Genomic DNA, 283,905 nt, shown 5'->3' with positions numbered 1-283,905 from the left:
GTTTGTGATATTACCGCTCTGTGTTTGTGGTATTGCCGGTGTGTGTTTGTGGTATTGCCGGTCTGTGTTTGTGATATTGCCGGTCTGTGTTAGTGATATTGCCGGTCTGTGTTTGTCATATTGCCGCTCTTTGTTTGTGGTATTGCCGGTCTGTGTTTGTGGTATTGCCGTTCTGTGTTTGTGATATTGTCGGTCTGTGTTTGTGGTATTGCCGGACTTTGTTTGTGGTATTGCTGCTCTGTGTGTGTGGTATTGCCCGTCTGTGTTTGTGATATTTCCGCTCTGTGTTTGTCGTATTGCCGGTGTGTGTTTGTGACATTGCCGGTCTGTGTTTGTGATATTGCCGGTCTGTGTTTGTGATATTGCCGCTCTGTGTTTGTCGTATTGCCGGTGTGTGTTTGTGACATTGCCGGTCTGTGTTTGTGATATTGCCGGTCTGTGTTTTTGGTATTGCCGCTCTGTGTTTTCAATATTGCCGGTCTGTGTTTGTGATATTGCCAGTCTGTGTTTGTGATATTGCCGCTCTGTGTTTGTGGTATTGCCGGTTTGGGTTTGTGGTATTGCCGGCCTGTGTTCGTGGTATTGCCGGTCTGTGTTTGTGATATTGTCGGTCTGTGTTTGTGGTATTGCCGGTGTGTGTTTGTGGTATTGCCGGTCTGTGTTTGTGGTATTGCCGCTCTGTGTTTGTGATATTGCCGGTCTGTATTTGTGAATTTGCCACTCTGTGTTTGTGATATTGCCAGTCTGTATTTGTGATATTGCCGCTCTGTGTTTGTGATATTGCCGGTCTCTGTTTGTGATATTGCCGCTCTGTGTTTGTGGTATTGCCGGTGTGTGTTTGTGATATTGCCAGTCTGTGTTTGTGATATTGCCGGTCTGTGTTTGTGGTTTTGCCGGTCTGTGTTTGTGGTATTGCTGCTCTGTGTTTGTGGAATTGCCGGTCTGTGTTTGTGGTATTGCCGGTCTGTGTTTGTGGTATTGTCGGTCTGTGTTTGTGGTATTGCCGATCTGTGTTTGTGATATTGTCGGTCTGTGTTTGTGGTATTGCCGGACTTTGTTTTTGGTATTGCTGCTCTGTGTTTGTGGTATTTCCGCTCTGTATTTGTGGTATTGCCGGTCTGTGTTTGTGATATTGCCAGTCTGTGTTTGTGATATTGCCGCTCTGTGTTTGTGGTATTGCCGGTCTGTGTTTGTGGTATTGCTGCTGTGTGTGTGTGGTATTGCCCGTCTGTGTTTGTGATATTTCCGCTCTGTGTTTGTCGTATTGCCGGTGTGTGTTTGTGACATTGCCGGTCTGTGTTTGTGATATTGCCGGTCTGTGTTTGTGATATTGCCGCTCTGTGTTTGTCGTATTGCCGGTGTGTGTTTGTGACATTGCCGGTCTGTGTTTGTGATATTGCCGGTCTGTGTTTTTGGTATTGCCGCTCTGTGTTTTCAATATTGCCGGTCTGTGTTTGTGATATTGCCAGTCTGTGTTTGTGATATTGCCGCTCTGTGTTTGTGGTATTGCCGGTTTGGGTTTGTGGTATTGCCGGCCTGTGTTCGTGGTATTGCCGGTCTGTGTTTGTGATATTGTCGGTCTGTGTTTGTGGTATTGCCGGTGTGTGTTTGTGGTATTGCCGGTCTGTGTTTGTGGTATTGCCGCTCTGTGTTTGTGATATTGCCGGTCTGTATTTGTGAATTTGCCACTCTGTGTTTGTGATATTGCCAGTCTGTATTTGTGATATTGCCGCTCTGTGTTTGTGATATTGCCGGTCTCTGTTTGTGATATTGTCGCTCTGTGTTTGTGGTATTGCCGGTGTGTGTTTGTGATATTGCCAGTCTGTGTTTGTGATATTGCCGGTCTGTGTTTGTGGTATTGCCGGTCTGTGTTTGTGGTATTGCTGCTCTGTGTTTGTGGAATTGCCGGTCTGTGTTTGTGGTATTGCCGGTCTGTGTTTGTGGTATTGTCGGTCTGTGTTTGTGGTATTGCCGATCTGTGTTTGTGATATTGTCGGTCTGTGTTTGTGGTATTGCCGGTGTGTGTTTGTGGTATTGCCGGTGTGTGTTTGTGGTATTGCCGGTCTGTGTTTGTGGTATTGCCGCTCTGTGTTTGTGATATTGCCGGTCTGTGTTTGTGGCATTGCCGCTCTGTGTTTGTGATATTTCCGCTCTGTGTTTGTGGTATTGCCGGTCTGTGTTTGTGGTATTGCCGGTCTGTGTTTGTGAATTTGCCGCTCTGTGTTTGTGATATTGCCGGTCTGTGTTTGTGATATTGCCGCTCTGTGTTTGTGGTATTGCCGGTCTGTGTTTGTCGTATTGCCGGTCTGTGTTTGTGAATTTTGCCGCTCTGTTTTTGTGATATTGCCGGTCTGTGTTTGTGAATTTTCCGCTCTGTGTTTGTGATATTGCCGGTCTGGGTTTGTGATATTGCCAGTCTGTGTTTGTGATATTGCCGCTCTGTGTTTGTGGTATTGCCGGTGTGTGTTTGTGATATTGCCGGTCTGTGTTTATGATATTGCCGGTCTGTGTTTGTGATTTTGCCGGTCTGTGTTTGTGATATTGCCGCTCTGTGTTTGTGGTATTGCCGGTCTGTGTTTGTGATATTTCCGGTCTGTGTTTGTGATTTTGCCGGTCTGTGTTTGTGATATTGCCGGCCTGTGTTTGTAATATTGCCGGTCTGTGTTTGTGATATTGCCGCTCTGTGTTTGTGGTATTGCCGGTCTGTGTTTGTGGTATTGCCGGTCTGTGTTTGTGATATTGCCCGTCTGTGTTTGTGGTATTGCCGGTGTGTGTTTGTGGTATTGCCGCTCTGTGTTTGTGGTATTGCCGGTCTGTGTTTGTGATATTGCCAGTCTGTGTTTGTGATATTGCCGCTCTGTGTTTGTGGTATTGCCGGTCTGTGTTTGTGGTATTGCTGCTGTGTGTTTGTGGTATTGCCGGTCTGTGTTTGTGATATTGCCGCTCTGTGTTTGTGATATTGCCGCTCTGTGTTTGTGGTATTGCCGGTGTGTGTTTGTGGTATTGCCGGTCTGTGTTTTTGATATTGCCGGTCTGTGTTTGTGATATTGCCGGTCTGTGTTTGTGATATTGCCGGTCTGTGTTTGTGGTATTGCCGGTCTGTGTTTGTGGTATTGCCGGTCTGTGTTTGTGGTATTGCCGGTGTGTGTTTGTGGCATTACCGCTCTGTGTTTGTGATATTGCCGGACTGTGTTTGTGATATTGCCAGTCTGTGCTTGTGATATTGCCGCTCTGTGTTTGTGGTATTGCCGGTCTGTTTTTGTGGTATTGCTGCTGTGTGTTTGTGGTATTGCCGGTCTGTGTTTGTGATATTGCTGCTCTGTGTTTGTGATATTGCCGCTCTGTGTTTGTGGTATTGCCGGTGTGTGTTTGTGGTATTGCCGGTCTGTGTTTGTGATATTGCCGGTCTGTGTTTGTGATATTGCCGGTCTGTGTTTGTCATATTGCCGCTCTTTGTTTGTGGTATTGCCGGTCTGTGTTTGTGGTATTGCCGTTCTGTGTTTGTGATATTGTCGGTCTGTGTTTGTGGTATTGCCGGACTTTGTTTGTGGTATTGCTGCTCTGTGTTTGTGGTATTGCCGCTCTGTATTTGTGGTATTGCCGGTCTGTGTTTGTGATATTGCCAGTCTGTGTTTGTGATATTGCCGCTCTGTGTTTGTGGTATTGCCGGTCTGTGTTTGTGGTATTGCTGCTGTGTGTGTGTGGTATTGCCCGTCTGTGTTTGTGATATTGCCGCTCTGTGTTTGTCGTATTGCCGGTGTGTGTTTGTGACATTGCCGGTCTGTGTTTGTGATATTGCCGGTCTGTGTTTGTGATATTGCCGCTCTGTGTTTGTCGTATTGCCGGTGTGTGTTTGTGACATTGCCGGTCTGTGTTTGTGATATTGCCGGTCTGTGTTTTTGGTATTGCCGCTCTGTGTTTTTAATATTGCCGGTCTGTGTTTGTGATATTGCCAGTCTGTGTTTGTGATATTGCCGCTCTGTGTTTGTGGTATTGCCGGTTTGGGTTTGTGGTATTGCCAGCCTGTGTTCGTGGTATTGCCGGTCTGTGTTTTTGATATTGTCGGTCTGTGTTTGTGGTATTGCCGGTGTGTGTTTGTGGTATTGCCGGTCTGTGTTTGTGGTATTGCCGCTCTGTGTTTGTGATATTGCCGGTCTGTGTTTGTGAATTTGCCACTCTGTGTTTGTGATATTGCCAGTCTGTATTTGTGATATTGCCGCTCTGTGTTTGTGATATTGCCGGTCTCTGTTTGTGATATTGCCGCTCTGTGTTTGTGGTATTGCCGGTGTGTGTTTGTGATATTGCCAGTCTGTGTTTGTGATATTGCCGGTCTGTGTTTGTGGTATTGCCGGTCTGTGTTTATGGTATTGCTGCTCTGTGTTTGTGGAATTGCTGGTCTGTGTTTGTGGTATTGCCGGTCTGTGTTTGTGGTATTGTCGGTCTGTGTTTGTGGCATTGCCGCTCTGTGTTTGTGATATTGCCGCTCTGTGTTTGTGGTATTGCCGGTCTGTGTTTGTGGTATTGCCGGTCTGTGTTTGTGAATTTGCCGCTCTGTGTTTGTGATATTGCCGGTCTGTGTTTGTGATATTGCCGCTCTGTGTTTGTGGTATTGCCGGTCTGTGTTTGTCGTATTGCCGGTCTGTGTTTGTGAATTTTGCCGCTCTGTTTTTGTGATATTGCCGGTCTGTGTTTGTGAATTTTCCGCTCTGTGTTTGTGATATTGCCGGTCTGGGTTTGTGATATTGCCGGTCTGTGTTTGTGATATTGCCGCTCTGTGTTTGTGGTATTGCCGGTGTGTGTTTGTGATATTGCCGGTCTGTGTTTATGATATTGGCGGTCTGTGTTTGTGGTATTGCCGGTCTGTGTTTGTGGTATTGCCGATCTGTGTTTGTGGTATTGCCGGTCTGTGTTTGTGATATTGCCAGTCTGTGTTTGTGATATTGCCGCTCTGTGTTTGTGGTATTGCCGGTCTGTGTTTGTGGTATTGCTGCTGTGTGTTTGTGGTATTGCCGGTCTGTGTTTGTGATATTGCCGCTCTGTGTTTGTGATATTGCCGCTCTGTGTTTGTGGTATTGCCGGTGTGTGTTTGTGGTATTGCCGGTCTGTGTTTTTGATATTGCCGGTCTGTGTTTGTGATATTGCCGGTCTGTGTTTGTGATATTGCCGGTCTGTGTTTGTGGTATTGCCGGTCTGTGTTTGTGGTATTGCCGGTCTGTGTTTGTGGTATTGCCGGTGTGTGTTTGTGGTATTTCTGCTCTGTGTTTGTGATATTACCGGTCTGTGTTTGTGATATTGCCAGTCTGTGCTTGTGATATTGCCGCTCTGTGTTTGTGGTATTGCCGGTCTGTGTATGTGGTATTGCTGCTGTGTGTTTGTGGTATTGCCGGTCTGTGTTTGTGATATTGCTGCTATGTGTTTGTGATATTACCGCTCTGTGTTTGTGGTATTGCCGGTGTGTGTTTGTGGTATTGCCGGTCTGTGTTTGTGATATTGCCGGTCTGTGTTAGTGATATTGCCGGTCTGTGTTTGTCATATTGCCGCTCTTTGTTTGTGGTATTGCCGGTCTGTGTTTGTGGTATTGCCGTTCTGTGTTTGTGATATTGTCGGTCTGTGTTTGTGGTATTGCCGGACTTTGTTTGTGGTATTGCTGCTCTGTGTTTGTGGTATTGCCGCTCTGTATTTGTGGTATTGCCGGTCTGTGTTTGTGATATTGCCAGTCTGTGTTTGTGATATTGCCGCTCTGTGTTTGTGGTATTGCCGGTCTGTGTTTGTGGTATTGCTGCTGTGTGTGTGTGGTATTGCCCGTCTGTGTTTGTGATATTGCCGCTCTGTGTTTGTCGTATTGCCGGTGTGTGTTTGTGACATTGCCGGTCTGTGTTTGTGATATTGCCGGTCTGTGTTTGTGATATTGCCGCTCTGTGTTTGTCGTATTGCCGGTGTGTGTTTGTGACATTGCCGGTCTGTGTTTGTGATATTGCCGGTCTGTGTTTTTGGTATTGCCGCTCTGTGTTTTCAATATTGCCGGTCTGTGTTTGTGATATTGCCAGTCTGTGTTTGTGATATTGCCGCTCTGTGTTTGTGGTATTGCCGGTTTGGGTTTGTGGTATTGCCGGCCTGTGTTCGTGGTATTGCCGGTCTGTGTTTGTGATATTGTCGGTCTGTGTTTGTGGTATTGCCGGTGTGTGTTTGTGGTATTGCCGGTCTGTGTTTGTGGTATTGCCGCTCTGTGTTTGTGATATTGCCGGTCTGTATTTGTGAATTTGCCACTCTGTGTTTGTGATATTGCCAGTCTGTATTTGTGATATTGCCGCTCTGTGTTTGTGATATTGCCGGTCTCTGTTTGTGATATTGCCGCTCTGTGTTTGTGGTATTGCCGGTGTGTGTTTGTGATATTGCCAGTCTGTGTTTGTGATATTGCCGGTCTGTGTTTGTGGTATTGCCGGTCTGTGTTTGTGGTATTGCTGCTCTGTGTTTGTGGAATTGCCGGTCTGTGTTTGTGGTATTGCCGGTCTGTGTTTGTGGTATTGTCGGTCTGTGTTTGTGGTATTGCCGATCTGTGTTTGTGATATTGTCGGTCTGTGTTTGTGGTATTGCCGGTGTGTGTTTGTGGTATTGCCGGTGTGTGTTTGTGGTATTGCCGGTCTGTGTTTGTGGTATTGCCGCTCTGTGTTTGTGATATTGCCGGTCTGTGTTTGTGGCATTTCCGCTCTGTGTTTGTGATATTGCCGCTCTGTGTTTGTGGTATTGCCGGTCTGTGTTTGTGGTATTGCCGGTCTGTGTTTGTGAATTTGCCGCTCTGTGTTTGTGATATTGCCGGTCTGTGTTTGTGATATTGCCGCTCTGTGTTTGTGGTATTGCCGGTCTGTGTTTGTCGTATTGCCGGTCTGTGTTTGTGAATTTTGCCGCTCTGTTTTTGTGATATTGCCGGTCTGTGTTTGTGAATTTTCCGCTCTGTGTTTGTGATATTGCCGGTCTGGGTTTGTGATATTGCCAGTCTGTGTTTGTGATATTGCCGCTCTGTGTTTGTGGTATTGCCGGTGTGTGTTTGTGATATTGCCGGTCTGTGTTTATGATATGGCCGGTCTGTGTTTGTGGTATTGCCGGTCTGTGTTTGTGGTATTGCCGATCTGTGTTTGTGGTATTGCCGCTCTGTGTTTGTGATATTGCCTCTCTGTGTTTGCGGTATTGCCGCTCTGTGTTTGTGGTATTGCCGGTCTGTGTTTGTGATATTGCCGGTCTGTGTTTGTGATTTTGCCGCTCTGTGTTTGTGGTATTGCCGGTCTGTGTTTGTGGTATTGTTGCTCTGTGTTTGTGGTATTGCCGGTCTGTGTTTGTGATATTGCCGCTCTGTGTTTGTGAATTTGCCGCTCTGTGTTTGTGGTATTGCCGGTCTGTGTTTGTGGTATTGTCGGTCTGTGTTTGTGGTATTGCCGATCTGTGTTTGTGATATTGTCGGTCTGTGTTTGTGGTATTGCCGGTGTGTGTTTGTGGTATTGCCGGTGTGTGTTTGTGGTATTGCCGGTCTGTGTTTGTGGTATTGCCGCTCTGTGTTTGTGATATTGCCGGTCTGTGTTTGTGGCATTGCCGCTCTGTGTTGTGATATTGCCGCTCTGTGTTTGTGGTATTGCCGGTCTGTGTTTGTGGTATTGCCGGTCTGTGTTTGTGAATTTGCCGCTCTGTGTTTGTGATATTGCCGGTCTGTGTTTGTGATATTGCCGGTGTGTGTTTGTGGTATTGCCGCTCTGTGTTTGTGGTATTGCCGGTGTGTGTTTGTGATATTGCCGGTCTGTGTTTATGATATGGCCGGTCTGTGTTTGTGGTATTGCCGGTCTGTGTTTGTGGTATTGCCGATCTGTGTTTGTGGTATTGCCGGTCTGTGTTTGTGATATTGCCAGTCTGTGTTTGTGATATTGCCGCTCTGTGTTTGTGGTATTGCCGGTCTGTGTTTGTGGTATTGCTGCTGTGTGTTTGTGGTATTGCCGGTCTGTGTTTGTGATATTGCCGCTCTGTGTTTGTGATATTGCCGCTCTGTGTTTGTGGTATTGCCGGTGTGTGTTTGTGGTATTGCCGGTCTGTGTTTTTGAAATTGCCGGTCTGTGTTTGTGATATTGCCGGTCTGTGTTTGTGATATTGCCGGTCTGTGTTTGTGGTATTGCCGGTCTGTGTTTGTGGTATTGCCGGTCTGTGTTTGTGGTATTGCCGGTGTGTGTTTGTGGTATTGCCGCTCTGTGTTTGTGATATTGCCGGTCTGTGTTTGTGATATTGCCAGTCTGTGCTTGTGATATTGCCGCTCTGTGTTTGTGGTATTGCCGGTCTGTTTTTGTGGTATTGCTGCTGTGTGTTTGTGGTATTGCCGGTCTGTGTTTGTGATATTGCTGCTCTGTGTTTGTGATATTTCCGCTCTGTGTTTGTGGTATTGCCGGTGTGTGTTTGTGGTATTGCCGGTCTGTGTTTGTGATATTGCCGGTCTGTGTTTGTGATATTGCCGGTCTGTGTTTGTCATATTGCCGCTCTTTGTTTGTGGTATTGCCGGTCTGTGTTTGTGGTATTGCCGTTCTGTGTTTGTGATATTGTCGGTCTGTGTTTGTGGTATTGCCGGACTTTGTTTGTGGTATTGCTGCTCTGTGTTTGTGGTATTGCCGCTCTGTATTTGTGGTATTGCCGGTCTGTGTTTGTGATATTGCCAGTCTGTGTTTGTGATATTGCCGCTCTGTGTTTGTGGTATTGCCGGTCTGTGTTTGTGGTATTGCTGCTGTGTGTGTGTGGTATTGCCCGTCTGTGTTTGTGATATTGCCGCTCTGTGTTTGTCGTATTGCCGGTGTGTGTTTGTGACATTGCCGGTCTGTGTTTGTGATATTGCCGGTCTGTGTTTGTGATATTGCCGCTCTGTGTTTGTCGTATTGCCGGTGTGTGTTTGTGACATTGCCGGTCTGTGTTTGTGATATTGCCGGTCTGTGTTTTTGGTATTGCCGCTCTGTGTTTTTAATATTGCCGGTCTGTGTTTGTGATATTGCCAGTCTGTGTTTGTGATATTTCCGCTCTGTGTTTGTGGTATTGCCGGTTTGGGTTTGTGGTATTGCCAGCCTGTGTTCGTGGTATTGCCGGTCTGTGTTTGTGATATTGTCGGTCTGTGTTTGTGGTATTGCCGGTGTGTGTTTGTGGTATTGCCGGTCTGTGTTTGTGGTATTGCCGCTCTGTGTTTGTGATATTGCCGGTCTGTGTTTGTGAATTTGCCACTCTGTGTTTGTGATATTGCCAGTCTGTATTTGTGATATTGCCGCTCTGTGTTTGTGATATTGCCGGTCTCTGTTTGTGATATTGCCGCTCTGTGTTTGTGGTATTGCCGGTGTGTGTTTGTGGTATTTCCGCTCTGTGTTTGTGATATTGCCGGTCTGTGTTTGTGATATTGCCAGTCTGTGCTTGTGATATTGCCGCTCTGTGTTTGTGGTATTGCCGGTCTGTGTATGTGGTATTGCTGCTGTGTGTTTGTGGTATTGCCGGTCTGTGTTTGTGATATTGCTGCTATGTGTTTGTGATATTACCGCTCTGTGTTTGTGGTATTGCCGGTGTGTGTTTGTGGTATTGCCGGTCTGTGTTTGTGATATTGCCGGTCTGTGTTAGTGATATTGCCGGTCTGTGTTTGTCATATTGCCGCTCTTTGTTTGTGGTATTGCCGGTCTGTGTTTGTGGTATTGCCGTTCTGTGTTTGTGATATTGTCGGTCTGTGTTTGTGGTATTGCCGGACTTTGTTTGTGGTATTGCTGCTCTGTGTTTGTGGTATTGCCGCTCTGTATTTGTGGTATTGCCGGTCTGTGTTTGTGATATTGCCAGTCTGTGTTTGTGATATTGCCGCTCTGTGTTTGTGGTATTGCCGGTCTGTGTTTGTGGTATTGCTGCTGTGTGTGTGTGGTATTGCCCGTCTGTGTTTGTGATATTGCCGCTCTGTGTTTGTCGTATTGCCGGTGTGTGTTTGTGACATTGCCGGTCTGTGTTTGTGATATTGCCGGTCTGTGTTTGTGATATTGCCGCTCTGTGTTTGTCGTATTGCCGGTGTGTGTTTGTGACATTGCCGGTCTGTGTTTGTGATATTGCCGGTCTGTGTTTTTGGTATTGCCGCTCTGTGTTTTCAATATTGCCGGTCTGTGTTTGTGATATTGCCAGTCTGTGTTTGTGATATTGCCGCTCTGTGTTTGTGGTATTGCCGGTTTGGGTTTGTGGTATTGCCGGCCTGTGTTCGTGGTATTGCCGGTCTGTGTTTGTGATATTGTCGGTCTGTGTTTGTGGTATTGCCGGTGTGTGTTTGTGGTATTGCCGGTCTGTGTTTGTGGTATTGCCGCTCTGTGTTTGTGATATTGCCGGTCTGTATTTGTGAATTTGCCACTCTGTGTTTGTGATATTGCCAGTCTGTATTTGTGATATTGCCGCTCTGTGTTTGTGATATTGCCGGTCTCTGTTTGTGATATTGCCGCTCTGTGTTTGTGGTATTGCCGGTGTGTGTTTGTGATATTGCCAGTCTGTGTTTGTGATATTGCCGGTCTGTGTTTGTGGTATTGCCGGTCTGTGTTTGTGGTATTGCTGCTCTGTGTTTGTGGAATTGCCGGTCTGTGTTTGTGGTATTGCCGGTCTGTGTTTGTGGTATTGTCGGTCTGTGTTTGTGGTATTGCCGATCTGTGTTTGTGATATTGTCGGTCTGTGTTTGTGGTATTGCCGGTGTGTGTTTGTGGTATTGCCGGTGTGTGTTTGTGGTATTGCCGGTCTGTGTTTGTGGTATTGCCGCTCTGTGTTTGTGATATTGCCGGTCTGTGTTTGTGGCATTTCCGCTCTGTGTTTGTGATATTGCCGCTCTGTGTTTGTGGTATTGCCGGTCTGTGTTTGTGGTATTGCCGGTCTGTGTTTGTGAATTTGCCGCTCTGTGTTTGTGATATTGCCGGTCTGTGTTTGTGATATTGCCGCTCTGTGTTTGTGGTATTGCCGGTCTGTGTTTGTCGTATTGCCGGTCTGTGTTTGTGAATTTTGCCGCTCTGTTTTTGTGATATTGCCGGTCTGTGTTTGTGAATTTTCCGCTCTGTGTTTGTGATATTGCCGGTCTGGGTTTGTGATATTGCCAGTCTGTGTTTGTGATATTGCCGCTCTGTGTTTGTGGTATTGCCGGTGTGTGTTTGTGATATTGCCGGTCTGTGTTTATGATATGGCCGGTCTGTGTTTGTGGTATTGCCGGTCTGTGTTTGTGGTATTGCCGATCTGTGTTTGTGGTATTGCCGCTCTGTGTTTGTGATATTGCCTCTCTGTGTTTGCGGTATTGCCGCTCTGTGTTTGTGGTATTGCCGGTCTGTGTTTGTGATATTGCCGGTCTGTGTTTGTGATTTTGCCGCTCTGTGTTTGTGGTATTGCCGGTCTGTGTTTGTGGTATTGTTGCTCTGTGTTTGTGGTATTGCCGGTCTGTGTTTGTGATATTGCCGCTCTGTGTTTGTGAATTTGCCGCTCTGTGTTTGTGGTATTGCCGGTCTGTGTTTGTGGTATTGTCGGTCTGTGTTTGTGGTATTGCCGATCTGTGTTTGTGATATTGTCGGTCTGTGTTTGTGGTATTGCCGGTGTGTGTTTGTGGTATTGCCGGTGTGTGTTTGTGGTATTGCCGGTCTGTGTTTGTGGTATTGCCGCTCTGTGTTTGTGATATTGCCGGTCTGTGTTTGTGGCATTGCCGCTCTGTGTTTGTGATATTGCCGCTCTGTGTTTGTGGTATTGCCGGTCTGTGTTTGTGGTATTGCCGGTCTGTGTTTGTGAATTTGCCGCTCTGTGTTTGTGATATTGCCGGTCTGTGTTTGTGATATTGCCGGTCTGTGTTTGTGGTATTGCCGGTCTGTGTTTGTCGTATTGCCGGTCTGTGTTTGTGAATTTTGCCGCTCTGTTTTTGTGATATTGCCGGTCTGTGTTTGTGAATTTTCCGCTCTGTGTTTGTGATATTGCCGGTCTGGGTTTGTGATATTGCCGGTCTGTGTTTGTGATATTGCCGCTCTGTGTTTGTGGTATTGCCGGTGTGTGTTTGTGATATTGCCGGTCTGTGTTTATGATATGGCCGGTCTGTGTTTGTGGTATTGCCGGTCTGTGTTTGTGGTATTGCCGATCTGTGTTTGTGGTATTGCCGGTCTGTGTTTGTGATATTGCCAGTCTGTGTTTGTGATATTGCCGCTCTGTGTTTGTGGTATTGCCGGTCTGTGTTTGTGGTATTGCTGCTGTGTGTTTGTGGTATTGCCGGTCTGTGTTTGTGATATTGCCGCTCTGTGTTTGTGATATTGCCGCTCTGTGTTTGTGGTATTGCCGGTGTGTGTTTGTGGTATTGCCGGTCTGTGTTTTTGATATTGCCGGTCTGTGTTTGTGATATTGCCGGTCTGTGTTTGTGATATTGCCGGTCTGTGTTTGTGGTATTGCCGGTCTGTGTTTGTGGTATTGCCGGTCTGTGTTTGCGGTATTGCCGGTGTGTGTTTGTGGTATTGCCGCTCTGTGTTTGTGATATTGCCGGTCTGTGTTTGTGATATTGCCAGTCTGTGCTTGTGATATTGCCGCTCTGTGTTTGTGGTATTGCCGGTCTGTTTTTGTGGTATTGCTGCTGTGTGTTTGTGGTATTGCCGGTCTGTGTTTGTGATATTGCTGCTCTGTGTTTGTGATATTTCCGCTCTGTGTTTGTGGTATTGCCGGTGTGTGTTTGTGGTATTGCCGGTCTGTGTTTGTGATATTGCCGGTCTGTGTTTGTGATATTGCCGGTCTGTGTTTGTCATATTGCCGCTCTTTGTTTGTGGTATTGCCGGTCTGTGTTTGTGGTATTGCCGTTCTGTGTTTGTGATATTGTCGGTCTGTGTTTGTGGTATTGCCGGACTTTGTTTGTGGTATTGCTGCTCTGTGTTTGTGGTATTGCCGCTCTGTATTTGTGGTATTGCCGGTCTGTGTTTGTGATATTGCCAGTCTGTGTTTGTGATATTGCCGCTCTGTGTTTGTGGTATTGCCGGTCTGTGTTTGTGGTATTGCTGCTGTGTGTGTGTGGTATTGCCCGTCTGTGTTTGTGATATTGCCGCTCTGTGTTTGTCGTATTGCCGGTGTGTGTTTGTGACATTGCCGGTCTGTGTTTGTGATATTGCCGGTCTGTGTTTGTGATATTGCCGCTCTGTGTTTGTCGTATTGCCGGTGTGTGTTTGTGACATTGCCGGTCTGTGTTTGTGATATTGCCGGTCTGTGTTTTTGGTATTGCCGCTCTGTGTTTTTAATATTGCCGGTCTGTGTTTGTGATATTGCCAGTCTGTGTTTGTGATATTGCCGCTCTGTGTTTGTGGTATTGCCGGTTTGGGTTTGTGGTATTGCCAGCCTGTGTTCGTGGTATTGCCGGTCTGTGTTTGTGATATTGTCGGTCTGTGTTTGTGGTATTGCCGGTGTGTGTTTGTGGTATTGCCGGTCTGTGTTTGTGGTATTGCCGCTCTGTGTTTGTGATATTGCCGGTCTGTGTTTGTGAATTTGCCACTCTGTGTTTGTGATATTGCCAGTCTGTATTTGTGATATTGCCGCTCTGTGTTTGTGATATTGCCGGTCTCTGTTTGTGATATTGCCGCTCTGTGTTTGTGGTATTGCCGGTGTGTGTTTGTGATATTGCCAGTCTGTGTTTGTGATATTGCCGGTCTGTGTTTGTGGTATTGCCGGTCTGTGTTTATGGTATTGCTGCTCTGTGTTTGTGGAATTGCTGGTCTGTGTTTGTGGTATTGCCGGTCTGTGTTTGTGGTATTGTCGGTCTGTGTTTGTGGCATTGCCGCTCTGTGTTTGTGATATTTCCGCTCTGTGTTTGTGGTATTGTCGGTCTGTGTTTGTGGCATTGCCGCTCTGTGTTTGTGATATTTCCACTCTGTGTTTGTGGTATTGCCGGTCTGTGTTTGTGGTATTGCCGGTCTGTGTTTGTGAATTTGCCGCTCTGTGTTTGTGATATTGCCGGTCTGTGTTTGTGATATTGCCGCTCTGTGTTTGTGGTATTGCCGGTCTGTGTTTGTCGTATTGCCGGTCTGTGTTTGTGAATTTTGCCGCTCTGTTTTTGTGATATTGCCGGTCTGTGTTTGTGATATTGCCAGTCTGTGTTTGTGATATTTCCGCTCTGTGTTTGTGGTATTGCCGGTCTGTGTTTGTGGTATTGCTGCTGTGTGTGTGTGGTATTGCCCGTCTGTGTTTGTGATATTGCCGCTCTGTGTTTGTCGTATTGCCGGTGTGTGTTTGTGACATTGCCGGTCTGTGTTTGTGATATTGCCGGTCTGTGTTTTTGATATTGCCGCTCTGTGTTTGTCGTATTGCCGGTGTGTGTTTGTGACATTGCCGGTCTGTGTTTGTGATATTGCTGGTCTGTGTTTTTGGTATTGCCGCTCTGTGTTTTTAATATTGCCGGTCTGTGTTTGTGATATTGCCAGTCTGTGTTTGTGATATTGCCGCTCTGTGTTTGTGGTATTGCCGGTTTGGGTTTGTGGTATTGCCAGCCTGTGTTCGTGGTATTGCCGGTCTGTGTTTGTGATATTGTCGGTCTGTGTTTGTGGTATTGCCGGTGTGTGTTTGTGGTATTGCCGGTCTGTGTTTGTGGTATTGCCGCTCTGTGTTTGTGATATTGCCGGTCTGTGTTTGTGAATTTGCCACTCTGTGTTTGTGATATTGCCAGTCTGTATTTGTGATATTGCCGCTCTGTGTTTGTGATATTGCCGGTCTCTGTTTGTGATATTGCCGCTCTGTGTTTGTGGTATTGCCGGTGTGTGTTTGTGATATTGCCAGTCTGTGTTTGTGATATTGCCGGTCTGTGTTTGTGGTATTGCCGGTCTGTGTTTATGGTATTGCTGCTCTGTGTTTGTGGAATTGCTGGTCTGTGTTTGTGGTATTGCCGGTCTGTGTTTGTGGTATTGTCGGTCTGTGTTTGTGGCATTGCCGCTCTGTGTTTGTGATATTGCCGCTCTGTGTTTGTGGTATTGCCGGTCTGTGTTTGTGGTATTGCCGGTCTGTGTTTGTGAATTTGCCGCTCTGTGTTTGTGATATTGCCGGTCTGTGTTTGTGATATTGCCGCTCTGTGTTTGTGGTATTGCCGGTCTGTGTTTGTCGTATTGCCGGTCTGTGTTTGTGAATTTTGCCGCTCTGTTTTTGTGATATTGCCGGTCTGTGTTTGTGAATTTTCCGCTCTGTGTTTGTGATATTGCCGGTCTGGGTTTGTGATATTGCCGGTCTGTGTTTGTGATATTTCCGCTCTGTGTTTGTGGTATTGCCGGTGTGTGTTTGTGATATTGCCGGTCTGTGTTTATGATATTGGCGGTCTGTGTTTGTGGTATTGCCGGTCTGTGTTTGTGGTATTGCCGATCTGTGTTTGTGGTATTGCCGGTCTGTGTTTGTGATATTGCCAGTCTGTGTTTGTGATATTGCCGCTCTGTGTTTGTGGTATTGCCGGTCTGTGTTTGTGGTATTGCTGCTGTGTGTTTGTGGTATTGCCGGTCTGTGTTTGTGATATTGCCGCTCTGTGTTTGTGATATTGCCGCTCTGTGTTTGTGGTATTGCCGGTGTGTGTTTGTGGTATTGCCGGTCTGTGTTTTTGATATTGCCGGTCTGTGTTTGTGATATTGCCGGTCTGTGTTTGTGATATTGCCGGTCTGTGTTTGTGGTATTGCCGGTCTGTGTTTGTGGTATTGCCGGTCTGTGTTTGTGGTATTGCCGGTGTGTGTTTGTGGTATTGCCGCTCTGTGTTTGTGATATTGCCGGTCTGTGTTTGTGATATTGCCAGTCTGTGCTTGTAATATTGCCGCTCTGTGTTTGTGGTATTGCCGGTCTGTGTATGTGGTATTGCTGCTGTGTGTTTGTGGTATTGCCGGTCTGTGTTTGTGATATTGCTGCTATGTGTTTGTGATATTACCGCTCTGTGTTTGTGGTATTGCCGGTGTGTGTTTGTGGTATTGCCGGTCTGTGTTTGTGATATTGCCGGTCTGTGTTAGTGATATTGCCGGTATGTGTTTGTCATATTGCCGCTCTTTGTTTGTGGTATTGCCGGTCTGTGTTTGTGGTATTGCCGTTCTGTGTTTGTGATATTGTCGGTCTGTGTTTGTGGTATTGCCGGACTTTGTTTGTGGTATTGCTGCTCTGTGTTTGTGGTATTGCCGCTCTGTATTTGTGGTATTGCCGGTCTGTGTTTGTGATATTGCCAGTCTGTGTTTGTGATATTGCCGCTCTGTGTTTGTGGTATTGCCGGTCTGTGTTTGTGGTATTGCTGCTGTGTGTGTGTGGTATTGCCCGTCTGTGTTTGTGATATTGCCGCTCTGTGTTTGTCGTATTGCCGGTGTGTGTTTGTGACATTGCCGGTCTGTGTTTGTGATATTGCCGGTCTGTGTTTGTGATATTGCCGCTCTGTGTTTGTCGTATTGCCGGTGTGTGTTTGTGACATTGCCGGTCTGTGTTTGTGATATTGCCGGTCTGTGTTTTTGGTATTGCCGCTCTGTGTTTTCAATATTGCCGGTCTGTGTTTGTGATATTGCCAGTCTGTGTTTGTGATATTGCCGCTCTGTGTTTGTGGTATTGCCGGTTTGGGTTTGTGGTATTGCCGGCCTGTGTTCGTGGTATTGCCGGTCTGTGTTTGTGATATTGTCGGTCTGTGTTTGTGGTATTGCCGGTGTGTGTTTGTGGTATTGCCGGTCTGTGTTTGTGGTATTGCCGCTCTGTGTTTGTGATATTGCCGGTCTGTATTTGTGAATTTGCCACTCTGTGTTTGTGATATTGCCAGTCTGTATTTGTGATATTGCCGCTCTGTGTTTGTGATATTGCCGGTCTCTGTTTGTGATATTGCCGCTCTGTGTTTGTGGTATTGCCGGTGTGTGTTTGTGATATTGCCAGTCTGTGTTTGTGATATTGCCGGTCTGTGTTTGTGGTATTGCCGGTCTGTGTTTGTGGTATTGCTGCTCTGTGTTTGTGGAATTGCCGGTCTGTGTTTGTGGTATTGCCGGTCTGTGTTTGTGGTATTGTCGGTCTGTGTTTGTGGTATTGCCGATCTGTGTTTGTGATATTGTCGGTCTGTGTTTGTGGTATTGCCGGTGTGTGTTTGTGGTATTGCCGGTGTGTGTTTGTGGTATTGCCGGTCTGTGTTTGTGGTATTGCCGCTCTGTGTTTGTGATATTGCCGGTCTGTGTTTGTGGCATTGCCGCTCTGTGTTTGTGATATTGCCGCTCTGTGTTTGTGGTATTGCCGGTCTGTGTTTGTGGTATTGCCGGTCTGTGTTTGTGAATTTTCCGCTCTGTGTTTGTGATATTGCCGGTCTGTGTTTGTGATATTGCCGCTCTGTGTTTGTGGTATTGCCGGTCTGTGTTTGTCGTATTGCCGGTCTGTGTTTGTGAATTTTGCCGCTCTGTTTTTGTGATATTGCCGGTCTGTGTTTGTGAATTTTCCGCTCTGTGTTTGTGATATTGCCGGTCTGGGTTTGTGATATTGCCAGTCTGTGTTTGTGATATTGCCGCTCTGTGTTTGTGGTATTGCCGGTGTGTGTTTGTGATATTGCCGGTCTGTGTTTATGATATGGCCGGTCTGTGTTTGTGGTATTGCCGGTCTGTGTTTGTGGTATTGCCGATCTGTGTTTGTGGTATTGCCGCTCTGTGTTTGTGATATTGCCTCTCTGTGTTTGCGGTATTGCCGCTCTGTGTTTGTGGTATTGCCGGTCTGTGTTTGTGATATTGCCGGTCTGTGTTTGTGATTTTGCCGCTCTGTGTTTGTGGTATTGCCGGTCTGTGTTTGTGGTATTGCTGCTCTGTGTTTGTGGTATTGCCGGTCTGTGTTTGTGATATTGCCGCTCTGTGTTTGTGAATTTGCCGCTCTGTGTTTGTGGTATTGCCGGTCTGTGTTTGTGGTATTGTCGGTCTGTGTTTGTGGTATTGCCGATCTGTGTTTGTGATATTGTCGGTCTGTGTTTGTGGTATTGCCGGTGTGTGTTTGTGGTATTGCCGGTGTGTGTTTGTGGTATTGCCGGTCTGTGTTTGTGGTATTGCCGCTCTGTGTTTGTGATATTGCCGGTCTGTGTTTGTGGCATTGCCGCTCTGTGTTTGTGATATTGCCGCTCTGTGTTTGTGGTATTGCCGGTCTGTGTTTGTGGTATTGCCGGTCTGTGTTTGTGAATTTTCCGCTCTGTGTTTGTGATATTGCCGGTCTGTGTTTGTGATATTGCCGCTCTGTGTTTGTGGTATTGCCGGTCTGTGTTTGTCGTATTGCCGGTCTGTGTTTGTGAATTTTGCCGCTCTGTTTTTGTGATATTGCCGGTCTGTGTTTGTGAATTTTCCGCTCTGTGTTTGTGATATTGCCGGTCTGGGTTTGTGATATTGCCGGTCTGTGTTTGTGATATTTCCGCTCTGTGTTTGTGGTATTGCCGGTGTGTGTTTGTGATATTGCCGGTCTGTGTTTATGATATGGCCGGTCTGTGTTTGTGGTATTGCCGGTCTGTGTTTGTGGTATTGCCGATCTGTGTTTGTGGTATTGCCGGTCTGTGTTTGTGATATTGCCAGTCTGTGTTTGTGATATTGCCGCTCTGTGTTTGTGGTATTGCCGGTCTGTGTTTGTGGTATTGCTGCTGTGTGTTTGTGGTATTGCCGGTCTGTGTTTGTGATATTGCCGCTCTGTGTTTGTGATATTGCCGCTCTGTGTTTGTGGTATTGCCGGTGTGTGTTTGTGGTATTGCCGGTCTGTGTTTTTGATATTGCCGGTCTGTGTTTGTGATATTGCCGGTCTGTGTTTGTGATATTGCCGGTCTGTGTTTGTGGTATTGCCGGTCTGTGTTTGTGGTATTGCCGGTCTGTGTTTGTGGTATTGCCGGTGTGTGTTTGTGGTATTGCCGCTCTGTGTTTGTGATATTGCCGGTCTGTGTTTGTGATATTGCCAGTCTGTGCTTGTGATATTGCCGCTCTGTGTTTGTGGTATTGCCGGTCTGTGTATGTGGTATTGCTGCTGTGTGTTTGTGGTATTGCCGGTCTGTGTTTGTGATATTGCTGCTATGTGTTTGTGATATTGCCGCTCTGTGTTTGTGGTATTGCCGGTGTGTGTTTGTGGTATTGCCGGACTGTGTTTGTGATATTGCCGGTCTGTGTTTGTGATATTGCCGGTCTGTGTTTGTCATATTGCCGCTCTTTGTTTGTGGTATTGCCGGTCTGTGTTTGTGGTATTGCCGTTCTGTGTTTGTGATATTGTCGGTCTGTGTTTGTGGTATTGCCGGACTTTGTTTGTGGTATTGCTGCTCTGTGTTTGTGGTATTGCCGCTCTGTATTTGTGGTATTGCCGGTCTGTGTTTGTGATATTGCCAGTCTGTGTTTGTGATATTTCCGCTCTGTGTTTGTGGTATTGCCGGTCTGTGTTTGTGGTATTGCTTCTGTGTGTGTGTGGTATTGCCCGTCTGTGTTTGTGATATTGCCGCTCTGTGTTTGTCGTATTGCCGGTGTGTGTTTGTGACATTGCCGGTCTGTGTTTGTGATATTGCCGGTCTGTGTTTTTGGTATTGCCGCTCTGTGTTTTCAATATTGCCGGTCTGTGTTTGTGATATTGCCAGTCTGTGTTTGTGATATTGCCGCTCTGTGTTTGTGGTATTGCCGGTTTGGGTTTGTGGTATTGCCGGCCTGTGTTCGTGGTATTGCCGGTCTGTGTTTGTGATATTGTCGGTCTGTGTTTGTGGTATTGCCGGTGTGTGTTTGTGGTATTGCTGGTCTGTGTTTGTGGTATTGCCGCTCTGTGTTTGTGATATTGCCGGTCTGTGTTTGTGAATTTGCCACTCTGTGTTTGTGATATTGCCAGTCTGTATTTGTGATATTGCCGCTCTGTGTTTGTGATATTGCCGGTCTCTGTTTGTGATATTGCCGCTCTGTGTTTGTGGTATTGCCGGTGTGTGTTTGTGATATTGCCAGTCTGTGTTTGTGATATTGCCGGTCTGTGTTTGTGGTATTGCCGGTCTGTGTTTGTGGTATTGCTGCTCTGTGTTTGTGGAATTGCCGGTCTGTGTTTGTGGTATTGCCGGTCTGTGTTTGTGGTATTGTCGGTCTGTGTTTGTGGTATTGCCGATCTGTGTTTGTGATATTGTCGGTCTGTGTTTGTGGTATTGCCGGTGTGTGTTTGTGGTATTGCCGGTGTGTGTTTGTGGTATTGCCGGTCTGTGTTTGTGGTATTGCCGCTCTGTGTTTGTGATATTGCCGGTCTGTGTTTGTGGCATTGCCGCTCTGTGTTTGTGATATTGCCGCTCTGTGTTTGTGGTATTGCCGGTCTGTGTTTGTGGTATTGCCGGTCTGTGTTTGTGAATTTGCCGCTCTGTGTTTGTGATATTGCCGGTCTGTGTTTGTGATATTGCCGCTCTGTGTTTGTGGTATTGCCGGTCTGTGTTTGTCGTATTGCCGGTCTGTGTTTGTGAATTTTGCCGCTCTGTTTTTGTGATATTGCCGGTCTGTTTGTGAATTTTCCGCTCTGTGTTTGTGATATTGCCGGTCTGGGTTTGTGATATTGCCAGTCTGTGTTTGTGATATTGCCGCTCTGTGTTTGTGGTATTGCCGGTGTGTGTTTGTGATATTGCCGGTCTGTGTTTATGATATGGCCGGTCTGTGTTTGTGGTATTGCCGGTCTGTGTTTGTGGTATTGCCGATCTGTGTTTGTGGTATTTCCGCTCTGTGTTTGTGATATTGCCTCTCTGTGTTTGCGGTATTGCCGCTCTGTGTTTGTGGTATTGCCGGTCTGTGTTTGTGATATTGCCGGTCTGTGTTTGTGATTTTGCCGCTCTGTGTTTGTGGTATTGCCGATCTGTGTTTGTGGTATTGCTGCTCTGTGTTTGTGGTATTGCCGGTCTGTGTTTGTGATATTGCCGCTCTGTGTTTGTGAATTTTCCGCTCTGTGTTTGTGATATTGCCGGTCTGTGTTTGTGACGTTGCCGCTCTGTGTTTGTGGTATTGCCGGTGTGTGTTTGTGATATTGCCGGTCTGTGTTTGTGATATTGCCGGTCTGTGTTTGTGGTATTGCTGCTCTGTGTTTGTGGTATTGCCGGTCTGTGTTTGTGGTATTGCCGGTCTGTGTTTTTGGTATTGTCGGTCTGTGTTGGTGGTATTGCCGGTCTGTGTTTGTGATGTTGTCAGTCTGTGTTTGTGGTTTTGCCGGTGTGTGTTTGTGGTATTGCCGGTCTGTGTTTGTGGTATTGCCGCTCTGTGTTTGTGATATTGCCGGTCTGTGTTTGTGATATTGCCGGTCTGTGTTTGTGATATTGCCACTCTGTGTTTGTGGTATTGCCGGTGTGTGTTTGTGGTACTGCCGGTGTGTGTTTGTGGTATTGCCGGTCTGTGTTTGTGGTATTGCCGCTCTGTGTTTGTGATATTACCGGTCTGTGTTTGTGATATTGCCGCTCTGTGTTTGTGATATTGCCGCTCTGTGTTTGTGATATTGCCGGTGTGTGTTTATGGTATTGCTGCTCTGTGTTTGTGGTATTGCCGGTCTGTGTTTGTGGTATTGTCGGTCTGTGTTTGTGGTATTGCCGGTCTGTGTTTGTCGTATTGCCGGTCTGTGTTTGTGAATTTTGCCGCTCTGTTTTTGTGATATTGCCGGTATGTGTTTGTGAATTTTCCGCTCTGTGTTTGTGATATTGCCGGTCTGGGTTTGTGATATTGCCGGTCTGTGTTTGTGATATTGCCGCTCTGTGTTTGTGGTATTGCCGGTGTGTGTTTGTGATATTGCCGGTCTGTGTTTATGATATGGCCGGTCTGTGTTTGTGGTATTGCCGGTCTGTGTTTGTGGTATTGCCGATCTGTGTTTGTGGTATTGCCGGTCTGTGTTTGTGATATTGCCAGTCTGTGTTTGTGATATTGCCGCTCTGTGTTTGTGGTATTGCCGGTCTGTGTTTGTGGTATTGCTGCTGTGTGTTTGTGGTATTGCCGGTCTGTGTTTGTGATATTGCCGCTCTGTGTTTGTGATATTGCCGCTCTGTGTTTGTGGTATTGCCGGTGTGTGTTTGTGGTATTGCCGGTCTGTGTTTTTGATATTGCCGGTCTGTGTTTGTGATATTGCCGGTCTGTGTTTGTGATATTGCCGGTCTGTGTTTGTGGTATTGCCGGTCTGTGTTTGTGGTATTGCCGGTCTGTGTTTGTGGTATTGCCGGTGTGTGTTTGTGGTATTGCCGCTCTGTGTTTGTGATATTGCTGCTATGTGTTTGTGATATTGCCGCTCTGTGTTTGTGGTATTGCCGGTGTGTGTTTGTGGTATTGCCGGACTGTGTTTGTGATATTGCCGGTCTGTGTTTGTGGTATTGCCGGTGTGTGTTTGTGGTATTGCCGGACTGTGTTTGTGATATTGCCGGTCTGTGTTTGTGATATTGGCGGTCTGTGTTTGTCATATTGCCGCTCTTTGTTTGTGGTATTGCCGGTCTGTGTTTGTGGTATTGCCGTTCTGTGTTTGTGATATTGTCGGTCTGTGTTTGTGGTATTGCCGGACTTTGTTTGTGGTATTGCTGCTCTGTGTTTGTGGTATTGCCGCTCTGTATTTGTGGTATTGCCGGTCTGTGTTTGTGATATTGCCAGTCTGTGTTTGTGATATTGCCGCTCTGTGTTTGTGGTATTGCCGGTCTGTGTTTGTGGTATTGCTGCTGTGTGTGTGTGGTATTGCCCGTCTGTGTTTGTGATATTTCCGCTCTGTGTTTGTCGTATTGCCGGTGTGTGTTTGTGACATTGCCGTTCTGTGTTTGTGATATTGCCGGTCTGTGTTTTTGGTATTGCCGCTCTGTGTTTTCAATATTGCCGGTCTGTGTTTGTGATATTGCCAGTCTGTGTTTGTGATATTGCCGCTCTGTGTTTGTGGTATTGCCGGTTTGGGTTTGTGGTATTGCCGGCCTGTGTTCGTGGTATTGCCGGTCTGTGTTTGTGATATTGTCGGTCTGTGTTTGTGGTATTGCCGGTGTGTGTTTGTGGTATTGCTGGTCTGTGTTTGTGGTATTGCCGCTCTGTGTTTGTGATATTGCCGGTCTGTGTTTGTGAATTTGCCACTCTGTGTTTGTGATATTGCCAGTCTGTATTTGTGATATTGCCGCTCTGTGTTTGTGATATTGCCGGTCTCTGTTTGTGATATTGCCGCTCTGTGTTTGTGGTATTGCCGGTGTGTGTTTGTGATATTGCCAGTCTGTGTTTGTGATATTGCCGGTCTGTGTTTGTGGTATTGCCGGTCTGTGTTTGTGGTATTGCTGCTCTGTGTTTGTGGAATTGCCGGTCTGTGTTTGTGGTATTGCCGGTCTGTGTTTGTGGTATTGTCGGTCTGTGTTTGTGGTATTGCCGATCTGTGTTTGTGATATTGTCGGTCTGTGTTTGTGGTATTGCCGGTGTGTGTTTGTGGTATTGCCGGTGTGTGTTTGTGGTATTGCCGGTCTGTGTTTGTGGTATTGCCGCTCTGTGTTTGTGATATTGCCGGTCTGTGTTTGTGGCATTGCCGCTCTGTGTTTGTGATATTGCCGCTCTGTGTTTGTGGTATTGCCGGTCTGTGTTTGTGGTATTGCCGGTCTGTGTTTGTGAATTTGCCGATCTGTGTTTGTGATATTGCCGGTCTGTGTTTGTGATATTGCCGCTCTGTGTTTGTGGTATTGCCGGTCTGTGTTTGTCGTATTGCCGGTCTGTGTTTGTGAATTTTGCCGCTCTGTTTTTGTGATATTGCCGGTCTGTGTTTGTGAATTTTCCGCTCTGTGTTTGTGATATTGCCGGTCTGGGTTTGTGATATTGCCAGTCTGTGTTTGTGATATTGCCGCTCTGTGTTTGTGGTATTGCCGGTGTGTGTTTGTGATATTGCCGGTCTGTGTTTATGATATGGCCGGTCTGTGTTTGTGGTATTGCCGGTCTGTGTTTGTGGTATTGCCGATCTGTGTTTGTGGTATTTCCGCTCTGTGTTTGTGATATTGCCTCTCTGTGTTTGCGGTATTGCCGCTCTGTGTTTGTGGTATTGCCGGTCTGTGTTTGTGATATTGCCGGTCTGTGTTTGTGATTTTGCCGCTCTGTGTTTGTGGTATTGCCGGTCTGTGTTTGTGGTATTGCTGCTCTGTGTTTGTGGTATTGCCGGTCTGTGTTTGTGATATTGCCGCTCTGTGTTTGTGAATTTTCCGCTCTGTGTTTGTGATATTGCCGGTCTGTGTTTGTGACGTTGCCGCTCTGTGTTTGTGGTATTGCCGGTGTGTGTTTGTGATATTGCCGGTCTGTGTTTGTGATATTGCCGGTCTGTGTTTGTGGTATTGCTGCTCTGTGTTTGTGGTATTGCCGGTCTGTGTTTGTGGTATTGCCGGTCTGTGTTTTTCGTATTGTCGGTCTGTGTTGGTGGTATTGCCGGTCTGTGTTTGTGATGTTGTCAGTCTGTGTTTGTGGTTTTGCCGGTGTGTGTTTGTGGTATTGCCGGTCTGTGTTTGTGGTATTGCCGCTCTGTGTTTGTGATATTGCCGGTCTGTGTTTGTGATATTGCCGGTCTGTGTTTGTGATATTGCCACTCTGTGTTTGTGGTATTGCCGGTGTGTGTTTGTGGTACTGCCGGTGTGTGTTTGTGGTATTGCCGGTCTGTGTTTGTGGTATTGCCGCTCTGTGTTTGTGATATTACCGGTCTGTGTTTGTGATATTGCCGCTCTGTGTTTGTGATATTGCCGCTCTGTGTTTGTATTATTGCCGGTCTGTGTTTGTGGTATTGGCGGTCTGTGTTTGTGAATTTGCCACTCTGTGTTTGTGATATTGCCGGTGTGTGTTTATGGTATTGCTGCTCTGTGTTTGTGGTATTGCCGGTCTGTGTTTGTGGTATTGTCGGTCTGTGTTTGTGGTATTGCCAGTCTGTGTTTGTGGTATTGCCGGTCTGTGTTTGTGATATTGCCCGTCTGTGTTTGTGGTATTGCCGGTGTGTGTTTGTGGTATTGCCGCTCTGTGTATGTGGTATTGCCAGTCTGTGTTTGTGATATTACCAGTCTGTGTTTGTGATATTGCCGCTCTGTGTTTGTGGTATTGCCGGTCTGTATTTGTGGTATTGCTGCTGTGTGTTTGTGGTATTGCCGGTCTGTGTTTGTGATATTGCCCGTCTGTGTTTGTGGTATTGCCGGTGTGTGTTTGTGGTATTGCCGCTCTGTGTTTGTGGTATTGCCAGTCTGTGTTTGTGATATTGCCAGTCTGTGTTTGTGATATTTCCGCTCTGTGTTTGTGGTATTGCCGGTCTGTATTTGTGGTATTGCCGGTCTGTGTTTGTGATATTGCTGCTCTGTGTTTGTGATATTGCCGCTCTGTGTTTGTGGTATTGCCGGTGTGTGTTTGTGGTATTGCCGGTCTGTGTTTGTGATATTTCCGCTCTGTGTTTGTGGTATTGCCGGTTTGTGTTTGTGGTATTGCCGGTCTGTGTTTGTGGTATTGCCGGTCTGTGTTTGTGGTATTGCTGCTGTGTGTTTGTTGTATTGCCGGTCTGTGTTTGTGATATTGCCGGCCTGTGTTTGTGATATTGCCGGTCTGTGTTTGTGATATTGCCGGTCTGTGTTTGTGATATTGCCGGTCTGTGTTTGTGGTATTGCCGCTCTGTGTTTGTGATATTGCCGGTCTGTGTTTGTGATATTGCCGGTCTGTGTTTGTGATATTGCCGCTCTGTGTTTGTGGTATTGCCAGTCTGTGTTTGTGATATTGCCAGTCTGTGTTTGTGATTTTGCCGGTCTGTGTTTGTGATATTGTCGGTCTGTGTTTGTGGTATTGCCGGTCTGTGTTTGTGATATTGCCGGTCTGTGTTTGTGATTTTGCCGGTCTGTGTTTGTGATATTGCCGCTCTGTGTTTGTGGTATTGCCGGTCTGTGTTTGTGATATTGCCGGCCTGTGTTTGTGATATTGCCGGTCTGTGTTTGTGATATTGCCGCTCTGTGTTTGTGGTATTGCCAGTCTGTGTTTGTGGTATTGCCGGTCTGTGTTTGTGATATTGCCCGTCTGTGTTTGTGGTATTGCCGGTGTGTGTTTGTGGTATTGCCGCTCTGTGTTTGTGGTATTGCCAGTCTGTGTTTGTGATATTGCCAGTCTATGTTTGTGATATTGCCGCTCTGTGTTTGTGGTATTGCCGGTCTGTATTTGTGGTATTGCTGCTGTGTGTTTGTGGTATTGCCGGTCTGTGTTTGTGATATTGCCGCTCTGTGTTTGTGATATTGCCGCTCTGTGTTTGTGGTATTGCCGGTGTGTGTTTGTGGTATTGCCGGTCTGTGTTTTTGATATTGCCGGTCTGTGTTTGTGATATTGCCGGTCTGTGTTTGTGATATTGCCGCTCTGTGTTTGTGGTATTGCCGGTCTGTGTTTGTGGTATTGCCGGTCTGTGTTTGTGGTATTGCCGGTGTGTGTTTGTGGTATTGCCGCTCTGTGTTTGTGGTATTGCCGGTCTGTGTTTGTGATATTGCCAGTCTGTGTTTGTGATATTGCCGCTCTGTGTTTGTGGTATTGCCGGTCTGTGTTTGTGGTATTGCTGCTGTGTGTTTGTGGTATTGCCGGTCTGTGTTTGTGATATTGCTGCTCTGTGTTTGTGATATTGCCGCTCTGTGTTTGTGGTATTGCCGGTGTGTGTTTGTGGTATTGCCGGTCTGTGTTTGTGATATTGCCGGTCTGTGTTTGTGATATTGCCGGTCTGTGTTTGTCATATTGCCGCTCTTTGTTTGTGGTATTGCAGGTCTGTGTTTGTGGTATGGCCGTTCTGTGTTTGTGATATTGTCGGTCTGTGTTTGTGGTATTGCCGGTCTTTGTTTGTGGTATTGCTGCTCTGTGTTTGTGGTATTGCCGCTCTGTGTTTGTGGCATTGCCGGTCTGTGTTTGTGATATTGCCAGTCTGTGTTTCTGATATTGCCACTCTGTGTTTGTGGTATTGCCGGTCTGTGTTTGTGGTATTGCTGCTGTGTGTTTGTGGTATTGCCGGTCTGTGTTTGTGGTATTGCCGCTCTGTGTTTGTGATATTGCCGGTCTTTGTTTGTGATATTGCCGGTCTGTGTTTGTGATATTGCCACTCTGTGTTTGTGGTATTGCCGGTGTGTGTTTGTGGTACTGCCGGTGTGTGTTTGTGGTATTGCCGGTCTGTGTTTGTGGTATTTCCGCTCTGTGTTTGTGATATTGCCGGTCTGTGTTTGTGATATTGCCGCTCTGTGTTTGTGATATTGCCGCTCTGTGTTTGTATTATTGCCGGTCTGTGTTTGTGGTATTTGCGGTCTGTGTTTGTGAATTTGCCACTCTGTGTTTGTGATATTGCCGGTGTGTGTTTATGGTATTGCTGCTCTGTGTTTGTGGTATTGCCGGTCTGTGTTTGTGGTATTGCCGGTCTGTGTTTGTGGTATTGTCGGTCTGTGTTTGTGGTATTGCCGATCTGTGTTTGTGATATTGTTGGTCTGTGTTTGTGGTATTGCCGGTCTGTGTTTGGGGTATTGCTGCTGTGTGTTTGTGGTATTGCCGGTCTGTGTTTGTGATATTGCTGCTCTGTGTTTGTGATATTGCCGCTCTGTGTTTGTGGTATTGCCGGTGTGTGTTTGTGGTATTGCCGGTCTGTGTTTGTGATATTGCCGGTCTGTGTTTGTGATATTGCCGGTCTGTGTTCGTCATTTTGCCGCTCTTTGTTTGTGGTATTGCCGGTCTGTGTTTGTGGTATTGCCGGTCTGTGTTTGTGATATTGTCGGTCTGTGTTTGTGGTATTGCCGGTCTGTGTTTGTGGTATTGCTGCTCTGTGTTTGTGGTATTGCCGCTCTGTGTTTGTGGTATTGCCGGTCTGTGTTTGTGATATTGCCAGTCTGTGTTTGTGATATTGCCGCTCTGTGTTTGTGGTATTGCCGGTCTGTGTTTGTGGTATTGCTGCTGTGTGTTTGTGGTATTGCCGGTCTGTGTTTGTGATATTGCCGCTCTGTATTTGTCGTATTGCCAGTGTGTGTTTGTGACATTGCCGGTCTGTGTTTATGATATTGCCGGTCTGTGTTTGTGGTATTGCCGCTCTGTGTTTGTGATATTGCCGGTCTGTGTTTGTGATATTGCCGGTCTGTGTTTGTGATATTGCCGCTCTGTGTTTGTGGTATTGCCGATTTGTGTTTGTGGTATTGCCGGTCTGTGTTTGTGATTTTGCCGGTCTGTGTTTGTGATATTGCCGCTCTGTGTTTGTGATATTGTCGGTCTGTGTTTGTGATATTGCCGCTCTGTGTTTGTGATATTGCCGGTCTGTGTTTGTGATTTTGCCGGTCTGTGTTTGTGATATTGCCGCTCTGTGTTTGTGGTATTGCCGGTCTGTGTTTGTGATATTGCCGGTCTGTGTTTGTGATTTTGCCGGTCTGTGTTTGTGATATTGCCGATCTGTGTTTGTGGTATTGCCAGTCTGTGTTTGTGGTATTGCTGCTGTGTGTTTGTGGTATTGCCGGTCTGTGTTTGTGATATTGCCCGTCTGTGTTTGTGGTATTGCCGGTCTGTGTTTGTGATATTGCCGGTCTGTGTTTGTGATTTTGCCGGTCTGTGTTTGTGATATTGCCGCTCTGTGTTTGTGGTATTGCCGGTCTGTGTTTGTGATATTGCCGGCCTGTGTTTGTGATATTGCCGGTCTGTGTTTGTGATATTACCGCTCTGTGTTTGTGGTATTGCCAGTCTGTGTTTGTGGTATTGCCGGTCTGTGTTTGTGATATTGCCCGTCTGTGTTTGTGGTATTGCCGGTGTGTGTTTGTGGTATTGCCGCTCTGTGTTTGTGGTATTGCCAGTCTGTGTTTGTGATATTGCCAGTCTGTGTTTGTGATATTGCCGCTCTGTGTTTGTGGTATTGCCGGTCTGTATTTGTGGTATTGCTGCTGTGTGTTTGTGGTATTGCCGGTCTGTGTTTGTGATATTGCCCGTCTGTGTTTGTGGTATTGCCGGTGTGTGTTTGTGGTATTGCCGCTCTGTGTTTGTGGTATTGCCAGTCTGTGTTTGTGATATTGCCAGTCTGTGTTTGTGATATTGCCGCTCTGTGTTTGTGGTATTGCCGGTCTGTATTTGTGGTATTGCCGGTCTGTGTTTGTGATATTGCTGCTCTGTGTTTGTGATATTGCCGCTCTGTGTTTGTGGTATTGCCGGTGTGTGTTTGTGGTATTGCCGGTCTGTGTTTGTGATATTGCCGGTCTGTGTTTGTGATATTGCCGGTCTGTGTTTGTCATATTGCCGCTCTTTGTTTGTGGTATTGCAGGTCTGTGTTTGTGGTATTGCCGTTCTGTGTTTGTGATATTGTCGGTCTGTGTTTGTGGTATTGCCGGTCTTTGTTTGTGGTATTGCTGCTCTGTGTTTGTGGTATTACCGCTCTGTGTTTGTGGCATTGCCGGTCTGTGTTTGTGATATTGCCAGTCTGTGTTTCTGATATTGCCGCTCTGTGTTTGTGGTATTGCCGGTCTGTGTTTGTGGTATTGCTGCTGTGTGTTTGTGGTATTGCCGGTCTGTGTTTGTGATATTGCCGCTCTGTGTTTGTCGTATTGCCGGTGTGTGTTTGTGACATTGCCGGTCTGTGTTTGTGATATTGCCGGTCTGTGTTTGTGATAATGCCGCTCTGTGTTTGTCGTATTGCCAGTGTGTGTTTGTGACATTGCCGGTCTGTGTTTGTGATATTGCCGGTCTGTGTTTTTGGTATTGCCATTCTGTGTTTTTGATATTGCCGGTCTGTGTTTGTGATATTGCCGGTCTGTGTTTGTGATATTGCCGCTCTGTGTTTGTGGTATTGCCGGTTTGTGTTTGTGGTATTGCCGGCCTGTGTTCGTGGTATTGCCGGACTGTGTTTGTGATATTGTCGGTCTGTGTTTGTGGTATTGCCGGTGTGTGTTTGTGATATTGCCGCTCTGTGTTTGTCGTATTGCCGGTGTGTGTTTGTGACATTGCCGGTCTGTGTTTGTGATATTGCCGGTCTGTGTTTGTGATATTGCCGCTCTGTGTTTGTCGTATTGCCGGTGTGTGTTTGTGACATTGCCGGTCTGTGTTTGTGATATTGCCGGTCTGTGTTTGTGATATTACCGCTCTGTGTTTGTGGTATTGCCAGTCTGTGTTTGTGGTATTGCCGGTCTGTGTTTGTGATATTGCCCGTCTGTGTTTGTGGTATTGCCGGTGTGTGTTTGTGGTATTGCCGCTCTGTGTATGTGGTATTGCCAGTCTGTGTTTGTGATATTGCCAGTCTGTGTTTGTGATATTGCCGCTCTGTGTTTGTGGTATTGCCGGTCTGTATTTGTGGTATTGCTGCTGTGTGTTTGTGGTATTGCCGGTCTGTGTTTGTGATATTGCCCGTCTGTGTTTGTGGTATTGCCGGTGTGTGTTTGTGGTATTGCCGCTCTGTGTTTGTGGTATTGCCAGTCTGTGTTTGTGATATTGCCAGTCTGTGTTTGTGATATTGCCGCTCTGTGTTTGTGGTATTGCCGGTCTGTATTTGTGGTATTGCCGGTCTGTGTTTGTGATATTGCTGCTCTGTGTTTGTGATATTGCCGCTCTGTGTTTGTGGTATTGCCGGTGTGTGTTTGTGGTATTGCCGGTCTGTGTTTGTGATATTTCCGCTCTGTGTTTGTGGTATTGCCGGTTTGTGTTTGTGGTATTGCCGGTCTGTGTTTGTGGTATTGCCGGTCTGTGTTTGTGGTATTGCTGCTGTGTGTTTGTTGTATTGCCGGTCTGTGTTTGTGATATTGCCGCTCTGTATTTGTCGTATTGCCAGTGTGTGTTTGTGACATTGCCGGTCTGTGTTTGTGATATTGCCGGTCTGTGTTTGTGGTATTGCCGCTCTGTGTTTGTGATATTGCCGGTCTGTGTTTGTGATATTGCCGGTCTGTGTTTGTGATATTGCCGCTCTGTGTTTGTAGTATTGCCGGTTTGTGTTTGTGGTATTGCCGGTCTGTGTTTGTGATTTTGCCGGTCTGTGTTTGTGATATTGTCGGTCTGTGTTTGTGGTATTGCCGGTCTGTGTTTGTGATATTGCCGGTCTGTGTTTGTGATTTTGCCGGTCTGTGTTTGTGATATTGCCGCTCTGTGTTTGTGGTATTGCCGGTCTGTGTTTGTGATATTGCCGGCCTGTGTTTGTGATATTGCCGGTCTGTGTTTGTGATATTGCCGCTCTGTGTTTGTGGTATTGCCAGTCTGTGTTTGTGGTATTGCCGGTCTGTGTTTGTGATATTGCCCGTCTGTGTTTGTGGTATTGCCGGTGTGTGTTTGTGGTATTGCCGCTCTGTGTTTGTGGTATTGCCAGTCTGTGTTTGTGATATTGCCAGTCTATGTTTGTGATATTGCCGCTCTGTGTTTGTGGTATTGCCGGTCTGTATTTGTGGTATTGCTGCTGTGTGTTTGTGGTATTGCCGGTCTGTGTTTGTGATATTGCCGCTCTGTGTTTGTGATATTGCCGCTCTGTGTTTGTGGTATTGCCGGTGTGTGTTTGTGGTATTGCCGGTCTGTGTTTTTGATATTGCCGGTCTGTGTTTGTGATATTGCCGGTCTGTGTTTGTGATATTGCCGCTCTGTGTTTGTGGTATTGCCGGTCTGTGTTTGTGGTATTGCCGGTCTGTGTTTGTGGTATTGCCGGTGTGTGTTTGTGGTATTGCCGCTCTGTGTTTGTGGTATTGCCGGTCTGTGTTTGTGATATTGCCAGTCTGTGTTTGTGATATTGCCGCTCTGTGTTTGTGGTATTGCCGGTCTGTGTTTGTGGTATTGCTGCTGTGTGTTTGTGGTATTGCCGGTCTGTGTTTGTGATATTGCTGCTCTGTGTTTGTGATATTGCCGCTCTGTGTTTGTGGTATTGCCGGTGTGTGTTTGTGGTATTGCCGGTCTGTGTTTGTGATATTGCCGGTCTGTGTTTGTGATATTGCCGGTCTGTGTTTGTCATATTGCCGCTCTTTGTTTGTGGTATTGCAGGTCTGTGTTTGTGGTATGGCCGTTCTGTGTTTGTGATATTGTCGGTCTGTGTTTGTGGTATTGCCGGTCTTTGTTTGTGGTATTGCTGCTCTGTGTTTGTGGTATTGCCGGTCTGTGTTTGTGGTATTGCTGCTGTGTGTTTGTGGTATTGCCGGTCTGTGTTTGTGGTATTGCCGCTCTGTGTTTGTGATATTGCCGGTCTTTGTTTGTGATATTGCCGGTCTGTGTTTGTGATATTGCCACTCTGTGTTTGTGGTATTGCCGGTGTGTGTTTGTGGTACTGCCGGTGTGTGTTTGTGGTATTGCCGGTCTGTGTTTGTGGTATTGCCGCTCTGTGTTTGTGATATTGCCGGTCTGTGTTTGTGATATTGCCGCTCTGTGTTTGTGATATTGCCGCTCTGTGTTTGTATTATTGCCGGTCTGTGTTTGTGGTATTGGCGGTCTGTGTTTGTGAATTTGCCACTCTGTGTTTGTGATATTGCCGGTGTGTGTTTATGGTATTGCTGCTCTGTGTTTGTGGTATTGCCGGTCTGTGTTTGTGGTATTGCCGGTCTGTGTTTGTGGTATTGTCGGTCTGTGTTTGTGGTATTGCCGATCTGTGTTTGTGATATTGTTGGTCTGTGTTTGTGGTATTGCCGGTCTGTGTTTGGGGTATTGCTGCTGTGTGTTTGTGGTATTGCCGGTCTGTGTTTGTGATATTGCTGCTCTGTGTTTGTGATATTGCCGCTCTGTGTTTGTGGTATTGCCGGTGTGTGTTTGTGGTATTGCCGGTCTGTGTTTGTGATATTGCCGGTCTGTGTTTGTGATATTGCCGGTCTGTGTTCGTCATTTTGCCGCTCTTTGTTTGTGGTATTGCCGGTCTGTGTTTGTGGTATTGCCGGTCTGTGTTTGTGATATTGTCGGTCTGTGTTTGTGGTATTGCCGGTCTGTGTTTGTGGTATTGCTGCTCTGTGTTTGTGGTATTGCCGCTCTGTGTTTGTGGTATTGCCGGTCTGTGTTTGTGATATTGCCAGTCTGTGTTTGTGATATTGCCGCTCTGTGTTTGTGGTATTGCCGGTCTGTGTTTGTGGTATTGCCGCTCTGTGTTTGTGATATTGCCGGTCTGTGTTTGTGATATTGCCGGTCTGTGTTTGTGATATTGCCGCTCTGTGTTTGTGGTATTGCCGATTTGTGTTTGTGGTATTGCCGGTCTGTGTTTGTGATTTTGCCGGTCTGTGTTTGTGATATTGCCGCTCTGTGTTTGTGATATTGTCGGTCTGTGTTTGTGATATTGCCGCTCTGTGTTTGTGATATTGCCGGTCTGTGTTTGTGATTTTGCCGGTCTGTGTTTGTGATATTGCCGCTCTGTGTTTGTGGTATTGCCGGTCTGTGTTTGTGATATTGCCGGTCTGTGTTTGTGATTTTGCCGGTCTGTGTTTGTGATATTGCCGATCTGTGTTTGTGGTATTGCCAGTCTGTGTTTGTGGTATTGCTGCTGTGTGTTTGTGGTATTGCCGGTCTGTGTTTGTGATATTGCCCGTCTGTGTTTGTGGTATTGCCGGTCTGTGTTTGTGATATTGCCGGTCTGTGTTTGTGATTTTGCCGGTCTGTGTTTGTGATATTGCCGCTCTGTGTTTGTGGTATTGCCGGTCTGTGTTTGTGATATTGCCGGCCTGTGTTTGTGATATTGCCGGTCTGTGTTTGTGATATTACCGCTCTGTGTTTGTGGTATTGCCAGTCTGTGTTTGTGGTATTGCCGGTCTGTGTTTGTGATATTGCCCGTCTGTGTTTGTGGTATTGCCGGTGTGTGTTTGTGGTATTGCCGCTCTGTGTTTGTGGTATTGCCAGTCTGTGTTTGTGATATTGCCAGTCTGTGTTTGTGATATTGCCGCTCTGTGTTTGTGGTATTGCCGGTCTGTATTTGTGGTATTGCTGCTGTGTGTTTGTGGTATTGCCGGTCTGTGTTTGTGATATTGCCCGTCTGTGTTTGTGGTATTGCCGGTGTGTGTTTGTGGTATTGCCGCTCTGTGTTTGTGGTATTGCCAGTCTGTGTTTGTGATATTGCCAGTCTGTGTTTGTGATATTGCCGCTCTGTGTTTGTGGTATTGCCGGTCTGTATTTGTGGTATTGCCGGTCTGTGTTTGTGATATTGCTGCTCTGTGTTTGTGATATTGCCGCTCTGTGTTTGTGGTATTGCCGGTGTGTGTTTGTGGTATTGCCGGTCTGTGTTTGTGATATTGCCGGTCTGTGTTTGTGATATTGCCGGTCTGTGTTTGTCATATTGCCGCTCTTTGTTTGTGGTATTGCAGGTCTGTGTTTGTGGTATTGCCGTTCTGTGTTTGTGATATTGTCGGTCTGTGTTTGTGGTATTGCCGGTCTTTGTTTGTGGTATTGCTGCTCTGTGTTTGTGGTATTACCGCTCTGTGTTTGTGGCATTGCCGGTCTGTGTTTGTGATATTGCCAGTCTGTGTTTCTGATATTGCCGCTCTGTGTTTGTGGTATTGCCGGTCTGTGTTTGTGGTATTGCTGCTGTGTGTTTGTGGTATTGCCGGTCTGTGTTTGTGATATTGCCGCTCTGTGTTTGTCGTATTGCCGGTGTGTGTTTGTGACATTGCCGGTCTGTGTTTGTGATATTGCCGGTCTGTGTTTGTGATAATGCCGCTCTGTGTTTGTCGTATTGCCAGTGTGTGTTTGTGACATTGCCGGTCTGTGTTTGTGATATTGCCGGTCTGTGTTTTTGGTATTGCCATTCTGTGTTTTTGATATTGCCGGTCTGTGTTTGTGATATTGCCGGTCTGTGTTTGTGATATTGCCGCTCTGTGTTTGTGGTATTGCCGGTTTGTGTTTGTGGTATTGCCGGCCTGTGTTCGTGGTATTGCCGGACTGTGTTTGTGATATTGTCGGTCTGTGTTTGTGGTATTGCCGGTGTGTGTTTGTGATATTGCCGCTCTGTGTTTCTCGTATTGCCGGTGTGTGTTTGTGACATTGCCGGTCTGTGTTTGTGATATTGCCGGTCTGTGTTTGTGATATTGCCGCTCTGTGTTTGTCGTATTGCCGGTGTGTGTTTGTGACATTGCCGGTCTGTGTTTGTGATATTGCCGGTCTGTGTTTTTGGTATTGCCGCTCTGTGTTTTTGATATTGCCGGTCTGTGTTTGTGATATTGCCGGTCTGTGTTTGTGATATTGCCGCTCTGTGTTTGTGGTATTGCCGGTTTGTGTTTGTGGTATTGCCGGCCTGTGTTCGTGGTATTGCCGGTCTGTGTTTGTGATATTGTCGGTCTGTGTTTGTGGTATTGCCGATGTGTGCTTGTGGCATTGCCGGTCTGTGTTTGTGGTATTGCCGCTCTGTGTTTGTGATATTGCCGGTCTGTGTTTGTGAATTTGCCACTCTGTGTTTGTGATATTGCCAGTCTGTGTTTGTGATATTGCCGCTCTGTGTTTGTGATATTGCCGGTCTCTGTTTATGATATTTCCGCTCTGTGTTTGTGGTATTGCCGGTGTGTGTTTGTGATATTGCCAGTCTGTGTTTGTGATATTGCCGGTCTGTGTTTGTGGTATTGCCGGTCTGTGTTTGTGGTATTGATGCTCTGTGTTTGTGGAATTGCCGGTCTGTGTTTGTGGTATTGCCGGTCTGTGTTTGTGGTATTGTCGGTCTGTGTTTGTGGTATTGCCGATCTGTGTTTGTGATATTGTTGGTCTGTGTTTGTGGTATTGCCGGTGTGTGTTTGTGGTATTGCCGGTGTGTGTTTGTGGTATTGCCGGTCTGTGTTTGTGGTATTGCCGCTCTGTGTTTGTGATATTGCCGGTCTGTGTTTGTGATATTTCCGCTCTGTGTTTGTGGTTTGCCGGTCTGTGTTTGTGGTATTGCCGGTCTGTGTTTGTGAATTTGCCGCTCTGTGTTTGTGATATTGCCGGTCTGTGTTTGTGATATTGCCGCTCTGTGTTTGTGGTATTGCCGGTCTGTGTTTGTGGTATTGCCGGTCTGTGTTTGTGAATTTGCCGCTCTGTTTTTGTGATATTGCCGGTCTGTGTTTGTGAATTTTCCGCTCTGTGTTTGTGATATTGCCGGTCTGGGTTTGTGATATTGCCGGTCTGTGTTTGTGATATTGCCGCTCTGTGTTTGTGGTATTGCCGGTGTGTGTTTGTGATATTGCCGGTCTGTGTTTATGATATGGCCGGTCTGTGTTTGTGGTATTGCCGGTCTGTGTTTGTGGTATTGCCGATCTGTGTTTGTGGTATTGCCGCTCTGTGTTTGTGATATTGCCTCTCTGTGTTTGCGGTATTGCCGCTCTGTGTTTGTGGTATTGCCGGTCTGTGTTTGTGATATTGCCGGTCTGTGTTTGTGATTTTGCCGCTCTGTGTTTGTGGTATTGCCGGTCTGTGTTTGTGGTATTGCTGCTCTGTGTTTGTGGTATTGCCGGTCTGTGTTTGTGATATTGCCGCTCTGTGTTTGTGAATTTTCCGCTCTGTGTTTGTGATATTGCCGGTCTGTGTTTGTGACGTTGCCGCTCTGTGTTTGTGGTATTGCCGGTGTGTGTTTGTGATATTGCCGGTCTGTGTTTGTGATATTGCCGGTCTGTGTTTGTGGTATTGCTGCTCTGTGTTTGTGGTATTGCCGGTCTGTGTTTGTGGTATTGCCGGTCTGTGTTTTTGGTATTGTCGGTCTGTGTTGGTGGTATTGCCGGTCTGTGTTGGTGGTATTGCCGGTCTGTGTTTGTGATATTGTCAGTCTGTGTTTGTGGCTTTGCCGGTGTGTGTTTGTGGTATTGCCGGTCTGTGTTTGTGGTATTGCCGCTCTGTGTTTGTGATATTGCCGGTCTGTGTTTGTGATATTGCCGGTCTGTGTTTGTGGTATTGCCGGTCTGTGTTTGTGGTATTGCCGATCTGTGTTTGTGGTATTGCCGCTCTGTGTTTGTGATATTGCCTCTCTGTGTTTGCGGTATTGCCGCTCTGTGTTTGTGGTATTGCCGGTCTGTGTTTGTGATATTGCCGGTCTGTGTTTGTGATTTTGCCGCTCTGTGTTTGTGGTATTGCCGGTCTGTGTTTGTGGTATTGCTGCTCTGTGTTTGTGGTATTGCCGGTCTGTGTTTGTGATATTGCCGCTCTGTGTTTGTGAATTTCCCGCTCTGTGATTGTGATATTGCCGGTCTGTGTTTGTGACGTTGCCGCTCTGTGTTTGTGGTATTGCCGGTGTGTGTTTGTGATATTGCCGGTCTGTGTTTGTGATATTGCCGGTCTGTGTTTGTGGTATTGCTGCTCTGTGTTTGTGGTATTGCCGGTCTGTGTTTGTGGTATTGCCGGTTGGTGTTTTTGGTATTGTGGGTCTGTGTTGGTGGTATTGCCGTTCTGTGTTTGTGATATTGTCAGTCTGTGTTTGTGGTTTTGCCGGTGTGTGTTTGTGGTATTGCCGGTCTGTGTTTGTGGTATTTCCGCTCTGTGTTTGTGATATTGCCGGTCTGTGTTTGTGATATTGCCGGTCTGTGTTTGTGATATTGCCACTCTGTGTTTGTGGTATTGCCGGTGTGTGTTTGTGGTACTGCCGGTGTGTGTTTTTGGTATTGCCGGTCTGTGTTTGTGGTATTGCCACTCTGTGTTTGTGATATTGCCGGTCTGTGTTTGTGATATTTCCGCTCTGTGTTTGTGATATTTCCGCTCTGTGTTTGTATTATTGCCGGTCTGTGTTTGTGGTATTGGCGGTCTGTGTTTGTGAATTTGCCACTCTGTGTTTGTGATATTGCCGGTGTGTGTTTATGGTATTGCTGCTGTGTGTTTGTGGTTTTGCCGGTCTGTGTTTGTGATATTGCTGCTCTGTGTTTGTGATATTGCCGCTCTGTGTTTGTGGTATTGCCGGTGTGTGTTTGTGGTATTGCCGCTCTGTGTTTGTGATATTGCCGGTCTGTGTTTGTGAATTTGCCACTCTGTGTTTGTGATATTGCCAGTCTGTGTTTGTGATATTGCCGCTCTGTGTTTGTGATATTGCCGGTCTCTGTTTATGATATTGCCGCTCTGTGTTTGTGGTATTGCCGGTGTGTGTTTGTGATATTGCCAGTCTGTGTTTGTGATATTGCCGGTCTGTGTTTGTGGTATTGCCGGTCTGTGTTTGTGGTATTGATGCTCTGTGTTTGTGGAATTGCCGGTCTGTGTTTGTGGTATTGCCGGTCTGTGTTTGTGGTATTGTCGGTCTGTGTTTGTGGTATTGCCGATCTGTGTTTGTGATATTGTTGGTCTGTGTTTGTGGTATTGCCGGTGTGTGTTTGTGGTATTGCCGGTGTGTGTTTGTGGTATTGCCGGTCTGTGTTTGTGGTATTGCCGCTCTGTGTTTGTGATATTGCCGGTCTGTGTTTGTGATATTTCCGCTCTGTGTTTGTGGTTTGCCGGTCTGTGTTTGTGGTATTGCCGGTCTGTGTTTGTGAATTTTCCGCTCTGTGTTTGTGATATTGCCGGTCTGTGTTTGTGATATTGCCGCTCTGTGTTTGTGGTATTGCCGGTCTGTGTTTGTGGTATTGCCGGTCTGTGTTTGTGAATTTGCCGCTCTGTTTTTGTGATATTGCCGGTCTGTGTTTGTGAATTTTCCGCTCTGTGTTTGTGATATTGCCGGTCTGGGTTTGTGATATTGCCGGTCTGTGTTTGTGATATTGCCGCTCTGTGTTTGTGGTATTGCCGGTGTGTGTTTGTGATATTGCCGGTCTGTGTTTATGATATGGCCGGTCTGTGTTTGTGGTATTGCCGGTCTGTGTTTGTGGTATTGCCGATCTGTGTTTGTGGTATTGCCGCTCTGTGTTTGTGATATTGCCTCTCTGTGTTTGCGGTATTGCCGCTCTGTGTTTGTGGTATTGCCGGTCTGTGTTTGTGATATTGCCGGTCTGTGTTTGTGATTTTGCCGCTCTGTGTTTGTGGTATTGCCGGTCTGTGTTTGTGGTATTGCTGCTCTGTGTTTGTGGTATTGCCGGTCTGTGTTTGTGATATTGCCGCTCTGTGTTTGTGAATTTGCCGCTCTGTGTTTGTGATATTGCCGGTCTGTGTTTGTGACGTTGCCGCTCTGTGTTTGTGGTATTGCCGGTGTGTGTTTGTGATATTGCCGGTCTGTGTTTGTGATATTGCCGGTCTGTGTTTGTGGTATTGCTGCTCTGTGTTTGTGGTATTGCCGGTCTGTGTTTGTGGTATTGCCGGTCTGTGTTTTTGGTATTGTCGGTCTGTGTTGGTGGTATTGCCGGTCTGTGTTGGTGGTATTGCCGGTCTGTGTTTGTGATATTGTCAGTCTGTGTTTGTGGTTTTGCCGGTGTGTGTTTGTGGTATTGCCGGTCTGTGTTTGTGGTATTGCCGCTCTGTGTTTGTGATATTGCCGGTCTGTGTTTGTGATATTGCCGGTCTGTGTTTGTGGTATTGCCGGTCTGTGTTTGTGGTATTGCCGATCTGTGTTTGTGGTATTGCCGCTCTGTGTTTGTGATATTGCCTCTCTGTGTTTGCGGTATTGCCGCTCTGTGTTTGTGGTATTGCCGGTCTGTGTTTGTGATATTGCCGGTCTGTGTTTGTGATTTTGCCGCTCTGTGTTTGTGGTATTGCCGGTCTGTGTTTGTGGTATTGCTGCTCTGTGTTTGTGGTATTGCCGGTCTGTGTTTGTGATATTGCCGCTCTGTGTTTGTGAATTTCCCGCTCTGTGTTTGTGATATTGCCGGTCTGTGTTTGTGACGTTGCCGCTCTGTGTTTGTGGTATTGCCGGTGTGTGTTTGTGATATTGCCGGTCTGTGTTTGTGATATTGCCGGTCTGTGTTTGTGGTATTGCTGCTCTGTGTTTGTGGTATTGCCGGTCTGTGTTTGTGGTATTGCCGGTTGGTGTTTTTGGTATTGTCGGTCTGTGTTGGTGGTATTGCCGTTCTGTGTTTGTGATATTGTCAGTCTGTGTTTGTGGTTTTGCCGGTGTGTGTTTGTGGTATTGCCGGTCTGTGTTTGTGGTATTGCCGCTCTGTGTTTGTGATATTGCCGGTCTGTGTTTGTGATATTGCCGGTCTGTGTTTGTGATATTGCCACTCTGTGTTTGTGGTATTGCCGGTGTGTGTTTGTGGTACTGCCGGTGTGTGTTTTTGGTATTGCCGGTCTGTGTTTGTGGTATTGCCACTCTGTGTTTGTGATATTGCCGGTCTGTGTTTGTGATATTGCCGCTCTGTGTTTGTGATATTTCCGCTCTGTGTTTGTATTATTGCCGGTCTGTGTTTGTGGTATTGGCGGTCTGTGTTTGTGAATTTGCCACTCTGTGTTTGTGATATTGCCGGTGTGTGTTTATGGTATTGCTGCTGTGTGTTTGTGGTTTTGCTGGTCTGTGTTTGTGATATTGCTGCTCTGTGTTTGTGATATTGCCGCTCTGTGTTTGTGGTATTGCCGGTGTGTGTTTGTGGTATTGCCGGTCTGTGTTTGTGATATTGCCGGTCTGTGTTTGTGATATTGCCGGTCTGTGTTCGTCATATTGCCGCTCTTTGTTTGTGGTATTGCCGGTCTGTGTTTGTGGTATTGCCGGTCTGTGTTTGTGATATTGTCGGTCTGTGTTTGTGGTATTGCCGGTCTGTGTTTGTGGTATTGCTGCTCTGTGTTTGTGGTATTGCCACTCTGTGTTTGTGGTATTGCCGGTCTGTGTTTGTGATATTGCCAGTCTGTGTTTGTGATATTGCCGCTCTGTGTTTGTGGTATTGCCGGTCTGTGTTTGTGGTATTGCTGCTGTGTGTTTGTGGTATTGCCCGTCTGTGTTTGTGATATTGCCGCTCTGTATTTGTCGTATTGCCAGTGTGTGTTTGTGACATTGCCGGTCTGTGTTTGTGATATTGCCGGTCTGTGTTTGTGGTATTGCCGCTCTGTGTTTGTGATATTGCCGGTCTGTGTTTGTGATATTGCCGGTCTGTGTTTGTGATATTTCCGCTCTGTGTTTGTGGTATTGCCGGTTTGTGTTTGTGGTATTTCCGGTCTGTGTTTGTGATTTTGCCGGTCTGTGTTTGTGATATTGCCGCTCTGTGTTTGTGATATTGTCGGTCTGTGTTTGTGATATTGCCGCTCTGTGTTTGTGATATTGCCGGTCTGTGTTTGTGATTTTGCCGGTCTGTGTTTGTGATATTGCCGCTCTGTGTTTGTGGTATTGCCGGTCTGTGTTTGTGATTTTGCCGGTCTGTGTTTGTGATATTCCCGCTCTGTGTTTGTGGTATTGCCGGTCTGTGTTTGTGATATTGCCGGCCTGTGTTTGTGATATTGCCGGTCTGTGTTTGTGATATTGCCGCTCTGTGTTTGTGGTATTGCCAGTCTGTGTTTGTGGTATTGCCGGTCTGTGTTTGTGATATTGCCCGTCTGTGTTTGTGGTATTGCCGGTGTGTGTTTGTGGTATTGCCGCTCTGTGTTTGTGGTATTGCCAGTCTGTGTTTGTGATATTGCCAGTCTGTGTTTGTGATATTGCCGCTCTGTGTTTGTGGTATTGCCGGTCTGTATTTGTGGTATTGCTGCTGTGTGTTTGTGGTATTGCCGGTCTGTGTTTGTGATATTGCCGCTCTGTGTTTGTGGTATTGCCGGTCTGTGTTTGTGATATTGCCGGCCTGTGTTTGTGATATTGCCGGTCTGTGTTTGTGATATTGCCGCTCTGTGTTTGTGGTATTGCCAGTCTGTGTTTGTGGTATTGCCGGTCTGTGTTTGTGATATTGCCCGTCTGTGTTTGTGGTATTGCCGGTGTGTGTTTGTGGTATTGCCGCTCTGTGTTTGTGGTATTGCCAGTCTGTGTTTGTGATATTGCCAGTCTGTGTTTGTGATATTGCCGCTCTGTGTTTGTGGTATTGTCGGTCTGTATTTGTGGTATTGCTGCTGTGTGTTTGTGGTATTGCCGGTCTGTGTTTGTGATATTGCCGCTCTGTGTTTGTGATATTGCCGCTCTGTGTTTGTGGTATTGCCGGTGTGTGTTTGTGGTATTGCCGGTCTGTGTTTTTGATATTGCCGGTCTGTGTTTGTGATATTGCCGGTCTGTGTTTGTGATATTGCCGCTCTGTGTTTGTGGTATTGCCGGTCTGTGTTTGTGGTATTGCTGGTCTGTGTTTGTGGTATTGCCGGTGTGTGTTTGTGGTATTGCCGCTCTGTGTTTGTGGTATTGCCGGTCTGTGTTTGGGGTATTGCTGCTGTGTGTTTGTGGTTTTGCCGGTCTGTGTTTGTGATATTGCTGCTCTGTGTTTGTGATATTGCCGCTCTGTGTTTGTGGTATTGCCGGTGTGTGTTTGTGGTATTGCCGGTCTGTGTTTGTGATATTGCCGGTCTGTGTTTGTGATATTGCCGGTCTGTGTTCGTCATATTGCCGCTCTTTGTTTGTGGTATTGCCGGTCTGTGTTTGTGGTATTGCCGGTCTGTGTTTGTGATATTGTCGGTCTGTGTTTGTGGTATTGCCGGTCTGTGTTTTTGGTATTGCTGCTCTGTGTTTGTGGTATTGCCGCTCTGTGTTTGTGGTATTGCCGGTCTGTGTTTGTGATATTGCCAGTCTGTGTTTGTGATATTGCCGCTCTGTGTTTGTGGTATTGCCGGTCTGTGTTTGTGGTATTGCTGCTCTGTATTTGTCGTATTGCCAGTGTGTGTTTGTGACATTGCCGGTCTGTGTTTGTGATATTGCCGGTCTGTGTTTGTGGTATTGCCGCTCTGTGTTTGTGATATTGCCGGTCTGTGTTTGTGATATTGCCGGTCTGTGTTTGTGATATTGCCGCTCTGTGTTTGTGGTATTGCCGGTTTGTGTTTGTGGTATTGCCGGTCTGTGTTTGTGATTTTGCCGGTCTGTGTTTGTGATATTGCCGCTCTGTGTTTGTGATATTGTCGGTCTGTGTTTGTGATATTGCCGCTCTGTGTTTGTGATATTGCCGGTCTGTGTTTGTGATTTTGCCGGTCTGTGTTTGTGATATTGCCGCTCTGTGTTTGTGGTATTGCCGGTCTGTGTTTGTGATATTGCCGGTCTGTGTTTGTGATTTTGCCGGTCTGTGTTTGTGATATTGCCGCTCTGTGTTTGTGGTATTGCCGGTCTGTGTTTGTGATATTGCCGGCCTGTGTTTGTGATATTGCCGGTCTGTGTTTGTGATATTGCCGCTCTGTGTTTGTGGTATTGCCAGTCTGTGTTTGTGGTATTGCCGGTCTGTGTTTGTGATATTGCCCGTCTGTGTTTGTGGTATTGCCGGTGTGTGTTTGTGGTATTGCCGCTCTGTGTTTGTGGTATTGCCAGTCTGTGTTTGTGATATTGCCAGTCTGTGTTTGTGATATTGCCGCTCTGTGTTTGTGGTATTGCCGGTCTGTATTTGTGGTATTGCTGCTGTGTGTTTGTGGCATTGCCGGTCTGTGTTTGTGATATTGCCGCTCTGTGTTTGTGATATTGCCGCTCTGTGTTTGTGGTATTGCCGGTGTGTGTTTGTGGTATTGCCGGTCTGTGTTTTTGATATTGCCGGTCTGTGTTTGTGATATTGCCGGACTGTGTTTGTGATATTGCCGCTCTGTGTTTGTGGTATTGCCGGTCTGTGTTTGTGGTATTGCCGGTCTGTGTTTGTGGTATTGCCGGTGTGTGTTTGTGGTATTGCCGCTCTGTGTTTGTGGTATTGCCGGTCTGTGTTTGTGATATTGCCAGTCTGTGTTTGTGATATTGCCGCTCTGTGTTTGTGGTATTGCCGGTCTGTGTTTGTGGTATTGCTGCTGTGTGTTTGTGGTATTGCCGGTCTGTGTTTGTGATATTGCTGCTCTGTGTTTGTGATATTGCCGCTCTGTGTTTGTGGTATTACCGGTGTGTGTTTGTGGTATTGCCGGTCTGTGTTTGTGATATTGCCGGTCTGTGTTTGTGATATTGCCGGTCTGTGTTTGTCATATTGCCGCTCTTTGTTTGTGGTATTGCAGGTCTGTGTTTGTTGTATTGCCGTTCTGTGTTTGTGATATTGTCGGTCTGTGTTTGTGGTATTGCCGGTCTTTGTTTGTGGTATTGCTGCTCTGTGTTTGTGGTATTGCCAGTCTGTGTTTGTGGTATTGCCGGTCTGTGTTTGTGATATTGCCCGTCTGTGTTTGTGGTATTGCCGGTGTGTGTTTGTGGTATTGCCGCTCTGTGTTTGTGGTATTGCCAGTCTGTGTTTGTGATATTGCCAGTCTGTGTTTGTGATATTGCCGCTCTGTGTTTGTGGTATTGCCGGTCTGTATTTGTGGTATTGCTGCTGTGTGTTTGTGGTATTGCCGGTCTGTGTTTGTGATATTGCCGCTCTGTGTTTGTGATATTGCCGCTCTGTGTTTGTGGTATTGCCGGTGTGTGTTTGTGGTATTGCCGGTCTGTGTTTTTGATATTGCCGGTCTGTGTTTGTGATATTGCCGGTCTGTGTTTGTGATATTGCCGCTCTGTGTTTGTGGTATTGCCGGTCTGTGTTTGTGGTATTGCTGGTCTGTGTTTGTGGTATTGCCGGTGTGTGTTTGTGGTATTGCCGCTCTGTGTTTGTGGTATTGCCGGTCTGTGTTTGGGGTATTGCTGCTGTGTGTTTGTGGTTTTGCCGGTCTGTGTTTGTGATATTGCTGCTCTGTGTTTGTGATATTGCCGCTCTGTGTTTGTGGTATTGCCGGTGTGTGTTTGTGGTATTGCCGGTCTGTGTTTGTGATATTGCCGGTCTGTGTTTGTGATATTGCCGGTCTGTGTTCGTCATATTGCCGCTCTTTGTTTGTGGTATTGCCGGTCTGTGTTTGTGGTATTGCCGGTCTGTGTTTGTGATATTGTCGGTCTGTGTTTGTGGTATTGCCGGTCTGTGTTTTTGGTATTGCTGCTCTGTGTTTGTGGTATTGCCGCTCTGTGTTTGTGGTATTGCCGGTCTGTGTTTGTGATATTGCCAGTCTGTGTTTGTGATATTGCCGCTCTGTGTTTGTGGTATTGCCGGTCTGTGTTTGTGGTATTGCTGCTGTGTGTTTGTGGTATTGCCCGTCTGTGTTTGTGATATTTCCGCTCTGTATTTGTCGTATTGCCAGTGTGTGTTTGTGACATTGCCGGTCTGTGTTTGTGATATTGCCGGTCTGTGTTTGTGGTATTGCCGCTCTGTGTTTGTGATATTGCCGGTCTGTGTTTGTGATATTGCCGGTCTGTGTTTGTGATATTGCCGCTCTGTGTTTGTGGTATTGCCGGTTTGTGTTTGTGGTATTGCCGGTCTGTGTTTGTGATTTTGCCGGTCTGTGTTTGTGATATTGCCGCTCTGTGTTTGTGATATTGTCGGTCTGTGTTTGTGATATTGCCGCTCTGTGTTTGTGATATTGCCGGTCTGTGTTTGTGATTTTGCCGGTCTGTGTTTGTGATATTGCCGCTCTGTGTTTGTGGTATTGCCGGTCTGTGTTTGTGATATTGCCGGTCTGTGTTTGTGATTTTGCCGGTCTGTGTTTGTGATATTGCCGCTCTGTGTTTGTGGTATTGCCGGTCTGTGTTTGTGATATTGCCGGCCTGTGTTTGTGATATTGCCGGTCTGTGTTTGTGATATTTCCGCTCTGTGTTTGTGGTATTGCCAGTCTGTGTTTGTGGTATTGCCGGTCTGTGTTTGTGATATTGCCCGTCTGTGTTTGTGGTATTGCCGGTGTGTGTTTGTGGTATTGCCGCTCTGTGTTTGTGGTATTGCCAGTCTGTGTTTGTGATATTGCCAGTCTGTGTTTGTGATATTGCCGCTCTGTGTTTGTGGTATTGCCGGTCTGTATTTGTGGTATTGCTGCTGTGTGTTTGTGGCATTGCCGGTCTGTGTTTGTGATATTGCCGCTCTGTGTTTGTGATATTGCCGCTCTGTGTTTGTGGTATTGCCGGTGTGTGTTTGTGGTATTGCCGGTCTGTGTTTTTGATATTGCCGGTCTGTGTTTGTGATATTGCCGGACTGTGTTTGTGATATTGCCGCTCTGTGTTTGTGGTATTGCCGGTCTGTGTTTGTGGTATTGCCGGTCTGTGTTTGTGGTATTGCCGGTGTGTGTTTGTGGTATTGCCGCTCTGTGTTTGTGGTATTGCCGGTCTGTGTTTGTGATATTGCCAGTCTGTGTTTGTGATATTGCCGCTCTGTGTTTGTGGTATTGCCGGTCTGTGTTTGTGGTATTGCTGCTGTGTGTTTGTGGTATTGCCGGTCTGTGTTTGTGATATTGCTGCTCTGTGTTTGTGATATTGCCGCTCTGTGTTTGTGGTATTACCGGTGTGTGTTTGTGGTATTGCCGGTCTGTGTTTGTGATATTGCCGGTCTGTGTTTGTGATATTGCCGGTCTGTGTTTGTCATATTGCCGCTCTTTGTTTGTGGTATTGCAGGTCTGTGTTTGTTGTATTGCCGTTCTGTGTTTGTGATATTGTCGGTCTGTGTTTGTGGTATTGCCGGTCTTTGTTTGTGGTATTGCTGCTCTGTGTTTGTGGTATTGCCGCTCTGTGTTTGTGGCATTGCCGGTCTGTGTTTGTGATATTGCCAGTCTGTGTTTCTGATGTTGCCGCTCTGTGTTTGTGGTATTGCCGGTCTGTGTTTGTGGTATTGCTGCTGTGTGTTTGTGGTATTGCCGGTCTGTGTTCGTGATATTGCCGCTCTGTGTTTGTCATATTGCCGGTGTGTGTTTGTGACATTGCTGGTCTGTGTTTGTGATATTGCCGGTCTGTGTTTGTGATAATGCCGCTCTGTGTTTGTCGTATTGCCAGTGTGTGTTTGTGACATTGCCGGTCTGTGTTTGTGATATTGCCGGTCTGTGTTTGTGGTATTGCCGCTCTGTGTTTGTGATATTGCCGGTCTGTGTTTGTGATATTGCCGGTCTGTGTTTGTGATATTGCCGCTCTGTGTTTGTGGTATTGCCGGTTTGTGTTTGTGGTATTGCCGGTCTGTGTTTGTGATTTTGCCGGTCTGTGTTTGTGATATTGCCGCTCTGTGTTTGTGATATTGTCGGTCTGTGTTTGTGATATTGCCGCTCTGTGTTTGTGATATTGCCGGTCTGTGTTTGTGATTTTGCCGGTCTGTGTTTGTGATATTGCCGCTCTGTGTTTGTGGTATTGCCGGTCTGTGTTTGTGATATTGCCGGTCTGTGTTTGTGATTTTGCCGGTCTGTGTTTGTGATATTGCCGCTCTGTGTTTGTGGTATTGCCGGTCTGTTTTTGTGATATTGCCGGCCTGTGTTTGTGATATTGCCGGTCTGTGTTTGTGATATTGCCGCTCTGTGTTTGTGGTATTGCCAGTCTGTGTTTGTGGTATTGCCGGTCTGTGTTTGTGATATTGCCCGTCTGTGTTTGTGGTATTGCCGGTGTGTGTTTGTGGTATTGCCGCTCTGTGTTTGTGGTATTGCCAGTCTGTGTTTGTGATATTGCCAGTCTGTGTTTGTGATATTGCCGCTCTGTGTTTGTGGTATTGCCGGTCTGTATTTGTGGTATTGCTGCTGTGTGTTTGTGGTATTGCCGGTCTGTGTTTGTGATATTGCCGCTCTGTGTTTGTGATATTGCCGCTCTGTGTTTGTGGTATTGCCGGTGTGTGTTTGTGGTATTGCCGGTCTGTGTTTTTGATATTGCCGGTCTGTGTTTGTGATATTGCCGGTCTGTGTTTGTGATATTGCCGCTCTGTGTTTGTGGTATTGCCGGTCTGTGTTTGTGGTATTGCCGGTCTGTGTTTGTGGTATTGCCGGTGTGTGTTTGTGGTATTGCCGCTCTGTGTTTGTGGTATTGCCGGTCTGTGTTTGGGGTATTGCTGCTGTGTGTTTGTGGTTTTGCCGGTCTGTGTTTGTGATATTGCTGCTCTGTGTTTGTGATATTGCCGCTCTGTGTTTGTGGTATTGCCGGTGTGTGTTTGTGGTATTGCCGGTCTGTGTTTGTGATATTGCCGGTCTGTGTTTGTGATATTGCCGGTCTGTGTTCGTCATATTGCCGCTCTTTGTTTGTGGTATTGCCGGTCTGTGTTTGTGGTATTGCCGGTCTGTGTTTGTGATATTGTCGGTCTGTGTTTGTGGTATTGCCGGTCTGTGTTTGTGGTATTGCTGCTCTGTGTTTGTGGTATTGCCGCTCTGTGTTTGTGGTATTGCCGGTCTGTGTTTGTGATATTGCCAGTCTGTGTTTGTGATATTGCCGCTCTGTGTTTGTGGTATTGCCGGTCTGTGTTTGTGGTATTGCTGCTGTGTGTTTGTGGTATTGCCGGTCTGTGTTTGTGATATTGCCGCTCTGTATTTGTCGTATTGCCAGTGTGTGTTTGTGACATTGCCGGTCTGTGTTTATAATGTTGCCGGTCTGTGTTTGTGGTATTTCCGCTCTGTGTTTGTGATATTGCCGGTCTGTGTTTGTGATATTGCCGGTCTGTGTTTGTGATATTGCCGCTCTGTGTTTGTGGTATTGCCGGTTTGTGTTTGTGGTATTGCCGGTCTGTGTTTGTGATTTTGCCGGTCTGTGTTTGTGATATTGCCGCTCTGTGTTTGTGATATTGTCGGTCTGTGTTTGTGATATTGCCGCTCTGTGTTTGTGATATTGCCGGTCTGTGTTTGTGATTTTGCCGGTCTGTGTTTGTGATATTGCCGCTCTGTGTTTGTGGTATTGCCGGTCTGTGTTTGTGATATTGCCGGTCTGTGTTTGTGATTTTGCCGGTCTGTGTTTGTGATATTTCCGCTCTGTGTTTGTGGTATTGCCGGTCTGTGTTTGTGATATTGCCGGCCTGTGTTTGTGATATTGCCGGTCTGTGTTTGTGATATTGCCGCTCTGTGTTTGTGGTATTGCCAGTCTGTGTTTGTGGTATTGCCGGTCTGTGTTTGTGATATTGCCCGTCTGTGTTTGTGGTATTGCCGGTGTGTGTTTGTGGTATTGCCGCTCTGTGTTTGTGGTATTGCCAGTCTGTGTTTGTGATATTGCCAGTCTGTTTTTGTGATATTGCCGCTCTGTGTTTGTGGTATTGCCGGTCTGTATTTGTGGTATTGCTGCTGTGTGTTTGTGGTATTGCCGGTCTGTGTTTGTGATATTGCTGCTCTGTGTTTGTGATATTGCCGCTCTGTGTTTGTGGTATTGCCGGTGTGTGTTTGTGGTATTGCCGGTCTGTGTTTTTGATATTGCCGGTCTGTGTTTGTGATATTGCCGGTCTGTGTTTGTGATATTGCCGCTCTGTGTTTGTGGTATTGCCGGTCTGTGTTTGTGGTTTTGCCGGTCTGTGTTTGTGGTATTGCCGGTGTGTGTTTGTGGTATTGCCGCTCTGTGTTTGTGGTATTGCCGGTCTGTGTTTGTGATATTGCCAGTCTGTGTTTGTGATATTGCCGCTCTGTGTTTGTGGTATTGCCGGTCTGTGTTTGTGGTATTGCTGCTGTGTGTTTGTGGTATTGCCGGTCTGTGTTTGTGATATTGCTGCTCTGTGTTTGTGATATTGCCGCTCTGTGTTTGTGGTATTGCCGGTGTGTGATTGTGGTATTGCCGGTCTGTGTTTGTGATATTGCCGGTCTGTGTTTGTGATATTGCCGGTCTGTGTTTGTCATATTGCCGCTCTTTGTTTGTGGTATTGCAGGTCTGTGTTTGTTGTATTGCCGTTCTGTGTTTGTGATATTGTTGGTCTGTGTTTGTGGTATTGCCGGTCTTTGTTTGTGGTATTGCTGCTCTGTGTTTGTGGTATTGCCGCTCTGTGTTTGTGGCATTGCCGGTCTGTGTTTGTGATATTGCCAGTCTGTGTTTCTGATATTGCCGCTCTGTGTTTGTGGCATTGCCGGTCTGTGTTTGTGGTATTGCTGCTGTGTGTTTGTGGTATTGCCGTTCTGTGTTCGTGATATTGCCGCTCTGTGTTTGTCGTATTGCCGGTGTGTGTTTGTGACATTGCCGGTCTGTGTTTGTGATATTGCCGGTCTGTGTTTGTGATAATGCCGCTCTGTGTTTGTCGTATTGCCAGTGTGTGTTTGTGACATTGCCGGTCTGTGTTTGTGATATTGCCGGTCTGTGTTTTTGGTATTGCCGCTCTGTGTTTTTGATATTTCCGGTCTGTGTTTGTGATATTGCCGGTCTGTGTTTGTGATATTGCCGCTCTGTGTTTGTGGTATTGCCGGTTTGTGTTTGTGGTATTGCCAGCCTGTGTTCGTGGTATTGCCGGTCTGTGTTTGTGATATTGTCGGTCTGTGTTTGTGGTATTGCCGGTGTGTGTTTGTGATATTGCCGCTCTGTGTTTGTCGTATTGCCGGTGTGTGTTTGTGACATTGCCGGTCTGTGTTTGTGATATTGCCGGTCTGTGTTTGTGATATTGCCGCTCTGTGTTTGTCGTATTGCCGGTGTGTGTTTGTGACATTGCCGGTCTGTGTTTGTGATATTGCCGGTCTGTGTTTTTGGTATTGCCGCTCTGTTTTTTGATATTGCCGGTCTGTGTTTGTGATATTGCCGGTCTGTGTTTGTGATATTGCCGCTCTGTGTTTGTGGTATTGCCGGTTTGTGTTTGTGGTATTGCCGGCCTGTGTTCGTGGTATTGCCGGTCTGTGTTTGTGATATTGTCGGTCTGTGTTTGTGGTATTGCCGGTGTGTGTGTTGTGGCATTGCCGGTCTGTGTTTGTGGTATTGCCGCTCTGTGTTTGTGATATTGCCGGTCTGTGTTTGTGAATTTGCCACTCTGTGTTTGTGATATTGCCAGTCTGTGTTTGTGATATTGCCGCTCTGTGTTTGTGATATTGCCGGTCTCTGTTTATGATATTGCTGCTCTGTGTTTGTGGCATTGCCGGTGTGTGTTTGTGATATTGCCAGTCTGTGTTTGTGATATTGCCGGTCTGTGTTTGTGGTATTGCCGGTCTGTGTTTGTGGTATTGCTGCTCTGTGTTTGTGGAATTGCCGGTCTGTGTTTGTGGTATTGCCGGTCTGTGTTTGTGGTATTGTCGGTCTGTGTTTGTGGTATTGCCGATCTGTGTTTGTGATATTGTCGGTCTGTGTTTGTGGTATTGCCGGTGTGTGTTTGTGATATTGCCGCTCTGTGTTTGTCGTATTGCCGGTGTGTGTTTGTGACATTGCCGGTCTGTGTTTGTGATATTGCCGGTCTGTGTTTGTGATATTGCCGCTCTGTGTTTGTCGTATTGCCGGTGTATGTTTGTGACATTGCCGGTCTGTGTTTGTGATATTGCCGGTCTGTGTTTTTGGTATTGCCGCTCTGTGTTTTTGATATTGCCGGTCTGTGTTTGTGATATTGCCGGTCTGTGTTTGTGATATTGCCGCTCTGTGTTTGTGGTATTGCCGGTTTGTGTTTGTGGTATTGCCGGCCTGTGTTCGTGGTATTGCCGGTCTGTGTTTGTGATATTGTCGGTCTGTGTTTGTGGTATTGCCGGTGTGTGTGTTGTGGCATTGCCGGTCTGTGTTTGTGGTATTGCCGCTCTGTGTTTGTGATATTGCCGGTCTGTGTTTGTGAATTTGCCACTCTGTGTTTGTGATATTGCCAGTCTGTGTTTGTGATATTGCCGCTCTGTGTTTGTGATATTGCCGGTCTCTGTTTATGATATTGCTGCTCTGTGTTTGTGGTATTGCCGGTGTGTGTTTGTGATATTGCCAGTCTGTGTTTGTGATATTGCCGGTCTGTGTTTGTGGTATTGCCGGTCTGTGTTTGTGGTATTGCTGCTCTGTGTTTGTGGAATTGCCGGTCTGTGTTTGTGGTATTGCCGGTCTGTGTTTGTGGTATTGTCGGTCTGTGTTTGTGGTATTGCCGATCTGTGTTTGTGATATTGTCGGTCTGTGTTTGTGGTATTGCCAGTGTGTGTTTGTGGTATTGCCGGTGTGTGTTTGTGGTATTGCCGTTCTGTGTTTGTGGTATTGCCGCTCTGTGTTTGTGATATTGCCGGTCTGTGTTTGTGATATTGCCGCTCTGTGTTTGTGGTATTGCCGGTCTGTGTTTGTGGTATTGCCGGTCTGTGTTTGTGGTATTGCCGGTCTGTGTTTGTGAATTTGCCGCTCTGTTTTTATGATATTGCCGGTCTGTGTTTGTGAATTTTCCGCTCTGTGTTTGTGATATTGCCGGTCTGGGTTTGTGATATTGCCGGTCTGTGTTTGTGATATTGCCGCTCTGTGTTTGTGGTATTGCCGGTGTGTGTTTGTGATATTGCCGGTCTGTGTTTATGATATGGCCGGTCTGTGTTTATGGTATTGCCGGTCTGTGTTTGTGGTATTGCCGATCTGTGTTTGTGGTATTGCCGCTCTGTGTTTGTGATATTGCCTCTCTGTGTTTGCGGTATTGCCGCTCTGTGTTTGTGGTATTGCCGGTCTGTGTTTGTGATATTGCCGGTCTGTGTTTGTGATTTTGCCGCTCTGTGTTTGTGGTATTGCCGGTCTGTGTTTGTGGTATTGCTGCTCTGTGTTTGTGGTATTGCCGGTCTGTGTTTGTGATATTGCCGCTCTGTGTTTGTGAATTTGCCGCTCTGTGTTTGTGATATTGCCGGTCTGTGTTTGTGACGTTGCCGCTCTGTGTTTGTGGTATTGCCGGTGTGTGTTTGTGATATTGCCGGTCTGTGTTTGTGATATTGCCGCTCTGTGTTTGTGGTATTGCCGGTTTGTGTTTGTGGTATTGCCAGCCTGTGTTCGTGGTATTGCCGGTCTGTGTTTGTGATATTGTCGGTCTGTGTTTGTGGTATTGCCGGTGTGTGTTTGTGATATTGCCGCTCTGTGTTTGTCGTATTGCCGGTGTGTGTTTGTGACATTGCCGGTCTGTGTTTGTGATATTGCCGGTCTGTGTTTGTGATATTGCCGCTCTGTGTTTGTCGTATTGCCGGTGTGTGTTTGTGACATTGCCGGTCTGTGTTTGTGATATTGCCGGTCTGTGTTTTTGGTATTGCCGCTCTGTGTTTTTGATATTGCCGGTCTGTGTTTGTGATATTGCCGGTCTGTGTTTGTGATATTGCCGCTCTGTGTTTGTGGTATTGCCGGTTTGTGTTTGTGGTATTGCCGGCCTGTGTTCGTGGTATTGCCGGTCTGTGTTTGTGATATTGTCGGTCTGTGTTTGTGGTATTGCCGGTGTGTGTGTTGTGGCATTGCCGGTCTGTGTTTGTGGTATTGCCGCTCTGTGTTTGTGATATTGCCGGTCTGTGTTTGTGAATTTGCCACTCTGTGTTTGTGATATTACCAGTCTGTGTTTGTGATATTGCCGCTCTGTGTTTGTGATATTGCCGGTCTCTGTTTATGATATTGCTGCTCTGTGTTTGTGGCATTGCCGGTGTGTGTTTGTGATATTGCCAGTCTGTGTTTGTGATATTGCCGGTCTGTGTTTGTGGTATTGCCGGTCTGTGTTTGTGGTATTGCTGCTCTGTGTTTGTGGAATTGCCGGTCTGTGTTTGTGGTATTGCCGGTCTGTGTTTGTGGTATTGTCGGTCTGTGTTTGTGGTATTGCCGATCTGTGTTTGTGATATTGTCGGTCTGTGTTTGTGGTATTGCCGGTGTGTGTTTGTGATATTGCCGCTCTGTGTTTGTCGTATTGCCGGTGTGTGTTTGTGACATTGCCGGTCTGTGTTTGTGATATTGCCGGTCTGTGTTTGTGATATTGCCGCTCTGTGTTTGTCGTATTGCCGGTGTGTGTTTGTGACATTGCCGGTCTGTGTTTGTGATATTGCCGGTCTGTGTTTTTGGTATTGCCGCTCTGTGTTTTTGATATTGCCGGTCTGTGTTTGTGATATTGCCGGTCTGTGTTTGTGATATTGCCGCTCTGTGTTTGTGGTATTGCCGGTTTGTGTTTGTGGTATTGCCGGCCTGTGTTCGTGGTATTGCCGGTCTGTGTTTGTGATATTGTCGGTCTGTGTTTGTGGTATTGCCGGTGTGTGTGTTGTGGCATTGCCGGTCTGTGTTTGTGGTATTGCCGCTCTGTGTTTGTGATATTGCCGGTCTGTGTTTGTGAATTTGCCACTCTGTGTTTGTGATATTGCCAGTCTGTGTTTGTGATATTGCCGCTCTGTGTTTGTGATATTGCCGGTCTCTGTTTATGATATTGCTGCTCTGTGTTTGTGGTATTGCCGGTGTGTGTTTGTGATATTGCCAGTCTGTGTTTGTGATATTGCCGGTCTGTGTTTGTGGTATTGCCGGTCTGTGTTTGTGGTATTGCTGCTCTGTGTTTGTGGAATTGCCGGTCTGTGTTTGTGGTATTGCCGGTCTGTGTTTGTGGTATTGTCGGTCTGTGTTTGTGGTATTGCCGATCTGTGTTTGTGATATTGTCGGTCTGTGTTTGTGGTATTGCCAGTGTGTGTTTGTGGTATTGCCGGTGTGTGTTTGTGGTATTGCCGGTCTGTGTTTGTGGTATTGCCGCTCTGTGTTTGTGATATTGCCGGTCTGTGTTTGTGATATTGCCGCTCTGTGTTTGTGGTATTGCCGGTCTGTGTTTGTGGTATTGCCGGTCTGTGTTTGTGGTATTGCCGGTCTGTGTTTGTGAATTTGCCGCTCTGTTTTTATGATATTGCCGGTCTGTGTTTGTGAATTTTCCGCTCTGTGTTTGTGATATTGCCGGTCTGGGTTTGTGATATTGCCGGTCTGTGTTTGTGATATTGCCGCTCTGTGTTTGTGGTATTGCCGGTGTGTGTTTGTGATATTGCCGGTCTGTGTTTATGATATGGCCGGTCTGTGTTTATGGTATTGCCGGTCTGTGTTTGTGGTATTGCCGATCTGTGTTTGTGGTATTGCCGCTCTGTGTTTGTGATATTGCCTCTCTGTGTTTGCGGTATTGCCGCTCTGTGTTTGTGGTATTGCCGGTCTGTGTTTGTGATATTGCCGGTCTGTGTTTGTGATTTTGCCGCTCTGTGTTTGTGGTATTGCCGGTCTGTGTTTGTGGTATTGCTGCTCTGTGTTTGTGGTATTGCCGGTCTGTGTTTGTGATATTGCCGCTCTGTGTTTGTGAATTTGCCGCTCTGTGTTTGTGATATTGCCGGTCTGTGTTTGTGACGTTGCCGCTCTGTGTTTGTGGTATTGCCGGTGTGTGTTTGTGATATTGCCGGTCTGTGTTTGTGATATTGCCGGTCTGTGTTTGTGGTATTGCTGCTCTGTGTTTGTGGTATTGCCGGTCTGTGTTTGTGGTATTGCCGGTCTGTGTTTTTGGTATTGTCGGTCTGTGTTGGTGGTATTGCCGGTCTGTGTTTGTGATATTGTCAGTCTGTGTTTGTGGTTTTGACGGTGTGTGTTTGTGGTATTGCCGGTCTGTGTTTGTGGTATTGCCGCTCTGTGTTTGTGATATTGCCGGTCTGTGTTTGTGATATTGCCGGTCTGTGTTTGTGATATTGCCACTCTGTGTTTGTGGTATTGCCGGTGTGTGTTTGTGGTACTGCCGGTGTGTGTTTGTGGTATTGCCGGTCTGTGTTTGTGGTATTGCCGCTCTGTGTTTGTGATATTGCCGGTCTGTGTTTGTGATATTGCCGCTCTCTGTTTGTGATATTGCCGCTCTGTGTTTGTATTATTGCCGGTCTGTGTTTGTGGTATTGGCGGTCTGTGTTTGTGAATTTGCCACTCTGTGTTTGTGATATTGCCGGTGTGTGTTTATGGTATTGCTGCTCTGTGTTTGTGGTATTGCCGGTCTGTGTTTGTGGTATTGCCGGTCTGTGATTGTGGTATTGTCGGTCTGTGTTTGTGGTATTGCCGATCTGTGTTTGTGATATTGTTGGTCTGTGTTTGTGGTATTGCCGGTGTGTGTTTGTGGTATTTCCGATCTGTGTTTGTGATATTGCCGCTCTGTGTTTGTCATATTGCCGGTCTGTGTTTGTGATATTGCCGGTCTGTATTTGTGATATTGCCGCTCTGTGTTTGTGGTATTGCCGGTCTGTGTTCATGGTATTACCGGTCTGTGTTCGTGGTATTGCCGGTCTGTGTTTGTGATATTGTCGGTCTGTGTTTGTGGTATTGCCGGTGTGTGTTTGTGGTATTGCCGGTGTGTGTTTGTGAATTTGCCGCTCTGTGTTTGTGATATTGCCGGTCTGGGTTTGTGATATTGCAGGCCTGTGTTCGTGGTATTTCCGCTCTGTCTTTGTGATTTTGCCGGTCTGTGTTTGTGATATTGTCGGTGTGTGTTTGTGATATTGCCGGTCTGTGTTTGTGGTATTGCCGGTCTGTGTTTGTGGTATTGCCGGTCTGTGTTTGTGAATTTTCCGCTCTGTTTTTGTGATATTGCCGGTCTGTGTTTGTGAATTTTCTGCTCTGTGTTTGTGATATTGCCGGTCTGGGTTTTTGATATTGCCGGTCTGTGTTTGTGATATTGCCGCTCTGTGTTTGTGGTATTGCCGGTGTGTGTTTGTGATATTGCCGGTCTGTGTTTATGATATGGCCGGTCTGTGTTTGTGGTATTGCCGGTCTGTGTTTGTGGTATTGCCGATCTGTGTTTGTGGTATTGCCGCTCTGTGTTTGTGATATTGCCTCTCTGTGTTTGCGGTATTGCCGCTCTGTGTTTGTGGTATTGCCGGTGTGTGTTTGTGATATTGCCGGTCTGTGTTTGTGATTTTGCCGCTCTGTGTTTGTGGTATTGCCGGTCTGTGTTTGTGGTATTGCTGCTCTGTGTTTGTGGTATTGCCGGTCTGTGTTTGTGATATTTCCGCTCTGTGTTTGTGAATTTTCCGCTCTGTGTTTGTGATATTGCCGGTCTGTGTTTGTGACATTGCCGCTCTGTGTTTGTGGTATTGCCGGTGTGTGTTTGTGATATTGCCGGTCTGTGTTTGTGATATTGCCGGTCTGTGTTTGTGGTATTGCTGCTCTGTGTTTGTGGTATTGCCGGTCTGTGTTTGTGGTATTGCCGGTCTGTGTTTTTGGTATTGTCGGTCTGTGTTGGTGGTATTGCCGGTCTGTGTTTGTGATATTGTCAGTCTGTGTTTGTGGTTTTGCCGGTGTGTGTTTGTGGTATTGCCGGTCTGTGTTTGTGGTATTGCCGCTCTGTGTTTGTGATATTGCCGGTCTGTGTTTGTGATATTGCCGGTCTTTGTTTGTGATATTGCCACTCTGTGTTTGTGGTATTGCCGGTGTGTGTTTGTGGTACTGCCGGTGTGTGTTTGTGGTATTGCCGGTCTGTGTTTGTGGTATTGCCGCTCTATATTTGTGATATTGCCGGTCTGTGTTTGTGATATTGCCGCTCTGTGTTTGTGATATTGCCGCTCTGTGTTTGTATTATTGCCGGTCTGTGTTTGTGGTATTGGCGGTCTGTGTTTGTGAATTTGCCACTCTGTGTTTGTGATATTGCCGCTTTGTGTTTATGGAATTGCTGCTCTGTGTTTGTGGTATTGCCGGTCTGTGTTTGTGGTATTGCCGGTCTGTGTTTGTGGTATTGTCGGTCTGTGTTTGTGGTATTGCCGATCTGTGTTTGTGATATTGTTGGTCTGTGTTTGTGGTATTGCCGGTGTGTGTTTGTGGTATTTCCGGTCTGTGTTTGTGATATTGTTGGTCTGTGTTTGTGGTATTGCCGGTGTGTGTTTGTGGTATTTCCGATCTGTGTTTGTGATATTGCCGCTCTGTGTTTGTCATATTGCCGGTCTGTGTTTGTGATATTGCCGGTCTGTATTTGTGATATTGCCGCTCTGTGTTTGTGGTATTGCCGGTCTGTGTTTGTGGTATTGTCGGTCTGTGTTTGTGGTATTGCCGATCTGTGTTTGTGATATTGTTGGTCTGTGTTTGTGGTATTGCCGGTGTGTGTTTGTGGTATTTCCGATCTGTGTTTGTGATATTGCCGCTCTGTGTTTGTCATATTGCCGGTCTGTGTTTGTGATATTGCCGGTCTGTATTTGTGATATTGCCGCTCTGTGTTTGTGGTATTGCCGGTCTGTGTTCGTGGTATTGCCGGTCTGTGTTTGTGATATTGTCGGTCTGTGTTTGTGGTATTGCCGGTGTGTGTTTGTGGTATTGCCGGTGTGTGTTTGTGAATTTGCCGCTCTGTGTTTGTGATATTGCCGGTCTGGGTTTGTGATATTGCAGGCCTGTGTTCGTGGTATTGCCGCTCTGTCTTTGTGATTTTGCCAGTCTGTGTTTGTGATATTGTCGGTGTGTGTTTGTGATATTGCCGGTCTGTGTTTGTGGTATTGCCGGTCTGTGTTTGTGGTATTGCCGGTCTGTGTTTGTGAATTTGCCGCTCTGTTTTTGTGATATTGCCGGTCTGTGTTTGTGAATTTTCCGCTCTGTGTTTGTGATATTGCCGGTCTGGGTTTGTGATATTGCCGGTCTGTGTTTGTGATATTGCCGCTCTGTGTTTGTGGTATTGCCGGTGTGTGTTTGTGATATTGCCGGTCTGTGTTTATGATATGGCCGGTCTGTGTTTGTGGTATTGCCGGTCTGTGTTTGTGGTATTGCCGATCTGTGTTTGTGGTATTGCCGCTCTGTGTTTGTGATATTGCCTCTCTGTGTTTGCGGTATTGCCGCTCTGTGTTTGTGGTATTGCCGGTCTGTGTTTGTGATATTGCCGGTCTGTGTTTGTGATTTTGCCGCTCTGTGTTTGTGGTATTGCCCGTCTGTGTTTGTGGTATTGCTGCTCTGTGTTTGTGGTATTGCCGGTCTGTGTTTGTGATATTGCCGCTCTGTGTTTGTGAATTTGCCGCTCTGTGTTTGTGATATTGCCGGTCTGTGTTTGTGACGTTGCCGCTCTGTGTTTGTGGTATTGCCGGTGTGTGTTTGTGATATTGCCGGTCTGTGTTTGTGATATTGCCGGTCTGTGTTTGTGGTATTGCTGCTCTGTGTTTGTGGTATTGCCGGTCTGTGTTTGTGGTATTGCCGGTCTGTGTTTTTGGTATTGTCGGTCTGTGTTGGTGGTATTGCCGGTCTGTGTTTGTGATATTGTCAGTCTGTGTTTGTGGTTTTGCCGGTGTGTGTTTGTGGTATTGCCGGTCTGTGTTTGTGGTATTGCCGCTCTGTGTTTGTGATATTGCCGGTCTGTGTTTGTGATATTGCCGGTCTGTGTTTGTGGTATTGCTGCTCTGTGTTTGTGGTATTGCCGGTCTGTGTTTGTGGTATTGCCGGTCTGTGTTTTTGGTATTGTCGGTCTGTGTTGGTGGTATTGCCGGTCTGTGTTTGTGATATTGTCAGTCTGTGTTTGTGGTTTTGCCGGTGTGTGTTTGTGGTATTGCCGGTCTGTGTTTGTGGTATTGCCGCTCTGTGTTTGTGATATTGCCGGTCTGTGTTTGTGATATTGCCGGTCTGTGTTTGTGATATTGCCACTCTGTGTTTGTGGTATTGCCGGTGTGTGTTTGTGGTACTGCCGGTGTGTGTTTGTGGTATTGCCGGTCTGTGTTTGTGGTATTGCCGCTCTATATTTGTGATATTGCCGGTCTGTGTTTGTGATATTGCCGCTCTGTGTTTGTGATATTGCCGCTCTGTGTTTGTATTATTGCCGGTCTGTGTTTGTGGTATTGGCGGTCTGTGTTTGTGAATTTGCCACTCTGTGTTTGTGATATTGCCGCTTTGTGTTTATGGTATTGCTGCTCTGTGTTTGTGGTATTGCCGGTCTGTGTTTGTGGTATTGCCGGTCTGTGTTTGTGGTATTGTCGGTCTGTGTTTGTGGTATTGCCGATCTGTGTTTGTGATATTGTTGGTCTGTGTTTGTGGTATTGCCGGTGTGTGTTTGTGGTATTTCCGGTCTGTGTTTGTGATATTGCCACTCTGTGTTTGTGATGTTGCCGGTCTGTGTTTGTGATATTGCCGGTCTGTGTTTGTGATATTGCCGCTCTGTGTTTGTGGTATTGCCGGTCTGTGTTCATGGTATTACCGGTCTGTGTTCGTGGTATTGCCGGTCTGTGTTTGTGATATTGTCGGTCTGTGTTTGTGGTATTGCCGGTGTGTGTTTGTGGTATTGCCGGTGTGTGTTTGTGAATTTGCCGCTCTGTGTTTGTGATATTGCCGGTCTGGGTTTGTGATATTGCAGGCCTGTGTTCGTGGTATTGCCGCTCTGTGTTTGTGATTTTGCCGGTCTGTGTTTGTGATATTGCCGGTGTGTGTTTGTGATATTGCCGGTCTGTGTTTGTGAATTTTCCGCTCTGTGTTTGTGATATTGCCGGTCTGTGTTTGTGATATTGCCGGTCTGTGTTTTTGGTATTGCCGGTCTGTGTTTGTGAATTTGCCGCTCTGTGTTTGTGATATTGCCGGTCTGTGTTTGTGAATTTGCCGCTCTGTGTTTGTGATATTGCCGGTCTGGGTTTGTGATATTGCCAGTCTGTGTTTGTGATATTGCCGCTCTGTGTTTGTGGTTTTGCCGGTGTGTGTTTGTGACATTTCCGGTCTGTGTTTGTGGTATTGCCAGTCTGTGTTTGTAGTATTGCCGCTCTGTGTTTGTGGTATTGCCGGTCTGTGTTTGTGATATTGCCGGCCTGTGTTTGTGATATTGCCAGTCTGTGTTTGTGATATTGCCGGTCTGTGTTTGTGATATTGCCGGTTTGTGTTTGTTATATTGCCGGACTGTGTTTGTGGTATTGCCGCTCTGTGTTTGTGTAATTGCCAGTCTGTGTTTGTGATATTTTTGCACGGAAGTAGAGGGCCTCAGATCGGCCGCTAAATAAATACCAATCACTACAGCTTCTACAAGTATTAGATACCTAGATATAAACAAACGTTAAAAAATTATGCATAAAATCAATAACAGCCCTTTGTCAATCCACTCCTGTATGAAGACCTCTCCACATCAGATATCACTGGCCACTGATGTTAGCCGTAACCAGAAATTAAATTTCGGTTGCCGTTTAAATAGCCTAGTGCGCTAACCAATGCTGGATGAAGGCCTCCACAGGCTGTCGCCATCTTTCATGGGACTGCGATGTAACAATCCAGCCGGCATCTGCACACGAGCCGATTCCCTCGCTCCGTCTTCGTGGCAGACATCCTCTCGGGCGCGTTCCTAACGTTTTCTGCAATTCCGATTGTTGTTCTCGCCCGCGGGCCGCCGTCCATTCCAGCGACGCGTCCTGCCTAAACCCCACTTAATTTTTGTAACCGTCAAAACTGAAGCTTCACCCTGCGTGTTCCCTACCGCGTGCGCTACTCCGTCTTCATCTCAGCGCACGCCTCCCATGGACGAGTATTGCACAACACAACGCCCGGTTACACTCGGGCGCGTGTGGGGCGGCGCGGACGGAACCTGCCGGGCAGGCGAGCGTTAAGCTTCGCCCTTTTTGGAGTCCACCTGTGTAAGGTGTTGAATCGCTCGGGGGTTGTAATTGCAGTGCGATGCCGCGTGGTTCCTTGACACAGCGCATGCCCGACAGAGCAGGCAGGCTCGCGTGCTCCGAGCACACTCTTGTGTTGGTGTCTCGCCATCAGCACACACGAACTCTCGTCGTGGAATCGTGTCTCGATATAGACCTTCTCCATTTAGACCTCCATTTAGACCTCCATTTAGACCTTCTCCATTTAGACCTCCTCCATTTAGACCTCCTCCATTTAGACCTTCTCTATTTAGACCTTCTCCATTTAGACCTCCTCCATTTAGACCTTCTCCATTTAGACCTCCTCCATTTAGACCTTCTACATTTAGACCTTCTCCATTTAGACCTTCTCCATTTAGACCTTCTCCATTTAGACCTTCTCCATTTAATAATTATCCATTAGACCTTCTCCATTTAGACCTTCTCCATTTAGACCTCCTCCATTTAGACCTCCTCCATTTAGACCTTCTCCATTTAGACCTTCTCTATTTAGACCTTCTCCATTTAAACCTCCATTTAGACCTCCGCCATTTAGACCTCCATTTAGACCTCCTCCATTTAGACCTTCTCTATTTAGTCCTTCTCCATTTAGACCTTCTCTATTTAGACCTCCTCCATTTAGACCTTCTCTATTTAGTCCTTCTCCATTTAGACCTTCTCTATTTAGACCTCCTCCATTTAGACCTCCTCCATTTAGACCTTCTCCATTTAGACCTTCTCCATTTAGACCTTCTCTATTTAGAGCTTCTCTATTTAGACCTTCTCAATATAGACCTCTTCCATTTAGACCTCCTTCATTTAGACCTTCTCCATTTAGACCTTCTCCATTTAGACCTTCTCTATTTAGACCTCCATTTAGACCTCCTCCATTTAGACCTTCTCCATTTAGACCTCCTCCATTTAGAACTTCTCTATTTAGACCTCCATTTAGACCTTCTCCATTTAATAATTATCCATTAGACCTTCTCTATTTAGACCTTCTCCATTTAGACATCCTCCATTTAGACCTCCATTTAGACCTTCTCCATTTAGACCTTCTCCATTTAGACCTCCTCCATTTAGACCTCCTCCATTTAGACCTCCTCCATTTAGACCTCCATTTAGACCTTCTCCATTTAGACCTTCTCCATTTAGACCTCCTCCATTTAGACCTTCTCTATTTAGACCTTCTCCATTTAGACATCCTCCATTTAGATCTCCTCCATTTAGACCTTCTCTATTTAGACCTTCTCCATTTAAACCTCCATTTAGACCTCCGCCATTTAAACCTCCATTTAGACCTCTTCCATTTAGACCTTCTCTATTTAGACCTTCTACATTTAGACCTTCTCCATTTAAACCTCCATTTAGACCTCCTCCATTTAGACCTTCTCCATTTAGACCTCCTCCATTTAGACCTCCTCCATTTAGACCTTCCACTTTAGACCTTCTCCATTTAGACCTCCTCCATTTAGACCTCCTCCATTTAGACCTCCTCCATTTAGACCTCCATTTAGACCTTCTCCATTTAGACCTTCTCCATTTAGACCTCCTCCATTTAGACCTCCTCCATTTAGACCTTCTCCATTTAGACCTTCTCCATTTAGGCGTCCTCCATTTAGACCTTCTCCATTTAGACCTTCTCCATTTAGACCTCCTCCATTTAGACCTTCTCCATTTAGACCTTCTCCATTTAGACGTCCTCCATTTAGACCTCCTCCATTTAGACCTTCTCTTTAGACCTTCTCCATTTAAACCTCCATTTAGACCTCTGCCATTTAAACCTCCATTTAGACCTCTTCCATTTAGACCTTCTCCATTTAGACCTCCTCCATTTAGACCTCCTCCATTTAGACCTTCCACTTTAGACCTTCTCCATTTAGACCTCCTCCATTTAGACCTCCTCCATTTAGACCTCCTCCATTTAGACCTCCATTTAGACCTTCTCCATTTAGACCTTCTCCATTTAGACCTCCTCCATTTAGACCTCCTCCATTTAGACCTTCTCCATTTAGACCTTCTCCATTTAGGCGTCCTCCATTTAGACCTTCTCCATTTAGACCTTCTCCATTTAGACCTCCTCCATTTAGACCTTCTCCATTTAGACCTTCTCCATTTAGACGTCCTCCATTTAGACCTCCTCCATTTAGACCTTCTCTTTAGACCTTCTCCATTTAAACCTCCATTTAGACCTCTGCCATTTAAACCTCCATTTAGACCTCTTCCATTTAGACCTTCTCTATTTAGACCTTCTCCATTTAGACCTTCTCCATTTAAACCTCCATTTAGACCTCCTCCATTTAGACCTTCTCCATTTAGACCTCCTCCATTTAGACCTCCTCCATTTAGACCTTCTCTATTTAGACCTCCATTTAGACCTCCTCCATTTAGACCTTCCACTTTAGACCTTCTCCATTTAGACCTCCTCCATTTAGACCTCCTCCATTTAGACCTCCTCCATTTAGACCTCCATTTAGACCTTCTCCATTTAGACCTTCTCCATTTAGACCTCCTCCATTTAGACCTCCTCCATTTAGACCTTCTCCATTTAGACCTTCTCCATTTAGGCGTCCTCCATTTAGACCTTCTCCATTTAGACCTTCTCCATTTAGACCTCCTCCATTTAGACCTTCTCCATTTAGACCTTCTCCATTTAGACGTCCTCCATTTAGACCTCCTCCATTTAGACCTTCTCTTTAGACCTTCTCCATTTAAACCTCCATTTAGACCTCTGCCATTTAAACCTCCATTTAGACCTCTTCCATTTAGACCTTCTCCATTTAGACCTCCTCCATTTAGACCTCCTCCATTTAGACCTTCCACTTTAGACCTTCTCCATTTAGACCTCCTCCATTTAGACCTCCTCCATTTAGACCTCCTCCATTTAGACCTCCTCCATTTAGACCTTCTCCATTTAGACCTTCTCCATTTAGACCTCCTCCATTTAGACCTCCTCCATTTAGACCTTCTCCATTTAGACCTTCTCCATTTAGGCGTCCTCCATTTAGACCTTCTCCATTTAGACCTTCTCCATTTAGACCTCCTCCATTTAGACCTTCTCCATTTAGACCTTCTCCATTTAGACGTCCTCCATTTAGACCTCCTCCATTTAGACCTTCTCTTTAGACCTTCTCCATTTAAACCTCCATTTAGACCTCTGCCATTTAAACCTCCATTTAGACCTCTTCCATTTAGACCTTCTCTATTTAGACCTTCTCCATTTAGACCTTCTCCATTTAAACCTCCATTTAGACCTCCTCCATTTAGACCTTCTCCATTTAGACCTCCTCCATTTAGACCTCCTCCATTTAGACCTTCTCTATTTAGACCTCCATTTAGACCTCCTCCATTTAGACCTTCTCAATTTAGACCTTCTCCATTTAGACCTTCTCCATTTAGACCTTCTCCATTTAGACCTTCTCCATTTAATAATTATCCACGCCATTATGAGTCCATCTCCCAGCGCGGGAGTTGAAACAATCGCGTGCATTTCTTAAAATCCAACCGCACCCACCCTACGACCTCTGTCCACAAAAATGTATATAAGGTACACTGCGGTGAGCTGATAGACAGGTTGCATCTGCTGGGGTAATGTACGTTGGAAGAAAAGGCAAAAAATCCCCTCCTAGAGGGCCTCTCTGGAGTCGGTAGAGCCGCTTCCGCCAGCACTGGCAATGACAAAGCAATTGCAGGGCTGCACCTTTCCCTTGCTACGATACTGATTACGAGCTGCCAGCTCAGCATGTGTCCTGGCTGAGCCTCCCAATAATGTTGCAGACTGATGCAGGAGCCTCTGGCCATCGTCGAGAACGGTCTCCCACTTGCGGGCGATCGGCCAGCGGCAGCCGCCTCTTCCCCCCCCCACCCCCACGGCACATGTGGCCACGGTTTTACTTCAATCCCACGAAATACTTTTCCAGAACAGTTCCTTGGTGTTTATTTACAGAAGCAGGGTGTAAACACACGGGGTGGAGCGGGGCGGGGGGGGGGGTTACATTATGGGTATCTGCAGTCGAGTGTTCTTACAGTAAGGGAAAAATGTATTTTATCCCCTGCTGATTTTGTACCTACTGACAAAAAAATTATCAGTCTATAATTTTGATGGTAGGTTTATTTGAACAGTGAGAAACAGAATAACAACAACAAAATCCAGAAAAACGCATGTCAAAAATGTTATAAATTTATTTGCATTTTAATGAGGGAAATAAGTATTTGACCCCTCTGTAAAACATGACTTAGTACTTGGTGGCAAAACCCTTGTTGGCAATCACAGAGGTCAGACGTTTCTTGTAGTTGGCCACCAGGTTTGCACACATCTCAGGAGGGATTTTGTCCCACTCCTCTTTGCAGATCTTCTCCAAGTCATTAAGGTTTCGAGGCTGACGTTTGGCAACTCGAACCTTCAGCTCCCTCCACAGATTATCTATGAAATTAAGGTCTGGAGACTGGCTAGGCCACTCCAGGACCTTAATGTGCTTCTTCTTGAGCCACTCTTTTGTTGCCTTGGCCGTGTGTTTTGGGTCATTGTCATGCTGGAATACCCATCCACGACCCATTTTCAATGCCCTGGCTGAGGGAAGGAGGTTCTCACCCAAGATTTGACAGTACATGGCCCCGTCCATCGTCCCTTTGATGCGGTGAAGTTGTCCTGTCCCCTTAGCAGAAAAACACCCCCAAAGCATATTGTTTCCACCTCCATGTTTGACGGTGGGGATGGTGTTCTTGGGGTCATAGGCAGCATTCCTCCTCCTCCAAACACGGCGAGTTGAGTTGATGCCAAAGAGCTCCATTTTGGTCTCATCTGACCACAACACTTTCACCCAGTTGTCCTCTGAATCATTCAGATGTTCATTTGCAAACTTCAGTCGGGCATTTATGTGCTTTCTTGAGCAGGGGGACCTTTTCGGGCGCTGCAGGATTTCAGTCCTTCACGGCGTAGTGTGTTACCAATTGTTTTCTTGGTGACTATGGTCCCAGCTGCCTCGAGATCATTGACAAGATCCTCCCGTGTAGTTCTGGGCTGATTCCTCACCGTTCTCATGATCATTGCAACTCCACGAGGTGAGATCTTGCATGGAGCCCCAGGCCGAGGGAGATTGACAGTTCTTTTGTGTTTCTTCCATTTGCGAATAATCGCACCAACTGTTGTCACCTTCTCACCAAGCTGCTTGGCAATGGTGTTGTAGCCCATTCCAGCCTTGTGTAGGTCTACAATCTTGTCCCTGACATCCTTGGAGAGCTTTTTGGTCTTGGCCATGGTGGAAAGTTTGGAATCTGATTGATTGCTTCTGTGGACAGGTGTCTTTTATACAGGTAACAAGCTGAGATTAGGAGCACTCCCTTTAAGAGTGTGCTCCTAATCTCAGCTCGTTACCTGTATAAAAGACACCTGGGAGCCAGAAATCTTTCTGATTGAGAGGGGGTCAAATACTTATTTCCCTCATGAAAATGCAAATCAATTTCTAACATTTTTGAGATGCGTTTTTCTGGATTTTTGGTTGTTTTTCTGTCTCTCACTGTCCAAATAAACCTACCATTAAAATTATCGACTGATCATTTCTTTGTCAGTGGGCAAACGTACAAAATCAGCAGGGGATCAAATACTTTTTTCCCTCACTGTAGGTGATGGAATTAGGATTAGCGACGCCACGATTAATGCACATTTTGTGCGAGTGTACAATTCGCGATTTAAACGAGGGGTTTGTTGTGCGTTTCCTGGCACGGGGCCGGTGTTGTGCCTCGCAGAATCACGCAGCTCGCCTTCCAGTCAAGAATAATAAACTTTCCACTTCCCCGCCCTGCAGATGCTGCCATGGTGCAGCGGCTAGCACGGTTTCCAAAACGTCTGGCCAGCGTGAAGGAGAATGCCAAATGACCCTCCAGAGGGCCTCTCTGTGGCAGTGTTCTTCACTACAGGCCCGAGGGCCACTGGCGGCCAATGGCGCCCCCTGGGGGCCTTTAGTGCGGCCCCCGACAATACACAACACGTGATCACACCTCAGCATTGTGCTGCTATCAAACACAATGGTTTCAAATGTGTTGCGGCACTCACACGGATGATGTCTTCTCGGGGAAAGTGGCCCCCTTAGTGAAGATCACTGCTCGAGGCCATACTCTGGTGGAGGCCCTTTCGCTAGCAGAGGCATAAGCGAGCAATTTGCAGAAATTCCCCTTTTCCCTTTCTGCGGGTACAGTTTGGGTTGTCAGTGTATCCATGTGTGTGCACTGTTAATGTATCCGTGTGTGTGCACTGTTAATGTATCCGTGTGTGTGCACTGTTAATGTATCCGTGTGTGTGCACTGTCAATGTATCCGTGTGTGTGCACTGGCAATCCACTGCTGGATAAGGGCCTCCTCCCCACACGAGTTGTTTGATCATACTGCACCACGCTGTCAGTGCGGGTTGGTGACGGTGCGAGGCGCATACACGTGTGGTCATAGCAGTACAGTACAACGGATTTCGTTGCGCTGCCCTTCAAGTACCCCGCCGCCTCTAAGCGCTACCCAGGCTCAATGTGCCGAGACCGGGCGCAGTGCGGGTCGTTTGGCGTGGCTGTGCGAGCTCCAGACCACGACTCTGTGGTCTGGAGCTCGGTGCAGTCACAGCGCGATGCAACACGACACCGCTCGTGAGCGAGAGTCCCTCCCCCCATGCAGCAGCAGCGCTGGGGAATGCGGCACCGTGGGGCGGCACTCGGGGGGATACAAATAAAACCCCCTCCTCCTTGCCATCGCGAGGGCGGCGGGCGGCTCGGTTCGGGTCGTCAGTCGGCTCTCGACCGCCGTCACGGAACGCCGGGGACGGCTCTCGTGGCCGAGCTCTCGACACCGCCGGGGACAGCGGCAGAACGAGGAGGTCGCCAGCGGAGGAACGCGGGGGGCCCCGTTGGCGCCGGCGTCGCTAATTAAGCCAATTCCATTTATTTCGCGACCAATTTCCGCAAAACAACCGCGTGTGTTTGCGGCAATTTTCTGCGCCGTGAATCGAGGGCGTTTGGCAGAGCCATTAGGCCTGACAGACGAGCGCGCCGCGAGCTAGCGGTCCTCCTTCTCCCCGCGCACGGCGGCCGCTGCGGGCGGGGAGGCCACCGAAGGAGAAATCATTCTGAACAAGTGGTCCTATAAAACGCAATGAACGCCGTAAAAACACCACATGGCTCGTCCGAGGGAAGGCGCAATTTAAATGACTACAATTTTCTTCACCGCCGTAAAACATACTTCCGTACACACTTTAAAGTGCGGCCGTAAATCTCCGAGCGCAATCAAAGTCTCTTTTACAATTATCTCGGCGCGGCCCGGTTAAGTTAGTCCCGCGATTGAGGCGCTCGCCGTAATTGTTGAGAAGCAACTCGCCCGGAGGGAGGGGAAGACACGCGGTTCCAGCCCAGTGGCCGTCCTGGTTAATGCCGCAGGTGTAGTCATCGTACAATGGAGCCGTCTGCTTTACAGCGTTTGATTAGAGATCCTGTGATGGCGTTAAAATAAAGAGTAGGAGGCCATGTGTGCCGGTGTCACTGTCAAAATCTAACACATTTTAAAGTTAAAAATTATTAAATTGGGTAAAGCGACGTAGCAACATCGCCCCGACTGTGAGACGACTGCAGCCTCTACTCGTCTGAAACATAGCGCGCTCACGAGAGCCGTAGAATGGCACAGATACCAAATCTACTCCTGATTTCATGTCGGTGCCGTATTATCATGATCGTTATGCGACTGAGCAACAAACGGGGTCCCCGGTGGGTTTGCAGATTTCAAGGAAAGTCCCGGCAAAATCTGGACACGTGGCAACACTTCAGAAGACTCGCACAGACCATCGCGCGGTGCGTGACAGCGCGGAACAAGCAGCTCCAGGTGGAGGTGGATTTCTCTTTGGCTGCGAGTGGAACAAGTGGAGTGGCGGAGATCCAGTTTTCAGTTTCAGTTTATTTATTTTGGTATAGCCCTGTGAGCCATTCGGCTCTGGAATCGGGTGCAAGCACAAAAAACAAAAAAAACACGAACAAGAAAACATCTTAAAGTGACTATGTGACTGTGCAAACAGAAAATCCATGAAAAAAACACAGCAAAAATATTCCTGAAAAAAGCACCGTACACCAACGCTGTGTGTAAAAAAATCCCAGTGGAATGTAAGTCAAACAACAACAACCACAAGAAAACTTAGATTAAGGCCATCAGTCTAACTCTGTACTACAACAAAACAAACATGTCCAAACCAAAATACGTTTTCGAAATCACCAAAAAATAAAGCCATAATTGCAACGTAACAGTGATCATAGGGACTGTGACCGAATTTTTACAATGAACTACATAAATAACATGTAACACCAAATCCTAGAGCCATAGCTGGCTGCATGATTTACTCCACAACAACAGAAGCATCAGCCGGAGTATCAAATTTTTCAATTCACCTTTAAGATCAGCACGCTAAATCAAAATACAGATAATACTTTGCAGCGTCATCCGGAGCGAAACATTTTATTTTATTTTACGCCAATTAATAGCAGTGGCAGCTAGGGGTGTACAACTCCTCTAGAGCAGTTTTGAGAGAAGATCTCATTGGTAGCGATTCAAGTTGCAGTTTATTGGCAATAGCATTTCAGACCCTGGGGGCATCAATGGCAAAGGCCCTTCCTCCAGTTTTTGTACGGCAATAGGGAATGTAAAGCTGGTAAATGAGCGAAGACCTGAGGTCAAATTTGTTCTTTGAAACAGAGGAGATCCAGTAGGTAGTCTGCGGATGTTTTTGTAAGTACATCGTGAATAAATAAGATCTGGTGCACAAGCCGTCGAACATTAAGAGATGTTAAGTTTGACCCAATGTAGAGATCACAGTGGTGAGTCCTATATGGGCAGTTGAATGTAAATCTTAAGGCCGAGTGATAGATGGAATCAAGCTTCTTCAGTACAGTACTTGGGGCTGATTTATACACGATGTCACAGTAGTCAAGTAGAGGCAGTATGGTAGCTTTTATCAATTCCAAACGGAACATAGGGGGGAAGCAGTGCTTGTGTCGATACAGAAAACCAATTTTTATTTTTGTCTTTTTTCCAATATAATCAATGTGATCTTCAAAATTCAGTTTTGAGTCCAGGATGACCCCAAGATGCTTATAGATCTTGACTTGCTCTATTTGATAATTATTTAAGGAATGGAATTGGGGAAAAATAACTGCCTGCTTCAGTCCTGGTGAGAAGCATAGCACCTTGGTTTTTGAGGTATTCAGGACTAGTTTAAGAGCAACTAGCTGATGTTGTAGTTTGTTGAAATCACCCTTCCGTATTCCATCAACCTCAGCTGCGGCAGCCTGGAAGAGCGGCTTAGCCGATTAGGGATTTTTAAAGTTACGAAGACATTTATAAGTAAAAACTAAAACTGCCGTATTAAAATCAGAATGCACCCGATGCCATCAGACAGAGGGGGCTAAGCAGGGTTGAGGCTGCATGATGCTCGGAAGGGAGACCGCCATGCATCACGGGGGTGCTGTAGGTGGCTGCAGGGCTTCTTGGTGGGCTGCTAGGACACTGCAGAAGCATTCATTGTTGTCTTGTTATTCTATGCTGCCAGGTCGTATGTAGCCCCCTTCTCCACTCCGCACTGCAGAGCGTGGTGAATATGTCCAAACAGCCCCTACAACCCACGCGGTGTGGGTAAGCCCTCGTCCAGCAGTGGAGTGACAAATGTGTTGTACAAGTACACGTAGGCACACAATGCCATAAGTGTACACAGTAGTATTGCACCGTGAAATATGACATCACCGGGGTGTGTGCGAAGGATCCGTGTTGACAAACAATAGAACCGCTGCCGCTCTCCGATCTGTGTCCGGGTTGTACCGCGCGATGGTCAATACGATGCTCCCGGCACGCGGAGCGAAACGTCGGACAATACGCGGCACGAAAGCACACCGGACAGCCGCAGAGCAGCACGGCCCGCGAGCAGAACGTCAGCGGTGGAAGGAAAACGTTACACTGCTGTCAACTGCTGTCCACTATTGTCCACTGCTGTCCACTGATATCCACTGATGTCCACTGATATCCACTGATGTCCACTGTTGTCCACTGATATCCACTGCTGTCCACTGCTGTCCACTGATGTCCACTGATATCCACTGCTGTCCACTGATGTTCACTGATGTCCACTACTGTCCACTGCTGTCCACTGATGTCCACTGATATCCACTGATGTCCACTGATGTCCACTGATATCCACTGATATTTACTGATGTCCACTGATATTTACTGATGTCCACTGATGTCCACTGATATTCACTGCTGTCCACTGATGTCCACTGATATTTACTGATGTCCACTGATAGCCACTGATGTCCACTGACATCCACTGCTGTCCACTGATGTCCACTGCTGTCCACTGCTGGCCACTGATATCCACTGATATCCACTGCTGTCCACTGATATCCACTGATGTCCACTACTGTCCACTGCTGTCCGCTGCTGTCCACTGATGTCCACTGATGTCCACTGATATCCACTGCTGTCCCTGCGTCGCAATGTCATCAGCCGCGCACGTGGCTCAGAACAAAGTCTCAGCACGTGGCTCAGAACAACGTCTCAGCACGTGGCTCAGAACAACGTCTCAGCACGTGGCTCAGAACAACGTCTCAGCAAACCGCACGCCCCGAGTCACCTCCCGACTCTGACGACGCAGCGACGGAAAAAAAAAGCTCAACCCCTCCGTGATCCGCGCCAACCCCCCTCGTGGCCGGCGGTCGGTGTGGGAATGGAGGGATTCCATTTTTGTAATGGACCCGTTTCCTCCTTCCTAGACGCGCAGCAGTCAGTTGCGTGAAACAACGCATGTGAGAGTACGCGTTTGTAGTCCCTGATGTAAAAATATGATGCGCAGCTCTCGATCAATCATTTATCAATCCTCAAAGCCTTTCGGTCACCGGAGTTGTTTGACCATACTTCACCACGCCGGTCAGTGCTAGTTTTGCCGGGAATCGAACTCGCGTGGCCGGTGTTCATAGTGCAGTACGCTGACCACTGCGCCACCGCACCTTCATAACGGAGTAAAGTCCTGGAAACGTTCACTCAAGATGCTGACGTCTTCTTCCGCTCGAAGAGACAGCCCTGGCTTCACCTCATTCTCGTCGCATCCCTCCGCAACGAAGAAGGGAGGCAGTGTTCGAGGTTGTGCCGCGTCTCGCTCTCCGATGCGTTTTGTTCCTAAATCGGACGCACGTTCTGTCCCCGAAGAAGCTCCCGCCCCCAAGCATGGGGAGCGAAACGTCGGACATCGTGCCGAACAACGCGTAGCGGTACAACGCGAAACCCCACAGGGAGAGCCCTCGTTCTGCCTTTAACGATGCGACGTCTCGTGAATTTCACGCAGTGTTTGATTGCCGGCTTCACCTCCCCTCCGCGTGCCCCACACGATGGGGCCCGGTGGCGCTGATCACGCGCTGCCGCCCAGCAGCTGCTCTGCTTCGCTTTATTGCCGCCTGGGACCTGAATCGCATTGTGTCTGACGTGACCCCCGCCTCGTGAAGTCCACGGGATGGTGAAGCTCTCCGAGGCCAGCGAGAGAGTTCACAACGCAGCGTAGTGTCGCCAGGGCTTGCGACCGCTCGCGCCTCTGCTGGCAGGAGCGCCTCCACGAGCGGGAGCTCTAAGACGTATTTGGCCTACTCTTCCATGCCGGTGAGACGTCTGGGAAGAGGTGGGAGCACCCACGCTTTACTCCACCCCACGAGACCTGCCAATGGACTATGGTGGTGGCGAGCCCATTGGTGCTGCTGGGTGGACAGGCGGTGGGGGGGGTTAAGAAACTCGCGCCACCGCTTCAACTTCTGTGCAGGAAAAGGAACCAAACTGGTGCCCTCTGGGTCGCGAGTGCAGTGCCGCCGCCTCACTCGCACAACTCCCACGCCACGGTCCGCGGCCGCCCTTGCCGCTGCTCGACAGCCAAGGGGCGGGTGTCCTTGAGGTGCCAGCGGCGCCTTCTGCGCTGGCGAGCGCCGTGGGGTCGCGGCCAAGCGCCCTGGAGTTACCATCCGGAGGTCGTCGGGCCGATTCGACTGCTCGCGCGCCATTTGAAACGGCGGTGCGGGTTTCGTAATTCATCTGTTTCGTGATCGTTAAATTAAAGCTGAAATGTCAAGACGATGCCTCGCAGCTAGGTGGAATTTTCCTATAAATGCATTTACCTTTGGGCGCCGTGTCTGCGCAGTGACGTTTGATACATTTTGTGATGAGGAGCAAATGTCTTTGTTTGAGACAGAGCTCGTGAGCAAGCCCTGTAGGGTCTTCACCGATGCTTGGTCCAAAATGTGTCTGAAGGATGCTACCACGGTGGTGCAGTGGTCAGCACCCTGGACTTGCAATCCAGAGGTCCCCGATTCCATTGGCTCTCCCGGGGCGGCAATTGAAACACAGTAAGCCGATCGGGAGCTCACGTGTGGTGGGGTGAAGCGTGGGTAACTCCCACCTCTTCCGAGATGTCTGGACAGGGTGCAAGAGCAGCCACGAGCGGTCGCCTCTTCCGCCAGCATCGAGAAGGCACTCGCAGGGCTGCGCCTTTACCGCTGTTGTTGTGGTTGTTTGTTTACAACACAAAATCACGCGCCCCGAGCGGTGTTTGCATTGCCGCGGGCAGCCACCGTCTCGCCAGGGGGGGGGGGGAGAGAAGTCGCTCGCACGCACGCACGCACTGTCTATCCTGGAGCCCAAAGTACCCATTTGGTGTTGATTTGTGATATTTCCCCTCGTTAATAATCCCCGGCGATCGCCACCTCCCTCTGGCAGAGACAAACCGTTTGCCGATGCGCGCGCGGGTTAATCTAGCACGCGGGGGCATGTTTATGGGTAATCGATGTATCGTGTAATCGGCTGGAGATTCATCAGGCCGGGCTCGAGCGCCGAGTTGTCCGCTCGCTCGGAGTCCGCGGCCACATCAGCGCCGGGCGGTGTCGGTCGTTTCTCAGCAGCCGCACCACCCGCGCCTCGCGCCGCGCAAACTTTTTGAAGGTCCTCCTCTTTTTTTGTCGAATAAGCCCCTTTCCCTAGCTGGCAGCTCATAAATAAAATTCTTCCCATTCCCTGATTTATATGACTTACTCTGCTGACCCTCTGTCTCATTTGCAGCGGTCTTTCTGTCTTGCATAAGCCGGCAATATCTGCGTCCGTCGTATTAGCCCGCCACGGAATTTTCGTCGCGCTTGCAGTTTTGGGAATTCTTTTGGGGAGTGGTGTTGCTATTTCATGTTGTCACAGCGCGTAAAAACGTTGAGTGTTCGATGTGCCTGGTTATTAGTTACAGGCGCGCGCGTGTCACATCCCTGCGCATTGTATGCTGACAACAATCATTTTGTGGGCCGAGCTATTTTTTTCACGCGCGGAGATGCAGAATTCAGCAGCAGCTGCTGAATTCTGTGGAATTCGATATCATCTTCCCGCAAATGCAGCACAACCTATTGGCCTCGGCGTATTTAAGCCACCGCAACATTAAATATCGCTCAGCTTCAAAAAGTACAAAGGCATCGTAATTTTGCACGCCGGGTTTCAGCCTCGCCGCGAATCAAAAATAACAAGCGTCGAAAAAGTAGCCGACGCCAACTTTCCCTTTGACGACTTTGTCTCCGCGACGTTTGCATAACCGCTGCTCGCAGCGACAAGAGGAGCACACATTCCGTTTGAGCGCTCAAATGGCTTCGCTTATCTCTCACCGCCAGCCCAGCCGCCCGCCCTCTCTGAATAAAGGAAAGCGGCACACGGCCACGCAGTGATTTAGGTGTGCGCCCCACCACAGAGAGGAAAAAAATCCATTATTTTGATATTTCCCGGCGAACAAGTAGGAAAAGCGATTGTATTTATTTTGGTTCTACCATCCCGTGAGCAGCGGTGTGGGACACCCGTGACTCGTAATCGGCCGTCGCCGGAACCCGTGGACCGTCTGCTGGCGGCTCACGGCCCCGTGCCTTGGGGCGGACGATTTCTCAAGCTGTGCGGCCCTGAGCAGTACGGGGGGCACGTTCTGTCCCTGGTGTCCGCGCTGCTGGGGCGGACCCTGCACCCGGTCAACCGCCACGAGCAAAACGAACACCGGCGTGAGTGCCACAAGAGGACAATTGCCGCGCCACTTGTTTGCTGAAAACCACTTCAGGAGGAGCACTCGATTCACTCATCGGCGCACTGCTGCTACGTTTTCACGACCGTTAGGAAGCGGACAAAGGGCGTGCCGCGCCGCTCCTGGTGAAGGCACGGCTCATTTCTCGTCCCACAGGCGGTGGCTGAAACCCAGGGGGGGGGGCGGGGTGTGAACCCAAGTTCGCAGCAGTGCCGCTCAGCACGCCGAACTCTGACATCCCCGGCCACCTCCCAAAAGGATATTTTAACCTCTGACTTTTTCTCTACACTGGAAGAGGGCACTGCGCACGAGGCACCCACAGGGCCGAAGCTGGGGCTGGCGGTGATAATTGATAGTTGATAATCTCTCCGTGAGGGCGGAATGATGAATGCGGCGCATTGCAAGGATCCATTCAAAATGCGGAGTACATTAATTCAATAACAAGCTGATAAGACTCGTGCGAACACAGCGCGCCAGATACACCTTGTAACTTGATGTACGATGCGGGCAAACAACCTCTTGTTCAAGTCAGACGCGGAGATGGATAAGAGTGCGAGCGTCCCGCTTATGCATTCAGGTCGCACACACGCACACACGCAGCCCACACACGCACACACGCAGCGCACACACGCACACACACACGCATTAACACATACGCAACACACACATGCAGCGCACACACGCACACACGCAGCGCAAACACGCACACACATGCAGCGCACACACGCACACACGCAGCACACACGCACACACGCAGCACACACACGCACACACGCAGCACACACGCACACACGCAGCACACACGCAGCACACACACGCATTAACACACACACGCAGCACACACACGCAGCGCACACACGCACACACGCAGCGCACAAACGCACACACGCATTAACACATACACGCAGCGCACACACGCACACACGCAGCACACACACGCATTAACACACACACACGCAGCGCACACACGCAGCGCACACACGCAGCGCACACACGCAGCACACACACGCATTAACACATACGCAGCGCACACACGCACACACGCAGCGCACACACGCATTAACACACACACACAGTCACAACTCTATAACAACGATTAGAATTAATTAATGGTGAAACCCTATTAGAGCTTCCAGCGGGGGTCTGCGCCGAAGCTTCTCCAGGACGCCACGAGACCCTGGTCGGGAGCGCCGTGGCAGGAGCAAGGGGGGAGAGGTGAAGATGTGGGGCGTGCAGGCGGTGCGACTGCACCCGAGGGCATGCGTGTGAGGCTACAAATAGGGGGAATAGAACATGTCGGGGGTGGGGGGCCATCATCTCATTCCTTACACCGGGGCCCATGCCGACCGCGGCTATGCCACTCAGATCCATACACTTACAGAGACCCGTATGTATTCATGTTGAACTTCTTTCGCACCGTACGTAGGCTGGAGCGGCCCAGGTACTAGGCTACAGAGCTAGCAGGACATTGAACGGGGGAGGGGGCTGAGGCTCGTTGAATTCGCCCAGGCCGAGCTAACAGAGAGGGTTCTAATAAGCGCGAAGCTGTGGGGGGCCTTGCTCGTCGTTAGCGGCGCGACGGATCATTTCCGCCGTGCAGGCCTCGCCAGATAAAGGCCACGCGTAGAGCGCGGCACCCGCAGGAAGCCCTTCGAGATATTAGTCAGAATGAGACCATATAACTGACCGGGGAGTGAAATCTAATTTCTCCGAATATTGCTTTTCCAAGCTTCTATGCACAAACTGACCGCGGTATATTTTGTTGAATATCTCTTCAGTTTGGTTCTCCTGCGCGTGAAGCGTTCCGAGGGTGGAACTCGCCGCGTTAATTTGCTTCGGGCATCAATTTAACAGCGGAGTGACCACCCTCGGAAGTCCGACGCCGCGCTCTAAATGAAACATCTCATTACCAGTCGCGAGCCGCTCGGGTGAGAGGGGTGGGGGGTGGGCGTCCGTTCCGTCCTGACACCGTCGCCCTCTCCATGTTTCTTCAATTCCGGCATCACTCGGCGGGCACCCCCGGGCGGAGTGATGAATACATCCGCGGAGCCGCTCGCTATTTCCGCACCCGGACCCCCGCCGGCCGTTGCACCGCCACCGCTGAGCGCAAAATTCGGGGCAATTTTTCAACGCGACGACGACGATGGTGCTGCTGCTGCCGGCTCGACCGGCCGCGGCGATCAAACACGCGGAGCGCAGAGGCCCCCCCCCCCCGTCTATGCCGCGAGGAGCAACGAGGCCCCCTTTTCTGAAGGGCACCTCCGGGTCACGGAAAAAATAATCTCGGCGGCCACACTCCAGCGGCGCCGGTCGCCGTGAATTTGGGAGATAATTTGCCGCGCTGAGATGCGGCTGTTCGCCCCTTATTCTCGCGCGACCGGGCCGGCCGCCAACCTGGGGGGGAACGTGGCCAAAATGTTCATTTTTCACACCTGCCTGCCCCGGGGGGGCTAACAGCCGGGGTCACGCAGGGTGCTGGCTGCGCGCCGACGACTCCCGCTACATTAGCCCCGTGAGCGACCCGGCCACCGCTCAAACCGCGCTCCCGACGTGGCGTGTCAGCGTTCGGGACGGGGACAAAAAATACAAGACGATAAAAAATACGCTGAGACGGGGGAAACACAAATTGGCAATAGTCAGGGGTCCACTTAAAATACATTATTCAGGTAATTTTGAGACACTTAATCACAGTATCACTTAAGATTAATATTTATGACAATTTTAAAAAAAAAATGTCCCCTACAAAGTCGCCTGGTTCGGCAGCAGAGGGCAGCGTGGTAAAACCCATTTTTGTACTGTACTTGCTATGCTCCCACGTCTATGTGCTCATCCAGCAGTGAATTGACAAACGCGCTGTACGTACACATGTACACCGAGTCAGCAATGTGGCACTGACGACCAACTTGATTTGCGCTTTTTAAAACGATTTCCCTCTCACGCGACCTGTGTATGTGGCCGACCGAATGTAAGAAGGGGCCGAGTCTTATCAGTTAGCCTTGGTGACCCAGAAGCAATCATCAGCCAGAGGGGAAGGCGACAGGGCACAGCAGTGGTAGCCACGGGGCAGGAATTCGTTTTCTCACTCCTAGTGGCCGTGCCGGACAAGAGGCCCTGGGCAGAATTTGCGTCTGTGCGTGCATCAAATGACGAGGAAATTTGTGTGCCGGGCAAGCCACACACATGAATTGTAGTCGTTCAAGGGATCAACTGAGAGAGACAAAACTAACAACCTGAGCCTCTCCGTGGCGAGAGGCCGGTCTGCGGCCATGACAGTTTTGACTCTGAAAGTGTCCCAGTGCAATGGAGCATTCAGAGCAAATCAGTTTTCAGCTTCCGTAAACATTTCTTAAACTCACTAAAGATCAATGATCTCTTTAAAGTTTCAACTTTGGACACGTCCCTTAGTCACAGGGAGGACTCCACGCAACTGTGATGCATGTTGACTCGCATGATGACTCGCGACAGTTGTAGAAGTGGTTACAGCGGCAACAATTGAAGTCATCCCCTCAAATAAAATGTACTCATAACTATTTAAATAAATCTATTCAATCGCTAAATTGTCTCAAAATTCGTAGCATTTTACTTTCACGTGCAAGTGAAATATAACAACTAAATGTGACTTCAGGATGTAAAATATGTAACTCATTTAAGGCCTCCATAAATGTCAGCCCTCGCAAACAAAATTTAGTCCATCATTTCAACTAAAAGTGAATTCGATTAAAAAAATAACGTCCACTGCTTTCTTTGACTCGATCGTGCACACATCACTCGCGTTGATAATCACGACAAATCCGGAACTCCTCACGAGAGCTAAAACGACTGATTTGGAGGATGCACAATTTTTAGGTCACAGCGAAGACAAAACACAAATCAATTCCATTTCTCGGAGCACTCAAACGTAATGGAGTGGTTTGTCACCCAGGACTACACCCACGGCGAATTACCACTCCTGAAAACGAAAACAAATGCATCAGCGTCACTTTCGCATCAACAACACTTTTATTAAAGGGCTCAAATAAGGACACAAGACTCTCCAAGCCAGCTGGGATACAGCAGAGGAGTACTCTGCCTAAAACATGGTCATGGTGCAAGCCCTGCAATTGCCTACTCACACTACTGCTGGCGAAAGGGCCTCCACTACGAGACGGAGGTCGAGTCTCTTCCACACTGACCACACATGTTGGAAGAGAAGGGAGTACCCACACTTTACACACTTGACACACTTTACTCCACCCATAAACTGTGGTCAACCTAACCAGTTGACTAACCCATTAATGCTGCTGGCTGGATGGAGGCCGCAAGGGAGAGAATTTAATAAACCTGCACCATTGTTTCAAGTGCCGAGTTGGGAGATGGAATCGAGCCTGGTGACCTCTGGATTTCAAGGTGAGAACGATTCCACTGCTGTGGCAGCGCCCCGCTCCACCAGACGCCCCGCTCCACCACGCGCCCCGCTCCACCGCGCGTCCCGCTCCACCGCGCGCCCCGCTCCACCGGACGCCCCGCTCCACCGCGCGCCCCACTCCACCGCGCGCCCCGCTCCACCGCGCGCCCCGCTCCACCGGACGCCCCGCTCCACCGGACACCCCGCTCCACCGGACGCCCCGCTCCACCACGCGCCCCGCTCCACCGCGCGCCCCGCTCCACCGCGCGTCCCGCTCCACCGGGCGCCCCACTCCACCGCGCGCCCTGCTCCACCGCGCGCCCCGCTCCACAGAGCTTCATAATAAACCCGACTGAGGCCCCACCAACACCAGCAGCACCGACTTCCTTTCCCAACCTCGGTTAACGTCAGTGGTAGGCGATATCTAAAACAGCCCAACGGCCCACAACCTGCACTGTCATTCGCATGGTTGGCTACGTACGGTGGGAAAGAATAGTTTTTTTATTGCGTTAGATCGCGTCAATATGTGTCATTAAACCTGCCACCACCTGACACAGCCAATTAGTAAGGTTTGTCACGTAAACAGAACATGCCAATTCGTTACCAGTACAACACACCGGTGTGTTGGAGATCAAATCCACAACATTTACAAAACAACATATATTATTGATGATATAGGTCGCTAAATCCTACGTGTTAAACTGGTGGGAAAGAAGTTCAAAAATACAAACATACATACTGTACAATCCGCTGAGCAGCATGGCGAAGCAATGGTCACACAACCGTCAAAAGCGTGGGTTGATAAAACGGCTGTAAATTATTTTGTTATTTAGAAAGTTCTAACACAGTACACGTGTGATATTTTATAAAAGAGCATTAACTCTCGCAGAGTCCACTGTGTTGATGGCGCAATTGAACAACTACGGTCCGAATGCGGTTTCCATGCCGTATAAATTCTGGTACGACCCTTTATCGCACTGGGGGACCCGTGAAGAGTGATGTACTCATTAGACCCCTCCAAAGAAATTAATTGCATTCCGGGAATTTTAATTAAGCCTAAAGATTGTCCAAAGCAGCAAAACTATTAATTCCGGCAGGAGTGAATCATTCACCTTGAGACCCGGAGCCATCGCCACCGCGGCGGTGGAGATAGTGCCTCTTCCAGCCCGGAGCCGGCCCTGACCTTCCCGTCACGCAATCAGGGAGCGGCGCGCATTGAGACGTGGCGACGTCCCGTGCTAAATTCCTCTCTCCGTCGTTTTTGTCGGAGAAGGGATGCTCGGGATTATTACCGTAAGGCACGGCCACTAGAGGACAAGGTACGCCAATCCACAACAATTCCGATATAATTTTATCCTATTTACCTATAGTTGCAACAAAAGGTTTCTAGAAAATATTAGGGCACATTTAAGCGAGATGGATGTGGCACGGCCAAAATAATTCACGAAGTTATTTAATTCCAGGCGATTGTGTGGTAATTTAAGCCTTGCACATTTTTACGTGAGTCGACTTTCAATTATTCAAGGTAGTTGCTATAGGAGTGACCCTGATAACACACACACACACAGATAATCCATAACATACACACATTAGCCAATGAGAACCGTATTTACTCTGTGACTACGTGCTATTGATTATGATATCCCTGCTATCGACTCCCATTCACTCAATCAGGAGCTAGACCTTCCCCTTTTCTTCAGCTGATGAGGGAACGTTGTGATCGAGGCCACATGGGAAGTGGGTGTCGTCTTACGGGATAGGACTCTATAAGCGGGGCAGGACGGTGAATTTTGGTGTTCAAATTTTACCCCATTTAATCCAAGTTTATTTAATTTTTTACATTTTTGAGTGCTGCGTCCCTGTGGCTATTTTCTCGGTTATTTCACGTTTACTCCATAATATTTCATGTCACGAGTTGTTCCTATACTGCGTTGCAATATGACTCCGATATAAATCTCAATTATGATTTGCATTATAATTGTAATTATTTAGAATGTCGGTGAAGACGTAGTAGAATGCATCGTCTGTGGTTTTTTCAAGGAGTCTGTTTTCTCGTCATTGCGTTCGTCAAGCTGCACCTATGCCACAAACCCTGCTTTGGGAGGAGGCTGGTGGGCACCGCAGTCAAATTGAAGACGTGAGCCCCGAAGTCTAGGGTGCAGCCCTGTAGTCGCTTGGTCTCACCTCTGCTGGTGGAAAGACCGACACAAATGTAAGCACGAGAGAGGACGTTTATAGGGAGCATTTTGGCCTACTCGTTCTTCTAGTGCTCGCCAGACTATTTTGAAAGAGAGGGGAAGTAAGCCACACTCTACCCCACCACCACACGCGGACCTGTCAATCCACTAACTGTGGTGTAACCGTTTATACGGCAGAGTCCCAAGGGGCTCATTCGTAAATTATCCACTGGAAACAAACATCGATGCAGCGGCTGCACCACCGTTTTTTTTTTCTTTCATTTAGCTGCATTTGCTGAGCAAATTCATGCTTGTTATTTTTAATTGGTTCTGCCACGAAGAGATTCATCCTTTGTTCAAAAATTAAACCAATATTTTCACATTCTAAAACTTTTTTTAAACATTATATCTAATTTTGAATTATGGTAATATTAAGAGATTCGTCTTACCATTTATGTTACAAAAAAAGTATGACTGCAAGAAAGAGTATATAATCATAATTTCTGCAGAGAGCCCCGGGGAATAAGCACATACCATGGAACAATTTAGATGAAAGTGAAAGATATGCACCAATATTTCACTTTTTATATAATATTCCTACTCCTACAATGAGGGCAAGGATGAGCCTAACGTTATGGAGATTTTGGCGTTTCCCAAATTTATGAATTAATAAGCGGTAGGGTATATTCATTTCATAAATTGGATTCTCTCTTAAACTCACAGTGTTCGGTTATCAGAAGGAAAATTACCACAAAGTCTCGATTTAAAGCTTTCGTGAGTGCAAGGATTCATCTTCTTTGGTTCTTTCGGTAAAGTCACGTAGAATGAGAATAAAATAATAAATTGATAAAATAAAATAACACAATACTATTCTCACGACGTTTCGGCCACAACACAAGCGGCCTTTATCAGGTGAAGGGACGAGACTGTCTGGAGGACAGCGCTGTTCTGTCGTGAGAATATTATTGTGTTATTTTATTTTATCAATTTATTATTTTATTCTCATTCTACGTGACTTTACCGAAAGAACCAAAGAAGATACCACAAAGTCCTTTTGCCCAAAAAAGCAGGTTGTTGGCAACAATTATTTGAGAAGTAATAATTACAATAATCTTTCAATCCACTGCTGGATGAAAGACACCCCGACTGTATTTGCTATACAGACCAGGCCATAGCATTACCTATGGTCTATCCACTGCTGGCCATATCGTGCGTCCCATACCGGAGACATCTATGACTGTGGTGTCAGGACAGGAGGAGAAAGGAGATCCCACCACACGCAACCTGCCGGTTAACTCTGCGTAGTCCAACCAATTGTACCATTGGATGGACAGCGGCTGTCGGGGTGATTCAGGAAACTTGACCCCTTGATTTAACTGCTGCATTTATAAGCCACACAGCCACCTGCCCAGCAAATTTACTTGAGCCACTCTATTCTCCTTCCCCTGGGGGTACAATGTTGCGAAAATGTTGTTCTTTGGGAAACCAATATTCGTTCAATCTGGCCACGCCACCAGTAGCTTCGTAGCCGGCCGAGCTGGGAGGGATGGGTATAGTGGCTTTCGCACGATGCCTAACCCCAGTGGAGCCAGCCACAGCCAGCAGATATCTAGAGTACGCGCCAATAGTACATGTGTAACGTTCAGGCACGTGCAATACCGAGGGCCCAATAACCCGGCTAATCTTTTGTATGTGTCGGGCGGGGCGAAAGGTCATAATTCACACGAAATCTTAAGTTATTCAGTAGAGAAAACCAAACCTTTTCCTCCCTCAATAAAATTGTCACCGTGTGTGATTAACAGGGAGAGGGTTTGGGATTCTCTCATTTTGCTGAGCAGCGTAACCGGCAATGTGACACAGGGCTCTGAAGCGCGGAACGAGGGCTCGAGGGGCGACCCCTGGACGCCGAGGGCCATCCCTCCTCCACCCGCGCGGGGTCACGTGGGCCCTGCGCGAGGTCACCTGGGCCCTGCGCGAGGTCACGTGGGCCCGGCTCAGGGTCACGAGGGCCCTGTGCAGGCACCACAGAAACACAGATGCAATAATTAGCACTTCGTTACCAGTTCACCGTTTCTTTAAATTTTCCTGCTGACAACTCTATCTCATTAAAAATGTTGAGTTTTCCGAGGGAGATGTTATCTCGTCTGGCACGCAACAGGTTGTGGGTTCGATCTTGACCCTGACGATGCCTGTTGTATATTTGGAGTCCACGTGTTTTTCCTCTCCCCGTGGTCACGTGGATTTTTTCTCCAGGCCCACCGGTCTTATGCCCTCCACATTCCCACATGTGATGATATAAGCCACTTTGATGAGCTACATTAAGCGTGGCCAGGTCGCCTCTGAAAAATATCTGAGAGCTCGGTGGGCTTCACCCAGTAAATAAAATAATTTAATTTAACCCCAGATATGAAGCACTGAGTTTACATTGCTATCCGTGTATCTGCTGCATCTGTTCCTATGACCAAATCGCCAAGACTGCGTCCGATCTCATCGTGTCCCAGAAGCTACGAAGCAGAGCTGAGACTGGGCAGCGGCTGCATACCACGCGGGCTGCGAGGCGCACGTGGTGCACAGCAGCGTGCAGCGCAGCTCCTTTTTTGTACAGTACTTCTAATAAACCACGTCTATGCTCCCAGCGTCCACCAACCCACAAGGACCAGCGTGGTGAAGTATGATCGAGTAACACCTACGACGGCATGGGGAGGCCCACATCCAGCAGTGAGCTGACAAAGAGCGTGCATGAACGCGTCAACGCAACACGTGATCACGTGACTTGTAGACTTCTTCTGGTAGTCGCGTGCTACGAGATGTTTACCTTTAAGCTGTTACTGATGGTATTTATCTTTCCAGTTTCTATTCAACTTTTGAAATATTCCCACTGCCTTTCCCCAATAAAGCCTTAACATTATAGGTGGCATAAAAATGTCCTTTCAATAAACAGTAAATCTATGTTTCTGTCTTTTGTAGCTGTCCTGCTCCCATTATCACGGGTGGTGACTCTGGGATGAAGAAGCATTTCGGGGCATCGTGTGTGTGTGTGGAACTCACGCCTGACCGTCCGTCCTTGCGCTCTCTAACTCGGTTCTTTGCCTCTCGGGGGAACGCCGAACGGCACGGACTCGGCGAAATGGAAGATTTTAATTCAAATATATCATTTTGTCGGTATTTACACCTGAAAGGGGACGGTTGCAATTTGCGACCAAGCATGCGTTGCGATTCCCGGCCGCCCAGGCTGGAGAGCGAGTGATGTGCAATTTCAGGAATATGTCACATTTACCCGGATCACTCAAGGCTGCATAACTCTCCAGATGCAGGCGGAGCAGGGGGATTGCCAGGGAGCTGCCGGCGCTGCTGATGCGCGGTGCTCACGCCAGGAGATTCGACGCTCGCAGGCGGCATTCTACTGCGGAAACAGAGGGCAGCAGTGGTTGGACCATGTGGCAAAAAGGGGGGGCAGCACTGACAGACCGTGTAACACACAGGGGCAGCACTGACATATCATGTGACACACAGGGGCAGCACTGACAGATCATGTGACACACAGGGGCAGCACTGACAGACCGTGTGACACACAGGGGCAGCACTGACAGATCGTGTGGCACACAGGGACAGCACTGACAAATCATGTGACACACAGGGGCAGCACTGACAGATCATGTGACACACAGGGGTAGCATTGAGAGATCGTGTTACACACAGGGGCAGCACTGACAGATCATGTGACACACAGGGACAGCATTTACAGATCGTGTTACACACAGGGGCAGCACTGACAGATCGTGTGACACACAGGGGCAGCACTGACAGATCATGTGACACACAGGGGCAACATTGACAGATCATGTGACACACAGGGGCAGCATTGACAGATCGTGTGACACACAGTGACAGCACTGACACATCGTGTGACACACAGGGGCAGCACTGACAGATCGTGTTACACACAGGGGCAGCGCTGACAGATCATGTGACACACAGGGACAGCACCTGACAGATCATGTGACACACAGGGACAGCATTTACAGATCGTGTTACACACAGGGGCAGCACTGACAGATCGTGTTACACACAGGGGCAGCACTGACAGATCATGTGACACACAGGGGCTGCACCTGACAGATCATGTGACACACAGGGGGAGCACCTGACAGACCGTGTGACACACAGGGGCAGCATTGAGAGATCGTGTGACACACAGGGGCAGCACCTGACAGATCATGTGACACACAGGAGCAGCACCTGACAGATCATGTGACACACAGGGGCAGCACTGACAGATCGTGTGACACACAGTGGCAGCACTGACACATCGTGTGACACACAGGGGCAGCACTGACAGACCGTGTGACACACAGGGGCAGCACTAACAAATCATGTGACACACAGGGGCAGCACTGACAGATCATGTGACACACAGGGGTAGCATTGAGAGATCGTGTGACACACAGGGGCACCATTGACAGATCGTGTGGCACACAGGGGCAGCACTGACAAATCATGTGACACACAGGGGCAGCACTGACAGATCATGTGACACACAGGGGCAGCACTGACAGATCGTGTGACACACAGGGGCAGCACTGACAGATCATGTGACACACAGGGGCAACATTGACAGATCATGTGACACACAGGGGCAGCACTGACAGATCGTGTGACACACAGTGGCAGCACTGACACATCGTGTGACACACAGGGGCAGCACTGACAGACCGTGTGACACACAGGGGCAGCACTGACACATCGTGTGACACACAGGGGCTGCACTGGCAGATCGTGTTACACACAGGGGTAGCGCTGACAGATCATGTGACACACAGGGGCAGCACCTGACAGATCATGTGACACACAGGGGGAGCACCTGACAGACCGTGTGACACACAGGGGCAGCACCTGACAGATCATGTGACACAGGGGGAGCACCTGACAGACCGTGTGACACACAGGGGCAGCACTGACAGATCATGTGACACACAGGGGCAGCATTGACAGATCATGTGACACACAGGGGCAGCATTTACAGATCGTGTTACACACAGGGGCAGCACTAACAGATCGTGTGACACACAGGGGCAGCACTGACAGATCGTGTTACACACAGGGGCAGCACCTGACAGATGATGTGATACACAGGGGCAGCACCTGACAGATCATGTGACACACAGGGGGAGCACCTGACAGACCGTGTGACACACAGGGGCAGCACTGACAGACCGTGTGACACACAGGGGCAGCACTGACAGACCGTGTGACACACAGGGGCAGCACCTGACAGATCGTGCCTTCTTCCCTCACCTCACCGTCGGCCAAAATACTTTTCTTTCTACTTCATCCCTCGCACTCGTCTCTTCAGTAATGACTGCATATGCAATCATTACCGAATAAGCGTACAGCAGCGGGTGTTTCATCCTAAACGAAATCAGGAAAACCAATTTCTGTCTGAGAACTCTTGGTTTTTGCCCCTCTGAAATATTCGCCTTGTGGAAGGGAGGGAGGGAGGGATGCACCTCTCACTCAAGTTGTGTTTATTCTCACATGCCGGGTAGACTTCAGCAAGCGCACAACATCATGCTGACATTTTCAGAATTATTTTCTAAATATTTAATGAAACGTGAGAAATACGCATTGACTCTGCGTTTCTTCCATCATATCTTAATTTCAAGTTTGGACAGCGCTGAAATTATTTCAATATAAAAAATCCGCTTTGAGATAAATTAAAGCCATCCTAAGTAAACATTTCCAACAGTCTAATTAACGGTTCGCAGCCGAGGTATTGAGCCCATAACTCACGTCGGGCAGCGCAGGCTGGGTGACGTCCGAGGCAGCATTACCCGCGCTCATCGCTTCATCACAGCGGCACCAGAGCTCGTCGTTACGTCGCTCTTTTTGCCGGGTCCTTAGCGCCCAAGGCTGGCCCCTTCACCACTGGCACATCCGAGCTCAGCCTGAACGGGGCCCTCACGGTGTGGCTAATGTTCGCCTGGCCATTAGCTACGATGCACTGGCTTCACACAAAAAAAACATCTGGCTCGGGGCCAAGCAGGGCCACCTTCGAGCGTCGTGCAACCGCAAGGGTAACCGTGGCCGCGGTGTTTACCTCGTACCAGGTGACCCAGGAGTGGAGTAGCCACTCAGCGCCCACCGGTCCCACGTGAAAATGTCGCATTTGGTGCCCGACCTTCGGCCGCCTGTCTGCTGTTACGTCATTTGGAGACCACTTGATGTTTATTTTGTCATTGTTTACACTGCCGAGGTATTGAGCAAATTGTGTTACCATTCTCCTGGCCCACTTATACCGAATCCGGCTTTGCGACAGAGCCCCCTATATAACATGTACGGACGATTTACAACAGTGCCATTGAGAGCCAGCTGAGGTTGGGAGATAGCGCGGCGCGCCCGTGCTGTTTGCGAGGGATTATGCCCGCCTTAATCGGGCATGCCAAGAGCAGAGGCACACTCGCGACTCGGACTCTGTAAATATTAGCCCATCAGCCCTGCGGCGGCTTCGGGCTAACGGCGGCTTATCGTTTTGTCCTATCGAGGTTTGTGCCCGGTAATGGGATTCCTGTGCAATTTTGGGCACAACGAGAGGGGGCGACGTGGGCGGTGCGATGGTTTAAAGCCCCCTTTTAAAATAACGGCGGAGCTCCGCTTCTCCACGGTAATGAAATTGCAGAATTTACTTTTTTTATGCGGCAAAGGAAAGGAAGGAGACTTTGGTTTAGATTTGTTTCAGCTGTTAAATTAAACAAACTAAAAATCTCCCCCAAAATTCTCAATCTTTGCCTGACAGCTTCGGTAAATTGTAGACATTAAGAGTAATGTTAGCTTGCTGTGGGCTTTGATAAATCCCGCGGGGAGGGAGGAGGAGGGATGGCCGCCTGCTCGTGTTTGTGTTATTATCGCGCAGGGAAACGGAGACAGCACAGCAGCATTCGGATCCGCGCCGTGTGTCACTGTGGAGGCTGCCGGTCGACGCAGCCTGGCCACTCATCCCTAACGCACAACACAGGCTGCGCACACATGGATACACACACGGGCACATAGGCATGCATCAACACAGACGTATACACGAACGCAAATACCCCCATATAGCCCTTAATAAACTGTTGGGGCTCGTGGTGGCAAGCACCTATCAAGGCCGACATGGGACACGATGGGGGTGGATGGCCAGCACCACGCCCGGCTACCTCATTTAAGGCTGAGTCGACCTAGGCGAGGCACAGGACCGGTTAAAATATTCGCCGTTATTGGTCGCGAGCGTGAAACGAGCACGGGTCACCGCGTTCGTAGCGCAGCGCGCTAACTACTGCCCCACCGCTCCCCAGTTAAAACCACACGCACAACACGTGGGGGTGTGCGGTGAGCTCGAGGGGGGTGGGCATCAGCCGGAGCGCTGCTGCCCCCGCTGCTGCCCGCGCTGCTGAGCCTGGAGAGGGGCATCTAAGCCCTCTCACCGCCGACTCCAGAGCTGTTAAACACTCGGAGTGGAGCGCAGCTCCGTGGGAATGTCACCCTCCCAGGGGGACGGGCGGCAGGAGCAGGGGCACTCAGAGGACGCATCACGAGAGACGTCCATCCCAGAGAGGGTGAGTTAACATACACTCCACAAACCTACGGTCTTGGATAAGACTCGTCCCCGACATAAGAACATGGAATTATTACCGCGACTGACCACGGGCTGTAATGAGGAGTGGGGGACTCTCACGTGGATGTTTTTTGTCGCGACAGACGCGGCCGGGATCCCTGCTTCTGGTCACACTGCGGTACTCTTCCCTATTCTCCGTGAATCCCGATGGAGATGACCACCAGGGGGTTCACGCAAACACGCGCCGTTCTCCACGCCGGTCTCTACTCCGCTCTCTACGCCGGAGATTGCTTTGGGGGGGGGGGGGGGGTCCTGACAGTCCCGAGTCTTTGCCTACTGGGTTTTGTTGTTGTTTTAGGCCCTGAACACCACTTGCTATTGCATTTGACTCGTGAATTCCTTGTCTCTTTATATACTTGTACAATAGCCACCCTGTATCTGTTTAACGTTTCTGTAACTTAATTTTACATCGGTGCTATGATCAGGCTAAAAATATCTTCCCGATCATTTAACATTGATTTCAGTTCCTATAATATATACACGTACTTCTCGTGACACTTGTTTTCACACTGATTTCCACACCGATTCCCATTGGCTTCACTGCCTGTACCTGATTTGTTTTGCCTTTGAAGTGTTGGTGGTCCAGGTCACCCCGGCAGATGAGACCCCTAGCCTTGTCTCTCGAGTTCTCAGCTGGCTACACGAAACAAACTTGAGCCTGGACTGAACACAGCTCATGACTGTGTACACGACTGCGGGAGTCATGAGCGCAACAGGGCAGGCGAGCGGCTGGGACACGCGAGCGGCTGGACTGTGTAGGGCATGGGGGTCTCAGCTGGAGCGAGGCCGATGCTTCCTCCGTCTAATTCCCACCACCCACGGCTCAGCACTCTTCTCCCACCCCGCCCGTTGCTCTTCCCGCACGCCCGGAGATTTATAGAAAGTGGCGCAGTAAATCAAGCAGTGGGAAGCTCGCGGAAGCTGCCGCATTAATGCCTGCATGTTGAGACACATTATGTGCGTGATCAATACGGCGTGGATGAATTGTAATGTACGAGAAGCATCCATTATTGGCGTCGCATTTAAGCTCTTATGCGACAGCTTATTTTAAAGAAATTGGATAAAGGTCAGCGCTGTGCAGTAATTTGGTTGGGGGGCTCTTTTTGGGTGAGACGGTTCTGGCTTTTTAGAGATTATGAAAACGCTCTCCTCTTGCATTAATAGCCTTATTTTCGGCAAGCTAAAGACGCTGCAATCTTTGCTCACGCCACTGCTGGCGGAAGCGCCTCCACTAGAGGGAGCTCGAGAGAGCCCCTCTCGAGGGTATTTTAACTTAATCTTCCACGCTGGGAGTACCCACATTGTACCCCACCACACGTGACCTGCCGATCCGACTGCGGTGTACCAACGTGCACTGCTGGACGCACAACTGCGCTTGGGCGATTCATGATGACCTCACCACTGCTTCAACTGCCGCGCCGTGAGGTCGAACCGTTGACCTCTGGGGTCAGGAGTGCTGACATTGCACCGCGGCTGCGTCCTTTGCAAAGGACTACATGGAAACTTTACCACCGAAAATGTAACCGGCCATCATCGGTACATCACGCACGTGCCGGGTTAATCAGTGCATTTAATTGATTGTTTTAACTGGAGAAATTAATGACTCACACTCACGGTTCTATTGCCCTCCAACAATAAATTCAGCAGCCACAGAGTGGACAGCAATGTCTCCACAACCCATTGATCTCGCAGTCCTGCCCAGACGCCCAAGTACAGAGGCCTGCGTGGACAGTCTTCAGTCATAAATATGAATGAACAATTCAAAACAAAACCCTAGCATGCAGTGTATTTTGGAGCAGACGTTTGGACTCTGAAAAGAGAAGGAATAAGTAGATTGAGAATTCTGGAGATATGTGTCATGGCGTCGAATTCAGAGTGGGTACAGGAGGAGAGAAGTGTAAATAGAACGATCCACGATAGGCAGAGGATGTAAACTGGGCAACATTCCCAGAGGTGAAACCTCGAGGAAGGAAGTTCTGGAGTAAAGTTGGGAAAGATGCCGCTTTAGGGAAAGGAAGGCAGAGGGGGGTTGGGGGTTAGAGTCGAAATCAAGATGTGGAGGGAGGACAGGAGTGAGTGGGGACAGGATAGAAGGAGTGGGGGATAGGAGGGATGGCGTGGGTGTAGGCACTGGGCAGAAGGGTCTAAGCAAGCAAAATGATTCGCACAGTGCACCTGCTCTCACCATACCCGGCAAAGTTGCACTACCACTACCACTCCATGCTACGTGTGCCATTTATTGAGAAGTCGATGCAATAATGAATATAAAACATTTCCAAAAATAAGCATCTAGATTCCAATTGTTTTTAAAGCCATGCTCTTCTACTTATAAACGCTAAATGGTTACCACGAGGATGCAGTCGCTCCGCATCGCTGCGCAAACTAATTGCCGAGAACAACGTGCGCATAGCAGGACAGGCAGAACTCCTGGCGGCTTTGCTGTTCTTGTTGTTGCTGTTCTTGTTGTTGCTGTTCTTGTTGTTGCTGTTCTTGTTGTTGCTGTTCGTGTTGTTGCTGTTCTTGTTGTTGCTGTTCTTGTTGTTGCTGTTCTTGTTGTTGCTGTTGTCGTCACATCGCGTAAACAATCAGTGGCACGCAGCGCTGGTAAGGAGAGTGGGACGCCACGACAAGTATCTACCTCATTAGGCCGCAATGCAGGTACATAATGCAGGTAAATAATGTAGGTACATAATGCAGGTAAATAATGCAGGTACATAATGCAGGTACATAATGCAGGTACATAATGCAGGTAAATAATGCAGGTACATAATGCAGGTGCATAATGCAGGTACATAATGCAGGTAAATAATGCAGGTACATAATGCAGGTAAATAATGCAGGTACATAATGCAGGTACATAATGCAGGTACATGATGCAGGTACATAATGCAGGTACATAATGGCCTTCTCCGGCAGGAGCGCCTCCACGTATGAAAGAGACCACCCCCGTCCAGCGCAGTATCGATCATCATCAGCCTTGATCTATGAACTGCTGAATGCAGGAGTGTAATGGCCATCGCTGGTAGGAGCGTCATCATCGCTCCTGTAAGAACACTCGCTGTGCAGCCTGGCACGCTCCTGCCTCCGCCATGCACAGATCGACACAATGACTATCAACAACCATCATCTATCCACTGCTGGAATGGAGGCTTCCCAAAAGTGGTCACCATCTCTCGCACGGTCTCGTGATGCAGCAAATCCGTTGAGCTCCTACACACGATCACGCATACGCGTTATTTTTATTTCCTTTGTCTTTACGAGCGTACGAGTGAAACTCACCCTAATTTCACGGGCTCAATCGCACCGTGGCGGTGGTGGCTAGGCACATGGCCTGCAACCCAGTACTGTGAATGCAGCGAGATTTGGTGGGTCACACACTCATCAGTAGAACGCGGAGTAGGCATTCGCGACCAATTTAATCCATCTTTTAGGTTTTTTGGGGGTTGATCGTGTAAGTATAAATGTGTCGTTCAACCCGCCACCACCCGACACAGCCAATCAGTAAGGTTTGTCACGTAAACAGAAAATGCCAGTTTCTTACACGTACAGCACACCGGTGTGTGTTGGATTTGCTCTCCAACACACACCGGTGTGCTGTACGTGACAAACCTTACTAATTGGATGTGTTGGATGGTTGCGGGTTTAACGACACATTTATATTTACGCGATCTAACCCAAAACCCTATATTATGAACACACAGACATGTTGTGACACTCCCGTGGGCGTGGAGGAGGAGGTGCCGTACCCTAGCTCGCCAGGAGAGGGCGGTACAGCAAAAATGCGGACCTCGCCTGTTCCGTCTGTACGGGATAGAGCGTTGCCCCCTCGCAAGCGTGGCTTTCTCCGGGTGCTTCAGTTCCCTCCCACATGTAAACACTAATTTTTTGACCGATAACAATTAATACAATTATTTGTAAGGAGCCTTCCACGAAGGTCTCAAGGCGCCTTGTAAGAATAAGGATAGGTCAAGAAAGAAGACGCTAAATAGAATAAACCGACTTAAGACGATGTGTTTCAAGACGAGACTTAAAAGTGTCCACATTGTCGGATAAACAAATTTCCAACGATAGGGATTTCCACAACCGTGGCGCAGACACAGCAAGTGGCCCGCTCAGCCCAGGAACGCAGCTGGGATCGAGGCACGCGCAGGAGGACGGAGCCAGCAGATCTGAAGGGCCTCGATATATAGAGGCCCGCAGAACTTGGGCAATTGTTGGCGCTGTCTTTCGCGTGGCTGCCTTCCCGCGTGTCCGTGGTTACCCCTCGCGGCTCCGAGTCGTTCCCTCTCTACGAGAGCGAGCGAGGAGCGTGCGGCGGCGGCGGCAACGCGTTACAAGGTGACATGATTGCTATTAATCGAAGCCCCTCCTCCGGGGAGAAGATCAATGTGACTTTCAGCTCCCAGCCCTCCCCACGCGACGTCCCTCGTCTCCTGCTAGGGGCGCATTATCTTAATAGAGCCAGCCGCTTGAAACCGCCCTCCGTGCTCACAAGAGTCGCAACGCGGCAGTTGCCACGGGATACATCGAGGCGACTGCAGTCGGAGGCATAATTGCGTTTTGTATGCGGGGGAGCAGCGCGCGGAGCTAATGACGTCCCTTGTACGGGGCTCCGGCCTCGGCTCCGCTCAAATGTTGGCAGGGCCCCTCTCCTCCACGTCGCGGCGGTGTTGTCACGAGTGCGGTGGTTCCGAGGGCGAGCACCCCAGCGACAGAGAGGCACGGGCGCCGACGCGAGGCGCGTGCGTTTATTTTTGTCATCCTGCATCCTCGCGTGCGGCGAGAGAGCGAGGCGGCTGGTGTGCCCCTCTTGCTCGTCGGCAATTAACTTGCCGTGTGCCCGAGCAGTCGCAGAGCAGGCGCGCTAATGAGTGCCGCCGTTCGACAGCGCTGGCCGAGCGCCAGGCAGAGAGAGTTCGGCGCCTCTGCACGCCACGTGCAGCGCGTCAGGAGCGAAATTTCGCTCGATTGCCACTCCGCCGACACAGCGCGTGCCGGTTTGTTCTCACTCATTTGGATTTGAAGCTCCGCACGGCGTGAGCGCTAACGGAGAAGAAGACGTAAATTAGTTCTAAACAACACGAAAAGGTAGGCGGCCTTGGGTAAGAAGGGACGGTGGCCGAGCGGCCTCAAGCCTGACCACGGAGTGACAGAGGAGGGATCGAGAGGTCATCATCCACCTGACGAGCCACAATGTCGGCGTGGTGTGCTGCTGCTGCTGTTGTTGTACCTCTGGCAGGCGGCAGCAGCAGCACTGAAGGCGTCGTTCGATGAGAAGCATCAAGGCCCTGAAATGAAGAAGCGGCAGAGGGCGGGTGGGGGGCCTTAGTAAACGGAACTCAGTCGTGAAGAGTGCAACACCAACATTCCTCGCGAGGAGCCGTGTCTCATCAACTATCACAGCGAGCAATTGGGGCATGAGAGCAGCGAAGAGGAGGTTGGTACTTGGACATTCACAGATGGTCGCCCTGAGATAGAGTTGGAACCATAGCTCACGAAATGGACATAGTCGTACCATGGGTGGAGGACTTGTATAGAGATCGAGAGCAACCACAAATAATGTACATCCCAGGAATCAAACCGATTGGCTAATGAAGGGGAGGATGCTCCAGATATGAAACGTGATTACGTGAACTCTGCCCTTCGGAGTGTGAACTTCAGGGAAAGCTCCTGGATCAGATGGTATAACTGTGGACAACATTATATAAGCTGGGCCCAGCTGTTGGAATAGCATGATCAGACAAAGCTACTCAATGTTTACACATCAATTACAAACCTCAATCAGCGAGTGATGCATCGGTCATTGTTCAATCCTCATTCACTGCATCCTAAGCACGGTGATTATGAAAGTGTGTCTTTATTTGAATTTTGGAACACCGAGTACATTTTGACCTGTTCCATCAGATGTCAACACAATGCTTTGAATAAAATAAAATATATTTGAACACAAATGTTCATTGAGCCACAGTAATAGACTGGTGTACAGGGGCTCTCAGAGAATAACACTAGTGATATTGGGAGGATTCAGAGCCGCAGTTATTAAAATCAATATTGCATGCTTCAAAATACTATCACTATGTGGATTTGTGGATAGACGGACAAGTTAGTGGGTAGATAGGTCAGTGGGTAGGTGGTTGGGTTGGTAGGTGAGTCAGTAGATTGGTTGAGTGAGTGTTAGATAGGTGGGTAGAGGACAGCTTGATAGGTAGGTCGATAAGTAGATAGGAAGGTGAATGGGTAGGTGTCTAGGTAGGTATGTGAGTGAGTGGTTCGCGAGGTATGTAGGTAGGCAGGCAGGTGTGTTGGTATGTTACTGTACAACTAGGTGAGTGCCCATTGAGATGAAAAGTCTCTTTTGCTCCGCATTGTGCGATGAGGATAGCACACAGCACATGAATGGCGATACCAGCCCTGCAGTCACAGCGGCACAATGCCTGACATTTAGACATTGTGCGATGCAGGGCCAGTGTATAGCAGTGCCACAGATCACATAGCAGTGTCGCCCATTCACCCACCGTGTTTAATGAAGAAAGGCAAAGTCCGCATTTCACGTGGTAACGATCGCTGTCCGCACTCACACACAGACTCGCGTTACACGGCATGGCCGTGCGAGCGCAATAGTAAAACCAGGCTGGTATGTTCCTGCCTCGTTACATATGCATGGATTCTGCGACACTTTCCAACGTGCGCTTATCCCTAGTAGTATTTATTAGCAGTATCGTATTGAGATGGAATGATGGGCAGCTGTCAGGACAAATTCATTTGCATATTTGCAAATATTGTATTCCTTTCCTTGGTGTGTGCAAGATTCGGGCAAGCCTTTGGTAGATTTCCTCGATTGTCTACAAAGTAAGTGCCGAATAGCAACACGACATTATGCTCGAATGAATGATATATTGATTGTATGGATCGCCGTTACGAGAGTTACCGTGGCCTCTCATCACCGACAGACAGACGGGCAGAGCGAGTGCATTGAAGGCTTCGTCCCGAACTGAAGAGAACGTTGATAAACCCCCATGATGGGCACCTTGCCTCGCGGGTTGTGGTGGATCGGGGGGAGGGGGTCTACAAGGCGACTCAACGAACTGATGAAACCTTTTGCATGATGGGGAGGCGGATGCATAAAACGCCACCATCTCATATTCGGCCTTCAGATTGCTTTTAAATGTCAGAGACAGCCATCTGTCAGGCGCACGACCCAGCCCTGGTGACGGGTGCCCGGGTAACGATGGCGGGGAGGCGGCTCCCAGAGGTTGCGCCTGGGCCCCACGTGGCCCACCGCTCGCATCTTCACGTGGCCCCCCCTCCACCCCTCTCCCGGGCACCTCCACTTCTGCCGGCAACAGCTGCTCGAGATAATTGCTAATCGGTCCGGGGGGGGGAGGGGGAGGGGGGGCGATTTAGTTCCATAACTTTGCAATGTGATCCAACGATAAAATTACAAATGCGTGGCCCACGCGGGCTCGTTTTGTATTTAGAGGCAATTAAGAAACAATCGTGTTATATTTGACTAACGAAAGATAATGGAGATCCTCGGCAGCCCAGCGATACTGCACGAATCCATTTCCTTTTGGAAAAACATCTGTCGCTAAAGCTTGACTGGCAAGATAAATAACAACAACAACAACACAACAACAATAAACACCATGACTTCCCATCCACGCCTCCTCGGCAAAAGACGAGTGTTGGGCGACGTTTGTCATCGGAAAGTTGTTCGATGTTTTTGCGCAACCGAAAAAAAACGTCGTGGAATTAAAATCTGCAACTGAGTATGCGCACGCAATTTTGCGTGAACGAGTGGGGCTGTGGCGGGTGGAGGCGCGCTAATGCTAACGTGAGAAGTTTAAGTGCTTCGCTGTGTTGATAATCACAGGCAGGCTGGGGCCGACCGCGGACCTGCTCCGAGAGGCCTCCACCACAACCTCGCCACTGCGCATTCGGCCCGCGTTAATGTGCACATTACGCTTTAATAATACAAGCTTTAATAATACAAGATTTTATTGTCAAATTTCACGGTGTCTGCCTTTTTTAATCTCCTACGTGATCTCACAAAAACAATAAAGCAATTTCGCATAAACAGATGTTTATAAGACAAAAAAAACTATCAAAGTTCATACTCGGAGCGCGTTGGATGAATTAGGGTGGTGATCTGAGGGCACAATTGCATTATAAAATACTTCTTCAATATGTTAATCTAATAATGTTAAGCTTCGATGAAAACAGTAATTAGAATGCATGCATGAGCGCCCCTATTTAGTCCCCTATCATAACTAAAAAGACCGCATCAACAGACACGCGCTCCACATTCGGTCCCAATTGCAGAGATGTTGCTCCGATAGCTGCCTTGCAGGGCACATTCAGGGCGCTCGCTGTCCCCTCTCCCTGCATCGCAACTCAACTTCCCCTGCAAACTCATTCCAGCTGCTCAGCTCGCCTTAATGATCAGCAATGGCTCCGTCCACTGGTCTCTTTCCCCGTGCTTCAGGAGGCCTCTCTCTCCCACAGACCACCCTCCTCCCCCAGGGTGGTCTGTTTGCGAGTCTCGACGTCCCCGCGTTCCCCAGGGACAGCCCAAAGCCACCGCCGGTGCAGTGCGCGAGACGCTGACTCTGTGAGCGGAGCAGTCCTGGAAGGGGCGAGGAGGCATCGTTCCTCCCCGACGCCGTTTCTCCCACACCGCTCCGCTGGCTATAATTGAGAATGTTTTGATTAATCCAATGGGATCGTCCGTGCGTGAATGGTCTATCAAGAATGATCAGACGCTTTATGAGAGCTAACGTGGGAACACGGTGGGGGGGGGGGGGACAGAGACAGCACTCGAGTGGAGGGCACACACCGAGCGGCAGAATTCGCACGGTTTCATCTTGGCGATGAAAACCCGCAGCTCATTCCTGGCTTCCTCCCCTGGCTGCTTCCCGCTGCCAACGAAGTTACGCCCCCTGCACAATGCAACAATCTCCGCGCCGTTTCATTAACATCATCGAGACTTGGTCAATCCACTGCTGACTGAAGACCTCCCCAAAGCCCCCGCAATCTTTTCCCACGTCTTCCATGACGTCTGGCCAGTGTGGAAGAGTAGGCCAAATATAATCTCGGTGGTGGTGGTGGGGGGGGGGTAGTGACTCGGCCGAGCAGGGGCACACTTTTACCTTGTCGCGTGCTTTTGTTTTGCCCAACTGCCGCTTTTGGATGAAGCGCCAACGCACGGCCATTATCATTGCCATCGTCAGACGGTGAGGGTCACGGTGAGACAATCAGGGGGGGGTGGGGATTGACGCCGTGGCGCTGCGCCCTGAGGCTGTCCCATCCATTGTGCACGAGCGCCCCGAGTCAGCAGCAAGATGAGGAAGTGCTCGACCCGACCTCTCGCGCGCGAGTGTCCGACTCGGCCCAGTAAAGCGCGGTCGCCCCAGCGGTCGCATCAAGGACACAATCCCCCGCCTCGCCCAGAACGCAGTCAGTTCACGTCGGGAATTTGCAAGTACAGGCGCGCCACTTGGGAGGAGTGATTGGACATTGCGCTGTAGCGGTCAGTCAGTCGCACGTTCGGGTGACCGGGTGTTTCAGCCGCGAAATGATCAACAGGACCCGGAGCTAACAGAGAGGGAGGGCTCATGCCTATACACACATCTGGCAGTTCCCCAGAATTGGTTCAATCAATCTAGACTGCTGATGAGAATGAATGTCGATTCCAGTCCTTGTTTATTAACTTCTACAAGTTCACTAGCATCGGACCAAACCGATCCAGAGTTTTCTTGCGTTAAATCAAAGCTGATGAGAATTATCTACTCACAAAAGGCCATGTAGCTGTTGGGATGTGTAAAAAAAACCTGTATAGTTTACGCAAGGCCGTAGCCATGGAGTTAACATTGGGGGGACTAAACCTTCCAGGGTGTCTGGAGGTCGCAACCCAGAAAAATATCTAAATTTGAAAACTCATTTCCTGCCTAAAATATAAAAAAATTCACTAACATGTGGGATAGACGTTTTATTTATTATTCACAATGTCTACTAGTGTATTGTATTACATTGCTCTGTTTTTACTTTTTTACCATTTCTTGTTTCATTGTATGTAATGTTTGAGATTAGGGATTAATAAAGTACAACCATAACGACAATCATATAAACAAAAATCTATACATTGATTTATATGAAGACAAGTCCAGATATTGTGGCCAAGGTTTAGCAAATTGTTGTTTTTATTTACATAGCACAGCAAATATTTTTTATAGCAATATATCGGGGGGACATTTTGAGCATATTTGAATATTGGGGGGGATGTGTATATTGGGGGGGATGTGTCCCCCCCAATATATATTATAATTACGGCCTTGAGTTTATGTAAAGGGCCAGATATGCGAATACGCCGTCTTGTCTGCTTATTCATTTTAAACAGAAGATGTAAGGATGAAAAACTCATCCATATCCATTGCTTCTGTAACGTGTTCCGACGCACGCGTGTGCTCTGGTTTTATTGCATCATCATGCACATTACCTGCTGTCTGCTATGACATGATTCGGAAACATGGACATTACCACAGAAATGGAAATTGCACAAATAATAGGGAGTGTGCAACAACTGCAAAGCATGTAAGATAGCCACTGATGAGTGAAAGCCGAGGATGACACTGAGAGACAGAAAGAGGAACGCAGATTAGAGAGAATACGCAGGTGCTGGGCTGGATTATTACATCACCGGATTGTGAGCGATGGCTACGGCTTGCCGAGGCCTTCATCCGGCAGTAGATCGACCATTACCGATTATGATAATTTTAGTATGTCCGCCGTTTGGGTGCAGTGTGTAAACATTGGGCTGCAGTGGTTCGTCAGGTGTGGGTGTCTGCTGCTGAGCGACAGGGCAAACGTGTGCCTGCTTTCATATACTGTACACGCCGACAGCCCTTCGACAATCCACTGTCGGTCATGGGGGCTGTTTGACCACACTTCATCAGTACGCTGGTCAGTGTTGGGTTGGTGAAGGCAGGGCGCATAGAAGTACGGTACAGCTATGGGGTTTCCTGCACTGCCCCCTGCTGTGCACGATGGAGCCGCGCAGTCACCGAGCCACTGGGCACTGCTGAGAGGCCTCGCGATCGCCTCCTGCGGCATGTCGCCGGGTGCTTTGGCCTCTCCTAAAATAAATATTTGGTGTTCATATCAGTGCATTAAAATGTCAATTTAACTCACCTCGGCAGATATGCAATACAAAATAATTTAAATATATATCGATGAAATTATTTTTAAAAATAACATCATAATATATACTTATTTGTTTTCCGAAAAGCAAAAAAAATCAATAATGCTGATCGGCTCATCGCTCACGATGATAAATAAGGGCCGAAGGAGCTTGCCACGGACGCAGAAATGACACGCGCGGTAACGAGGCCGTTATAATTATTTGATTTCACCTGGGCTAATGGGCGAGTCTCGTCTCCTACAGGTGAGGGGTGTGCGCGCGTGTGGTTGTGCTCGCAGGTTTCCCGAGCTAATGGTGCGTGACCGGCGCATAAATAGCCAATCTGAAGTCATTAATGAACCCCGTGCAAAGCAAACAGAGCAGCGAAAAATTGGCAGACTAATTAGCCGTCCTCCCTATTACCACCCCCTAATTGCTTGTTTGGAAAGTTTTTAGAGATTTCTTGTTTTTAAAGGGAATCTTGGTGGCGCCCTTTGAGCGCTCGTTTCAAGGTCCCTCGTTGCCCGCCGACGACGGAGATCCTTTGAACTTGAGGACGTTCGTCTCGGGAGCGGTTTCGCCCATTCACCTTCACGAGCCGCTCACGACACACACAGCCCGCTTTGCCCATCCACTGCTGGATGAGGGCCTCCCGCACGCCTCAATGGCCGTGAGGGATATTTTGGCCATACTTCACCACCGCTAGGCTGGTGAAGCTGACTCTGGGATGGGAGTAGAACACGTTGGGGTTTGCTGCACTGCTCTGCACTGTCCACAATGCCTACTGCACCCGACTTGTGGGCACCCGTCCGAGCACAATCCAGGCTCAACCCCGCTGAACTTCCGAGATCTGATTCCCTGCCTGCGTCGTCCAAAAAGTGTGCGAGTTCATCATTGCCGTGTCGAGATAAAGGCGCGGCCCTGAAATTGCCCGCTCACGCAACTGCTGGCAGAAGGGCTTCCACTAGAAGGAACTCTGGAGAAGCCCTCTATAGAGGGTAGTTTCGGCCTACTCTTCCACGCTGGCCAGACTTAGTGGAAGAGTCGGTAGTAGCCACACTTCACCCCACCGCTCGCGACCCGCCGATCGACTGCGCTTGTAACCCATTTCATGCTGCACGGCTGGGTGGACAGTGGCGATGTGGGGGTTTAGAAAAACGTGGCGAGCGGTGTGTCCGCCCTCCAGGTGCTTGAAGGTGGACACAACAATAAAGCACACGGAGCGGGTAACCTTCACTCGCCCTCGGCCAGTGGGCCAACCAAACCAAAACAGGAAAGCCGTGTGCGTAGGCACGGATGCTGTAACGCTTCACAGCACGCGTCTGTCCCCAGAGTATTTAACGAGCGATCGTAACGGGAGCGGTCGGCTCACAGGAGGCAAGACTGCCGCCCAGAGGCCGCGGCGAGACGAGGGGGCTCCGGTAGTCTCTGCCGGGAAGGGCGCGGGTACCGCAGCGATCAATTTGGCCGTTCTCCTCTTGGGTCAGTCGCTAACATCAACACAACTTGACTCGAAAATTCCGTTCATATTGGATCATCTGAACGAGAGTTATGTCGTAACCTCCACCGTCCCCCGTAAAACACAAGCACAGACGGACGGAGCCAATGCATAAAAGCTTTCTACTTTTAGCCATCACGTGACCCATTATACGACCATTCTATGACCCGTGGAGTCAACGCGGTGCGTCCCACCAAGCGTGACCTCCTCCGCCATGGGGGTCACGGGGGGCTTTATAGCTTGCCACCGCAGAGATGGTCGGGCCCATTACCGGAGCGCTCTTAAATTACGATTCCGTTAAGAGGTTAACACATCAGCGACGTTACAGCTCTTTGCTTAAGAGTTGTCGCTAAGCATCAATGTCAATGAATGCAGCAGGTTTACTCGCAAGGAGCCGTGACGAATGGCTTAATAGAGCGTTGGTGAACAGTTCACAACAGCAGGAGGACTGCCCCCTCTAGTGGACTTCAATACCGGCCAAGCTCACAATCTCGCAATGCCGAACACGCCAGTGTCGCACTGCAGGTGTTCGCGGATGTGCTGCTATACAGCTCTCCGATTTGTTTTCGGGTTGTACCGCGTATTGTACACAACGATTGTCTACGTTTCACACCACGTCCTGGGATCTTCATCAGATATTCAGTTCCTGCAGAAGTTCATCCGCAATGCGCAGCGAAACGTCGGACTTGGTTCACGCGATACAACCCGATAACTGATCGGAGGGCTGCTTCCCAGTCCTGTGTATCGTCTCATCGGCAGCCCTCGTGCACGCAACACAAGCACAGCAAGCAACGCGACAATATCTGCTTACGTGACAATGTGTATGATCTTTTATTACTCATTAATTATTCGTGAATCAATGTTTATGAGAGACACTCGTAAAGGTGCAGCCCTGAAATGAATTGCCCACGCCACTCCTGTGAGAAGGCCCTCCAATATAGGAAGCTCTAGAAGAGACGCTCTAGAGGGTAGGTTGGCCTACTCTTCCACTACCCGTGACCTGCCGGTCAACGTGTGGTGTGCTCATACTGCTGAGTGGACAGAGTTTAGGTTACTAGATGTGTATAATCCTTTATCACGAATCATTTCTTAAAGGGACGTGAATGGACACATGGTGGGTGAGAGGTTGTAATTGTGCGTTCTGATTTAAGAAAATGTGCTACTTAAGGACAGGTTCAGCTTAGCGGCGTTTATAATTCGCTTCGATTAATGTCCGCACTATACAGAGCGGGCACGTGCTTCAACATTTTCGAATTTCCTCCTCTCTTCGGAGTAAATCGTCCGACTCTATGGGCGAGGTCGCGCGGGGGAGCAAGGCGCGTGGTGGCCGCGCAGAGCCGAAAACACGGCGCTGCTTGCCACGCTCAGCACCAGACCCGGCAGTGCGTGGACTTCGTCGTCAGCCAGGAGTTTCTCCACAGCTTCGAGGACCTCCTGGCGGTCCTCCTTCCTGCACACGACGTCACGAAACATCTTGTCCAAGAGGCCACCTGCGAAGCGTCAAGGCAGGGATTAGCCTCTGTTTTCGTGCACGCCACTCACACGGGAGCATCTCAACACACGAGTGAGTGGAGTTGGCCAAAGATTTTGAGCAATTGTTGGCATCCGGTCTGGCTGCTTTCCACTTGACTGTGGTTTCCCATGCCTCCGTGAAGAATACCTGCACATTACAAACTCTATAGAGTTTTGAGATGCAATTGGCACTAATATCGGGGGGGGGGGGGGGTTATTTGCATTGGGAGGAAACCAGAAAACCCAGAGTAAAGCCATGCAGAACAGGGGGAGACCATACAACCTCCACACAGAGAGACGCGTGAGTCTCCACAGTAGAATTATCCCCCATTGCCAGGAAGGATTACGGTAATTTCACGCAATTGAACACAGTAGAATTCTCTCTCACCCATGGTTATGAAGTATTATTACCCGGTCATTCGATGCTTATGCAATCTAAAACGCCACCACCAGGTTGTGGCGTTGGTTTGCATGGGGTATTGGTGTGGCGTCCCACCTAAAATAACTTAAACATGTTGATATTCTTTCTAGATTTGAAGCTTTCGTGACTGCAAGGATTCATACTCTTTGGTTTTATTCGGTAAAATCACGTAGATGAAATAAAACAAAATAAAAGAAAATAATTAAATCACGACGTTTCGGAGGCAATACAAGCTTCCGTCTTCAGGTGGAAAAGTCAACACAGAATATCTGTATTAGGAGCACAGTTCAGAGATGATCTTGGATTATATACAGGTTAAGGGAGGGGGGAGGAGTCAGTAAGGGGGCGTGGGTGGGTGGGAGGGCTGGGCTAAGCAGCCTTTTGATAGAATGCTGCGGGTAACACCCACTTCTCAAAGCTCACATCAAATGGCCCCCTGATGTGGGCTCACATCAAAGGGTCCCCAGGTGCGAGCTCACATCAAAAGTGTGGGCTCACATCGAGGGGCCCTTTGATGTGAGCTCGCACCGGGGGACCCTTTGATGTGAGCCCACATCGGGGGCCCTTTGATGTGAGCTTTAAGAAGTGGGTGTTACCCGCAGCATTCTATCAAAAGGCTGCTTAGCCCAGCCCTCCCACCCACCCACGCCCCCTTACTGACTCCTCCCCCCTCCCTTAACATGTATATAATCCAAGGTCGTCTCTGAACTATGCTCCTAACATAGATATTCTGCGTTGACTTTTCCACCTGAAGACGGAAGCTTGTGTTGCCTCCGAAACGTCGTAATTTAATTATTTTCTTTTATTTTATTTTATCTACGTGACTTTACCGAATAAAACCAAAGAGTATGTTGATATTCAGGTAAAGAAAAATGTGAAAAGGGCCACACTTTTCCTTTTTACACTTTTAAACAAGTAGCTAATTATCGAATTTTCTGAAGGATTTTTGGCGTCAAGAATCAAGCCTGATAGAATTGAGTAAATAAGAATTAGAATATGGAGCGCTTGGTCTGACCTCCCCAGTGTTCTGCATTCATTGATCGATTCACACCATTCACAAGTCGAGCCAACCGTTGACAATAGTCGGCAACAGGGGCACCCGAATTCCACTGGCGGCTCATAGCAAGCTGCCATTCCAAGGTAATGTATATAGGATGAGCCCTGTACTGCTCGCTCTCAACTGACTAGCTGGTTTTACCAACCAGCAGCCAGTATAATAATAATAATTTACTCATCCAGGAAAGCCACACTGAGTTGTATGACTCTCATTCAAGAGGGTCCTGCTGCATTGGGTTTTCTGTTTTAGATGTTTTCAGCAAATGTATGATGAGTGTTATTATAAATGTGGGAGGAAATCGGAGCACCCGGAGAAAACCCACGTGCACGAGGGGGAAAATCACTATCCCCGTACGGATGGACACAGATGGCGATTAGTCCACTTGTTGTATCGCCTTCTCCTGACGGGCCAGCATATGGCTCCTCCACGACGCCCACGGGAAGGGAGTTTCACGAGGTCTGCGAGATCCCCCAAACCCCCACCTCCACAACACCGGATTACGGGCCACGTGCAGCACAGCCACGATCAGCGCCCAGCATGCCTACCGCAGCTGGGCCCGGCCGTGTCACCGACCGGGCTACGACCGTCGGCAGTCCGACGTACCGACAAGGTCGTTCGCCCACCGAAGTCGACTGAAGGCCTGCAGGGCCCGGTTGGCCTGGGGGCTGAGGTCAGCCACATCGGGGGGAGAGTCACCGACTCGGAGGACCCGGGGGGGCAGCAGCATCTGAAAGCGGCGAGTCGCCTCCTGGTTTGTCGGGAATTGCAGTGCTGCCACGAACACCACCATGGCGGCCCAGTCCTGGCCAAACGTGGCCTCCGGTCCTGGCAGGAAGGCCAGCCTGAAAGCAGATTTGTTCATAAAACAACAGTCGACAAATGTCATATTTCAGATCCCAGTTGCCACTGCTGTTAGCCATGGCCAGGAATCGAACAACAAGCTGCCAGGTCCATGGTGCAGTGCGCCAACCACTGCACACAACACACCCCACACATATGCGCACAACACACCTGTAGGGCAGGAAGCGGCCCTGGGTGGTGCAGTGGGTAGCACATCGTGCTATGAACCAAGCGACCTGAGTTCGATTTTAGGTCATGGCTAAGACCAGTGTCAAGTGATATTTGAACCGGGTCTCCCACCCCTTCACCAACCTGACAAGCGTGGTTAGGTATGGTCCAACAACCTCAATGAACGACATGGTGCGGGGAGGTCGTTATCCAGCAGTGGAGTGGCATTGGTTGTGAATAACCCACTCTCCAAAACAAGTTAATTGCCACTGTGACGACCAATGCGAGAGCCACAATTCGTCAATGCGTGAAAACGGGTAAATGTAATCTTTCACAAACACCTTGAGGAAAACCGTGGGAGAGCTTCCTCCAGCGATGCCTGGTGGGCGCTCCAGAGATAGCGCAGCATCTCCTCCTCCTTCGCGTTGGTCCGGTCGGCCTTGTCGGATCTGTTCACGTACTGGGGCGGAAGGTTCACAGGCGGCCCGTGAACAACGCCGCCGCTGCTGCTGCTGCTCGGTGCAGGCCGCCCAGACGCGATGAGGCCGGGGTGGGGGAGGGCTGGCGGCTCGTCAGGACCAACGCCCAGCCCAGGAATAGGGCCTCCCCGTAGTCACCACGCTGTGCGCGAGGCGTTCGTGACTTTTTAAAGAATGTTTTTAAATTCAAAACGCGCGGTTTTTTTCACCTTTAGGGAGAGAGACAGAGAGTGATTCAAAGGCGTGGGAAACCACAGAAAAGTGACCGGCACCAACAATTGCCCGAGCTCTGCGGTCCAATATTGCGATATTTGGTCAACTCCATGTGGGAGGGAACCGGAGTACACAGAGAAAGATCCACGTGACCACGGGGAGAACATGGGAAGTCCAAATACACATGCGTCAAGGTTGGAGTCGAACCTCCAATCTCCTGGGTTCCAGGCAAGGGAGATAAGATATTCGTCACTGTGGCACCCCCCTCAATCCCGATGAAGATTGAACACAGATGCAAATGAATCCACTTGCTGTACTCTCCATCATACTCTGGCAAACCAAGAAAGGACAAACCAATGTACGTGATTACACATCTAAATTTGAAGCTTTCGTGACTGCAGGAATCCATACTGTTTGGTTCTTTCGGTGAAGTCAAATAGGTAGAAAAATAAAATAAAAAATAATATATCACGACGTTTCGCTCGCAACACAAGCGGTCGTTCTCAGACGGAAAAAAATAATCCAGCAGTGGAACTGCTGAATCAGGAAGAACACAACGAGAGAGCAGCTACAACAACAACAAGAGGCGTTACAAAAACAAGGAGGTTATAGATGTGGCGAAGGACAAGCAGGCGGGATCTGAGCTGGAAAGGAATTCCATCCCCGCACGCAAAGCCCGTCAGTTGTGTTATGGGGGAGATTAGGGAGATTAGGAAGCTCATTTCAGGGTGATGATGACGGTGTCACGGTGATGATGACGGTGTCAGGGTGATGATGACGGTGTCACGGTGATGATGACGGGGCCACGGTGATGATGACGGTGTCACGGTGATGATGACGGTGTCACGGTGATGATGACGCTGTGTCACGGTGATGATGACGGTGTCACGGTGATGGTGACGGTGTCACGGTGATGATGACGGTGTCACAGTGATGGTGACGGTGTCACGGTGATGATGACGGTGCCGCAGAGATAGCGGCGGTGGTCACCTCAAAGAAGTCCTTCCAGGCGGCCATGGCAGCCGGGGCAGCCAGGGAGCAGGAGGCTGCGCTGGTGCAGTATTCCTCGGGCCACTCGCTCGCTTGGGCCACCCTGAGCCGCGCCGCTCGCCCCTCCCCAAAGAGGCCGGCGTCCGCCGCAGCGAGGTAGGGAAGCACGGATAGGTAATAGTTCATACCTAGCGTCGTCACAAGCCATGGTCAGTCCACTGCTGGATCAAGGCCTCATTAAGCCTCCGACACATCTCACGACCCTGCGATGTACTAATTATAGACCGTGCACAACAATGGTCATTTAGCTGACAAAACCAGCGACGGGAACATCTGCCAGTTGCAGTTGTTTTAGCCACGATGCCGCGTCACCGCTCCCCACATACATTCACGCACACACATGGCGATTCAAAGCGCACGCATGCACTTTTAATTTCCGAGAGAATGTACACAAACGACGCATGTGTGTTTTTGAAATCCTCCAGTCAATAAGTAACTAAAAATAAGCGGTGTCATCACACGCACAGTGCGTTTATTGGCAAGGACCAAATCACTGAGAATGCGATGATCTCATCAGATGTCGGAAGCTCAGCAGCATTGAGCCTGGCAAGTGCTTGCGGGGTTCGGCTGTGGGCAACAGAGGGCAGAGCAGCGGAATCTGCATGTCATGCGCCATGCTCCCTGCCTTCACCAACCTGCACTGACCCGCGGCGGTGAAGTATAGTCAAATAACCCCCACAGCATGGGGGGGGGGGGTGGCAATCCAGCAGTGGGCTGTACCTGTGCGAAAAGACAAAGATCCCTCGTGTAGCCTTAACAGACTGTAGGGGCAAGTGCTGTTAGCAAGTAGCACCTATAAGGGCCGGCACGGCACACGAGGAGGTGGGTGGCCAACACCACGCCCGGCCGTCTTTGTCTCCCTAGTGGCGATGTTTACACATCGCACCAGGTACTCATTTGAGGCTCAGTCGACGTAGGGGAGGCCCAGGACGGGTTCAGCTAATCGTCACTGGTCATAATAAGACTAGTTAGAGAATCAATAGAAATTGAGAATTCAAATAATTTCAACCTCTGTGATAGCTACAGACTCAGCGCAGCCTGGAAGCGTATTATTAAGTAATATTCAACACATTTTGCAATTCCTTACAGGTGAGTCACATGCTAAGTGGCTGATTACTTATCTATTACATAATTGCATTCATCCCGACCCCCACCTCGGATCTCAACACCTGATGGAGTTCAACAACGATGACGTCATCCTGCACTATTTAAGACCGGAAGCACGTGGATGGCTTCACTAGTCTGGCAAATCGCCTGAAGATGCTGGATGTAATTCCCAGCGAAACGGCATGCTACTCAAATTATAAATGTTGTGGCTCGACTCTTCAACACACCTGTGGCCTAAAGTAGTCAACTATTTTGTCTTTTGTCAACGTGACACATTTTTTACTGATTGGCCGTGTCGAGTGGTGGAGTGTTGCGACACATTTAGAAATAACGCGATCTAACCCAAAAACCTTTATTATGAATAATACTGGTCGCGAAAGCCTGCTACGTATTCTTAGCTCTTTCGGTAAAGTCACGTTGAAGGGAAACAATAAAATAATAAAATATATATACAACAATAAAAATTATCACGACGTTTCGACCATAACACAAACGGTCGTCATCAGGTGTGTCGGTTTGCATACATTTATTTTTAAACGGTGTATTTATTTATTTATAAATCAATTTATTTATAAGTATATTTATTTATAAATAAATAAATTTATGCAAGTCTATCCATAAACAAATTTATTTATTTATAAATCGATTTATTTATATTTATAAATAAATTTATTTATAAATATAGATACACCGTTTAAAAATAAATAAATTTATGCAAACCGACACACCTGATGACGACCGTTTGTGTTATGGTCGAAACGTCGTGAGAATTTTTATTGTTTTATATATATTTTATTATTTTATTGTTTTCCTTCAACGTGACTTTACCGAAAGAGCTAAGAATATGAATTACTGCAGTCACGAAAGCTTTAAATCAAAATTTAGCCTGCTACGTGTTAAACTGAATCGTCACTGGTGTTGGTGGCCGTGAGTGAGAATCGAATCCGGGTCGCCAGATTCGTAGCGCAGCGCGCTACCGCTCCCCACACACACAACAACAACAACAACCGCCATTCGCCACGAAGTAGCGGTGACGTCACCACGACGCTTGTGCCAGGCTATGTGCACCCTGAGGCCACGTGAAGTGTCGAACGCCCGCTGGCAGGAGGTCACGGGGCAGACCCAGGTGCCACGGGTCGACTGACTGAGATGACTGGCTGATGCACCACCTGTGCCCCCTACTGTGCCAACCTGCTGTGCTTCAGCCACCCGGCGCTCCGCTCGTTGTTCTGAGCGTCGCTCCTCCGCCCTCCGTTGTTGTTGGAGGGCGACTGCCTCCAACTGCCCAGTAGCGTCCTTCACGAGCCTCCTCCACAGAGGCCGATCTTGACACCGCTGGTACCAGTCATCGGAAAGTCCACTCAGCTTCACGTCCTCCTGTACCACATCACTCCATCTCTTCTCTAGCCCGTGCCGCGCCCGCTTAGCCCCCTCAATCCGGCCGAACAAAAGCTGTTTCGGCATGCGGTGGCTGGGCATGCGGGCTACATGACCCAGCCAACGCAGCCTTGCCTGCTGGAGGAGCTCACCGATGGGACCTTGCCCAGATCTTTCAAGGATTTTTGAGCTCCTCACACAATCCAGCCTGATTAAACCCAGGATGGATCGTAGGCAGGCTAGCCTAAATGTTTCCAACCGGCGAAGATGCTCCATTAAGGGGGTCCACGTTTCGCAAGCGTAGAGAAGGGAGGGAATGATCGTGGCCGAGAAGACCTGAAGCTTAGTGCGGAGCGACAGACCAGGTAGCTTCCACACAGCGTTACGCAACCAATGAAAATATATTGGCGCTCGACTGATTCGGAGTGAGACCTCTGCTGTTAAACTGGAGCCGGTCATAAGCACACTGCCCAGGTATGAGAAATTCTCCACTCTCTCCACAACTGCCCCATCACCGATTGGGAGTTGTGGGGGTGGAGTGTCCCATGGTACAAAATACCCAGGCAGGTGCTTAGTTTTGGTGGGGCTGATGGTAAGACCCCATCTCTTAGTGGCACGCTCCAGTCTCAGCAGCAGCGTCTCCAACTCCTCCTCTGAATGAGCAGCTATTACCAAATCATCAGCATACATAACGTGGTTGAGCAGTAGGGAGCCATCCCTTGACCGCACCCGGGCATCGATCAGCCTCCCATTATATCTGTACCATATGGAGATTCCCCCGGTACAGCTATTGAAGGCTTCACAAACTACGTGGTCAAAATAGATATTAAATAATGTGGGAGCCAGAGGACATCCCTGTCGCACCCCAAGGTGTACAGGGTATGGCTCTGACTCCCGGCCACGTAGTTTTACCCGGGCCCGCTCACCATCATGAAGGTCCTTAATGATTGTGAGCAGAGGGTCAGGTATTCCAAAAGCAGGAAGAACAACCCATAGCCCAGGCCTACTGATGGTATCATAGGCCTTGACCAGGTCAATAAAGCAGAGATGTAGGTCTTGCCAGAATTCCCTACACCTCTGCTGTAGCAGACGGACAGAAAATATGGCATCTGTGCAGGACCGCCCTTTCCTGAAACCGCATTGGGGCTCTGCAAGCCTCTCCTCAGCGTGCCTGGCAAGGCGATGCTGAATAATCCTTGCCAGGACCTTTCCCGGCACACTGAGGAGTGAGATGCCCCTGTAGTTGTTACAGTCTGTGCGGTCCCCCTTCTTAAAGAGGGGGACCACCAGGGCATCCTTCCAATCCTGCGGAACCCGTCCAGTGGTCCAGACTGTTGTTATGATGTCATATAGGGCAGTCTGTGCACAAACGCCACCCTCCCTCAGCATTTCGCTTGGGAGATCATATCTGCCCGCTGCCTTTCCTAGTCTCAGACTCCGGATCGCCTTCAGTACTTCCTCAACAGATGGTACTTCAGCCAGCCACTCACAGGGGGTGACTTCTTCCAATATTTGAGGCATCGCAGCCTCAGCAAGGTCATCCTCACTTTGTGCCACAATGTTTTCCTGGCTGAGGGATTTTCCCTCCCCCAGGACCTCACAGAAATGCTCAGTAAATCTGCAAACCTGTTCCTGGGGGTCGGAGATTGGATCACCGTTTTTTCCCCTAATGATGGTAATAGGTGTGGCGCAGCAGGTTACTTTTTTGATGGAGTTAAATAGAGATTTGTGATCGCGGGCCACTGAGGCAGACTCCATCTCCTCAGCAACCCGCGACCACCACCCATTCTTGCAGCGCCTCACGGCTCTCCGAACCTCCGAGCGAAGGCTGCGGTAAGCCTCCTCATTCTCTGGGATTCTGTAGCCGATGACAGTGGGCCTGTCGCTTTTTCTCAACCATCCTGAACACCTCCTCTGTCAGCCAGGATCTCTGGGGAGGTCTGGACCGCATACCCAAAGCAGTCATTGCAGCTGCATGAGTCACAGTCCTAAACCTCGCCCATTTACCCTCGACATCAGGAGGAGTGTGGGACGATGCCAATCCCAACCGCAAGCGATGATGAAATTCTCGCTTGCAACTTTCATCAGATAACTGAGACCAGGCCACAAACACACACAGACACACTCAGACAGACACACACACACAGACACTCACACAGACACTCACACAGACACACACACAGACACAGACACACTCACACAGACACACACACACAGACACACTCACACAGACACACACACACAGACACTCACACAGACACACACACACACAGACACACTCACACAGACACACTCACACAGACACAGACACACTCACACAGACACACAGACACACACACAGACACACTCACACAGACACACTCACACAGACACAGACACACTCACACAGACACACACGAACGCACGCCGCCTGGGGTCGAGGTCGCGTCCCTGTGCCGCTCGCGTCACACGTCCACGCGTCGTTCTTACTTCCCCACCAGCTGCGCGGGGAGATGCAGGGACCTAGGCCCCCCGTGCGGTTGCAGGGGACGGTGGCGTTCAGGGGCTCCTCCAGGCGGCCTGTCGATCGAGCACGAGCGAGCGAGTTAGCGAGGGGCACACCGAGACGGGGTCATTGTTATCTCACCAAGTTAGTGAGTGATCGTCAGTCAGGTAGCTGAGTGATCGTCAGTCAGGTAGCTGAGTGATGGTCAGTCAGGTAGCTGAGTGATGGTCAGTCGGGTAGCTGAGTGATGGTCAGTCGGGTAGCTGAGTGCTGGTCAGTCAGGTAGCTGAGTGATGGTCAGTCGGGTAGCTGAGTGATGGTCAGTCGGGTAGCTGAGTGCCGGTCAGTCAGGAAGCTGAGTGATGGTCAGTCGGGTAGCTGAGTGATGGTCAGTCAGGTAGCTGAGTGCTGGTCAGTCAGGAAGCTGAGTGATGGTCAGTCGGGTAGCTGAGTGATGGTCAGTCGGGTAGCTGAGTGCTGGTCAGTCAGGTAGCTGAGTGATGGTCAGTCGGGTAGCTGAGTGATGGTCAGTCAGGTAGCTGAGTGATGGTCAGTCGGGTAGCTGAGTGCTGGTCAATCGGGTAGCTGAGTGCTGGTCAGTCGGTAGCTGAGTGATGGTCAGTCGGGTAGCTGGTTCCTGGTCAGTCGGGTAGCTGAGTGCCGGTCAGTCGGGTAGCTGAGTGATGGTCAGTCGGGTAACTGAGTGCTGGTCAGTCGAGTAGCTTTAGTGATGGGCAGTCAGGTAGCTGAGTGATGGTCAGTCGAGTAGCTGAGTGATGGTCAGTCAGGTAGCTGAGTGATGGTCAGTCGAGTAGCTGAGTGATGGTCAGTCAGGTAGCTGAGTGATGGTCAGTCGTGTAGCTGAGTGATGGTCAGTCGGGTAGCTGAGTGATGGTCAGTCGTGTAGCTGAGTGATGGTCAGTCGGGTAAGTGAGTGATGGTTAGTCAGGTAGCTGAGTGATGGTTAGTCGGGTAGCTGAGTGATGGTCAGTCGGGTAGCTGAGTGATGGTCAGTCGGGTAGCTGAGTGCTGGTCAGTCGGGTAGCTGAGTGATGGTCAGTCGAGTAGCTGAGTGATGGTCAGTCACGTAGCAGAGTGATGGTCAGTCGGGTAGTTGGTCAGTTGGGTAGCTGAGTGATGGTCAGTTGGGTAGCTGAGTGATGGTCAGTCGGGTAGCTGAGTGATGGTCAATCGGGTAGCTGAGTGATGGTCAGTCGGGTAGCTGAGTGCCGGTCAGTCAGGAAGCTGAGTGATGGTCAGTCGGGTAGCTGAGTGATGGTCAGTCAGGTAGCTGAGTGCTGGTCAGTCAGGAAGCTGAGTGATGGTCAGTCGGGTAGCTGAGTGATGGTCAGTCGGGTAGCTGAGTGATGGTCAGTCGGGTAGCTGAGTGATGGTCAGTCAGGTAGCTGAGTGATGGTCAGTCGGGTAGCTGAGTGCTGGTCAATCGGGTAGCTGAGTGCTGGTCAGTCGGTAGCTGAGTGATGGTCAGTCGGGTAGCTGGTTCCTGGTCAGTCGGGTAGCTGAGTGCCGGTCAGTCGGGTAGCTTAGTGATGGTCAGTCGGGTAACTGAGTGCTGGTCAGTCGAGTAGCTTTAGTGATGGTCAGTCGGGTAGCTGAGTGATGGTTAGTCAGGTAGCTGAGTGATGGTTAGTCGGGTAGCTGAGTGATGGTCAGTCGAGTAGCTGAGTGACGGTCAGTCGGGTAGCTGAGTGATGGTCAGTCGGGTAGCTGAGTGCTGGTCAGTCGGGTAGCTGAGTGATGGTCAGTCGAGTAGCTGAGTGATGGTCAGTCGGGTAACTGAGTGATGGTTAGTCGGGTAGCTGAGTGCTGGTCAGTCGGGTAGCTGAGTGATGGTCAGTCGGGTAGCTGAGTGATGGTCAGTCGGGTAGCTGAGTGCTGGTCAGTCGGGTAGCTGAATGATGGTCAGTCGGGTAGCTGAGTTATGGTCAGTCACGTAGCTGAGTGATGGTCAGTCGGGTAGCTGAGTGCTGGTCAGTTGGGTAGCTGAGTGATGGTCAGTCGGGTAGCTGAGTGATGGTCAGTCGGGTAGCTGAGTGATGGTCAGTCGGGTAGCTGAATGATGGTCAGTCGGGTAGCTGAGTGATGGTCAGTCGGGTAGCTGAGTGATGGTCAGTCGGGTAGCTGAATGATGGTCAGTCTGGTAGCTGAGTGATGGTCAGTCGGGTAGCTGAGTGATGGTTAGTCGGGTAGCTGAGTGATGGTCAGTCGGGTAGCTGAGTGATGGTCAGTCGGGTAGCTGAGTGATGGTCAGTCGGGTAGCTGAGTAATGGTCAGTCGGGTAGCTGAGTGATGGTCAGTCGGGTAGCGGAGTGCTGGTCAGTCAGGTAGCTGAGTGATGGTCAGTCGGGTAGCTGAATGATGGTCAGTCTGGTAGCTGAGTGATGGTCAGTCGGGTAGCTGAGTGATGGTCAGTCTGGTAGCTGAGTGATGGTCAGTCGGGTAGCTGAGTGATGGTCAGTCGGGTAGCTGAGTGCTGGTCAGTCGGGTAGATGAGTGATCGTCAGTCGGGTAGCTGAGTGAAGGTCAGTCGGGTAGCTGAGTGCTACCAATTTAGGTAGCTGAATGAATGCAGATTCAGTTTTCTGCTGGGGTCGAAGTCGAACCCCTAAACCCAGGGGTCGAAGTCGACCCCCTTAGCCCAGGGGTCGAAGTCGAACCCCTTAACCCAGGGGTCGAAGTCGAACCCCTTAACCCAGGAGTCGAAGTCGAACCCCTTAACCCAGGAGTCGAAGTCGAACCCCTTAACCCAGGGGTCGAAGTCGAACCCCTTAACCCAGGAGTCGAAGTCGAACCCCTTAACCCAGGAGTCGAAGTCGAGCCCCTTAACCCAGGGGTCGAAGTCGAACCCCTTAACCCAGGGGTCGAAGTCGAACCCCTTAACCCAGGGGTCGAAGTCGAACCCCTTAACCCAGGGGTCGAAGTCGAACCCCTTAACCCAGGGGTTGAAGTCGAACCCCTTAACCCAGGGGTCGAAGTCGAACCCCTTAACCCAGGGGTCGAAGTCGAACCCCTTAACCCAGGGATCGAAGTCGAACCCCTTAACCCAGAGGTCGAAGTCGAACCCCTAATCGAGGGGTCGCCAACCTGCGGCTCCGGAGCCGCTTGCGGCTCTTTAAGGAACTGCCTCGTGACGTCATTCACAATGCATTGCGGCTCTCGACATATTGAGGTTATTACCGAATTCGAGAAAAATGCCTCTTGTTATTTTGGTTGGCGACCCTTGCCCCAACAGGAGCCACGAGCCGCCAATGACCACCGCCCTGCACCCGGCCCATGGACTCTCTCCCTCCCTCTCTCTCTGTCGATGGTGCCAGCAGCGCCTCTGGCCGAGCGCGGCTGCCAGCGCCAGTGGCGGATTGCGCCACGTCCATGGGGGAGCCCTGCGCGGGAGGCGCGCTGTCTTTGCGTGAATGCGAGCAAAGTTCCCGCAGCGTCGCCGTCACAGCGCTCGCTCTCCAGCAGCGTCATAGCCGCCTGTCCACATCCTGCACGCGCCCATGCGTCTCACGAGCTCCTCGCCGTTCACGGAGAGCGCTCGAGCTGGGTCATTGTCGCGCACGAGCAGTGGCCACCCTGTCCCCACGGTGGTCGGGCACGGCTTGTCCACATTAATGATAATCGTCGGGGCTTTTTCATTTATCGTCATGCCGGGAAAGCTCATCTCACAACGCCGCACCACCCGCAGCACGCGGAGGTGAGCCCCGGAGGCACAGGGCGGCAGCAGAGGCGATGATGGCCGAACTGTGCTGATGATTCCTAACAAAGACAAACCCGGTGTGCAGAGGTCTCCTTGTCCTGCTGCTGTCCAAATGAACACGGCCATAATTGTGGCTCTTTTAAATTGGTGGTGGTCTGAAACACGGCCGTGTGCGTTACCCACTCAGTGCGTGATGCCACCACCACCACTGCCTCCTCCTCCTCCTCACCTGAAGCCATCTGCCAGCCGTGCTGCATGGCGAGGCCCCACAGCAGGTTCCCCGTGTTGTTGGGCCCCAGCGCCTCCATGCGGGGCGCGGTGCGAGCGAGCAGAGCCTTGTACATGGCCATGCGGTGCAGGTAGCTCCAGGGGTCCAGCTCGACCTGCGGCGTCGACGCCGGCCCCTCGCGCCACAGCTCCGGCACGGAAGGCCACAGCGGCGGTAGCCCCGCGACTCCCCAGTCGGGGCCCTCCTTGGCCGCCGCCACCGCCGCGGTCGCCCCCGCGGCCGCCCACGCCAACATCGCTGCGAGCAGAGGCGGCGCGCCCGCCCTCATGGTCGGCCGGTCCGCTGGTGGGGTCTGCGAGCGGCGCGGAATGAAGGCGGCGGCGGCGGTGGTGGAGAGGCGTCGCTCTTGGCTCCGAGCGCCGTTTGGCAGCTCGAGGGGAGAAGTCGCGCGTTGCTCGTTCTGGGAACCGGCTGCGGTTCCTCCTCTCCGCCGCACAATCGCTCCACTGTAGTCGCCGCCGCCGCCTCCCCGGCTCGCCAGGGATCCACACTCGACCCCTGGACTCGGCCGCAGTTTCGCGTCGTCCTCTGTTGGGCAAGACGGCGACAACAAAGTGTCGCATGCACGGCGGGGTCACGCAGGGGCCCCCAACAGCCGCGCGCAACTGCTCACCGTCACGCAGCCGTGCAGACACGTGTGAACCTCACGCGTGAACCTCACGTGTGAACCTCACGTGTGAACCTCACGTGTGAACCTCGCGTGTGAACCTCACGCGTGAACCTCACGTGTGAACCTCACGTGTGAACCTCACGCGTGACATTCACGCGTGAACTTCACGCGTGAACCCCACGTGTGAACCTCACGTGTGAACCTCACGTGTGAACCTCACGCGTGAATCTCACACGTGAACCTCACGTGTGAGATTCACGTGTGAACCTCACGTGTGAACCTTACGTGTGAACCTCACGTGTGAACCTCACGTGTTAACCTCATGCGTGAACCTCACGTGTGAATCTCACGTGTGAACCTTACGTGTGAACCTCACGCGTGAACCTCACGCGTGAACCTCACGCGTGAACCTCACGTGTTAACCTCACCCGTGACAAGTACCCATCGGGTATCATTGCAGCGCTGTGTCGCCATCATTGGGGCTCGTGCAGTGCCAACAACGCAGAGTTTCGATCGCGTCTCCCTGCGCCTGTTTGCTTGTGCAGCGCTCGCATGGACAGTGGAGCACATCTGGGTTCCATTCCACTCGGCGCCTTTTCCACAGCGGCCGTGCCAATGTTCCTCTACGCCGGAGCGTCCAAAGGGCTGGGTCCCCCCACTGATCAAGACTATGTGCCCCCCTTATAAATGTTAATATTGACTGGGTTCCAAACATGCATTGTAATGACTGCTCACACACACGCGCGTGCTGCTGGAATACCCTTTTGATTTTCCGTGCAAAATTGATCAATTAGTCCAATTAGACAAACGCAGATCGTTCTGTTGAGCGTTTAACATTCGTGTACAGTTTGTTTAACAAAGACAAAGATCCCCCGTATAGCCTTAACAGACTGTAAGGGCAAGTGCTGTTAGCGAGCACCTATGAAGGCCGGAACGGTACACGAGGGGGTGGGTGGCCAGCACCACGCCCGACCGCCTTTGTCTCCTCAGTGGCGATGTTTACACACCGCACCAGGTACTCATTTGAGGCTGAGTCGACCTAGGGGAGGCCCATGACCGGTTCAGATAATCGTCACTGGTGTTGGCCGTGAGCGGGAATCGAACCCAGGTTGCCGGGTTCATAGCGCAGCGCGCTAACCGCTACACTACCGCTCCCCAGCAGCACTCGGCACCGACACCTCCCCAACACGTGGGCCCCACGCGTCGCTCGTCCTTGAGACTTGTTTGGGTGGAATCAGAATGCTGAATGACGAAGATGATGGATAGATAATAACGAAGATCCAACAGCTGCACACCCCGTTGGTGCGCGCGAGCTGCGGTGCCTGGCTTACGCACGATCTCGTCGGATCTCAGAAGCTAAGCAGGTTTGAGACCGGATAGTGCTTGTATAGGTGACCGCCATGCATAGCACAGCCGTTATCGGCTACTGCAGAGGTGTGGAATGGGCCGCAGATATAAGTGGCGCAAAATATATTGTTTTGTACTTATATGATGCAACACACACTGATCAGCATGGTGAAGTTTCGTCAATAACCTCCACGGCCAACGCGGCAATGGTGAGGCCTTCATCCAGCAGTGGAATGACCATGGCTGCTGATGATGAAATGGAGAGGCACAAGAACGGACACACACACGAGCTGTCTGCTAAGTAATTGGTGGCTGGCAGGAGTGTAGATGACATCAGCTCGGGTGCAGCTATTCCTGGGGTCTGTTGGCCGGGAATGGGATAGGAGAGGGGGCGTGGGAGGGGGCCGAGGTATTGGCAACAGGACTCGGGCGGACCGCGGCTGGGGATTAGATTGGCGCAAGCGATCTGACACCGCGAAGGCCGTCGTCTTTAGGCGTCGGAACCCGGCCAAAAGTGGCTGCCCCCTTGCAAGGAACCCGAGCCAGCTCGGAGAAGAGAACGGATGTCAAGGGAAGCGTAATGAGGTAACGGGACACAATGCAGGCTGCTGCTGGGTGTTGTGCATACACAAACATGCCACAAGCATGCCACAAATATGCACACACATTCGTGCTGACGGTATGTGCAGGTACTATCACTTCGAGTTGTATTAATTAGCTCTACACTGTGTTGAGAACGTGATGTCATTCTTCCACGATGGCTAGATGAGGTGGGAGTACCCACATTGTACCCCGCCACACGGGACCTGCGTTATTTATGCATTGACAAAAGACAACTTTTTTCGCTATTCAGTATTTCCATGCTGGTGTGGGTTTGCTTCGGAATGCTGTTCCTCCGTTGAAGGAGCGCAGATTGCGGTGGTTTTACTTCATGGTTCACAGATTGGGTTGCATGTCCACAATTGCGCTCCTGTGGCTGGTGTCTTTAATTACCCATTCATGACGGGGATGTGCCACCTCGTCCTGTTGATGTTCTGATGCGGTTCATGTTTGCACCACCAGTGTCTTCGAGGAAGAATGCCAAAGCCAGGAGGTGCGATGATGTTTGGGTCTCGAATGTTGCGTTTATTCTGGACGGCCGCAATGTTCCGCTGTTTGCCCGCGGCGTTCTTGAATAAGGATGTGTTTATAGAAATGCTGTGGCCTCTAAAAGTGGGGCTGCCGTTCTAAAAATGGGCGAGACATCGCATAGCCAGGGACATCGGATCGGAGCTGAAAGATGCTCCCACTCATCGCCGGTGTTCACTTCATATCCGTGTTTTCCTGCACAGCGAATGGGGCATTTTTCTAAACAATTCAAAATAGTGTCCCTAAAATTAAACGCAATCAGTAAATAAAATAATTAACACACAAGAGGATGTATTAAACCCCCAGCGCGACCTTGGTTCAAGGTGGTGGTGGTGGTGGTGGAGGCACAGTGGATGTTAAATGAATGTTAATCGCCGAACACAATGAGTGATGAGACGGGATCCGCTCGTGTCGTGCATTCTCCTCCTGGATTCCCACCCCCTGCGGGCATGAGAGGATGGATGGCTGCCAATGGCGTGAAATATTCCACCAACATTTTCGACTTGCCTGTAAATTTAGAACGCGCATAAAACAGGTGTTATCAGCTGCTGCGTGGCTTCGTCGTCAAAGATACAATCCACGGTTGTACTGCACTCCTATGCTTCCACGTCTATGATCCCCCTCCACCGCCTTCACCAAACCCTACTGGCCAACGTGGTGAAGTATGGTCAAATAGCCCCCATGAGAGGAGGAGCCGGTGGGTAAGAGGATTGTACCGGTGCATTTACACAAACACAACAAAGACCACCCCGTGTAGCCTTCACTGACTGTTGGGGCAAGTGCTGTTAGCGAGCACCTATGAAGGCCGGCACGGCACATCGCAGTGTGCACATTCCTCGCCCTCCTCCTGGAGGGCCCACGCAGCAAAAGGTCTCTCGCTTCGAGCTCATACCCTGAAGCTTCTGGGCCACAACCCCTGAGCCTTATCCACCGCACAAACCATGTGAAGATTCGACGATGATGCACAAATGGAAAATAAATAAATAAACTCTACGGTCAATGTGTGTGGCGACTGCGGTCACCACCCAGCACAGAGCCACGGAACGCACAACGACTCAGTGTCCGACTCTAAAATACGTAGCAGGAGGAGGCGTCACGACGGCGATTCACCACTCCGCTACTCCCGATGCAATCGTTTGGCTCAACCAGCTCAATGCAAAATGACAGCCCTTCCTCTGCATCAACATAAGCCATACGAAGAAGACGGAGATCTATAGATTACCGTTGCGACCAATAGACCAACATGGAGACCCATAGATCCACACAGAAATATTTATTCAAATACAGAACCACAATCGCAAAGAGACTCATACACTCACAAAGATCTATTCAAAGGTGGCACCACCGGAGCGATGCACCACTCCGCTACTCCCGATGCAGTCGTCTGGCTCCACCAGCTCAATGTAAAATGATAGCTGCTGCTCGACATCAGCTATGAAAGAAGAAGCGGCGTTCTCAAGCAATGCTCTTCGGCGTTTAGCCTCCTCCGTCGGTGGAAACTGCGTCTCTATATTTACACTCACATTTCCTGCAGGCTCAATGGACACAGTAAGGCGACGTGAGTGCGGCTCGTGTTCCACGCGGCCACTCGGAGGGCCCGACGCCTTCACCACCCCGCGATGACCTGCGTGGTGAAGTATGGTCAAACGAGGACTTCATCCAGCGGTGGATTGACAGAAAGCTCTAAGACTTCATCATTATCATTCGAGATGGGATAATTGGACAATGCAGTCGATTGATTTGACTAATTATAATCGACTGCTTCAAATCGCCCATCACGTCCCGTCCAGCGGCACACCGAGGAAGAAAGGCGAGAATGTTTGTTCCCCACCTACGATGAGTCGAGAATTAATCTAACCGATAATCGGTAGAGTAACCATTCATTAACTCGCCTTTTGCCCGTCCGTGGACGGGTGTATTGCAGCAGACCGCGACGTGATATTCAGTGCATCAATTCGTGTGCAGTTTGTAAGGGCGCGGTAACACAGACCTATTTAATTTCAAGGTTATAATCCCTTGTTCATCATGACGTCCTTTTTACTTCGATGTCTCAACAGCGTTACGGAGATCACGTGACGTGAGGGTTCTGTAAGTTGACGCCGAGGAGGGGGTAGGAGGCGCCTCGGCCCCCCATGTGGAGTGACGTCAGCCGCTAATTATTATGAATGGGGGGGGGTCCCTTTGTAGGACGTCACATTATCATGATTATTAATGAGAGGGGGCTGTTCGATGTGGAGTGACGTCACGAGCGTTAAGGACAGACATTCCTGGGTGATTATAGTAGGTATGATCGGATATCCCCATATTTAGACTTTATTTTTCCCCAACGAGAAATTTGAACCCATAATCGGTAGGTAATATTCGATTGCTTATATCCTCGGATATCCCGGCTCTATTTTGTATGCACAGGTCATGGAAACAGCGACTAAGTAGTCTCTCTCTACCCCCTATAGCTGGGTCAGACCACTACTCAGTTGGGATCTCGCTATCTTTAGTCTCGCTAATTCGCGACCATGTGCCATCCTACCCATGCCACACACACTCAAGACAAAGATCCCCCATATAGCCTTAACAGAGTGTAGGGGCAAGTGCTGTTAGCGAGCACCTATGAAGGCCGGAACGGTACACGAGGGGGTGGGTGGCCAGCACCACGCCCGACCGCCTTTGTCTCCCTAGTGGCAATGTTTACACACTGCACCAGGTACTCATTTGAGGCTAAGTCAACCTAGGGGAGGCCCGAGACCGGTTAAGATAATCGTCACTGGTGTTGGCCGTGAGCGGGAATCGAACCCGTGTCGCCGGGTTCATAGCGCAGCGCGCTAACCGCTACACTACCGCTCCCCACACACACACACTACTAATCATGCACACACACTACCCTCCATGCACACACACACACTACCAATCATGCACACACACTACCCCCCATACACACACACTACCCCCCATGCACACACACACACACACTACCCCCCGTGCACACACACTACTAATCATGCACACACACTACCCCCCATGCACACACACACACTACCCCCCATGCACACACACACTACCCCCCATGCACACACACACTACCCCCCATGCACACACACACTACCCCCCATGCACACACACACTACCCCCCATGCACACACACCATCCCCATGTGCGCACTCACGCTGTTCCACCGCGCGCCTGGTGACGTTACGGCTCCAGCACCACCGCACGTTGCCTCCTCCTCCTCCCCGTCCCGCGGGAGGACGTTGTTATAAACGCACGGCCTCGTGGCGACTTTCCGTCAACTTCACGTCGAGCATCGGTGCTCTCAGACCGCCGCAGAGCTTTTCCGCTCGACCTTCTCTCGTCCCGTGCGAGATTTAAAAAAAAGACGGCGCTCTTATTTTAAAGGCTATTTTGGTAGTCAGGTTCACGGGCTCAGGTCACGGGCAGCCATCATCTGGATGACACATCGCGACGAGGCGCGGTAGCCGCATCTCCTGGGACTTCTGCTGGACTCGGCACACGCGGCGAGATCTCGAAGCCCAAGACGAGATCCAGCCGGAGATCCGCAGGACCTCTTGCCGAAGACCTCAAGAAGCATGCGCGAGACGTCCAAACCGCGGCGTGGATCGGCAATTTGCGTGAGGAGCACGTGACCGAGATGATGTTATCGTCAGGGAGGAGTCCGGCTGGAAGCGACGCGGAGGAGATGGCTCATCGTTGTGGGGCGGTGTGCCCGAGGGCTTTTGACGTGAAGGACCGATGCGGAGCCAGGCCGCTGCTGGGGTTGAGGGAGCGCAGTCGGAGCCCCTTGAATGTCACGGCGGAGAGCCACCACGCCACAGGAAGGCCAGACTGGACGCAGGGCCATGCGCCTTCCTCGAAGTGCGGAGTTCACAAGCCCGGCGGGAGCGTCCAGGACATCTGCCACCACCACCTGTGCTTGCGCAAGAGGTTTGAGGAGCTTAAGCAGCGCTACGAGCAAGAGAAGCTGCTGTGGGTGAAGGAGAAGGAGGTCCTCTTGCGGGAGGTGGCCGAGATACACGTGAGCACATGGAGCGACGTGGGTGCGCACGACGCCGCGTCTTGCGATGTCCGAGTTGGGTTCTGGTGCGTGGCGCGTCTCGCCCTCGCTGTCGTGGTCACGCTTGAAGGAGCCGTTGGTGGTGATGGGCCCCGCCTCTCCGGCCACAAACTCTCAACCCCCGCGCTCTCAGTACTCTCACCTCCTTCTCGAATTCGGATTTAATGTTTTATTTGTGGCACGGAAATTATCAACACCGTTAAAATGGAAAGCTCTCCGTCTCTCACAAACAACGATTCAAATTTGGCTAATACGAAAATTTCGCCACAAACTTCTCAATCGGGATTCCACTGCACGTACGGAAACAATCATAGCCCCCTACTGGCAGACGAATGCCCCAGGTCTGTCTTGCAAATTAGACTATCGCGGTCACTTGAAGGAGATTGCCATGAAAAATAAATTGGCTTTCAGAAAAATCAGGGATTCTGCCGCAGTGTAGCAGCCAGGACACTGAATTAGCAGTACATAGGTCGCCGGATCGATTCGATCTCCCTGCGCGACAGCTGGAACGATGGTGGCACGTTCCTTAAAGCCTCCCCAAATGCCTCTGTCCACCCAGCCGTGTGACTGGGCTCACCACAGCCAATGGATCTGCAGGTCGTGTGTGGTGGGGTAAAGTGTGGGTACTTCCACCCCTACCAAGACTTCGGGCCAACGCGGTGTTTTGCAGAAGCCGCGTGCTATTTCATGTTTTCCTGTTTACATCGCAACGTTACCACTTGGGTGATGCTTTAGCGTAAGCAGAGAGGGAGTGTTTTAATGTCCTCTCCGTAGATCACTTCTGACGAAGTTGACGTCAGAACCGCATAACCATGAATTTACATTAAAACAACTTTCCCACTCTGACCAAATCAGCCGCAATGCGCATATCTTCCTATCTCGGAAGCTAAGCAGAGTTGCGCATGGATAGTGCTTGGATGGGTGCGTCACCACCATGCATTATAGGTGATATGGGACTGTGGGGCTACGTGAAGAGCAGCAGAGGGCAGTGGCAGCAAAGTGCATTGTACTGTACTTCTATGCGTCCATGTCTACGCTCGCCATCTTTCAATCCGCACCGAAACGCATGGGCTTGGAAAGTTATTGATCCAGCGGTGGATTGACTGAGGGATGTACGTATTCTTTTATTTCGCTTGTTACTTGTCAATGAACTGGGTAGGCATGTTGTTGTTGCTGCTGCTGTTGTTGCCGCTGTGTGTGTGATCCCAATTGAGTAATTTGCGGTTGATTTTTCAGCACTGGGATATTTGTCTCCCACCAGTCACACCCTGCGTGTGTGTATTCACGTGTGTGTGTGTATTCACGTGTGTGTGTGTATTCACGTGTGTGTGTGTATTCACGTGTGTGTGTGTATTCACGTGTGTGTGTATTCACGTGTGTGTATTCACGTGTGTGTATTCGCGTGCGTGTGTGTGTGTGTGTATTCACGTGTGTATATTCGCGCGTGTGTGTATTCGCGTGCGTGTGTGTGTGTGTGTGTCTATTCACGTGTGTGTGTATTCACGTGCGTGTGTGTATTCACGTGCGTGTGTGTATTCACGTGGGTGTATTCATTCACGTGTGTGTGTATTCGCGTGCGTGCGTGTATTCACGTGCGTGTGTGTATTCACGTGTGTGTGTGTATTCACATACACGTGAGAGTCATCTTGTTGAGTGACTTCAATGCCTGAGTTGGTTATGATGCTGGCACCTGGTCTGGAGTGATTGGAAGGCATGGGCCAGATCAGCTCAATAACAACGGTAGGAGGCTGCTAGATTTTTGTGCTGCCCGTGGGCTCGTAATTACCAACACGCTGTTCCGGCATCGGCGCATCCACACACCATCATAGATGCAAACCGGGTCCAAAAAAAAACATCTGGTGGACTACATAGTGACAGTACAGCGGATGCGGGCCCATGTCCTTGACACCGGGACCTAACGTGGAGCTGATCTGCCCTCTGACCATCGACTTGTCATCTGTAAGATGCGCCTGCCATTCTTCCACTCCAGTGGTGGGTGTACACCCAGGACCCCATTCAAACCCTTAGTGGCATGGTCTCAGCTAGCTGATGAAAGTTGCAAGCGAGAATTTCATCATCGCTTGCGGCTGGGGTTGGCATCGTCCCCCACTCCTCCAGATGTCAAGGGTAAATGGGCAAGGTTTAGGACTGTGACTCAGGCAGCTGCAATTGCTGCGTTGGGTACGCGGATGGCTGAGAAAAAGCGACAGGCTCACTCTCATCGTCTACAACATCCAACGTCAGAGAATGAGGAGGCTTACCGCAGCCTTCGCTCGGAGGTTCGGAGAGCCGTGAGGCACTGCAAGGATGGGTGGTGGTCGCGGGTTGCTGAGGAGATGGAGTATGCCTCAATGCCCCGCGATCACAAATCCCTATTTAAATCCATCAAAAAAGTAACCTGCAGCGCAACACCTATTACCATAATTAGGGGGAAAAAACGGTTATCCAATCTCCGACCCCCAGGAACAGGTTTGCAGATTTGCTGAGCATTTCTGTGAAGTCCTGGGGGAGGGGAAATCCCTCGACATGGAAAACATCGTAGGACAAAGTGGGGATGACCATGCTGAGGCTGCGGTGCCTCAAATATTGGAGGAAAAAGTTACCCCCTGTGAGTGGCTGGCTGAGATGCCATCTATTGAGGAAGTACTAAAGGCGATCCAGAGTCTGAGACCAGGAAAGGCACCGGGCAGAGATCATCTCCCAAGCGAAATGCTGAGGGAGGGTGGCGTTTGTGCACAGACTGCCCTACATGGCATCATAACAACAGTCTGGAACACTGGACGGGTTCCGCAGGATTGGAAGGAGGCCCTTGTGGTCTCCCTCTTTAAGAAGGGGGACCGCAGAGACTGTAACAACTACAGGGGCATCTCACTCCTTAGTGTGCCGGGAAAGGTCCTGGCAAGGATTATTCAACATCACCTTGCCAGGCACGCTGAGGAGAGGCTTGCAGAGCCCCAATGTGGTTTCAGGAAGGGGCGGTCCTGCACAGACGCCATATTGTATGTCCTTTTGCTACAGCAGAGGTGTAGGGAATTCCAATAAGACCTACATCTCTGCTTTATTGACCTGGTCAAGGCCTATGATACCATCAGTAGGCCTGGCTCTGGGTTGTTCTTTGTGCTTTCAGGGTCCCTGACCCTCTGCTCACGATCATTAAGGACCTTCATGATGGTGAGTGGGCCCGGGTAAAACTACGTGGCCGGGAGTCGGAGCCATTCCCTGTTCACATTGGGGTGCGACAGGGATGTCCTCTGGCTCCCACATTATTTAACATCTTTTTCGACCACGTAGTTCGTGAAGCCTTCAATAGCTGTACCGGGGGAATCTCCATATGGTACAGATATAATGGGAGGCTGATCGATGCCCGGGTGCGGTCAAGGGATGGCTCCCTATTGGTCAACCACATTATGTATGCCGATGATTTGGTAATTGCCGCTCACTCAGAGAAGTAGTTGGAGGCGCTGCTGCTGAAACTGGAGTGTGCCACTAAGAGGTGGGGCCTTACCATCAGCCCCACCAAAACTAAGCACCTGCCTGAGTATTTTGTACCATCAGGCACTCCACCCTTACAACTCCCAATTGGTGATGGGGCAGTTGTGGAGAGAGTGGAGAGTTTCCCATAGTTGGGCAGTGTGCTCATAACCGGCTCCGGCTTGACAGCTGAGGCCTCACTCAGAATCAGTCGAGCGGCATTATCTTTTCATCGGTTGCGTAATGCTGTGTGGAAGCTACCCGGTCTGTCGCTCCACACGATGCTTCAAGTCTTCTTGGCCACGGTCATTCCCTCCCTTCTCTACGCTTGCGAAACGTGGACCCCCCTAATGGAGCATCTTTGTCGATTGGAAACATTTAGGCTGGCCTTCCTACGATCCATTCTGGGTTTAACCAGGCTGAATTGTGTGAGAAGCTCACAAATCCTTGAAAGATCTGGGCAGGGTGCCATTGGTGAGCTCCTCCGGCAGGCAAGGCTGCGTTGGCTGGATCATGTAGCCCGCATGCCCAGTCACCGCATGCCTAAACAGCTTTTGTTCGGCCGGATAGAAGGGGCTAAACGGGCGCGGCATGGGCTAGAGAAGAGATGGAGTGATGTGGTACAGGAGAATGTGGAGCTGAGTGGACTTGCCGATGACTGGTACCAGCAATGTCAAGATTGGCCTCTGTGGAGGAGGCTCGTGAAAGACGCCTCTGGGCAGTTGGAGGCAGTCGCCCTTCAACAACAACAGGGGGCGGAGGAGCCACACTCACAACAACGAGCAGAGCGCCGGGTGGCTAAAGCACAGCAAGTTGGCACAGTAGGGGGCACAGGTGGTGCCTCAGCCAGTCATCTCAGTCATTTTAGTCAGTCGACCGTGGCACTTGGGTCTGCCCCATGACCTCCTGCCAGGGGGCGTTCGACACTTCACGTGGCCGCAAGGAGCACATTAGCCTGGCACACACGTCGTGGTGACGTCACCGCCACTTCGTGGCGAATGGCGGTTGTTGTTGTGTGTATTCACGTGTCCGTGTTCTGATCACCCAGCGCACACACATTGCCACCACGGTCCTCTGTTGCCATTAATTGATGCACTTCGTCCTCCAGATTCAACAAAGGTGTTAAGTTTGTGAAAAACGAACACACGCCATCAAGGGAATGACGAACAATAGTCACATCACAATCCATTTAAAGATCCGTCTCAGGACACCGCTGCAACATTAACTTCAAGCTGAATAGGAACAATTACCTTCGTCATGTTTTCCCCGTCGCCATCTCACACTGCCTCACGATGTAAACCCCCTGCACGTTTCGTCGTCGATTTCATTGCTCCATCTCCGTGATGCACGTCCCCTATCGGGCACCCCCCTGCCGCTGGCTGCCGTGAATCTCAGCCAGCGCTCCATCGCCCCTCCTGTTGGTGTCCTGCCCACAGTCACAGTCACTGGGTCGAATCTTCACTCCTGCTCCACGTGTCTCCACGAGGAAGCGTCTCTCAATTGCTGTGACACCTTCGTGTTGAGTGTCAGTGTGTTTATGTTCCATGCAGGCAATTTGCACACGTGGCCACACGTGTGGTTGCTTTTCAACATTCCAATTTGCTGAAAAACGAAGTCAATGGGCACACAGTATTTGGCCACGTGATGCCTTCATATGATTGGCTCTGTCGTGCAGCTGAACATTGGCGTGATACCAACACGACGCAACCGAAACGTAACTATGACTCACAACATTGGTCATGAAAGCCTACGTATACAATTAACATCCACGCCTCCATTCTTTAACAGTCAACATGAGATCATATAAGACAGGGAGGATCGCGACAGGAGATTGTTAGCGATATGCCCGGCCATCAACAAGCCGCTGGCGCCCGGCGACACGGCCGGGGCAGTTGAGCGGCGCAGCTGGGGGGCCTCGTCGCCCCGTGTCGCCGTCGTTTCACCGACCTGGCCGGGTGCCTGTGGCGGCGGCGGCGCAGGCTGTGGAGAACCGGCGACTGCTGCTGGAGCTGAGGCAGCAACTGGAGGAGCTGCGGCTGGACCTCAGGGGTGCGGAGCAGCGCAGGGGAGAGCTGAGCGGACGCTACCACTCCGACAAGACCGCCTGGGATGCGGAGCGTGCCGAGCTGAGGGGCCGCCTCACGCAGGCGAGTGACCGCCACCGTGAGCCACGAGGGACGCGAGACAAAGATCCCCCGTGTAGCCTTAACAGACTGTTGGGGCAAGTGCCGTTAGCGAGCATCTACAAAGGCCGACACGGCACAAGAGGGGATGGCTGGCCAGCAACACGCCCTCGTGGTGATGTTTACAAACCCTACCAAGTCCTGTACTCATTTGAACCTGAGTCGACCTAGGGGAGGCCCAGGATCGGTGCAGATAACCGGTGCAGATAATTTTCACTGGTGTTGGCCGTGAGCGGGAATCGAACTAGAGTTGCCAGGTTCGTAGAGCAAATTTTATTTATCCAGGGGCAGGGAGTCGGCAGCGCGGATGGCTGGGGGAAGCGAATTCCACACCGTGTGGGCAGCAGTGGTGAATGAGCGACCTTCCACTGAGCAAAGGTTGACCAGTGACTTTGACAGAAAGCCTTGGTGTCTAGAGTGGAGAGTTTGTGTGGATGGAGAAAAGTAAGATGAGAGGTAGGCAGGAGCCAGTCCATGCAGCATCTTGAATCTTGAAATAGATTCTGGACTGGGAGTGAGCGGAGGGATTGGGCTGATGTGGCCTCATTCGGGGGTGCGGGCGATGAGCGTGGCAGTCACGATGTCCTCCCCTTCCTCTCCCCCGCTCCACCTCCATCCTCCGCCTCCTCCGAACGGGCGCGCAGCTGGAGGCGCGCACCGACTCCCCGCTGGCAGACGGGCCCTGCGGCGCCAAGGAGAGCGACGGCCCCGAGCGGCCGCCCTCCCAGCTCGAGCGCGACGAGCAGCGGCGCCTGTTGGCCGACACGCACGGCGCCGCCCTCGACCTGCGGCGCCAGCTGCAGGGCAGCGAGAGGCGCTGGGAGCGCGAGCGGCACGACCTGGTGGAGCGTCTGGAGCGTGAGCGGCGCGACTGGCAGCTGCAGCTGCGCCGCATGCAGCGCCGCGTCGAGCAGGCACGACGACCCGCGCCCACTGGGGTCCACAGGGTTTGGCATTTCTTGAGTCGTCGTTGTTGTTATCGATCAGTAACTCCCCACCGCCTGGTAAAGGCATCCCCCATTCTCTCCCATTGCTTCCTTTCCTTAGCCTCTCCTGTCCAATCGTGACCTCCGACCTCTGTGATGCCATCTCGCCGCTTTATTATTGTTCAATATTTTACACTTTGTTTGTCCAGGAAGCGCTACTTGGCAGGAGGCTTCTTCCAGATTTCTGCAGTAGGGAGCGATGTTGCTATGTCCAATCCCATTTTAATATTTTGCAGGTCAGCAATGGGACGTTTGGCCAATGGCAGTTACCCAGCACATTAAAAAAAAATTTAACATGGCCAGCTCTAGATTTAAAGCTTTCGTGACTGCAAGGATCCATACTCTTTGGTTCTATTCGGTAAAGCCACGTAAAAAAACAAACACAAAAAAAATTCACGACGTTTCGGCCACAACACAAGTGGCCTTCATCAGGTGAAGGGAGCAGACTGTCTAGAGGACAGCGCTGGAGTGAACACAGCCAAGCTCAGACTGCGACCTTTAAGCTGTGTGAGAGGAAGCAGAGCGCCTTGACAAAGGAATTAGCATAATAATTAGCATTTAATTGGCGGACTTAGCATGATGAACGATGTATAGGGGGGGAGCAAGTGCAGACCGGCGAGGGGGGGAGGGGGGGGAGTTTACATATTGATGGTGTGAAAAGGGAATTTGAGCAGCTGCGAAAGTTTGGGATACCACTACTTGAAAAAATATACTGTACCATTGAAAATTAGTTTAATGTTTGGTTTGATTCAGAACATCTTTCCAATGGTTGCTTAATTTGAAACCATCCTCTCGGTTGAAATTGTGTCTGTGTTTGTAAATCTGAATTGCCTCGTGAACAAATCTCTGATAAAAACCCGTGGGTTTGCAAAGGACCTTGGTATCGGAGATCATTATATCGTGATCACCCACAGTGTTGTAACAGTGATCAGCTACTAAAAAGATCTCCAAAATTCTAAACAAACACAAGATCCTGGTCCGGTTCAATACAGTACAAAAAATCCGTGACCTGATCCCTTCCGTGAAGGATGTCATTCCTGACTTACAGTACCCCGGAGTTTACAAATTGATCTACACCTGTGGTGACTGCTATATCGGGGAGACGAAACGACATGTCTCTGACCGAATTCGCGAGCACAAATCAGATTTGAAACACGGCAGAACGAATTCTTCTGCCGTAGCTGATCACTGTTACAACACTGTGGGTGATCACGATATAATTATCTCCGATACCAAGGTCATTTGCAAACCCACGGGTTTTTATCATAGATTTGTTCACGAGGCAATTCAGATTTACAAACACAGAGACAATTTCAACCGACAGGATGGTTTCAAATTAAGCAACCATTGGAAAGATGTTCTGAATCAAACCAAACATTAAACTAATTTTCAATGGTACAGTATATTTTTTCAAGTAGTGGTATCCCAAACTTTCGCAGCTGCTCTAATTCCCTTTTCACACCATCAATATGTAAACTCCCCCCCCCCTCCCCCCCTCGCTGGTCTGCACTTGCTTCCCCCCTGTACATCGTTCATCATGCTAAGTCCGCCAATTAAATGCTAATTATTATGCTAATTCCTTTGTCAAGGCGCTCTGCTTCCTCTCACACAGCTTAAAGGTCGCGGTCTGAGCTTGGCTGTGTTCACTCCAGCGCTGTCCTCTAGGCAGTCTGCTCCCTTCACCTAATGAAGGCCACTTGTGTTGTGGCCGAAACGTCGCATATTTTTTTTTGTTCTTTTTTACGTGACTTTACCGAATAGAACCAAAGAGTATGGCCACCTCTGCCTGGCCATCAACAAGCTGCAAGGTCAAACCAGGCGTCGAGTAAAGCTCTCACTTGCTCGGGCTGCACCTTCCTCTGCAAGAGGACGGCCGCTGCATCCCCTGGACTTGGGTGGCGAACTTTTCTTTTCCCGCACCCTCCGTGCCTCCGCAGCTGCAGAGAGACATCCGTCTCCGAGACAGCGGCTTCGGCGACAGCTTCTTGCCAAGCCAGCCGGATCTCCAGGCCAAGGCCCCGCTGGAGGACGTCCCAGAAGTGAAGACGGGCGACGAGTCTCCGTCGGGCCGCCCCCCGCGAGGGTGCAGGGTCGCCGCGGGCGCCTCGGGCGCGGCGCCGGGGACGCCGGGCGCCAGGGAGCGAGAGGCCGAGGCGCTGCTCGACGCGCTGGTGTCGGACGTCCTCAGGGACCTGGAGGCGACGGCACCCGCGGGCGGAGACGACGCAACGAGGGGGGGCGACGAAGGAGAGGGGGCGAGGAGCCCGTGCTTGAATGAGGTGATGACGCGCGCCGGTAGCGGCCATGGCCGGCGCCTGTGTACGACGCCTCAGGGCTCATACGCTTGGTGGTGAACTCTCAACGGACGTTAAGATGATGTAATCACTTGGCTCATTACATTGTGGATTTACAAAAGGGCTGTACTTGTACACAACAGGAAAAGTCATCGCAGGTTACGTGTGTTCAAATACAAGTACACACGTACCAGGCTATAATTTTGGACGTGTAGGTTTTTAGAGTATTTCGTGGGGCAGACGTGATGGCCACTCTGCACGATTCCCTGTATTTCCGTCCTCAGACATTGTGAACTGAGCACGTAGGCCTGTGGACGTCGGGTGCGGCGGCTCGTGGGGCGCTCGAGCATGGGCATCACTTCCAACGCAATTCCGCCATTGGCCCATTTAGATCCTGGCGTCGTTTTCAAAGCTGAGAACTAACACGAGACGCGGGCGGTGTCGTGTCGGCCACGCAGGCGCTGTGCGAGATCACGAGGGTGAGCCAGGAGCTGTGCGGCTACCAGGACGAGGTGCGCAGGAAGGCCCGACCTCCACGGTGAGCGGCACTTCCCTCCCAGCTCACCACCCGGCTCACCCACTCGGGTCAGGCCACATTAACTCATGATCCACGCAGCATCACCGCTCAGAAACCACCGTCTTTGCGGTTATTAACTCAATTGGCCGTGGTCTTTACTCTCCTGGACGAAGACCCCTGGATGTGGGCTTTCCAATGCGTTTTCGGGTTGTCCCATGTACTGTTCAGCACGATGTCCGACGTTTGACCCCACGGGCCGGTAGTCTTGCTAAGCCACACACGGTACGACCCGTGAACACATTGGAGATCAAACTTCTCAACCTTGTTCAATTCGTGAAACGTGTTATACCCACATCGATTAACAACTTTGACCATGCTGTTTGTTGCTGACAGCATGAAAATTTGGATCTTTAGGCTGTCTGTTCAGAATTGTCTTTAAAGTAATAAGAATATACATAATTCCCATCACCCTCTTCTTCTTTCCCCAGACCCAAATCTGCGACCGCGACCTTGGAGCAGGGCGCACGCGAGGGCTCCCCCTCGGTTTCCCGGCAGCCGGCCAGGGCCCACTCCACCGCCTCGCTGCTCCACTCGCCCAGCGCCAGTAGCAAGCGGCGCCCCAGCGAGACCAACAAGCGGCGCAACAACTGGTGCAACTCGCTCGACCTCGACAGCATCGCCGAATCGCCCCCCACTCTGAGAACGGGGGAGCCGCGCCGCCTCTGGGGTGGAGCGCCCCCCGTGCCGCCCAGGACGACCTCATGGCCCCCGTCGCCCGGCGACAACTCCAGCTCCTCGTCGGATGACCTGGCGACGACGTCTGGCGGCGCCGAGCCAGACGGTCTGTCGGGAAAGTGTGGCCCGGTCCGAGCAAGCGCACCGGCCATTTCCCAGAATGCCGCGGTGCTGACGGTGAACGAGCTCGTCGGCCCGCGCGGTCGGTGGTCATGCGATCTGAGCAAGATCCGACAGGCCGAGCTGGAGACGAGCTTCGGCACGGAGGCCCGGGCGGCCTCGCGGCCGCCGACCATTTCGGCCGGCGCAGAAGGGCGGCGAGCGGTGAGCGCTACGCGGGTCGTGGCCCCACGCGGGGCCACTCCGATGGAGTTTGGCGGTGACGCGGCGTTCCGGAGGATGGTCGCGGAGCACAAGTCGGCCATCGTCAATGCGCGGCGCGCCGCGGCGAACCCGACACGTGGCGCATTCGCCGGCGCGGCCTCGCGTGAGGAGAGCGATGACGCCGCTGGTCACACCGCCAAAGAGCGTGGCGAGATCACGACGGCGGTGGCATGGAACGCGCGCAGAGGTGAGGGCGAGGGCACATCGTCAGGAGCGGCGTGGCACGGTGGCGTCGGCGGGAGTAGAAACACGTACGTGAAGATCGTAGACTTCTCCAAGTTCTACCGAAGCGGCGACGGGAAGAAGAGCGCCGTAGCGACGGCTTCTCCCAAGGGCAACCGGGGGCAGAGCTTACCGGAACTCTTCAGCGCCTCCTGCAAGCAGCGGCTCTTGAGCCTCCAGCAGAAGAGCAAGGCCAGGAGCGAGACGAATGCGGATTGGCACGCGCACCCCCGGAACAGCTTACGCCACGTGGCCGGGGACGTCGCGCCGTTCCAGCGCAGGACCCCGACGAGTGGAGGCACCGTGTCGTTGCCAGGGCAACTGGAGGGCGGCGTGCGACTCACGGGTCGCGTGACCTCGCCGGGCGATGGCGGAAGGGCCGGGCAGGCCACGGCACGGCCGCGGGCGACGGAGTCCCGTTCCAACTTCGGCGTCATTCGGAGGATCCTGGGCAGCGCGCCGGACAGCGCGGCCTGGGCGTGCGGGGCGGAGGGAGAACCGGGCAGCGAGCGGGAGCCGGCGACACCGATCGCGGTGGGGATACAGCCGGGCCCCGCAAACCGGGCGCCCGTCCCCGATAGCCACGGCGAGCAGCGGTGGCAGCGATGGCAGCTGGCGGCGCCCGGCACAGCTCAGCCCCTGGCAAGGACCCACCCACACCTCACTGTGATATGAATCACACAAGTCCTGTAGTACTACGAAAAAATGTCAAAAGAGATTTTCCTGCTGCTCAAATCAGCATTCGGGCATCGGTTCTCATTTTCCATTTAAAGCCCTGAGCCAATGGTGGAAATTCCACATTCTAATGGTGGGGGCGAGGCAATCCATAAGAGAACCACTGTTGACTTCCTCACTAAGTGGTACTCATGTGAGCTTCTGCCAGCCATCTTGTTGGGAGTCGTGATAGTCAGGTGGGTCAAAATAACCTCTTGCCATTTGCAATCCACCAACGGATAAATGACTGCCCACGCCACTTGACCATACTTTACCATGCTGGTCGGTGAGATTTAGTGAAGGTGAGGAGCATGGAGTACAACTGCTCTCTGCTGCCCAAAATGCATCATGGTGATCGCCCATCCAGGTGCTATCCAGGTGATCCAGTAGAAGAAATCTTAATACATTTCTCCTTATTCTTGGTTCTTTCGATAAAGTCACGTGTCCGATTCAACACATTACATAAAATCCGTGATCTGGTTCCGTCTGTAAAAGATGTGATTCCGGACATACAGTACCCTGGCGTTTACAAACTAAGTTGCCTCTGTGGTAGTAGTTACATTGGAGAAACCAAACGACATGTCTCGGACCACATTCGTGAACACAAAGCAGACCTGAAACACCTCGGCCGTGGCAGATCACTGTTATAATTCAGTAGGTTTACATGACATTGACTTCTCCAAGACAGAGGTTCTTTGCAAGCCATCTGGCTACCATGAGAGATTCGTTCATGAGGCTATCCACATGTACAAACACAGAGACAATTTCAACCGAGAAGATGGATTCTGGCTTAGCAATCATTGGAAGGATTTGATAAACCATTTCAGGTCTTAATTGATTGATCACGCTTAAGGTGGCTTTCAGACCGCATTCATTATTTTTCGTCTCCCCCCTCCTCTTTTCCAAACATAGATGGACTCGTCAATCTGAAAAAAACTGTCATCTCTCTCCATGGTGCTAACGTTAAAAATAACCACCACTTTTTTCAAATTTTCTTGTTGTGGTTTTCACACCTGATGATGATTGCTTGTGTTGCAGTCGAAACGTCGTGAGAATTTTATTGTTTTATATTTTTATTATTTTATTGTTTCCCTTCTACGTGACTTTACCGAAAGAACCAAGAAAATGAATCCCTGCAGTCACGAAAGCTTTAAATCAAAACATTTCTTCTTGCTTAAACCATGACACGACTAAATCTTGACTTAAAGCTTTCGTGACTGCAGGAATTCATATTCTTTGGGTCTTTCGGTAAAGTCACGTAGGTAGAGAAAATAATACAAATATCACGACGTTTCGAAGCAATCGTCATGAGTAGAAAAAGCTGCTGAGGCAGGCTGTTTTTAAAGGTTTGAAATGGGTGTGACCCAAGGGTCATAAACGAAGTGGCCAGGGCTAGTGATGTTAAAGTGAGAGATTAGCATGTCAATGTAAGATCGCAGAGCCGCCGCCACCGCGTGGACACGAGCAACGGCGGCTGTGTTAGTGTGAAACATTTAACCTGTTAATGTAAAATCAGAGATTAGCATGTCAATGTATCATGACATGACTGTTACTTCTGTTCGCATATCCCCAATGTAGTAAATTCCACATTCTCACGGCCGGGTTCACCAATAATTCCGTGCGTTCCCCCCAAATGAGGCGACACGACGACGCGATTATGACGATGCTGACGCCGTCTCTCCTTTCCCCGTGCCGGCTCCCCCCGCAGACATCCGTGGCGGTCACGCACCCGGCGCCGTCGCTCGAGCCGAACTTCCCCCGGCCGGCGCGCCCGTGCCATCAGCGGCCCCCGTCTCGCTGGGCTCAGCGCCCCGTGTCAGCGCCCGGCGATCCGCAGGCCCCGGCGGTCCCAGTGGCCCCGGCGCCACCGCACCGGCTCGACGACCCTCTGCTCGTCCTGGAGATCCTCCTGGAGGACAGCAGCCAGGTGTGGCGCTCGCACCGGTGACCTCGGCGCACAGAATTAGCGATGGAATCGTGAGTCGACGAAGCGTCTACGTCCACCGACGGTGAACGATTGGCCGCGCGGGCGGAATCGCTCGCTCGCGCTGCGAGGCGCCCAACGGCGCCGCGTCGGCGTCCTCGCGTTCGGCGCAAGATTTTCCCAACGCTGCCGTGGGCACTCCAAGCCGGCAGCGGTGCACAAACGACAAACAACTCAACATTTTCGTCAGTACAGGACGAATATCATGGGTGACTTTGCGGGCAATGGCCCTACGTCATGGCACATAGCAGACCACACACTTTTCCTGTGAAGGCCAACGGTGTTATTGACCAACGTGTTGTGATTGTTTGTGAACCACAAAGTTGCCACCATGTGTAGAACACCGATTCGCAGATGGATAATATTTTGTATGAACACTGATTTGTTACCGAAATCACTTGCACACAAATCTCTCGTATGTTTTAAGATAAAAAAAATAAAACGTCACTTTCTCCAAGGCTGAACAGCACTCGTCCTTTTTTTCTAAGTTTCACAAATCCATGCTGAGATGTTTAACAGCTTCATTTAAACGGCTCTTTAAAAAGTTCGGATTTAGTCTCGAAATTACCTGTGTAATTGGTGTTAATGGTAAATAGCAATTAGCGGTCTAGGCGCTGCAACGAGTGAACAATTAGCGTGGTTCTTTTCCCGCCCCCACCCCCAACCGACATCGCCGAGACGCGAGAACGAACGTGGCGGAAGAGTCACGCGCGAGTGGTCCGCGCCGTCGGCAGCAGCCCCAGTGCAAGGGGTGGCACGGCCCCCAAGGGGTGGCCGCGGTGGCCACCGGCACGGCTTTGCGGACCTCCTCGTCCCAGTCCCCGAGCGTCCGCCACCGCCCCTGGGCACAACGCCCGCGTCGCCTGCGCCGCTCGGCAAACCCCACCGCCGCCCAGCAGCAGCGGCAGCGCGCAGCCTCTCGAGACGGGAATGTGAAGCAGCCACGCCACCTCAACGCCTCTCCTCTCACGCAGCCGCCGCAGTGCGAGCACCAAACCCAGCCCACAGCCACCTCGGCCCATGCTGCTGTGCGTGGGCCGCGGTGGCTTTGTTGGCACGCGCCAACAAAGCCCACACAGCGCTCTCTTTGTTAATCACGGCCGCCCAGCACGGGGCCCAATGGCACCAAATGCCAAGGGGCTAGCAACAAACCGCACTGTTGAAGTTGTGATAGATAAGGGGCCGTCCATAAAGACGTCACGCGATTTTGGACGATTATTGACCATCCCCCCCCCCCCTCGTCACACGGCGTCACAATAAGTCGACCCCGCCTCAAATATGACGTCACAAAGCTCTGCCCCCCCCGCCAAACCATATTTCCATTTTGAAAATAAAACATGCTTCAAATCACTTTCATCTATTGTCATTGTAGCGCGTATTTAATGTGGCGCTGCACTCTGATGTTGTAGGAGAAAACACGTATTAAAAGGAGGCGTTGGAAATCTTAAATTTAGCATAAATTCACTTGGAAATATTCAACGTCTAACTAAAACTGCAGATGTTCAGAACATTATATTGAAATTATCTTATAATTATAAAATATTAAAAGTAATTATAACTATAAAAAAAATACTTGAAACTTTGTAACAATCATTAAAAAAATGTTCAAAATGTATGCTTCTCCATTCTCCCATGGAGAAGCAAAATGCTCCTTCATGGAATAAATGAAAGGTGATCTTAGTACATTTAAATAATAAAATAGTTAATAATGAAAATGAATCAAAATTTGTGTTGTTATAACAATTCTATATTTAGTTAAAGGTGCGCATTTTGATATGATGTCAAATTTCTCAACCCCCCCCTCGTCACCCATCGTCACAAATGTCTGACCCCCCCCCTCCCTAGGTGCGTGACGTCATTTATGGACGACCCCTAAGAGTTCACACGACGATTACATTCAGAAAAGTTGTGTAAAAATTTGGGAAAATAGACGATGAGACAGAATTCCAAAGTGGTTGGGTGCGAGGGAAGGAGCAGAAGGAGCGGTGCCACGTGCAGTGTGGCGAGTGCGTGAGTTGTTGTGGCCTGCAGGGTTGGATGGTTGGTGGTTGTACACATTGTGATGAATTAAACAACAGCACGATAGTTCTCAACATGAGAAGAGGGATCAGTGAAGTTCACCTGGACCAGCCATCGTGGCCTCCAGCGAGTGAGCGAGTGACCGGGTAAATCGGCGAGTGCTCGGCACTCGGATCGTACGGCAAGCACGCGGAGTGACGCGCGGACACCGTTTCCACATCGGCGCCGTTTCCACTCTCGCGCCGCGGCGCTTTTGTCGCGAGCTCCCAGCGACGCACAAAGCCGGGGTCACATTCTCACCCCCACCCCGCGGTGGAAACGATCCTCTCGGGGGAGGGGGGGGGGTGGTGGCCGTGGCCAAAGTAGAAGCGACAGAGTTAGCCCAGTGCTGCCGACCAAACAGAGGGCGACATCGCGGCCACTAAAATAGGGGCCCCCATCTGTTCCCTCCGGCGTCAAAACTAAACTGGGTGGTGGCGTGATGGCTCGCGTGCACTGGTTCCACACCACCTCCCGATCCAAATCTGCCACTCTTCCAAACACTTAAATGGGAGTGCTGTATACGGTTAGCGATTGTCGCCCCCTCCTACGTAACCTTGGCAGGACCCTCCTGGCAACAAGAGTCGTGAGCCTCGGTGGGGCTTTCCTGGGTCAACGAGCGCGATGAGAATCACGACATCATCAGACCTCCATTGCCAGTACCAAAATGTAATAATAGTGTTTTCCCCTTCTTTTTCTGGCAACAAAACTAAAACCTTTTTACAATGATTCATGTATGCATTAACCACAATACCTGCAGTCAAAATGCAAACAAAAAACATACTATCGTATATGCATTGTCCTTGAAACTGATGGTCCACACCAAGGGACGGCTTTCTTTTGAGCCTCGACCCAATTGGTGCTCGACCAGATGACGCCAAATGGCATACGCCATTTGGCGTCATCTGGTCGAGTTTCATCTGGTCGAGTTTCAAGGACAATGCATATATTATTATAGTATGTTTTTTGTTTGCATTTTGACTGCAGGTATTGTGGTTAATGCAGACATGAATCCTTGTAAAAAGGTTTCAGTTTTGTTGCCAAAAAAAAGGGGAAAACCCCTATTATGAGCATCACGACGTTTGTTAAATCCCCCCCCCACCTCCATTCACCCAGCAGCATCAGTATCCCACAGTCCATTGGCAGGTCGCATGCAGTGGGGTAAAGTGTGGGTATTCCCACCTCTTCCTGTAAGAACGCCTTCCATCAGCAGCCCCTTCCACCAGCAGCGGCATGAGCAAGCATGGCTGCACCTTTACCTATACACACATACTGAATTCCAAGAGAATTAACTTCAGTTGCTGAATAAGCTCCCAACATGTGATGTGAAACGTCAGACATCGTCTTGAGCAACACGCGCTTATGACCTGTAAACAACAACGGAGAGCTAAACAGCGGTGTCTTTATTTATGTATTAACCATTAAGAGTCCAACCTCAATTGGCTTCTCACCAGCGGTTCGAGAGGCACGCGCGGCGCCCCAGAGCAGGTGCTGAGCGCCTGACGACAGCCGGGAGCAGGGTACGCCTGCAGCGCAAGCAGCGAGCTCATCACGCAGAGGCAGTGGGCCCAGCCAGAGGCCGAGAGGGGCCGCAAGAACGCGAACCGCACAGATATCAGGGGCTGTCGAGGTGGATCTCCCGTGCGAGCGTCACATTGTACACTTGTTTTCTGAAGCAGCTTGTCGGGTGAAGATGTCGGCAGAACGCGGATCGCCGTGAAGCGTTTCGGTGCTGCCCTCCCGTAAAAGAGGGTGCGGCTGGGGGGTGACGGGGGGTGGCTGGAGGAGGGTGGAGGGGGCTCAACCCCCCCCCCCCCCGATGAAGACTCAGCTCCCCCCGCCTCCCCCTAAATTCCGAGTCAAGTAAACAACCTCAGTACAGCCTTTCCTCCTTCGCAAGCATGAGAGCCAGAGGAGATTGCACGATAGACGACAGCGCACCGTCCTGTTACTAATTCTGCTGAGCGTTGAGCATTCGTCCGAAGTTTAACATCGGCTGTGGCGTGCGCCCCCCTGACCCCCTGACCCCGGCCCACCGGCCACCGGAGGTCAGCCGCCGCAGGGGGCGAGCCGCAGCGTCGGCCGTGCCTCTCCCCGTGCGTGGCGAGGAATTCCTCCGGAGAGCCAAAACGATGGGACGAGGTTCACGCAGCGGCCGGCGGGAACTGTCATCAGGCAGCTCCAACAACTCAAAACTCAAAACCCGTCTGTGACAAACGTAACGCGCGCTCGTTACTGCAGCGGCGCTGTCCAAACACGGCCAACGCATTCGTTAAACGCTCCGTCGCCCCTCCGCCTCGTTAGGTAGAGAAGCACGAGAACAAAGCAGCGCGGCCATTCGCTCTCTCTCTCTGTCTCTCTCTCTCTGTCTGGCGCTGCATTCCCGGGACCTGGCCGACCTACCGGACACAAAATGGAGAGACTATTTCTCTCCCCTCATTGCGGCCGCCCCTCAGTGGAAACAAATGTACAAAGTCTCCCGTAGCCAAACGCTGCGGTGACCTCCAGTGGAGGTTGGCACACTGCACGTTGCCATCGGCCGTGTGGCTCAGCCGAATCTCGCCAGAGGTCACAGGCTTGGTGCATTTCCTGCGGTGCCAGGGAGGATCTGCCCCACCAGTACTTACACTGCCAGCGCCTCAAACCAATGTTCCGCCATTTGGGGGACATCTTCAGGAAACTGGGGGTGCCCTTCTCCAACAGCAGCTTCGTATATGGAGTGGTGGTGCCTTACCTGGCTAACAAGCGGCCATGACCTCGCCAACTTCGCCTGTGCTCAGGCGAAGATGGCGGTGTACAGAACGAGGAAAAAGATGCTGGAAGGTGACACTGACGGCTGCTCTGTGCTGCTTCCAGTGTTCAGGGGCCTGCTCAAGGCGCGACTCTGGCTGGAGCACGCGTACCACACACATGTCGGTGATGTGCAGCGCGTCTTCTTCGAACGTTGGGGAGCCGGACAAGCCCCTCTCTGTACCAGCGTGGACGGCACCCCACGTGTTCACCTTCTGAAGCGCTCGCTCGTCACCGTGGCGTGCGCGATGACCACCACCACCACGTGACTTTTCTTTCGTGTTGTGCGCGGCACATTTAGCGCCACAGCGCGTGGATTTATAGCGTTTATTTGTGTTGCTGGTGACTGTGTATTTCATATCGGAATCGCCTCCAGTGCTGTCAAAGTCTCTGTCTCTCTCTCTGTCTCACTCCGTCTCTCTCTGTCTCACTCTGTCTCTCTCTCTGTCTATCTCTCTGTCTATCTCTCTCTCGCAGAGCCGCCACCCAGGAACAAGAGCAGCACATGCAGCGCAACCATCCCTAGCAACATTCGCTGTCAAATATAAACTCTGGACCAGCGCTCCGATGGGTTCTCTGGTCATACGTCTACGTCTCGTTTGGCACGATGTTCCGTTGTCTCGCTCCGTGTGTTGGGAGCTTCTGCAGGAACTGAATCAGCTCCGAATAAAAAGCTCCCAGCGCGTCGATCGAAACGTCGGACTTGACGTCGAGCACCGCGCGGCACGACCCGAAATACCGTCACAACGCAGCAGCACCACCGCAAAAACACCTTCAGGTTCTCATCGAGATCGTTTATTCAATTGTTTTCACGCCGGGTCATGCATGGGATGCCCTTTGAGTGGCTTAAGTTTCAGTGCCGCCGCCGACATGAACGTGGTGAAGTCGCGCGCTGAGCTCCACTGCTGTGGCCCGAGGACTCCACCGCGTTCGTCCAGGAAGCGCTTCTGCTGCTGCTGCCGCTTGCTCCAACTTCCTTTCCAACCCCGTACTTCGGCTTGCCGCGTTCGCCGGACTCTCACACTCCACGTACCAGACTCTCACACTCCACGTGCCAGACTCTCACACTCCACGTGCCAGACTCTCACGCTCCACGTACCAGACTCTCACACTCCACGTGCCAGACTCTCACACTCCACGTACCAGACTCTCACACTCCACGTCCCAGACTCTCACACTCCACGTGCTAGACTCTCACACTCCACGTGCCAGACTCTCACACTCCACGTGCCAGACTCTCACACTCCACGTGCCAGACTCTCACACTCCACGTGCCAGACTCTCACACTCCACGTGCCAGACTCTCACGCTCCACGTACCAGACTCTCACACTCCACGTGCCAGACTCTCACACTCCACGTACCAGACTCTCACACTCCACGTCCCAGACTCTCACACTCCACGTGCTAGACCCTCACACTCCACGTGCCAGACTCTCACACTCCACGTGCCAGACTCTCACACTCCACGTGCCAGACTCTCACACTCCACGTGCCAGACTCTCACGCTCCACGTGCCAGACTCTCACGCTCCACGTGCCAGACTCTCACACTCCACGTCTCAGACTCTCACACTCCACGTGCCAGACTCTCACACTCCACGTCCCAGACTCTCACACTCCACGTCTCAGACTCTCACACTCCACGTGCCAGACTCTCACACTCCACGTGCCAGACTCTCACACTCCACGTCTCAGACTCTCACACTCCACGTGCCAGACTCTCACACTCCACGTGCCAGACCCTCACACTCCACGTGCCAGACTCTCACACTCCACGTCCCAGACTCTCACACTCCACGTCCCAGACTCTCACACTCCACGTGCCAGACTCTCACACTCCACGTGCCAGACTCTCACACTCCACGTGCCAGACTCTCACACTCCACGTGCCAGACTCTCACACTCCACGTCCCAGACTCTCACACTCCACGTGCCAGACGCTCACACTCCACGTCCCAGACTATCTCTGTGATCTGTGTCTCTGGGTGGTGTCTCTGTGATCTGTGTGTCTCTGGGTGGTGTCTCTGTGATCTGTGTGTCTCTGGGCGGTGTCTCTGTGATCTGTGTGTCTCTGGGTGGTGTCTCTCTGTGATCTGTGTCTCTGGGTGGTGTCTCTGTGATCTGTGTGTCTCTGGGTGGTGTCTCTGTGATCTGTCTGTCTCTGGGCGGTGTCTCTGTGATCTGTGTGTCTCTGGGTGGTGTCTCTGTGATCTGTGTGTCTCTGGGTGGTGTCTCTGTGATCTGTGTGTCTCTGGGTGGTGTCTCTGTGATCTGTGTGCCTCTGTGATCTGTGTGTCTCTGGGTGGTGTCTCTGTGATCTGTGTGTCTCTGGGTGGTGTCTCTGTGATGTGTCTCTGGGTGGTGTCTCTGTGATCTGTGTGTCTCTGGGTGGTGTCTCTGTGATCTGTGTGTCTCTGGGTGGTGTCTCTCTGTGGTCTGTGTGCCTCTGGGTGGTGTCTTTGTGATCTGTGTGTCTCTGGGTGGTGTCTCTGTGATCTGTGTGCCTCTGCGCGGTGTCTCTCTGTGATCTGTGTGTCTCTGGGTGGTGTCTCTCTGTGATCTGTGTGTCTCTGTGATCTGTGTCTCTCTGTGATCTGTGTGTCTCTGGGTGGTGTCTCTCTGTGATCTGTGTGTCTCTGGGCGGTGTCTCTGTGATCTGTGTGTCTCTGTGCGGTGTCTCTCTGTGACCTGTGTCTCTGTGCGGTGTCTCTCTGTGATCTGTGTGTCTCTGCGCGGTGTCTCTGTGATCTCTGTGTCTCTGGGTGGTGTCTCTGTGATCTTTGTGTCTCTGCGCGGTGTCTCTCCACGCTGGCTCTAGTGACCGTTGATGCAGCGCGAGCTGTAGAGCAGCTGCACCACCCCTGGATCCGCCAACGTCGACAAATCCCCAAAGTCCGAGTCGTCCTGCGCGATTTTCCGCAGTAACCGTCTCATGATCTTCCCTGCGGGGAAGATTTATTCAACGGAGGGGGGAGGTGGGGAGGGGGTCAACGCTGAAACTCGTCGCGAGCCGAAAAAATCCCGCAGGCCTTTTGTTGCAGCTTGTCGAAGAGAGTCAAGAAGGAGGGGGAGACCCCAGGTGCACGTGCTCACTCGAGCCAGCGGGAGAGACATTTCTCGCCGCACGTTACCTGAGCGCGTTTTGGGCAGCGACGGTGCGCTCTGGATGAAGTCGGGCGTGGCGATCGGACCGATCTTTTCTCTCACTGAAACACAAACGCGGTGGTCAGATGCTCGGGCGACACTGCCAAGAGGACGTTCCCAAGCAGGTCCAGCGTGCACGCCCCCAGCAACGGAGACGATCGCTCGCTGCCATCTCTCTCAACTCTCCATCCCTGTCCATCCCTCTCCGTCTCTCTCCGTCTCTCTACCTCTGGTCTCCAGCTCTATTTCTGTCGTCTCTCGCTCTCTTCCGACTTGTATCCCACCGCCACCTTGTGGCGGCCGGGTTTCAGCCGTGATCCCAAATTTGAGATGAGACGGAAACCCAGGCCATCAGCGCTGCCGCGACCACGTCACACCATTTGCGATTTGATGCAGCCAAACGAAAACAAGCCGGACTGCCGATGAGACCCAGATTGCCGAAACCCATCCAGAGTATGCTCGCTTAAACACATTGCGTTTGATAATACAGGACTGGAAAGCGAATTGGCCAAGGGATTTTAAAAAAAATATATATATTTACTCGTGGAGACGCAGAGTGGAGCTGTGTCTCTCTCGGCTTTAGTTAGTCTGTTTTCAGCGATGGGAGGAAGCCAGAGAACGCATGCAGAATGTGGAAAACAAACAAACTCCACAAGGAAAGGCACCCGAGTTGAGAATCGAACCCAGGGGCTTATTGTCACTGCGTTCCTCTCGAGCTCCCTGTGAGTGGCTCTAAGCGGAGTCGGCGTCTCTCTCAGGGAGGGGAGGGTTTGCCGTTCTCCCCCGATGACGACGATGACATCGTGCACGCGTGCCGGAGCGGGCGACCAGGGCGAACAAGCAACTGTCGGTTGTGCGACGTCACCCACGTTTTGACATTTAATTACGAACAAACCGGCACCTCGCTTCTTCAGCTCGGCGGCGAGGCACGGGTTGAGCTCCAGGCCGTGGTTGAGCGTCACGAAGCAGTAGAGGCTCTCGCCCTTGAGCGCGTGCGGACGCCCTACCACAGCCGCCTCGGCCACGGAGCCGTGGGACAGCAGCGCCGACTCCACCTCCGCCGTGCTCAGCAGGTGGCCTGGGAGGGAACGGGGCGCGCTCAGCGGGGGGCGGAGGGTCGAGGTGCGATCCCGAGGAGTCGTCCGGGGCACGAGATGAAGCGTCCTATCGGAGCGATCGCCCGACCGTGGCGATCGCGCCGCAGCTGTGATCAAGTGGCTACTGGGCGGAGGTCTCCCCAGGCGGTTGCCATGGATCGACGGTTCTGTGATGTACCGGTACGGCCCGCAGAAGTGGACATCACAGAGTTGCCTCTGAGATCCCTGCCAAGTGGCCACCGGTCCACACAGTAAAGGGCGGCACGTTCGCACCTGCCCCACGATACAGCCTCATGCCGGCAAAAGCCACGTCTTAATTTTCACAGCTGGAATTCAGCTCTGGCCTCTCAGCCACCAGACCACCTCCTCTGGCAAGTTTTTGTTGTTTGTTGAGGAAGCTCGAGAGCAGCCCGGCTCGCGTTGGAGAGGCGACTCGCTTTTAACCTTCGTCAAAACAACCGCTCGCGACGAAACTCCTCGCGGCTAACTTAGTGAGCGGCCGTGCGGTGTCCGAGCCGCAGGGAGAAGACAGCGCCTCGCTGAGGAAGCGCCCGCTGGAGCGAGGAGCCCAGCCGATCGTTTGCAGCGGAAGGTAACGGCGACCACGACTCGGCACGCTCACCAGACACGTTCAACATGTCGTCTGTGCGGCCCGTGATCCAGTAATATCCGTCTTTATCCCTCCTGCAGCCTGCAATCCACACGCAAAGACAAAGATCCCACGTTGGGGCAAGTGCGAGCACCTACGAAGGCTGGCACGGCACACGAGGGGGTGGGTGGCCAGCTCCACGTCCGGCCGTCTGTGTCTCCTCAGCGCCGATGTTCACGCACAGCGAGAGGTACTCGTTGTAATACCGAGGGGATGCGCAAGGACCGGTTCCGGCGTTTGCCGCTCGGATCGGCCGCGGCGCGGAACCCAAATTGGAGCGGCGGGGTTTTTAGATCGCGTCACGCACCGTCCCCCGTCGCGTAGTAACCGGGGAACTTCCCGAAGTACGTCGCCTCCAGCCGCTCGTGGTCGCCGAACACCGTCCGCAGGATCCCGGGCCACGGCCGCTTGAACACCTGCGGGGAGACGCACGCACGCGTTGGGTGTCCGCCGCCGGGTGAGCAGCCGCCCGCCCCGTGCGGGCGGGGCCTCGTCGCGCCGACGGCGGTCGCCTCACCAGGAAGCCCTCGGCCTCGCCCCGCAGCTCCTCCCCACGCTCGTCGAGGATCGCCGGCTCCACGCCAAAGAACGGCAGCGTCTGGACGGGACGCGGACGCCGCCGGGGAGCGGAGGGCGCGGGAGGGGGGTGGGGAGCGGAGGGGACAGAGGCGGATATGAAGCGCGAGCGTCGTGACGCCGACGGCACGACCGCGATGATCCGGGGGCCGTGTCCGCGCGTTGCCTGCGCCGCTCACCGCGGAGCCCGGCTTGAGCGGCGTGGCGCCCGGGAGCGGCGTCAGCACGTGCCCTCCCTGCAGCCGCACGCAGGGGACGTCCGGTCAGGAGAGGGATTCCAAGGATTCGATTTCACAGAGATGCAGCGGTGACATTGGCCTCGTGCGCAGGATCGTGGCATCGCGAGGCCGCGAGAGACGCCAGTGGATTTGGGAGGCCTTCATCCAGCAGCGGATCGATCGCAGCCGCTATTGAGGACGATGACGGCGGTGGCGGGTTACGTACCGCAGTGCCAGGGGGCCATAGTGGAGGCATCTCGACCGGCCGTAGGACGGTATCACCGGCACCGTCGCCACCGACAGAAACTTTGAGACGGAGTTTTAAACCCCTATTGCTGAGCAGAGGCTCAAAACGCCACGCGGTCAGCAACAAACAGCACTCTTAGAGTTGTAATTGGTAACAGTTCACCCGGGTTTTTCAATTGAGCAAAGTTACCGTGAACTGGGTTGGGAGAGAGGTGACGATGGAAGGACGGAATTCCACAATGGAGCAGTACAGGGGAAGAAGCAGCAAGAGCAGTGTGGTGAGGTGGTGAGTGAGTGGTGAGTGGGTGGTGAGTGAGTGGTGAGTGGGTGGTGAGTGGGTGGTGAGTGGGTGGTGAGTGAGTGGTGAGTGGGTGGTGAGTTGGTGGGAGAGTGAATGGGGGAGTGAGTGGGTTGTTATGACCTGCAGTGTGGTGAGTGGGTGGTGAGTGAGTGGTGAGTGGGTGGTGAGTGGGTGGTGAGTGGGTGGTGAGTGAGTGGTGAGTGGGTGGTGAGTGGGTGGGGGAGTGAATGGGGGAGTGAGTGGGTTGTTATGACCTGCAGTGTGGTGAGTGGGTGGTGAGTGAGTGGTGAGTGAATGGGGGAGTGAATGGGTTGTTGTGACCTGCAGTGTAGTGAGTGAGTGAGTGGTGAGTGGGTGGTGAGTGAGTGGTGAGTGGGTGGTGAGTGAGTGGTGAGTGAGTGGTGAGTGAATGGGGAAGTGAGTGTGTTGTTGTGACCTGCAGTGTGGTGAGTGAGTGGCTGAGTGAGTGGTGAGTGAGTGAGCGGTGAGTGGGTGGTGGGTAGTGGTGAGTGAGTGGTGAGTGGGTGGTGAGTGAATGGGGGAGTGAATAGGTTGTTGTGACCTGCAGTCTGGTGAGTGAGTGGTGAGTGAGTGGTGAGTGAGTGAGTGGTGAGTGAGTGGTGAGTGAATGGGGAAGTGAGTGTGTTGTTGTGACCTGCAGTGTGGTGAGTGGTGAGTGAGTGGTGAGTGGGTGGTCAGTGAGTGGTGAATGAGTGGTGAGTGAGTGGTGAGTGAGTGGTGAGTGAATGGGGAAGTGTGTTGTTGTGACCTGCAGTGTGGTGAGTGGGTGGCTGAGTGAGTGGTGAGTGAGTGGTGAGTGGGTGGTGAGTGGGTGGTGAGTGAGTGGTGAGTGGGTGGTGAGTGAGTGGTGAGTGAGTGGTGAGTGAATGGGGGAGTGAATGGGTTGTTGTGACCTGCAGTGTGATGAGTGAGTGGTGAGTGAGTGGTGAGTGAGTGGTGAGTGAGTGGTGAGTGAGTGAGTGAGTGGTGAGTGAGTGGTGAGAGAATGGGGGAGTGAATGGGTTGTTGTGACCTGCAGTGTGGTGAGTGGGTGGTGAGTGAGTGGTGAGTGAGTGGTGAGTGAGTGAGTGGTGAGTGGGTGGTGAGTGAGTGGTGAGTGAGTGAGTGAGTGGTGAGTGAGTGGTGAGTGAGTGAGTGGTGAGTGGGTGGTGAGTGGGTGGTGAGTGAGTGGTGAGTGAGTGAGTGGTGAGTGAGTGAGTGGTGAGTGAGTTGTGAGTGAGTGGTGAGTGGGTGGTGAGTGGGTGGTGAGTGAGTGGTGAGTGAGGGAGTGGTGAGTGAGTGGTGAATGAGTGGGTGGTGAGTGAGTGAGTGGTGAGTGAGTGGTGAGTGAGTGGTGAGTGAGTAAGTGAGTGGTGAGTGGGTGGTGAGTGAGTGAGTGGGTGGTGAGTGAGTGAGTGGTGAGTGAATGGTGAGTGAGTAAGTGAGTGGTGAGTGGGTGGTGAGTGAGTGGTGAGTGAGTGAGTGAGTGGTGAGTGAGGGAGTGGTGAGTGAGTGGTGAGTGGGTGGTGAGTGAGTGGTGAGTGAGGGAGTGGTGAGTGGGTGGTGAGTGAGTGGTGAGTGAGTGGTGAGTGGGTGGTGAGTGAGTGGGTGGTGAGTGGTGAGTGAGTGGTGAGTGAGTAAGTGAGTGGTGAGTGGGTGGTGAGTGAGTGGTGAGTAAGTGAGTGGTGAGTGGGTGGTGAGTGAGTGGTGAGTAAGTGAGTGGTGAGTGAGGGAGTGGTGAGTGAGTGGTGAGTGGGTGGTGAGTGAGTGGTGAGTGAGTGGTGAGTGAGTGAGTGAGTGGTGAGTGAGTGGTGAGTGAATGGGGAAGTGAGTGTGTTGTTGTGACCTGCAGTGTGGTGAGTGAGTGGTGAGTGAGTGGTGAGTGGGTGGTCAGTGAGTGGTGAATGAGTGGTGAGTGAGTGGTGAGTGAGTGGTGAGTGAATGGGGAAGTGTGTTGTTGTGACCTGCAGTGTGGTGAGTGGGTGGCTGAGTGAGTGGTGAGTGAGTGGTGAGTGGGTGTTGAGTGGGTGGTGAGTGAGTGGTGAGTGGGTGGTGAGTGAGTGGTGAGTGAGTGGTGAGTGAATGGGGGAGTGAATGGGTTGTTGTGACCTGCAGTGTGGTGAGTGAGTGGTGAGTGAGTGGTGAGTGAGTGGTGAGTGGTGAGTGAGTGGTGAGTGAGTGAGTGAGTGGTGAGTGAGTGGTGAGAGAATGGGGGAGTGAATGGGTTGTTGTGACCTGCAGTGTGGTGAGTGGGTGGTGAGTGAGTGGTGAGTGAGTGGTGAGTGAGTGAGTGGTGAGTGGGTGGTGAGTGAGTGGTGAGTGAGTGAGTGAGTGGTGAGTGAGTGGTGAGTGAGTGAGTGGTGAGTGGGTGGTGAGTGGGTGGTGAGTGAGTGGTGAGTGAGTGAGTGGTGAGTGAGTGAGTGGTGAGTGAGTTGTGAGTGAGTGGTGAGTGGGTGGTGAGTGGGTGGTGAGTGAGTGGTGAGTGAGGGAGTGGTGAGTGAGTGGTGAATGAGTGGGTGGTGAGTGAGTGAGTGGTGAGTGAGTGGTGAGTGAGTGGTGAGTGAGTAAGTGAGTGGTGAGTGGGTGGTGAGTGAGTGAGTGGGTGGTGAGTGAGTGAGTGGTGAGTGAGTGGTGAGTGAGTGGTGAGTGAGTAAGTGAGTGGTGAGTGGGTGGTGAGTGAGTGGTGAGTGAGTGAGTGGTGAGTGAGGGAGTGGTGAGTGAGTGGTGAGTGGGTGGTGAGTGAGTGGTGAGTGAGGGAGTGGTGAGTGGGTGGTGAGTGAGTGGTGAGTGAGTGGTGAGTGGGTGGTGAGTGAGTGGGTGGTGAGTGGTGAGTGAGTGGTGAGTGAGTAAGTGAGTGGTGAGTGGGTGGTGAGTGAGTGGTGAGTAAGTGAGTGGTGAGTGGGTGGTGAGTGAGTGGTGAGTAAGTGAGTGGTGAGTGAGGGAGTGGTGAGTGAGTGGTGAGTGGGTGGTGAGTGAGTGGTGAGTGGGTGGTGAGTGAGTGGTGAGTGAGTGTACGGTCTCCGTCTGCCAGAACGTGTCGACGATGGGGCAGCGGCCGCCTCCGACGACGCCGTGTAGCCAGTGCCACGCCTCGCGGTTGATGGGCTCCCCGACGGTGCCCAGCACTCGCAGGGACCGACGGCTGTGTCTGTCGCGCGCCAGAGGCGGGGTAGGGGTGGGAATTGCTTCAAAGTAAAATAAACAACTTTCCGCACAAGTTTGAAAGTGGCACTGCTAACAACATCATGGTTGTGGCGATGGATGTATGGATCAATGATGATGATTATAACGAAGATGATGATGCAGGCAATGGATGCTGCTGCTGCTGCCGCTGCTGCCGGTGACAATGGCGGCGATGGAGCGTGACCCACTTGAGCACAAAGGCGTCTCCGTGTTTCATGAGGAGCCGGACGGCGGTGGGCGCCGTGTAGAATTTGCTCACCGCGTACTTCTCCACCGTCTGCCAAAACCGCCCCGCGTCCGGGAACGTCGGGATGCCTTCGAACTGCGGGACAACACGGCGGTACTCGCGTTAATCTCCGCCGCATCCCCGACACACCGGCTCGGGACCAACCCGCTGAGAGTCAATGCATGGTGAACTTCTTTCGCACCATATGTAGCCAACCATGCTAATGGGAGGTGCGAACTGAGGCTTCGTGAGATCAGCTGTGGGTTCTGGCCGATCTTGTCACAAGTACGGCACGTGCACACGAGATTCCCCTCTAGCCGTGCGGACAGCCGGGGCAGTTTGCGTTAGCGAGCACCTCTTAAGGTTGGGGAGCGGCGCACCAGGGCCCGGTGTGACCAGCACCACGCCCGGCCGCCTTTGTCTCCCTAAATGCTGCGATTAAAACACCACGGTTATTACTCATTTATTGCCGAGTCGCCCATGGGGAGGGTTCAGGACCGGTTCTGATTTCGCCACTGACGATAGCCCTGGCCAGGAATAGAACTCGGAGCGCCGGGCTCGTAGAGCGGTGCGCTAACTGCCGTGCCACCGCTCCACCCAACGTCCAGGAACAACCACAGCCGCAAGGATGAGGCTGTTGCTTACGTAGCGGCGGCAGCGTTACTTCCTCCGCAACTAAAAGCATCGCCCTACATCTCGCCCCATATCGACCATTCCAGTGCCTTGCTGGAGTCTCGTTCGGGGGACCCCCGGTGGCAGCTGTCCCTGTGCTGCGCAAGGCAAATGCAGCGCCGTCTCGAGCAAAGCGCCAAAATTGCCAGCTGGCTTTTTCCAATTAAGCGGGAGGGCAGGGAGGTTGGGAGTCGAACCAGCACGCTCGTGACGCCGTTGGCCAAGGGTCCGTAGACGATGTAGGAGTGGCCGGTGATCCAGCCGATGTCGGCCGTGCACCAGTACACGTCCTGCGGCCGAATGTCGAACACGAGCTTGTGCGTGGTGGCCACGAAGAGCAGGTAGCCCGCGGTGGTGTGGAGCACCCCCTGCGGAAGACGTCGCGACGACGTTACCGGGATCCTCACAGTTCGAGGACACGCGAGGGCCACCGCTTCCAACCGGCGCAAACAATATTTAACCAGCGTAGCATCGCAGGAAGACGCATCAATTATCGCAGAGCTACCTCTGAGACCCCTTCAAGCGACCTCTGTTCCACACAGCAGGAGCAGCACTTGCCAAAAAGGCTAAAAAACGCCCAGCGTCCAGCAACAAAAGCACGATTGAAGGTTTAATCGATAAGAGTTCATGGGTTTCTTGAATTAAGCAAGCAAATAAGAAATTGAGGAAGAAGACGGCGGGGAAGCTGCGTGACCGCGACGCGTGGGCCCGAATTTCACCGCAAAACCCGGCGCGTGGGGGCACCACCTTGGGCTTGCCGGTGGAGCCGCTGGTGTAGAGGACGAAGAGCGGGTCTTCGGCGTCGCACCACGCGGGCTCGCACGTGGTACTCGCCCCGCACATCAGCTCATGCCACCAGCTGTCCCGTCCGCTCGTCCACGGCACCTGAGTGAGGCAGCACGGAACCCCGCGCCCCGTCACGATCGCCCGTCGTCTTCCTCGCCCCGCTAGTTCGTCAGTGAAGGAGGCGGCGGCTGCTGAATCGCCGTGCTGGTTTCTGATTGTCTACGCGCTCAAACTCCGGTCGATTTCAGTTGACGCGCGTCCGATTTACGCATCCGCAAGACCTCCTGCGTTAGGCGCAGCCAGAGTGAATTCGCTGTAACCATGACGACTCTACGCTCACTGGTCACGGCATTAATTTTCCAGCGCATTTTTGTCGGAGCGCAAGGCTATCACGGAGGGTGCGACGTCCGCAGTCGTTTCGCAGAAGGAGGCGATGTTGCGATGTGGTTTTACCCAAATTCGGCCATTTACGGGTACAGGTGGTATCCTTTTGAACTTGGACGATGATGCCAACACGAGATCGGGGTTGGTGCACCCGCAACATCAACCAGGGTGGTAGCGTCGCGAAGTCTGCCGTCGCGGCCTAGCGGGGCGGCGAGCTCACCACGAGGGCCTCGCTCGCCACTCCGTTCTGCTGCTCGCCGAACCTCCTCGCCACGATGCAGTGCTCCACCTTCACGTCGTCCCTGCGAGCCCCAGAGAGACGCCGACTCCGCTTAGAGCCACTCGCATGGAGCCCACAGAGGGACCCAGTGACAAGAAGTCCCTGGGTTCGATTCCCAACTCGGGAGCCTTGCTATGTGGAGTCTGCACGTTCTCCCACAGCTCACATACAATGTGACTGGTAGTGGTCAAACATCCCAATGTTAACAATTATCCTGCAAATTTCTCAAAACTTGGCAGGAGCCAGCCTTGAGACGCAGTGAGGCTTTTCCGGGTAAACAAACACACATTAGTTCAGGTGATGCCGTGGCGGCGGAGCCAACCGTGACCCAGCGAGGACCACCGCGAGGACCACCGCGAGGACCACCAGCGAGGACCACCAGCGGTGGCGGCACGGGGCGCGGGCGAAGCGACGCAATCGCCGAGAGCCCCCAGTAGCTCGACGGGTCCCGGGTCCACAAACGACGGAGCGGGCGCGTCAGATAACATCTCAAATTCAAATATGGACAAGTTTCACGAGCTAATTCACATAAACAAGCTCATTCATCTCGCCTCCACATTGCCTGCATCTCTCTCATCCAGCTCCGTCCGCCACTTGTCTACGCTGGGCTCATCTCACGCCACCTCTCCTCTGTCTGTTATGTGAGCAGCGCCACTCACTCCTCCGCGTTCTTCTTCAAGGCCTCGTCTGCGATCTCTTTCAGGCTGATCGACTTGTCCCCGCGCTGGAATCCATCTGGATGCACGCACACAGACAAATGCAAAGATCCCTCCTATAGTCGCGAACAGACGCTGTGGGCAAGTGCTGTTAGCGAGCACCTATGAAGGCCGGAACGGCACACGAGGAGGTGGGTGGCCAGCGCCACTTACGGCTGCTTTTGTCTCCCCGGTGCTGATGTTTTTGCACTGCGTCAGGTACTGTACTCCCTTAAAGGCCGAGTCGACCTAGAGGAGGCCCAAGACAGGTTTAGGTATTTGTCATAAGCGGGAGTCGCGGGTCACCTTGGTTCTCATCGCGGCATGCTAATCACTGCGCCACCACTCCGCCACCACTCCCCACACGACGCTTGTGCCAGGCCATGTGCACTTTAAGGCCACGTGAAGTATCGAACGCCCGCTGGCAGGAGGTCACGGGACAGACCCAGGTGCCAGGGGTTGACTTGAGATGACTGGCCGATGCACCATACACCACACGTGCACACACACACGTCCGACGATGCACATTCGCCAATGATGGCCTTGGAGCTCATCGCTCGCGACGCCACGGGGGAGTCTCCTTGCTCGTTTCGTGATCTCAGCTGTCCCAGCGGCAACGCCGCCGCCGCTGCCGCCTGACCCACCGCGTCGGTGTCCTCGGCTCCCCGCGGCAAACGCTGCAGGAGCCGTTCTGCGTGTCTGCTCATCAAAAACCGCTCCGTTTTCGTTCCTCGTTCGAGACGTCGGGCAGAGCGAGCGGATCACTCGGCACCTGTCGCCCGGATCGTGTTGACGCAGAGCGGCCGCCTCCTCCTGCCATCTCACAACCAGGGCCCGGGGGGAGGGGGGCGCGAGGCCCCTGCTGCGCGACTCCCCCGGTCGCAGCCTCGGCCCTCCCGCCGAGCGCGTGCCGGCGACGCCGGGCGAGGCGACGTCCGACACGCGGTGGCCGGGCGGCAGAGCGAGCGGCTCGAGGTCGCGAGGTCGCGAGTTCACATCCCGGTTGGGGGGGTTGACTCAGCCCATCATCGTCTCTCCAGGGACAATGATATGAATACCACGTTCTGAGGAAGTCAACACCGGTTGTCCTACGGACAGACCAGCCCCTGCCATGGGCACGGGGAATTTCCACCACCGGCTCAGGACATCCCTTCGACCGGCATCTCTACGCCGTGCGTGTGACGTGCGAGTGGAGCCGTGGGCCCGGGAACTGACCGGCCGTGACGAGGAGGCGGCACTGCGAGTCTGCGATGCGGTCGTGGAGAGCGTCCGCAGAGAACCCCGCGAACTTCGCACAGACGACACGGAAACCAAAAACAAGAGTCGTCGTTACAATCATCGTCTGTCGTCAGTTATACCGCACGTCCACCAGTGTCACCGTGACACTCTCACACCCAGTGACACTCTCACACTAAGTGTCACGTGACACTCACACACTCAGTGTCACCGTGACACTCTCACACTCAGTGTCACTCTCACACCCAGTGTCACCGTGACACTCTCACACCCAGTGTCACGTGACACTCTCACACCCAGTGACACTCTCACACCCAGTGTCACGTGACACTCTCACACTCAGTGACACTCTCACACTCAGTGTCACGTGACACTCTCACACTCAGTGACACTCTCACACTCAGTGTCACCGTGACACTCTCACACTCAGTGTCACGTGACACTCTCACACTCAGTGTCGCCGTGACACTCTCACACTCGCACATGAGTGTGGTGAGTGAGTGTGGTGTGTGAGTGTGGTGAGTGAGTGTGGTGAGTGAGTGTGGTGAGTGTGGTGAGTGAGTGTGGTGTGTGAGTGTGGTGAGTAAGGTGAGTGTGGTGAGTGTGGTGTGTGCGTGTGGTGAGTGAGTGTGGTGAGTGAGTGAGTGAGTGTGGTGAGTGTGGTGAGTGAGTGTGGTGAGTGTGGTGAGTGAGGGAGTGTGGTGAGTGAGTATGATGAGTGAGTGTGGTGAGTGTGGTGAGTGAGTGTAGTGAGTGAGTGTGGTGTGTGTGAGTGTGGTGAGTGAGTGTCTTGAGTGAGTGTTGTGTGTGAGTGTGGTGAGTGTGGTGAGTTAGTGTGGTGAGTGAGTGTGGTGAGTGAGTGTGGTGATTGAGTGAGTGAGTGTGGTGAGTGAGTGTGGTGAGTGAGTGCGGTGAGTAAGTCTGGTGAGTGAGTGTGGTGAGTGAGTGAGTGTGGTGAGTGAGTGTGGTGAGTGAGTGAGTGTGGTGAGTGAGTGTGATGAGTGTGGTGTGTGAGTGTGGTGAGTGAGTGTCTTGAGTGAGTGTGGTGTGTGAGTGTGGTGAGTAAGGTGAGTGAGTGTGGTGAGTGAGTGTGGTGAGTGAGTGTGGTGTGTGAGTGTGGTGTGGTGTGTGAGTTTGGTGAGTGTGGTGAGTGAGTGAGTGAGTGTGGTGAGTGTGGTGTGTGAGTGTGGTGAGTGAGTGTCTTGAGTGAGTGTGGTGAGTATGGTGAGTGAGTGTGGTGAGTGAGTGGTGAGTAAGGTGAGTGAGTGTGGTGAGTGAGTGTGGTGAGTAAGTGTGGTGAGTGTGGTGAGTGAGTGAGTGTGGTGAGTGAGTGTGATGAGTGAGTGTGGTGTGTGATTGTGGTGAGTGAGTGTGGTGAGTGAGTGTGGTGAGTGAGTGTGGTGAGTGAGTGAGTGTGGTGAGTGAGTGCGGTGAGTGTGGTGTGTGGTGAGTGAGTGTCTTGAGTGAGTGTGGTGTGTGAGTGTGGTGAGTAAGGTGAGTGAGTGTGGTGAGTGAGTGTGGTGAGTTTGGTGAGTGAGTGTGGTGAGTGAGTGTGGTGAGTGAGTGTGGTGTGTGAGTGTGGTGAGTGAGTGTGGTGTGGTGAGTGAGTGTGGTGTGTGTGGTGAGTGTGGTGAGTGAGTGTGGTGAGTGAGTGTGGTGTGTGAGTGTGGTCAGTGTGATGAGTGTTGTGAGTGAGTGTGGTGAGTGAGTGTGATGTGTGAGTGTGGTGAGTGAGTGTGGTGAGTGAGTGTGGAGAGTGAGTGTGGTGAGTGTGGTGAGTGAGTGTGGTGTGTGAGTGTGGTGAGTGAGTGTGGTGTGTGAGTGTGGTGAGTGAGTGTGGTGAGTGAGTGTGGTGAGTAAGGTGAGTGTGGTGAGTGAGTGTGGTGAGTAAGATGAGTTAGTGTGGTGAGTGAGTCTGGTGAGTGTAGTGAGTGTGAGTGTGGTGAGTGAGTGTGGTGAGTGAGTGAGGTGAGTGAGTGTGGTGAGTGAGTGAGTGAGTGTGGTTGAGTGAGTGTGGTGAGTGAGGTGAGTGAATGTGGTGAGTGAGTGTGGTGAGCGAGTGTGGTGTGTGAGTGTGGTGAGTGTGGTGAGTGTGGTGAGTGAGTGTGGTGTGTGAGTGTGGTGAGTGAGTGTGGTGAGTAAGGTGAGTGAGTGTGGTGAGTGTAGTGAGTGAGTGAGTGTGGTGTGTGAGTGTGGTGAGTGAGTGTGGTGAGTGTGGTCAGTGAGTGTGGTATGTGAGTGTGGTGAGTGAGTGTGGTGAGTAAGGTGAGTGCGTGTGGTGAGTGAGTGTGGTAAGTGTGGAGAGTGTGGTGAGTGAGTGTGATGAGTGAGTGTGGTGAGTGTGGTGAGTGAGTGTGGTGAGTGAGTGTGGTGTGTGAGTGTGGTGAGTGAGTGTGGTGAGTGAGTGTGGTGTGTGTGAGTGTGGTGAGTGATTGTGGTGAGTAAGGTGAGTGAGTGTGGTGAGTAAGGTGAGTGAGTGTGGTGAGTGAGTGAGTGTGGTGAGTGAGTGTGGTGTGGTGAGTGTGGTGTGTGAGTGTGGTGAGTGAGTGTGGTGAGTGTGGTGAGTGAGTGTGGTGTGTGAGTGTGGTGAGTAAGGTGAGTGTGGTGAGTGTGGTGTGTGCGTGTGGTGAGTGAGTGTGGTGAGTGAGTGAGTGAGTGTGGTGAGTGTGGTGAGTGAGTGTGGTGAGTGTGGTGAGTGAGGGAGTGTGGTGAGTGAGTATGATGAGTGAGTGTGGTGAGTGTGGTGAGTGAGTGTAGTGAGTGAGTGTGGTGTGTGTGAGTGTGGTGAGTGAGTGTCTTGAGTGAGTGTTGTGTGTGAGTGTGGTGAGTGTGGTGAGTTAGTGTGGTGAGTGAGTGTGGTGAGTGAGTGTGGTGATTGAGTGAGTGAGTGTGGTGAGTGAGTGTGGTGAGTGAGTGCGGTGAGTAAGTCTGGTGAGTGAGTGTGGTGAGTGAGTGAGTGTGGTGAGTGAGTGTGGTGAGTGAGTGAGTGTGGTGAGTGAGTGTGATGAGTGTGGTGTGTGAGTGTGGTGAGTGAGTGTCTTGAGTGAGTGTGGTGTGTGAGTGTGGTGAGTAAGGTGAGTGAGTGTGGTGAGTGAGTGTGGTGAGTGAGTGTGGTGTGTGAGTGTGGTGTGGTGTGTGAGTGTGGTGAGTGTGGTGAGTGAGTGAGTGAGTGTGGTGAGTGTGGTGTGTGAGTGTGGTGAGTGAGTGTCTTGAGTGAGTGTGGTGAGTATGGTGAGTGAGTGAGTGTGGTGAGTGAGTGGTGAGTAAGGTGAGTGAGTGTGGTGAGTGAGTGTGGTGAGTAAGTGTGGTGAGTGTGGTGAGTGAGTGAGTGTGGTGAGTGAGTGTGATGAGTGAGTGTGGTGTGTGATTGTGGTGAGTGAGTGTGGTGAGTGAGTGTGGTGAGTGAGTGAGTGTGGTGAGTGAGTGCGGTGAGTGTGGTGTGTGGTGAGTGAGTGTCTTGAGTGAGTGTGGTGTGTGAGTGTGGTGAGTAAGGTGAGTGAGTGTGGTGAGTGAGTGTGGTGAGTTTGGTGAGTGAGTGTGGTGAGTGAGTGTGGTGAGTGAGTGTGGTGTGTGAGTGTGGTGAGTGAGTGTGGTGTGGTGAGGGAGTGTGGTGTGTGTGGTGAGTGTGGTGAGTGAGTGTGGTGAGTGAGTGTGGTGTGTGAGTGTGGTCAGTGTGATGAGTGTTGTGAGTGAGTGTGGTGAGTGAGTGTGATGTGTGAGTGTGGTGAGTGAGTGTGGTGAGTGAGTGTGGAGAGTGAGTGTGGTGAGTGTGGTGAGTGAGTGTGGTGTGTGAGTGTGGTGAGTGAGTGTGGTGTGTGAGTGTGGTGAGTGAGTGTGGTGAGTGAGTGTGGTGAGTAAGGTGAGTGTGGTGAGTGAGTGTGGTGAGTAAGATGAGTTAGTGTGGTGAGTGAGTCTGGTGAGTGTAGTGAGTGTGAGTGTGGTGAGTGAGTGTGGTGAGTGAGTGAGGTGAGTGAGTGTGGTGAGTGAGTGAGTGAGTGTGGTTGAGTGAGTGTGGTGAGTGAGGTGAGTGAATGTGGTGAGTGAGTGTGGTGAGCGAGTGTGGTGTGTGAGTGTGGTGAGTGTGGTGAGTGTGGTGAGTGAGTGTGGTGTGTGAGTGTGGTGAGTGAGTGTGGTGAGTAAGGTGAGTGAGTGTGGTGAGTGTAGTGAGTGAGTGTGGTGTGTGAGTGTGGTGAGTGAGTGTGGTGAGTGTGGTCAGTGAGTGTGGTATGTGAGTGTGGTGAGTGAGTGTGGTGAGTAAGGTGAGTGCGTGTGGTGAGTGAGTGTGGTAAGTGTGGAGAGTGTGGTGAGTGAGTGTGATGAGTGAGTGTGGTGAGTGTGGTGAGTGAGTGTGGTGAGTGAGTGTGGTGTGTGAGTGTGGTGAGTGAGTGTGGTGAGTGAGTGTGGTGTGTGTGAGTGTGGTGAGTGATTGTGGTGAGTAAGGTGAGTGAGTGTGGTGAGTAAGGTGAGTGAGTGTGGTGAGTGAGTGAGTGTGGTGAGTGAGTGTGGTGTGGTGAGTGTGGTGTGTGAGTGTGGTGAGTGAGTGTGGTGAGTGTGGTGAGTGAGTGTGGTGAGTGAGTGTGGTGTGTGAGTGTGGTGAGTGAGTGTGGTGAGTGAGTGTGGTGAGTGTAGTGAGTGTGGTGAGTGAGTGTGGTGTGTGTGTGGTGAGTGAGTGTGGTGTGTGAGTGTGGTGAGTGAGTGTGGTGAGTGAGTGTGGTGAGTGAGTGTGGTGTGTGAGTAAGGTGAGTGAGTGTGGTGAGTGAGTGTGGTGAGTGAGTGTGGTGTGTGAGTGTGGTGTGTGATTGTGGTGAGTGTGGTGAGTGTGGAGAGTGTGGTGAGTGAGTGTGATGAGTGTGGTGAGTGTGGTCAGTGAGTGTGGTGTGTGAGTGTGGTGAGTGAGTGTTGTGAGTGAGTGTGGTGAGTAAGGTGAGTGAGTGTGGTGAGTGAGTGTGGTGAGTGAGTGTGGTGTGTGAGTGTGGTGTGTGAGTGTGGTGAGTGTGGTGTGTGAGTGTGGTGAGTGAGTGTGGTGAGTGAGTGTGGTGAATGTGGTGAGTGAGTGTGGTGAGTGAGTGTGGTGTGTGAGTGTGGTGTGTGAGTGTGATGAGTGAGTGTGGTGAATGAGTGAGTGTGGTGAGTGAGTGAGTTTGGTGAGTGAGTGAGTGTGGTGAATGAGTGTAGTGAGTGAGTGTGGTGAGTGAGTGTGGTGAGTGAGTGAGTGTGGTGAGTGAGTGAGTGTGGTGAATGAGTGAGTGTGGTGAGTGAGTGTGGTGAGTATGGTGAGTGAATGTGGTGAGTGAGTGAGTGTGGTGAGTGCTCGTGGCGATGGGTGGGATAACAAACCACGACGGAGTGCACGGCGCCGAGCCTGGCGCAGGCGAGCATGGCCACCACCAACTCCAGCACCATGGGGAGGTACAGGGCGACGCGGTCGCCCTTCCGCACGCCTGGCAGCGCACAGAGTGGAACAGCGCACAGAAGTGGAACACCACACAGAGTGGAACACCACACAGAAGGGGAACACCACACAGAGTGGAACACCACACAGAAGTGGAACACCACACAGAGTGGAACACCACACAGAAGGGGAACACCACACAGAGTGGAACACCACACAGAAGTGGAACAGCGCACAGAGTGGAACACCGCACAGAATTGGAACGCCGCACAGAAGTGGAACAGCGCACAACAGTGGAACACCGCACAGAAGTGGAACAGCGCACAACAGTGGAACACCGCACAGAAGTGGAACAGCACACAGAGTGGAACACCGCACAGCAGTGGAACAGCGCACAGAAGTGGAACAGCACACAGAGTGGAACACCGCACAGAAGTGGAACAGCGCACAACAGTGGAACACCGCACAACAGTGGAACACCGCACAGAAGTGGAACACCGCACAGATTGGAAGACCGCACAAAAGTGGAACAGCACACAGAGTGGAACACCGCACAGCAGTGGAACAGCGCACAGAAGTGGAACAGCGCACAGAAGTGTAACACCACACAGAGTGGAACACCGCACAGAAGTGGAACAGCACACATAGTGGAACAGGGCACAGTAGTGGGACACCACACAGAGTGGAACACCGCACAGAAGTGGAACAGCGCACAGAAGTGGAACACCGGCACGCGATACTGCTCACTACAGCGGCACGCTATGTATAAACCGTCTCGTAGCACCGCACCCTTCACCACAGCACCGCATGCTGCACTAAAAACAACGCACCTCGCCTTCACCAACCCGCACTGACCAGCGTGGTGAGGTGTCGTGAAATAGCCCCCACCGCCCCGCACGGCTTGGGAGGGCCGTCATCCACTGCCCAGCTTCCATCTTCCACAGACACAATGGGCAGCACTTCACCGGATCGGCACGAACCACAGGAGATGCGGTGGACACCTGCTGCCTGAGCGGAGACTACAAGGCCTCCCTCTCTATGCTGAGTGCAACTGCGAACACCAAGCCGTGGATCAAGAAACCTCGCGCTGACTCAAACATAAATGTGAATGCAGTGAATTGGTGGGTCAGTGGGTGGACGAGTGAGTGCTTGGGTGTGTGTGCAATTCACCAACTGTCAGACAAAGCGATTAAATGTCTCAACCACGGAAAGCTGGATCTCCGAGAGTTGCTCTCCGTTGACCCAAGCGAAGTCATCGATCAGTGCCGCAGTGCGGTGTCAGAGCCGCGATGCCGCAATGAACAAATCGAGGAGCGCCGCTCCGACAGGTTACCTTTGGCAAGCAAGACGTTGGAGAACTTGCAGACCTCGGCGAGGAGTTCGGCGTAGGTGATCTGTGAGCTCTCATCAGGGCGATTGCCTTCCCTGAAAGACACGCACGGAGGTTCCAGTGGGCCTCGAGTCGGCCCCGTGCCCAGTCAGCGAGGCCACGAGCAGTGCCGGATTATTATCCCAGTAGCAAAAGCAGCTACACATATATGTAGCTATATGTAGTAGCTACACATATAGTAGCTACTACATATATAGTAGCTACTACATATATAGTAGCTACATTTATAGTAGCTATATGTAGTAGCTACACATATAGTAGCTATATGTAGTAGCTGCACATATAGTAGCTACTACATATATAGTAGCTACTACATATATAGTAGCTACATTTATAGTAGCTATATGTAGTAGCTATTATATATAGTAGCTACTATACATGTAGTAGCTACTATATATGTAGTAGCTACTACATATATAGTAGCTACTACATATATAGTAGCTATATGTAGTAGCTACTATATATAGTAGCTACTACATATGTAGTAGCTACATATATAGTAGCTACTACATATATAGTAGCTACTATATACTACATATATACTACTATATATAGTAGCTACTACATATGTAGTAGCTATATATAGTAGCTACATATATAGTAGCTACTATATATACTACATATAGTAGCTATATGTAATACATATGTAGCTACTGCATATATAGTAGCTACTATATATGTAGTAGCTAATACATATGTAGCTACTACATATATGTGTATATATGTAGTAGCTACGGGCCCCGCACTTTCAAGGGCCCCACGCTAAATGCTTTCAAGCGACCTCACTGTCGCCTTCGTATCGAGATCCCATCGAGACCTGGAGACGGTTGGGCCGATGGCGCCGCGTCTGAGAGGGACATCAATTGTAGCGACAGCGGCTGGCGAGGCTGGGGTACAAAGAGGATCCGTTTGGCTGGCAACGCTGCTGAAGGTTAAAATAAACAACAATAAATAGGTAAACAACCTCGCGCTGCTTTTATATTCGACCTGCGGGAGGTCGTGACTACGGGGCCACGTGGGCAGTGCGGCACCAACCACCACGACGCGCCGTGAGCTTCACTCACAGTGGACGTTAAAGACCCCCCTCCCCTGATGTCACTCGCAAGAGTTGGCCATCGTGTGCCGGTGTCAGGGGCCCGCCGAAATTCGCCTTTTCCTAAAACCGCGCCGCAAATCGCTCAATTTTACTCACGGCAGCAGCAGCAGTCGCAGCAGCAGCAATCATTGCCCTCTACTGGCAGCACCCCTTGCAACTGAGACTCTAATCCCGGCCTCTTGACTTCTCCCTCACCTCGTTCCACAGAACGGCACTGACAGAACAACACAAACATCGACATCGCCCTGCGCCGTGTCGAGTACGCGACATCAGGGCGACCTCGGGTGGCGGCGCGTTCAAGTACCAGTAGAAGGCCACGCGGTTCCCGAGTCCCTTCTCCAGCACGTTCCTGTCCAGGAGGTTGTAGCAGACGTTCATCAGCCCCCCGGCGAACCACTCGACGAACACGCGGCCGCGCCGCACGTCGAAGTTGTAGCTGAGGACGTCCTCCTGCGGCGGCCATCGCTGCCAGTGGAACTCCCTCGCGATCTCCTTCCAAAACTCTGGTGCAGACGGTGGGAAAATCACCACCTCCAGCAGGCGGTGGGAAAATCACCACCTCCAGCAGGCGGAGGGAAAATCACCACCTCCAGCAGGCGGTGGGAAAATCACCACCTCCAGCAGATGGTGGGAAAATCACCACCTCCAGCAGATGGTGGGAAAATCACCACCTCCAGCAGGTGGTGGAAAAATCACCACCTCCAGCAGGTGGTGGGAAAATCACCACCTCCATCAGGCGGTGGGAAAATCACCACCTCCAGCAGTGGTGGAAAAATCACCACCTCCAGCAGGCGGTGGGAAAATCACCACCTCCAGCAGGTGGTGGGAAAATCACCACCTCCAGCAGGCGGTGGGAAAATCACCACCTCCATCAGGCGGTGGGAAAATCACCACCTCCAGCAAGCGGTGGGAAAATCACCACCTCCAGCAGGCGGTGGGAAAATCACCACCTCCAGCAGATGGTGGGAAAATCACCACCTCCAGCAGTGGTGGAAAAATCACCACCTCCAGCAGGCAGTGGGAAAATCACCACCTCCAGCAGGCGGTGGGAAAATCACCACCTCCAGCAGATGGTGGGAAAATCACCACCTCCAGCAAGCGGTGGGAAAATCACCACCTCCAGCAGGCGGTGGGAAAATCACCACCTCCAGCAAGCGGTGGGAAAATCACCACCTCCAGCAGGCGGTGGGAAAATCACCACCTCCAGCAGGCGGTGGGAAAATCACCTCCAGCAGATGGTGGGAAAATCACCACCTCCAGCAGGTGGTGGGAAAATCACCACCTCCAGCAGGCGGTGGGAAAATCACCACCTCCAGCAGGCGGTGGGAAAATCACCACCTCCAGCAGGCGGTGGGAAAATCACCACCTCCAGCAGGCGGTGGGAAAATCACCACCTCCAGCAGGCGGTGGGAAAATCACCACCTCCAGCAGGCGGTGGGAAAATCACCACCTCCAGCAGGCGGTGGGAAAATCACCACCTCCAGCAGGCGGTAGGGAGGCATCGTCCACGATACAGCATCAAACGCATAAGAATAGATTTTACCCTTTCTGGCAATAAAACAGTTGCGTTAAGATGTTAAAACACCAACCTGAAACCTTATGCAAGGAATCATGTCTGCATTAACCACATATACTTGTGGTGAACATGCAAACAAAACAAACACGCTCTGATAGTATATGATGATGAATTTTCTTTGAAACTGATTGGTCCACACCAGAGGCAGCTTTCTTTTGAGCCTAGTCTCAAGCAGTGCTAGACCAGAGGACACCAATAGGCGAACAGCACAAAGACAATGCCACTATCATCAGGACATTGAGAGCTCGGGGCGAACTGCTACATCATGGGACCTCACTTGCCAGTATCAAGATATATTTTGATAGTGGCAAGGGAGGTCACATGATGTAGCATCAAACGCGTTTGACGATTTCCATTGATCGCCGTCGAGCGTGATCAATCGGCGGCTGGGTCGAGGTCTCCCCACCCGTCGCCACCTCTCAAGGCCACCCGAAGTCAGAGAACGCCCCCCCCCCGTCTAAGCCGACATCTCGCCAGAGATACTCTCGGAGATCCCTTCAAGCGGCCCTGTGCTCCATGCGGGAGGGGACAGCACTTTCCCACCCGCCCTGCCAATGAGAGTGATGTTGTTGACGCATGACAATCCATTCAACGCGTGTTACTCTGAATGCGGAATATCCAGATCAAGCGCAGAACATTGTTCAACGATTGAGGATTGTTTTTACGGCTGTCCTGCACCCCACGACCACCACCCGGCACTGGTCTGGGCGGTGAAGTATGGTCAAAGACACTCACTGCCCGCAAAGCGTGGCAGGGCCTCGTCCAGCAGCGAATTGAAACAAACGCACCGTACAAGTACAGCCAAGGCGTGAGTCGAACCCGTCAACCAGTGGCGTCGCACGAAGCTCACGGAATGGGCAGCACTGACGCGTCATGTACAGCATCTCCAGTCGCCGGCGAAAACACCACAGCACCCGTGCGAGGGTGGGTGAGCGAGGGTGAGTGGGTGGGTGAGCGAGGGTGGGTGGGTGAGCGAGGGTGGGTGGGTGAGCGAGGGTGAGTGGGTGAGCGAGGGTGAGTGGGTGGGTGAGCGAGGGTGAGTGGGTGGGTGAGCGGCTCGCCATCGTCCAGTCCGTTACCTCCCGCGCTCCGCTGCTGGATGGATCTCGCGTACAGCTCGGCGTACTGCTCCAGGCTGCGCACGTGGGCGCCTCGAGACAGCTCGGTGGGGGGGGGCACCACCTCGTCCGGGTTCATGGTCTGCGTGATGGGGGGGGGGCTGGCACCACCACCGAGGAGAGGAGCACGAGGATCACCACGACCACCACGAGACGCGCCGCACCACGCCACGCAGTCGCTAATAACCGGCAGCACCTCCTGGGGTCCCCCTACGAGGGCACAGGGGGTGGGGGGGGTGTGGAGATCTGGCGAGTGGCCACTGGGGTAGCCCCCCCACGGCGTCACGTGGTTGGTATCGCGCGCGTGGCGCCACCAGTCAATGATGAAGCCCCGCACCTCCCCCAGCGTATGCCCCCCCCCAACTCGGTAATCATTAGCGCGCCCTGCCAATAACGAGCAGGGGAGCTCCGATCGGACGAGATGTGCAACCAACCCGCCCACCGCGCCCTGCCCGCAGATTTTCGCACACACACGCACGCACACAGTGTAAATATCGTAGCGCTGGGATCTTTGCAGTGGTTGTGAACTTACTGGTGGAGGGGTGGGGTGCCTCAGAGATCAGAGTGCTGAGCGGGCCCCGCTGAGGTCCTGGCTTCGAATCTGGAGTTCAGCCACTGCCTGCTATCTGTGATGAACCTGGGTTTTCCGCCCGGTCACCAATGACTCAGAGTCACATCGAGCTTCCTAGGCTCTCATACAGTGAGGGAAAAAAATATTTGATCCTTTCCTGATTTTGTACGTTTGCCCACTGACAAAGAAATGATCAGTCTACAATTTTAATGGTAGGTTTATTTGAACAGTGAGAGACAGAATAACAATAACAGAATCCAGAAAAACGCATGTCAAAAATGTTATAAATTGATTTGCATTTTAATGAGGGAAATAAGTATTTGACCCCCTCTCAATCAGAAATATTTCTGTCTCCCAGGTGTCTTTTATACAGGTAACGAGCTGAGATTAGGAGCACACTCTTCAAGGGATTGCTCCTAATCTCAGCTTGTAGACACCTGTCCACAGAAGCAATCAATCAATCAGATTCCAAACTCTCTACCATGGCCAAGACCAAAGAGCTCTCCAAGGATGTCAGGGACAAGATTGTAGACCTACACAAGGCTGGAATGGGCTACAAGACCATTGCCAAGCAGCTTGGTAAGAAGGTGACAACAGTTGGTGCGATTATTCGCAAATGGAAGAAACACAAAAGAACTGTCCATCTCCCTCGGCCTGGGGCTCCATGCAAGATCTCACCTCGTGTAGTTGCAATGATCATGAGAACGGTGAGGAATCAACCCAGAACTACACGGGAGGATCTTGTCAATGATCTCAAGGCAGCTGGGACCATAGTCACCAAGAAAACAATTGGCAACACACTACGCCGTGAAGGACTGAAATCCTGCAGCGCCCGCAAGGTCCTCCTGCTCAAGAAAGCACATATACATGCCCGTCTGAAGTTTGCCAATGAACATTTGAATGATTCAGAGGACAACTGGGTGAAAGTGTTGTGGTCAGATGAGACCAAAATGGAGCTCTTTGGCATCAACTCAACTCGCCGTGTTTGGAGGAGGAGGAATGCTGCCTATGACCCCAAGAACACCATCCCCACCGTCAAAAATGGAAACATTATGCTTTGGGGGTATTTTCTGCCAAGGGGACAGGACAACTTCATCGCATCAAGGGGACGATGGACGGGGCCATGTCCCGTCAAATCTTGGGTGAGAACCTCCTTCCCTCAGCCAGGGCATTGGAAATGGGTCGTGGATGGGTATTCCAGCATGACAATGACCCAAAACACACGGCCAAGGCAACAAAGGAGTGGCTCAAGAAGAAGCACATTAAGGTCCTGGAGTGGCCTAGCTAGTCTCCAGACCTTAATCCCATAGAAAATATGTGGAGGGAGCTGAAGGTTCGAGTTGCCAAACGTCAGCCTCAAAACCTCAATGACTTGGAGAAGATCTGCAAAGAGGAGTGGGACAAAATCCCTTCTGAGATGTGTGCAAACCTGGTGGCCAACTAAAAGAAACGTCTGACCTCTGTGATTACCAACAAGGGTTTTGCCACCACGTACTAAGTCATGTTTTGCAGAAGGGTCAAATACTTATTTCCCTCATTAAAATGCCAATCAATTTATAACATTTTTGACATGCGTTTTTCTGGATTTTGTTGTTATTCTGTCTCTCACTGTTCAAATAAACCTACCATCAAAATTATAGGCTGATCATTTCTTTGTTAGTAGTCAAACGTACAAAATCAGCAGGGGATCAAATACTTTTTTTCCCTCACTGTAGATACCCAGCCTCACATCGAGACCCACTGACCTGGACTGCAACTCTTGCTTAGATTTAGAGACTCATGCCTACCGAAACATAGACATAGACCTGCATAAAAGACAAAGATCCCTCGTATAGCCTTTAACAGACCGGTGGGGCAAGTGCTGTTCGCGAGTGCCGATGAAGGCCGTCATACGACCGAGGGGAACGTGGCTAACACCACATTCGGCTGCCCTTGTCCCGAGTGCTGATGTTAACACGCACCAGGTACTTATTTCAAGCTGAGTCTACCTAGGAAAGTCCCAGGACAGGATCAGATATTCGCCAAAGATATTGGTCGTGAGGGGGAAATCAGACTCGGATCACGAAGCCACCGCTCCCCACTGAGACTTCTACAGGCAACCGGAGACTCAGAGGTGAAGAAGTGATTAACTCGGGTTCAAGGCTTGTGGTGGGTCAACAATGACTGCAAAAAACAAACATCCCATTAAAATGTGTTCTGCACTTAATTCCAGAGGTAAAAGTGTAAGAGATCCGTTTGACCGTTATTCGATGAACTCTCATTGCAGAGCGGGTGGGGAAGTGCTGCACCCTTACCCTGTGGACCAGAGGCCATTTTAAAGGAGTCTCAGAGGTAGATCTATGGTATCCGCTTCTGTGGACCACTCTCCAACACGAGATCCAAATAGAGGAGTCGTTCTTTGACACAACACCGACAGTACACTTGGGAATACACGGATACATTTTTTACAAACATTGAGAAGTATAACAAAAATTAATGTAAGGAATAACGATTTAGCAGTGGTTGAACTGTGAGCTAAATGAGTAAGCAACTATTGTTGTTTGTGCACAAGATGTGGGCCGACATTGAAAGCAGATTTTCAAACAAGGGCACACGTTGCGAAATCACGCGCGGGTCGCTGCGTAACGCGATCTCCGCACGGACACAGCGAATCGCAGCAGCGAGCCGCTCTGCGCGTAGACATTCACACTTGGGCAGAGTCGTCACAACAACGGCTCGTTGTTCCGTCAGCCTGTTGCACACACACGTGCCCAGGCGTCTTCAGCCGTGGCAGGTGGCTCCAGGTTGAGGAGGTTGTAAAGTCTGCCTCGGGGTTTCCACAGCCTCGGGTGTCGCGAGCAGACGAATAAATTCATTGAGAGAATGGAGTGGCACTGGCAATCGGGTTCGTAATCACTCACGAAGAGACCAATAGGACTCGCACCCAGACTCTCACACATGCACCAACACGACTAGACACTCTCGTACAGAGTTCCCCAGACTTGCACAGAGCCCCACTGAGAACGTGGAATGTGGCTTCATCGTGAGAGCTTCCTCCAGGAGACGAGCACACGCAGCTTTCCAGGAGAAACGGTCTGGTGGAGGGCAGCACTGGTACGGAATCATCGCCACCATAACAACGCGGCCCATATTCCTAGACTCATGGTGTGTCTACACCACCACAAGTTACCTTGGTTATAATTAACCATGAGTTCCACCTGCGTGTTACACCCTCCCCGCCCCCGCCGAGACTGGGGACCCCCGAGGTGGAGCTTCACGCTGGAGCGATGGGTTTGGGGCTCGAGTCAGTTTCCACCAAGATGTAGACATGGGTTCGGTGTGGGGCATGGCGCAGACTCCGTTTGGATCCTCGTTGTGCGCGAGGCAGGTCACGCGCTTTGGCCCAGCCCTGGGGAGCCACGGCACAGCGAGCGAGACGTTCCGGAGATGCCCTCCAGACAGCAGCAGCAAGATGTTTCAAAGTGCAGCGATCCACTTTAGACGGGAACACAGCAGCTCCTTATCTTATCGCGATTTATATACAGTAGGCCCGTTACCATCCACCAGTGTAAATACACTGGTGGACGGTAAAGGCGCTCTCCATGTCTTTCACCATACTTCGCTACGCTGGTCAGGTCCGGGTTGAAGGGTTTGGCACCGAAGTTAGACATGACCGGGAGTTGAACTCGGATCACCGTGCACCAACCACTGCGCGCCCTCTCTTCCTCGCAGGATTGAATTCACAAAAACAAACTTTTGGCCCAATTGCACCATCGGTGGGAGCAGAGTACAGTATAAGAATGCGATTTGCTGTACTGTACCGACCTCTGCTGCCCAGCACAGCCCTATCGCGTCAGCATGGTCAGGTGCAGCTGCGCTATGGCTTGCTAATAGCACTGCTGGTGGAAGGGCCGCCACTAGCAGGAGCTCTACAGAGCCGTTGTGGGGGACGCGGGCCCCCGGCTCCCCCTCCGGGGGAGGGCTGTGGGCTCCGGACTCCTCGCTCGTGGGGAGAGGGCTGCCGCTCTCCGGCTCCTCTGCTCGCGGCGCAGCCCCTCGGGTCCGCGGGTCCTGTTTGGGGGGCATAGCTCGGGGGGTTCGGCTCGGATGTGCGGGAAACCGTGGAGAGGCGAGGCTGCATGAAGTTCTCGCTGGGAACGGGGCCTGGCTGCGCTGAGACTCGTCTCAGCGGACGATCCAGTGGCCGGCAAGGTGACTACTCCGATCCCTGACTTGAGAAGAACACGACCATTTTATCCCGACCTTATCTCACCTTTTATTGTTCACTATATCAATGAGAATTCGGCGCCAATCCGCTGGCCTTCCCGGCCAATCAGGTGGCTCGGATTTCCCGTCACTCTCCCCGGACCGGTGCTCTCTCAGAGGTCCGCACTTTACCTTTTACATCAAAAAGGGACGACCGCGGGGCTGCTGCGTTGGTGCACAAGCACATTTGTCCTACCAATCAGAGGGCCGCCCTGTTTTCCTGCCGTTCGTGGCTCCGCCCCCCTACCTGCCTGCTGACCCGTGTGTGTTGTGTGTGTTTTCTACCCGCGGTGGCTGAGCAGCCCCGTCGTGACCATGTAATTACCACCCAAGTCACGGCGCTGCGGTGCGAGTTAGCCTCGGGGGAGATCGCCCAATTCCCTGGTCGCAGGAAAACGTGAAGATTAGTCCCATGAGAGGGCTTCTGGGTGAAAACCTGTCGGCCAGGTGACCTTTAGTCCCATGAGAGGGCTTCTGGGTGAAAACCTGTCGGCCAGGTGACCTCCCTTCGGGGCTCTATGTGGGGGTGTGTGTTCATGTGGGGGGTGGTGAGGGAAGAGCAGCGTCGGCCCCGTCGCTCGGAGGTGGCGGCGTCGCAGCCACGGCGTCGGCAGAACGGCTTCGCGGCTGTGGCATCACACCGTTGTAGGGTGCATCAGGTCTACTTTGTGATGCTGGCCAGACGTCTTGGAAGGAGCTAAGAGTGCCCAAAATCAACCCCACCACACGTGACCCGCTGCGCAGCTGGACGGAGGGTTTAAGAAACCTTCCCCCACCGTTCCGACTGCCGCGACGGGAGATCGACGGGAGCCGACGGCACGCTGGGTCACGTCTCAAGGTTGCTGCGACGCGTGGAGACGCGACCCATCCCAGCAGCAACGCCGACCCCAGTCGATGCATTTTTTTCTGGCAAATATGAAATACAGTACTCATGTTTTGAGTCTTTAGGAGTGGTGTGGGGGGAGGGGGGCGATCACCCGGGGGGGGGGGGGGTGGTTTGTGTGCAGCACCCACACAGGAAGAGTATGTGAATCACGGTCGTTTCAAATAAGTTTATTTAGGTCCAGTGCACAGTCCCAGCTCTCCGTGTGAAAACGACGATGAAACTGAGAGAATAACGCGAGGAATTTGTCAAAAGATGTACAACTCCAAAGGTGCTTGGAGACGAGAAGTCGCCACAAACAACCCTTGCTCACTAAACCACGCGTGCTCAGAGCTAGAATTCTCCGTGTTTGTTACTAAAAGGCTGAGAATACCCAGTATCGGACAATCGTAACAATTCTGTGAAGATTAAAAACGCAACGGACTCTGCAGCCGAACGCGAGGGTACATTCAGGAATCGTTTGCGGCGATGAGCGGAGAGGGGACGACACCCACAGAGGGAACAACTCACCGTGGTGCTGACCGCACACAAACTCATCACGTGTTACTGTGCAGCAGCATATGCTCTGGTAAGAAAAAATGCAGAGGTCTAAAACATTATTTTTATTTATAAAATTACTCAGAACGGCTACCCAACACCGCCACAGGAGTTTCTATACAACATGGATTTGTCATGAACAGGGATCAACCGTTTAGATAGCGGGCTCTTGCCAATAACTTCTGGCACCCCAGCAGCATTTGTTTGACAAGTGCGGCCTGCTGATGAGACCCAGATGGTCAAACGGTCTGGAGTGTGCGCGACAAAAAAAGTTGCTGCTGGATAATATTGAATTAACATGTCACGGTTTTACGTTAATGGGGAGACAGAACGCAGCGATACAGAAATGCCGTTCCTGCATTTGCATCGCCTGTACGCTAACGTCTGTGGTTACGTCGGCCAAATTATATTACAGACAAAATCGGGCAACACAGCATGCCGACTGGTGGCACGCATCATGAATAAACCACTGGCGAGCCAACGCGGTTGGCCAACACGCACCTTACGGAGACCGTGGCGGCGCTCAGCGGAAGCAAAAGCCAAGCAACGCTTCGGGCCCCCAAGAAGCTCAAGAGCCTTGGAGTAAAGAAAATAGAGATGCACTAAGCTTGAAACATAAAAATGACAACTAAATCACTCATTATCTCGACATTGTATGGAGCTCGGTAATTTCAAAATTTCTGTCTTCTCACTGAATCCGTGTCTTTCGTCACACCAGGAGTGTTTAAGTTGGAAATGGGGGAGGGGTCACCGACTTCCTCCAAAATAATTTCTGCTTAGGGCCCCCCATGGGCCAGTACCTCCACGGACGTGCTGGGGCCAACAGCTCGTCCAGTAAAGCCTGACAGGCAGCGCAAAGACGGCAGCGCTCGTCACAGGACACTCGCCACCGGCATCACGCACAGCAACAAAAAACACAGCGGACATCGTCAACACGCACCCAGTCGCCACGCAGCTGTGGGGGGGGGGGGGGGGGACCGACCGATCGCTTGACAATGTAAAACTTCTGAGAGACAGAAGTTTTACATTGCCCAAGTGCCAAGGACCCCACGCGCAGACCGGCACGGCGAGCACGCGGCAGAGCACAGCAGCGTTCGGCTCCCGACAGACCGAGCGGAGCCTGCCGCGCGGTCCCCCCCCTCCGTCGCCGTCAGCTGGCGGGCAGCGCCAGGGGGAGGGCGCTAGTCCAGGAGGAAGATGGAGAGCAGCACGGCGAGAAGGGAGGCGGCGGAGAGGGCGGCGGTGCGGGCGCCGCCGCCGCCCGCCAGCTTCTCGTTGCAGTCCTTGCAGTTGGCGCCGCACAGCTCGCACACGGAGACGGACGCCAGGTACCCGGAGGAGTAGGAGCGCTCGGTCCTCCGCCCTGCACGGAGCACAGAGACCCCCCGTGTAGGCGGAGGAGGAGGAGGCGCTCCCACCGCAGGGTGGGTGCTGTTCTAGAGAAGGGGCTACGAAGAACGGCACGGCGCACAAGGAGTGGTATGGCCAGCACCACCCCGGCTGGCTTGGTCTGCCCGGTACCAAGGGTCACAACGGTACTCACCAAAGGCCGAGTCAAGCCGGAGGCAGCCCAGGACCAGTTCAGAAAACCACCAGTCGCCACGGCCGGGTTTGTAGGAGAGTACAAAAAGCTGTGCCGCCGAATGCAGCGAGGACACAGCGACCGTGGGTGGCCACGTTCGAGTACACGGAGGAGGAACAGAGGGAGACGATGGGTAAGAGGGACCGATGTCGTTCAGAGTGACGTTGAACAAGCGCGAGTGTCTGAAGCAACAGCTGGGAAAGGAGAGAAAGATGGAGGGACTTGGTGCCGTCGCCGTTCTCTAACTGCTGGGGAGGTTCGTGGGGACCTAGTGGGTGCCGCTGGAATATGTCGATGCGCGAGCTCGATGGAAACTCACTTGGCTCGTAGTAGTCGGTGATGGACACCTGCGCCTCCTGCGCACTGCCGACCGTCTGCACGCGAGTGCTCCGGATGGTGACGCACACGAGCGTCCCGTTCAGCTGCAGTGGGAATGCAAATACAGGAGCATCGTGTCAGACACGCACGGACGCAGAGCAGACAAGCAGCTCAGATAATCACACGCCAGCACAGACGGAGCCGGCCATTGGCACGAGGCGCAGTACACATACGAGAGGACTCATGTCTACAACTGACAGCACAGAGGTGTAGAATGTCACAACACAAAAAAGTTCAGTTCGTGACAAAGATCCCCCATATAGCCTTCACAGACTGCTGGGGCAAGTGCCATCAGCGAGCACCTACGAAGACGGGCACGGTGCCGGAGGGGGTGAGTGGCCAGCACCACGCCCGGCCGCCTTGGACCCCACCCAGTGCCGATGTTCAAACTGCACCAGCTACAGAATTCATATGAAGGCCGAGTTAACCCATGGGAGACCCATGGCCGTTTCGGATATGCATTGCCGATATTAACCGTAAACGGGCATTTAACCGGGGTCCGTAGCAGCGTGCCATGCACACGGCAGCACTGATTTCTTAAACAGCGGTGTACACACTTGCCAGTAACGTGCACCTCTTAAATCCTGACAAATGCCACCAAGTCTCTGGAGACCTGTCCAAGATGAACCTGAACTGGGATATTTTTACAAATTTTTGTCAGATTTAAAAACTCCTCTCGACTCTTATCATTACAACTTTGAAAGAGCCGTTTGTTTGTGGCCACCTCACATTTGGGGGCCTTTGGGATGTGCATAGCAAGGTTTTACACAAAAGCGGTCGGAGTCCCCCTCACCGAGTCCAGGTAGAGGTTCACTTTGCCTCCATCCACCTCCACACGCTTCACCACCTGGGGCTTGGGAAAGTCGGAGTCAGCCACGAACCCGCTCAGCATGTTCACCTGCAGCAGAGCCATGCCACTGCTGCCTGTGCCAGCCCAGCTACGGAGTTGGGGGGGGGGGAGTCACGGCGAGGCGGCTGTCAGGAAGCTGGGGCAGTTTCATGTAGGACGAGGTCGTGGGGTGTTTGGCCTATAACAGTTACAAGTGCATGGGTTTTGTTTTAGCCATGGGAGGAAACCGGAGAGCCTGGTGGAAACTCATGCAGCACAGGGGGAGAACTCCACACAGCAAGGCACCTGAGTTGGGAATCGAACCCGGGCGCTTCTTGCTGCAGAACACAAACATTCCCACTGCGCTGCCACCCTGCTGCTGTCACTCCACAGGCCACCCGGGCACCCCAAGGGGAGAGAGCGGGTCGCTGTTGGGACGGAAGAGCCCGCGTGCGCAGCGACCGCTCTGCATTGTCCATCAGCCCGTGGGTCGGCGCTGCAAGCCAGGCACGCAAACCCCGGCCCAGGGGGGATGCCCCCGCCTTGGCCTAACCGCCAGGCCTTACCGAACACACACGTTAACATCCACGTTGTTCAGGTCCAGGATGTGGGGGTCGATGGTCAGCTCGAAGGCGTCAGTCTGGTCGGCCGAGCGTTTAGCACGACCGCCGGACATCTTGAGATTGTAAAACACGTTCAGCTGCAACACGACAGAGAAACGACGGTCAGAATTTCCCCCGCGCGGGGTTCTCGCGCTCGCGCTGTGCGGCTCTCCACATGCGTCATCCGGTTGTACCGGGTCTGAGGTCTTTTACGCGCCGTGCACGGACCAAATTTTAATTCACTTCGTGAAGAAATTCCCGGCAGGTGGAAAAAAACATCGCGGCAAAAAGGAAAAAAAACTTGCAAGTATTTTCTGAAAACAGAGGTCAAAAGTATTGCCGTACGCCAAATAGAAAAATAAGTTGTGGAGTGAAGACCAAAGGGTCACAGCCAGAGAAACGTCACGCGTTCACCACCGTACCTGCGCAACAGCAAAGCCGGCGCCCGTTGCAGAAAGGGCTACGTTGATCTCTGGCGAAACCGGGATCTGAAATAAAAAGCAGGATTTTAAAACCAAAGCAACGCGCGGAAAGATTCTGGATCCTGCGACAGTGCACAGAGGTTCGCAGTTCCATACTGGCAGACAGGCCACCCTGGTCACTACTGTGTGTGCATTAACCGTCAAACACACGCTGTGGGATTCCCAGTGAAAGACATCACGGGATGTGAACGTCCAAAGAGTCGGCCATATTGTGCCGTGTCATTGTCCAAATAAAATTAGGCCTCCACGTAAAGTGTGGAAGGCTAGCATGGCAGATTGCTGGTCAGACCCAGGTGCTATGAGTTAATGGAAAAGGGATATCAGATTCACCAGATGGGCTCCTCACTGTGGCACATGTAGCACATGTGTACTGACTGACTCAGCGACACTAAGAGTAGGAGGCGGCACTCTGTTTATTAACGCGGCCTGACAGTTAACACTTAGTAACTAAAGTTCCCAGTCAAGACAGCTGGTAGACTGCCTGACTGGCGACGCTGAGATGGCGAAGACTCCAGCAGCAGCACGACGAGGATCCCGAGGTCTCGTCTACGGGGCCCTCTTATACTGTCAGCGTGGCCTGGCTCCGCCCCCGGCCACGCCCCCTTCTGGAACCTACTAGCGGGTTCTCGATGTGCCCCTTCCGTGACCCTTCCCCTAGATCCCTCTCTGGTCTGTCGTGTGGCCTGCTGTCATTCAGAGCTGCTGTGAGCTGCAGATCCCCTTCCCTGCCAGCAGCCAGCGCTATGCTGCTACGTGACCGATTTTATGTCACTACACATTCAAAGTAAATGACAGAGACCCCCCTATATAGCCTTAACAGACTGTTGGGGCAAGTGCTGTTCACGAGTAGTACCTATGATAGGCCGGCATGAGGGGCTGAGTGGGCCAGCACCACGCCCAGCCACCTTTGTCTCCCTAGGGGCAATGTCTATTAAAATCGCACCAGATACTCATTTGCCTCCGCACGCCTTCACCTCTGCTCTCTGCAGGACCAGGGCGTTGGCCGAGTTGACGGTGAACGACAGCGGCCCTGTGAGCAGTTTGGAGGTGGCCCGGACCTGCAGGTTGGAGCGACTCCCGGTCGTGCGGGCGGCAAACTCGGAGAGGGCTTGCAGGCCTACCACCGTGTCCTGGCGAGAACAGAACCAAAATCCGTGTCAACATTATAAACGTTAAAATGCCATTCGAGAACAGCCCGGCACGCATCCGATATTAAGACGCCCGTGGAAACGCAGCGTAGATGTCACCTAAATGTGTCGCATCATATAGAGGTGTGCCTCTTTATTATCTGTGGGAGGAATGTACAAGTGTCCATTTACTATGTGGAGCACAGTATAGATGTGTGCGTCCCCACCTGAATAGTGGCATATACAGGTGTGCATCTCTTACCTGTGTGGAGGAGTATCCTCCCAGGTGGTTCCGCTGCTGACTCAGCCACTTCATGATGGGAATCCCTTCGGTGACATTGCCCTGGTGCAGGTGAGCGAGCAGCGCGTACGACGTCATCTCGATGTCGGCCGAGCGAGGCTGCCACATCTCCTCGAACTCGCTGGACACGGGGGCCGTCCAGAACTTGACCTCACCTGGGGTCACGCGCGCGGCAAAGAACGGACATTGCCACAAGTCCGCGAGCCACAGTTTCACTCGCGCAAACATAGAAAGCACCCAGCACGTCCTGGCACAATCGCAACTGGAAGTGACCACAACGTACGGGGTGGACGCATCTACGATGCCCCGGTGAATCCCGATGACCCTCCAACTTTCTCCTTAACGGTCGATTGAATGTTGGGTAGCAATGGTTCCGTATCGTGTACAGCAGCGGTGTTCGGATTTAGTGTAGTGTTGAGAATTAGTCAATAACTATTGACAATGTAAGATTTGTAAACCAATCACATTTACTGCATAAATAATGAACGCTCGTCAACCCTATATATGAAAGTCTGAAAAAAGAAATCTGAAATTGGGAATACAAATTTAAAATCTAATGTCCAAAACTCATCCCTATGCATTTACAAGCGTGTTCTCATCTATGGTGGTAAAAGTCACATTCATCAATAACGCTGCCCAAAAACAAAATGTATACAAGAGTGCGTTTATATAAAATGTTTTGGGCAATGGGCTTTCTTCAAAGGACATAGACAGAGAAGTCGCGTTTCAAGTTGACTTGGGGTCCCAGGCTGCCAGTAGGGGGCGATCATTGCAATGTGGGAGTAAATTGACAGGGAAATGCCAGTAACAGTCGGAGACCCACATGGCAGGAGCGACACGGCTACAGTGACAAAACAAATCTGCCCGCTTTGTCAGCGCCGGCTCAAAGCGGTGAGCGCCGTCGCAACTCGTGAAACAACGGTCCCCCGGGGTCACGCAGGTGAGCGGCCGTGCCTGCGGTGGCGGCGCGGCTGTTGAGGGCCTGCAGCGCGGCGGGGGCGGCCGTGCTGTTGGCGAGCGAGAGCGCGTAGGCGGTGAGCGCCAGCGTGTGGTTTGCCGCGATGCCGGCCCTCAGGCTCGTCTCCAGGAAGCGCACGCTGGCCGACACGTCGCTCTGCAGCTGCGAGGCCTGCGCTCGGCGGAAAGGGGACGGGCGACAGGAACGACGGCTTCGTTCTAAAGACGTCGAGACGGAGTACCCCCCCCAAAGGATCGCTCGACGCTCACCACCGCGTGAAGGAGTGCGGGGAGTAATGTTTTTTTTATTAAATCCCATCTCGCACACAATTAGTCGGCCGGCCAGGTTGCGAGTAATGGGGTCAAGTGTGGATACAACACCTTCTAAGAGAGCCGACCAGTGCGCAGGAACCGGTGGCAATGCCCTCTCTAGAGGGGCTCGAGAGCTCCCTCTCGTAGTGGAGGCACTTCTGCCAAAAGTGGTCCAGGAAAGGAATGGCAGAGTTGCATATATTTTGGTTTAACACGAAGGCTTTCGCGACCAATATCATCCATAATACAGGTTTGTTGGATTAGACCACATAAACAGCACGAAACAGGAGGATTTCTCCACAAACCTGGCTGTCGCCTGATGAAGCTAGTTGTAATTACTGGCGAAACGTCATACTCATATTGTAAATGTTGTGGCTTTGCGGTACTAGTAACGAATTGGCACGTACTGTTTATAAAGTATTAAAGCTTTCGTGACTGCCTAAAATTACTCATTGTTTTTTTCGGTAAAGTCACGTATGTAGAAATACAATAAAATTATATTAAAACAAAAAACAATCACGACGTTTCGATCACAACGCAAGCGATCTTCATCAGGTGTCAAGAACAAATCACGGAGGTAAATACAACAAAAATATGAGAGATGAGAATTCAACAAACCTGAAAAAACATTATGTGAAGCACATCCAGTCAGGCCAACAACACAGACACTTCCTGGCGGACCACGAATTTCAGAAGAGTGTTAAATTTAACACTCTTCTGAAGTGTCTAACTGTGTTGTTGGCCTGACTGGATGTGCTTCACGTAATGTTTTTTCAGGTTTGTTGAATTCTCGTCTCTCATCTTTTTGTTGTATTTACCTCTGTGATTTGTTCTTGACACCTGATGAAGATCGCTTGCGTTGTGATCGAAACGTCGTGATTGTTTTTTGTTTTAATATAATTTTATTGTATTTCTACATACGTGACTTTACCGAAAAAACCAATGAGTACGTACTGTTTATTTTTAAAAACTCGCCACTCTGCGCCGACTACAAGCGGCAACAACAACAACTCGGAGACACGGCGGCGCACAAAGCGGGGGACGCTGCGCTCTCGCGGCGCGCGTACCATGTGGGAGGGCTGCTCCAGCAGGGCCACGAGCGCGTAGGCCGTGAGGCTGAGCGGGCCCGACGAGCCGCCCTGCATATCGGCGTGGATGACGCGGCCCGGCTCGGCAAACACCCCCGTGCTGCCGTTGAGCTGGGACATCAGCCAGACGTGGGTCTCGGCAACCACAACAGGGTCGATGAAGACGTACGGCAGCGCCTGCAGGAAGCAGCGCAGCACGAACGCGGACAGCCTGCGCGCACCACACCGCACGCCGCCCAAACGTCAACATGACCGACGTGGCAGCCCGGCGAGAAAGATGACGACGACGTGCGGGTAAAGTCCTTGAACCGGAGCATGGAGTGGTGCCGGTGGGTCAATGCAAAGCAAGCCAAAGCGATGGGCCCAAGGCAGCCCAAGGGGCCCCGAATTCATAAACAAACAAACAAAAAAGAGCACGAAACAAAAATCCGCTTAATTCAATTCCTCATAAACCTAAAATGCAAGTTAACAAAAAGGCAATTGACATCTTTAATGTTCATTCTTATATCTAGCTTTAATCTCACATCTCTATTTTGTGGACATCTCACTAGGACTTTAGAAATACAAAAACAAGTTTTGCTGAAGTGCCACGGTTTTAAACGAGGGGGAAAAAAAATCAAATTTTTTTCCCCAATTCTTCCGGACCCTGGGTCCACAGTCTGAAAGCAGCGGCGGGAGCGGCCAAGTCAAACCGGGACGATTGGTAGCCTCCTCACCGAGGGTCGGGGACAAGGTCCGCCCGGAGGAACTCACCACGTGCTGCCGGAGGCGTCTTCGTTCCCAAAGGCGCTGAAGGAGCCGTCCTGCCTCTGGTAGGTCAGCTCCCGCTGGTAGCCTGCAGGGAGAGAAGCTCGTGTCACGCGGGCCGAGGTGGCGTGTCGAACGCCGCGCACGGCAGACGCGGCCGTCTCCTTCGCCGCCGACGGGAACATAAAGAAGAGCGGAGCCCAACGTCGCGACCGTGGTCACCGATCTCAAACCGCGGACACCGTGGCAACAACGCCGCCGCCCGCTTCGATCATTCGCCACCGGCGTTTCAGACGTTCTCGCACGAGGCCACTCCTGAAGCCGTCCGCCGGCTCAAACGTGAACGGACAAACGTCGCCGATCGACTCCCCCGCCGCAAAGGGGTCGAGGACGTAGGCCCACAACCACTCACGCAAGGCCCGTCACGGCTCTATTCGACGATGGAATGTCCGCACGCGCAGCGAGCGCGCACCGGTGTTCATGAAGGAGAGCGCCCTCTGCCTGATCTCCCCTCCGCCCTGGCCCGTGGCCGTCAGGTACTTGATGACGTAGATGTTGGGAGCGAAGTTGATCATGTTCTGTTCTCCGCAGCCATACGGCATCTGCACCAGGCGCTCCAGCCCCGAGATGGACGGACCCATGATGTCGCCTGCACGCGTGCGGCAACAAGAACGGTCACGGCCCGGTCGCGGCGTCTCTGGAGCGCTTAACAAGCGAAAAGCCACTTGCGTCTCATCAAGCATTTAAAAAGGGCACCCCCAGGGGCAGCTGTCCTTGTGGGCACAATGCGAGTGGCCTGCAAACGGTAATAGTGTGCCAGCAGGGAGCAATATTTACCCCGTGTAATCCCAATTTGAACAATTTATCTTAATGCTGCGATAGCATTGGCCACGATCTCTTTACTGGTGGATAAGAAGGCCTCCCACAAGGCAAGTCGTCGCCATCCCACGATCTGAGATGGACCTGGATTAGGCAAATCACGGCAGAAATTAATGCTGCCAACACAAATGAGAGCCACATTAGTTTACAGTTTAAAAATAAAAAATCACACGTGATTATTGATCAGCGCGTATTTGGGTGGCATCAACGGTGAAGGCAGGGACGGTGTGCAGTGGCGGAGGCAGGGGCGGTGGATGCAGGGGCGGTGAGCGTGGCGCACCGATGATGGTGAGCGTAGCCCTCTGGCTGCCCTCGACCACGCCGCTCGGGAAAGGGAACACCAGCGATCCCTGGGTGACGGCGTCGCCGCCCGAGCGCTGCAGCAGCAGCGTCTTCGAGAACGAGCGCTCCACCCCTTCCGCCTGTGGTGCAGACGCACAAAGACAAAGATCCCCCCCACCCCGTACAGCCTTAACAGACGTTTGGGGCAAGTGATGTTAAGCGAGCACATTTTTAAGTCCGGTACGGCACATGGGGACGTGGGTAACCGGCACCAAACCAGGACACCTTTGTCTCCCAGCATCGATACAGATAAAGCGACACTTTTGTTGGCGATGAGCAGGAATCAAACTCGGGTCGCCAGGTTCGAAGCACAATGCGCTAACTGCTGTGCCACGGCTCCCTGCCCACAAAGACAAAGACCCCCCCGTGTAGCTTAAACAGACTGTTGGGGCAAGTGCTGTTAGCGAGCAACTATGAAGGCCGGAACAGCACACGAGGGGGTGAGTGGCCAGTACCACGTCCGGCCGCTTTTGTCTCCCTGGTGGCGATGTTTACACACCGCACCAGGTACTCATGAGGCCGAGTCGACCTAGGGGAGGGCCCAGGACGAGTTCAGATATTCGTCACTGGTGTTGGCCGTGAGCGGGAATCGAACCCGGGTTCGTAGCGCGGCGCGCAAACCGCTGCACCGCTCCCTGCCCACACACGTGGACACACACAGACTGAACACCCCTCCCCCGCGCACCTTGACGAGGAGCTGCTGCGTCATGGCATCGGCGGCGGTGGCGGCGCGAGCGCGCACGGTGATGGGCACGAGGCCGAGCAGCGCCGGCGACACGGGGAAGGAGACCGTGGCGGCGTCCTGGCTGCGCACGGTCACCAGCTGCTCGTTGGGGATGGCGCCCACCTCGTTGGTGTCCACGAGGACCACGTACGCGTCGCTCGGGTCAAGCGTCACGCGCACCTGGGGTCGGCGTGACACGCATTGTAAAAGTCAAAGTTAAAACGAACAAAAATTATTTTATTTTAGCCCATTGCGGATGATACAAGTAGCGACGTCATGGTTTCTGTCTTCCAGATTACCCACAGGATTCATTACAGTGCCACATTTAAACCATAATTATCAATAAGGATTATTATATAATTGTTATGAAGCAGCATCTTAGTGGAATGGGAGTGAGCACAACTGGGAGGAGGAGGAGTCCTTTTTCTTTTGTTTCTGAACGTAGCCGGAGGGGGAGGGGCAAGGTTGGGGGACGGCACCTGCAGGTCCGTGTCCAGGTAGTTGAACACCAGGGCCTGCACGACAAATTGCTCCCCACGCACCACCGAGTACGGCAGGTTCAGCGACACGAAGAACGGCTGGAACGCGAGCAGCTGCAACGGGAACGCGCGCAGGGAATCACGCGCGGCGCCAACGGCACCGCGGTCGCACCCCCCGAACGACTCGGGAGCGCGCGGGGACGCGCGCCAGGGCGGCGGGACGCACGAGCTCGCCGGAAACACGACTCGCGCGAGACGCACGCCTCACCTGTGCAGTGTCGGCCACACCGAGCCCCAAGCTGCTTGAGACCGAGAAGGCCGACGCGACCCAAGAGGTGATGGAGTCGGGCACCGTGGCTGTGAACGTCTTTGACCGATTTTTGCTGTCAAAAGAGAGCGAGAGTCACACACGTTGCACACGCGTTGCACACGCGTTGCACACGCACGTCGCATGTAAAACACAGCCTGGATTGGAGGTCAGAGTGTCGAGCTGGCACCGATGAGATCCTCCGTTCAATCCCAGGCCTCAAGTCGCCAGTGATTAAATAAAAGTTTTCCAAATTCAGGTCGGTTTTTGGTCTCAGCCCGATCTCAAAATTACAAAACAAAAACCCATCTATTGAATTTCATTCTGCGCTCAATCCCATCTCTGAAAATTCAAGAGCGGTTTGATTGTGGCGTGACGAATCTCACACTCGTAACCGAAGCACTTTCCCACCCGCCCTGCATATGGGGACCAGAGGTCACTAAAATGGAATCTGGGGTTGCTCGGTGATATCCACTTCCACGGGCTGTTCTAACACGAAGGGGGTTTCACTGCCGAGGAGAAATCCAGGGCTGGGCTCACCCCGTCTCGCCGTCGGCCCAGATCCACGTCTCAGGGAAGAGCGTGCGGACTCTCTCCGCTGGGGCGGCACCAGCGCCCGTGGCGACAGGCATCATGTTCATCGCGCCACCCAGTGGGCGGAAATCTGTGAGGAGGGATTAGCAGAGGCAGCAGGAAGAGGCGCGGCGCTCGCGACAAAACACGCTGTGGGCACCGCCGGTCGAGTCAGACTGAGCAGAAGCGTAGTCACCGTGGAGGTCTGCACATCCCCGGATGAAGAGTACCCACTCCGCTTCGCAACGCCGGTCAGCAGGCACACACGCTCAATGTACACATACGCACCACGCACACCACACCCAGTGGGCACACAAAAGCACGGTCAACACCACCGGTGCATACATATACGTTAACAGTCGGCAACCGCTTTGCACAAACTCGTATGCGACGCATGCCGCATGCTAACCCGGCCACGAGGCTTGCATTTTTTGCCCAGGGATGTCAGAGTGGAACGATCGGCAGCCTGTCGCCTGCGTCGGGCACGGCGGTAAGCGCGACGCCGTGGGGACGGCCGCGCAGCGTCAATCCGCCGAGGTTCATGAGGCCCCAGCGCCACTCTCACCTTCTTTGTAAACGAGGAAGAATTCGGGGTGGTGCACGTAGGCATCGGTCAGAAGCACGAGGCCGGCTTCCTGTAAACAACGAACACGCGGTCAGGGCCCACGCACGTCGGGTCGTGCAGCTTCAAACAGCCGGGAGGCCCAGCGGCAGAGCGAGCGGCTCGCAATCGCAACGTTGCCAGTAGAGAAGGCAACAGTCTTACAGATACCACTCTCCCCTGCCATTGCAACGTTGAATTTCTACCACTGGCTCAAGGCTGTAAAATGGGAGATCACAACCAATTACAGGCAGTCCCCGAATTAACGATGGAGATGCGTTACGACGACCCCATCGTAAGTCAAAAATATCGTAAGTCGAAGATGGCCTAGCCTACCCAGGAGTGTTAAAGAATGGTGATAATTTAGCAAAACAGAGCAATTTACAGTACCGTACTGTATAAACTATATACTGTATGTATTTATTAATTACAATACTGGATTGCACAGTAAAATGTAAAGTAAAAAACAAGGGAAATTCTTAGCCTACCTAAATGAACTGCAATTTCATAGAAAGTTTTTTCAGGAAACAATCCTATCTCCTATAAAAAAACTTTTAACATGCATTGAACGTATGTATCGTATCGTGGTAACCCTAAAATTAAATCGATAAAGCTACGTATCATACATGCATTGAATGTATCGTAACGTATCATATTGTACTGTACTCACCAAGATTCTGTCCGCCATCTGCATACTTGAGCGATGTTATGTTGTTGATGGCAATTTTGTCGTATTGCCATCGTAAGATCGAAATATCGCAAGTCGGACCATCGTAACTCGGGGACTACCTGTAGTCAATTCTCATTTGACCAAGAATCCACCTTGACTTGCTCCACAGGAGAGTACAATCTACCAGTAGGGGGCAATATTGCCGCACTGTTTACCCAAGCAATTAATTTGCGAATCATTTAACATATTTGGCACATTGGACTGTGGCGCTGGCAGACAATGGCCAACTCTTTTGCATCATCTCCCCCAGCGCGTAATTCGTGGCTACCATCCCAGCAGTCTAAACTAGGGTGGCCACCGGTAGCCCAACGTCAAGCCACCCTGAACGAGCACCACCGCCCGGCCGCACCGTGCCCGTGTTGGCGCGGGATCCACGACGGAGGGATTCACTGCAGAGGGCGGGAGGAGAAAGACGAGCCGTGGGCGGGCGCTGGGCTTACGGTGAATGTGGACAGCGAGTCGGAGGGGTTGGGCAGCCAGAAGAGCGGCATGAAGCGCCCCCAGGGGACAGCATCGAACGGCCCCCCACGGCTGGTGCTTGCCATGGCCGACACGGCAGATGTCACCTGCACAGCGCCGAGAGATCAGACAGGCCGTGACGGCAGCAGCATTGCCAAGTCAGACCCTTGAGTTACTTGTTGGGGATGTTTGGTCAACTCCTATTGTCCGGGGTAAAATGGGGTTGGGGGTGTGGCTCGGATAAAAAAAAACACGAATAATCCAAGAGTACCGCAAGATGAGGATGTAGTGATATTTACAGCTTGCCAAGTTATAGAATTTGGAAGATATAGAACGCGTTGTTATCTGGTTTTATTGCTTCTTAAAGGAAACAGATTACTTGTCGACGCGTGTGTGGTCACATGGGAGCCCTACGCCAAGAGTGTATTTATTTATCATCACAAACGCAGTTAACGCGCAGTAGCATCAACCGGGAGAACCAAAAAACCGCAACTCATTCACGGGAAAACACACCGCAGCCAAATGCGTTCACAACCAGCTTTACCAGTGAATGATTTATGCATCAGTCCCCAGGCGAGTTAGCGTCCTGCCGCAATAGGGGCCGACTGAGATGGCGCACAGACAGAGCCACCGACAAAGCGACCGACGGAGCGCGCAGCGGCTCACCGAGTCAGCCGTGATGTCGTTCCCGGTCTTGAGAAGCAGAACGCTCTTGTCCACCACCAACACGCCAACGAAGGCCTCGGCATCGGATGCAGACACCTTCAGAGACACTGAGCTGGCCGGCGTCGCCATCTCCGCGGTCCAGTTGAGCACCACCTGACAGAAACGACGATCATCGTCATCGCTCAAAGTCACGATAATTGTTTTTGTTTTGGGTTAGCCCGCACGTAGCAATCTGGCCAAATCGGTGCAGACCGGAGGTTCTCTGCCCCTATTGACGAGCGATTCTTGGGCTGCACTGCAGGGCCACACAAATCCACACCCCACACTCCACCCTCCCCCCGCCCTCATCACCTTGTTCTCAAAAATCCCGGCGACGTCGAACGTGACGGAGGCGGGCACGACCTCGCCGTCGTCGCGCACGTAGTGCACCACCACGTGCGCGCTGGGCGCCCACGCGCTCGTCGGCAATAGCTGGAAGGTGTTGGAGTTCACCTTGCCCGTCGCCACTATGTTCCCGCGAGAAACCACCTGGCGATAAAAAAAAACACAACAACCACACCGACCGAACATCAAACTCTCCGAGGAATTTCCGGGGCCGTGCCACGTGGCGTCGTTCGGCACGACGTCTGACGTTTCGCTCAATATGCCGGGAGCTTCTTTAGAAACCGAATCTCAATTCTTGAACATTATTCAGACTCCCAACAACACAGAGACACACCAGTAGAAATATGGCCGTATATTTAAGTCTGAAATTGTGGTCTCAATCATGGCTGCGTACTTGGAGGGATTAATGATTACCCAAACTCACCTCTGACCCCTGTTCAACTGGAAAACAAAAGCATCAAACGTTAAGATTGACTTTTGGCCCCTTTAGAGGCACCGGTAAATAAACCTCAATGTCCTCGAAATTTCTAAGGTGCTGTTTTCTCGTGACATGTGATCCATTGGGGGCGGGCATGAGATGCAATTTTCAAAAGGGCCGCCCTCCCAACTGTGTGCACGATATTACATGGAAGAGGTGCAGTTTCAGTGCCATGCTCCACGCCACCAAGACACTTGCGGGTTACAGAACCCACGCCCGCGAGCACTCACAATATGCAGCAGGAGCCTGAATCACAGAGCCGTAATATAGTTCTGCGCCCGGCACAACCAAACCCAGAATAACTCTCGCAATGGCCGCTACGTGCCACCCACGAGCCGGACAACATTCCAGTTGAGTGAAGAAAGAGAATAAAATATTTGGACAAATGCATGACACATCGCTGAAAGCGACGTCGGGGCTCCGTACCTGGTAAAAAAACTCCTCCACGTGCTCTGTGCTGGTCACAGAAAACTGCAGGGGCTCTCCAGCCTGGAACGAGATGCGCACACACGCCCGCGTTTACACCACATGCGACCCCACGCATTCGGCAAGTTAGGAGAACACTTGCGCACATGCGCGGATCGCGCAACGCTCCGAGTAAGTATTTCAGCGGCAGTATGGAGGCCGGCAGGGTAGCCGTTAGAGCAACACGCGTTTGTTCCAGGCGGTCCCCGCTTTTACCACAAAGCACATTCCTGTAAACCCCGTCATAAAATCAGACCCCATTTTCACATAGACTGTAGAAACGGCGTAAACACTTGCCAATGTGTTTCTCCTTTTATCAGCCACATTGAGCGGGGCTTAATAGGTGAAAAGCCACAAAAACACTGACCGACTCTGTTCAAATGGGTTCGGAGTCGTGTCAGAAGATGCGTCGTAAATTGATCCACGGTGGCATTATATAAACATCCGTAAAATTGCACCGTCGTAAACCAGAGACCCGGTATATTTGCAGAGTCTACTTTGGGGTTGTCGTCCCAAGTCTGGGCAAGGCTTTGGTCAACGTGGCTGACATTCAACAAGACAACTCCCTCATAGCAGCACAACCTCACACCGAACCTTTGTCCGTCTTGGACCATCGTTACGAGTGGCTGTTATGGACCGATAAACAGACAGACAGCACAATGCATTCAACGTTTGCTTGTAAAGCATTAAAAGCACAACCTGCCATTGGTCGACCGATGCTTCTGGGTAGAGCAGCGGTCAGCAGGTTGCGATCCCAGCAACCCAATTCCTCGCCACGGCTAACATCAGTAGCGAACAATATCCAAACCATTCCGAGCCTCCACTTGACCAGCATGGTCAAACATGATCGAACCACCCCCATGAACAAGTGTTGAGAGGCCTAAATGCTGCAGTGGATTTAACTTCATTCATATTATTTCACTTGTTTAGCCATGCAAGCTTTATAGAGCCTCATGACTGTTTCAAGAGGGCCCTGCCAAGTTTTTGCAGGAGTGTGCAATGATTGCTATCCGTCTATAGTGGCGTGCATACGGGGACATCAACCTCCGTCCGGACTGGAAAACACAAAAACGTGGCCCGGATGGATGAGAACGAGCACCCGGATTTGCACCTGTGCTTTGGAGTTTGCCGACGAGAGCTGAATGGACTCCCCCGACCTGGTGCTGCTCTCCTTGTTCAGCTGCAGATTGTTTTTCTGCTGCTTGTAGACGACCTGGCGAGAGAAGCCGTCGTGAGCGCGAGCACCGGCAGCTGCGTCGCACCAGAGGGGGCGCGCGTTGCCCACACGGCGCCGAGCGGAACCGACGCGTTCACAAACGCGCCGGGGGCTACGACGGTTGGAAATCCTGCAGCAGTTTAGCAGCTCCAGTTCTTCTGATGAGACCGCAAAGACTGAAACTGGCCTCAAGTTTTGAAGGTTGTAAAAAAACCAGATGCAATTTTCTTGTTCTACGCCACTGCTGGTGGAAGGGCCTCCACTCGAGGGAGCGCTGGGCATAGGCGGCAAAGCCAGATCTATAGACGACAGTTGGAGGGTGCACAAGAAGGTTGCTATTCAAGTCGCCCGGTTGGTCGAGTTATCCAATGAGCATTCCATTAACTTAACACTTTTAAGGAGCAAAAGTCATTCCCAGAAGGTCATGCCACTAATGGGTTTGTAAAAAACAAATGCACGTGTTCATGTGGGGGGACAGATACGTGCCAAATGAGAAGGATCTGCTTATTTACTTTGTTACCTGCATTCCCATACCGACGCTTACATTTATTTGTGTTACTTAAAATCAGATGGCGCAGCTTTAGATGCCACCAAGCTGCTCAAGCCACAAGCCGAAGGATCCACACGAACTCCAGGGGTTGGCAAAACATCCCAATTATATAACCGCAGAGCGTAGTCAATTGGTAGGCATCAGCTCCGGCTGCCTTCCCGACTCTGTGGTTTCCCACGCCTCGGAATAATTCTAGAGGAACTGAGAAGCTCGGGGAGCTCAGACCTCAACCAAGGGTCACGCCCGCCGGCCCATCTCCCATGCCGGGGAACCCGGCTGCTAGCTAGCGGGCCGCGCTCACGTTCACGTAGACGGAATCGGCGTCGGGCAACACTGAGAAGTGCACGGCCACGACGCCACTGGCGGGGACGGTGTAGTTCTGCTCCCAGCTCGACAGCAGCGCCGACGACAGGTTGCTTTGCGACACCTGCACCAGCAGCGGCGACTCCAGGTCCCTGGGCAGCAGCGGAGAGTCGTCTGGCAGGGACAGGTGAACCTGGATCCAAGCGCAGGCGCACGCAGACGACAATCTCCCATGCCGGTCGAACGATGGTCCAGCACCGAATTATTCAGTCCGCTCATCGTCGCCACTTAATATTTACACCACGCCTCCCATGCCGTTCAGAGGTGCCCTGCGGTAGGGGGGACCCCCAGTGGCAGCTGTCCGTATGAGGCACAATGGAAACATGAAAGAATGGCCCAGCAGGTTGACATTAGGGCTGCCCATAGGGGGTGATTTTGCTTTGTGGTTTTACCATTAACATAACTTACAAGTAAAATTAATCAAATTGGCCTAAGCTTTTTCAAACAATGTCATAGGATCATCAACGTTCACTCGAGGATATGGCGTGGCAGTCACCTCTAAAAAAAAAAAAATTTAATCGCTCATTAATTGTCTGAAATCTTAATAAAATAAAAACCCAATGAATGTAGGACCTTCCTGAAAAAAAGAATCCTCCAACTCATTGTGGCTCTGCTAGATGAAGAAGTAAATTCATATTCTTTGGGTCTTTCGGTAAAGTCACGTAGATAGGTTCAAATTAATAAAAAATAAAATAAAATAAATCAAGACGTTTCGATCACAACACAAGCGATCGTAATCAGGAGGATGATCACTTGTGTTGTGATCGAAACGTTGTAGTTTTTTTGTTTATTTTCTTTTTATAAATTTTAACCTATCTACGTGACTTTACCGAAAGACCCAAAGAATATGAATTCACGAAAGCTTTAAGTCAAGATTGAAGTGAATTATTATTAAATTCCTATTCGTATTATTACTACAGGAATCAAACTCCTCTCGCTGGGTTCGTTGCACAGTTTGCCAACGCGCTAACCACTGTGCCACTACGCCCCACACATGCGCACGTGAATGCAGGTTCACCACCAGGTACACCGGACCCAGAGGGTGCCGAGCGCGGTTCAGGGAGAGCCGCGCGCGACCGGGGGGCGGGCGGGCGGAGCTGCGCTCCTTACGTAGGCCGTGTAGTTGAGGCCGGCCTTGAAGGAGAGCGGCGAGTTGACGAACTGCACGTCGACGCGGTACTCTGGCGTTTTCACCGAGCCCCCTCCGCTCTGCGTGATGCCTGCACACCCAGGGTGGCCGGGGGGGGAAGCATTGAAGGGCATCACGGTCCCGGCGATGCCACGGCACAAGGTGCACAGTGAACCGTTTCGTTCATTTTTGCAAAAAGCAGCGATTACTAGCAGGTAGGTATCAGCGGGCCTGATGGTGATTCCAAAGTCAAATATTACTCTACTTCCGAGTTCCCTGTCACCGTTTTCTCGTTTCCCATGATCAATTACAATACCTTTAACAGTGCCGTTTACTGCTGGCCATTTGCCATGTTTGGCCTTGTGGTCAGAAAAAGAAAAAAGTAAAAGTGCTCTCAAATTCACGGTCGGTAACGACCGCGCCAGCGAGTCCGTCCGACAGCAACATGCGGCGCAGCCTGGCATCATAATTACCATCAGTGATCGACCCACGGTGGGATCAAAGCCTCCCAAAAATGGAAACGGGGAAGAAGAGGAGGAGGAGGAGACACCCACCAGTCAGCAGCTCCGTGACATGGGCCTCGATGGTGTAGGTGTCGGGCACAAAGCTGTCGGCGACGAGTGCCTTCACCTCGTCCGAGGAGAACGCGAAGCCGGCGTTCCCATCCAGCTGGGATCAAAACAAAAAGGAAGAAAAACCACACACGTGCGCGGAATCCGTGAGCAAACATCCCAACGTGCTCGAGTGTTAAACCGATAACGCGAGGAGCGGCCGCGATTGGACAGCGCCTCTGCCGGGGAGGGAGCGGGTTGGGGGGCGGCAGTGCTTTGATAAACATGGCCAGTGCTCGAGGCCAAGTCCATGAGAGCAACGCAACTTCATCCTAAATTTTCAGTCCTCTCGGTTCATCTTTGCGAGAAACGTGGCGACCCCCATTTACAGACAGACACCGCTAATGCATAAACGCTTTGAACCTTCATTGGAACGCATAAAAAAAACTGACACCTTTGCGGTTGCATCGTTAATATGCAGACAAAATGGAAAAACCTCCATGAAGCCTTACAGTCCATACAGGCAAGGTGCTGTTAGCGAGCACTTATCAAGGCCAGGATCACACACGAGAGGGTGGTGTGCCCGGAACCACAGTCGGCTGCCCTGGTCTTCCCAGTGCTGATGTTTACACTGCACCTGGTGCTCATTCAAGGCCGAGTCAACCTAGGGGGTGGGTACCCAGAACCGACTCCGATATTGCTCGCCATTGTTATCCATCCGTGGCCAGAAATCAAACTCTCGTCGCCAGGGCCGTGGCACGGTGCGGTGACTGCACCACAGACAGGGGCAGAAGCACCACACCAGCCGCCATTTGCCACTAAGTGGCGGCTACGCCAACGCTGCTACCAGGCTAGAGGGCCGCTTGGGAGGCAACGTAAAGTGCCAAGAGGCTCGCACTGGCTGGAGACGACGAGACACACCCAGGTGTTAAAGGTTGACTGGGTGAGTTGACCGGTAGATGCACCCCTTGTGCACACATTACGTTCATGTTTTGTCACCTTCAAGTTCCTAATGGTGAGGTTCAAGCTCGGCTGCCACTCCCAGGGCCTCGGATTCCCAATGATGAGGGTGACGGTTGCATTCCCTCGCACCAGCTTGCCGTACGTGTACCTTCGGGGAACATGAACGCACGCAAACACACACACACGTGTCCGCATGTGCCCTGCACACCAGCTTAACTCTCTGCGTGATTGCAGAGGAAGGACCGGGTGCGTGCGTGCCCTCTCACTTGGCCTCGATAGTCCCAGAAACCCCTTGGCCATCCTCCCTGGCCACGAACGACGGCAGCTTGAGAAGCACCTCGAACTTAGGCAGCACTGCGGCGGCACCCAGACGGGACGAGGTGGAGAATATGGGGCAAGGTGGGGTTGGGGAGGGGTGGTGGAGAGGATCAAATCAGAAAAATCGCTCCTTTGCTGCTCCATGCGCTCTCCGCACCGTCTGCAACAACGCCCCCTCCCAACGCTCCCCACCACCTCGCTCTCAGGCTCACAGCACTGGGGAAGCCATCCCGAACACCGGCTCTCCGGGCACAGCACGCACCGTCACGCCAACGCACGCGACTGGCAGTTACCGCGACGAAGCCAGAGCCCCACCACAGCAGCACACCATCACCACCACCACTACCGCAGCAGTGCCACACCACCACCACCACCAACTCCCAGCACCACCACCATGTCCCTCACTCACCATACTCCGCCACGGTGAAGGGCTGCTCTTTGTCCACCCCCTGCAGCAGAAGAGACACCGTCACTACCGCGCAGCACTTGGCAATGTAAAGGTTTGGTATCAGCTCCAGCCACAGTGATCTCATTAGCATAGTGCTATAAACTTAATACAGACACACGCCAAGCAAACACACAACCCAATTCACTTCAGGTCACACGCTCACTGGCGGTCAGTCACCTCCTCGTTGCTACTGGCATGGTTACTGTTCAACCACCACACTGCAGGTCACAACAACACATCCCACCCGCTGCACTTCTCTCTCTGCATCTTACTTGCCACTGCTTCACTTTGGAATTGCCTCCCATCACCTCTTTTCCCAAAGCACTTCAAGCTTGCGCAATTTCAACTTAAAAGTTAACGCTCATCTATTACAACTTTGGAAGTGCTGCTTGTTGCTGGCTGTTTTAAGATTCAGGTCTGTGCTCAGCAACTAATGTATTTAATTTTAGGCAAGAAATCTATTTTGTTTGTATAATTTCCCATCATTCACCCTGAGGTGCCGACCTACGGCCTCCACGAATTCATTTCACGGGACCCGCAGGCGCACGAGGCCTACCACTTTCAAATCTTCCACAAACAAGAATGAACCGTCACTGCGAGCATCTCAGCTGCACTGACCACGTACCAGGGAGGGAATGTGTGCCACCTGGAGACAGCACCGATCTAACCAGGTGGCTCAGCAGTACAGAGAGCAGCTCGCGAATCAGAAAGATGAGATTTCAAATTCTGGTTGGGGGACGACTCAGCCCATCATCCCTCCAGAGTCGATAAGACAAATACCACTGTAGGGAAGTCAACAGTGGTTGTCCTATGGATACTCGCCCTTACCATATGAATCTGGAGTTGATCACTGGCTCATGGCTGCAAATAGGAGATGGGCATCAATGCCTCAATGATCATTCAAACCGAAAATCACTGATTTTAACAATAACACCATTTAGAACTTGCATTGACTTGTATTGACAGTCACCTCTGTCAATACAAGAGGCCCTTGCAGTGACAGTGTGGGCCTTGCAAAAGAGTGGTTGAAGTCCCACTGCCCCCCCTTCCTCCCACATGGACTAGTCCAGATCCCTCGCATCGGCACGTGAATCACGGCCGTCCCACCGCCAAGCGGGGGTGGGCAAGGGCACGGTGCTTGTCCCTCACCTCGCCGTGCACAATGATCTGCCACTGCCCCAGCAGGGGCTGGTCGGACACCGGGAAGTCCGCGCTCACCACACCGCTGGCAGAGGTCAGGCCACGCCACTGCTGCACCCGGTTGCCCACTGGGTCCTGCATGGGAGGCGGGCACAGGAGCGGCACAGGCAGGGTGGCGGCGCTCAGAGAACGGCACGGCAGAGGGACGCCCGAGAGAAGTAGAGCGCCACACAGATGGTGGCACCGGGCACTCCCCATCAGGTTCAGGACCGGAGTGATATACCCTCCAAATGTTGACACCGTGAGAGCGAAGCGGTTTTCCAGCAGATAAAAAAGCACCGCAGTAATTTTAGAAACACCGCACAATCTTTAATGCTGACTCATAGGGCGTGCACGATTTACTGTTTTCGCCTGTTTTTTCCTTAGTTTGACCGGGGCAGGGGCTTGGCAAGGCAAACAGTCAAGCAGGGGCGATGATTGCTGCGTTTCTCAAACAGAGCCGTTCTCAACGAGGCCGACACATTGGCCTACTCTTCTTCTGCGAATGGCATCACAGACCTTGAACGTCCACCGCGAGGCCTACTGCGCGGAGTATTTTTTAGGGGCAATACACCGCGTTGCGGCGTTAACCAGGAGGGTCCGCCAAGATTCGAACTGCGAACCCCTGCAATAAGCTCCCATCGTGCGGCAGGTCTACGTGGCGAGCGAGCGAGCAGTAGCAGGGTTGCACCTTCACCTCCCCCGGTCCCCACCACACCTGAATCTCGATGTCGTAGGCGCCACCGAGGTGAGGCCGCAGACTAGAGTCCACGGAGAACGCGCGGAAGTGCACCGTCTGCCCCGGCTTGTAGACGGCCTTGTCCGTCTGCACGAAGAGCAGCAGCGCTTGGCTGTCGAAGATCAGCGTGGAACTGTTGACGAAGAGGAGCCCCGAGGAGTCGACGCCGTGGACCCACAGCTCATAGAGCCCCGGGCTGGCCGTCAGAGGCAGCTACGACGAGAGAACGAGCGAGCAGCCACGGCGGAGAGCGTCACACACGGGAACTCTCCCCCCCTCCAATGTTGACCCCTGCACCGAGGCCCATGCCAACCTCTCTACACCGCTCACTACTGGTGCCCAACTGGCAGCGCGCGATGCCGGGATGAAGCCATGGAATGCACACGGCGAGATCTGCGGCCAACGGTTGAGACAGTGAAGTGCAGCGCAGAAACATTGCACATGTCGGGATTCTGGAAAGGAATCCAGACGAGTCGAGGTCAAGTCCCCACACCGTGCCACATTCAGGGTACAGCAATTCACCACAACAATACTAGCAAGTCTCACGGTTCAATTCTTTTGAACAATGTGGTGAATTTTAGCACCTCTACTGGGTGCAGGGGAGAAGTAAAACGTATCACAAACGTGGGATAATAAAGCCGTCAAAATTCTACAATTCAATGCAAGCAATCGTGATCTGAACAGCTATTTTTTAATCATGATGAACACAAGCCTCATTCAGGTTTCCACACGAGATATACATTATTTTGAGCTTCATGCAAACATTCAGCTCTGATTTTGTTATCCCAGGACCTCGTCCAAAAAGAGGCAAATTCCTGCGCTCTAGAATTCGTGTAAAAGAGGTTGGGATTTTTTTTTAAACCAGCTGTCAATCACAGCCAGCAGACAGCAACAAACAGCACTCTTGACAGTGCAATAATAGAACAGCAAAAACACACTTTGTGCCTGCAGGTTTCTTCACATGTCCCATCTCAACTCGACAGAATCGTGGGAGTGTCCGGGCTCGTGCCCTGCCCAGCGGCGTTCGCAATGCGCTGGCAGCCCGTCCCGGCGCGCGTCGTTAGGCGTGGTCGCGCGGTCCGCGCTGATGAATTTAGAGCTCACGCATCATCAAAGATCAAAGATCCCCCGTGTAGCCTTAACAGACTGGAGGGGCAAGTGCTGTTAGCGAGCACCTATGAAGGCCGGAACGGTACACGAGGGGATGGGTGGCCAGCACCACGCCCGACCGCCTTTGTCTCCCTAGTGGCAATGTTTACACACCGCACCAGGTACTCATTTGAGGCTGAGTCGACCTAGGGGAGGCCCGGGACCGGTTCAGATAATCGTCACTGGTGTTGGCCAGCAACAAGCAGCATCGTTAAAGAAGTAACGTATACGCTTAGAGAATTGAGACCAAGTTATTCTAAGAACTTGGGGGAACGGAGAGACGACAGGAGGAGGGAATTCCCAAGCGGAGCAGTGCAAGGGAGGCAATGGAAAGAGAACCTGCGGCGTGTTGCATGAACGCCATCTGGATGAGATAAGTGTCCGCTACAGAGTCCTCCACATGGGTGGAAGAGGGGATGCAATGATTTAACTCCAGGGGATCGGCAGCCATCGTAGTCGCGATGGAAGGGCGATACGGAGGTGACTGACCGCCGGCGAGCAAGCGATTCTATCGATCCACTGCTGGATGAGGGCCTCCCCAAGCCGTGCGCGTCGTGGAAGGCATTACAGACTGCACGCGAATTCAAAGGAAACAGAGACCGCCTGGGCTAATTACAGGAGGCGTTGAGACTCTCCAGCAATAGCGGCCGCTGTGTCTAGTCACACGCACGGCGGCAGGAGCAGCTGCCCCTCAGTGAACTCCCAAGACGCACGCAGCCAATGCCCTGCACCCCCCACCCAGGCCACAACCGACTCTCACCCAGCACTGGGTGGACACACGAGGCTGTGCGTATGTGCAGAGCTATGTTTAAACACGTAGGCTATGGGTGGGGGAGAAACGGCGCTTGGGACCCCAGCATTAGAAACCCTCTCGTGGCTAACAGTGGCAAATAACTGAACTGGTTCTGGCGCTCCCCTAGGTCCACTAGGCCGTGTGTACGATGTGTGAAGATGAGCACTGGAGAGAAATAACGTGGCCGGGCGTAGCAACGTCCACACACTTAGAGGGTGGGGCAGCTTCTTGCGTTGGTTGGGGGGAAAAAAATGTTTGGACCGTGAACAATCGAGTTTAAAAATGTTAGCAGCTCGCCGCGAGAGAGAGAACGTCTACAACAACAACAACGATGGCTGTAAGCACCGTGGCCAAGAGAGACTCTGGCGGGCATCAGGCAGGAGGCTGCCAGACACCAACCGATGACGACTCGGGGCATTTCGATTGGATGACTTCACGCTTTTAGTCGCAGCCAGGAATGGGCGGGCGAGCGAGCGGGACGGCGAGCAGGAGGAGAGGGATCAACGGCACGAGCGTCGATGGTGGCAGCTGCCACAGCCTGGCAATGCGATGCCGACAAAGCACCCCGCTGTGCTGCGGTGCCCGGCAGAGGGAGGTTTACTCCGGGGGAAGCGGCGAGTGAAAAACACGACCCACAGGGGGTTCTCGTTCCTTTGGCAAGCGTCTCACGAACCCAACTGCGATGGATTAACGCACAATGGGCTTGGGTTAAAAAACAACATAGTTCTACCTGCGATGACACGTATCAGAAACATGGACATTGAACAAGAAAATGTAACACGCGTGTGAGACATCAAGGGCGGAGGGAGATGCCGGCTTTAGAATTGCAGCGACACGAAGCGACGCGTGGATCGGGGAGCAGAATGTGGCGAGCGGGATCGCTCGAGCGGTCCGGCCGTGGCCGTGGGCAGCACACGCCGCAGCTCGAAGCGGGGACGGCCGACGGGCAAACAGAGAACGGAACAAGCAGAAAGTACTTCCAAAACTGGATATGGGCGCAATTAAAATCAGCTCCTTGCGTTAGCCACGCGGCAACATCGTAGAGAGAGGATGGCAGATTGAGGGCACCCTCATGCAAGCAGTGGATCGACCACGGCCATCGATAATGCGACGTCTTCGGTTTTGAAGGTGGCTCTGTGCGGGTGCGGTGATGAGGACCGCGGAAACGCGCTCCCCCACCCCACAGGAGAAGGCACGCACGGGACACGCACGGGACACGCACGGACGAGGCCCCTTGCACGGGGGCCCCTAATAGCGGGGGTGGGGCGGGAGGTTTCCGTACAAAGGGGCCCAGCCCCTGCCAAGGCGTTTGGACAGAATCACCGAGGGGTTCCGCTCATTACCAGCGCAACGTAACAGATATTTATAACCCAAAAGGCCATTTCGTCTTCCCACCCTCCTGGTGCTGTGCCCCCCCCCCCGCCTGATGTACCCATCCCCGAAAGCCAAGGAAGCAGCACCCACTCCTTTAAGAACATGCAACAACAATCTCCAGACGGCGGTCGTAGAGTACTTCCCGTCTACACCGAAGTCCGGCCTTCCGGCCGCACAGAGAGAGAGAAACCCCCGTGGAAAACTCCTGCAGCTTACATGTCAATTAGAATGGCCGTAAAAGAAAATATCGGGAACGTTTCGGGCAATGGCCCTTCATCGTGCAATGGCCCTTCATCGTGCATTGCCAGATTTGTTTGAGTTGTCATTTTTGTGCACAACTGCACCGCCAATAATTTGTTTAATTTTGAAGTCACCAAAATCACTTAGAGTAACGACCAGGAGCCTCTAGCAGATATGGACGGGGGGTCGTAGTGAACCACTGTTGGGGTGCTGCCGGGGAGTGATGGGGAGCGCAGTACGAACAACAACAACTTGCGGGACGCCCACGCTTCTCTTGCTAATGATTCATCCGCCCCCCCTCTTGCTCACTCTTCCACGCTCTCCCCGTGGAGCGCATTGTTTTCTTGGCTCCGCAGGAGGCAGATTCCCACCTGCAGGAGTAACCCATTAAACAGTGACGAGGATCCTCATCAGCCACGACCCATCAACTGCTGAACAAAGGCCTCCGAGCAACCACCCGTCTCCATCCTGCAATGTATCACACCACCTCAGCTCCCGCACGAGATGGTTTCATGGATCCATCTCCACGGTAGGCACGTCTCTAAGCTGTCACTGTCATTTGTCTCCACTGCCGGCCGCCACCGCTTCTACCGACGGACCTGGCCCAAGCTGCCCGCTTCTCCTTCAGGGTCAACACGACGTGCGACCTTGCGAAGGTTCGAATCCACGCAGCCCACTCCTCTGTGCCATCATTGGTACTGTTTGTGAACGCCATTGTTCCCATCCATGCGTCAGGTGGTCGTGTACAAAAATTAATCACTTTTGGTAGTTCAGGTTTCCAAAACCACTCATACCTGCTCCATCGTTTTTAATTCGCAAGGCCACTTTGCGGATCCTGCTTTGTGGTCATGCAGCCCTCCACGCCCCGTCTGCCTGCCCAGGCCTGTGTTTTATTACAAGGGGCATCGGGGAAACCCCTTCCCTAGCACAGATCAACACTACAAGCCAGCGGTGATGAACGTGGCAATTTAAAATGGGTGGGGGCGCATCGCACGCCTGCGGCAGACAGCGCCAGCCGTGCTGCGAAACACCCGAGTGGGAGGAGGCCGGGTGGCTCGGAGCGCAGAGCTCACGCCACCGAGATTCTGGCTTCAATTCCACTGCCTGCGATTGAACCAGGCTCGAGTGCAAGGGAGTTAGGTCTCAGCCCGGTCATGAATGGGTCACACAAAACCAACCACATTTAAATAATTCGGGTTTTGAACTTAATTTGGTAAAAAATCCAGCACCGAAAATTAAATATTGGTTTGACGGCGAGGCAACAAACATTCCTCTCTCATAGGCAGAGCAGTTGGAAGAGTACTGCCCTCTACCAAGTGGATCAGAAGTCACTTGAACGGATCTCAGAAAAAGCGAAGTTCTGCGATATCCACGTTTGGCAGCCACTCCATCACGGAGGGTTGCTCTGCTTTACGGATTTTTTAATATTTTTTTTTTACAAAAAACATCTTTGGTGAAATTCCACACAGTCACGGGGCATGGAGAGCAGCAGACAATACGCACCGCAGGAAGGACGAGGGCAGTCGTGGTGCCTGAAAAAAAAAAGAAGCACAAAAACCCAATTAAAACTAAAATATGTACAATTGTGTTGCATTAAACAGGATATCTGCCCCCCCCCCCCTTGCAATGACATCCGGCACCACAGCAGGACTTGCTTACCCTCCGCCCCTGGCCTGTTGTTTCGAACTTCTCGGTCTCACCAGCAGTCGGGTTTGTTAAAAAAAACATCGTTTGACACGTCCAAAAAGCAAACAGGCCGGGGACTAAAAATAACTTTTTGGTTTGGTGAACACATACGCACAACGGAAGTGCACACATTTCAGACGCCAAATCCAGGTACTCCAAAACAAAAACCATTGCCGCAAGGCGCTCCCATGGCATCGCGACGCATGCACGGTCACCGCATTGCGGGTGGCATCGGCACAGGGGTCTCCGCTAACGCTCGTCACCCACGTGCCTACCAGTCGGTCACCCACGTGCGTACCAGTCGGTCACCCACGTGCGTACCCGTCGGTCACCCACGTGCGTACCCGTCGGTCACCCACGTGCGTACCCGTCGGTCACCCACGTGGGTACCCGTCGGTCACCCACGTGCGTACCCGTCGGTCACCCACGTGGGTACCAGTCGGTCACCCACGTGGGTACCCGTCGGTCACCCACGTGCGTACCCGTCGGTCACCCACGTGGGTACCCGTCGGTCACCCACGTGCGTACCCGTCGGTCACCCACGTGGGTACCCGTCGGTCACCCACGTGCGTACCCGTCGGTCACCCACGTGGGTACCCGTCGGTCACCCACGTGGGTACCCGTCGGTCACCCACGTGCGTACCCGTCGGTCACCCACGTGGGTACCCGTCGGTCACCCACGTGGGTACCCGTCGGTAGGCGTCATTGCTTGCAGGCACGTCAAAAGCCGCGTGTGTTTTGGCGAGTGTGGCGAGAGGTGGACACGGGCGTGTCGCGTACGCAACTCCATAAAAATCGACAAGCAGCGATATAAACGGACACGCGTAGTCATAGTCCTATTAAGAGGCCTGCGCACAGAATAAAAATATCAGCCATGGTGATGAGCCTACCATTAAAAAGCACGAACCAAATTAATTGATTCACATTGCAACAATGTAACATTGTCCATTATGAGCAACAGCACCAGTGACGCACAAGGCCACCGCTGCCATGCCGGTCGCCCATCACCGCAAGCCTCAATTGGCCACAGCGGTGTGAATCCGCGTGGCCGTCGTAGAATTTCTCACGATGCTACGATAAAAAAAAGGTGCAGCCCTGCAAATCACGCGCTCAACGCCACTTGCGTCTTCACGACAGACTTGTGCCGTGAGAATGGCACGAACGCCAAAATGTAGCAATCGCCTTCGGCCTCTGGGCGCCCACGGGGGTAATTGCCGCACGCTTGTGGTTTTGGATGTGCGGAGGGTGCAACCTTGGGTGGAGCCACGTACACGGGCTTCGCCCTGAGATGGCAAGCCGAATATTAATATCACAGCAGCCTGCGTCACTGAGAGCCCTTTGACGAGCAGATTTGAAAAATCACACAGTTCGTTAGGCGGGGGGCGAGTTTGTACACAGTGCAAAAACAAACTTGAGATGACGCCACCAGCACCACCCATGAAAAGCGTCACCACCTCTATTAGAATTTGACAGCATCACCTCTGTACTTTTTACACCCCTGCAACGATCCATTATGGCCAGAACAACGACTCCGGGATTGAACACCAACGTGCAAAGAAGCAGGACTCATTTCATTTTCTTACACAAAGTTATCCAAATCGTGCCATCGGGGTCTCACGTCACGAGACAAAGAATCCATTCAGATCTCTCGCAGAACAGTGCACCCTTGGTGTTAGCAAACGGCCCATGGAAGTGGATATTACAGAACCACCTCCGTGACCCCTTCAAAGTGACCTGTTATCCACAATAGGGGTATTGTACTTTCCCACATAGCCTACTATAGGAGATGTTTCTGCATGGTAGCCAATGCAAACTTTAGTTTCCAATTCTCAGCTGCGAATTTAGCCACAGTGACAATCCAACTTCAATATGGAGTTGATTATTTTATAGTGATTGGTGAACTGGCCCGAGACCCATCAACCTCGTACACTTCGGAACCCAGTTTCAGCACGGGCAGCTGAAGCCTGGACTCGAACCCAGGTGGTCAGCGGTGCCGGCTCCACGCCACCCTCAAAAGCTGGGCGCCCACCATGCATGGGAATTTCAAAATGGCCCTCGTGCCAGGACTCGGCCCTCCCAGGGGATGGGGAGGAGATGATGGAGGCCACAAACAAACTCTGGCATCGGTGCAACTCTACAGCTCAACTCGCAAATATTTTTTAAAAAATGAGCAATTAAAAAATCTGGGATAATAGAAACAATTGTGCAACATGAAAACGATTTTGAAGAAAGTTAATAGTTTAAAAGAAAAGTAATGCCAATTTTTTATTTGAAGCTTTCGTGACTGCAGGAATCCATACTCTTTGGTTCTTTCGGTAAAGTCACGTAGTTAGAAATAAAATAAAATAAACGTTTGGATCGCCCATCCCCAAACCCTTATAAACAGTTTGCCTTTAGAGGCTGACTCCTTTGCCTGATGACGACCGCTTGTGTTGCGATCGAAACATCGTGATTTGTTTCATTTTATTTTATTTCTAACTAAGTGACTTTACCGAAAAAAACAGAGTATAGAGAGACGACACCGGGAGGCCTCAATCCAGCAGTGGATTGATGAAGTAGCCGTTTATCATCAGGTAGGTAGGAGGCATTCAAAAACACAAGTTGTGTACAGCTGTTCACGAGCAGAGGCTCGTGTCCTGCGCGATGACACAGCCCTGCTCTGAGTGCAGTTCGGCACCACAGGCAGTGCCAACAATGCAAACAATGGGGATTAAAACAAAAACACAGGACAACTAGGTCGGTCCGATGCACTGCATGTACTGTATGTAAGAATTTGCCGATGGCCTGTACTGGAGCGAACATGAGAGAGGCATCTGGTTCCATTATTTCCACGTTGACCAGACATGTTGGAATAGGTGGAGGAAATTAAAGAAACATGCCGTGTTGTTTCAACTGCAACGCCAAGGAGATGCAATCGAACCGGCGACCCCTGAATTGCAAGTCCAGCGCACGGACTATTACACCACGCCTGAGTTCTACTCATGTAACACACGTTGCTTACTGTGCGTAGGGTACAAGCGAGGGAGGCACAGTGTGGAGTGAGTGCTGCCTGTCCCGGATCGCCCTGAAACGAAAACCTGCCAGACGAGGGAGCAAGCACCCTAAGGGCAGAGATCGTCAATTTGGATGGGAGGGATCAAACATTCCCATGCCAATCTACATCCTGGACGGACTGCATTTATACGGGCGACCACACACGAGCAGGCACACCGCTCCGGGCGCATGAGTAACTGGACACGCATCTTGCAGCGGCAGCGCTGACGGGTTTTGAGTTTCCCAGGGGTGGCACAAAGGAGCAGAGCCGCAACACTCGCAATTATGATCTTGCAAACCGGCGACCCCATCCTTCCACCATAGCAGAGGCCCCTAACCGTGTGTCTCGCTGCCGAACAGAGAGCGAGCTCCAGTCATCGACGCCATAAATTACACACAGACTTGTAGCGCATCTTCACAAGACGGGCGTTGGCGTCATTGACAGTCGTTATCAGTCACGGTAGAACCAATGCTGGACGATTGCCTTCCCAAGCCACCACCACAACCCTGTTAAGTAATTAACCTTTCAGCAACCGCACCCTTGTAAATTTCATTGCTCTAGCTCTCCAAGAAGGATGGCACCTTGGGCACGTTCCATTCTTAGTGGCTATTCTGCAATTCCTGGCCAAATCTGCAATTCCTGGCCAAATCTGCAATTATACCCTTCTAGCAACAAATGGTGCCCGAGCTCACTTCGAGCGAGCTCACTCCGACTTGAGCTCAGAGTGAGCTCGCTCGTTCTTCCTCTCTCTATATAGGACAGCGAGTGAACAGCGCGGTGGCACGTTACAAGTTGAAATTATTATTGGGAGTCGTACAGTGAAACGCAAGATTGTGAAAGCCTAAGAACAGCGGAGAGCGTTGTGCGAGTGTTTACGCACAGCGCACGGTGCCCGTAACGTCAGCCTTGACGCACGCGCCGCATTTCTCTTTTAGACCCCCCACCACCACCCCTCAAACCAAAACCACAGCTCTAGGTGCGTCAGGGGAAGATGAAGAACCAACAATCCTGACGGTCAACATTACACAAATACTTTCAAAATATTTTTGCCTGGAGAAAACAAAGAAAATGTGGACAGGTGGACAAACTGGCACGACAGAGCGGTGGGTCCCAGCCTGTGGCCTTGTGCAGCCTCCCAAGTTCTGGATATGCGAGGCTTCCCCTGGTAACATGCATGAGGATTATGTTAATTGCGAGTCAATCCTTCATTGGACGAATGTCTCCTCACGGCGCGTCAGTCGTGGGGATCATTTCGACTATATTTCACCACGCTGGTCAGCGCGAGTTGGTCATACAGAGCATTGTTCGGTAGGACGGCCGACGCGTCGCTCCCCGTGCTGGGAGCTTCTTCGGGAGCGAGTTTCCAAATTCGATTTGTTTTAACATCGCGGCCAATGGTAGCACCTCTCGTGATCACACGAACCCATGACATAACATGACACATGAGCATATTATACGTTGTCAGGTCATTGAAGCCACTCGCTGCATCAAGTTTCCTCTAACAGCAACCTTCGTTAAGTAAACAAGGTTGTTAACGGCTTGCGGTGAGGAGCCAAATCAAGTCGTGTGCATCTGCTCGTGGATGGCTCCTTTGTTATCTCGCTGCAACAAATACACATTGTGTCGCCCATAAACAGCCGCGGGCCATTTCTGGTTAAACCGTGCCAACATTCATAGTCCATTGAAAGTGCCTCGCCCACACGCCCCGGATTAAAAAAAAAACTCAACCGCCAATGCCCCAACGCGGACGCACCAGCATAGTCATCGAGTGCGCAGGCGGTGCAACTGCACCGGGGCACACGGGACGGAGGGGCCCAGAAGGTGCTGAGCTAGGAATCGAGGGGACATGTTCCAGTGGGCATTGTTTATCCTTCGTGGCGGGGCCCCTGGCGAGCGCGCCACTCCACCGGTGCCACCCGAGGCGAGGCAGGCAGCGCCATGAACACGCCATGGGACTCGCGGCTCCACAGGCACGCACGAGCCGGGGCCAGCGGCATGCGCTTGCCCTCCAGCGCTTTGAGGAAGCAAGGGTTGGGGGGGGGGTCACGGTGAGACTTGGGAGCCACCAAGCTTGCGAGGCGACCAGGACACGCAGTACAGGAAGTGGGTTTGTGCGGACCCATTTGGGTGGTGTCAGCGCGTGCGTCGGTTCTTGAGGGCCGCCGGTTTCAGCTCCTACGCCGAGAAATTATCTGGCCAAACTTTCCATGCAGGTCTCGCCTTAAAAAAAGCAGCTTCTTTGAAATAAAGATTCTGATTCACAGCAAAGCTTATAAATTACCAAGTATGGTCTTCCTCATAATAAAGGTTTTTGGGTTAGATCGCGTTATTTATAAATGTGTCGTAACCCTCCACCACCCGACATGGCCAATCAGCAAAAAAGTATCACGTTGACAAATGACAATTAGATCACTACTTTAGCCCAGCGGTGTGTTGAAGAGTGAATCCACAACATTTACAGTTTGAATACGACGTTTCGCTGGTAATTACATCCAGCATCATCGGGCAATTCGCCAGAATGGTAAAGCCCTCACTTGCGAAAGCCTACGTGTTAAACTATGGTCTTCCTCCATGCACTGCGGTCTCTAATAACGCTAGCAGATTATCTCCGTCTGCCTATTCAGACGCGTTAACGTCGTGGCGTCATCGCGGCGCGTCGGCCTTGTGGTGGGTGGCAGTCGGTAGCCATAGCAAACAAACATGGTGAGGAAGTATTTTTCACGAACGAAATTTGGCCAACAAGACGAACCCTGCTTGGGCGGACTCATGGTGAAGGCTGACGGAGGTGTCGCAGGCTGCCGCGATGAGGACATCCCGGCTCGCCGAAGCCAAACACCGACGACGCACGGCTCGCTGCGCCAACCCCTACCCCCAATCCAGCAACAAAAAATGTCTGGTTCCCAACGGCATCTGACCTGCTTTTAATTAAACAGTTTAATTAACGATGAACCCGGAAGGGAATAACGAGCCCTCTGGGCGGTACAATAGGTCACGAGGAGCCTCGCACAGTGCTCAGAATCTTTACACAGAGCAGCAAAGAACCTCAAGACGACGGCATAGAGCCCCCAGACAGGAAGGCAACGAGCCACAGCTGCTCACCTCTGGAGAGCACGGCCTGCTTCCTGAGGACCTCTTGGCCGTCGGCGGTGACGTTGGCCACCACGGTGACGTCCCCCTTGCCACCGCCGCCGTTCAGGAGGGAGATGCTCAGGGCGAGGCCCTGCCCGGGCCGGATGGTCGAGGGCGCCGTGATGAAGAAGGTGGCACTGCAGGGAGGGAGGGAGGTCACATTTACACGTGGGCTCGACGATGGACGGTCGCTCGCATCGCCTGCACATTTTATTTTGAAAGAGTCGAACGTTGTCCACTTCTTAACCATAACAGGTCCCTGCAGGGTGGGCTGGTAGGAACATTGGAATTTTGCGCAATTTTATTACACCCAACAGCACGAGATTTCACTTCGTTAAAGTATTGAAAGGGGACGGACGGACACATTAATCTATTGCAGGCTGGTACACTCAGTTTACAACTTCGTTCCTACCAGTAAAAGTATTTTTTTTGTCTGTGTCTGTCTGTGTGTGGACGCCAATCCTTGTAACGCTTTTGACTGACAAACTGTTGGGTCTACGTTTTAACAAAGTACACATACAACAAACTAAGCCCCCGGATGAAAACTCGCTATTTGTTTTTGCCCTTGGTCCAATGTAAACTAAGAAAAGTCGCACTTTGTCATAATGTACGCTGATCAAGCACGCATCTGCGCATGCGCGGAAACGCCGACTCGCGGTTGCCCCTAGCAACACAAACGAGCTCGCTGATGGGAAGGAGGTTCTCATTCGTGTAAAAAAATGCCAAAAATAAAAAACATCAAGCACAGTTACTGCTGCACAACCACATGCTAAGGTCAATCCTGAACAGTGTGATGTCTCCCCCACAATGTGTGCAGTTACTACTATGGAGCCAGTAGATACTACTATAGTCAGTAGATACTATTACAGTCAGTAGATGCGACTGCAGAGCCAGTAGATACTACTGACTATTGTATGTAGGGTGTGTAGGTATATATGCCTACAAAATAAACATTGGGTGGGGGGGTTAAAAACTAATTTTGAGGGGTTGACAATTTATAGAAACCTTTTAGATCAACTATTTACCCCCCACTTTCTATAACGTCTTACTTCTGAAAGGCTCTTATAATTTTGTTGACGGACCAATGGACAGAAAAACGGAATGCCGGGCATTCACAATAGCTTAGTATTTGTGGATATGTTATGTTTTTTAAGAGAAGAAAAGTTTTCCATAATAGTGGTTTTGGGTTAGATCACGTAAACCCAAAACCTCTATTATGGATGATATATTGATCGCGAAAGCCTACGTGTTAATAAGACAAGTTTTTAAATCTATTTTCTCCCCAGGTAAAGCCGGGAACTTTCGGAAGCGGTCAATACTCGATGAATGTTTGATTTAAACCACACGTCACCTTAGCTGAGAGTTCACGCCCACGATGTTACCACGACTGAGTTTGAGGTGCGGTGCGCTAACCGCTGTCCCATCGCTCCACCCGTAGCAGTTTGCACATTGCAATTTCCCCTTCCGCAAAACGCAGGGCTCCTTCACTTAAGGTGATCCAATCCATAGGGCCGAGTGTAGTAGGTCGCCATGGTAAGTGCGTGGAGGGGGCAGGCGGTGAGTTTATGGGTCACAGCAAGGGTCAGGGGTTACGTACTTTGACGCGTGGCTGGGGCCCAGAAGTGCCAGCAAGAAGACGAGGAGAGTGACCGCGGCTTTCATGGTTTTCTGCGGCAGAGCACACGCCAGAGAGTTTACGAGCGCCGTTTGGTATTTACGACGTCGTGACCACAGCCGTCACCGGCAATTTCCCCAGTTCCAGACCGCCTCATCCTCGTCGTCGTCGTCATCGTTAAAAGGCGTCTTCTGTTCCACAACAAACCACAGCAGGGTTGCTGCGCAGATGCCGGCACAGGCCAGAATGTCCAGGCCCGCCTTGAAGGAATCAACATCACTTGCAAGCACACAGTTAAAAATAAAATAAACAATGGGAATTCCGCTGCGTATTGTTTCGGGTGGGAAAGATGTATAAACAAGGGTGAGGGTGCAGATCTGCAATTGCTACTGCTGGCAGAAGGAGCTCCATAGGGAGAGGCCACTAGAGCCGCTCTGGAGGGAAATCGGTCCCGGCTGCCACACAGGCCATGCGTTTTGGGGAAGGCGTGGGGAAGATTGAATACACTTTGCCTCGCGTTTCAATTGCTGCGTCGGTAGATAGAATGGAACCGGCGAACCTGCTGATGGCAAGGATATTTTCGTCACCAATTCCGTTAAAAAACCACAACTCAGAAACCAGGATTGGCACAGACAATGGACGCCGATTCACAGACCCCAACAACAGACGGGGCAAGAGAATGGACAATCGCCACCGATGATTGCCTCCACTCAGAATAGGGCAGCGTGCATCACTCGAACTAGACAGTGCAGGACAGCTTTAGTTTAAAGCCTACATCGGCAAGCGGTACGAATGTAAAATGCGCAGCGCTACAATGTCTTGCTCACGCCACTGCTGGCCTCGCAATGAGGGTATCCTGGCCAGACGACTTGGAAGAGGTGAGAGTTCCCAGACTTTACCCCACCACACACGGCCTGCCAATTAACTCACCGTTAAATTTCGATTTAAAGCTTTCGTGACTGCAATGATTCATCTTCTTTGGTTCTTTTGGTAAAGTCACGTAGAATGAGAATAAAATAATAAATTGATAAAATAAAATAACACAATAATATTCTCACGACGTTTCGGCCACAACACAAGCGGTCTTCATCAGGTGAAGGGACGAGACTGTCTGGTAGAACAGCGCTGGAGTGAAAGAGCCGTGATCTGAACGTGGCTCTTTCACTTGCTATTGTAGGGACACTGTCTCGTGAAAGAGCCGTGATCTGAACGTGGCTCTTTCACTCCAGCGCTGTTCTACCAGACAGTCTCGTCCCTTCACCTGATGAAGGCCGCTTGTGTTGTGGCCGAAACGTCGTGAGAATATTATTGTGTTATTTTATTTTATCAATTTATTATTTTATTCTCATTCTACGTGACTTTACCGAAAGAACCAAAGAAGATAACTCACCGTTGTTCAGATTTATACTGCTCCCGAAGCAGAGGGAGGGGGTGGGCTGTTTTAGGACACACGCTCCATTGTCTCAACTGCCGCCCCGGGAGATCGAGTCGACTTCCTGATTGCAAGTCCAGTGCGCTTACCGCTGGGAACCTAACGCACAGCAACGTCTCCTGGTCAAGCCTCAATGATGAACAACTAGGTGAAAATGTTGTGGTCAGATGAGACCAAAATGGAGCTCCTAGGCATCAACTCAACTCGCCATGTTTGGAGGAGGAGGGAATGCTGCCTGTGACCCCAAGAACACCATCCCCACCGTCAAACATGGAGGTGGAAACATTATGCTTTGGGGGTGTTTTTCTGCTAAGGGGACAGGACAACTTCACCGCATGAAAGGGACGATGGACGGAGCCATGTACCGTCAAATCTTGGGTGAGAACCTCCTTCCCTCAGCCAGGGCATTGAAAATGGGTCGTCGATGGGTATTCCAGCATGGCAATGACCCAAAACACACGGCCAAGGCAACAAAGAAGTGGCTCAAGAAGAAGCACATTAAGGTCCTGGAGTGGCCTCGCCAGTCTCCAGACCTTAATCCCATAGAAATTCTGTGGAAGCTGAAGGTTCGAGTTGCCAAACGTCAGCCTCGAAACCTTAATGACTTGGAGAAGATCTGCAAAGAGGAGTGGAACAAAATCCCTCCTGAGATGTGTGCAAACCTGGTGGCCAACTACAAGAAACGTCTGACCTCTGTGATTGCCAACAAGGGTTTTGCCACCAAGTACTAAGTCATGTTTTGCAGAGGGGTCAAATACTTATTTCCCTCATTAAAATGCAAATCAATTTATAAAATTTTTGACATGCGTTTTTCTGGATTTTTTGTTGGATTTTTTGTTGTTATTCCGTCTCTCACTGTTCAAATAAACCTACCATTAAAATTATAGACCGACCATTTCTTCGTCAGTGGGCAAACGTACAAAATCAGCAGGGGATAAAATATTTTTTCCATCACTATACATCCCACTCACTACTCACCAGCCAGTCAGCTACATCCCACTCACTACTCACCACTCACCAGCCAGCCAGCTACTCACCACTCACCAGCCAGGTAGCTACATCCCACTCACCACTCACCAGCCAGGCAGCTACATCCCACTCACCACTCACCAGCCCGCAGCTACATCCCACTCACTACTCACCACTCACCAGCCAGTCAGCTACATCCCACTCACTACTCACCACTCACCAGCCAGCAGCTACATCCCATTCACCACTCACCAGCCAGACAGCTACATCCCACTCACCACTCACCAGTCCGTCAGCTACATCCCACTCACTACTCACCACTCACCAGCCAGACAGCTACATCCCACTCACCACTCACCAGCCCGTCAGCTACATCCCACTCACTACTCACCACTCACCAGCCAGCCAGCTACTCACCACTCACCAGCCAGGTAGCTACATCCCACTCACCACTCACCAGCCAGGCAGCTACATCCCACTGACCACTCACCAGCCCGCAGCTACATCCCACTCACTACTCACCACTCACCAGCCAGTCAGCTACATCCCACTCACTACTCACCACTCACCAGCCAGTAAGCTACATCCCAATCACCACTCACCAGCCAGACAGCTACATCTCACTCACCACTCACCAGCCCGTTAGCTACATCCCACTCACTACTCACCACTCACCAGCCAGTCAGATACTCACCAGCCAGGCAGCTACTCACTACTCACCACTCACCAGCCAGTCAGATACTCACCACTCACCGAGTAACTGCGTGTGTATCCCAGTGGAGAGGTCGTGTCGACTCCTCGTGTGTCGCTGTTGTTGCTGCTGCTGCTGCAGTCCCTGACAAAGTGGCCGCTGCCGCTGCTGCAGTCCCTGACAAAGTGGCCGCTGCCGCTGCTGCTGCAGTCCCTGACAAAGTGGCCGCTGCTGCTGCAGTCCCTGACAAAGTGGCCGCTGCCGCTGCTGCTGCTGCGAGCTGAGGGTGGCGCCCACGCGACTCGCCTATGAAGGAGGAGGAGGTGGCTGAGACGCCCGGTCAGCCAGAGCGGAACTCCCTCCACCCCCCCCCACCCCGGGCGTGTGTGGGGGGGGTTGTGTGTGGGGGGGGGGTTGTGTGTGGGGTGTGTGGGGGGGTTGTGTGTGGGGGGGGGTGTGTGTGGGGTGTGGGGGGGGTGTGTGTGGGGGTGTAGGGGGGTTGTGTGTGGGTGTGTGGGGGGGTTGTGTGTGTGGGGGGGGGGGGGGGGTTGTGTGTGGGGGGGGGGTTGTGTGTGGGGGTGTGTGGGGGGGTTGTGTGTGGGGGGGGTGTGTGTGGGGTGTGGGGGGGGGGGTGTGTGTGGGGGTGTAGGGGGGTTGTGTGTGGGGGTGTGGGGGGGTTGTGTGTGTGGGGGGGGGTGTGTGTGGGGTGTGGGGGGGGGTGTGTGTGGGGGGGTTGTGTGGAGGGGTTGTGTGTGGGGGTGTGGGGGGGTTGTGTGTGGGGGGGTTGTGTGTGGGTGTGTTGGGGGGGTTGTGTGTGGGGGGGGGGGTGTGTGGGGTGTGGGGGGGGGGTGTGTGTGGGGGGGTTGTGTGGAGGGGTTGTGTGTGGGGGTGTGGGGGGTTGTGTGTGGGGGTGTCAGGGGGTTGTGTGTGGGGGTGTGGGGGGGTTGTGTGTGGGGGGGTTGTGTGTGGGGGTGTGGGGGGGTTGTGTGTGGGGGGGTTGTGTGTGGGTGTGTTGGGGGGTTGTGTGTGGGGGGGTTGTGTGGAGGGGTTGTGTGTGGGGGTGTGGGGGGGTTGTGTGTGGGGGGGTTGTGTGTGGGTGTGTTGGGGGGGTTGTGTGTGGGGGGGGGGGTGTGTGTGGGGTGTGGGGGGGGTGTGTGTGGGGGGGTTGTGTGGAGGGGTTGTGTGTGGGGGTGTGGGGGGTTGTGTGTGGGGGTGTCAGGGGGTTGTGTGTGGGGGTGTGGGGGGGTTGTGTGTGGGGGGGTTGTGTGTGGGGGTGTGGGGGGGTTGTGTGTGGGGGGGTTGTGTGTGGGTGTGTTGGGGGGTTGTGTGTGGGGGGGTTGTGTGGAGGGGTTGTGTGTGGGGGTGTGGGGGGGTTGTGTGTGGGGGTGTCAGGGGGTTGTGTGTGGGGGTGTGGGGGGGTTGTGTGTGGGGGGGTTGTGTGTGGGTGTGTTGGGGGGTTGTGTGTGGGGGGGGGTTGTGTGTGGGTGTGTGGGGGGTTGTGTGTGGGGGGTTGTGTGTGGGTGTGTTGGGGGGTTGTGTGTGGGGGGGTTGTGTGTGGGGGGGTTGTGTGTGGGTGTGTTGGGGGGTTGTGTGTGGGGGGGGGTTGTGTGTGGGTGTGTGGGGGGGTTGTGTGTGGGTGTGTTGGGGGGTTGTGTGTGGGGGGGTTGTGTGTGGGGGTGTGGGGGGGTTGTGTGTGGGGGGGGGGGGGTTGTGTGTGGGGGTGTGGGGGGGTTGTGTGTTGGGGGGTTGTGTGTGGGTGTGTTGGGGGGTTGTGTGTGGGGGGGGGGGGTTGTGTGTGGGTGTGTGGGGGGGTTGTGTGTGGGGGGGTTGTGTGTGGGTGTGTTGGGGGGTTGTGTGTGGGGGGGTTGTGTGTGGGTGTGTTGGGGGGTTGTGTGTGGGGGGGGGGGGGTTGTGTGTGGGTGTGTGGGGGGGTTGTGTGTGGGGGGGTTGTGTGTGGGTGTGTTGGGGGGTTGTGTGTGGGGGGGTTGTGTGTGGGGGGGTTGTGTGTGGGTGTGTGGGGGGGTTGTGTGTGGGGGGGTTGTGTGTGGGGATGTGGGGGGGTTGTGTGTGGGTGTGTTGGGGGGTTGTGTGTGGGGGGGTTGTGTGTGGGGGTGTGGGGGGGTTGTGTGTGGGTGTGTTGGGGGGTTGTGTGTGGGGGGGGGGTTTGTGTGTGGGGGTTGTGTGTGGGGGTGTGGGGGGGTTGTGTGTGGGGGTGTGGGGGGTTGTGTGTGGGGGGGTTGTGTGTGGGTGTGTTGGGGGGTTGTGTGTGGGGGGGTTGTGTGTGGGGGGGTTGTGTGTGGGTGTGTGGGGGGGTTGTGTGTGGGGGGGTTGTGTGTGGGGATGTGGGGGGGTTGTGTGTGGGTGTGTTGGGGGGTTGTGTGTGGGGGGGTTGTGTGTGGGGGGGGGTTGTGTGTGGGTGTGTGGGGGGGTTGTGTGTGGGGGGGGTTGTGTGTGGGGGTGTGGGGGGGTTGTGTGTGGGTGTGTTGGGGGGTTGTGTGTGGGGGGGTTGTGTGTGGGTGTGTTGGGGGGTTGTGTGTGGGTGTGTTGGGGGGTTGTGTGTGGGGGGGGTTTGTGTGTGGGGGTTGTGTGTGGGGGTGTGGGGGGGTTGTGTGTGGGGGTGTGGGGGGTTGTGTGTGGGGGGGTTGTGTGTGGGTGTGTTGGGGGGTTGTGTGTGTGGGGGTTGTGTGTGGGGGTGTGGGGGGGTTGTGTGGGGGGGTAGTGTGTGGAGGGGTTGTGTGTGGGGGTGTGGGGGGGTTGTGTGTGGAGGGGTTGGGGGGTTATGTGTGGGGGGGTTGTGTATGGGGGGTGGTTGTGTGTGTGAGGGGAGGTTGTGTGTGTCCGGCAAAACAACTCCCTACCTCCTCGCGGTGCCGGACGGGCAACTCTGTCGTGGACAGTGCTGTGGGGGGAGGGCGAATTCCGATTGGCTCCTCCCCTCATGGCGTCTGTGGCCACCACAGTGGCTAAACGGGGGCTCTGGACGGGTGCGAGGGGCTGGTTAACCCCTCCACCTTCAAAAATTTACCACTAAACCACGTATAAAATATCTAACTAATAAGCTTGTGCCGGAGGCTCCGGGGGGACAGGTGTCTATGACGTCTCCTGGCCAAACCCCAATTGGCGGAGCCAGGAGATTGAATCTCTACCCTCGGGGCTTCTCCAGAAACAACGAAAAGCCACTTCGTGTGGCCACGTGGAATGTTCGAACGCTCACTGCGGAGGAGAGGCTGCCACTCCTCTGTCGGGAGCTGGACCGGTACCGCCTGGATCTCTGTGGCATTCAGGAGGTCCGGTGGACCGGTTCTAGCTCCTGCCACCATGAGGGGTGGACAGTCCTCTACTCGGGGCAGCAGACTGCCAAACAACAGGGTGTGGCTCTTCTTTTGAACAAATAATGAAGGGGGCATGGGGGCGTGGCGGTGAGGTGTGGGAAGCTGTAAGCCCCAGGCTACTTTGGGCTCGCCTTCCCATCAACCGGAGGAGGGGAGTGGCGGTCGTGGTTACTTATGCCCCCACAGAAGACAAGGGATGCAGGCAAAGCCGATGAGTCAGATGCCTTCTATGACCTCCTGTCACAGGTGCTAACTAAAGTGGTCCCTCGGGATAGAGTCATCTTGTTGGGTGACTTCAATGCCCGCGTTGGTCATGATGCTGGCATCTGGTCTGGAGTGATTGGAGGACATGGGCCAGATCAGCTCAATAACAACGGTAGGAGGCTGCTAGATTTTTGTGCAGCCCATGGGCTTATAATTACCAACACGCTGTTCCGGCATCGACGCATCCACACAACATCATGGATGCATGCCGGGTCCAAGCAAGAACATCTGCTGGACTACATAGTGACAGACCAGCGGATGCGAGCCCATGTCCTTGACACCAGGACCTACTGTGGAGCTGATCTGCCCTCTGACCATCGACTAGTCATCTGTAAGATGCGCCTGCCATTCTTCCACCTCGGTGGTGAGTGTACACCCAGGACCCCATTCCAACCTAAAGTGGCCTGGTGTCAGTTATCTGATGAAAGTTGCAAGCGAGAATTTCATCATCGCTTGCGGCTGGGGTTGGCATCGTCCCCCACTCCTCCTGATGTCGAGGGTAAATGGGCGAGGTTTAGGACTGTGACTCATGCAGCTGCAATGGCTGCTTTGGGTACACGGTCCAGACCTCCCCAGAGACCCTGACTGACAGAGGAGGTGTTCAGGATGGTTGAAAAAAAGCAAAAAGCCCACTGTCATCGGCTACAGAATCCCACGTCAGAGAATGAGGAGGCTTACCGCAGCCTTCGCTCAGAGGTTCGGAGAACCGTGAGGCGCTGCAAGGATGAGTGGTGGTCGCGGGTTGCTGAGGAGATGGAGTCTGCCTCAGTGGCCTGCGATCACAAATCTCTATTTAACTCCATCAAAAAAGTAACCTGCAGCACCACACCTATTGCGAAACGTGGACCCCTCTAATGGAACATCTTCGTCGGTTAGAGACATTTAGGCTAGCCTGCCTACGATCCATCCTGGGTTTAACTAGGCTGGATTGTGTGAGGAGCTCACAAATCTTTAAAAGATCTGGGCAAGGTCCCATCGGTGAGCTCCTCCGGCAGGCAAGGCTGCGTTGGCTGGGTCATGTAGCCCGCATGCCCAGCCACCGCATGCTGAAACAGTTTTTGTTTGGCCGGATTGAGGGGGCTAAGTGGGCGCGGCACGAGCTAGAGAAGAGATGGAGTGATGTGGTACAGGAGGACGTGGAGCTGAGTGGACTTGCCGATGACTGGTACCAGCGGTGTCAAGATCGGCCTCTGTAGAGGAGGCTCGTGCAGGACGCTACTGGGCAGTTGGAGGCAGTCGCCCTCCTACAACAACGGAGGGCGGAGGAGCGACGTTCACAACAACAAGCGGAGCGCCGGGTGGCTAAAGCACAGCAAGTTGGCACAGTAGGGCGCACAGTAGGGGGCACAGGTGGTGCATCAGCCAGTCATCTTAGTCATCTTAGTCAGTCGACCCGTGGCACTTGGGTCTGCCCCGTGACCTCCTGCCAGCGGGCGTTCGACATTTCACGTGGCCTCAAAGTGCACATGGCCTGGCACAAGCGTCGTGGTGAGGTCACCGCCACTTCGTGGCGAATGGCGGTTGTTGTTGTTGTTGGGGTGTGTGTGGAGGGGTGTGTGTCGGGGAGTGGGAGAGTGTGCGGGGTGTGTACGCGTCAGTCAGCACCACCACCTCTGCCTGCATCGCGTCACGTGCACGTCAATCAACATCGCAATCACCAATTATCATCACCACGACCGTCGCCATGGGGAACGTGGTCATCATCAGAATCATCGCTAGGGTTTCGGAGAGGTTGTTGAAGGGTGAGGACTGAGCTATTAAGATCCGACTGCAATGGAATGCACAGACCCATCATTTAACTCCATATTTAACAGCTAAAGCCCACGGGAGCTATGCGCTCTTTTTTCAGAGGTGAGCCTGGCCACACACGGTAGCTCATTGAAGTGACATCATCACCACCACCACATGTGGGAATTTATCGTAGCAGTCAAACACTCTCAACGCAAGTTTATAAATGTGGAGGGCAAACCAGGGGGACCTGAATAACAATCCATGTGACCATGGCGAGAGAGAGAACACGCGGACTTCAATGACACAACCAGCATCGGCAGGCTCCTGGGATCGAGTCCCCACAGCCGCCTCCCTACCATGTGCGAGCGATAACATCCCCTCGGCATCGCCGCGCGTAAATCATGAACAACCAAACATCAACACCACCACCAACGGCTGTAGCGACAGCTGCTGGCAGGCAGCGAGTGGCCAGGTTTCCTGTTGGGCGAGTATTTAATTAAAAGACGTCGCCAACCCACACTGCCCAGCGTGGTGAAGTATGGTCCAGCGACATTCCCATGACCGGCACTGCCAGGGTCCTGCTACGTCTGTGGGGTGTTTGGTCAAATCCACAGATTAGAGAGTTTCGGTTCCTGGAGGGGGAATCCGGTGACCATCCACTAACATAGGAGGGGGTGGCGCTGAAAGCTCCGCACAGACAGATTTAACAATAAGCTGTGGTTCTTTCGGTAAAGTCACGTAAATAGAAAAAATAATAAAAGAAAACACGACGTTTCAGTCGCAACAGAAGCGTCCGTCTTCAGGTGAGAAAATGATCTGCTGTTGTGACTTCATATAGGCACGGGAGGGGGGGCAAAGGGGGGGGGGGAAGGAGTTTTGTCGAGTCGTGGCTGTCGGAGTTCACGGGGGGGAGGGGGGTGTGCAGGGACGGGTGGGGCTGTCACGGGGGGGGAGGGGGGGTGTGCAGGGACGGGTGGGAGCTGTCACGGGGGGAGAGGGGGGAGGGGGTGTGCAGGGACGGGTGGGGCTGTCACGGGGGGGGAGGGGGGGTGTGCAGGGACGGGTGGGGCTGTCACGGGGGGGGAGGGGGGGTGTGCAGGGACGGGTGGGGGCTGTCACGGGGGGGAGAGGGGGGAGGGGGAGTGCAGGGACGGGTGGGGCTGTCACGGGGGGAGGGGGGGTGTGCAGGGACGGGTGGGGCTGTCACGGGGGGAGGGGGGTGTGGTGTGCAGGGACGGTGGGGCTGGAGAAATTAGCAAGGAGCTCGAATTAGTAATTGGACGACGACAACCGGGTGGGTGAGTGAAAATCATAGCAGTTGAAACTTGGCGCGGTTTATCACATCCTTCCAATGATTGCTCAATCTAAATCCATCTTCTCGATTAAAGTTTTGTCTGTGTTTGTATATCTGGATGGCTTCATGAACCAATCTCTGATGGTGGCCAGAGGGTTTGCAGAGCACCTTGGTCTCGGAGAAAACAATGTCACGTGTGCCCACAGCGTTGAAACAATGATCCACCACTGCCGAGGTGTTGGTTCTGCCATGTTTCAAATCCGCTTTGTGTTTGCGAACCTGGTCTGAGACACGTCGCTTCGTTTCACAAATGTAACTACTGGCACAGACACAACTCAGCTTATAGACACCAGGACATTGCATGTCCGGAATCGCATCCTTCACTGATGGGATCAAATCACGGATTTTGTGTAATATATTGAACCGAACTTGGATCTTATGTTGGTTCAAGATTTTGGCAATCCTTTTGGTAACCCCTGCTATGTATGGCAAGGTGATGGTTTTGATTGGGTCCTCAGATGGTTCTCTACCCATGGTTGGGGATGCAGCTTTGCGGATTGTGCGGTCAGAATATCCAATCCCCCTGAGAGCCTGGCATACGTGTTCAAGCTCACTGGCTAGGTGGTGCTGGTCGGAAATGCAACGGGCCCTATGGTGTAGTGTTTTGATGAGGGAATTCTTCTGGGCTGGATGGTGGTGGGAGTCAGGCTTTAGATCGGAATCCGTGTGGGTGGCTCTCCTATAGACAGAGTGCCCCAACTTGCCATCATTTTCCACTTCCTGGATGTTTTGATCGAGAAGAGAACTGATGGCTCGTGGGAGCGTTCCTGCTGCTGAAACGCAGTTGCATTTAAACCGCTCTGAAGAAGCTTACAGCGCGTGCAGCAAAACGTCGGACACCGTGCCGAACAGCACGCGGTGGCACAACCCGAAAACTCGCGCAGCGATGGGAGCGACTCATGCGCAGATACTGGATGGATAGCTACACCGCAGGGCCGAAACCTCACGACTTTCATAAAACCTCCATCCAGCAGCAGATCGCTCATGGGCGACGGTGAATTAAAATGAGATATTGTTTTCCGGAAGCACAGCACACCTGCCCAAACCATTACACACTGAATGGGGGTGGCGGGGGGTGGTGTGCACCAGTGACGTGCGGTGAGGTCAATGGCTGGGGAGGCACTGGGTGAGTATCAGAGCCAGATTCACACACTTAGGGGGCGTGGCCTCACTGAGGGGGCGTGGCCTCACTGAGGGGGCGTGGCATCACTGAGGGGGCGTGTTATTCTCATTCTACGTGACTTTACCGAAAGAACGCCCCCCTCAGTGAGGCAGATATGATAGCTGCCTCCCCTGGTGCTTTTTCATTGCAGTTTCGTGACGAGACCAGCGAGCCTAAATATCTTTATACACAATACGTCAAATAAGTTACTTGGAGTATGGAAGGCGAGGACATGAAATGAAGGGGTCTACAAACATTACATTGGTGACATACTGAGATAGTAACAGGCACGCGCTTATTGCCCGTGCTCCATCCAGCTACTGAGGGGTTGCGCAATCAAAGGGGAGGCTGTGCTCGTCGCTGTCTCACCTCTCGTCTCTTCCTGTATTCGAAGCGGAGCTCCGCAAATTTGGCGATTTTGACCAAAAAAATGATTGTAATCGTACAGAAATGACATTTATAACACAGATCAGTGGAAAAAAATCTTTATATTTATTTTATTTATTCTTTTTTTTACTTTTCGTAAAAGCTATTTTCATTGGAGTATATGACAGGTGAGGCTCTGCCTCCCCTGACCGCACGTCCCTGGTGTGCACGCTCCCCACCCAACACGGATCCAGCAGAACAAGAGCGGCATCGCATCAAATCAAAATCCTTTATTTACACAAAGCATCAGGGCCACGGTTCATAACAACCACACAGCAGACGTTTGTACGAATAACTTTCGCGTGGTACGTAGCCAACCACAGATGTGGGATTTGGTCCTTAATTAATGTACAGCAATGTGGGATGCCTGTTGGTATGAATGACGCTATATGAAATGGGGCCCCTTTGAGCTGACAAGATGACCTTCGCAGCCGATTGGGCCTTCTCTCTCTCTCACCAGCAATTGTGATAGAGGTAAAGGCACAGCCCTGCACGCCCAGGAGCTGGAAGGAGCCTTGCTGGAGGTGTTTGTCCGGCTGTTCCAAGCTGGGCAGTTGTGGGGGTACCCACACTTTACCCCACCACACACAACCTGCCAATTGCCTAACTAGTAACTAGCTGTACAACTTAAGACGGCAAAGAAAATAGCAATACAATAGGAGGAGTTACACGTGGTTAAAACCTTAAGCATATACAGGTAGTCCCCGACTTACGATGGAGATGCGTTACGACGACCCCATCGCAAGTCGAAAATATCGTAAGCCGAAGATGGCCTAGCCTACCCAGGAGTCTTAAAGAATGGTGATAATTTAGCAAAACAGAGCAATTTACAGTACCGTACAGTATAAACTATATACTGTATGTATCTATTAATTACAATAATGTATTGCACAGTAAAATTTTAAGTAAAAAAACAAGGTAAATTCTTAGCCTACCTATATGAACTGCAATTTCATATAAAGTTTTTTCAGGAAACAATCCTATCTGCTATAAAAAAAACTTTTAACATGCATTGAACGTATGTATCGTATCGTGGTAACCCTAAAATTGAATCGCTACGTATCATACATGCATTGAATGTATCGTAACGTATCATATTCTACTGTACTCACCAAGATTCTGTCCGTCGTCTGCAAACTTGAACGATGTTAGGTTGCTGATGGCTACATTAACTTAGTTGTCGGAAGAGGAGGATGGCGATGATAAAGTTACAGTATCGTACCTCGTACGCTGCTGCGTTTGCCTGCCGCGTGAAATTGAAAATATTTAACAATTTTGTCATATCACTATCGCCATCGCAAGATCAAAATATCGTAAGTCGGACCATCGTAAGTCGGGGACTACCTGTATACATATATAGCTTGCACGATTAGAGAACGTAAAAATATCACGATCAAGTTATGATACGTGTTGAACTTTTTTTATAACAACAATGAGCATCGAGCACTAAACGATGTCCCCTTGGGGGGGGGTGGGCGTCGATTTTTTAAAAACGCAGTCACCGAGCAACGGTCGCCCGAGGGCCAAACGGCGGAGCGGCCGCCGACGTTCAGAGGCCGAGCCAGGCCTGGCCGAGGGTCGTGAGCACAGCCACCCACAGCACGGTGCGGGGCAGCAGCGGCACGACCGCCGAATCCCCGCCGCCTTTCACGTTGCTCTTGCACCTGGCGCAGTCGGGCCCGCACAGCGAGCACAGCTCGAGCGTGGAGAGCGGCGCCGACGAGTACACCCGCTCCACCCTGCGCCCTGGGGGGGGGGGGGGGCGGCGACACGAGGAGCGGCGCGGCATTGGCGGGGACGGCACCGGCGGGGGGAGGACACAGATTCCCGCGCCGGTCGGCGACGCCGTGGAAGGGAGAGCAAATGGGATTGGGCCGGGACGCGTCGCTCCGAGAAACGACGGCACAGTGGTCGAGAATTAACTACGGAGTGGCGGTCGAAGGTAAGAATGTGTCCCTGAGAGTGCGTTCACCGCGGAGACGGAGCGATTAAATCGGATCGTGTGCAGGTGCCAGGTGGCTTTGGGAGGCCATCATAATCCAACAGTGGATTGATCGTGGCTGATGACGACGTTCAATTATCATTGCGTTTCAAGTCTCGAGACTTTTTCGGAGGGTGCTGCTGAACGTTAAATCATAAGAGAGTAATCTGCAGGTTCATTTTCAACATTGGGATGTTTGTCCAAATGGAACAACCCAGAAGATACCCATGTAGGACTGGGGAGAAACTTTTCACAGAAAAGGCACCCGAGTCAGGAATAAAACCCAATCCCCGCTTGCGGTGAGGCATGAGCGTTAGTCTTGTGCTGCCCGCCAGGGTGAATGCACTCACTTGGTTCGTAGTAATCGCTGATGGCAACCGATCCCTCCTTGGCTTTGGCTACGAAGGCCACTCGGTAATGTGGGATGAACACGCACGTCTGGCTGCCTGTCAGCTGAAAACGCAACCAGAAACACTATGCATAAACATCCAATGTAAAAAAAAAAAATCACTTTGTTTTTTCTTTGCTTAAAATCTAATGAGTACAATATATTAATTACCTCAAGCTTGTGCACTGCGTTTGAATGTCGCAAACACATCGCATCAGCTGTGCTGGACAAATGCAAGCAAGAGAGGGTTCGCGATTGAACGTGTGCATTGCGATTGGCCGGGTGGTTCAGCGGTAGAGCAAGTGGCTCACAATGGAAACTCTGCGAGTTCAATTGCAGGGAAGTCAATAACCATGGTTGTACTATGGATAGCCTCGCCCTCTCCATAGGAATTGGGCATTTCCACCGCTGGCTCGTGGATGTAAACGGGAGATGATTGGTGGGAGACGTGTAGAAGCTTTAAAAACAGGATGTTGATATCTATAGAATTTATCCCGATCGTTTCAGTGGGGGTTGGGGGGGAAGAGAATCTATGAATGCATCACGCCGAAACATCTGCATGTACGGCTCTCCGATGGGCTTCCCTTGGTTCCTGAAAAAGCTCCCTTTGCGCGTATCGAAACGTCGGACATCACGCCGAGCAAAGACATGCGTCATGGCCGGAAAAACAGCGGAGAGCTGCACAGCAGCACGACCGTGACCTTCTGCTTCTCCTCGTGCACCGTGGACGCGCGTTGCAGCACGCGGCCGTCACGCGCGACCTGGGTCACACACGCCACGCGCTCCACGTGCTTGTAACGTACTTTCACCAAGTAGAGGTAGAGCTTCCCCGGAGATTCCTCCACCAGCTTGAGGTTACTGATCATCACTATCTGGTCCTTGGCCGCCACGAAGCCACTGAGCAGGTTCACCTCCATGAGCGCCATGCCGGACTCGCCATCGCCCTTCCAGCTGGTGTGGGGACACGGGGTCATGCCGATGCGGAGACACGCACGGTAAACCCAGCACCAAGAGGTGACGCAGCTCAAGAACGACTGCCGACCCGGACGAGCACCGCACATGCCATCGCAGCCGCATTGCAAACCTCGCTCGCTTCTGGAAGGCTCGTAATTTAAGAGCAAAAGTTGGGAATGCATCTCAATCCGATAGACACGTGCAGATGTGTTGTGTGGAGCTGTGGTATAGCAGTTAGCGAGCAGAGCTGTATTCCCACTCGGGAGACAAAGGTGGTTGTGCATGGTGCTGGCCACCCACCTCGTGTACTGTGCAGGCCTTTATAAAGATCTTCGCTAACAGTACTCGCCCCAACTGTTCGTTAAGGCTACATGGGGGATCTTTATAGTGTCAAATTTGCATAGATTTATGGACACTGGGTACAAGATCGAGGTGCATATTTGCAGAGCATCTCATAATCCATAGGATATGGTATCACTTTTCCACTGGCACATCCAAGCCAAGTCAGCGTGTGGCTCTCATTGTACGGGGTGGTTTACCACTGATCATTTTCCAAGCCAGTCCAGAACCAAACCTCCGACACCTAAACTATGGCCTGAGGCCAAGCAGGGCAAGGACTTTCCATCGCACGTTGCATCAGTCTCTACACTTGAACGTACATATGTACGGAGAGCTTATTTCCCACCGTACATAGGCAACCATGCTAAAATCGGAGGTGAACGCGTGACACGGACGTCACACGTTCATTGCGTCCGACGTCAGCAGCACGGCTAGACTCCCACAGGGGAAAAACAACTGGGTGCCTCGCTCTTCCATTCCAGCTCCACGTGGCCCGGGCATCGTTTGGCTGTGCAGCGGAAAAAAGATGAGAGCTGAACCTCCTTTCCCCCGTCCGCCCTGCGCGCGTGGCGCCCGTACCTCGTGCACACCTTCAGCTGCATCATCTCCCCAATGGAACCGTTGGCATGTCTGTCGTCGAGCCCCACCACCAGCTCGAAGCTCGGGACGGGAGCCGCGGCGCGGGCGCTGCGCCGAGCCACCGCCGGGTGCACGTTGTAGAAAACGTTCAGCTGCGGAGAGAGCACGGTCGCGCCGGGTGGACGATGAGCAATGCGCACGCGCATAAGCTCGCGATTGTTGGCCCGAGGGGGGGCCACCGAAGACAAATCGTTTTTGGCGCCAGTTTGACTGTGCCCCCCCCATCCCCTAAACTGTGACAAGCCCCCAGTTTCCCCCCCAGCCGCCCGTGCTGTCAACTCCTTGCCCCTGTTCAAATCCAGGCTCAAGGCCTCACCCTATATTCGTTTCGGCGCGAGCTTAACCCGCGTCGTGCCGTCTCGTACCTGCGCGATGATAGTGGCAGACCCATTCGTGGACAGCGTCACGTTCATGTTGGGTCTTGGGGGAATCTGTTGAAAAATATAACAAAGGAATTAGAGACGTTTGTAACCAAAACCGGTTTTGTGAAGGAAGAAGAATTCGAGAATTCCGGACTGACACTGCTGATCAGTGTGTAGCTGTTTTCGCAACACAAATGAAACATTTAATCTTTCATAATTTCATATTTTTCCACCCACGTGATCCCAATTGTGCAATTGGCGATGCGTCACGAGACAAAGAATCATCTTGGATCTCTCGCAGAGCAATGCGGCCATTCGTGTTGGATCACGACCCGTGGAAGCGCACATTAAAGAGCTACTTCTGATATTCCCTCGAGTGCCGTCTGGTCCACACACAGTAGGGGGCAGCATTCACACGCCTGCCACGCCCACGGCATGACCGGCGGATGGATATTTGTAACTTTCAGAGCTGGAATTTAGCCAAATTAAGTGCAGAACCAGAGAATAGACTCCCACAGACTCACACATTTATCCTGTGATACGGTGGGGAGTTGATCAACAGCTTTGGTACATACATGTCGAGATTAGTGAATGGACCAGTCGATGGCTTCAGGAGCAGCCTGGTGAATATCCGAAATGATGCTCGTGAATGATCAGAGCAGGCAATGGCGTTGCTACATGGTCCACGGTTTAATACAGAGACTTAGACCCCACAGACTCGCAGAGACCCACAGACTTAAGACCCAGGCGGGCAGTGGCGGTTGTGCCATCGCGCAGGGGGAGATCTCCACCACGTTTGCAGAGCTAGGGAACTGCGGCACCGCGCACACCTCAATGCTGTGTCTCTCCATGACACTCGTGCCAGTGAGCTGAAAGGTGCGTGGGACGCCCAGGCCCGGCGCCGACACCGTCACCGCGCCGGCCGCCTGCATCGACGACGCCACCGTGAACTCCGACAGGGCCTGCAGCGCCACGACCGTGTCCTGGAAGAGATGCGACGATCAACGTGAGCAGAGCCTATAATCGATCCTTGCGCTTTAAATCAAATTTGAGTCCATCTATGTTCGGAAAAGAGGAGGGGGGAGACGAAAATAATGGATGCGGTCTGAAAGCCACCATAACCGTGATCAATCAATTAAGACCCGAAATGGTTTATCAAATCCTTCCAATGATTGCTAAGCCAGAATCCATCTTCTCGGTTGAAATTGTCTCTGTGTTTGTATATGTGGATAGCCTCATGAACGAATCTCTCATTGTAGCCAGATGGCTTGCAGAGAACCTCTGTCTTTTGTTTGCGCGATCCTCCCTTATACAAAGCAAATTCGATTCTGCCGATGGTGGAGCCTGTAAGCACAGAGTACGGCCCTCACCTGGGTGGAGGAGTATCCTCCCAGGTGGTTCCGCTGCTGACTCAGCCACTTCATGATGGGCGTTCCTTCGATGACCTTGCCCTGGTGCAGGTGAGCGAGCAGCGCGTACGCAGTGGCCTCAATGGTGACGGCCGATGGCTGCCACGAGTACTGCAGCTGACCCGACGTCGTGTCCTCCCAAAACTTGAGGCCATCTGCCAGAACATACGGGCCGAGTCGGCACAACTCCATCGCGACGTTCTCGAACAAACAAACGTCGGTCACAACTTCCGTCGAGTATCAGGCAACCTAGCGCACCGAGATTGGAAACTGTTGGAAGTATTCCCCTCTCGCACACAATTGAGTGTGGCTAAAAATACTTGCAGTGACACACAAATTGATTGTGTGGGCCCATTCCAACTGCTAGGCCTCACGTGGCCACGGGCCATTTGCAGCGAAGTCACAGGGCCACGTGAAATGAAGTCGCGGGCCGCAGCTTCCCCACCCCTGGTTTTGGACGGCGGGTGCCCCGGGCCTCACCTTTTTCGGTAGCGCGTGCGTTGAGCAGCGCCAGCGCCGCGCCGGCATGGCTGCTGTTGGCGAGCGCCAGGGCGTACGCGGTGAGCGCCAGGGGAAGGTTCGTCGCTGCACCGCCCCCGGTGACGTTCGCCTCCAGGAATTGAACGGATCTCACGTACGTGGCCGTGTTGGCCTTCCACGCGGACACGCGCAGGAAGAAAAAAACGACAATGTCAGCAGCGACGCCCGATCAATGTCAAATCCAAAACGGACAAGCGCTTTGTACGACGAGCGCTCGAACCGCTACCGCCACCATAGTCAAGGCGAATTTCTAAATCGTGATTGTAAATTATAGAGGGAAGTCTGTCAAGCACAATTTAACTTGATAGTCGATTGATTGTTTGGTTAGGTTGCATTGGTAATGATCCGGCCACCACCCGACAGTCAAGCAAATAAAAATTGTTATGCGACAAGTGTTTAACAATTCACCAGTTACTAAAATCAACTCCACCACCGCTGAGTTTAGCAGCGCCCAGACGCACGACGTTTCGCTTGAAACTGCCTCAAAACAGCTAGGAGGAAGGTTTTCTGACAGAATTTTAAAAACTCAATTAAGGATCACTCACATTTGGCTGCGAAATCTACCTGCGTGTGCAGTTCACAAATTCACTTAAAGAGCAGGCGAGAGCCCGACCAGGACACGTCTATTTTGCGAGTGAGCGACGCTTGCAAGCAGCCCTCGTGAGAGGGCCCGCTCCCCGGGTCAGTGCACCATGTACCGTGGGGTCCTCCAGGAAGGCGAGCAGCGTGTAGGCCGTGAGACTGATGGCCCCGGCGGAGCCGCCCTGCAGCTCCTTGTGGATGACGTTGCCACGCTCCACGAACTTCCCAGATGGCAGCAAGGCACCCAGCAGGAAGTTGCGGGCCCGGAAGACCACCTGCTCGTCCACCGAGATGTAGCGCCGGGCCTGCATCAAACTCCGCAGGACGAACGCCGTGAGCCTGCGCAGGTGGGACGAGGCGGAGGGGGAGAGGTGGCGCAGATATGGAATGAGCACCGGTTTAAACGGCGACGTTCTGGTTTGGCGGCGAGGTGCGTGGCCACCAGGGGAGCAGCATTTCGACGCCCCGGCACCTCAATGAACCGAAGCGCAAGGCCATGGATGCAATAATAAAAAAGATGTTTTACATTCTGCTGAATATAGCGGCCTCTAGTGGCTGCAGGGGTCATTTGAACCAATACAATTTTACAGCGCCTTGGGTCAATCCATCGCTGGGTGAAGGCTCCTCACGCCGTGTGGAGCGTGGAGGTATCTGTGGCCGGAAATGGGGTTTGTTTGCCCAGTGGGCTAACCACTGCCCCATCACTCCGCGTACAGATCGAGAGGGTCGGTTTTGAGTTGCACAATTCGCCGCGCGTTTCGCCAGCTTGGAGAATTGATGCGAGCGCCGCTCCACCCCTAGGGTCCCGTGGTGCGGTTGGGCGTCTGCGCACGCCACCACTTGCCATGTGCTGCCCACGCTGTCCCTGTTTCCAAAGGCGCTGAAGGACCCGTCATTCCTCGCGAAGGTGAGCTCACGCTGGTAGCCTATAAGAACAAAACAAAGATAAAGAACGCCACCATTTAGCAGCAACATCCTTTGCGGAAGTACTGTTAGCGCCTATGAAGGCCCGCATGGCACACGAGGGGATGGGTGGCCAGTACCACGTGCGGCTGTCTTTATCTCCACAGTGCCGATACTTACACACCGCACCAGCTACTCATTTGAGACCGGGTCAACCTAGGATAGGCCTAGGAGCTGTTGCCTGTGAGAAGGAATCGAACTCGGGTTACTGGGTTCGTAGGGCAGCACGCTAACCGCTGCACCACCGCTCTCCACACTAGCATATACCGGTCCGTTAGCCAGCGCATGACCACAGACGTTTCTCTATATGTGGGACTTATGAATCAAAATATTGGCTGCGAAAACCTCCATCTTAACATAATGGAACTTTACAAACTAGATTCATGTCTGCATCACACCTTCAGTGAAAGGATCACCCCCCAAGGGATCGCTCACTCTGCATCATAATTATGATTGACGATCCTGAACTCACCGATTCACTCGTCACTTGCTCACCAGCGGTCAGTCACCTCCTTGTCACTCTTCTATCGCAACTGCTACCATGGTTACTACTCCCGTGAGCTTCACTCCACCCATGTTGAGGACTCTCTCCCAGATTGACAGACTCGTTTCATCCGCACTGTTCAACCACCACACTGTAGGCCATAACACTCACGTCCATTACAACTCTGACGGTGCTGTTTGTTGGTCGCTACTTGGCGTTTCGGCCCTTTGGTCCTTTGCTCAGATACAGTGATGTTAATAAATGATAATAAGAAGAAGAACGGTGTACTCTGTTCACTGGCTAAATCACGTAGCACAGGCGGTGGGCTCGCAACGTCGGCGGACGCTCTTCCCGCGGCGGATCTGGCGTAAAACTCCTGGCGGAGGAGCCAGGCCACGGGGCCACACGCGGCAGAGGGGATTGGCCCACGTTGCGCAGGGAGCCTGTGCCTCCATGCGGGGACCATTCCTGCATCAGCGCCATCGACGAGCGGTCGGTCGTCGCGGATTGCGTCAAATACGACTCGGCGACGATCGGAGGGCACCGCTCGCCAGCTGGCTCCTGGCGGCTTCCACGCGAGCCGCATTAATTAGAAGCCACGAGCTCTTGTCTCACGATCCCCACGCCGCCCGCCTGTCACCTGACGTCATGTAGTTCTGCGACTTCTCCCGGACAGAGATCGTGATCTGCATCGTGAGCTCCAGGTAGATGCGGATGTAGATCCCGGGAGCTAGGTAGATCATGGTCTGCTCGCCGCAGCCGCACGGCATTTGCAGCAGGTTCTCGAGTCCGACTATCGACGGCCCCATGATGCTGCCTGGGGAGGAAGAAGGCGCGCCGCATGTGGGCGAGTCAGAGTAGGAGACGATGCCGTACCCGCACGAGTGCGATTACGGGCCGCGATCATCGAGGCGGCCGGGAGTCGTGTGGAAGGATTAAGGAGAGGAGTGCGGAACTTTTCCCGACCGAGCGCCTCACAGGACTTCTCGGATAAGTTTGGTAGCCCACCACACATTTAGACGCCGTACATTTGGATTATGCGCGTTCTTGTTTGCCACCGGGCATTGGTCCATTGTGGACAGAATCGATAAATGCGAAGTAACGCAACTTCCATTCGTATGGCAGCGTCTAAAACGCAACCGCGTCTCCACATGCTTCACCAGAGAAAAAGCATTTGGTGCCATGGACATGAACAAAGACAACGGGAGCAGAAGTCGAGAAGGAGCGACTTCTCCCCACGGAACAAAGATAAGCAGAATCTTTCGCGCTTCAGAAGACATGCACACACCCCCCCACGCCCGCCCGCCCTCACTGTAGATGTAGATGATGGCGGTGCCGCTGCCGTCCACGAAGTTGAACGGGAAGACGAAGAGGAAGTTGAAGGTGGCATTTGTGGGCGACAGAATGATCATCGCGCTCTGCGAGTGAGTCTGTGGGAATCCTGGGAACTGCGGAGACCAACGATACCAAACCCCCCCCCACCATCGCGAGTCATAAATTGAATCGTGGCTCCCCATATCGCGACGATTCAATCGATCGGGGGAGCGTCAATGCAACTCGTAACGCGCCGCTCATCCGCTTATCGCTCACGTAGAGAGAGGACAACTAGGAGGCGCGAGGATGAACCACAGATGAGCCGGAAGGCAGCAGCTACGCGGTGAACCGGCACTAACAACATTGCCCAAGCTCTGCAGTCCCCGATATATTAAATTGTTTTCAGCCAATTAAAGAGCATTCACATGTGGGAGGAAACCGGAGCACCCAGAGAAAACCCACCGGTGTGGCAACCCTCCATCCCATACAGATGGAATGAATGAGGTCCACATTTTTCCTTGACTGCATTTTCCTGGAGAGCCAAGGTAGGGCGCCTCCATGACATCTATGGGAAGGGAGCTTCCACCAACCCTCGCCTCCTCCACAGTGCTGGTTACAGGCCACGTGCGTAGCCACCACTGCCCGACTATCATCATCAGCAACACCACTCAAACGTTCATCGATACCACGAGCCACTAGGCACCGGCTCCTCAGCGGGTGAGAGGAAGGGTGGTGCGATAACGTGTGATGATGTGAGATGGCGCACGGTGCGATGGCATGTCAAGGCAATTTATTTTCCGTTGACACGTGGTGCCTTTCTGGCACAAATCTGCCACCCAAACCGATGATGCGTGCCGGCACATGGCTCACGATGACGACAGCGGTGCCCGCGCCAGCTCACCTTCACGACGACGCGCGCCGTCACGGTGTAGTTGATGCCCTGGTAGGAGACGACCACTGTGAAGGAGACCTCGCCCACGACGAGCAGCGACACGGCGAATGACGCGGTCCTGAGCTCGCCCGCGGGCACCACGAGGCCGCGCTGGTTGGCGACGGTGCCGGCCGACGGGAAGAGCACGGTGAAGTTGGCATCGCTCTCCTGCAGCGTCGCCACGACCTGCGGAGGCGGCGATCGACCGAGCTCCAGGTTAGGGAAAATGAGCGCACGACCTGCACCGGGCCTCTAGTGTCAATCAGTGAAGGCGGGAAGCACAAGGGTGACAGCAAAGAAGGGCACCACAGCTGTAGCATTTGTTACACTGGTCCCACCAAGTAGCATGTTGCCATGCAAGGTCCTCACTCACCCAAACAAAATCCGCTTAGCTTTCAAGATCTGGCGAGACTGGACACGGGTGCTTTGGTTGAGTCATTTGAACTTTCAATTTTACTCTATTTAATCGTTAGAGGTTCTGGGGTGGCATGGGCCCTGCTGCATAAAGTTTAAACGAGGCCCTCCCTGGCAACATCACCCACGACTGCAAGGAGGATGCATTCCCCACCCCCCAACACTGCCCCCTTGCACCCCCCCCCCCTCATGTTACCTCGGCCGCCCCTGTCTCTTGGTTGTTGAAGACGGTGGCCACCACGATGAACTCCTCCCCCAGAATGGCGACTTCCGGAACGTTCATGGAGATGTGCAACGGCGAAAACACCTTCAGCTACAACAACAACATCATCAACAAATTTTGATTTAAAGCTTTCGTGACTGCAGTAATTCATATTCTTAGTTCTTTCGGTAAAGTCACGTTGAAGGGAAACAATAAAATAATAAAAGATATCATTATATTATTGGTAATGTCACGTTGAAGGGAAACAATAAAATAATAAAACATTATTATTTTATTGTTTCCCTTCAACGTGACTTTACTGAAAGAACTAAGGATATAACATCATCAACAATGTATCGCACACCTTCCTCCACAAACGCGTCGGTCATTGCGCGACGCCACATTGCAGAAACGATGCTTTCAGCCTTGCCTAGTACGTGCAACGTGGGGTACACGTGACATGCGCGCAAGGCATCATGGGAGTCGTCCACGTGAGCGGCGAACTCTGCCTTGCGCCGCACCCTCCACGGCGGGTGCTCTCCCGCCTTCTCCACAAACGGAGCGAGAGGAGCGACCCCAACGCGACTGCGGCGCACCGCGACGAGTGGCGGATCGCATCGTACGCCACCGCAGTCTCTCCGCGCGAGTCTCTGGGTCTCGAGGCGGGGGTGGTTCACGCGCGCCATCCCACGGGAGGCAGCGGCAAGACGTCTCGATTTGTTGCGAAGCTACTCAATCCATACCCGTACGGAAGAAGCAGCAGCAGCTGTGTGCAAGCGCAGCTTTGTGGGTACGCGAGAGGTTGCTGTACCTGGGTGCCGGTCTTTGCCAGGCCGAGGCCATTGGTATTGGACATAGACAGGGCATAGCCCTCCCACACCGTGTTGATTCCCGGGACGGTGTCTGTGAACGTGCTCCTCCTGTTAGGTCTGGACAAGAGAAGGGTGGGGGCGAGGGGGAGGTGCAGTCTCAAGTCGGCACCAAGGGCGTCCATCCACGGACGAGGTCTTTCTGCGACGTTTTCACTCGGGACATCGATGATCCCCTCCCTCTACGATTCCACTGCTAAAATGCTCGGCCATAAATGGGTTACGAATCTATCATCACAGATGATGACGATGATGCCCGGGGGTTGGTGGACCACGCAAAATTTGTGAAACCCTCTATATGTGGGCTGCGAGGAGTGAGCAAATACCGTGCGGTGCATTACAAGGCGAAATAATAACTCTTATCCTCATCAGCCAGGATCCATCCACTGCTGGATGAAGTCCTCCCCTGCCTTAGTGCACCGCAGTCTTTAATCGTGTTGCAAAACTTTCTCAGTCTGCGTCTCCGGACTCGAGACTTTCGTCTTAGCCGCTCGTCACCATCGCGGCTAAAACAAGAAAGCACTCCAATGGTGAACACGAAGCTTTGTTGATGAATATTCCATCCAAGATAGAACCGTTAATGCCCGAATCTTGGGCATAAAAAAAAAAAAATCGGTGAGAGTGAAAGAGCCTCTTCAGCCAAGGCGGTGACATCACCGCCCCCTCCCTCAATGTCTCCCACCCTCCACGACACTCTGTTAAGGACTTACCCCAGAATGCCCGTCTGCCACAACCAAAACTCCGAGTTGGAGACTTGAACGTCCGGTTGAGGCGCCATCTCCCCCATTTGCTCCACCTCCCCCATTTGTGCAAGATGGTCAATGCCTGCAGGGGGGAAGACGACGAGGTCACGCGACGAGGTCACGCGACGAGGTCACGCGACGAGGTCACGCGACGAGGTCACGCGACGAGGTCACGCGACGAGGTCACGCGACGAGGTCACGCGACGAGGTCACGCGACGAGGTCGTTGTTCGCCCACCCACCCATCTGTTCATCTACGCCTCTGTATGCAAGGTCTCTATCTATGTAAGTCTATGCTTTCCTAAGGAAGTATATGGGTCTCTGTAAGCCTCCGAGTCTCTGCATAAGCCTATGGGTCTAGGCTCAGAGCCTGGGATAGAAGATAGCCCAGCCAACACCACAGGAGCCAGACTACAGCCACCTGTGATTAAAACCGGGCTCTTTATGGCAGCGAGTTGATGGTCTCAGTCTGACTGCACACAAAAAAACATCAGGTCTGAGAATTATACAAATTAGTTTGATCATTGTGCGATAAACTTTACTCTTATTTTGTAGAGCAAACAAAAGCAAAGCAATCTTGTGAAGATTACGACAGCAAGCAGAGATCTCACCACAACTCTCCACTCATTTCTCAGAACCGGGTTGCATTTGTTCAAGACGAGTCCATTTGTCGTCCAATTTTCTCTTGAACGGACATTTAACAGAAGCCGGTGGCACAGAGAGGAAAAGGTTGAGGCAGCCGCCCCGCGGCCACGTCACTCACCCCAGCCCTGCAGGTCCCCGTCCAAGAGGTATTCCAGGCCGGCCGCCTGTGGGGAGACGGTGGCAACACAAACGGTCAACGTCCCCATCCCATCGCTCGTCGATCATTGCCGAGGTGAAGCGGTCGTCGCCCTGTGCATGCAATCCAGAGGTCACCGCTTCGATTCCATCTCCCTGCAAGGCAGCTGAAACTCGGGGCGAGGTCTTTGAATCCTCCCGCCACCGCTGTCGACCCACACGAGGGAGCTTCCGAGAGCTCGATCTGGAGTGCGCTTGGCCTACTCTTCCGTGCTGGCTGGACGTCTCTCGGAAAGACGTGGGAGCACCCACACTTAACCCCACCACATGCCCACGTACACCGATGGGTGGAGAGAGGCGGCGGGGGTGTGCGAATTACGGAGCCTGGCACCGCGGCGTTTCCATTGCGGGGTGTGCGGTGCTGGGCAATGAAACCTCAAGCGGTTGATCGGTGTCCCCTAAAATGACGCGCCCCCTCCAAATTGTGATTGTAGCATTGCCCAGCCGGAGGGGCGGGGTGGCAGGGGGCCGGGAGAGGCAACCCGCGAGCAGAGGCGGTCTGGTGGAGCGGCCTTACCTCGAACTTGACGTGCATCCAGTTTTGCAAATCAGAGTCCAGCTGATAGATAACCTGATGGCAGGAGCAGAAGACAACACAAAAGTAGATATTTCGGCGCCAAATTATGCATTTGTAAACACAACCATTTGGCAACACGTTTTCTTTTCCAGGCAGTATTACTGACTAAGCATGTGGAATGTGTGTATTATTAAACAAAGAATACAAACGAAGCGCACTCATGGACTCCGTAACATCGTGCAATGCGCGCTCATCCTCGGGGAGGTGTATGATTCGCGACACGGCGGTGACTTCCGAGCGGCGCGACGGGACAGCGCAAGACGTAGCAACGCCAGCTCGTCTAGCACTGTCCCGTAGCACCGTCCCGTAGCGACGCCAACTCGCTATGGGACGGCGTGAGACGTAGCGGCACCAGCTCGTGACGGCGTCACCGGGAGAGGCGGCCAGGCACGTGCATGGTGTGTGACATCACCTTTGCCGAAAAGGGGTTATCCATTATGTCAGATTTAACATATCGTACAAGCAAATTAACTCTGATTAATTTGCCCGGTTTTATTTTGAGCGATAGAATGTTGTGCTAATAATGTAATTATTAGTAGAACAACTTGACGAGAGTAACCGTGACCCCACGGTGTTGGCAGAGGTACAGACGGAGGCAGCGAACGCATTCGCACGTTCATCCCTTTCTTTGGAAGGTTTTCAAATGTGAAACTCACGTGTGCACACAGCCACGGGGAGCCTCTGCTCCCGTGATTCTATCACACTACAACAGACCGCAGTCCCAACGACAACCAGCAACAAGACAATGCCTAACGACGTGCCGTTCAAATGATCTCCGCTCGTTTAATTTTGTCTGGCGCAACTTTTTCAGCTAAAGGTCAGAAAGGATGGCGGGAGCTTGACCCAAGGGCATGCCACAAATTACTCAACTGGGATTCAACGTAGTAATTATTGCCTCCTACTGGCAGACTAATGCCCCAGGAACCTCTTGTAAATGAGACTCATCCTGGCCTCTTGAGTTCTTACCTGTTTCAAGTTAACTTGAAGTACTACTTGGCATTTGGCAGAGGACTAAACTAGAAGAACCCCCTCTTAAATAAATGTGACCGAAGATCAAAGCATGTAAAGAAGCAGAGATAGGTGCATGCTTGATATTACGTGGAGAGATTTGAATTTGTGAAAACGTCTGGCCAAAAGCGTTGCTCGAAATGACAATGGCCAATGGTCAAGACTAACGACTGAGCAGCAGTCGGAGGAGGGAACACCCAAGAGGACATCCACCGTAGGAACGGAGCGATGAAAGAGTCTCGTGTGCAAGCGCTAGATGGATCACAACGGAAACTTATGGCAATGGCTTGGGAAGGCCTTCAGCCAACAGTAAATGGATGATGATCGCTCACCGTGTTCTCCATGTCCAAGTTACTTGCCCTTCCGTCCGTGGAGTACGGGGACACGGCGACTCCCACAAACGACCCGGGGTCAGAGGCCCTCACCTCCAGGCTCACATTATCTCCAGGCATAGCCGTGGCCTTGCTCCAGGTCACGGTCACCTGTAAGAAGAGCACAAACGCGTTCACGGCGCCAGACATCCACCAGCACCGCCACCACCGCCGACACCCCTGGCTCTTCACCAAAGTCAAAAAGATAAAGCTGTCAAATATCAACCAAGACAGCCGAGCATCTGTCAGCCTCTGCCTTCTTCGGCACCGCATACTTATGTATAGCCACGCCTACTCAGCCACGAGCTCCACGCACACAGGGGAGCGGCCTTCTCAAGCCTTCGAGTTGGTTCCACCTACTGCCCAGAGGCCCTGCCCACCCATCAGCTCTACCCACAGATAGCGCCCTTTTTTCTACATCACCAGTTGAGCAGGAGACCAGGAAATGTTAAAGCAGGGATAAAACAGTCGAACAACTCAAAAATGTCAAGATGAAAAATAAAAGACTTTCCGAAACTACCGGGACTGTCCTGGGTGAACCGGAACTTTTTGTAGCTTTAGCCACACGCTCAACAGACACCACAACTGCTGTACAGGAAGACGGTCGCTCAATAATAATACGTGCTGCCACCCTCGGTCACTTGCATTTGGCCGATATAAATGCGATAGCTTTGGTCACAAACGGTTCACCGAACCGACGCGCATCACCACTTCCATCGCGTGCATACCTCGCACTCGAAATTCCGAACGAATAAACAGGGACAATGCGTCATAAAACATCCCTCGCCTCTCTTGTTCCCGCCACGTCTCTCCTTGTAGCGAGAATCGTCAAAAACCGTGAGAGCCGCACGGCGCGACCGCAACGTGAGGGGGAGGGACGCCCGTCATCGCCACACTCGCACTCACCTCGTTGAGGAGGTAACCCAGCACTGGCAGCGAGACCATGTCGTGGACGATCATGTTGCTGCTGTCTGTGTAATACGCGATGACGTGGGCCACGGGGCCCCAGGCCCGCGACGGCGTCAGCAAGAACCGCGGCATGGCCGCCGTGCCGGCCTCCACCAGTTGGCCCCTCGACACCACCTGGCACGCGGGGACGTCCGCCGCTCGGCAAATGAGCGCTACGTTCAGAACGCGCACTCCCGGAGACGTCAGCCGGGTGCCGCTGCTCCACGCCGAAGTCCTCTCTTCCGTGCAACGCAAAAGCAAGGCGTGCGCACGCAGCAGCGTCCAAGCGTAAGTACTACGTCTCAAGGCACCGTCCCGAACCCATGAGCCTCGTTGTTTATAGAGCGAAAGAGAAGGGGGGGGGGGTGGTCAGAAATAGGCAGAGGAGGTCTGGAGCCTGGTCTGGAGCCTGGACTGGAACGGGGGCAGGGAGTCAACAGCACAGACGGCTGGGGGAAGGGAGTTTCTGATAATTGGCAGGAGAGGAGAACCAGTGAGCTCCCACTGTGCGAAGGTTGTTCCGAGGTCTTCCGCAAGTGCGTGAAGGGGAGTAGACTGAGATGAGAGAGGCAGGAGAGTATGGAGGGGAGCAGAGGGAGACATATAGGACGCACACAGAGATCCATACACAGGCCTGTAGACTTGCACAGAGACCCATCGGACTCCCTGCCCCTGCTCTAGCTGGTGCCCTTTGTGGTAATGGCCGTGTTGGGCGCACGCGTTACCTGGTAGGACACCTCTGTGATGTTATCCAGAGTTTCCACCGTGAAGGGAACAGGCATCCCAACCTGGAGACACAGCACACACCCACCCTGCAGTTACAGGGGACGCCATCCAAGCCAGAGCAGCACCTGGCTCCCGGCGTCACGCGGCCGGCATCGCACCGGTTCGACCCAGCGGCAGGAGCACCACAGAGCCCGCGTTGGTTTCGATGGCCCAGCCAGGACTCTGCTGAAATGACACCTATTTTACATAGGCACACCCACTCGGGCACTAGCCACACCCACTCGGGCACTAGCCCCGCCAATACAGGGAGTGGCCCGACACTTGCTCTGCCCACTACTCGGGTTGCCCCACCTTTCACTTGTATTGTGAGTCGGGCATAAGGCTGCACTGCGTGGAACATGGGACACCGTGTGGCACCGCGTGGCAGGAGGTTCTCACCCTGGCGACGGACTGATTGGCGGTGAAATCCAAGCTGTGGCCGAGACGGAAATTCATGTTCATATACACCGAATGACAAAATTCGACCTCTCCAAATCGAGCCTAGTCATGCACAGACACGGAGACACATGAACACACAGGCACCGCGCTGTTAGTAGCAGCAGCAGCAGAGGTCGGGCTGGGTTTGCCACCTGAGATACAAAAAGAGCGGGACATTGTGAGAAGATCTCACAGCACTGCGTGTAAGCGGGTTGAGAGCCTGGATCGGGCCCCGTTGGCCAGCATGTGTACCAAGACCGGTGCGCAGTGCGTGTTCTGGGCAGCAGCAGGAGGCGCTGCAGTGAAATCCGTTGCTGTTCTGCACGCCCCGCACCTTCATCCTCACCCACACTCCATTGCACCACCACACTGCTAGACCACAACAACTCACTCACGCAACCACCACACTGCTAGACCACAAAAACTCACTCACGCAACCACCACACTGCTAGACCACAACAACTCACGCAACCACCACACTGCTAGACCACAACAACTCACTCACGCAACCACCACACTGCTAGAGCACAACAACTCACTCACGCAACCACCACACTTGCTAGAGCACAACAACTCACTCACGCAACCACCACACTGCTAGACCACAACAACTCACTCACGCAACCACCACACTGCTACGTCACAACAACTCACTCACGCAACCACCACACTGCTACGTCACAACTCACTCACGCAACCACCACACTGCAGGTCGCCTCACTTCTCTCCCTCGGCTTCTTCCCCCTCGCACCGCTCCACTTTGGAATTCCCACCCATCGTCTATTTTCCCAAGCCTCCAAAATAACCTCGCTCAAATCAGAAAATAGCGTTACATTATTTATCTAAGATCCACGTTTATTCAAGCGCTCTTTGATGCCGTCCACTTGGCATGTGGGGCCTTTGGCTCCGCGCTCGGTGACGAGCCGGGTCCCGCGCTGCAGGGAGAACGCTTTGCAGGGCGACGTTCGAGAGAAACGCGGGAGAAGACGGAGCCCATGGGTTTTACCTCCACGAAGAGCACGATGGAGTCGCGAGACGTCGGTACGTCCACAGAAACGACCCCGCTGGCAGGGACCATGTAATTTCTTTGAAATCTTTGGTCGTTCAAAGATTGGTTGAGAAGCTTGCACCCATTCCTAGGCATCAATGATGAGGCCTGAGTTACCGTCACCATGAGCTTTGTGCCTAGATCCTGGGCCGTGAGTGGCTGGTCATCTGCGAGAGATACCCGGATCTGGAAAACACCGGACATTTGTCATACACTGTGACCCTAAAGCATTCGGAGTCTCTTTTTTTCATATATACACGCCATGTACACTTGTTAACAACAACAACAACTGTATGGGACTGAGTTACACAGTCAAGGGGTGAGCCCCTTGTGTGGAAATCCCAGCCGTGTTTCCCAACCCAGGTCTGGGAAGCCACATGGAGAAGCTAACGAGGGGGGTGTCACAAGACAGAGGGAGAATGACAGGAGGCGAGATAATGTGATACGGAGAAGGGTGTGGGGCATATCCGGTTAAATTCACCAAATGGGGAAAAGGATGGGATTGAGAGCCAATCAACAAAGAGGAACCAAGTCTCTAAATCTCTGACCTGGACCCAGCTTGGTAAAGGATTGGAGGTCGAACGTTGCCCTCCAAACCCAGAACTAACACCAATGGATGTCACACATTGGGGACCAGGCTAAGATGATCAACTCACTACTTGTGAGAAGCTGGTTTAAAAACACAGGCAACAGAACTCTCTAATTGAGCCCAGCTTCACAGGGGAGTTAGCTTCATGGATCTGGTCTCGTATCAGCCCTCTGATCGACCGACCACCTAAAATAAATGAGTAAAAATACTTTGTCATGCACTTACTTCTTGGTGGTAATGAAGACCCGGCTTGAGTTGCGAGCTTTTCACATTGGTGAGCTTCACTCTATGTTGTACAAGGCGAATTGTATCGGTGTGGCTTACTGTCCTGGCTTTGGAGCCACAAACAAAGTGAACAGGAAGAGGAGTCAATCACAACAACAAAATAAATTAATACATTACATTTATAAAACACCTTTCTACAAAGTGCTCCGATGCTGTAAATCAGAGAAACGCAAGCAGCGCACGGCTGCCTGGATGCCGCACAGCCCCAAGCAGCACCCCAGACAGTGGGTAGCGTCACAGACATGCAGCACAACAGAAGAAAGTACGGACACCCATCGTGCAGAGTCGTCGTCAAAGAACAAAGACTTTGGGAAGGCCACGCACTTGGGGGGCTCAATGACTCGGGGTGATAAACTCTGTCCACTTTTTAGAGGCTCATCAGGTCAGAGTGAGAAACTTAATCTCGACAGGAACGAGCCACCCGTGAAAAAGAGCTTCATAGCTAATCGGATTCGTGCAGGCTAAATAAAGATTCTGAAGGAGGCACCAAGGCCGCACCAATTCGATTGCACGGCTCCAGACAGCCCCTCGGGGTCAGGGATTATGCCCTTACTCTTTCATGGTAGTCGGATGTTTTAGAAGACCTACACTTTACCACACCACACGTGGCATGTGGCCTGCCCCGGAACTGCGGTGTACCTATTTATACTTATGAATGGAAGTAGGTGGAGGGGTATTTTTGTTTAGAAACATGCCCGAAGTTTTACAGCCGTGCCGGGAGATCAAACGGAACCGGTGAGAAGTCGAGTGTGCGCACCAGTGGTTGTATGTTGTACGCCGTGTGTTTGCCGTTAGTCGTGCGAGTGTTGTATGTTGTACGCCGTGTTTGCCGTTAATCGTGCGAGTGTTGTATGTTGTACGCCGTGTGTTTGCCGTTAGTCGTGCGAGTGTTGTATGTTGTACGCCGTGTTTGCCGTTAGTCGTGCGAGTGTTGTATTTTGTACGCCGTGTTTGCCGTTAGTCGTGCGAGTGTTGTATGTTGTACGCCGTGTTTGCCGTTAATCGTGCGAGTGTTGTATGTTGTACGCCGTGTGTTTGCCGTTAGTCGTGCGAGTGTTGTATGTTGTACGCCGTGTTTGCCGTTAGTCGTACGAGTGTTGTATGTTGTGTACAGTGTGTTTGGTGTTAGTAAGGAGTTTGCATCGTGTTGCGTACAAGTTATTGTGTTCGTGTAAAAGAGGTCTACACGTCCTTTCTTGGGGGTGCTTTGTTCCAGCAAAGTATACGGCACACTACGCGTGCGCTCTTTGCGAGCCGACGTTCCGGCCCACGTCTCCTCTTCAGTCGTTCCCGCAAGAGCATTACACCCACGTAAATTAGCACGGTTGGCTATGTACAGTGCGAGAGTACAACATACATATCTTTCCAGATGAGGGTCCCAAAAGATGCGGGGGAACGCAGGGGTCAGAGGTCAGGGGTCAGATTTAAATCGCGTTGAACAAAAGGCCCCGGCCCTACCTGTCTGGTCATCCTTGACCTCAACGGTGACGTAGAATGCTCTACGACCCTCCTGATTCCACTGATAATTGTTGAGCAGGGTCAGGATGTCATTACGTCTGATGATGACGTTTGTCGTTCCAGAAATCTGCAACTAAAAACGTCGTGTTATCGGGAATCCTAAAACATCATGTGGTTCCCCTCACCCCCCTGTCCCCCGCCTGCAAACTCGATAGCCACGCCACTGAATGCCACAGTGATTGAGGGGAAAGGGTTGGGGAATCATGATCGGGTTGCAACCTATCCAGGTTTGACCCAGACAGTTCAGGGATTGGCATTGGTGTTTAGGCAGCAGGAATTAATTTGTACCAAGATCCAGTACTCTTGTTGTATTGAACTTCATCACAGTCAAGTGGAATTTTGATAATAAACCTCGCGTTGATTGAGATGTATCTCCAGGTTTGGTCAGTGGGATAGGTGGCAACCCTTGATCAAGCACATTTGTGAACTTTACAACCTCACTGGGCTAACTCCAACACGTGTGTTTTAACTTCATTCAAAATATTTGACTGTGCCAGCATTCCCGATGACTCCGAGTAGAGTTCCAGAGGCAGGGAGCAGCACAACTCAGTTTTACTTCAAATTATAGGAACCACCAAGAGTTCACTCACGGATCTCAAAGTGCGGAGCACAAAGATGTCAATGGTTGCTGTAAATACAAAGGCCCAATACCGTCTCGAGCCTTTAAATGACTTCTAAAAAAAAATCTTGAACTTAACAGGAAGCCAGTGCAGCGATTCAACATATGGACAAGCACATACCACAGACAGAGCGCGCAGATGTACACGGTGCAAACGTGATGTGTCATACCGTTACGTTCATCCTGATGGACGCGTCGCTGAAAAACGTGCCGACGGTGACTTGTGCGATGCCTTGCCGAGGCTGACCTCGGCTCCTGCACACGACAAATATTTTTAGAATGAACGCAGTCGTGCGACCTTACATAACATGTGGGGCTACGACACAGCCAGCGTGTCGCAAAATCCGAACAAATGTTACAAGTTAAACAGGATGCCTAGCGATGTGTACTGCTGACATCTGTCCGTGCGCCCAGCTCTGGCTCCCACTCCTGTGTGTGTACGGGGATCAACCGCGACGCTCATCACTTCGTAGTTACAATTGACCCCCCACACTCCTCCAACCCCAGTCCTAGACCTCCCTTAGGATGACTCGGCCTCAAATGACCACCTGGTGCGGGGTGTAAAATCAGCACCAGCCCTCACCATGCAGTTATCGTCACTGAAGCATCATCGCTGCCATCGAGGGAGAAGTAGCTCGGGAGTTCGACGATCAACTCACTGGTGCGGCGACCTGCTCGGTGGACAAAGGTTGGGGGGGGGGGGGTGGGGAGGGATGACACCGCGGCTGAGAGCAGAGCTCCATGGTCGCTCCCAATTGCGGGCAGCAGCTGGCAAGTTCGGGCCTATCCGAGCCAGCTCTGGTCTGCCTGGAGTGGTCAACTGGGTCGGTTACCACCGTGACAGACACACACTTTGCAAGCGGTTCACAATCACGATTCGGAACTACATCGCGAATGCGACCGTGGTGTGGTCGTGGTAAGATTGCCGCCGGTTTGTCACGATTTGGGTGACGGTGATCGAGCGTTGCTGCTGCTCTAGAACAGTGGTGGTCATTACGTGCATCGTAAAAGATGTTGTCGTGGATCTCAGGACCAATCAGAGCAAACAATGACATCCAGCATAAGCACACAGCAATGGTTCATCTCCATATATAAAAGGCAAAGTTGTGAATGTGTCTGTTCAAAATGTTTAGCATACTTCCCGACATGCAACAAACTGGAAATTTGCCATGTGGGTACTTTCCAGACTGTACACCATGCAAAAGTTATAAAAATACACTTTTTTGGGGGGGGGGCTCAATAAAAAAAATGCACGGCAAGTGAGCTGTGACGTCAAATCTGTCACGTGACCCACACATGTGGAAGCGTAACGCATTGTAGTGTAGCGGTTAGCACGCTGTGTGTGTAATCTGTGTGTGTGTAATCTGTGTGTGTGTAATCTGTGTGTGTGTGGAAGCGTAACGCGTTGTAGTGTAGCGGTTAGCACGCTGTGTGTGTGTAATCTGTGTGTGTAATCTGTGTGTGTGTGTAATAGGTGTGTGTGTGGAAGCGTAACGCATTGTAGTGTAGTGGTTAGCGCGCTGTGTGTGTGTCATCTGTGTGTGTGTAATCTGTGTGTGTATCTGTGTGTGTAATCTGTGTGTGTAATCTGTGTGTGTGTAATCTGTGTGTTAGTGTAGTGGTTAGCGCTACGCCGCCCCTCGAACCCGGCGACCCGAGTTCGATTCCCGCTCACGGCCACCACCGGTGACGATTATTTGAACCGGTCCTGGGCCTCCCCTACGTCGACTCAGCCTCAAAACGAGTAACTGCTGTGGTATGTGAACATCGCCACTGGGGAGACAAAGGCGGCCGGGCGTGGTGAATCCAAGTCCCTGGCGAAGCCGGGTTGTAAAGCTCGTGGCAAATAAAAATCAGAGACCTCAGAACGGATTCATTAAAAACAGAACTATCTCTACCAATAGATGGCGCTGGTACTTGTTACGTGACACGGGCAGTCCTCGGCTTTGGAACCTAAATCGTTTGAGACCCGTTCGTAAGTCGAACGCTTCGTAAGTGGAAACACAATGCGCTGTATTTAAATGCCCATACAGTCAGTGTCATTAAATGTGTTACGTCTCAACAAAAAGGGAATCATATTTATGATTAAGAAATAAGTATTGTACATTGGCATGTAACACTGTAAAAAAATGCTGTATCGTAAATAAAAGATCAAATACATTGAGGCTTGATGCCGGCTTGCTTTACGGAATGGGAACAATGAGTCGGCACACACACGGGGCACGCGTGCACACGCAAAGACCCACACACACCGAAATCACAACAATACCCCCCCTCCCCCCCCGTGTAGCCTGTAACAGACTGTTGGGGCAAGTGCTGTTAGCGAGCAGCACCTGTGAAGGCCGGCACGGCACACGAGGGGGTGGGTGGTCAGCACCACGCCCGACCACCTTTGTCTCCCTCGTGATGATGTTTACACACCGCACCAGGTAATCATTTGAGGCCGAGTCGGTTCAGATAACAGTTACTGGTGTTGGCCGTGAGCAGGACTCAAAACTCGGGTCGCCGCTTTTGTAGCGCTCCCCACACACAAACACTCGCTCCAGCGTGAGGCCCACCCATTACATCTTGTAGAGGATCGCTCTCCACAACAAAATAGTTACACGCTTCGGTTTGCAAGTGCGAGTTCGCATTTTAAGTCAATGTAAAAATGTGTATATGCCATGGAAGCTGTTTCGTAAGTAGGGGTGTTCGTAAGTCGAGTGTTCGTAAATCCATGACTGATTGTGTCTATTATTAGAGGGTAATACAGGGTGCTTCAAAAAATGTTAACACTTATATGGGACAATCGTTTTTAATGGAAAAATAACGGATAATACTACACTGTAACATGATAAAATGTGAATGGCTTCAAAAAGTCAAAGAGTCTCCACTTGTTCGCCATCATTGTCAACACGTGGCCTAGAATCTTCTCCAGGTGGTCTCCGGATCCAGGAGGCAGCAAATTTCTGTGGTATTGTTGCAAATTCTCACAAGTGTTAAAAACAATTTGAAGCACCCTGTACATCTGTCAGGGTCATTGTTGGTCCTAACGTTCAGGTGGTCGATCACGGAGACCGTCAAGATCGACCAGAAGGAACCATCACGGACGGTGCTTGGAGGATTGGCAACCTCGGCACTAGAATGTGGATTTTCACAACAGTGCCCACATGCCACAGCATCTCAAGGCACTCTACAGAGACTGCAAAAAGTTTATTGATGGAGAGGCAGTCGATCACTGGACTTGAAGGAAGTCAACAGCAGGGCTGGCTGGGGGAGCGGAGTTCCAGACCATGAGGGGGGGGGGGGCTTGAGCAGAAGGCTGTAGCGTCTGCAGTGGAGAATGCGTGGAGGGGAGTAGAGTGAGATGAGAGGGGAGAAGGAGAGTGCATGGAGGGGGTAGAGTGAGATGAGAGGTAGGCGAGTGTGTGGAGGGGAGTAGAGTGAGATGAGAGGGCAGAGGAAGGAGAGTGCATGGAGGGGGTAGAGTGAGATGAGAGGGGAGAAGGAGAGTGCATGGAGGGGAGTAGAGTGAGATGAGAGGTAGGCGAGTGCGTGGAGGGGAGTAGAGTGAGATGAGAGGGGAGAGGAGAGTGCATGGAGGGGGTAGAGTGAGATAACGGTTAGGCGAGTGCGTGGAGGGGAGTAGAGTGAGATGAGAGGGGAGAGGAGAGTGCATGAAGGGGGTAGAGTGAGATGACAGGTAGGCGAGTGCGTGGAGGGGAGTAGAGTGAGATGAGAGGGGAGAGGAGAGTGCGTGGAGGGGGTAGAGTGAGATGAGAGGTAGGCGAGTGCGTGGAGGAGGTAGAGTGAGATGAGAGGGGAGAGGAGAGTGCGTGGAGGGGGTAGAGTGAGATGAGAGGTAGGCGAGTGCGTGGAGGGGGTAGAGTGAGATGAGAGGGGAGAGGAGAGTGCGTGGAGGGGGTAGAGTGAGATGAGAGGGCAGAGGAAGGAGAGTGCGTGGAGGGGAGTAGAGTGAGATGAGAGGGTGTATGCAGAGACGAATCCATGGAGGATCATTGTCCTGCATTTCACTCTGAACATAGGTTTGCAGTTCAGGTCCAGCCGGTAGCACTGGTTAATACTGTGGATGTATTAACCTTAGAAAACTACGTGCAGTCTGCTTCACAATGGACATTGAGGATCACTGACATTCAAAGAAGAATAGATGATTGTGCGCCAGCATCATGGTCCAAATTTGTCAAATTTATCCGCAAAATTGGGATTACACATCGTGAAACACAGCAGTGCAATGATCACCTTGCGCTATAAGAATGGCGCAGACACCAAAACGCACTCCCGATTTTATTTGAGTTGAGTGAACTGCGATCAGCACTTACTGTTGTTGTTAACTGTGAACTGGGTAACAGTCTGGAATCTCTACACACAGACAAAAACAACAAAAACAGCGTCACACAACACCGTCTTTAAATCCATTCAAGCAAATCACGCTGCGCCCTCGTGAACTTTATGAAGTGCGATCCGCTCATCGCACTACCAACCCAGGAGGCGAGAACGCTGCCATTGGATGGATCACCACTGTTACAAAGACTAAGCGTCATCTGCGCAAGTCTCCACTCGTTCACCGCGCGTGACGACAGCGGCCCGGCTCCATCTCTGCAGTGGAGAAATAACCCGAAGGCTCCTGAGCAGTGCTAGACTGGCTCAGCACGACTCGATTGTGCAATGGAAAAATAAGTTATTAGCATTGGGACAACTTCGTCTTTAGCAGCGCACATCTGAGCTGCCCCCTCCCCCACTGCTATTCCACTGCCCGTGCCACCCCCACCCCTGACACTCGCCTCGGCCTCCACGTGTATTCTCCATCGGTTTTTTTCCGCCAGCACGGACAGAGGGAAGTGCAGGGAGATGGCGCCGTTCTTTGCTTGCACGTCCTTCCACGACTGCACCAGCAACCCCACTGGGTTCTGCAAAGAAAAATATCCCTCGTATAGCCTTAACAGACTTTTAGGGCTGTTAGCGAGCACCTACGAAGGCCGGCACGGCACACGAGGGGTCTGTGTGGCTAACTCCACACCTTGCCTCCTTTCTCTCCCCAGTGGTCAGGCTCATACCCAGCGCCAGGTACTCATTTAAGGTCGAGTTGACTTAGGGTAGGCCCTTGGCCGGTTAGGACATTCGTCACCAATGTGAGTCTTGAACAACAATTAAACTCTGCTCGCCGGGTTCGTAGCGCGGCGCGCACACGCGCAGATGCACGCTCAGGTGCACGTACCCACACGGAGACGTTGAAAGACCCGTGGTAGGGCAAGAGGTTCCGGTAGACGCCGATCACGTTGAAGTGCACCTCGTCGCCCGGCGCGTAGACCAAGCGGTTGAGCTGCACCAAGATGCCTACGTCCCGTGGGGCCACATTGCGGCGCAGCTGCGTGAAGAAAAGCTCCCTGCCGTCGGCCTTGCCTGTGATGGTTATGTCGTAGCGTCTGGTGTTACCTGTCAGGATCTCGGCCTGCATAAGCGAGAATGCACGGAGGGGTCACGGGAAGCGGCAGGGGGCCCTCGCGCGACGTCGATAGCGGCCGGGTCATTAGAACCTCCTCGGTCTCTCCTGCTCCTATCTCTCAGTGGACCTCCTGCAGTGGCCACGTGAATCCTTCAGATACGACTTTCAAAAGCATCCCCGACCTGCTATAAGCTACCTCTTTATTTGTTTAATTTATTTACGCTGAGTTTGTTTGTCCAGGTGTGGCCACAAGAGACCAAAATAGGAGTCTCATTTGCAAGAGTGACCTGGGTCACCACAAGGACAAAAGTAGTCAAGTAAAAACAAATATAGCAATGATGCCAAACAGACTTCGGCGCAAGAACAACCGCCTTACAGAAGAAAATCGAAAACGGTGCCCAAACACAAATATTTCAGACAGGACATGGCAGTCTCAACGTGCACAACCTCATGATGTGGCTAACCCAGGGCGCATCGGGGCATCTTGAAAGTAGTTCTGAGGATTGTTTTTTTTGTTTGTCCTGAGCGAGGAGGGCAAAAGGCCCATCGTTGGTCATGCTCTGAGGAGAACATCCCGCCGTGGTCCTTCCAAGGACCACGTCTCACGCTCTCGAGGAGGGTGGCATGTGCAGAGAAGACTCACCTCACTGAAGGTCACTTTTCTGGTTGAACCTGCGAACACAAAACGCCACGTTACACCCTGCACCAATGGAATGCGCGCAATCAATAAGAGAAGAGTTCCACACACAGCTTACAATTTTTATATTCCGTCTTGTCTATGGTGCATTGTTTAGGAGCATCGTAAATGGTCTGCAAGTATTAGGGAAACAAACAGGGCTCACAGATGCTGCTGCTGTTGTTAATGCCAAGGAAATCGAGTGTAATTGGGCAGCTGTGATGCCACAGCAGCGAAGCCGCTCTGTCGGCGCCGCGCCTGCGAGGCCACCGCAACAAAGCAGCCTGGCCGACGCTGTTTTTCCTCCACCACCCCCCACATGAGCCCACACACACACCCCCATGTAGGACCTCGTAGGGAAGTCACCTGGCCTCCAGATTTTCACCCAGGAGCCCAGCCATAGTGGAAATTGGCCGACTTCCTCCAGGTTGAATTACACTGCGGCGACGTGAATTGACGTGCAATTGCATGGTCACGACGAGGCCACTCCGCCACCGGGTTAAAGACACACACAACACAAGGGGGGTTAGGAGGGAGGGGGTGGGGCCACAAGCTGCGGGGCGAGCGTGAGCGTGCTTGAATGCCCCCAACGGCGCGGCGGCCCCTTTGATGCGGAACGGAGGACGCGGAGGCCGCCGAGGACATCGGCCCGAATGATGTGACTTTACAGGGGAACTCTCTGATTGGCTGGGGACCCCCTAGGATTAGCGGCGGCTCCCTGATTGGCCAGGAAGACCGCAGGATTAACCGAACGAGCCCTTTGCTGCAGACGAGGATAAAATGGGAGAGGAGAGCGCGATGTTCAGTTCGTGTTTTTCTCAAGTCAGCGAGCCACGCGATCAGCCTCCCCGCAACTCGTGCGTCCGAGTGGCGCTCCGAGTGCAGCTGGGACCCACAAGCAGGGAGGATTCTACAACACCCTCGTCTCCCCAACTCTTAACGCAGACACGAAAAATCGTGAGTACGTACGAAGGGCTTAGTGGACAATAGCGTGAGAACTCCTCGGGAGATTCATTCGAAATAGGCGGGACTGATTGGGTCTTAGACCGTCGAGAATAGGTTAGTTATTCTACTAATATTGACTCCGGGCTACGTAATATTCAGCTTCGGACTCGCCGAGAATAAACTGTTAGTGATTTCTGTGAGGGTGGAGAGAGTGTGGACGCAGTGTGGGCACGTGCGTCACGTATTCAGTGATAAAGCTGCCGCGCGCCGGTGACCAATATTTGCGCTCGAGGGCGTTAAGTGGATCGGCGTGTGCGAGATTCAAGCAAGCGGTGGTGGTTATTGCGATGGTGGTTGTGGTGGATGTTGCTTAGGTGTAGAGCTCCACCGCGAGGTACACGGGTGCACACGTGCATATTCATGCAGCTATTTTTAGCGCGTGCGTGTGGTGAGCGACGGTAGGCTCGCATGGGTACGCACGAGATTATCCATACGGCCTGTGTTTAGCGTGTGCCCGCGGTGAGCGACGGTGGACTCGCACGGGTACACGTGGGATTATTCATACAGCCCTTTAAATCATCTCCGAGGCCCCCCTCCAATCGGCTACGCATGTACGAGTGACGTCGCTGCCCTTTGACCCCTGCCCCCCCCATCCCACGCGTGCGATTGGTGCGCATCGTTGTGGGAGCAGCCGCGTCGGGTTGGAGCTGCAGCGGGTATACGAGTGTGAGCAGGAGCGTACGGGGAGTCTCCTACCAACGTTTGGAGGAGTGTGCGCAGAGAGTGTGTGAATTAACCTCTGGTGGCTAAGTGCCAGCCGCAAGTCATGCCCCACACAGAGGACGTGGAGGCGGCGAGGCCGTGGACTCGCGGCAAGAGGAGGGGAGTCGGGGAGCAGCAACCCTCCCCAGGAAGAGAAAGAGGGGAGCAGCGGATCTCACACGAGTGAGGAGCCGGGGGTCAGCCTCCCCCACACAGGACTCCCCAAGATAACAGCTAACGACAGATGAGAGAGGAAACGAACTCCGTTGGAGCAGAGACCGAGAGAAGGGAGAAGCAGAAAAAAAAGGAGGGGATTGGGAAGATAATTGGGGAGGCCTTCACCCCGGTGAGTGAGGAGTTACCGGCCACCCACCTCGACCTGTACTGCGTAGCAGGCGCGGTGTGAATAATTCCCCATGACCACGGTGCACGTGTCGCTGGAGGGTTTGCGTCCCAGGGTCGCCCGCCGATGAGGGGTCAGGCAGTCGCTTACCCACACGCAGGCCGCTAAGCTCCTTGCGAATGCCGTTGGGCTGAAGCTGCAGGGTCACGTCCGCTTGGGTCTCGCTGCCGTTGATCCAAAGGAGGGAGACGGCCATCGTGAAGTCGCCGCTGCTCCACTTGCGTGGGTAGGTGACGAAGTACGAGCTGGCGGGGACGGGCGCAATCGGCAGAGTTCGCGAGCGGCGATTAGTGCACGGATTCATACTCCTCAACCACAGGTGGATCTCGATGCTTCAAGAGGGATAGTGGCCCCACATTTGTCAACGGTTTTAAAACAGGCCCCTGCATTAACAGCAATAATACAAACACAGCCAATCTATTTTCTCCGATAAATATCAAGAGTGGAATGCGCTCCTACTCCATATTCACCAACTTAATCCTTTCCACTATTTATTTCCCAATTTAAAAAAAATGTTTGCTGCAGCATTTCATTGAGTTGACATTGGTTTGGGTGTGCTATGGCTCTTGCGAGTGACAATATATATTTGCACTGTTGTCTTTTACAGCGTTGTGATACGCAGTCGCGTTAACGACGCTATTTTTAAATTAATTATTATTGATAATATTTTGGGGTCTCAGGTGGGCGGCAATTGCTTCCTCCCCTCCCCCAGCTTGGATCTGCCACAGACTTCAATGATCAGGTCACAGGTTAAAGGGTCGCCTCCCATTTTTGCCTTGGCAATGCGACACGTTTGCATGCACTGGCAAGAGGAGGAGTCGATGAGGAGTGAGATGTGGATGACGAGATGGTCTTGTGATGAGGAGTGAGGTGGTGGTGATGAGGAGCGAGGTGTAGATGACGAGATCGTGTGAGGTGACGAAGTGGAGGTCTCACCCATTGGCCACAGCGACCGAAAGCGTCAGCAGGAAGAAGAGACGCATCTCGAGTGCCTGGATCTACAACACGGAGACGGACACGGAGTGAGACGCGACACACAGGGAGAGGCGACAAAGACTCCCCGTATATATCCTTAATAGACTGTTGGGACAGGAGCTGTTAGCGAGCCGGCACGGCACACGAGGGGGTGGGGGGCCATCACCACGCCCGGCCGCCTTTGTCTCCCTAGTGGCGATGTTCACGCACCACACCAGGTACGCATTTGAGGCAGTCGACCTAGTGGAGGCCCAGGACCGGTTCAGATATTCGCCACTGTCGTTGGTCGTGAGCAGGAATCGAACTCGGGTCGCCGGGTTTGTAGCGCAGCGCGCTAACCACTCTGCCGCTACCTCCCACTCGAGACGGACACGCGCCCACAGCCTCTCCCTTCCATCACCAACTCCATCTCATTTCCCAACTTCCCTACCCATGGGGCCGTCCATAAATCACGTCACGCGATTTTGGCTGATATTTTACCCCCCCTCGTCACACGGCGTCACAAAGAGTCAGACCCCCCAATTATAACGAACACATATTCATTTCATAGAATTAAAAGCCCTGGTAAAATCATTCGAATCAAAATGTTTTAATAACAATCATTTAAAAAAATTACAAAATGTATGCTTCTCCATTCTCCCATGGAGAAGCAAAATGCTCCTTCATCGAATAAATAAAAGGTGACCTTAGTAAATGTAAATAATCAAATAGTAATGAAAATTAATACAAATTAGTGTTGTTATAACAATTCGATGTAATTAATATTTATTTAAAGTTGCGCATTTTGGTGTGACGTCACATTTCTCAAACCCCCCCCTCGTCGAACGTCACAAATATCTGACCCCCACCCCCCCTCGGTGCGTGACGTCATTTATGGACGGCCCCCATCCATTACTCATCCGTCATTGAACACTCATTGTCACTTTCATCATCGTCTATGTCACACCATCACATTGATGTAGCACCACCCCTCCCGTCGACTCATCTCACCACACTATCCTGCTGCAAACAGATCTCATCATTAGTCAAGGCGCTGTGTAAATTAAAATAAGAGGAGACTCGTACAAAAACATAGATCTACAGACGGAGACACACGCAGACGCATGTCCGATGAACACGGTTGACTACGTAATGTGCGAAAGAAGTTCAACTTACGTAAAGAGATGAATGTAGAAAGGAGACAAAGGCAGACGATCTCGCCCACACACAGAGACACCAATAGGCACAGACTGAGTAGGCACGCAGGCACGGGAAGAGCGACGCAAGGAACGGCGGCGCAGTGCGATCTGTCGAGTCCCTGGGCTCTCGCCGCTCCTCTCCCTTGCCTCAACAGCTCGCGCCATCACCCGCACTGCTCACCAACTCGTAAGTAAACTGTTCAATACCAGGATGGGTTTTTTTCGAGTTTCTATATCTTAATCACGCGATAGCGACACAAATTAACCATCTCCAGAGCACAATCTTCACCGGTAAGGTTGTCACGCGCGCACGCGCGCGTGCAAAGCACAATCAATAAAAATCTCTCTCGCTAAAGTCTAACTTCACAGTCTCTGCGCAGACGGGCTGGCCATTGTGAGCGCGCTCGATCCGTGGCACACATTCCAAGCCGACTCGGCACGTACTTCAGCCGCATTCCCATCCTCGCGAGAGGTCCTCGACGTGCAACGAATTTGGCAGAAAACGCCCCGAGATTCTCCCCTCCACCTCCTCCAGCAACAATGGAACAAATCGTTGACCATACTTCACCACGCTGGTCAGAGCATGGTTGGTGAAGACGGGAAGGCATATAGAGACTCGAGAGCGTAGAAGCACAGTACAACAATGGATATTGCTGCACTGCCCTCTTGCGCAACCAGGTAGCAGCCCATCCCAGAAGCCACCTATACCACCTGTTACTTGTTGTGCCCTTCCAACCGCTGCTTAGCTTCCGATATCGGGCGTTGTCAGGCGTTGTCTCCCCGTACCACCACCACCTGCTTCATCAGCGACTTATCTCACCGCGCAGCCTTCAGGGGAACGGTTGGAGCCTCTGTCCTGGCTGCAGAGCTGTGGATAGATGCGCGCCTCGCGGTGGACAAACGTGAACTCGCCTCCCGCTGTTTCCTGTTTATATAGAGCGGCGGTGTTGGTGGTGGCTCAGGGGGTGGCAGGGAAGGATCAGGGTGGGTGGGATAATTTAAACAGGCAGCCAGTTCACGCCTATTATGTAACGTAACAGGGTGAAGGTGGTGGTTGGGGGTTGCGCAATCTCCCGTAGTCAAATTTCCTCTGCTTTGCCCCTTTTTTAAAAAAAAATCCAACGCCCCTTGGTGGCTGTTGTCAACCAGTTCCCTCGCTTTCCTGCAATTAATTGACCCACATGCACAGAGACGTCAGCGCCAGCCATCGGCAACCCAAGCAAGAGCTGAGGTTCCCCAAGTAGATCAAGGGGTGTCCAGATTCGTGTAAAAATAAGGCGCCAAATTTAAGCTCTCCCTCAAATACTTCTTAATATGTAAAGCTCATCGTTCTAATCGTTCTAATAGCATTGTTAAATTGACTCATTAAATCAATATTAGCATTTTTTTCCACGTAACTAATAGATATATACTATTACTGGTAGGAAACGTAGTGGACTGGCAGCCCAACCGGGATTAATTCACCGGAATACACCACGCCGCCGTTGACCCTGGCCATTGACCGAGCAACCCAACGTTCCTACCAGCTCCCTCCGCAGAAATGTGTTAACAACAAGCTCCAAACATTCGTTAATAGCAGCACGTGTGAGATATAATTAAACTACTTATGTGGCAATGATGCTGCTTTGGCAGTGGTGCACGAGCCCAATTAACAAACTCAACACGTCCCGTGCCAATAAAAGAAAAACAAATATAGAATAGGCGACGTTCCGGGCAATGGCCCTTCTTCATAGCACGTGGATAGAGAGGCTGGTAGAGATACCAAAGGGATGAAAGGAGTTGGAGACTGCGCTTGTTTAGACCATGGGGTCTGATGAGATATACATTTTAATGTTTCCAGACTTCTGTTTTTTAATTGCCATATGAAGTTACTTATTTACTAGTTAACTGTTATATGGTTAATAGGCTGTTAATATGTATTAAAATTTAAAACTATTAATGGGGAAATACTTTAAAGTATATATAATTATCAGGCATAATGTAAACAATTCGTGTCCACTTTGTCTCTCTGACCTATTTGTGTCCTATGAATCAGGATAATTTCCCGAAACGTCGCCTGTTACAATATATTTTCCTTTTAAAGGCCACAAATGTGTTGAGTATATTTTGATGGATGAAGTTAGCAAACCTGTCCACACATGTGCAGTCATGTTGACGCGCACAGATTACCGTCTGCGTGAGGCCCACCCACGAGCTCCCACCACCGCAGATTCCGCAGCTCACGCGAGGTGACGGAGGAGCATCGCGGTCATTCACAAGCGCTCAACGCATCATTCATCAAGAACACTGACACTACAGGAAATATAAACAAATGAAATGAGGTTAACAATAGGGTTATTTCATTTGTTTTGTCACTGGCTTTGAAACATTTTGTTTATTATTTCAATTAATATTTTATTTATTACCATGTTTAATATAAATTTGTTCTCCTTCCCTTTCAGGTGACGTTTAGAAATGAGTTAGCTTAGTATGTATGTATGCTGAAGCGGGCAGCTGCAATCTTAAAAAGTCCTAAATTAATTTCAAAAGATAATTCATGTATTCATGTTAATTGGTAGTCGGTTTGAACATTTGTTGAAATAAATTATATGAACCCTATGTTGAATTTATATCCTTGGTTCTTTCGGTAAAGTCACGTAGAAGGGAAGCAATAAAATAAAAAATATATCAAACAATGCAATTCTCGGTTTAAAGCTTTCGTGACTGCAGGGATTCATCTTCTGGGTTCTTTCGGTAAAGTCACGTAGAATGGGGATTAAATAATAAAAATGATGTTGGTGCTCATCCCTCACACCAACATCATGCTAATCCCCCAGTTACATGCTAATTTATATGTAAACTCCTTTGTCAAGGCGCTCTGTTCCTCCCACACAGCTTAAAAGACGCTGTCAAGCTTGGCAGGGTTCACTCAAGCGCTGTCTCCCGGACAGTCCTGTTTCTTCACCTGAGGAAGGCTACTTGTGTTGTGGCCGAAACGCCGTGAGAATTTTATTGTTATTATTATTTGTATTATTTTATCTCCATTCTACGTGACTTTACCGAAAGAACCCAGACGATTAATACAATTCTCACCTGATGATGATTGCTTGTGTTGCAGTCGAAACGTCGTGATAATTTGTAAATTGTATTGTTTTATATTTTTTATTTAATTGTTTCCCTTCTACGTGACTTTACCGAAAGAACCAAGAATATGAACCATGTTGCTTCATAGTTTCTTTCATACCCGTATCTCCAGTCTCTTCAACAATCTACTCCACCCCCCAGACCCGCTGGGTGCACCACTCCGACATTGTGTCACACCGTCGGTGTCGTTGACCAGGTGGCTGATCCACCCCCCTACTCCACACCCCGTCCCCCGGCCTCGGCATCTCTCCCAGCTCCGGCATTGTTCGCACCAGCCGTGTTGCGTACCAAGTGGCTGATGGTCACTCAACCCCCCTCCCCTACTCCCCCCCCTCCCCGCCCTCTACTTCTCTTCCCCCTGGCTCCTCCCCCCCTCTTGCCTTATATAATATCCTTGTTACAAGCAGCTCTTGTCCACGACAGCAAATTACTTATTCATATTCTTAGTTCTTTCGGTAAAGTCACGTTGAAGGGAAACAATAAAATAATAAAATATATATAAAACAATAAAAATTCTCACGACGTTTCGACCATAACACAAACGGTCGTCATCAGGTGTGTCGGTTTGCATAAATTTATTTATTTTAAAACGGTGTATTTATTTATTTATAACAAACGTTAGCGCCACGCGCAGCGATTTGGCAATTTATTTAGAAGAACGAGTCCATCTATGTTCTGAAAAGAGGAGGGGGGAGACGAAAAATTTAATGTATGCTGTCTGAAAGCCACTGTAAGCGTGAACAATCAATTAAGATCTGAAATGGTTTATCAAATCTTTCCAATGATTGCTAAGCCAGAATCCATCTTCTCGGTTGAAATTGGCTGTGCTTGTATATGTGGATAACCTCATGAACGAATCTCTCATGGTAGCCAGATGGCTTACAAAGAACCTCTGTCTTGGAAAAGTCAATGTCATGTGAGCCTACTGAATTATAACAATGATCTGCCACGGCCGAGGTGTTGGTCCTACCGTGTTTAAGGTCTGCTTTGTGTTCACGAATGCGGTCCGAGACATGGCGTTTGGTTTCTCCAATGTAACTACTACCACAGAGGCAACTTAGTTTGTAGACACCAGGGTACTGTATGTCCGGAATCACATCTTTTACAGACGGAACCAGATCACGGATTTTATGTAATGTGTTGAAACGGACCTGGATCTTGTGTTTATTCAAGATTTTGGAGATCTTTTTTGTGATCCCCGCAATGTAGGGTAAAGTGATGGTTTTGAAAGGCTCCTCAAGAGGGTCCTTCTTCATGGTTTGAGTGATAGCTTTGCAGATTGTATAGTCGGAGTAACCATTAGCCTTAAGAGCTTGGTGTACGTGCTTGAGTTCACTGCCTATGTGTTCCTGGTCGGATATGCATTGGGCTCTATGATACAGAGTCTTGATGAGAGAATTCTTCTGTGATGGATGGTGGTGGGAATCCGGTTTCAGATAAGCATCCGTATGGGTAGCTTTCCTGTAGACAGAGTGGCTCATTGAACCATTAGGTCTCTTTTTAATTAGGACATTGGAAATCAGGTTGTCCTTACATTTGGCAACAATGTCCACATCGGATTGGGAACATGTAGACAATATGACTGCTTCTTCAGCTGCTACTATGTCGACCAAATGTAAGGACAACCTGATTTCCAAATTTAACCTCCTCTTCAACAAAAGACCGGACCCACACACCAAAAAGTTAGACGTTAACAAAGTCGTAATTAATCGCAGTAACAGTTCTATTTCCGATGGTCTGAAATCCGTTTTAGCTAAAGGTCTAAACTTTGCAGTCACACCTAAACACATACCAGTTAATGATATAATTGCCCAAGTAGACGTTGCTCTCAGGGGCCTGGGTCACATCGCTGCAGACGTAGCAAGATCTGAAATCGCTGCAACCCTCAAAAACGCTAAGATGCCAGCTAGCAACCTCAGCAAAGATGAGTGTTTTGAATTATATAAATTAAAAAAGAGGGATGATATTGTAGTCCTCTCAGCTGACAAGGGCAATGCTACTGTCATCATGGATAAAATAGAATACAACAACAAAATTAAAGAATTACTCGACGATGGTAGTTATACAAAAATAAAAAGAGATCCCACCAACAGCCTCGTCACACAAACCAACAAAATAATTTCTGATTCAACCGCATTAATTGATCAATCTAAACAGTTTTCGTTGAAACCTTCTGCTGCCAGGCCACCAAGATTATACGGCTTACCAAAAATACATAAAGTAGATACACCCCTTCGTCCCATCGTCTCTACTATCAACTCCCCCACCTGCAAACTGGCTCGTTTTTTGTCTGAAATCCTGCGTCCTTTCACTGGAAAAACCACCTCTGCGGTACAAAATTCTACTCACCTGGTATCGACAATCAAGGGTATTTCCCTGTCCCCAGACGACCTGCTTGTCAGTTTTGATGTAGTTTCCTTATTCACCAAGGTTCCTGTACCTGACACCATCGCAATCATTGAAGACTTGGTTCATCAAGGACTAAACACTGAGGTACCCCCCCTGGTGAGACACTGTTTAACCAATACATCCTTCACTTGGAATGGAACTTTCTACAAACAAACTGAGGGCACCCCAATGGGCTCCCCCCTATCTCCGGTTATAGCTAACATTTTCATGGATAAATTTGAGACTGACGCCATCCAGACTGCCACTCTGCGCCCAACCTTATGGAAGAGGTACGTGGATGACACTTTTGTCATCTGGCCATATGGCCGGCCTGCTCTAGACCAATTCTTCGACCACATCAATTCCATACACCCAGCCATCAGATTTACCATGGAAGTCGAAAAATATGGCTAGCTACCTTTTTTGGATGTCCTAATTAAAAAGAGACCTAATGGTTCAATGAACCACTCTGTCTACAGGAAAGCTACCCATACGGATGCTTATCTGAAACCGGATTCCCACCACCATCCATCACAGAAGAATTCTCTCATCAAGACTCTGTATCATAGAGCCCAATGCATATCCGACCAGGAACACATAGGCAGTGAACTCAAGCACGTACACCAAGCTCTTAAGGCTAATGGTTACTCCGACTATACAATCTGCAAAGCTATCACTCAAACCATGAAGAAGGACCCTCTTGAGGAGCCTTTCAAAACCATCACTTTACCCTACATTGCGGGGATCACAAAAAAGATCTCCAAAATCTTGAATAAACACAAGATCCAGGTCCGTTTCAACACATTACATAAAATCCGTGATCTGGTTCCGTCTGTAAAAGATATGATTCCGGACATACAGTACCCTGGTGTCTACAAACTAAGTTGCCTCTGTGGTAGTAGTTACATTGGAGAAACCAAACGCCATGTCTCGGACCGCATTCGTGAACACAAAGCAAACCTTAAACACGGTAGGACCAACACCTCGGCCGTGGCAGATCATTGTTATAATTCAGTAGGCTCACATGACATTGACTTTTCCAAGACAGAGGTTCTTTGTAAGCCAATATGGCTACCATGAGAGATTCGTTCATGAGGTTATCCACATATACAAGCACAGAGACAATTTCAAATTGAGAAGATGGATTCTGGCTTAGCAATCATTGGAAAGATTTGATAAACCATTTCAGATCTTAATTGATTGTTCACGCTTACAGTGGCTTTCAGACAGCATACATTACATTTTTTGTCTCCCCCCTCCTCTTTTCAGAACATAGATAGACTCGTCCTTCTAAATAAACTGCCAAATCGCTGCGCGTGGCGCTAACGGTTTTTAATAAATAAATAAATAAATGCGCCATTTAAACATTTATAAATTTATGCAAACCGACACACCTGATGACGACCGTTTGTGTTATGGTCGAAACGTCGTGAGAATTTTTATTGTTTTATATATATTATTATTTTATTGTTTCCCTTCAACGTGACTTTACCGAAATAACTAAGAATATGAATTACTGCAGTCACGAAAGCTTTAAATCAAAAGCAAATTACTTCTTGCTGTGACTATCCCACCTGATGACGGAGGCTTGTGTTGTTTCCGAAACGTCGTGATTTCATTAACTTTATTTTATATTTTTTCCTACGTGACTTTACCGAAAGAACCAAAGAGTATGGATCATTGCAGTCACGAAAACTTCGAATCTAGAATTAAATATAAACCTACGTGTCATGACTTTTAGGCCACCCTGTATTGCTAAATCTATCGGCAGCTGTGGGGAGAAATGGAGGGGGTGTGACGACAGCGGACAACAGTGGTGGTGGTGGTGATGGTTGGGTAATGGTAAATCATCTCCCTTTTTAAGGTTTTCCATTTTCATAGTACCATTGCCCGAAATATGGCCTATTACATATATATTTGTTATTTTTGGGGATGTTTTCGTGGCGAATGCTGCATTGAATTTTTATTTTATTTGCACTTCTGCACCACTGCCAACGCAGCATCACAAGCGAATTTTGATCATGAACATGAAGATAACGATGATAATGAAACAATGATTATGTTCATGATGAGCATCAGTGGTGTAACGTGGGTGACACGGGCCCCGGTGCAGGTGGACATGTGTGTTTAGAGTATTTGGCTGCTCTAAATTTCCACGTGATGTTAGGTCATTTTGTTGAGCTATCATTTGTGGCCAAGTCGGTTCTGAAAAAGAGCTATATAGCTAAGAAGGCCTCAGCTGGTAATAGAAAAAATAGTTTATAGTTTAGTTGTGCCACCTGCACACTCTATAGCTTCGCGACTGATGAGCATCAGAATCAGAAAGGGTTTTATTCGCCATGTAAGTTCACACCGACACGGAATTTACTTTGGCAGGATGGTGCATACATTCAACATATAGGAATCTAAAATCTTAGATAAGTTTTAAACAAGTCTTACTATAATAAGGGTTAAAAGTCTAACACCAAGGGGCTGAAGTATAAAAAAATAAATAAATATCGAATATAAAATAGCTTTAAGATATAATTTAAAAATAAAAAATACAAATAGGGTAACATAGTTAATATCGGCAAGGTGTCGTTATGTAGATCAAATGTTAAAAACAGTGTTAGCCCTTGGCCTTGTTTAACAGGCCAGCAGCAGATGCGAAGAAACTGTTTTTATGGCGTGAGGTTTTGGTCCTTTTGGACCGAAGCCTTCTGCCGGAGGGGAGTAGCTGAAACAGAGAGTGTCCAGGGTGGGAAAAATCGGCCATAATCTTCCTCGCTCGCCTCATGGACCTTGTCGTGTGCAGGTCCTCGAGGGTTGGTAGATTGCAGGCAATTACCTTCTCAGCAGTATGGATGATACGCTGCAGTCTGCTCTTGTCCTTGGCAGTGGCAGCAGCGTACCAGACGGTTATGGAGGAGGTGAGGATGGATTCAATGATCGCTGTATAGAATTGCACCATCATTGTCTTTGGCAGGTTGAATTTCTTCAGCTGCCGTAGAAAGTACATCCTCTGTTGAGCTTTCTTGGTGAGGGAGCTGATGTTCAATTCCCACTTGAGGTCCCGGGAGAGAATAGTGCCCAGGAAGCGGAAGGACTCTACAATTTTGACTGGGGAGTCTAACAGGTTGATGGGGGTGAGTGGTGCTGTATTCTTCCTGAAGTCCACAACCATCTCAACTGTCTTTAGAGCATTTAGCTCTAAGTTGTTCTGGCTACACCAGGTCACCAGATTGTCAGCTTCCCACCTATAGTCAGACTCATCCCCACCAGAGATCAGCCCAATGAGGGTGGTGTCATCCGCAAACTTCAATAGTTTGACGGACAGATGATTGGAGGTGCAGCTGTTGGTATACAGGGAGAAGAGCAGAGGGGAAAGGACGCAGCCCTGAGGAGTTCCGGTGCTGATGGACCTGGAGTCAGAGACTTGTGTTCCCAGCTTAACGCACTGCTTCCTGTCAGACAGGAAGTCTGTGATCCATTTACAGGTGGTGTATGGCACGTTCAGCTGGAAGAGCTTGTCCTGAAGCAGGGCAGGGATGATGGTGTTGAAGGCAGAGCTGAAGTCCACAAACAGGATCCTGGCATAGGATGCTGGGGCGTCCAGATGCTGTAGGGTGAAGTGGAGGGCCATGTTAACTGCATCGTCCACAGACCTATTGGCTCTGTAGGCAAACTGAAGGGGGTCCAGGAGAGGGTCTGTGATGGCTTTGAGGTGTGCCAGGACCAGGCGCTCAAAAGACTTCATTACCACAGATGTAAGGGCGACCGGTCTGTAATCATTTAGTCCTGTTGGCCTTAGCTTTTTGGGCACAGGGATGATGGTGGAGGACTTGAGACAGGCTGGTACATGGCATGTCTCCAGGGAGGTGTTAAAGATGTTGGTGAACACCGGAGACAGCTGGTCAGCGCAGTGCCTGAGGGTGGCTGGAGAGACAGAGTCCGGCCCGGCTGCTTTGCGTGGATTCTGCCTCTTGAAAAGTCTATTAACTTCTCCCTCCTGAAAGGAGATAGTCATCTCTGTAGTATTGGTGGGGGATGGGGCCTCTTGGGTCGGAAGGGGTGGTTCAGGACAGTCCAATTGTCTTTCAAATCTACAGTAGAACTCGTTCAGGTCGTTGGCTAGGCGGGAGTCGTTAGTGGTGTGGGGGGCTCTGGGTTTGTAGTTGGTGATCTGCCTGAGCCCTCTCCAGACAGAAGCAGCGTCGTTTGTAGAGAACTGGTGTTTTAGTCTCTCTGAGTACAGTCGTTTAGCCTCTCTCACCGCTTTGCTAAACCTGCTCTTCGACTCCTTGAATCTGTCTCTATCTCCACTCCTAAACGCTTCCTCCTTCTCCAACCTCAACCTTCTGTGCTTTGCTGAGAGCCAGGGCTTATTGTTGTTAAAGTTCACCCTGGTACGTGTTGGGATACAGCAGTCCTCACAGAAGCTGATGTAGGATGTCACAGCCTCTGTGAGTTCATCCAGACTATTGGTAGCAGTCGTGAACATATCCCAGTCAGTACAGTCTAAGCACGCCCGTAAATCTTCCACAGCCTCACTGGTCCACTGTTTAGATGTCCTCACAGCAGGTTTACAGAGTTTTAGTTTCTGCCTGTATGCAGGAATCAGGTGGACCATGGCATGGTCAGAGTGTCCTAGTGCTGCTCGGGGGACGGCGTGGTAGGCTCTACTGACTGTAGTGTAGCATGACCACGATGGCGAGGATAATCTGACCATGGCCTTGTAAGCGTGGTAAACACATATCCTCTACGAGTCTACGGTCTTACTCAACCTCAGTTCCCCTTTGGTCAGCGCTTCCGATTGCAGAACGCGCAGTTCTCCATCGCAATCCGGACATGATTTGAAAATTCTGAACATATCGGCGAGCCCTGCTCAACCCATCATTCTGCCGGAGCCGACAAAATAGGTACCACATTTTGCAAGACCATCTACTGTTGTCCTTCAGCAGTTCCCTGTTTAATTGCCAGACAGGGTAAAACCTATTCTTATTTTTCGATGATCTGTGGTGCTACAGCAGTGAAATCACTCCGTCAGAGCCGCGCCTGCAACTGTGATGCCGCAGCAGCGAAGCCGTCCTGCCGACGCCGTGGCCGCGACGCCGCCACCTCCGAGCGACGGGGCCGACGCTGCTCTTCCCTCACCACCCCCCACATGAACACACACACACACATAGGGCCCCGAGGGGAGGTTACCTGGCCGACAGGTTTTCACCCAGAAGCCCTCTCATGGGACTAATCTTCACGGTTTCCTGCGACCAGGGAATTGGGCGATCTCCCCCGAGGCTAACTCGCACCGCGGCGCCGTGACTTGGGTTGTGATTACATGGTCACGACGGGGCTGCTAAGCCACCGTGGGTAGAAAACACACACAACACACATGGGTCAGCAGGCAGGTAGGGAGGGGGAGGAGTCACGAATGACGGGAAAACAGGGCCAGTCCTCTGATTGGTAGGACAAATGTGCTTGTGTAGAGGGTAAAATGCGGACGTCTGAGAGAGCACCGGCCCGGGGAGAGTGGCAGGAAATCCGAGCCACCTGATTGGCCGGGAAGGCCAGCGGATCAGCGCCGGACTATCTGTGATGTAGGGAACAATAGAAGGCGAGAGAAGGTAGGGATAGGGGAGTCGCGTTCTTCTCAAATCAGGGATCGTGGTAGTGACCTTGCCGGCCACTGGATCGTCCGTGAGATGAGACACAGTGCAGCCCGGCCCCGCTCCCAACGAGAATGTCGAGCAGCCTCGCCTCTCCATGGCTTCCCGCCCATCCAAGGAAAACCGTGAGTACGCAAGAGAGAGTTGGGATTTAGGGTAAGATCCTAGGGAGTTTGATTCTAAGGGGACGAGGTAGATTGGGTTTAGACCATCGGGAGATAGGTTAGACTTGCCCTGCTGACTCATACTGATTTGGGTGATAGTAGCTCGCAGACACGCCGGGAATGAATCGTTAGTGATAAATAAACCTTGTCGTGTGGTTTCTGCGAGTGTGGAACGGGCGCATGGTGGTGTGAGTCCGCTCGTCGTGGTACGGGATTCATGCGCGGGTAACTCTGTTGAGGCGGCCATTGTGTGTGCGCCCGACCGGGGTTCCTGCGTCGTTATACTCTGTGTTTGTGTGTATTCACCCATGTGTTTGCGCTCGCCCCTGCGTGTAACTCGTGGTTAGCGTGTGGCGAGCAGCGGTGGACTCATACAGGGGCATGTGAGGTTACTCATACGTCCTTTTGTTTAACGTGTGCATGAGGTAGACGGGCGGCGTACACGCGAGATTATACATACGTCTTCTTTGGTTCTTTCGGTAAAGTCACGTAGAATGAGAATAAAATAATAAATTAATAAAATAAAATAACACAATAAAATTCTCACGACGTTTCGGCCACAACACAAGTGGCCTTCAGGTGAAATGAACAGACCTGTCGGGAAGCTCTGTCGTCCCGACAGGTCTGTTCCTTTCACCCGGAGGGGGAGCCAGGGGCCCGCTTTCCCCACAGCTCCCCACCTTCACCAATCCAGCATGGTGAAGTACGGTCACGTAAACCCCCTCCCCACACAACGGCTATGGTGTGGGGAAGCCCTTGTTCAGCAGTGGTCAGTCAAAGAGGTCTGTACATGTATGAGGCAAAGTTCTGATTCACCACGTTAAAAATGAAACGCGAATAAGAGTTTCTTTGAGGTTAGATCGCCTAAATAAAAACGTGTCGTTAAACCCGCCAACACCAGACACAGTCAATGAGCAAGGTTTGTCACGTGAACAGAACTTACCAAATCGTTACTCTTCGAGCACACCGATGTGCATGTACGCGATCTAACCTAAAAACATCGATTGTGGATAATATTGGTCGCGAAAGCCTATGTATTAAACGAATATGTTAGTACAACGACCTATTGGTCTTCTGAACCGATGCATATTTTCCAGCTGAATGTGTTTAAGCAGTCATCCCTACGTTGGTCTCGATTTCTATGAGCCTCATCAGGAGAGTGTGGCCAAGTCTTCAGGGACCAACAAACGTGAGTGGAGCTCCAATTTGCCACGAGAAAGGTCATATGTATTTGCTCTACGCCCTTTGATTAATTGTCATCATCAGGCATGATCAATCCACTGCTAGATAAAGACTGACCCCAATCCGTCACCATTTTACACGGTCCCGCGATGTAACAAATCACCTGCACGCGACCCAACCTCGTCGCTCCATCTCTCACTGTGCACGTCCTCTGTGGTGCGTTCCCGCCTCTTGCTGCCCCCTATTTTATTCTCACCGACCCGACTAACAATCTAGCTGCGCGTTCTGCCCGCGCTCAGATCCTTCGCTTAACCGTCGATATTATTGATGTCTGTAACCTCATGACACATATGTTCTCTATTCCACGTTGTTGTTCTTTCTTTCTCTCAGTGCTATCCCAGGCATTCACCCCTCTGTGCTCTGTTGTGCTCTTGTACAGCATGTGTTCGACCTCTGGCCCGTGTTTCTGATCCAGGTACCATGACAGGTAATAGGCATGCATTACAACTGTCATGACACTGGTGGAATACTCGTGATATAAAGAGACGGATGCCCTCTCCGAAACTAACACCAAACTATTCTATTTGCCAGACAGCCCACAGAGCTTTTAAAACATTTCAGAGGCGACCTGGCCACACCTGATAGTTCATCGAAGTGGCATATCATGTGGAAATTTATATTTGTAGCCAACTAAACTAAACGCATGTTCCTAAATGTAAACAGTGTGGGGGGGGGGGGGGGGGTTTGCATCCACAAGACCAGCACGGGGAGAGATCATGTCTACTCAAAATATACCACATGTATCGTCAGGGTCCGGGATGTTCGTTACCAGGCCATGAGAAATAACATCTCCTCGTCACCGGGGTGAGACGTTATTGGTGTAGGTGTCGTAAACATCCGTTCCGTCAAACTCCCTGTGCCAAGAACATTTGCAAGATTTGCATATGACGCAAAAGCACCGCATTGGCAAGTTGGGGGATGCGTGATGGGCCCAGGCGCGTGCGGCTCAGGGGGGGGGGGAGGGGCTTGAGGCGCCAGCCGCGCCCCGGACGCTAACCTGGCGGTGCCAGCTTTCTAGTGGGAACAGATGTTGTCTGGTGAGGATGGCGAGGGTCTGGTGAAGCTGGGTGAGGGCTGGTGATAATTGGTGAGGGAGTGGTGGGTCTAGTGAGTGTCTGATGGGAATCCTGTGGGTGTTTGGTGAGGCTGGTGAGTGGTCGAACCAGTGGTGTGGGAATGGAGGCTGGGCACCGCCCGCGTGTGTCAGACCGCTGTACAACATCCAGCCAGCACGATTCCTTGGTTTGGAGTTTTGCCCCTGGGCTATGGATTCAATGTTTATTACAGTTACGTGGAGAATTTTTATCAAAGTACATTTACTCAGACATGATTTATTCACCGCTGGATACAGTGCCGGATTAAGCTAGTGCGGGGCCTGTAGCATATGTTATAAAGGGGCCCTACATCAGAATAAACATGAATATTAAAACACAATTGTTTTACTTGCATAGTAAAGTAATTGTATGTTTGCATTTGCTATAAAGCCAGATAATACGACAAATCGCTAACCTTAAACACCCAGTCGTTCATAAAACTTGAAGGCAGTATAGTACTATAGTAATAGAGCAAGTGCAGAATCACTGAACCAGAATTGATAGCTTGAAAGCGTTTAGCGCGATGCCCTTAAAAGTGCGGGGCCCGTAGGTGCTCCATTGCAGCTACTTTTGCTACTGGGATAATAATCCGGCACTGGCTGGATGAAGGCTTCCCCAAGCTGCTGCGATGCCCTCACGGTAATGCCATGCATTACCCCTCCACCTGTATGGATAATGGTCAAGGTCGCCTCTCAAGGTGAATTCAACACCAATACAGTCAAAACATGTACTTTTAACAAGGATCGGTGGTGAGCGAACTGCAACATAAGCCCAGCGACCCGAGTTCGATATCCAGCCACGGCTAACATCAGTGGCGACTGATATCTGAACCGCTCTCGCCCCTCTCCACAAAACCGCACTGACCCGCTTGGTGAAGTATGGTCAAATAATCCGCCCCCTCTGCCCCACGACGATTTTGCGTTCGTGGAAATGCATATTGAGAATATCACCAAAAGACTCAGATCCGCCATACAGTCTGAACATACTTTTGGAACTGGTGCCGTTCGCGATCACCTGTGGAGGCCCGAACGGTAGCCGTGAGGGTGGGTGGCCAGCACCACCCCCGACCGCCTTTGTCTCTCTAGTGGCGATGTTTACACACCACGCCAGGTACTCATTTGAGGCTGAGTCTAACTAAGGGAGGTCCGCATCGGTTCCATAATAATAGTGACGGATGTTGTCCGTGAGCGGGAATCGAATTCGTGTGGCCGAGTTGGTAACGTGGCACAGCGCGCCAACCACTGCACCACCGCTCCCGCCCTCTGTATCAGCCCAATGGGTTCATCACAAACAGCGGGCACCGTTTGTCCAATAGCCCCTCCCCTCTCCTCACCCCCACCCCGCCCCCTCCTCCACCCCGCCCCCTCCTCCACCCCGCCCCCTCCTCCACCCCGCCCCCTCCTCCACAGCGCGCTCGAATTCCCCGCGCGACCCCCCCCCATTCCACCCCTCGCACCCGCACACAACAGGGTACTACTACTGCTGTTGCGTCATTTGTGAGGTAATTTTATTATTGCGATGAGTAATGAAGATTTGTTTTTGAGTATTTGTGAGGTATAGTCTTGGTTCTTTCGGTAAAGTCACGTAGAAGGGAAACAATAAAATGAGAAAAATATAAAACAAAATTATCACGACGTTTCGACTGCAACACAAGCAATCATCATCAGGTGATGATCATCAGGTGATGATTGCTTGTGTTGCAGTCGAAACGTCGTGAGAATTTTATTGTTTTATATTTTTATTATTTTATTGTTCCCTTCTACGTGACTTTACCGAAAGAACCAAGAATACTGTTGGGTGTTCATGAAGTGTAAACTGTTTTAGAGCGTGTGCGGTGCTTTGAATATTGTGAGGTGTTTATTTCGTGTCTCCTGTGTGTTTATGAGGTAAGTTTATGGTTTTTATAAGGTACTAGCTTAACTACCCGGCTTCGCCCGGGACTTGAATTCACCACGCCCGGCCGCCTTTGTCTCCCCAATAGCGATGTTCACACACCACAGCAGTCACGCGTTTGAGGCTGAGTCGACCTAGGGGAGGCCCAGAAGCGGTTGAAATAATCGTCACCGGTGGTGGCCGTGAGCGGGAATCGAACTCGGGTCACCGGGTTCGTAGCGCAGCGTAGTGCTAACCACTACACACACAGATTACACACACACACATTACACACACACAGCGTGCTAACCACTACACTGCAACGCGTTACGCTTCCACACATACACAGATTACACACACACAGACACACAGATTACACACACACACAGATCACACACATTACACACACACACAGATTACACGCACACAGATTACACACACACACAGATTACACACACACATTACACACACACACACAGATTACACACACACAGATTACACACACACATTACACACACACACAGATTACACACACACAGATTACACACACACAGATTACACACACACAGCGCGCTAACCACTACACTACAACGCGTTACGCTTCCACACACACACATATTACACACACACAGACACACAGATTACACACACACAGATTACACTCACACACATTACACACACACACAGATTACACACACACAGATTACACACACACACAGATTACACACACACATTACACACACACACACAGATTACACACACACAGATTACACACACACAGCGTGCTAACCACTACACTACAATGCGTTACGCTTCCACACACACAGATTACACACACACAGATTACACACACACAGCGCACTAACCACTACACTACAACGCGTTACGCTTCCACACACACACATATTACACACACACAGCGTGCTAACCACTACACTACAATGCGTTACGCTTCCACACACACACATATTACACACACACAGCGTGCTAACCACTACACTACAATGCGTTACGCTTCCACACACACAGATTACACACACACAGCGTGCTAACCACTACACTACACCGCGTTACGCTTCCACACACACACATATTACACACACACAGCGTGCTAACCACTACACTACAATGCGTTACGCTTCCACACACACAGATTACACACACACAGATTACACACACACAGATTACACACACACAGCGCGCTAACCACTACACTACAACGCGTTACGCTTCCACACACACACATATTACACACACACAGCGTGCTAACCACTACACTACAATGCGTTACGCTTCCACACACACACAGATTACACACACACAGCGTGCTAACCACTACACTACAATGCGTTACGCTTCCACACACACACAGATTACACACACACAGCGTGCTAACCACTACACTACACCGCGTTACGCTTCCACACACACAGATTACACACACAGATTACACACACACAGCGTGCTAACCACTACACTACAATGCGTTACGCTTCCACACACACACAGATTACACACACACAGCGTGCTAACAACTACACTACAATGCGTTACGCTTCCACACACACAGATTACACACACACACAGATTACACACACACACAGCGTGCTAACCACTACACTACAACGCGTTACGCTTCCACGCGCGGGTCACGTGACAGATTTGACGTCACAGCTCACTTGCCGTGCAAAAAATAAATGTATTATTGTGCTCCCCCCCAAAAAAACACAAAAGTGTATTTTTATAATTTTTGCATGGTGTACAGTCTGGAAAGTACCCACATGGCAAATTTCCAGTTTGTTGCATGTCGGGAAGTACGCTAAACATTTTGAACAGGCACATTCACAACTTTGCCTTTCATATATATGGAGATTATACTCTTTGGTTTTATTCGGTAAAGTCACGTAGGTAAAATAAAATAAAACAAAATAAAAGAAAACAATTCAATCAAGATTTTGCTGTGACTGTTCCACCTGAAGACGGAAGCTTGTGTTGCCTCCGAAACGTCGTAATTTAATTGTTTTATTTTATTTTACCTACGTGACTTTACCGAATAAAACCAAAGAGTATGAATCCTTGCAGTCACGAAAGCTTCAAATCTAGAATATATGGAGATTGTTTTGTGTATTGTTGAGGTATACTTTTATGTTTGATATATTGCGTGTATTTGTCTTGTGCCTTTGGCATGTAAGTACTATTATATGTGTGCAGTTTTCTTATATTATCCTAGTGATGCGAGTATTCTGGGAGTGTGTTCATGAGGTAATGTGATGTGTTTGTCGTGTTTTGTGCAGTTTGCACGATGTTTAAGTGTTTTAAACCATAAATCACAGTGCAGTGTGGTCCAGATGTCTTGTGACCCCCAATTAATCGGGCGCGAAAATGTATTTCCTTTGCACATTCATTTCTGTGTTCACACCCATTGGTATACACAACACATTACGTTTTAGATAATTAAATGTGGTCACAAGACATCTAGAGCACCTTGTTCAGTACTCTGATGTGCATTACCTCTGAATAACCTCACCATTGAACATCACCGTTAATGAGCTCTGCTACAGTAATTGTTCATCATTATTAATCATCACCGACATTAATTAATGACCATTAGTGACAGCACTGGCAGGTGAGATGAATGCCACAGGATGTGATTAACTCCAGACAAGGCTAATGGTGATGTAACTCATCATCATCGTTATATTATTTGGGTCTTTCGGTAAAGCCACGTAGATATAAAAACAATTATCAAAATCACGACGTTTCGATTGCACCTGAAGACGATTCCTTGTGTTGCGATCGAAACGTAGTGATTTTGATTATTTTTATATCTACGTGGCTTTACCGAGACCCAAAGAATATGAATTCCTGCAGTCACAAAAGCTTTAAGTCAAGAATCATCGTTATATTTGTGGATGATTGTATACAAAAGCGACTGATGCATCCATCCAGAGTATTGATTATGGATGCAGTATACTAATTTGTACACTGCAGGTACAGTCCATAGACTTATGCTAATAGATCATTTACAGCCCTTTGTCAATCCACTCGTGGATAAAGGCCCTCCTACACCGTGCTGGAAATGGAAATTTTTGACCATACTCACGTATGAGATACTGTAAATAATGTTTATTGTGTATGCAGTATATTGCAGGTATATGCCATATATGGTCGAATTTATGCTTTAGAAATTGGTATTTAAAGTAAGCACCGACTAAGTGTGCAGCCTTTAAAAATTATCTGGTTCCATGCTTACGTAATTAGTTTTATGTGAACTGACGCTCCGCTGCTATGGGAATGTGGACTTGTCACCACTTGCTCAGAGCTACTGATATAGATGAGCACGGCTTGTTTGAGCAGGAGTGACCACGTTCACGTTAAATGGCATTTTAGTGCGTATGGATTGCAGTAACAGATTGAGGCAATGAGATAGACTATCACAGAACTGCAATTTCTTTAAAAAATGATTTATTTCACTCACTTGCAGAATGGACAAAGAGGTGAACTATGAAGACGAGTTTATCAGCCACACGGAACGTAAAAGACGAAGACTGGAGGTTGCAACCGATCACCATGGTTGCTGTGAGGTGACCTGCAGAACAGATTCACACGGCTCCAGCCTTCCAAAAGCTGAACCCCCCAAAGACTCTAAGACAGTTGAAATGTGTGAAATAGTTAAAACTACAAATTTTATGGGGAAAATAAGTCAAGCTGTGAAACTGTGCAAGCACATGACTGAAGAACCTCGTGACACTGTTAAGTTCTGGCCTGGCCGCAGCACTGCAACTATGCCTGAAGATACCAGGCAAATGTGGCACATTTGCAATATAATTTATAAGCACTATATAGAGGCAAGCGGAGAGAAACATTTACAAGACAACAACGGCACACAGTCTAGTCACATAATTTGGAACCTACCTGAAACAAATGAGTTGCCAGAAGTGAAATGTAAAATAGAAGCAGTACATGATGAAACACAAACAAAATACGAGGGTCAAATAGATGCATCCACTGAAAGTATCATAAACAGTTACTTCACACAGGGTGGTGTAAGTGTTTTACAACTTTCTGAAAAAGCAAACGATAATGCAAAGGACAAAATGTTTTCCAGTAAAGAAGAAACTGATAATATAAATATTGCTGACGAAAATTACAGCAAAAGTTGTTGCCTGCTTGACAGCGCAGATATTTGTACAGCATCGCAGGAGCCAAGGGTACCCACAATTTCACCGCAAAACCTAATTTCTACATCATCTGTTAATATGGAAACCAACGCAGTTACCAATGGATCAAACCAGAACCAAAGTGGCAAGGAAGCCCAAATGAATGGACTTGATCGTGTCAACAAAACACATCAAGTGGATGATGAAAAAGTGTGCAAACAGCTACATGAGAAATCTGCTAATGCTGCTGCAATCAGTTCAGTTAGCTTACCTATGTCTGAAACACATATGGGTATTACCGATATACAGAAAATAAGTTATATTAAATACACAGAAGACCAAGACAAACCTATTCAAGAACTTGGTCAGCTTAAAGTGGAATTGCCATCAAATCTAAGTGAACGATACTGCAGTCAAGAAAACATATTTATTCCATCATGTAACGTGACTCGTGTTCCAATTCTCACTCTAAATTTTGAGAAAAATAATGCTCATTTATCAAACACTGTGGAGCAAGAAAACATCTTGGTCACCAGCAAAAACCATGATGTAACTACTTCAAACAATAACAGCAACTCTCTCTCTGAAAGCATTGATGATATAAGTGTGGCTGAACAAAATGATATAAACTTAAAACCCATCACAATAGACCTTTGTAAATATGGCAATATCGACGAAACTCATGAAGGTGTGGACTGCATTGTGAGTTCCGGTTATTCAACAGGCAACATTTATGTGAGTAAAACATCACCATACTTGGTTAATGAAAACAACATACAATGTGAGTTTGTGAATATAAATGCATTAATAAATAAAACATCAAGTTTTTACCGTATCACGAAATTAAACGGCGGATGTATCAATGCAAATTTAAACCCATGGCATCTCGTAGGTGACCACTTCGTCATGCACAACGCTCAAGATTTAAACTCAGATTTTGTATTTGCACAGGATTCCCACAAAGCAGCTATATGTGCTGAAGAATGTGAAGGAGAGATCTGCCATGAGTCCAACCACGCTAAATTACTCACTCTGAGTAATAAGGAACTTAACAATGTGAGTGTGACGCACATTGTCCAGAACAAGAGTGTTGCTATCCAAAGTTGTAAGTGTTTACCTGACTTAAACTTAAAAAGCATATGCAGTTCCTGTGTAAGAAATGTCCCTTTCAGTGATCAAAGTAAACTTTACAAAGTAGATCCTGAAGATATGACTTCATGTCAAGTGGTATGTGTGAAAGATAAATTAGCTATATCTTATGCAAGAAAATTCAGAGATGTGGATGATAGAAACACAACTGGAAGACAAAGAGAAATGCCCATTCAAGTGTTAACATCGGGTACAAACACTCAGACTTTTTTGGAAACAAAAGAAGCAGTACAAGAACAAGACGGTGGGAGCACAAGATATGCTTTTGTGAAACGCAACGATCACAGCAAAAACATTCTCTTATCCGGTGCAGATAGAAATGAAACGGATCCAATTAATAGTGCAAAATATGTTGATTATTTAAACCAAGAGCGCCATGAAGTGTATTTAGTCCAAAAACAAAATTCCACAAAGAGTATCATTTCAGATGGAGAAATCGAACCCAGTGATGTGAATGAGGTTTACAGTGATCATATAGACAACACAGAAGTGAACACACATGCATCAGATTTAAAATTGAAAAACAAGAACATTAAAAGAATTGGGTTTGGAAATTTGTGCTTGTCATATCAACTTGATGACAATCGTAAAGATGAATCCTGTATTTATGAATACAACACTAAAATAATAAACGATTATGCTTTCACAAGGCATACAGATATTACCAAACTGTCAATAAATTATACGAATAACAACATATTTTCAACTGGCAGTATCATTAGAGGGAGTGACTCGGAGGCAAAAGGCATGACAGAACCTGGCTTACAGCATACACCACACGCTAGAACCGATTGGATACAGTTACACCCCGATGATTCATTAGAAGTGAGGGAAGCGTTTATTTTGGACAAAATGAAGGCGCACACTAATGAAGAAATACCCCAGATTGTTCCATACCATAATTCTCCTTTGGAAACTCCCAGTGCACCAATAAATGATGCAGCATCAAACCATGAACATATTGTACCAAGCAATGATTCTGAGTGTTCAGAAACTCTTTGTGCACCAGCAAACAATGCAGAGTCGAACCAATATTCACCAATCAACATGCGTTTTATTAACCCTGATACAAAAGAATGCATGAATGAAAATGGAAAAAATGACAAGTGCAACAATACCTTAAGAATGGACCCTCCCATTATAAAATACAAGTTACCAATAGATGAATGCGATCATCTGGGCAAAACACAACCGTGCTGTCAGTGTAAGAAATTATTTAATGTTGTAATTGAAGAGCTGAAACATTTTCATGAAGCGAACAATGAAATGCAGAGTAATGAATCCGAGCAAGCATCCGCAGCAACCACAGAAGATGCATCTTTTATTGATGCCACTCGTAGTTACTCAATAATAGCAGAGTGCAGCCGTGTCCAACAGCCAGAAGCCACCCTGCCAGACGTAGAGCATTTTGGCTTGGACAGGAAACCCAGAGCCACCGTTTCTACAGTGTCACCACTGACATGTGATCTGTCCGGACAGGAAGATGATGAAAGTAATGTGTTCTCTCCTATCAAAGGTGAATGGTTTTTACTCTTTATAGCAAGTAGGTGAGATTGTGAATTTTTCCAACATAGTTGACTACTGATTGTAATCAGTGTAATTTATTGACAACACAACTGTCTGTCATTGTATTAACATAATGTATTGTATGTGATGGGGTTGGAGGGTAGGGAGTGAGTGGTGCTACAGTGTTTAGCGCACAGCACTTTGAACTCGGTATCTCAAGTGATCCTGACCATGGCTAGCATGAGCAGTGAATGATATCTTAAACCATTTCCGGGACTTTCACTAAACTGACGAGCGATGGTGAAGCATAGTCAAACAAGCCCCATAACTAATATGATGAGGCTTTGATCCAGCAGTGGATTGGCTAAAGAATATTTAAAACATGTGGAACATGCGCAGATGATCTTTCAGACACATCTTAAAATAACCAAAACATTTCGCTCATGATGTTTACCCTTATGTAATATAGACATTAAAACATCTTTGTAAAAAATTGTACAAAAATGACATTTGCCAACGTATGCTTTGCCAACGTATTTGAGCATGAACACGGGGCATGGCTTATCTTCACTGGTCTTCCTGACCCAATGGTGACAGTTAAATATTCCTCTGGCAGGAGCCATATGAGAATTATTTTTTTAACAATATAAATAAGCTGCTGCATATTCAACTGCAGCTAATCTTGATAATGTTCCTGCAACTATTGCCCTTAAATAATCATCAGCAACATATTTTGCAGTGGATGATAATTTCAGGTAAACTTTTAAATTAATTCACACTAAATGGTGATCTGAGATGTTTTGTATCAGTGTTATTAATGTGCACTAAAAGTATAATTTTTCTCAGTTTTTTAAAATGATAATTATAGGGTTAGGTGGGAATGGTGGCATAGTGAATGGTTAGTATACACTGTGCATTGAACACAGTGACCTAAGTTTTATTGTTTGCCATGATTAACACCAGTGGCGAGGAATATCTGAACAAGTCCTGGGTTCCCCCTTCTACAGCCTGCACTGACAAGTATGGTAAAATATGGTCAAACAGCAATGGATTGACAAGGGGCTGTGAGTTGTCATTACTATTTTATATTTGGCATAAACTACCACCACAAAACTGACAGGCTTAGCGGCGGTTGCTGTGTGGACTTGCAGGTCATCATAGACTATAGGTATGCTTTTCAGAAGCAATATGACGTGGATTTTCTACCAAGAACAGTGTGGATGAGGTTTAATGTTAAACATCATTGCAATGATACATATACAATTTTGTCACAAACTCAATGTTTCATTTGCTTTTGTCAAGGAGATCAATGGAAATCAGCATTTTCCTTTACATCACCTGCATATGATGATCATCAACAGCCTTTTTGTACAGGTACGAATCAACATTTGTCAGTACACATTATAAAGTTACTATTAAAATGGTGTAATCTATGACCAAATCACCTGAAATGCACCCGATCATGCCAGATTTCGTAAGCTAATTATGGTTGAGCCTGGATGGTATTTGGAAAGATGACCGCAATGTGCATTAATAACACTTGCTCTCCTGTATGGTTGGCAGAGGAGAGCATAGCAAAAGCATTGTTGTATAACCTTCCGTGTCTATGCCCCCTACTTTCACAAACCACACTGACCAGCGTGGTGAAGTATGGTCAAAAAACCACTACGACTCGCACAGCCAGGGGAGCACCTCGTCGAGCATTTAATCGACAAAATACCTGTACATTTGCAAAACAATGTAAATGAAAGTAAATCTGAATCTTTATTTAAACTAGAGGAATCTGACGAGCTATGAAGGTCTTTTTTCATCCATAAGAGGTTTTTTTGGGTTAGATCGCGTAAATATGTGTCGTTAAAACCCGCCACCACCCGACACAGCCAACTAGTAAGGGTTGTCACGTAAACATAACATGCCAATTCGTCACTAGTACAGCACACCGGTGTGTTGGAGAGCCAAGTCACAACATGTACAATCTGAGTACGACGTTTCGCCAGTAATTACAACTAGCTTCATCAGGCGACAGACAGATTTGTGGAGTCCACCTTTTTCGTTCCTTATATAGAGGCGTAGATGTGGTGATCACACTTCTGCACTCTTGCGCAAAGTGGGGGGGGGGATCAGTAAACCCAAGTTATTCGGTTTACTAATCAATCAGTAAACTCAAGCATTTTAAGCACTCCGTTTGTTGAATGATGTTGTTTCTGATATCTATAATAGGTGAAGGGAATGAAACTCGATTTTGTTGAAAAAAGAGCATGATCTTCGCTTTTGAGTGATTTATGAGCAATTTCAATGTTGACGTTTACTATTGAATGAAGTCGAAATCGTGTTGGAGATTCTGTTTGACTTACCCGATACGAGCATGACAGTGTCATCAGCAAATTCTAAGCGATTTACGTTTAGTCCAAGATTTTTTAAATATAAGGAGACCAGAATTGGACCGAGCACAGAACCTTTTAATATTTGTGGACGAGATGTTTTCACTGTGTACCTTTTTGAGCACGGTTTGAAAGGTAACTCTTTTGACAAGTCCAGGAATAGTGCACGGCAGTAGGGCACTGAAGAGAAAACGCAATACATCCATCATTTTTTTATTTAAAGCTTTTATTTTATTGTTTTATATTTTTATTATTTTATAATTTCCCTTCTACGTGACTTTACCGAAAGAACCAAGAATATACATCCATCATTGCTTTCTTCCCCCGCACCTCTGATTAGCATGGTTGGCGATGTACGGTGTGAAAGAATGTCAACATACTAATACATACATTGCTGTGGTCGTACAGTAATCCCCATGAAAACCAGACTGTCTACTATGTGTAGCGCCGTAAATGGGCTGCAAATATCCGCAATGGCGAACAGTACCCATCAGGCGGGAAACACCGTTATGATTCCTAGCCTGGGGGGGAGGAGGGGTATTCTACGATCCCCCGCAGACCCCTCCCAACGGGTGGGGGCTGTGGGGTGTTCTACGATCCCACAGAGCCCCGCCCCTCGGCATAGAAACTGTATATAAGGAGGGCCTCTGGAGAGGTTAGAGCAGACATGGGCAAAGTACGGCCCCCGGGCCGTATACGGCCCGTTGGGCTTTTTAATCCGGTCCGCCGAACTTGTCCAAATATTATTAAATTAAAATTTCCCCTTCTCCTGTAATGCCCCCATTTCCCCATTAGATGGCGCACTTTGACCGGGAGTTACGATATGTTTTTTGTATTGTTCATGTTCGTGAAATTTGTTAATTTGCCTTGCAAATAAATGCTTTGCTACCTGTTAAAGGCCAAATCCTTTCATATAATTATTTTTACATGTCATTTATATTAGTTCACACAAACACTCCATCCATCTGTTCCTGGCCCGGCCCCTCTGTCAAATTTTAGAACCCATTGTGGCCCGCGAGTCAAAAAATTTGCCCACCCCTGGGTTAGAGGCAGTTGCAGCTGAAGACTGAAGACCGAAGACTGAAGGCCAGCTAGACTAGGACCCTGGACCCTCGAGCCTGCTGCCTTTATAATGGCTGGGTCGAGCTTGGACCAGTGGTCGGACCAGTACCGTACCAGGTTCGGTCAGGGTAGCCTCCCCTAGGTCATGGATAGCCGGAGGGCAGGAAGCCAGCAGGGGGCAGTGTTAAGTCACAATAGCCCAAAGGCTGTACCTTCCTAGCTAGGTGGCGTAAGAGAGTTATAATATAAAATAAACACACCGTGTTGCCTCTACTTTATCGTCTCCGTCTCCATACAAGAACACACTACATATGTAAGCGATTATGACTTTTTAGGCATTAGTTTATTTGTGATTCAATAATGTTTTCAAATATTTTAGTAAATGGAAACATTTTAAAGATTAGTCTGTAAAATCATTATTAGGGTCTTCCTTGGAGCCATTTTTATATACTGGACAAATAAGAGCAGATTTCCACTCTAGTGGAAATGTACCTTCGGTAAGTGAGAGGTTGAAAATTTGTGAGGGATTTTATATGAAATCTGCCACAGCCACAAGTGCAAATATCAATGTTCAAGTATCACTGTTCAAAATGACTTGTACACAAAATTCCACATTGATGATTGGTCCAGTGAATGTTGAAACTGTGGTCATTGAAAAATTGCCCGTGAGACCACCTCTCTTCTGGAAACCATTCAGGTCAATGAAAATCTTGGGGAACACCATACTTGGAAACATGGTTCAGCAGAGTGCTCATACTGTACTACTACGTGCAGATTCTAGATCACTTACCTATTGCTGTTTATTAATTTTGCAATATTCTTTGAACACAGGAACTTTGCCAAAAGAAGATGTACCGGTGGATAAAGTTGCTCCGCTAAAAACTTGCACTGGACTCCGCCGACTAGGCTTATCCAAATATGCAAAAGTAAAACGGCTGCATCCATACCTTAACTAATATTATTCTATACTTTACACTCCCTTTAGTGGCTCTAGACCCAGATTTATATTTTCCGCATTCCATATATTGTGAGTGACGAGCAGACCTGTTTTCAAATGCTCTTGCTGTGTAAAGTTTTGGACATTCTCGGACAGATCATTTTCTCCCATGGGCTAGAATTGCACAGCATTTACTGGATGTACAATTATAAGTAGCAAAATGTGCTTGTGAAAATAAAAACACATTTTCATTTGACGTAAGTAATGTGGATACAGTATAGTGTGGAAATAATGATCTCTTTATTTCTTGTTGCATTATCTTGTAGCGTTAATCCATATATTCATATACTGTATCTTCTTGGTTCTTTCGGTAAAGTCACGTAGAATAGGAATACAATAATAAAATAAAATAAGACAACAAAATTCTCATAACGTTTCTTTGCAGTCACGAAAGCTTTAAATCGAAATCATATTCTGTACTTGTAGTTTTGTGGTGTTTTATTCATGTTACACTTATCCCATATATTATTTAAATAATTAATCCTTTAACATGCTATTTTACCTTGGACAGCCTTACTGAGTCGCATGACTTTTTCAGGAGGGTCGTGCCCTATCTTCGCAACAAGGGTGAATAATTTGCGTACATTTTGAGATTGTGACTATATCGACTAAATATAAATGTGTCGTTTAATGTACATTGTGATGACATCACCATTACTCTAACCCAAAAACACCATTGTTATGGATAATATTCGTCGCGAAAGCCTACGTGTTAGACCATTAAGCTGACACACAATAGCCTACTCTTGTGAATTACATCACTAAATTTTTTACATCCACTGTGAAGCAGACGACATGTAGTATGGTATATATTTATGGCTTATATGCCTACAGTATTAATCAGGGAGGCCACTGGATTCAAACTGTAAAACCTCCACAACAAGCGGTGAATACGCTCCCGCTGGGCCATCTCACCGCCCACGTTAGTGTCTTATGTTAATGCAGAATATTTCCTTCATTCTGTGATCTCAATGTATGTATTATGTTGGACTTCTTTCGCACCGTACGAAGCCAATCGTGCTAATCTGAGGTGTGGGGGAAGGTCAACAGTTAGGACATATGTCAACTTGGATCTGTTGTACCATGTTTTGGACCTTGTTGCAATATTTTAATATACCATTTGTTAAATGTTTCTGGAAAATTACAAAATAAAATGCCTTAAATGTTTCCCCTCTGCATTTCCTGTGTGCTAAATAAATTATTACGAAATAATTATAACAAGAATACAAATTATTTTTCCTGGTCTTGGTGTTTTTATCCATCTTATTGATTTTTCAAACCCTTATTACTTGTGTGGTAACGTATATTTAGTCACTACGGCGCTTAGCGTCAGCTATTGAGAATAGAGAGGAACTACGCGTGTTAGAGCCTCTCTCTGGCACCAGGGTGTATATGCCATGGAAGGGGCCCCTAGGGGACATTGTTCCGGTTATGGGCAGAGAGAGGGCACGCCAGGACATGGGTGAACCCGAGAAGGCACGTGACCAGGACAGGGAAGCGAAGGGGGCCCGAGGGGGGCGAGCGGAACACGTGACATGCAGCCGAGAACCTTCTGGTCGGATTCAGAAGAGGTCGTGGCCTGGCGGCCACGCTCAGGCGCATATAAGGGAGGTCCCGAGAGCCAATCCATTGATTCCAGACAACAGTTCTGATAAAAAAATGTCTTTGCATTCTGACCACAAGTATTGTGGTTAATGCAGACATGATTCCTTGTAAAAAGGTTTTCGTTTTGTTGCCAGAAAAAAGGGGAAAACCCTATTATCGTATGGAAGCTGATGGGTAGGGGGCCGTCCATAATTGACGTCACGCGATTTTTGACCCCCCTCATTACACGGCGTCACAAAAAGTCAGACCCCCTCAAATATGACGTCACAAAGCTCTGCCCCCCCCCCCCCAAAAAAACATGCTTCAAATCGCTTTTAACTATTGTCATTGTAGTGCGTATTTAATGTGCCGTTGCACTCTCATGTAGGAGAAAACATTTATTAAAAAGTCTATTTAATTAAGTAGAACGTGTTGTCTATATTTATTTAAAGTTGCGCATTTTGATGTGACGTCACATTTCTTAACCCCCCCCCCCTCGTCACATATCGTCACATATGTATAACCCCCCCCCCCCCCCCCAGGTGCGTGACGTCATTTATGGACGGCCTCTAGCCTTCAGGGTAAACACTTCCCGCTCGTCTCACTCTACTCCCCTCCACGCACTACGACCTGCTGCTGAAACCCCCAGTCAATCCTCAGTGGAAGGTCGATCATTCTCCTTTTCTGCCCCAATGATTTGGAACTCCATTTCCCCAGCCGTCTGTACTGTTGACGCCCTACCCCTATTCAAGTCCTTCCATGTTTGCAAATAGTCCTTTTAACGCTCGTTTGTGTCTCCAGGTTTTGGAACACGTGTTTATCCATTTGAATCTAGATGGCTTATTGCATCATGAGACCGCGAGGGATGGTGATGACTTGGGCAGTCCTTCATCCAACAGTAGAAATAGCATGGCGGTTTATCTCATCTTAACATTTATTTAGCGCCTTGACCAAGGCGTGTTACAGAGAATTAAGAATGATACATATGAATGTAATGGTGAAGATGAGGTGCAGAATATAGGTGAGAGGAAGTAATGGGCGAATATGTGATGCGTGAATTAGGTAAAAGAAAAATTGATGAAAGCGAATGATGATCATGAAAGAATGGTTTTCATGAATGAGGAATGAGTGGTAGCAATATAATGAGATTATGAAGAGGCCGCGGGAACGGTAGTGGTTATGAGGGGGATCTTAAGGGATCGTTTGGTGAGCTAGAAAAAAAAGTGAGTTTTGACGGAGGAGCAGAAACGAGTGAGGAAAGATGACTGCTTAATGTGGAGGGGAAGTTTGTTCCAGTGAAAGGGGGTAAGAATAGAGAAAGAGCGAAAGCGTAGGATGAGCACAAGGAAGTGGAGGAACATAGAGGACAACGATTGAGAACGTAGAGGGCGAGAAGGGACATAGAAGGTTACAAGAGTGGTAAGATATGGTGGGGCAATACCATGAAGGGATTTGCAGACCAGGGTGGGGATTTTGAACAGGCAACGGTAGTACACTACAATGCAGTTGAGCGAGGAGAGTCGAGGTCTGAGAATTCTAGGGAAGGTTGAATATGATACGTGCAGAGGTGTTTTGGATGTATTGATGGGGGGCAAAATAGTAAATGGGAAGACCAAGCATAAGAGTTCAGACGATTATGGATAAGGGAATGGATGAGGAGTTTTGCAGCAGAGGTAGAAATAAGCGGTCGGATTTTGCAAGTGTTAAACAAGTGAATCCGGCAAGCGTGGGCCGTGGCGGAAAAGTGATTGGTAAAGGGAGAGGGGAAGAGCTGCTGCTGATTATTATTCACTACGATAATGAGCCAAGAATGTCTGTCCCGTGCGTGGCGTCACTCAACGTGGACCAGTCCCCTGCTACTGATTATTATTTACTACGATAATGAGCCAAGAATGTATGTGTCCCGCGCGTGGCGTCACTCCACGTCGACCAGCCCCCCTCATGAATAATCATGAACAGGTTAAGTCCTCCACATGGACCCCCCCCCCCCACCATGAATAATCATGAGCGGGTGACGTCACTCCGCATCGAACAGCCCCACTCAATAATCATACGATGAAGTCCTCCAAATCATAACAATTAACGGCTGACGTCACTCCACATGGGGGGCCGAGGCGCCTCCTCCCCCCTCCTCGGCGTAAACTTACAACCCTCACTAGAAAGGCAGAACCCTCACGTCACGCGATCTCCGTGACGCTATTGAGACATAGATGTAAAAAGGACGTCATGATCAACAAGGGATTATAAACCTTTAAATGAAATAAGTCTGTGTCACCGCGGCCTTACAAATTGCACACGAATGGATGCGATGAATATCACGTCGCGGTCTGCTTTTCGCTTGCAAGTTTCAGATTTAATGCAAAACACCTGTCCTTGGACGGGCAAAATGCTAGTTATTATATGTGCATATGATGAACTAATGGTTACAATGATTACCCTCAATATTACCCATATCCATTCAATGCAATGCAACAGAAAGGAACATGACCTCATTTATCTGTGCTATCTCGTGCAATCGTATCACACGTGGCAACCAATGCCAAAATAATTAGGCCAACCCTTTCTACATTTTTTAGTCTAAAAGCGATTTGCACGCGGTGGCCACGAGGGGTCACGCGCATCGCGTCTGCCAGAATATACAACACACTGAGATGAGAAGGGAGAGGTAGGTGAGTTCCTGGGAGGTCGGAGAGTGAGACGAGAGGTAGGAGTGGCAGTGTATCGGGGTAGTGGCGTGGCCTGGTGTGAGCGTGTTCACAGATTGTCGCAGATGTTCACGGGTCGATTTACGGCAGCCGCCCTGGTTATTATTGCGGGTGTACTGTGTTCACCATACCATACGCGGACGTTCAAGATCCCGTTACATAATTTGTATGCGTAGGCCATTGTGTGCCGGCGAAACGATCTAAAGTTTTAAAATTTGTAAAGTTACCGGCAAATTACTGAATTGTGATGACACTATATCATCGCCCCCTACTGCGACAACTTGGCAAGACCCTCCTGAAAACGAGTCATGAGACTGCGTGAGGCTTTTCTCGGTTAACTGATCCTTATGGTGGAACCCCGGGGTACCAAATAATACAAAATGGGCGAGGCAATTAAATATGTTATTTCTGGGACACTGTTTTTTTCCAGGGGTGTACTTAACTCAGCGACTGGGGTACCAATCAATTCTAAATCAGTG

At 50.9% G+C, this 283,905-nt stretch overlaps 6 protein-coding genes and 2 long non-coding RNA genes across 15 annotated transcripts; 4 read left to right on the top strand and 4 right to left on the bottom strand.

Moving 5' to 3' along the window:
* Window positions 1-102,627: 102,627 nt before the first annotated feature.
* C23H6orf58 (chromosome 23 C6orf58 homolog) lies at window positions 102,628-117,092 on the bottom strand. The gene is made up of 6 exons (XM_032959708.2): window positions 116,477-117,092; window positions 112,514-112,603; window positions 107,501-107,688; window positions 106,160-106,278; window positions 105,414-105,652; window positions 102,628-103,310 (listed from the first exon to the last, which is right to left on the bottom strand). The coding sequence occupies exons 1-6, from the start codon at window positions 116,802-116,804 to the stop codon at window positions 103,108-103,110; spliced, it is 1,167 nt and encodes a 388-aa protein (XP_032815599.2). The 5' UTR covers window positions 116,805-117,092; the 3' UTR covers window positions 102,628-103,107.
* A 328-nt stretch (window positions 117,093-117,420) lies between these two features.
* LOC142925663 (uncharacterized) lies at window positions 117,421-130,322 on the top strand. Of its 2 annotated transcripts, none has more exons than XR_012942614.1 (2): window positions 117,421-119,078; window positions 129,138-130,322. XR_012942614.1 is itself a non-coding variant. In XM_076068906.1 (2 exons), the coding sequence occupies exons 1-2, from the start codon at window positions 123,265-123,267 to the stop codon at window positions 129,510-129,512; spliced, it is 759 nt and encodes a 252-aa protein (XP_075925021.1). In that variant the 5' UTR covers window positions 122,724-123,264; the 3' UTR covers window positions 129,513-130,322. The 2 variants fall into 2 exon arrangements, 1 of the variants encoding a protein (XP_075925021.1); XM_076068906.1 differs by lacking the exon at window positions 117,421-119,078 and adding an exon at window positions 122,724-123,648.
* A 212-nt stretch (window positions 130,323-130,534) lies between these two features.
* KIAA0408 (KIAA0408 ortholog) lies at window positions 130,535-135,307 on the top strand. The gene is made up of 4 exons (XM_076068888.1): window positions 130,535-130,563; window positions 132,159-132,606; window positions 133,080-133,159; window positions 133,627-135,307. Exons 1-4 carry the CDS (start codon window positions 130,535-130,537, stop codon window positions 135,152-135,154), a joined length of 2,085 nt encoding a protein of 694 aa, XP_075925003.1. The 3' UTR covers window positions 135,155-135,307.
* Window positions 135,308-142,798: 7,491 nt separating this feature from the next.
* On the bottom strand, window positions 142,799-166,516 carry LOC116945125 (acetyl-coenzyme A synthetase, cytoplasmic-like). Of its 3 annotated transcripts, XM_032959267.2 has the most exons (18): window positions 166,253-166,513; window positions 163,902-164,100; window positions 162,445-162,536; window positions 161,057-161,160; window positions 155,699-155,771; window positions 154,448-154,523; window positions 153,729-153,810; window positions 153,086-153,223; window positions 152,536-152,706; window positions 151,629-151,762; window positions 151,273-151,405; window positions 147,672-147,728; window positions 147,434-147,514; window positions 147,224-147,332; window positions 146,890-146,958; window positions 146,072-146,248; window positions 145,158-145,232; window positions 142,799-144,968 (listed from the first exon to the last, which is right to left on the bottom strand). In XM_032959267.2, the coding sequence occupies exons 1-18, from the start codon at window positions 166,368-166,370 to the stop codon at window positions 144,841-144,843; spliced, it is 2,016 nt and encodes a 671-aa protein (XP_032815158.1). In that variant the 5' UTR covers window positions 166,371-166,513; the 3' UTR covers window positions 142,799-144,840. The 3 variants fall into 3 exon arrangements, with proteins under 3 accessions (XP_032815158.1, XP_075925019.1, XP_075925020.1); XM_076068904.1 differs by lacking the exons at window positions 142,799-144,968; window positions 145,158-145,232; window positions 146,072-146,248; ... (2 more) ...; window positions 147,434-147,514; window positions 147,672-147,728 and having other exon boundaries at window positions 148,385-151,405; window positions 151,700-151,762; window positions 166,253-166,516; XM_076068905.1 differs by lacking the exons at window positions 142,799-144,968; window positions 145,158-145,232; window positions 146,072-146,248; ... (2 more) ...; window positions 147,434-147,514; window positions 147,672-147,728 and having other exon boundaries at window positions 150,038-151,405; window positions 166,253-166,516.
* A 5,629-nt stretch (window positions 166,517-172,145) lies between these two features.
* Window positions 172,146-211,977, bottom strand: CD109 (CD109 molecule). 3 transcript variants are annotated; one of them, XM_032959264.2, is made up of 34 exons: window positions 211,650-211,977; window positions 208,478-208,548; window positions 206,851-207,017; window positions 200,535-200,563; window positions 195,455-195,688; window positions 194,707-194,832; window positions 193,519-193,558; window positions 193,058-193,145; window positions 192,828-192,939; window positions 191,832-191,946; window positions 191,259-191,368; window positions 190,087-190,281; window positions 189,131-189,232; window positions 187,981-188,043; window positions 187,044-187,220; window positions 186,693-186,845; window positions 186,008-186,133; window positions 184,802-184,871; window positions 184,204-184,327; window positions 183,625-183,739; window positions 183,357-183,470; window positions 182,839-183,057; window positions 182,092-182,233; window positions 181,405-181,581; window positions 180,939-181,020; window positions 180,165-180,396; window positions 178,783-178,957; window positions 177,790-177,983; window positions 177,375-177,530; window positions 176,341-176,406; window positions 175,883-176,016; window positions 175,281-175,425; window positions 174,429-174,531; window positions 172,146-173,890 (listed from the first exon to the last, which is right to left on the bottom strand). In XM_032959264.2, exons 2-34 carry the CDS (start codon window positions 208,540-208,542, stop codon window positions 173,709-173,711), a joined length of 4,332 nt encoding a protein of 1,443 aa, XP_032815155.1. In that variant the 5' UTR covers window positions 208,543-208,548; window positions 211,650-211,977; the 3' UTR covers window positions 172,146-173,708. The 3 variants fall into 3 exon arrangements, with proteins under 3 accessions (XP_032815155.1, XP_032815157.1, XP_032815156.1); XM_032959266.2 differs by having other exon boundaries at window positions 187,185-187,220; XM_032959265.2 differs by having other exon boundaries at window positions 211,643-211,949.
* Window positions 211,978-220,071: 8,094 nt separating this feature from the next.
* On the bottom strand, window positions 220,072-253,337 carry LOC116945123 (CD109 antigen-like). Of its 2 annotated transcripts, none has more exons than XM_076068903.1 (34): window positions 253,178-253,337; window positions 251,141-251,202; window positions 250,295-250,449; window positions 248,062-248,090; window positions 247,191-247,424; window positions 246,757-246,882; window positions 246,295-246,334; window positions 242,559-242,646; window positions 242,146-242,230; window positions 241,297-241,423; window positions 239,779-239,885; window positions 238,923-239,150; window positions 237,878-237,979; window positions 237,439-237,501; window positions 236,672-236,848; window positions 235,727-235,876; window positions 234,327-234,380; window positions 233,733-233,778; window positions 232,938-233,052; window positions 232,170-232,287; window positions 231,353-231,469; window positions 230,713-230,928; window positions 229,810-229,945; window positions 229,138-229,314; window positions 227,895-227,976; window positions 227,167-227,389; window positions 226,409-226,580; window positions 225,890-226,083; window positions 225,350-225,502; window positions 224,523-224,588; window positions 224,098-224,249; window positions 223,029-223,176; window positions 222,188-222,290; window positions 220,072-221,602 (listed from the first exon to the last, which is right to left on the bottom strand). In XM_076068903.1, the coding sequence occupies exons 2-34, from the start codon at window positions 251,185-251,187 to the stop codon at window positions 221,406-221,408; spliced, it is 4,227 nt and encodes a 1,408-aa protein (XP_075925018.1). In that variant the 5' UTR covers window positions 251,188-251,202; window positions 253,178-253,337; the 3' UTR covers window positions 220,072-221,405. The 2 variants fall into 2 exon arrangements, with proteins under 2 accessions (XP_075925018.1, XP_032815154.2); XM_032959263.2 differs by having other exon boundaries at window positions 241,297-241,429; window positions 253,178-253,335.
* Window positions 252,163-267,343, top strand: LOC142925662 (uncharacterized). Its single transcript, XR_012942613.1, has 3 exons — window positions 252,163-252,544; window positions 262,652-262,766; window positions 262,875-267,343. It is a non-coding gene; the product is annotated as an uncharacterized LOC142925662 (long non-coding RNA).
* Window positions 267,344-267,448: 105 nt separating this feature from the next.
* LOC116945122 (uncharacterized) lies at window positions 267,449-280,304 on the top strand. 2 transcript variants are annotated; one of them, XR_012942612.1, is made up of 5 exons: window positions 267,449-267,511; window positions 271,367-272,777; window positions 272,994-274,707; window positions 276,000-276,071; window positions 278,972-280,304. It is a non-coding gene; the product is annotated as an uncharacterized LOC116945122 (long non-coding RNA). The 2 variants fall into 2 exon arrangements; XR_012942611.1 differs by lacking the exon at window positions 267,449-267,511 and adding an exon at window positions 267,704-268,114.
* The last annotated feature ends 3,601 nt before the right edge of the window (window positions 280,305-283,905 follow it).

Source organism: Petromyzon marinus, chromosome 23 (genome assembly GCF_048934315.1).
Source record: "Petromyzon marinus isolate PM22_M1 ecotype Great Lakes invasive population chromosome 23, UKy_Petmar_22M1.pri1.0, whole genome shotgun sequence".
In the NCBI taxonomy this organism is placed as follows: Eukaryota; Metazoa; Chordata; class Hyperoartia; order Petromyzontiformes; family Petromyzontidae; genus Petromyzon; species Petromyzon marinus.
This window is presented reverse-complemented; position numbering and strand designations above follow the sequence as displayed.

Coding starts and splice junctions, on each gene's coding strand:
- C23H6orf58 (XM_032959708.2), bottom strand. CDS start 116,804: ATGAGGGCGGGCGCGCCGCCTCTGCTCGCAGCGATGTTGGCGTGGGCG. Junction 105,653..106,159: donor CTCCCACGGTTTTCCTCAAG/GTGTTTGTGAAA, acceptor ATCTGCTTTCAG/GCTGGCCTTCCTGCCAGGAC. Junction 103,311..105,413: donor GTGGGCGAACGACCTTGTCG/GTACGTCGGACT, acceptor GACGCTTCGCAG/GTGGCCTCTTGGACAAGATG.
- KIAA0408 (XM_076068888.1), top strand. CDS start 130,535: ATGTCCAATCCCATTTTAATATTTTGCAG. Junction 130,564..132,158: donor CCCATTTTAATATTTTGCAG/GTCAGCAATGGG, acceptor CGTCGAGTAAAG/CTCTCACTTGCTCGGGCTGC. Junction 133,160..133,626: donor AGGAAGGCCCGACCTCCACG/GTGAGCGGCACT, acceptor TTCTTTCCCCAG/ACCCAAATCTGCGACCGCGA.
- LOC116945123 (XM_032959263.2), bottom strand. CDS start 251,187: ATGCGTCTCTTCTTCCTGCTGACGCTTTCGGTCGCTGTGGCCAATGG. Junction 230,929..231,352: donor AAGAGACAGGGGCGGCCGAG/GTAACATGAGGG, acceptor CCGCCTCCGCAG/GTCGTGGCGACGCTGCAGGA. Junction 223,177..224,097: donor CAGCTGAAGGTGTGCACGAG/GTACGGGCGCCA, acceptor TCCCCACACCAG/CTGGAAGGGCGATGGCGAGT.
- CD109 (XM_032959264.2), bottom strand. CDS start 208,542: ATGAAAGCCGCGGTCACTCTCCTCGTCTTCTTGCTGGCACTTCTGGGC. Junction 189,233..190,086: donor CCGATTCCGTCTACGTGAAC/GTGAGCGCGGCC, acceptor TTCTCTCGCCAG/GTCGTCTACAAGCAGCAGAA. Junction 187,221..187,980: donor TGGAGGAGTTTTTTTACCAG/GTACGGAGCCCC, acceptor TTTTATCGCCAG/GTGGTTTCTCGCGGGAACAT.
- LOC142925663 (XM_076068906.1), top strand. CDS start 123,265: ATGATGTTATCGTCAGGGAGGAGTCCGGCTGGAAGCGACGCGGAGGAG. Junction 123,649..129,137: donor GGGAGGTGGCCGAGATACAC/GTGAGCACATGG, acceptor GCGGCGGCGCAG/GCTGTGGAGAACCGGCGACT.
- LOC116945125 (XM_076068904.1), bottom strand. CDS start 166,370: ATGAACCCGGACGAGGTGGTGCCCCCCCCCACCGAGCTGTCTCGAGGC. Junction 164,101..166,252: donor CCAGCAGCGGAGCGCGGGAG/GTAACGGACTGG, acceptor CGTCTGCACCAG/AGTTTTGGAAGGAGATCGCG. Junction 153,224..153,728: donor TGGCGAGCGAGGCCCTCGTG/GTGAGCTCGCCG, acceptor TGCCTCACTCAG/GTGCCGTGGACGAGCGGACG.